This window comes from Neopelma chrysocephalum, unplaced genomic scaffold, assembly GCF_003984885.1.
Source record: "Neopelma chrysocephalum unplaced genomic scaffold, ASM398488v2 Primary Assembly neopelma1_87, whole genome shotgun sequence".
NCBI classification, from domain to species: Eukaryota; Metazoa; Chordata; class Aves; order Passeriformes; family Pipridae; genus Neopelma; species Neopelma chrysocephalum.
The window spans coordinates 1,023,955-1,310,472 of NW_020897749.1; the positions used below are offsets into that span (position 1 = coordinate 1,023,955).

The following is a 286,518-nucleotide window of genomic DNA, read 5'->3' on the forward strand; positions in this document are numbered from 1 at the left end:
CATTGGGGGTCTCGGGTTAAATGCAGGAGGCAAATGTACAGTTTACCTGTGAGAAGTCAGTAGAGCTGCCCTGTGGTGTGGTGGGGTGACCCTGGCTGGATGCCAGGTGCCCACCAAAGCTGCTCTCACTCCCCTCCTCAGGTGGACAAGGGAGAGAAAATAATAATAATGAAAGCTCATGAGCTGAAATAAGGATGGGGAGAGGTCACTCATTGATTGCCATTATGGGCCAAATAGACTTCACTTGGAGAAGTCTATTTGAATTTACTACCAATCAAAATCAGAGCAGGTTAATGAGAAGTAAAGCAAGTCTTACAAACACCTCCCTCCTTCCCAGGCTCCACCTCCTGCCCCCCAGTGCTGGGGGGAGATGGGAATGGGGGCTGTGGTCAGTTCATCACATGTTTCTGCTGCTGCTTCCTCCTCGGGGAGAGGAGTCCTTCCCCTGCTCCAGTGTGGGGTCCCTCCTACGGGAGACAGTCCTCCATGAACTTCTCCAGCAGGAGTCCTTCTCACAGGCTACAGTTGTTCACAGACTGTTCCAGCATGGGTCTGTTCCATGAGGTGCAGTTTTTCAGGAACAGACTGCTCCAATGTGGGCAATTTTAAGCCACGTTAATTTTGTTTCTGGGTTGATTTCCTTTCCCTGTCTAGCGTGAGCTGCCAAAACTCACAGGCATTGGCACCACAACTAAAAGAACTGCCACAGGTACCAGCAGCACTGCCAAAGCTTTGCCATGGCCCTACTTAGGCTGACACAGGCCTGTGTCCCAGCAGAGGCTGACACATACCAGCTGCTTCACCCCTCACCCATGGGCAATGCAAACCCTGGAAGTCTTATTTTTGCTGATGACTGCAGCTCTGGGGAATCTTTTTGCTGATATGTAGGGGTTTTAGGGGATATTATTAGGTTATTTAAATGAAACTGCCATTGACATGAAAAGCTTAACACGAAATCAGGGTGACTTCATTGTGTTGCCAGAAATACACACTGATAAAGCTCGCCTGTAAAAGCCAATGAGGATTAATGCATTGGTAGCATGGTGCAAACACTATAAATTAAAGTAACTCCTGTTAGTTAAGAGAAAGAGGAACCTTCCATCAAGGTCCCACCTTTCCCACCCAAGAGGACAGCACCTGGCCTTGTTCAGTTTGGGTTCATTTATGAATGAATACATTAATCACCAGTGACAGAGGCACAACCACTTACAGCACAAACACTTACTTTTTGCAGTGTTGGCACGTGTAAACATTCCTTAGCCAAGCTCCCCATCATCCTTGCCTCTGCTCTACATGGTCATCTTGATCCCAAAAAGCAACAACCTGTATCCAGCACTGAGGAGGAGCTGCCAGGCTGCCTGCTCTGAGTATTTTCCACAAGTCTGCAACCCACGGGATCCTCTCAGCATCTCAAAATCTGAATGGTTGCAGTGGGCATGGCAGGGCCTTCAGGTCTTGCCACCATCCCTCTGCTGCTAAAGATTCACAAACAGGATTTTCAGAAGCAGCTCAGTGACTTAAAGCATCAGCTTTTATTGGGTGTCAATGGCAAATGTGCTTCCACAACATTTAGGCCCTTTGAAAGCTCTGTTCTCCAATCATAAGGCAGTCCATAAGCAATCATCTTTAGATCACCTCCTGCCTCAATTAGCAGTAATTAACAAGAACACATATGTCCCTGCATTGCAGAACTGGCTAAAAATGCCACAGGATCAACACAATTCATCCTCTTTTTGTCCATGAAACTGTTAGGATCTCTCCAAGCCTGTAATCAGTCATCCATTTCTCCCCTTGATATGGCACCTGAGATTCAGTATCCCACTTCCTCTTGTTCCTACTTGCTCACCCCAGTAATTGTGCTAACACAAGTCCGGGATGTGGGCACATGAAGACTTGAGTGCCAGTTTCATGGCTCTTCCCTGCCATGATGTGGCATCCCTATGGATGTGGGGATGCAGCACTCAAGCAAGAAGGAAGCGGGGGATGCAGGCCCTTTCCCAGCACGATGCAGTAGCAAAGGTATCTGTGGTATGAGGTGGGTGAGTTTCCTTTTCCACTTCCTTTCTTTGCTTTCTTGTTTGCTTGTTTGTTTGCAGAGGGAATCAACAGTGGGAAGTCATTGCATGACTCAGAACTGGAGCCCCCAGTACAGGCAAACAGCACTTTGGGCTTTCATCTGGCTGTGCCTCGGACCAGCCTGGCCTGTGGGCTTTGCTGGGGAGTCAAGAGATGGGAACCAGAGGTTTCCTTTTTGAAAAGGCATCGGAGAAGACACGGTATAGCTCAGTCCTAGCTCTTCCAAGAACAAAAATCAGCTGATCATACAATCACAAAACCACAGAATTGTTTGGGTCGGAAGAGACCTTTCAGGATCATCTAGTCCAACCTCCCTGCCATAAGCAGGGACATTTTTCATTAGACCAGGTTGCTCAAAACCCCATCCGACCCAGCCTTGGACACTTCAGTGATGGGGCATCCACAGCTGTCTCCAGGCAACCTGTTCCAGTGCCTCACCACTCTCATAGTAAAGACTTTCCTCCTTTTATTTAATCTAAATCTACCTACTTAGTTTAAAATCTTTGCCCTTTGTCCTGTTACTACAGGCCCTGGTAATAAAAAGTCTCTCTCCTTTTTTTTAAGATCCCCTTTAAGCACTGAAAGGCTGCAATAAGGTCTCCCTAGAACCATCTCTTCTCCAGGATGAACAGACCCAACTCTCTCAGCCTTTCTTCCTAGGAGAAGTGTTCCAGCCTTCTGATCATTTTCGTGGCCCTCCTCTGGTCCTGCTCCAAGAAATCCATGTCTTGTGTTGGGGGATCCAGAGCTGAATGCTGTCCTCCAGGTGGGGTCTCACAGCAGCAGAGCAGAGTGGGAGAGTCACCTCCCTTGGCCTGCTGGTCACACTTCAGATGCAGCCCAGGATGTGGTTGGATTTCTAAGCTGTCAGTGCACATTGCTGGGTCACATCCAGTTTTTCATTCACCAGTACTCCCAAGTCCCTCTCCTCGAGGCTGCTCTGAACCCATTAATCCCCAGTCTGTACTGATATTGGGGACTGCCCCGACCCCAGTGTAGGACCTTGCACTTGGCCTTGTTGAATTTCATGAGGTTCACATGGGCCCACTCCTTCTGAATCAAGTGCACCCTGGTGCATGGTGTCATCTGCAGAATTTCTGGGGGTGGCTCAGAAATAATGACACTGTCTGTGTCATTATATAAAGATATTGAACAGTACTGGTCCCAGTAGGGATCCCCGTGGGACATCACTTGTTGACGATCCCCATTTGGACACCAAGCCATTGACTGTAACTGGATCCCATCCAGCCACTTCATTATCCATAGTCCATCCATCAAATCAGTCTCTCTCCAAATTGGAGGTAAGAATGTTGTGTGGGACCATGTCAAAGTCTTTACAGAAGTCCAGGTAGCTGACAGGTAGCTTGCTTCTGGTAAAGACTGAATGGCTCGTCCTGCACTGCGATTCCCAAGGACATCAGAGGTCATACCAGCATTTCAGTTTGGGCCTGGCAGGATCCCACTTGCCTGGAGGCTCCCTGCAGGCAGAGGTCCAGCCTCACTGGCTCTGGGCTCTTTCCTGCCTCTGGGAAATGTCAGAGGATCAGCCCACAGCGGGGAAGGAGTTAAGTGCTTGACCAGCTGCTGTCTGTGAGGCACTGAATTCCTTCCCCATGCAATGCAGCAGCCAGTGTCAGGACAGCTATATTTAGAGAGCTGATAAAGGTTTGGTGCCAACAGTTGTCCTGCCCCTCGATGAAGAAGCCGCAGAGAGAGCAAGAGGGGGCAGCTGATTGCTTTCTTCCCAGTGCCATTCCCTGCTGTCTTCAGTGGACTCTTTTGCCGTGCCTCCAGCAGGGACCCCCAGTGGAGTCATCCAGGCACAGAGGGTAAGTTCCCTTTCCTTGCTACCCTGCCCCGTGGGCGGCAGCCACTCCTCAGCCCCGCTGGTGGCACAGGGCTGTGATCCTCCTTCCCGAGGCTGGTGCAGGGGCCCTGTGGAGCTGCCACCGGCTGTTGTGGCACAGTGAGGTGACAGTCCGTGTGTCTGGACATGGGGAAGTGTTGGCTGTGGCGTTTTCGCGCTCCTGCCTGAACTACATCCCCCTCACTCTCCCACGCCCCGGGTGAGTGCGGCAGCCTCCACACAAAGGAGCGAAGGACAAAGTCCCAAGCCTGAAAACGCCTTCGGCCTTAAGCTTGAGGAGCGTTTCGTTTTGGGGAGGTCTCATGTTTCTTTGCCCCTGACGCTCCTTCCAGCCTGGCTCTGGCTCTGTACAGCTCCTTCCAGCCACCACGTGCGGTCAAGGGGGGGTATAGAGTTTCTGCCCCTCCACCCCTTCCTTCCTGGCCTTCCTGCACCCTTACTCACAGGCAAGGAGGGCACTGGTGCTCGCTGGGCAGCAGCCAGGGAGCTGCGTGAGGCCCTGGGAATGGCAGGCACCCCAGTGGAGGAGCCAGTGTAGCTGCCTCGTGGCCAGGGCTCCTTGCAGGGAGCCCCTTCTGCTGTACCCCCCATCCCTGCTGCCCCACAGCTGGGAATGGCCTCTGTAATGGTTGTCTCTCCTGCCCTGCTCCCCGTGCAGTGGATCCTCTGGCAGCCGCCATGGCCAGCGGCAGGGACTCGGACAGCGAGCCGGCCGTGCCGGAGGAGGAGGAGGAGGAGGAGGACGAGGGCCCAGACGTGAGGGCCGTGCAGGCCCATTACCTGCGCAGCCCCTCGCCCAGCCGGTGAGTACAGGACCAGTGCCACGGCCTCCCGGGAGCACGTGGGAGACAGGGCTCCTGTGCTAGTTAATCCCACTGAGAGAGTACGTGCACACAGGGGGGATAAATTGCATTACTATGGGGTGGTATCATCCCTCTTCCCTGTCTCACCCTCTCATATCCATCCCCATGCTGAAACTTCTGATCCAATTTCACCTCTTCCTAAATCCTTCTGTCCATTATAAGGACTTGTGGATTTTTTGATGTTGATATTAGGCTTTCCCAGCCCCAGAAAGACCAAGGGTCTTCGGATTTGGGTTTGGTTCGGAGACAACTTCAGCTGCAGGCTTCAGGCACTGAACAGGAGGCTGTCACAGCACAAGCAGAAATTGAGTTACCCCAAGCAAAACAAGCATGATTAGATGTGTTTTCTCCTAATACAAGGAAAAATACATCCCTTTGTACTCTTCCTAAAGCAAAATGCTCTGCAGGGCTTTCTGTAGCCTTTGAGATGCTTCAGCTGAAAGCAAGGGGAAGGGATTGAGTTTGAAAAGAACCTGCCCCAGTGGCCCTGAACAAGTAGGAGATTATGAAATGTTTCCTGTTAACTGTGGGACACTGCAGAAAAATCAAGACAGAGTGCTTATTGCATTTAACTGCAAGCATTTCAGAATTGATGAGGAAGATCACTGAGCTCACATAAAGAAAAATTATGTATTCAACTTGGTAAATCCTTCTCCATCTGCTCATCACTCACTCAAAATGAACAGAAGCACCTCTCCAGTTTATTTCCCTTGCCTTGCCTTCCCTGTTCCTTTTTTCTCCCTTTTTTCTCTCTGTCAATGATAAAAGCAGTGATGAAAGTGATAAGATCCTTCCCATCCAGAACAAGGCCCTGGAAGCCTCCAGGATTGGGCTGTGCTGCACCCGTGTGTTTCACGGATGCTCGGGGCACCCACAGGTAAAATGTGTTGAGGCTGTGGTGGCAGGTTATTACCACTTGTTATGGTTTTGTTGAGCTTGGAGGCAACCTTTACAGCAAAAGGAATTGAAGGCAGGGCGTAGCTGCTAATTTGTGTCAGCTCCTGTAAATGAGACTGAGGCTCCCCTTGCTCATCTTATAAACTCCTTTGAAGAACTAGGAAAGGATTACTTTCAGTCAGGGTTGACAAGTGCTGGAACTCAACTAAATGACCTAGATGAGCCTGTTAAGTGGTTTCCAATGGCTGTGCCCTCTGTTTTAGTTCTGGAGCATGAAAGCAGTTCAGCTCTCCAGACACTGCTGCACCCTGACTGCATATTAATCACCCTTCCTCACCTGCCTTAGTTAAACAAAAACAAACACTGTTGGAAGTACTGCAAGTCTGCATGGCCAGAGAGCTTCTGTGATGGCAGCAAACTTGTCCTAATGACCTGTACCATCTATTTGGAAGGAAGTGTAGATGGTGTAGATCAGGGAAAAAGCTCTGTAAAATGTCTTGTTAAGATGGTCTAAATGAGAGAAGATGTGCTTGGGTTGTACAGGTGGACCCAGATGGAAAGATAGTTGTTTTCAAGATTGTGGCCCCTTTTTTGCTTAACAAAAACTTATGTGAATCACACTGTGTGTCAAAGAACTCCCTTCAAAGGTGCTTGTGGGTGTCATAGTGCTTTCTGACCTGCAGTTGGACAACACTGAGATTGGCTCAGCTGGTTAGAGCATGGTGCAAATAACATCAAAGTTTGATCCCTGTACAGGTCATTTACTTAACAGTGGGACTCCATGAATCTTGAGGGTCCCTTCCAACTCAGAATATTCTGTGGAATCTGTGAAACACTGTGTGAGTGGAGAGACTGACCACAGATTCATGCTATGAAGTGACCAACGTGCTGAGGGAGAGTCACAGGCTTTACTCTCAGTGCTCGCATTGCAGCTTGTGGTAACTCAGAGGGTGCTTGTGGGCAATTAGCCAGCAGAGAGAATACCCAACACCTTGGTGTAATCTGGTGTTTTGAATTGTTCAATAAGTTCTAGTTAGGACAATGTTTTTATCTGTCTGTCTAAGTGAGAGCTGCTTGTGAGACTGCTCCTTGTGATCCATCCCCCTCCCAGTCTCAAACCAGACACTGATCTTCTCCACCCGAAAAACTTCTCCACCAGGCAGTTGTTTTGCACTCCCAGTCCATGAAGCTCCTCTCCATGGGACCTGTCTCAATCCTGCACTGGATACCAAGGGCATATTTAAAGTCTGTAGTGCCATGCTGGAGAGCAGGGTGGGAATGAGGGGTGGGAGAAGAGCTGGGACTTCCCTACTGCAGTGAAAGGATCCTCTGTGCTCCAGTTCCCTGCTGCTCCCCTCTGGAATGGGTGCAAAGGGCTAAAGTCCTGGGGGTAGGATCCTATGGAGGGCATTGCCTAATAGGCAGTGTGGTTGGTTGGCAGGTATTCCATGATATCAGACACTGATACAGAGAGCATCTTCATGGAGCCAATCCATCTGTCATCTGCTGTGGCTGCCAAGCAAATAATCAATGAAGGTAAGAGGAGCAAGGATAAAAGAACTGTGTAAGTAATAGAGACCTGAGTTGCACTAGTTTTGCCTTTGTCATCCAGAGATCCTAAAATGATAAAAAAGCCTTTATGAGATAACCCCACCTGAGGTAGAGGTGCAAATCACAAAGAAATAACAATTTACAGAAAGGTTTGGTGACTTCCTTTGAAGTTGTGCAATGAATTTGTGGCAGAATTATGTACCACAGTGGTGAATGTAGTTTGAGTGCTGGTTGCTCACTGCAACAAACTGAATTTAGAACAGAACAGAACAGAATAGAATAGAATAGAATAGAATAGGAGTATTTCAGTTGTAAGGGACAAACAATGATCATCTGAGTTCTGCTATCTAACCAAAAGTTAAAGCATATTATTAAGGGCATTGTTTTACTCCTCTTAAACACTGACAGGGCTGGGGCATCAACCATCTCTCCAGAAAACCTGTTCCAGTGTTTGACCTCCCTCTCAGTGAAGAAATGTGTCCCAGTGTTCGGTCTTAACCTCCCCAGTGCAGCTTTGAACCCTTCCCACCTGTCTGATCGCTGGATACCAGGAAGAAGAGCTCAGCAGCTCCCTCTCTACTTCCCCTCTTCAGGGAGGTGTAGAGAGCAGCTGCATTCTTCTGGGGCTGGGATAAGGGTGCCCTTAACTCCCAGGCCTTTGGCCAGTGGGGGTCTCTGGACTGAGAGGGCAGTGCCGTGTGCTCCTCCCATAAGCAGGTGCTGCACACATTGCAGACAGAACAGTGTGATGTTTCTGGGGGGAAAAAAGTAAGTCAGAAGTCTCAGACTTGTGTCCCAGACATAATTAATGACAGGTCATATGTTTGTGTTGTTTTTATGTGCTTTGAGTTACAATGTCAGTTTATTCCAGAACTGAAGACAAAGGAGGTCAGGGTAGATTCAGTGTGTCCCAGGATGTTGGAGTCTGCGCAGCAGCTGATGGTGGAAGACCTGTACAACCGAGTTAAGGAAAAGATTGATGACACCAGCTTGTTTAACACGCCGTGTGTGATGGACTTGCAGAGGGCACTCGTGAAGGACAGGCTGGAGACCCCCAGGGATGCTGTGGATGAAGTCTGGCCTAATGTCTTCATAGCAGAAAAGTGAGTGTTGGCTTTTGCCATTGAGTTGCGTGAGATTCCCAGTGAAGGGTCAAATGGAACCGTCGAAGGCATAACATGTATTACATGTATCTAATACCTTTCATCCCTAGAGAGCCCCAAAGTGTTTTTCAGACTGTGCTCGTAGAAATCTCTATGCACTGAAAAGTAAATATATCTGGAATAGAATCAGCAGCTTTCCTATGCTATTTTGATGCTTCAGCAGTTTAGGAGAGGACAAGGCAAATGAGCCCAAATTCCACTGTTCTGATTGGAATTTGGCCCTGAAATTGGAACTGAAGTCTTTATTATGTCGAAGAGAGTTAAAAAAGAAATGCCATAGCACATGTCAAGTGGAGATGGTTAGGACTTCTGTACCATGGTTCAGCTGTCCAGGACACCTGTGTTAGTGACCATACGGAATTAGAAGTGGATATAATGTAAAGCATCAGTTATGGAGTGGTAAAAGTGGATAAATAAGTACACAGCCTGAACCCAGGATGGCAGCATGAGTTTCAAATCAAGCTGCAGTGGAAACGGAGCATGTGGCTCTACAGGTGAATGCAGGTTTCTCATTGTCTTTTTCCAGTGAGTATTGGAAAGAAATACCTGTAGGACTCTCACAGAACATTAAGGTCTGAGTGGAGCCACATGTTGGATGAGTAACACGGACGGGGGGTTCTGTAGACCTTGTAGCAGGCAGCTCCTCTCCTACCCACCAAGGGAGCACTGGTACCTCACATCTCTTTTTCTTTCTTGAAGAAGCGTCGCAGTGAACAAAAGCCGTTTGAAGAGACTGGGCATCACACACGTCTTGAATGCAGCTCATGGTACAGGGGTTTACACAGGACCAAGCTTCTACAACGGTCTCAATATCCAATACCTGGGCATTGAGGTGGATGATTTCCCAGATATGGATATCTCCAAACACTTCCGCCCGGCTGCGGAGTTCCTTGACGAAGCACTGCTGACTTACAGGGGTAAGGGGAGAAGATTACAGTGGTTCCAAAATGCTTGGGAATTGTGGGTGGAAGCGTTACTCTGATAAACAGCCCATGCCACATTTGCAGTGGGGGAGAAGGAAGGCAGAGCCTTCATTCCCTGCATGCAGCACCAGTGACCGCTTGTTCCCCTTCCTGCCGTGCCTCATCCAAAACAGGAGGGAGCAAACTAGTAAGGGGAGGGAGCCCAACAGCCCCTGCTGCAAGGCCCATGTCTTCAGACTCAGTGGCTGCAAGTCACCTCCCTCAGCTGCTTTGAAAGAACCCTAAAACAGCAAAGAGCAGAAGTCCTGCTGCTACATATTTTTTAATATTGATGTAATACTACGTATATATAGTTATATTCCTGTACCCTGCAAGCTTCAGTTTTGCCATGATGCAAAAACCAGGCTGATTTACTAGAACAGTCCAGACAGCTGAGCTGAACCTTTGGATGTCTGTCTAATTTGCTGGACTCCAACTCCATGGCAGCTGTTATTCTGTGGACCTCCAGTGCACACTGGTCATTCTGCTGCAGCTTCAGTTAGAAGCTAGTTAGTATTTCAGTTAGAAATACCTTTATGCAGTTCAATATGGAAATGAACACCATGATCAGTGATATTACTGATATTATTTATATATTTAGTCAATTAATTTAATTATTGTAGAGAGACAACAGATTACCTCCTAGCAGAAGTGACAGTAAGACAAGTTTTGTTAGCACACAAGGAAAGTTGAGACAGTTTTAACAGCTCAGCACCACGAGGTGGGACACTGCCTATCTGTGTTCTTCCTCACAACTCCCATTACTACCCTTGGCATAGTCCAGGTGCTTACTGCTGCTGGCATTCATCGACCCTTCAACTCCCTACCCAGCAAAAATGACAGCCCAGCAGGGGAGAGAAGGTTCTCCCCTGGGCTGGTGATCTGAACTGGCTCGTTAAAGGGCCGACACGGGAAAGGGTGCACCGAGGCAGAGGAGCCTTGAAAGGAAAGAGGAAGAAGATCTCCCCCTGTTGGTGAGCTTCTAGATTGGCTTTGCTGCCTGGTAAAGTGCTTGGAAGGCAACCAAGACTTTTGGTGCTAAGAAAGGTGTAAAAGACATTTCAGGATTGTAGAAAGAGTTTCATTTAGGTAAACACTTGGGGTAACATAGCAGCAGTCAGAAAGGTGGTGTTTAAACTGGCTCCATGAAGTTTCAGTGCAAACAATTTGATTAATGTGGAGTTTATCACACATTTAGAAACAGTAATTTCAGTTATTTGTAAGTTGGCAAAGCCTCATTTACACTCTTCATATTTCCACGCTTTTCTTTAGCCGTAATTTGCTATAAAAGTAACTTTAAAATTTTTTGGTGTCAAAGTGTGGTTTTCTGCAAGAGGTAGTAAATGCCATGAAATAAAGCAGATCTTCAGTTTTGATTCTTGCTCTTACTTTTACAAGACAGTGGGTCCCAGTAGTTTGAAGCAGCTGTTTCAGTTTGTCAGAGTCAAAATCAGTTCTTTCCTGCCAGTTGCTTGGTTCTCCTCTTCTAAGATGTACTATGACTTTGGCTTCCTACATGTAACCTTTTGAGGGTACCTTGCCAAACTGATCTGGATTCTGGCAAAAAACCAATCAAATTAATATGAAATTGTATTTCAGCTCCATAATGTGCCTTATGAAAAACTAAATTATTCTCTTATCTTCCCAATACCTTCCTGGAGGCTAATGCTAATATCTCCTTTTTTACATATTGAGAAACAAGCTCGGAAGGCTTTAATGTCTGACCCTATATCAGGCAGCAAGTCAAGAATACTTGCCTGTCTTTCTAATACCTGTTATAAGCTTTTTGACTATTTGAGTAAGTGAAGTGTGTAGGCAAAACTACAAATATTATTTAGCTTGTTTTGAAATGTGCCTGCCCACAGCTTTTGAAACTAATGCGCTTTTTATTCATATTTTATTAAGGTAAAGCTATGAAATATTTAGTATTCAGTCACTAAAACGTATAATCTGTCTAATTTTTAACGCCATTCAGAGAATGCTTTTGTGCTACATATCAGAGCATGTGTACCACACATCTGTGACTGGAAATAGCTGAACACTTTCCTGTTCGACATCTGTAGGCAGAGTCCTGGTCAGCAGTGAGATGGGCATCAGTCGCTCTGCCGTGCTGGTGGCTGCCTACCTGATGATCTACCACCACATGACCATCTTGGAGGCTCTGATGACTCTGAGGAAGAAACGAGCCATTTACCCCAACGACGGCTTCCTGAAACAGCTGCGGGAGCTCAACGAGCAACTGCTGGAGGAGCGGGAGCTGGAGCACTCTGGAGATGAAGAAGTGACTCCTAGTCAAAGTCCTGTGGCCCGTGCAGGGACTTCTTCCCGTTTGTCTGGAGCTGGGGACGCAGAGAGCGTCGTGGGAGCCCGAGCCCACTCCATCACGGTAGAAGAGGAGGACACGAGCAGCATGCTGGGTAGTTTTATGAGCTCTTCATCAGTGTCAAAAACCAGCTGGGTTTCCAAACGCTCCACCCTGATCAGCGAGGAGGAAGAGGAACAGTTGTATGAGGAATGGAGGAAGAAACAAGGCCTCTCTGCAAGGGAACCAGGAGTTAACCATGAAAGAAGAGCATCTCCAAAGCATCTGGATCGGGAAGAGGAACAATCTGATGAGGATGTGGAACAGAGGATCCATGACTGGCAGCGCAGAAATGAGAAATACCAAATGGAGGGTGCAGCCAGGGAGGAGGATGGTGATTCCAGCATGGGAGGAAGACCTTACCCACCAGGTGAATTCAGTGATGTTGAAAGTGTGAGCAGTTTTGAGATCCGAACCCTGAAAAAGCAGCTGGAAGCCAGTAGCTTTAGCAGGATGAGGAGGAGTCGCACAGGCTCTGTGTCTTCTGAGAGCACTTGGGACATGTGGAATCAGAGGCTTCTGGAGATAGAGAAGGAAGCTGCTCAGAGATACCATTCCAAGAATAAAAATTGTGGGGAAATGGGAAGAAAGGAGAGGGATGTGGATGAGGAGAGCGTGCTTTCAGACAGTAGCTCCTTCTACAATTTCTGCCAAAAGAACAAAGACAAGTTGACTCCTCTAGAAAGGTGGAAGGTCAAGAGGATCCAGTTTGGCTTTCACAAGAAGGATTTAGAACCATCATCATCAGCTGCACCATCTCCAGCAGAAGATGGCAACCAGGCAGGTGAGGAGGGAGCGGAAGGGAAGAGTTTGTCTGATGTTGACCTGACTGCTTACCAGGCTTGGAAGATGAAGCGGCAGAAGAAGGTGGGCAGTGAAAGCAGCAAGGAAGAATTTGTGGAATTTGCCAAAACCGAGGATTCTGCTTCGGCTAAAAAGAGGCAGAGGCGTGTAGAGCTCCTCGAACGTTCAAAGAAAATTTTAGAGGAAAGCCAGTCCATGTGCAGCTGGGAGACAGACAGCACGATGAGTGGGAGCATCCCCCTGTCGGCTTTCTGGCCCTCGGCGCCTTCTGCAGATGGTGCCGACGATGCAGCTTCTGCCCTGAGCATGCAGACAAATCATTCATCTTTATCACGGACCAGGAGCAGCACGGGAGCAACGCAGCCTCAGGTGCCGAGTGTACCCCTTCCCAACCTCCCGGTTGGTCCAGGTGACACCATATCCATGGCAAGCATTCAGAACTGGATCGCTAACGTGGTCAGCGAAACCATCGCTCAGAAGCAAAACGAGATCATGATGCTGTCCCGTCCATCGTCCGCGATGGCCTCCCTGTCAGGAGACCTGGGCAGGCGAGGAGATGATGACAAGGTTTCTCTGCTCAGTGCTCAGAGCGGCTCATCTGTGGCTGCCTCTCAGCTGCGCCAGCAGGAGCTGCGCCGGGCCGAGTCTCAGTCTGTCCTGTCCTGCAGCACCTCCGTGAGCGCAAGGACAGAAGGGACTGCTTCAAACATGAAGACAACACAGACAAGCAAGCCACTGTACAGCCTCTTTGCTGATGATGTTGACCTCAAGAAACTCAGGAGGAAGGAGAAGGAGATGCAAATGGAAATGAGAGAAAAAATGTCGGATTATCAAGTTGAAAAGGTGATCAGAGACAATAAACGCAGCACTTTATTTAAGAAAAAGGTGACCAAAAGAGAGGAAAATGAAAGGGAAAATGGCATAGAGAGTACAACAAACAGCCATGGGCATCCCTTACAAGCAGATTTTGACAGAACTGGTACAGTCTTCGATCTGTCCAGTCAGCATGCAAACTCAGGTGCACCAGAGTCAGAAATAGAGACTGATATTACCAAGTGGCTCAATGGCCTGAAAGCAGAGAGAGAACCACCATCTTATCATGAACAAACTGAGAAAGCTAGAGAGAAATATAGCAGATCATCCAAAGTTAGACAGATGGATTCTGAGACATCCAGTTACAGATTCTCCAGGTCCCAAAGAGAAGAGGTAGACAGCTGTTCTTCCTATGAGTCAAAAGGAGAATCACTGAGAACCATGTCAAGATTTTCCTCTGCTTCTGCGAAAGAAGACAAAAAGATGTACAAGTTCACAAGGTCGAGGGTAAGTGAGACAAGTTCCAGAGAAAACAGCCCAGAGCTGCATGTTTTCAGCCGATCTCCTGAGCCACCCTTTGCCTCTGAATCCCCTGAACCGTCTGCACAGAGCCGAGTCAGATCCCATCATGTGGAGGCGTGTGAAGAGGAGGCCAGGTCAGACGTGTCAGAATTTGGAGCAAAGAGAAAGTTCACCCAGAGCTTTTCAAAGTCTGAAGAGGATGGAAAGAAGGAGGCAAAAGTGGAGCAAAGGGAAGAAAGGTTTGCATCTAGACAGTGCTCTCAGTACAGGCGAAGCACACGCAAAGAGGAGGAAGAAGAGATGGATGATGATGCCATTATTGCTGCTTGGAGAAGCCGACTAGAAGAAACTACGGCAAAGCTCCAGCGGAGAAGGGAAGAGTGACCAAGATCAGACTACAGGAGCACAAGCAGAGCCAGAGTCCCTGAATCACTCACTCATCATTATATTTTTGATAATCCTTTGTGGTTTGTAGGGCATTTCCTGCAGATAGTTCTCTTCTTAATCAAAAGCGATAAAGGGAAGAGGTCAAGTTCTGCAAGTGTTTGTGGCTTGTCAGAAAGAAGATGCTAGAATTAAATGATCAATGTAGGTAGGAACACAATGTTAGAAGCCATTAGGAGCCAGACAATGTTTCAGCAGCAAAAGCAAGTAACGGTGGCACCTCAAGTCAAAAGACCAATCACATCCCATTTTGGTTATTTCAATTTCCTAGTGTTGTTAAAAACTGGACATATTTTTTTCTCGGATCTTTTTGATCATAAGTGGAAGAAGCCAACAGCCTTTTCTAGGAACTTGAAGAATGTTTCTCTCTTAATCAGCTTTACTTTATACCACTGAGAAGATATTACCAGGTAGGCTCCATTTTCTGCACCAGCCTTATGAATGTCTACAGAAATAAGACAGTTCGGGGAAACACATGTTCTGTTTTACTTTGCTAAGTAGCAGAAGCGAAGTAAAATACTAGGAAAAAGAAGATGCCTCCTTTTTAGAAGTTCAATGCAGTAATGAATGTATTCCTGTGGTACCATTTTTTCTATTTTCTATTAGATAGAGTCATCTCTGCTCCATTATGTTTGGTTCCTGCTAATAACTTTGGGTCAACAAAGGACAAATGCAGTTATATTAACAACCATCTAAAAATCATGTTTTGATGTAGTTAAAGAGATGGGGTTAGGGCTAGGATTAGTGTTAGGTTAGGCTGGGTTTCTGAGTACTGATTTCACTTTGGTTTATGTATGCAGCTCAGCTAAGTCCGTGCTTTCGTGTTCGTAGTCAGATTGTCATGTATTAATTTTCAGCATGATTGCCTTAAAAGAGAAGCGTGGTACACAAACTGACCTCGAAATAACATTGCGTATGACTGGAATGTGGGTATAAGGCACCATGCACCAGCTGTGTGTCTGTGCAGGTGGTAGCTGGAAGCTCGGTTTAAGAGGTGGCAGGTCTGGTTGGCACGTTCAGTTAACGTGTATCCTGAGCCACAGGGTTCACTTTTCAGAGGGAGAGGAGGAAGCACAGTCTCCACGTTAACTGAGTGCACCAGGTTAGGAGCCTGAGGTCCTTCCATGCCCTGCAGAGCCTGGAGAGCTTGTGTGATCCACCAGACCTGCCACAACATCCCCTGTGTGGCTCGTGTGACAACGTGTCTTTGACGCACCAAAGCACCCAACTCTCTGTCACCAGTCAACATCCTCCACCTCTCTCTTGTAAACACATCGGCCAGTTTCTACTGACTTTGACTCTGGAATTATCTGTTCCCTCCTCTGTACAGACTGTATTTTGAAACAACAAAGCCCTCTGGCAGAGCTGAATATAAAACGACAATGGAGGGATGATGCAGTAGTGCTCTCTCACAGGAAGTTTTTCTTTTTCTTGTAATCTCCTCTCCCTCCCACTGTGATGCTTAGAGCTCACTATTACTATTATGCTAGTCCCTCTCCCTATTTTAATTGTGTAATACAGACAGCAAGCTCCACAGGGCAAGGGCCTGCTCTTTGTCCCTGTCTGTGTGACGCTACGCACATCAGCAACGCTATCTAAATAATGGTTACTGATAACAAAATGCAGCTGGCAATCTTCCTAAACTTAGAATCATTTCTCTCAACTATAACTCACTGATTAGACATTATCCCTGCTTCTCTGAAGATAAAGATGATTCTTTCTGACAGCCAGGACTGGGGTAAATGATAGCTACTTATTGTCAGGTAAATGGAGCCTCAGAATCAGGTGATTGAACAGTAACAGTTGTAGAAAAATAAGAGAAAGAACACGTTTTAGTTGTGTGGGTTGCTTTTTTGGTTTTGGTTTTTTTTTTTAGTAAACTCAGATTACATTTTGAAGTGCATAAGAGGCACGGTCTTGTTAATGTTTCAGGCATGCAGAGATGCTCTGAGGTTCATAATGCGCTTCTGCTACAATATAATATATAATACAATGCATCCCTTGTTTCTGCATACCTCTGTGAGTTGTTATTTTTTAAAGTAGTGGAATTCCAGGTCTTGATCCACACTCTGAGATTTTATATTAAATTTCTGGAATTTGTGTTAGGATAGGCATTTTCCTCTTCATCCCTGGTAGAGTTGCTCTGTGGAAAACAGCCCTGCATAGACATATTTGGAGCTTGCTTTCATTTCAGTCTAGAAAAGGTCTTAAATTTCGATGGATCAAAGTGGAAGTGTGCAGTACCTTCTGGCACTGAATTTACTTTTTTATCAAAGGCTGATTCCCTCTGAAAAATCCCTCTCCCTCTTCCTGTGCCTGGCTGTTCCCAGCAGACAAGCCTGTCCTCTGCAGTACTGTAGGGGGCATCTCGCGCTGTAAAAGAGGAGCAGTGGATGATGTGGTAATTGGTTTCATTTTGCACTGTACAGCACGGCCTTTGTTTGGGCAGCATTTTGATTTAAACACTAATCTAGGTCTGCTGCACAAATAAATTATTCAAGACCGAGGGGCAGAATATGGTTCTATAACAAGTCTGAGCCACACCGTCCTGATAGCGAGTTTTGACCCTTGTGAGAAAGGGTTAAGTGGGTTCTGCTGACTCATTGAGGTAGGTGGCTTATTAGTTCACTTGTGTAAAAGGGAGATAAAAATGGTTTGCTGGGGAGAGGCCATCTAAGATGCTGGCTGAGCAGTCATGAGGGAGAAGCCTTAGAAATAGCTGAACTTTATTTTCTTATTGCTTATATCCTTGTTAATAAAGCCAAACCCCCAAAGCAATAAGGGGGTGGGGATCATTTTGGACTCCATGCAGTATACGGCCAGTGCTTGAAAGCAAGATGGGAAAGGCTCCAGCTCACAGGTATAAATTACATGAAACACTGACATAAAGACCTTGCATGGTGAAAATATTAAAGCATTCAGTCATAAGACCAATAACCAGGAGAGACAGAAATGGAGAGGTTGAAGGCAGGCTAGAAAGTCAGGTTTTAAGATGAGAATTTAGAAGGAGATAAGGAATTGCAGAAAGGGGAGAGGTCTGCACAGATTGTTTCAGGTGACCAGAGCTGCAGAGTGAATGGTTTTTCAGCAATGACACCAGTCTGACACTAGATTAAAAGAGTAAATAAGTACCCAAATTCATCTAGGGGGGATTTTTCAGCAAAGATGCGCTGGGACTGATATTTTTCCTCAGACTCAATTTGCTGCTGCAGGAAGGAGGGCGTTTTTTGGCATTGTGTAGTGGAAGGTGAAAGTGCAAGGAGCATCCATACGGTCAGTTAAGAATATAAACACAGGAACATCAGAAAGGCTGTATGGGGTCAGACCAGAGGTCCACCTGGCTCAATATCCTGTCTCTGACAGAGAACAACAGCAAATACCTAGGGAAGAATATAAGAGCAGTGATATAAGTGATATTTCCCCAGCATGATCTTCCAGCTTCTAATAATTTGCAACTCAAGGACTTCCTGAGCCAGGTGTGATATTCTTGTATTTAATAGCCCTTAATAGATTTTCCTTGTATGGGGGTGGCTAGTAATTTTTGAGTTATAGCCATAATAGCCTTGTACCCACTAGCCTCTGTAATCTCCTGTGGCAAGAAGTCCCACAAGTTACTCTACATGGAATGCTAAGCCATCTCCTTTTTTTCTGTTCTGAACCCTCTGCCCCCTAGCCTTTAATGCCAATATAGTATCTGTTTAGTATCTACATATGCCATGAGATTTTACCCCCTCTCTGTCATTAAATCCCATCCTTAGCTGTCTGGTTCTCAGCCAGAGTTACTCATTCCTCATACAGGGGCTGCTCCATGTCTCTCATTATCCTGGCCATTCTTCTCCGAACCCTTTCTAGTTCTTCTTTGTCATGCTTGAGATGAGGGACCAAATCCTCACACAGTATCCAGGGTGCAGGTGTGGGAGGGATTAATCCTAGGGCATAATGACCTTCTTTTTTCTGTTCTCTGTTCCTTCCCTATTAACTCCTAACAGTTTGCATGTTTCTTTGGCTGTTGCTGGGCACCACAGTGATATTTTCATAGAACTATTTATTATGTACACAAAATCTTATTGTTGGATGGCAATGGTCAGCTCCAAGATCATATTTTTTTATGTTGGGTTTTCTTACATGTAATGCTTTACATTTATTAGCCCTGAATTTCATCTGCCATCTTAGTGCTCAGTCTCTCAGTCTCATTAAGTCCTTCTGAGTTTTCCCACAGCCATCCTCTTATTTCCACTACTCTCTTTCCTTAATGTCCTTTGAGCGGTGTAGAAACTCAGAGGATATGGGAAGCAAAGAAGTTAAGGAGGGGTTGATGAGAGAGAAATCCATTTGATGCTGGTCTGCTTGAAGTAAGAAGTAAGAAAGTGATGAAAGCTGGAGAGCAAGGAGATGAATGTTCAAAAAGAGATCTGAAGACAATAGGCAAATTGAGAAGGGGACCCACACTGGACGGAGACAGGAAGATGTAAGACAGAAAGGCTAAAGCAAAATAGTAATTTGTTTAGATGTGTTTAAAAGTCCAGGGAAAGGTTATGAGGCAACCTCTGTGGGAAGGATGGAGATTTAAAGAAATTACAGGTCTGTGAGAAATGCGAAGAGGACTGGGATAAATGGAAAGGGTGAGAGACATTAGTGGGACACAGATGATAAAATGACATCTGTGCTGGACTGGGACTTCAATGTGGCAGGAGCAAGTTCGGCAGGAAGCGGAAATGTGCCAGAAATACATTATTCCTCATGTAAGAGCCGCATCCTGCGTCCTAATACTGATCGGTGTGGGGCCATGGCCCATTTCCCCCATCCAGGAATTTCAGGGCAATGTGATTTATTGTGTGCAGCACCAGCTTAGACTGGATCATTTGAAAAGGAGTTTAGCACCATTTCCTTCCTTTACAGCTCCTTGAGAAATGGGTACACGTTAGCTGTGGTGGAGAGCCGGGTGAATGGTGAGACAAAAAGTTTTATTTGGGGCTGCTTGTGTTGCATTGCCTGCCCTTCCTTAAAGGGTTTAGCTGGGGTACATTCAGTGTAGACATTAGAATGTGAAAACACATTATATCCATGACCTCCCTAAATTTATAGGCAATCCAACAGAGATACTGAAAGCATGTGATTCATATAGTTGAGGGCTTGGAAACAGACACTGCCTGCTCATGTACTCCAGGAAAATCTCTTTGAGTGCTACCTACCTATTCTCTGGAACTTCGCTTGTCATCTAGCAAAATGAAAGTGGGTCAAATCTCTCTCTGTTCTAATTGTGAAGAAAACTTCCAAAATGGGAACTATGTGTAACAAATAAACAGTTCTCTGGAGAGGTGGAGTGCAGCTCTAAATGGTGTGTGAATTGCCCCAGTCATCTCAGCAAGGTGCTGACTTATTTGCCCAGGAGTAGTAATTTAAATGCCAATAATATTTGCTACATTGTTCTTCATGTAAAAAATTGAGAAAGGTGCAAAGTACACGTACTTAGGTTGTGTATTGCCAATACCAGCAGAAGCTACTTGAACGATCACCCGTGTCATTTTGGCTATCCCTAGGAACAGAAATTTTTTGGACATGAAAGCATTGAAGAATCTTATCTTTTTTTTTTGTTCATTGTTACATTTCAACATATTCAGGAGGTGATTTCATGTTGCTTCCATCTGTCTATCTATCTATCTATCTATCTATCTATCTATCTATGTATCTATCTATCTATCCCCATTACAGCCTCTCAGTGGCTTCTGAGCTTGGTGTGTTCCTGTGACTGCTGTTCCCCTGCCACAGGGTGCACACACAGACACACACACATAAACAGACATAAAGGAAAAACATTGCTTGTGACTTATAAAAGCAGGCAACAACATGAATTCAGTTCTTCCCAGGACTATCCAGGTGTGGCGACGTGAAAACTGTCTTAGAGAGCAGGAGAAGGGACATCCTGTCTGTGCTTTGAACCTTCCCCTCTGGATTGCATTTCATTTTTATTTGCATGTATCTTTAAAACAGACAAACTTGATCCTTACACAAGAGCTTCCATATCTTGATTCATACCTGCAGGCAGACTGGTTTTCTTTTAATTAAGATATGTATTCCCTGGAAGACAGAAATGAGTGTAATGGAAAACTAGCTTCATTTTTAACTAGGAAGAGAACAATGTCTCTACATAATCAATCAATCAATCAATCAATCAATCTCTTATTTTTTTCCAGTGCACCCTTCATGCCAACATGCCTGAATGCTTTATGGTCATTAAATTAAATCAAAGAACACACCACAGAATGGACAAGGCCAGATCAATAAATCTTAAAACTGATTCAAACTTACCAAGGACTCTGCACAAGTAACCATGAAAGGAAGGATGACTCCAGTCAGAAGGGCATTTGTGTGGGCATAAAACTGAACCAAGACATAGGTGATACTAATTAGAAGACAGAAACATTTAAAGGAGCTGGTCATTTTTATAGCATCACCCAACTACCAACAGCATCGACCTGCAGCCCAATGTCTTAAGGGTATTTTTGGACTTCTGAGTGGTACACGAAAATAACCATGGTGGCAAGAACTTTTTGCAGCTGGCTAGAGAGCTGTACAGCTCCAGGTCACGTCCTGCCACGAACATGCCTAATTTTAGAGATTTGTCTATTTGTGACCTCCCCATTTGATTATTGCAGAGCACCATATTAAAGAAGGATGCAGTGCCCACCAGCTGGTATGAACCATTGTGTGCCTATTCCGTCTTCATGGACCATCCCAGCAATTTGATCTTTGCAATGACTCCATACTGAACTTGGATCCAGTTGAAAGCTATCCATTAGTTTGGCAGAACATTCCTCCCTCCTTGCTGGAGAGGAGAGCTTTATGAAACTGCAATAGCCTTTATGAAACTGCCAATTAATGGGGAGCTTTGTACATTTGGCTCACAGAAATATCCCAGCAGCTGTCATAACCTATGAAGGTTCATTCCCAAAGCGCATAAAATGACCACAGGCCTAACTGCAGTCAAAACTAAATGCAAACCCCAGTTCTTCAACTTAAACTTCCCTCCCTCAATAATTTTGCAAGGCATGTGCTCCTTAGTCTGTGAATTGCATCAAAAGTATTGCCTAGAGGCAGAGGGTCAGAGGAGATTCCACATATGAAAAACAGGAGGCCCTCAAAAGGGTGCAACCTCAGTTGCTGAACAGACACCACAAATAGGATGGATAAAAGCCCACATGAGACTGGTATATGAGCAAGCAGAAGCTGACAGTTGCCCCTCAGGAATACAGTATAAAGCTTTCAGTTCTGCAGGAGACGTGATCTGAAAGTTTGCTTCCTGGGAGCAATCACACCTGAACTGTTGCATGGTGCTGCGGTTGCATAATTTAATAGTTGTCATGTTTCATCCCAAGGTGAGTGTTGGTGGTGGTAGTGTACATAAAAAATTTGTACGTCATTAGGGATAAAAGGGTCTATGCAAGAAGAGGTCAGACATTATCCTCATGACCAGCAGAAGAGGTCCATATTAAAACAAAGGAGGTGTTTGATTTTCTTTTGAACGTGGGCAGATGATTCAGACCCATGTGCCCTTCATATGCTCTGTCTCTCCCCTTCCCATCTCCTTCCTTTTGAAACAGATTTAAGTCCATCTACTTTTATATTTTCAAACAAAACCCATAAAAGGGCCATAAATATCATGACTCGCTAAAATGAAAGCTGTTTTCTTCTTCTCCCAGGAGACTCCTGCCTGAGAGAGAGACAGAAAGAGTTCACCCCTTTGAAAATTTCCTCCTCTGTCGAAGTAAAGCTCGTATCTAAAAGCAGCCTTCCAGGCTTTGTTCTTATCATCTTGACCTGGCTTTGTACTGGCTTCTCTCTGTATTGCTTGTGGAAGTGTGAAGGACGGGGCTAGGGGAAGGAGTTTTGGCTATCACTGGCAGAGCAAGGGTCATGCTTGGAAAGGGATTTCATTGTGGTTTCAGAAAATGTTATAAACTCAGCACACTGGCAAAAAGAATGAAGAAACTCATTCCCCTCCTGGATCAGACCAGTGATCCACCCCTTCTGTCTCTGATGTTGGCCAGAACCAGATGCATCTCAGAAGGTATAAAGGAAGTTTAAGTGGGTAATTATGGAATAACCTGCCCTGAGTAAAATTTTCTCCCCTTCTGGCCCAAAGCCCTCCTTCATCTCTCTCCTTGGTTAGAGTTCAACTCTATGCCCTGAAGCATGACGGCTTCTCTCCCTTCCAAACTGCTTTTCATCCTGGCCTGTCTCATGTAAGTGCCTGTGACAGTGATGGGATGTATAGGTCTTGTCCATTGAGAGTCTGTGACAGATCACAGCCTTATTGGAAAGAGAGGCAAAGAGGCCGAAGAGAAGGTGAGGGAGGAGAGCATAAACTCAGATGAAATATCCATCAGGAAGATGGAAAGAAGAGTGAATGCCTGGGAAACTAATTGCTGCCTGCTGATCTGGGCTGTGGAGATAGCTTGCAAGTGAGCATTTTTGCTTTTCAGAGATTTCAGCCTGGAGCACACTAGGAAAGTCAACTCTTTGGGTTGAAACTACTGTTCATCAATACTTCCCCTTATATTTTTTTAAAGCTGTAGAAGTATGAGAGTAGTCCTGAGAAAACTATTCTCTTATATACCGAGGGAGCTTTTTCTTCCACTGATGTTCACTACACGTTTGTGAACAGGTATTGGCGTAATTTGGGCCTACTAGACATTGAACACCGATGAAAATCAGGCTGTTTTTCTGCTGCTCAAAAAGGGTTTAGGAACCCAAAGTCAGATATTCCTGTCTAGGTCCCTGTCCAGGTCTTACAGAGATAGCTGCTCATACTCCCGAGTTGAGCACAGAGCGTATCCAAAAGTGTTTGTGGAGGTTACAGCTTTTGTGGGTTGGTTTGGTCATTGCACAGGCCATCAGCATTTGTGGGGCACAATGCCAGATGCCCCAAGGTGAGGGTTAGAATTGTCCGACACACTGAGACTTTTTAGACATTGTCAGCATTTTCTCTGGTGCCTTTACCACAGAAAGCATTAACAAAGTTCCAGGGAATGCTCAGTGTACTTTCTAGATAGATACTTCCAGTGATACGCAGGTTGAACGGCAGCTTTTATTTATCCAGGAGCTCAACAATTCCTAGGGAGAGGGAAAGAAGAGCTAGGTGTTTGGTCATATCCAGGCCTCAATAATAATTAATTTCACTCCCACAGTACCCACAGTTTCCCATATTCCTTTCCCTCAAAAGTGTGGCAAAGCGATCTGGAGTTTTCCAAGTGATGGGTGTTGAAATCTCACCCGATCTGGACACCACACTGAGGTGTTCAGAGCATCCTGCTGGTTTTGGCTGAGCACAGGAGATTGTTCATTAAGAAAAATGACTGTATCATTTATACTGAGAACAGCTGCAGTGAGCAGCTCAGTGCCAGTGTTCAAGGCTCTGTAATCTCCTGTTAGTTGCCACTTGCCATTAGATTTTTTTACTGGCCATAAAGGAGAATTGTAGGGGAAATGAGACGTGACAATGATTCGCTGTTCTTCCAGCTCCTTTATCAATTCAGTAACAGGACAAATTGCTCCAGAAGGTAATGGGTATTGTGGAATATTAACTATCTTGCTATGGGGTAAAGGAGCAGCTGTTTGCAACAGATTAGGAGTCAGAGATGCATTTGTAGGAGGTAAACTCTGGGGCAGAAAGGGTGATGTCCCTATTTCCCATTTTCCCCACGACTGACCCTTCAATACATCCATACCCAATATATTAAGGGCACTTAAAAGTAAGGTCAGGTGGATTGTCTGTCCCTCAGACAGAATTAGTTTAGCCCTGACCAGTGGGTGGTTAGTGGGTTTCCCATTAACTCCTGCAATAGAGACTAACTGCTTGCTGCCCTTTGTAAGTGTCCTTACCTCCCATTGATGTCCAGGCTCCTGTGTCAATGAGGAATGTTCTAAAGTAGGAATGGATCATTAACTGTGACCAGGATCCTCAGCAGTGGGAGTAGCACCCACCCTGGTTTCCTGCATGTCTGCAGTCTAGGTTTAGTGATGATAGTTTGGGTATATCCCTGAGCTCACAGCCCTTGCGTGCTCTGCCTCTCTAGTTATTATCCTTTCAAACCATACAGTGTCATCCCATCTCCAAACACAGGTCCCAGAGGGTTATCATGAGAAGTAAATGAGGAAAACCTGTCCAGCTGCCACAAAAGGGAAGTTGGCAGCTCAGAGACAGCTGCTTCTCTAAACACATTTTCCATCGTCTTTTACGCTCAGTACTAACTGATGGTGTTCCTCAACTTACCCTTTTGCTCTTCTACATTTACTTTAGCTGAGGTTATCCCTTGGTTTTTATCCTCTGGGATGTATAGTGGTAAATCTGCTAGCCTACACTGAAGGACCTCTTGGAAACTAATACCATTTAAGCCTGTCTTAATGGCTAACACTAAAGATTACCACACCACTTCAGCTCCCATTATTATGGGTCAGAAGTGTACAGGCTCCCAAATCACCTCCCAGGGATGCAGTTCTGCTGGAAGGGGTTGTCCAGCCCCTGGAGCAAGGTGTGCTGGTCCTTCTAATTCAGCTGAAATCACAGGTTGCAGCAGGGCACTCTGCAGACTGGCTGCCAAGGCCTGGGGACAGGCAATTTTCCTGCCATGGGCAATGCACAAAGTGCGAGTCCATGAGGGACTGGTAATATTTGGCCCCGTGGTACCCAACAGTATTCCTGGGCCTAATGCCAATGATCCAGCCTCAGGTGGGGCAAGGTGAAGCTCATTGACTCTGACTATCCAGATCCATGGTAGCCCATTCACAGGTGTTTTCCCTGGTTTAGCTCGATACCTCTCCCCCAGACCTCTGAACCTGAGGGCAGTAAACCCTGCCGTGGTTCCTGTGGAGGGAGGTGAGTTTTGTGCCCCTGTGGGAGTGCTGTGTTCAGTTTTGGTTAGTGCTGCTGAGAGCAGGGGGCAGGGAATCATCATCACTTGGCTTTGAGGGGAGGGGTGCAGGTCTGCTTGTTTCCAGATATCCCTCTCCCAGTCAGCATCGCACTTGGCACAATAGTCTTTAACTGGATCTCCTGCAGTAGCTTCCAAAAGCCTCCTCCTGCACTCCTCAGCTTCAGCAGTTGTCTGGGGCTGAAGTTGGACTCAGGTGGTCAGTTTTGCATTTCTAACTGCTTATACTTCCCAGGTATTCTTTCCATTTTCCTTTTCTTGTTTTCCCTTTTCAGTTGTACATTTTCCCCTTTCAACTCATCAGTCACATCCACTGCTGCCCTCTTGACAACTGCCTAGTAGCCAGCACGTTGCACCTTCCCCTTCTCCCTTCTTTACCTTACAAGAAAACTGCCCTCTGGCAAACTCCTACCAAATACCATCAGCATCCGTGCGGTGGCTCTTGACCGCAGGACAAATCCCACTTGGGATTTTGCCACTCCTCTTTCTCAAAGTCTTCTCCCAGTTGTTTCCACTCAGTGTCTGTTTTTTCGTGGCACAGACAAACAGACACACAGAGGCAGTGTCTTTACACTCACACCAAACCAGCTGCTTTGGCAGGCACAGCAAAGCACTTTGTGCTTGCCAGCAGAGCATGTCCAGGGGAGATCCCACTTGTGACGCCAATAAAATGTCACAGTCTGTTTGGATGTCTCAGTTTTACAGGGAACCACCAAAGGGTGAGAGCTGCAGGAGGCAGCACTTTGCAGGTGACTGTGGCTGCATAAAGGCCCTTTAGCCTTCATGGCCACCTCTCCTGCCTATCTGGTGCTCTGGCTTTGACCTGATGACACTGCTCCCAGCACATATCAGGCCTCAGCATGAGCTGAGTTAGCAAAAAACTAAGCAGGAGTTGAGTGAACAGTCACGGAAAGGCCAGGGTCTCAGACAAACAAAAATAAAAAAAATTAATAATAATAAAAAAGGTGTTACTGTTTATCAGGGAATGCAGTGATAGAAGTTGGGGTAACCATTTTAAAATGAAAGAGGGTAGATTTACTTCAGGTATTAGGAAGGAATTCTTTGCTGTGAGGGTGGTGAGGCCCTGGCACAGGTTGCCCAGAGAGGTTGTGGATTCCCCACCACTGGAAGTGTTCAAGGTCAGGCTGGATGGGGCTCTGAGCGATGTGGTCTAGTGGAAGGTGTCCCTGCCCACGGCAGGGGGTTTGAAACTAGATGATGTTTATGGTCCTTTTCAACTCAAACCGTTCTATGATTCTATGACAACTGTTTTCCTCTAATCCAATTACACAGTGCCACTGCCTCATATGTGTGGGGTGAAAAGAATATTATTTCACTGAACTGACCTTGTACATGTGTCTACAGCTTTGTCTGATGATGGTTACACACTAAAATAATACCTCATCTCTGTGGCAAATCTCTCTTCTATCCACAATTAAGTCCACTTTATAATTCCATTTTTTGGCCATGTTTACAACAATATAGCTATTGCAAGTGTGTAGAAAATGTAAATAACTTGCCTATTATTTTTCCCAGTCACCTTTCTCCTTGTCTCTCCTTCAGTTATGAATGCCTTGGAGAACAGATCATACTTGCTTAGTGCCTGAAAATTCTTTAGCTTTTAGGGGGAGCTACAGTAAATAAAAAAAAATTATGCTGAATTCTGTTTTCACTGAAACGAAAAAAGAAAGCCATGTTATAACCTGATTTGGTGTGATTATACTGTAAATAGGCCATAAACAGTCAAAGGGAAAATAACCCACAATATTCACACCATTGAGAGACTGAGGGGGTAATCGCTGTTCCTCCCTGCTGTTCAGAATATTTTCCAAGTGTCCCCGAAACTGCACTGGCAGCAGAATGTGGCCCAATTCAAGGGCTTTAATGCTCCTGCTAAGTAGAAATGATTTTTCTCCTCGAAATTTTCAGTGAAATAGTCTGTATTTTGCAAAAAAATAAATCATAGCTATTCACTGCAAAAGCACTAAGAAAAAGGCAGAGACCATCAGAAATCTTTCTGACAAGTCAGTTCCGTGTTTTAAAAGAGATTTGTCCAATTTAAGAAAAAGTACAAATGTTGAATTTCAAAAATAGGCACGTTCTATCTTAAGATGCCAAAGAATTTCAGTGTTGCTTGCTGAAGCTAATAGGGAGCATAACCTCCACTTTATACGTGGGGAAACAAGAGGAGAAATTTACCTTCAGCTCATTTTTCCCCTTTTCCCCAAGAATTGTTACACTTCCCGTGCCACACACAGAACTGGCATTTTAAACTGGCGGTGTAGCTTACCTTTAAGACCACAAACCTTCTTCACAAGCAGCATGGCTACCTCTGCCTGTCGCAGAGCTACAGAAGAGCAGGGAGATGCAGGGAAATGCTGTGCTTTTCCTGCCCTTTGTGGTGAGAATCTTTTTCATCTTATATCCATGTTCACTCCACGCTTCCAAATATTTCCCCTTCGTGACCTATTAGTTCTCAGCGTCCTTTTGGGCTCAGTGATAGCTAAGGATATAGTTGTTTACTGTTATTCCATTAATATCCAGAGGCCTTACCCAGCATCAGGACCCCACTGCAGTGTGTCCTGCTTGCAGCACAATTCTGGATGTTCTCACCCTAAAAGACTTGCAAGTTAAATGAATGAAACAGACCTAGGCTGGGAGAGAGTTTGCATCTGTCAGTGTGTTTGAGACCCAGAATCGTACGTGGGTACTGCAGCAGCAGAAGTCTGCGGAAAATTTCAAAATATAGGGCTAAATTCATCTTGCTAACAAAGTCGTTCTCCATGAGCAATCACTCAGCTCTCTGTGGCACAATTAAACACTCACTGGCCTCCAGAGAGCACAGGCACGACTCTCTAAACTGGTGATTAAGGCATTTGCCTGTGAGGGGCAGACATACCTTTCAGGCCTTTTTCCAGAGAGTGTGCAATGTGCAAGAGTTAAGTGTTCATCCGTGCAGGCTTTTCCCCTCCCGCGTCGTGGCTCCTGGCTGCTCACCTGCAAAGGTGTGCCGTGCCTTTCTGGCCCAGACAATACTCAAATAATCAATTCAAAAGGAAATAGTTGATTTGGGACTCTTTAACAGAATAATCAACGGCACAGGGAAAGAGCCTGACACTTCCTTGGACTTAGATTCAGGTTCTCTCCGTGAGTTAAAGCATTGTCTTCTGAACACAGAGCTGCTGAGTTGAAAAAGGCCACTCTCTGATTATGGTCACCTGCTGCTTATGGGCTCTGTCTTGTCCGTGGATAAGGTTGGTGTAAGAACTGAAGGTAACTTCAGGTCTGTCAGCATAGGCTGGGGAGAATTTCTTCATTCATGTTTATCCATTATAATCCAGTATAATTGCAGTCTGTCCCTAAAATATGCTGCACTGAATTTTATAGGGCTTCCATCATCTTTTACATCTGGGTCACGCTGATGGTACAGGTGGCTTCAAATATAAATACAGGCCATCACATGGATGGGATGTACATTCCTGGCAAAACCGGCAGCTTTACTTATGTTTTTCTGTGTGAGAAATGATTCAGAAACAATCAGATTGGTTCTGGCTCGGTGTGGCAGATTGCACTTGAGCACGCGGCAGCCTCCCAGCCAGCAGGGAGCTGGGCTAAATCACCCACTGGAAGTACGAGCCTGCTTTAGCATTTAGCACTTCCTTAGCATTTAACAGCAAAACCCAGCAGAACCACGGCTTTTTTTTTTTGCTTTGTCCTACTCCCTCTCCCAAGGCTCAAAAGATTGCAAATGCCTCTGGAGTATCAAAGCTTCAAATCCAGTGTAGCCTGGCTATTATTCCCTTCAGCCGTGAGCATGGCAGTTACGGGGATGGGATGAATGCTCCCCATCTGGATCATTTAAAATCTGTGTTTAGTATTAATTCTGTGGCTTTTTAGCCTGACTCTCAGTTTGGAAAGCAGGCAGGTGTCAACACAGGGCAATGCAATGCCCTGTGCTTCTGCTGGACTTGCACCTGCCCGTGGTAAGAGACCATCTTGTAAGATCAGTGTGCTTGCTGGAATGGGAGGGCTAGTGTGGCTTCGGGTGAGATTAGCTACTGGGCAGAAGAACCTGCTCTGAGGGAAAGGTCTTGCCAAGAATTATGCAGGCAGTGACAGGATTATAAAGATATTGCATGTGGCACATTACAATGGACACACTAAGAGTCTTCCTGTTCCCTTATTGTATCATACGGACTGAGTTACACACTGTGAAAACCACGTTCCTTTGCACGAAGGAGCAGAATAAAATACTGTTTGGCTTAAATCTGTTCCTGCTTGTGAATGTCAATTAAATCTGTTCTCCTTCAAATTTCTTTTGTTCTGCTGCTTTTATCTTTGTGCAAATTTGCCTTGGTGACTCCTCTGTTGTCAGCCTGGTCCTGACAGGTGAAAATCATGAACCCTTCTAACGTTACAAGCTGTAGGAACACGCACTTGGCCGAGGGTAACGTGGAGTTACAGAACCCCAACCAGAGTGTGCTGGTACACTGGCTTTTCCTGCCCTCCTCTGTGCAATTATTTTGGGGAAAGTTCTGTAGGCCAGGGAAACTGTATTCATAACATCCACTATTGAAGCCTCTCACTCGGGCTCTTTCCTTGCAGCGAGAACTGACACACTGTCAAAGTTGACAGCGCTATGCCAGTTTATTGCACCAGAAGACCTGGCCTTTCCTTTCCTCCCAGCTCCTGATCTCGGCTGCTCCCATTATGTGAACCCTGTCTCAGTCCTGCCCTTAATAAAATCTCCATGCTCCATATGCTCCCTCAGCCTCCCTTTGATTAGTGCTCCCAGAGTCTTCCTCGCTGCTGACGTCGGGGGCATGCACAGCTCTGTAATTTCCCGACAGCCCTTTTCAAACACTGGCTTTTAATCAGGAGCTGTTTTACCAGCACTTCCTTCTCTCACGGCGCGCCTTTGAAGCGAGGCCGCCAACAGTGGTGGGGTTCCTTCCCCGCTGCCCTTTTTTGTTGTTTCCATACAGGATTCTAGGACAGAATTTCATAGCTTTTTAAATGCTCTGATTTTTTTTTCTTTTTAATTTTTTTTTCTGTGCTGTGATCCTAATTTCCTTCAGGATTTCTTCTTCATCTCCTGGGAAATTTGTCTCTATTTCTGGCATCTGTCCTTCCTAACCCTTCCCACGTTTCTCCCCTTCCAAAGACAGGGGAAAAGAATCCATTTAATATTTTTCTGTAGTAACGTCTATCTCATCTGTCAATAAATTACCCTTTGCCATCTCTGGGAGACCCCTTTGTCTCCCTTCACTGACCTTATTCTGTACCTTGCCTGGTTTTTTTTAAGGGAGGATGCAATATCCCTGGGCTGTCATTCCATGAAGAACAGCTGTCATTCCTCCCATAGTGCATGCGTATGTGTTTGAGGAAGGAGGGGAAAGGGAGGGGGGAATTAGGGGAGGACGGGGATCTGCTATTGGGAAATATGGTCCTATTCACAGTGGTAAATGTTTTTTCATTCATGATATTCAGCTGCAATTCTGTCTTTTTCTTCCCGTGGTTTTAGACATTAATTTTCAGATTAACAGAAATCTTAACACTCATCTATCTGAAATGTAACTACAAGAATATTTATAAAACGTATTTTTAAAACTTATTTTGTATGCGTTTTATAAATTTCTAATTTCTTCATGGTCTCTGCTACTGTGAATGCTATCTCACTGTGAGAGCTGCAGCCTAATGCTACAGAAGTGGATTCAGAAAGCATTATCTGTTGCTAGAAAACATACGACTTCCATATATTTTCAGCATTACAGACTGAAACGCTCACTGAGAGGGTTAGAGAGCATGGTATAGTCCTGAATGTCGCTAGCTGGCTGTGCAGACCTGCAGAGGGAAGAGACAGGTCCACGAATCCAGCAGTTCCTGCCCTGTCCATACTGTTCCTTATGCTTTGTGAAGCACTGCAGACTCCCAGAGAAGTCGCCGCAGAGCATTCCCTGTGTTTCTCATGGTCCGGCGGCTTTGTGCTGGTCACACGTAGCACAAGTACATGTTCCTTTCTTCCTGCCCCTGCTCCCACACACAGTCTGACCATAAATTAGTACAGCTTAGAAAAGCAAATACTAGTTTTGATCAAATTTTACCGATGTATTTAAAGAAACAAAAGAACTAAAAGAAATCCACCAAAGATGCCCTCACCTCTGTAGCATCTGGTAATTACATTTATGAATGCATTTATTCTCACAATACGGAATGAAATAAGGAAATGCAGTTATTACCTACGGTGTGCAGCAGGGACATACCAAAGTGACCTGGTGCTACAAGGCACAGCACATGCTGGGGCCCTCATTCTCCACGTACCTGAGTCAGAAAGCTGGTGGAACATGCTGTGAGTCTTGTCTGATCCAGCCTTGGCATTTCCTTTGTTTGGAAACCAGCAACAGGCACCATGTTTGTGTCACAGCCCAGATCCAGGCATGGCTCCTGGGCCTGTGAGCCCAGAGGGGTTCCAAAGCCCTGGATTAGCCAACACTAGAGGGAGGCTGAAGAACTTAAGCAAAGTCAAAAAGAATGTCTAGATATGATGTACATACCAAACTCCTCACTTCCTTGTTCTGTGCTGGCAGGACATCAGCAGAACATCTTTTCTCTTAAAACCACTATACTACTTATTTTACAACTGCTTTGCGATTGATGTCCACTCTGGCCCTTTCTCTCTCATCTGATGGCTCTGACAGTCCCTGCTGGGTTTAGCTGCCCTAACTGAAAGGGTAACCCATCTCCACAGCTAGAGGTAATAAATTCTTTAGCCACCACAGCAAAATACATTGATATGATCTTGAATTAAATCACTCGTGTCTGCAGTTCTCAGTCCAGGACATCACCGCAAATTGGTATCAGCTGAAATCAGATTTACATGAGTGCATCAGGCTCAGGGCTGAAACAGTTTGCACTGCCCACAGCATTCACTGGGCCACCTCTTCTTTGGGACAGCTGCCTCCAGCACCTCAGTAATGCAGAACAGTGATATCCTAAACTTCTCCAGGGTGAATCACTAGGGCTTGGGAACCAGAGCCTTTATTTTCCTGGAAACAGCCTGTGCCTTCAGGGACTAAGGCTCTGTCTGCATATGGAAACAGGGTTTTCAAATGTGTCCTCCTGCTGGTAATACCAACCCTGCTCAGCAGCAGGAAGAACGCTGGGAGTCTCCTGAAGAATGGCTCCTGGCTACTGCCATCTTCGGGACTATCCCATGTTAATTATTCAAGTCTTCTGTAAAAAGACACCTGTGGCAACTGGCAGAGTAACTGCACAAACATTACCAGCCTTGAGGCTGAGAATCTGTTAAATAGCCTTAGGAATAGAATATTAACACCTTGATGATGAGTAAGTGTGGGTGGAATAATTGTCTGCTCAGAAAGAGGCACCTTTTTCTCATTCTATTCCTGTAGTTGAATCCTTATCTCCTGGATAAATAAAAACAAACCTCCCCAGTTATTATTGTTCTTGTTCACCTTTTGACTCTTGATTAGATTTACCACAGATACATCCCTTTGGCAATGAAAATGGAATCAACACATTTCTGATGCACTCCAGTGGAATTCTCACCCCCTGCTCCACCCTCAGACCGCCAAGGTCCTGGTTTTCTGAACGGCTGTTAATTACCTGTCCCTCTAGCCCATGGATGAGATACTATTTCTGAGAGATTACTTGCCCTGATCAACAGACTGTTCTATATCGCTTTGAATCTTTATCTTATTTTTAATCCTCGGCACTTGGAGCCAAACCTGATACCTTTCTGAAGACAGAAACTCATGGTGATAGAAGCTGCCTCGCTCGGGCTGATTCTCCCTTCTATATTTTTCAGTGTTTTCCCAGATGAGGCCCCAGGATTATTGCAAACCAGTCCCAGGAAGAAATGCTGCTCAATTAGGCGAAAAGAAACTCGAAGGAAAAAAGGAGTAGAGCCAGCAAATTGCTTGAGATAACAATCTCCCCCCACCCGTGTGTCTCTGTAACTAAGAGGATTAGCTGAACTTTCTGTGTCACACCAAAACTGACAATAAGCAACAGTGACTTCCCCCCGCTGGCACTTGTACCTTCACATGTTTCATTTTCTTGCCCACACTACTGCCTTGCCCCTTGCTGATTGTATGACAAACTTGGGGATGAACATGATGGCTCTTTCCTTTCCTTTAAGATTTATGACTCAAAGCCAAATAAAACCCAACTCAAGTTATTACATGCTCTGTTTCCTCCTAACAACAACTCACTTTTAACAGTGTAAGCTAACCAAGGAAACATGGAAATATGGTCTCCTTGATCTCACCTGATCTATCTGCTGTTAGAGACACAAACAGCAGCCTCGGGTCTGCCAACACGGGAGCAGGCATAAAGACATCCCTTGGGAGCAGGACCAAACGTCTGGAATATATAAAGCGTAAGATCCATCAAAATTCAAAGTAACTGAGGTTCTGTGTAGATACAGCACTGCCAGCAAGGAGCTGGATGCTTATTTCGAGTTAAGATTTATCATTGCCTGGTAGGAGGACTACCCAGGGTACTCTTGCAGTGAAGGGAAATAAACTCTGGTAAAGGATTCTGTTGCCAATTATGGAATCAGCCTCGTGTTCCTCTGACAATGGTGTACATATGATGAAAACTACATGGCTTGTGGCTGAAGGTGATCAAACATCAAATAATTCCAGCTTCTACAGTAAACCAATCCCTTTTGCTGAGCTGCGTAGAACATCACTTCAAACCAGGTGAACAACTCCTTTCCATGGGCCTGCCACAGAACTTGAAGGAAGAGAGGGAGTTTGTTCTACAAGACAAGGCAAAGGAGGAGCGTTCTCCCACCAACACGTGGTCCCTCCCCTTCTCCACCCTGAGTTTCCACAGAAGACTCCAGCAGAAGGGGGTGGAAATCAGAAGATGAATGTCTCTGACACCTGAAGGGCTGCACACAGGCACACTGACCAAGTAATCACCTGTGCCACAGCGAGGAGGGAAGGAGGAAGCAAGAGGAGGCAGGAGAAGCAGAAATGTTTTCACATTGATGTAAAGTAGATACCAACACCCAAAAAGGGAATTTTGTGATAAAACCAATTGGGATGCGGGAGTCAGGTGATCGCCACCAGGGCAAGGACTGGGGGAAAATGCTGTCACAACAAAATATGCAAGTGTTTGTGTATGCACGGGACTTGCCAGTTCTTGTAAAGCGTTTTACTGAACTAGGCATCTGTGCCACGTGCCCTCTCATTGCTACTCAACTCCCCGGACCTAAATTAAATCACTATGGCACTTCTGCCATGTTAAACGGTGCGAGCAGGTACTCTCAGGCCACATAAATTCAGTGAAGTAGTGGTTTGGGGGTCCCTGTACAGCTTTATTTGCCATCAAAGGGTATGGTGTTGTGGGGGAGAAATACTTCTAGACAGATTTAGACTTTTACTCCAAAAATCTCTTCAGACTGAGGCATTGTAAAAACTGCCCAGTGTATTGCTATGGGGTAAGACTGCCTTGTCACTCTGTAGCAACCCCTGTCTCGCCTATATGGAGCAGCAGTTTTAGTTCAAAGGGATCCAGGTCCATTCTCTTTCCCCATTTACATGAAATGGGACTAGAGTGGAGCGTGGCAGCCTATTAACAGTGCCCCACAGCACTGCAAGAGTTCTGCCTAGAGAGTGAAGGACACCGTGTCCAATTGAAATTACAGAGGAATTTGGGGTAGGCAGAATGTAATTACACAATTGAAATTTAAACTGTGAAATTAAAAGGAAATATTCAAGGATGAAGGGGCAGAGAGAATCCCTAATCTCCAGCCAGGCTAGGCTGCGTGACAGAAAAGTCCCTTGCTGAAGAGGGAATAAGTGAGGAGCTGTCCTGGAAGAAAGGGAGGTAGAGAATAAAGACAATGTTTTCAAAAGCACCCCAACTCCAGCTGTGTGTTTGTTTCATAGGCTGTGTCTATTCTACAGAAAACCTTGCGGTTGCTAAAAGGTGTCAGATGTGTCCCTCTTGGCCCCCTCTTCACTGAGGTCAGTAACAATTTGGTTCCTCATGTAAGCAGCACCAAGGCATTCCCAAGGTCCACAGCAGAAAGCACGCTGGACAAAAAGAGGAGTACAGGCCTCTTTTTTTCAAATGGGTACAAAACAGAATTTGCCCTTCTGCCTGGAGTTTGTCAGACTGTAGTGTCTGAGGTTTTACCAAGTCTTAGTTAATAATCATTGTAACAAAAAATATTTTGCATTTTTAAGGGTTGCCCTGTAGGAAGGGGAGGCAGAGAAACCCAGTGAAAGCAGATCTGTGACAGTTTTGAGTGGCAACTTGAATCAGGCAATTGCAAATCCCACTGCCCTAGAGATCTGAATCAAGTTGTAGGACCCCACTGTTGTCCCTCTGGGAGCAGAGACAGGTAAAGACAGAGACAGCCTTGTGGATCTCCAGGAGAGGAACAAGGACAAACTGAACAGGGTCCTTCAATCAAGGCACAACAGATCGAAATGGGGGCTCCTCTTCTTGGGCTGCCCAGCCACATATGCAACTGAAGACAAGTTCCTTAATTTCTCTGCCTTAGTTTATCGTTGCTAAAAAAGCACAGTAATAATTTCCTGAATCTTCTAAGCTGGTGATTTGTAAGACGTAACTGGTTAAAATTGGAAGGCTCAGAAGCTGCATTGATGACAACCATTGAAATGCATACAAAAAACTGAGATAGAGCTAAAGTAAGTGCAGCCAAAGCAGCAGAGAGTGAGAAATAGATTGAAAAACCCACCTGAAAAGATAAGTGTCCTCTTAGTAATTACCTCTCCCTTTCCTGAGGATGTGTGAAGGTTCTGAATTAAGGGGCTTTTTTTAAATATGAAAATGAAAAACATGCTTCTTTTCGTCCATGCTCCATTTCTTATCTCCAAAAAAGCAGTTAGCTGCACCTGGGAGGGGCAGAGTATTATGAGATGGTACAACTTTCCTGCTACAATTTTATTATCTGAGAGCTTCAGAGGATCAGCAACAACTCTCAGAAATAACAGATTCAGGGCCATCCTTTCTCCAGTCCAGAGACAACAGAATAGGGGCAGAACCAGAGCTAGAAAGCAATCTGGTCAAAGGCAGCCAGAACAGTGTGCAGAGGGAAAAAAGCCAGCCAATCTATGCAATGGACAGTCTCCATTTCTCTTCTGCTGTTCGTGCTCAGCACGCACAAGGTGTGTAGGAAGGAGATCTGAAGAGGGGGAAGAGCATAATACTGGAAAGAGACGGGATGGTGGGTCCCAAGCCTCGGGCACGAGGGTGGACTGTCGGAACAGGAGGAGGGCAGGGAACAATGCAGGAGAGAAAGGAAAAACAGCTTTGTGGTTAAAGTGCTGCAATGCACAGAGCACGTGGTGCAAGTCTGGGTCCTGCTATATCTACTGTGACACTGGAGGGGACTACACATGGTCCTTATATTGCTTTTCTTCACTTCTCCTCCATCAAGAAGGTACTAATACTAATTTTCCCTCGTTCATTCCCTGCCACGTCTCTAAATTGGAAGCTTATTGAGACACAGACTGTTTTTTGCTGTTGCTATCGATAGCGTGCTCAAAAAATGAGACTAACAGGGAGACTGCGGTCACTCTGTCAGGTAAACAGACAGAAACATACAGAAAATTCCATTAACAGTGAGACAATCTGTGCAGTCTCCAAGTGAAAGGCACAGAGAGGTTTGGGGGAGGTATGCATGAAAACATAAGGGGCAAAGAACAACTATCCTGAGGCAGAAGCCTCTGTTAAGTATCTGCAGGACCAAAAGGAAAGCTGAAGCAAACATGATTCTAGAGACAGGCCCTCTTGGAGGAGAGAAATCTGATGTGAACAGGACAGAGAGAAGGGGGACACCGTGTGAGAAAAGCAGCATCTGGGATTCCCATCTGAGCAGCACGGTGGAATTGGAGCAGAGCAGATAAGTTTGTTCTTAATTTCCTTATACACTAGAGCTGCGTGGGGGAAAGGATAATTTCCTTCCTAGTGTGCTTTTTGCTTAAATATTGCAATTTGTGTTTCTTTTGCCCCCTGCCTTCCCACCTTGTGTTTCTTTTGTCCCCGGCCTCCCTACCTTAAAAAAAAATTGTCTCTGAAACACTACTGAATTAATTCTAACAGGAGATAGAAAATTCAGAAGGTCATAGCAATCACAGAAAATTTGGTGTTATGGGAACAAGTCAAGCAGGCCAAGGAGGGCTGGGAATTAGGAGGTATCTGGATCAACATCAAAACAATGGACACAGATATGCTGCAGAGCTTTAAAAGATCCTCAAATACCATTTCTTCCCTTTATGCATGGTGTTGATTTTGAGCACTGTATTGCTTTTCACTGCCAGAATATCTTTTTAAAGCAAAATCCCTGCAAGAGGCCATTCTATGAGGCTGACAAGTCCAGTCAGAGAACGGAAACACGGAGTCCTGCACGGCCCTGGCTGCTTTGGGCTCTGTTTCAGCAGAGGATGTAAGCATGTTCTTAACCACCACTGTGAGCCCAGTCTCGCTGGCTGCAGCTGAACAACTCGGTTTCCTACTTACGTCTTTTTGTGAAATGAATCCAAAGTGCTCAGCTTCTCATAAGGCTAAGCTTTGTGTCATCCTTGCGTCCAATTATCTCAAATTTCAAGTATTTCTAGCAAGTTGCTCATGAGTAAGACACCAGTCAGGCACTATGTGGCACTCACAATTGAAAGAGAGGTAAAATTTATCTGATAAATTATTCATCACTAATGATTTGGCCAGCTTTCCTGGATATATAGCCACAGGGATGTATGACACCTTGGGGAAGGCATCAGATAGAGATGCATTCAAAGAGAACTAGAGGAGAGGATGCAGACACAGATCCAGAGTAATCTTTATAGAGAGAGGGAGAGCACCTATGTGGCCAAAGTGAATTAAGTTCTCTTTATAGCTGGTCAATTCCAAAACACAGAGCGGATTAGTAACTGTGAACTACCAGGCAAAAAAAAAACCCCAAACAAACAAAAAACAACAAAACACAGACAAAAACCCAAACCACCAGCAACTACTTGTTTTCAGACATCTTTTCTTCAGCAGCTGTGGGTTCCAGCGAACTGTGCAGAAGCTGAGCGAGAGCAAAGGCTAAATCAGGTGTGGTAATGGGAGCAAATTCTCCCCAGCGAGAAGCTGCTGCTACGAGGGAGGAGGTTACTGGGAAGTGGCATGCAGGACTGAGAGGAGTCTTTGGGTGAGATGGGGAGATACGGGAGAGAATATTCAGCGTAGGCAGGATTAGAGCTGTGCAGAGTCTTAATCTAGGCAGCCCTTTCTCTACACCTTTATCTGTCCTGGTGCAGCCCCTGCGTGCTGCAGTGCTGGTATAACCTGGCCATAAAACTGGATTAACTGGCCCGCGAGGATCATGGCTGAACTGAAGAGGAGCACGACAATATGCCTTTGTTTACATGCTCACTCCTGTGAGTGAAACACAGATCTGCACGAGACAAAGTGCTTAATTGCTGGTGTAGAGTATCATCAAATGAATGTGCATGAGTAAGAATCGGTGTTAGGGGAAGGCTTTTGCTCTTTCACAGCACACTCCTCATTTCTCTTAGTGTTCTCTGCAATAAGAAGAGGTTATTTTATAGTATGGCAAGAAAAAAAATCCCATTATCGGAGGAACTTATTTTTAAATAAAAATGACAAAATTACCTTGCTGATTCACCCCTTGGAGATAAAACCCTGCTGCCTCTCTCCTTCAGCCTTTCCTTTCTGGCTCTTCCCTAACACTGAAAAAAAAATCTAGTGACTGCCTCTGATACGACTCGTTATTTCTTCAGCTACAGCATGCAAGAACAGATCCCTGACAGTTCCTCTCACTCCTCAACGTTTTTAGCCCCAGAAGGAAATCTGGCTTGGACTCTGACCCGTTGGAGTTAATGACTCTTAGAAAACATTAAGACCATGTCCTTAATGAATGCCACTCTATATCACCCTCCGTTTCTTCTTTTTCTGAATGCACATTACAAAGCTCAGGGATAACATGCAGTATTAAGAATGTAAGCACATTTTATTTTTACTCGGCTAAATCTGTCGAGAATTAGAAGTTTTGCCACTCTGGCTGATTGCTTGTCCTGATTTGAAAGTTTTGAATCTAAAGCTGATTTTATTTGTTGGTCCCTCTGGTCTCTTATTTGCTCCCCTTTAACGAGGGAGACATGAAACCCGACTCCCCTTCCAGGACAGTCAAAATTTGATGCGGGAAGTGTAAGAGGATAAAATATTTGGGAAAAGCATCCCAGGAGCATTGTGCTGCCCGGAACGAGGGGATCTTACAGCGGGTTTCCTAACAGAGGGGAATCACTTTGGTGCAATCACTCTCTTCTGGAGGAAAACCAGACCCCCCACCCAGGCGCCCACCCTCCTCCACAGGGACTGCAAGTTCTGTGATTCCATTTTCCTGGAAACAATCCCTCTTTATTCACAGGGGCTTGGTTCTGCCCAGGGTCTGGGCTGTACCTGGGTGTGGGTGCAGTTTGGACAGGTATTTCCACACCACCACTCACAGACACACACAGAGACAGCACCTTTGGAGCACCTGTTCACAGACAAACTCCTGCCAGATGCCTCCCCCATGCAGATTATTTTAATTTTAACCCCCCAAAAATTTCCCTACCTGTCCACTACTGATTACTTAATTTTTACCTCAAAATGTTCATTCTCTCCCCTACAGATTACCTTAAGATTTTATCCCTAAAATATAATTTTTGTCTCCTATAGATTGCCTAGATTTTAACCACCATAAAACCCCAATGACTACATTTACCTTATTCCCAAAATGTTCATTCTGCCCCTAAAGATTACCTCCGATTTTTCCTTCAAAATACTCCTGTTGTTTTACAGATGACTTCAAGTTTTACCCCCAAAACTTTCCCTACCTTTCCATTACTGATTATCTCAGTTTACCTCAAAATGTCCATTCTCTCCCCTCAGGTTTTACCTCTAAAGTTCTCCCTTCCATTCCACTACTGATCACCTGAGTTTACCTCAAAACGTTCATTCTCTGCCCTCAGGTTTTACCCCTAAAATTCTCCCTTCCTTTCCACTACTGATTACCTCCGTTTACCTCAATATGTCCATTCTCTCCCCTCAAGTTTTACCCCTAAATTTCTCCCTTCCTTTCCCCTACGGATCACCTCAGTTTACCTCAAAACGTTCATTCTCTCAGGTTTTATCCCTAAAATTCTCCCTTTCCATTACTGATTACCTCAGTTTACCTCAAAACGTACATTCTCTCTCCTCAGGTTTTAACTCTAAAATTTTCCTTTCCTTTCCACTGCAGATTATCTCATTTTACTTCAATACATCCATTCTTTCTCCTCAAGTTTTACACCCAAAATTCTCCCTTCCTTTCCCTTACGGATCACCTCAGTTTACCTCAAAACGCTCATTCTCTCAAGTTTTATCCCTAAAATTCTCCCTTTCCATTACTGATTACCTCAGTTTACCTCAAAACGCCCGTTCTCTCCCTTCCCGTCCACTGCTGACCACCTCATTTTCACCTCAGTGTGTCCATTCTCTCCCTTACCGATTAACTCAGGTTTAACCCCCCAAAACATTAATTTTGTCCCCTACAGATCAGCTAGATTTTAACCACCACAAAACCCCCAGTGACTACGGGGAGGACCTTTATCTTTGGGGGGGGGGTCGGACCACCCCGTACCCTGAGGGGGCGCGCGGGGGAGCCCCCAATGCGCACGCGCCGGCGGCGGGGCGGGAGGAGCGGGGGGGGAACAAGCTGGTCCGCCGCGCTCTGCGCGTGCGCGGGGCCGCTCCGCGCCCTTGCCGGGGAAGCGGCCGGAGGAGGGGGGAGAGAGGGGCGCCGCGCGCGCATGCGCAGAGCGGCGCCGGCGGGCGCGGGGAGGGAGGAGGAGGAGGAGGGAGAGAGGGAGGGGGAAGGGGAGGGGGGAGGGTTTATCGCGCGGCCGATTTTTGGTTAAAATATTCAAAATGGCGGACGGAGGAGCAGCGAGTCAAGATGAGAGTTCGGCGGCGGCGGTGGCGGCGGCGGCAGGTAATCATTACTGCGTTTTACATATTCATATTCATACTCGCGCGCGCGGGGCGCTCCCCCCCCACCACCACCACCCCCCCCGCCCGCCCGGCCGGCCCCGCTTAGCATAATTTATTAGTACTCAGGATTATTATAATTAACGGCACAGGAGGGAGCGGGGGGGGGGGGAAAGCAGAAGGAGAAGCAGAAGCAGAGCAGGCTCCCCGCGCTGGGGAGACACACACGCACACACACACACGGTCCCTCCCGCACACGGAGCCCGCACGCCGGGGCACCGGCCATGGGGGCGATGGGCGGCGGCGGCGCGGCGAGGCGGAGGGGTCGGGGCGGGAGGGAGGGAGGGGAGGGAGCCGTGGGGGGGGGACACACGCGCCGGGAGGGAGGGAGGGGGGAGGCAGCCCCGCACCCAAAAGCGTTCGCGGGGTGGTTCGGCCGCCACCCGGCCCGCACGCCCACAATAAACCCGCTTTACATATTCATAGAGCCGGGGGGGGGTGGTTTGGGGGGATGCTGGAGGAGCGGTCCCGGAGGGTCCCCGTGAGCGGGGCAGGGTCCCCCCGGCGGCAGGGCGGAGGGGGCCGGGGGTGCTGCCCCTCGCTGGGGCCGGGCGAGGCAGAAACCCGCGGTTTCCTTATCGCTCGTCTCCTTGTGTCCCCCGCCCCCCCCCGCAGCCCCCCGTCCCCAGCCGGGGTTATTTCCCCAGAGCCTGGGCCTTGCAGCGTGGGGTGGGTGGGTGCGGGGAGGGGGGCAGGAGCACGGCGTGGTTCGGCTTTTTATTTAAACCTCCTTCCCCCCTGCTCCCCTCCCCTCCCCTCCCCTTTCCTTAAGGGGCAGGTTGGGTGGGGGGTGATCGGGGGGTGCGCGGGCAGAGCCCCCCCGTGCCCCTCGGGATCCCCGAGGGCTGGATCTGCACCTCCCCCAGGGCTGTGCTTGTCCCCCGCCCCCTGCAGCTGGATCTGCACCCCCCCAGCGCTGGATGTGCCCCCCCAGGGCTGGATGTGCCCCGGCGGGGATTGCCCCTTGCCCCCTTTGCCCGCGGGCTCCGGGGGAGCCCCCCAGGGCACGGCGGTGCCGGTCCCGTCCCTCTCCCCCGCGCTCTCCCTCTCTCTCCCTCTCTCTCTCTCCTTCTCATTTGAATAATGTCTAATTCGGGGAGGTTTATATTATTGAAATGGCCGCCTGGCTTTCCCCGCCTCTCATGTTTAGTAATTCAGACCTTTAATAACAGCCACTCAGAGCCCAACGCCGTGTTTATATTTTACATTCGCCCCATGTGCTTTTGTGGTTCAATATGATTCTTCTTTCTCGCTCTCTCGCTTTCTTTTTTTTTTTTTTTTTAAATTTTCTTGGCAAACCCACAGGGCCCCGAGATCAAACCCAGGCTGTGTGAGGAGAGGAGGGGGAGAGCCAGGCCCTGGCTCCTCTGGCAAGCGCCTAGGCCTCACTCTGCTGCTTGATTTATTTACTAATAACCAAAATGACCCCCCCATCTCCACTCCACCCCTGCCAGCAAAAACAAAACCCTCCTGGGGCCTGAGCAGCATCAGATCTGCTCATAGATTCTCAAACACTCATGTCTTTTAAATAAGGAGCTTATTTTTAATTTATAGCAACTCAAGACTGTAAAGCTGTTCCTTTCATATCTGCTTTTCAGAGGCTTGGGCATTTTTGGTCCCTTTGTCCTTGATTCTTTTCCTTAAAGGAGAGTTGCTTCTAATTTACGTTTCCTGGCACTGAGAAAGCTATAGAAGACACACTCAAAATCTGAACAGCTTTCCTCCTCCCTCTGAACACAAACAGAATTGAATACATTGAAGATAATCTTATTCACCTTCTTTTTACTTAATGTGGTTGCAGTTTAACAGTGCAGTGTGTCAGATGCTTTTGTCGCTGCTTGTATCTTTGACTGTTCTGGGTTGGTTTCTTTTTTTTTTCCCCTTTCATTTAGATTTGGCTTTCAAGACAGAAGATACCACTAGGCAGCACAGGGTCTAGAAAGGAAGATAAGTTTTCTGTGATTGTGTCATAAGAACACCAAGTGAAAATTGAAATTAATCCTCTTAAATGGTCTGGAGTAATTCAGTTTTAAACCAGATATTAGTCTACTTAGAAATAAAACAAATGGGCTACTTTAGAAAAAAGAGGCAGTAATTTATAAAAGGGAAATATTTATGCAGGGCTGGGTTTCAGATAAAACTGTGTAGGTTTTCATTAGTGACCATTGTTTTCACCCTGTGGAGAAAAAGGACCGAACAGCAGGGTACTTCAGAGTAGCAGTGCCAGATTAGCATGTAAACATCTCTGAAACGCGACTGGGAAGCGACTGGGAAGAGAGTTCACGTGCGAGTGCAGACGGCAGATTCCGTAGTTTGGTTCTAAATTTAATTTGTCACAAAATGCTGTGCTGCAGCTAATGAAAAGCATTTTGATTTAGAAAGTAACGACTCAGATTATTTATCCTTTTTCTTTCTTCACCCTTGGCGAAGACAGGCCTTGAATACTAGAAGGAAAAAAAAAAATCTGTAGAAGCAGTAATGAGACTGTTCAGGTGACTGACTGTTTCACAGACCAACAGCACAAGGCTGGCTGGACAAAAAGCAGTAATATGATTTCATGCCTTAAATAGCATATGTTTTTGCACTCGCTTCACGAGATGTGGTCAAGCCGATGATGTCATTGGCCAGAGGACAAGGTGCAGTTAATTTGATTTATTGACCTGGGGTGAGGTGTAGCACTGAAACCTTCTCATAGGGAAACCATTTATCTGAGGACAATTTCCTTTATAGCAGCAATTTAACCACTGCTGAGACTGTAGATATTTTATCCAGCATGATAAAAATGTACATTGTGCATTGCAACCAAAATTTCTTTGTCGCTGACGTTTTAGTAATTTTTATAGAATGGAATACTGGACAGTGGCCTTGTGCAGCCGTAAGGCTTATGATGCTGAATTCAGGTATTTACGTGCCAAAATACAGACGTGTTTCTCTCAAACATATAGCTGTGTGCCTGTGTTGTAGCTTAAAATTTTATTGGAATGTGCTGCAGATAGAAATGTGTCTTCACCAGTGAAGCCCATAGGCAACATGTTAGTGGGAAGCACCTTTTCCCAAACCTTGGCATCATCTTCACTTCTCGGAAGGTACCCAGACTAGTGAGTGGGTATTACCTCTCAGTCTTGAGTAAGGACTTTTGTGTTAGTTTATCACTGGTAGGTGTCAGATTTTAAGCTGCTTCTTGGACCATCTTCATGTGTGTTGGGTCAGAGGGTAAAAGAAGCTTTTTTTTTTCTTCCCTATGGACTACCTGGCTGTGGTGAAAGTGGAGGGTTGTGCTACTGTTGCACTGCTTTCTAGTTTTTATCAGGAGAATATATTCTATGTTGGCTGTCTTTTCAGCTTTTGAGACAGAAGTAAGACTTGTTCTCCCTGTGAAATAGTTCCCCCCGCCTGATTACATCTACTCAGTTATCAGGGTGATGCTGCGTTTTTTCTCTCTCCTTTTTTTTTCTCCCTTTTCTTTTTCAAACCTGACCAAAATTTAGCAATCTGACAGCTGGTTGGAAAACAGGCTAAGCTGTGCCAGTAGCCATGTGGAGCAGAACTGGGGAGGTGTGTGTCAGTATAGTGATTTTTAAAACTAGAGGAGCTAGACCTTACCCCTCACTTCCCAGAAAGAAGGGGGAGAATCTAAGCTTCCCAACCTGTCATTTAAAGAGGGGAAAAAAAAAAAAAGTCTCAGGTTTGCTGTCACTATCAATTTCTCAAAGGTTAGCCTGCAGCCATAATTCAAGCAGTAAGTGTTAATAGTGACTGCTGATGCTGGACGTGGATACCTTCTGAGTGCTTGTCCCAGCGAGTGGCAGCAAGGTTCCCTTCAACTTGGTCTGCCTGTTAAGCCTAAGGAAGCACCAACATAATCTGTGTTGGGAGTCTCTTACACTGTGTGAAGAAGTGCTGTTCTTACTTCAGCTTCATTATAATCATTTATTGCCCAGAAAAAGGGGGTTTGGAACACCACTGTCACTTAAATAATAGTTTTCAGGTTTCAAGCAGTAAGTTCCACAGTTAGAGGAGCTCACTTTTGCTGTTTATTTTATATTCAGATGTGTGAGGATAGGAAGGATTCTGGGGTAAATGTTTTGCCTGTGCTGTCCGGGATGTTTTGGTTGTGTTCATCTATCATCCAGTTTCTTTCTGTTAAATAGGGTTCAGGTCTCCCCCTAGGTTTGTTTTCTCTCCTGGATCTCTGGCAAATTTGCAGTAGTTTTTTGTAACATGCAGTAAGTTTTCATTTGTTTTCTTCAAATTTTGGCTCCTGTAGAGTTCAAAACAGGTTGCAGCATCTTTCTATTCCTCTTAAACTGTTGTTGCCCTCAGGACAATAATCTTGATACTGCTATTTTATACAGCTGACAATTAGGCAGCCTCTGCTACTTGCACTTACAGCTTTATTATTTTTATCTTGAGAGAATCAGTGACAATCCTGGCAAATGACTGTCTTCTATGACACACGTGTTGTTCAGTCTTGGTGACAAAGCTGTTGTCTAAAGAAGGTGTTGAACAAAATTAAGTATGACTTGAGTGTCCCAAATGTGATCTACTTGTCTGTGCTTAAGCTGGAATGTGAATGAAAGACTATCTCGTGCTGCTGGATAGACTTACAGTGCTGGCTGTTCACTGCTGCAGAGATTTGCTTCTGTGTTAACAAATTCCTCCTCCCCCCCTCCCTTTTCCAAATGTGCTTCCTTGTTACACAGGGCAAGTTAAGTGTGGGATTTGTTGGGCTGAGTGTAGGAGATAAATTTAAGGAAAGATACTGCTCTTGGTTTGTGTGTATTAAGTAATTGCTTGTATTTCACATGAAACAGTTTGACAATGCTGATCTGAGAAAAAAGATGCATTAGATGTATTTTCCTTTCTGGAGCTCTTAGCATTACATTTCCTGAGTCTTGTGAATAGGCCCTCATCCTGCTTCAGGCACACTTATTTTTCTCTATAGAAAAAGAAATATTTACTTAACTCTCAGTATTATTCCTTTCTCTAGTTTCTTATTTCACAGCTATCTAGGAGATACCCACATTCGTTAACTATATTATATCTGTGAGCTTTATAGTGCATTACAAAGTCTTTGCAAAAAGAGTTTTTTATAGACTGCTGTTGACTAATTGAATTAGTTTAGGGTTAATAACACAGCTGAGTGATGAAGTGTTGGTTTGCTGTAGAGGATTTACCAGGTTCCAATCCTGAGTTTGTCACCAGTTTCGCTTGCTCTGCTGTTCTGGGCTAAATCTGTGTAATGGGAATTACAGAGCACATTTTCACAGGGGTGTTGCTAGGGAGAGAATTAGCTAATGTTTTATAGTATTTCTGAAGGTGAGAGCGCTGTGACTCTTCTGCTTTGCCGCGTAACCGCGCGGGCTCGTGCCCAGGCTGAGCCTGGCGCGGGTGTTTGGGCGCTGTTGGGCACTCCCGGCGGTGCCGAAGGCCTCCCGTTGTACAGGCACAGATTACTGTCAGTTCTAACTACGGTGTGATGCAGATCTGCTCCAGGGGATGCGGTTCAGTGACAGTTTAAATCAGCCCCAGCCTGTCCTCATCTCCCTGTGTGTTCCTGCCCCCTTCCCTGCACCGGTGCAGATGGTTTGCCCGATTCCTTTGCCGAGCTGGTGCAGGGAATTGAATTGGCAGAAAACAACCCTCGCCAAAAAATAATGAATGGTTTTTTTGTTGGTTTAGCTCTCTGAACTGGCTTACGATGAGATTAGACAAATAGCAGCACCAATCAAGAAAGAGAACAAGAAGCACACGTGTTGACCCAAGTCTTCTCATAATTTTGTTCTCTCCTATGGCTTTCCTGCTGGCATAAATGGGGAGTCATGCTCTCAGCCATGTGATCCTACCACTTACTTGGCAGCCATCCCAGCGCTTAAATGGTTTGCAGGATGCTCTAGCTTAATTTGCTAACCTGGTGGAAAACTAGCCCCAGATTATTGTGCATCTTTGGTTTATGAATTGAGGTTGGCTCCACAAGTGCAAGAGAGAAGATAGAAAGAGCCATGTGAGTGAAAGTGGAGGAAAGGGAAAGAAGGAAAGGAAATGAGGCTTCCTCTTTCCAAAAGCAGCAGCAAGTATTCTGGTTAGCTTAATTGTGTAGCTTTGCTTTTAGATTGACATAAACCACTCTGAAACCACAGTTGATTGAGTTGATGAGCTCAACTTGATCTGAAACAGTACTGGCCAAAGGGAAGCGATGGAAATGTGTAGCTGGGGGCACTATGCTGGATCTCCTATTCTAGCAGTGGCTTGTACATACATCACTGAAGCCAGAAAATAAACTGCACCTAAGCAGAAGAGTAGCTTAGAAACCAGTAGATGCTGAAAATTTGGTGTGGTTTGTGCTGTCATAGGTATGGTTGCATTAACAGTGGCAAGGACAGAAACGCAAATAAAAATTTGTGGATAAGACCTTTAAGTGGTTCCCATTTATTTAGGGCTGCTTACAGTGAGACACCTCTCTAAAAATGGACTGTGACTTAAAAGGACATATTGACAGAAGGACTTGGGAAATTACAGACACCATTACTCCCGCTAAATTTTGGACTGATATCCCTGTAAAGCAGCCTTAAAAGAACCTTCACCAAACCCAGGCATAACTGCTTCAGCCACTTAATATGATCACTCTGAGACAGATTCATCTTTTCTGTAAATTGTAATACTGTGACAAGGAACCTTTTGCTCATCATTCCTTTTATTTTTTTTCTTCCCAGAAATCTGATTTGGCTGTATAGAGATGAAGTAGCATATATAGCATGTTTGACACTGTATGCCAGGGCATGAAGCTTTGGAAAAGGAAGATATGAACATCTGAATTACTAAAATAGTAAATACAGTTGAAGACTTAAATATAAGTGTAAAAACCCCTGTTGAATCAGGCTGGAGATGTAGCTTGCTTCTTTTTTCCCCTCATTTTCTTTGAGGGTTGGTAGGAAGTCACCATGTTTTTTGCAGCAAGCTCCTTTGCTGTTTGTTCTCTTTGTCCTTTCGATGATTCAGTTTTATTTGAAAAATACCACGTGACTTAGTAATTTGTGCCTGACCATACCAGTGTGAAGTTGTGGCTTTATACTACTTGGATACAGCTGAAGGGAAGGAATATACAGTGGATACAGGTAGAAATGACTCAGATGTTTGAATCACTCATTTCTACATTATTAGTTAATACAGTCTACTGAATGGGAAATGAGATTCAAGTTTCTTTCAGGAATTCTGTTTGCAGAGATTCCCTTCTGAGCATTCATAATTTTTTCTTACCTGATGATCTTCAGTAGTTTATCACTGTTATTTGAATTTTCAAATGTATGTTTAAATAGATACTTTTTCCAAGGCTGTAGAGAGATAGATATGCCAGTAAATGCTATCTCACTTCCCTACCATCTCCTCTGGGAGCGTTTCCCACCCCATCTTCCAATGGCATGCACATATGCTTTGGGAAAAGTACCAGAAAGCTTGGGCTGGGGACAGCTTCTAGCTCTTGGTTATAGCAGCAGAAGACATTACTGCTTCTGGCTGTCAGAGTTTCCTGTTCCCCTGCATCTGTTGGTGTATCTTCCCATTCAGGTACTGTTTAATCCATTTGAGTTCAAATTAGCTGGGTTAGGAAAGGCTGTGTGTGATCTGCACTGCCTAAAGTAGCCCAGATAATTCGGATTGAAATCTGTGAGGGATCCTCTGAGTTGCTTTGTCATCACACCTGAGAGTACAGTTCATGTGAATCAAATTTAGGGGTGGGCTGCTGCCCAAAAGAAGAGGGAACATAAGCAAGGTAAGTATTTAGCTGTCACTTTGTGGACTGTTTTCCATGACAGAGACTGTGTAAAACTGTCCCAGCTTCCTGCAGAAATGTGTTGGGATTGTGTGAAGAAACTGGAGGTAGAAGGGCAAAGGGAGCAGTAGCTTCCCACTTGTAACCTTTGTTTCTGAATGAGGGTGTCTGTTCACAGTGTTGGAGACATGTGGCCCTTTTTGGCTGTTACTGAACTTTCCAGTGATACTTTTCTGGTTTATTGAATTTATGTTGCTCTGAAGTACACAGTGTAAATTGCTACAAGTATTTCCAGTATCTCAAGTGAAGCCTGCGACTTACAAGTCATTGCCCTTAAACTTTATCATTACCTGCTGTTCCCTTTCAGCCAAAATATAGTTATGTTAGACAGGTTATGGCAACAAAGTTAGCTAAACTTGGGAGGGTAGGAGTGTCTTTTGGAACAGTGGAGAATTTACTCTTCTGTGTGTTTAGTCTGAGGTCCAGTTTGTGCAGGTGGTGCAGAGAAGGGCTGAGCAGTCTGTTGCATGTTGTTCTTTACCTCTGGCTCAGTCATGTACCGGGCTGCAAATTCTTGGTGTTTGGGAATGTAATCAAAGGAACTGTCCCTGTGCTTGCCCTGTTTTTACACTCTTCCCTAGGTGCCTGCTGTTGGAGGAGGGTCAGGTAGATGTTTGATCAGAGCCTGGATGGTGATTTTAGTTTTCTCTTTCGAACAAAAAGAAAACACTTTCCCACTTATTTCCCAGTGCATCCTACATTTTGTACCTGGCTCCTTTCCTCTTCTGAGGTGCTCAGGAGCACCATAAAAGAGTTCAGGTAAGATGATGTTCCTTGTCTGCTCTGCACATTTCCAGCTCTGGGAAACAAGTGTGAGGTTGCTCCAAGGGCTTTGCTACTAATTTCTTCCCTACCAGGGAGCTTGAGAAATGGAAGCTCCTTTTTCTCTCTTACTTTGTGCAGATAAGAGGGTGGGTGTTAATGATTCAGCCTCAGTTACTACTTCATGTAAAAGATCCACAACTGAGCAGATTTTCAACTCCTTAAGAGCAGTTGAGGGTCTTGAGTGTGAGAATTATCCTACAGACAGGGACTGCAAAAATCTGTAATTTTTGAGCTAATTTTGTTTCAAGTCTATTCCTTCTCTCATCACAGTGGGATACAATGGCATTGCACAGAATGTCTCCTCTCAGTTCTGAGAGATGAAAATGCTGTGGTTTATCATTATATGGTTTAATTTGGTTTGGACCCTGGTTGCAACATAGGTGCACCTTATTATGTGGCTCAGGTCAGTGATGCGTAAGGGACTTGTTCCAAATGTACTAAGGCATGACTAAAGGCCAGTGCCCCAAAACTTCCAGAGAATGTGCTTCTGCCATGCCTGTGTTAGGAAAAACTACTTCTTCAATATTATTCTCAACACAGTCAAAATTGAAACTGGATCCAGGCACATCTTATAACATTTTTTAATGATATCTGTAGTATTTCTGAACTAACAGCTAAATTTAACAACATGTCATTGTATTTAAGTGCTTTTACACTTAAGTTTTCTGTAATTGTGGATGATGAACTCTCAACAGTGGGAAGAATTTGCTATAGGGAAGTTTGAATAAAGGCATAAGGAGTTAGAATAGTTGTGTGACATCTTAAATCCCCGAGCCTATCTCAACTTGATTTGTTGGGGGAGAGAGGGGGGACAAGTAGTGTTTTTTGTGTTGTGGTGTCATTAGTCAGATTTGCAAGTGCTGTGGGCATCTCTGAGGATCCTAGCAGAATATTTTCAGTTGTTGCTTCTGTTATAATAGTGATACAGGAATAATACAAGGAAAAATACCATGTACAGAGGTGGGCCGGCACTTACATATTTGCATTCCCCTGTCAAGTGTTAACATAAGCAAAAGTTAGACTTAGCAGAAGGACTGTTGGAGGAAACCTAATTCAACAAGTTCATTTTAAAGTTATATAAAAAGCTTTTTAAACTCTTGAGATAATCTATAATTTTCTGTGTGCACTCAGAGAAGCAACATTAGTTGCTTAAGGAGTCAGTCTGTGAATCTTTCAAAAAGCAAAATCTGCTGCAGACAGTGGTTTTATTTTTCTTTACTTATAAAGTGGTGATTTCATATTGTGCAAGTTAAAGATAGAAGTGCTGTGTTTACTAGTGAGGAAGGGAATGTCATTGTCATTTGTCTTATTTATATGACAAACAGGTTTGCCAATTGTATAATACAGAGATTTAAATTTATACTCAGTTGCAGAGAAGATGCGAATTCTGCGTTTCTGATGTAACTTGTGTGAGGTTTTATCAACTTCCTTAGTTTTCTGAGTTTGTGGCAGTTGTTTTAAGTGTATTTGGTGTATTAGGATATATGGTTGGAGTCATCATCAAAGGCAGCATCTGTTCCTAAGGTTTTTAAAAATCTGTGAAAAACTGTTTATTTCCTTACGTTTCTGTGGCAGGGAATAGATTGATGGACTCCATGATTTCCTTAGAATGTGTTGTCAACTCTAGTAATTTCCTAAGTACGCTGCACATTGTGGAACATTAGTTTAAACTTGGGATTTTTGTGGTGTCATTCTTCAAGTAGTGGTCATCATTCTTGGTTGTGTGAAGAAGAGAATACTGAAGACAGAGGCATATGGGATACAGCTGTCTACTAATCATCAGAATTTGAAACTCCTTGTTTTATTGTTTGTGTTCTCTACTTTGTTGCTCGTTTGTTGACCCTCTTTATAAAGAGAGCAGAGCCTGGGGAGGCAGGTTATTTCAGTACTTTTGGCTTTTGGTTTTGGTGTAATCAGTGAACTTGATATCAGTAGAGAAAGTGGCCTATGAAGGCATGAAGCCAATGTGGAGATGTGGTGCTGTTGTTTAATTGGTGACTGGGGCAGTTTTGTTTTCTTAGAAGCTGAAAAAATCCCCATCGTTGTGTACTGAAACCGTTTAGACACATTGACTAATTACATGTAGTTCTTGTGGGAGTGTTCTTTGGTCCAGCAGTAATTTATAGATTGCTCTTTAAGAACCACTGAGGTAGCAAATAAGTATACTTTACTATATAGCGTGGTCTGTTTGTTAAAATTTGTTTTGAAAACAATTTCTTTGGTGCTAATCAACCATGAGGTTGAACTGTGAAACGCTATGTGGTATTACTGACCTGCAACTCTTGACTTTTTTTATTCAGCAAGTTAATATGAAGAAGTTAATTTCCAGGTGCATTTTCCTTCATGTGCCTGGGTGATTTATTTCAATAGATATTTCATCTTGCAGCATCAAATGGGGCACTTGTGCATTTTATACTTACCTGCTGGTCAACAAACATTAATTGCGATCTGATAAATTGGCAGCAGCTTTTTTGAGTTTTTGAAGCTTTTGCGTTCGTGAATGGTGAGGAGCTGAGAATAGCAGATATTCCTCATGTAAAACAGGGCTGTTTAGAGGAAAAGGGATGATGTTTTTATTTACAAGAAAGCTACTCTGGAGTTGTTGTCTGAGCCGTGCGGGTTTGAAGCATTGCATGAAAACTGCGACTGGAGTCTGAAGGCGCTGCTCGTGCAGCCCTTAAACAAAAGGAGTTGTGGGCTCCAAATGTGGAATATGCTCTTTATCAGTTAGTTCTGCTGCTGTGTGACATTTCCAGTTTGACTATGGCTGGCTGGCTGGCTGAAGTAAGAACTGGAAAATGTTGGTGGTGGAGGTTTTTTGTTCCCCCCCTCATTTCATGTGTAAACTTGTTGTATATGTTTTGTTGTATATGACTGCAGTCATATGCATGGGAGAGGAAAACACGAAGAGAAGAATTACTCTACTACTGGAGAAATTGAGGAACACTGGGAGAAAATCATAATTTTTTCAATTAGACTCTTTTTATCATGTATATCAGAGCTCTTTATATGTGCCGGGGTGTTTAGCAAGTCTCACACCAGGTGAACAAAACAAGAGGTATTGAAAAGGCAATCCACTTACAGCAATATCTTATTTCCTGTGTTGTTGGCTAGATTTTTGTTCGAATAAGAACATCTATTTTGTGGCAGCACGGGTGCTCCTTGATTCTGCAGTGAAGGCAGTATTCTGTGCTTGATACTAGCTAGTTGCCATGGCAACAATTATGATGTCATGAATTCAGCACAGTGACTTCACTGCAGTGTATTTTATCTTTATTTTCAGTTTTCTTCAGATCTTTCTAGCAAACCGAAAAGCACCTACATGTCGTAGTGTGACTTGTTTGTTATGTGATTCAGCTGTACTGATCCAGAAAGTTTGCAGATAGGCATGAAGAGAAGAATACATTTTTTTTTTTAATCACTCAGATGTGGGTTTTTTTCACTCTGAGAGAGAAATCTGTTTTTAAATCTCAAAATGAGAGTAGCAGTGTCCTGTTTTGTCTCTTCTCCCAAAGTAATTTTGTTCAATCCTGGCTTGCCTGTCTTAGTCCTTTTCTCTATAGAAGCAGGTGAAATGTTTTCTCAGTCTCTTTTCATGGGTTTCTTGACCTGCAAATTGTAGCAGGAAACTTCCTGCCCATCAGCCTTCGGAAATGGTCACCTGTTTTCTGCTCTCTGAGCACTTCCATTTATCACCAGGTTGTGCACCTCCATTTCACAGGTAGCAGAGCTGACTGTTCAGTGTACACTCTGCCCTCTGTTGCTTTCTGGTAGTCAAAGAGAAGTGTTTAGCATTTTTTCCTGTTTTTTGAAAATGATATGACTTCCAAATTTAGCCCCAGTAAAAATGCCAATAAAAACATTTGAGTTTGACTGGCCTGCATTTCTTTTGTTGACATAACTGTGTGTCTGTTTAGAACTGGCTTATTGGCTTAACTCAAAGGTTGCCTGAGACTCCTGGGCCATCAGACTTTACATTATCAGTGAATAGTGCAGAGTGTGTTAAAGTGGTATGCCAGGTATTTTTTGTAAGGCTTTTTTTTTGCCCTTGATGAGTAAAAGGTTCTTCACCTTTGGCTTAGTTTGACAAAGGTAGTTTCTGTGTATAGATAATGCCTATGTTGTAAGACTAGAAAGCCTTTCTAATAGCAGGAGAAACTGTAGGATGTGCTGATTTCTTCCCATGGCTTATTGCTGCAGTGATCATTTGCATTAAATTATCTTGAGCATAAATCCATTTAGATGAGGTTAGAATTAAGTGGCCTCTTCATATTTTTCTCCTCTGAAGAAAGATGGAGACTTGAAAAGCAGCCACTAGCAAGTGGGAGGGTGTCATGGACAGCATGTAAGGAAGATGAGAAACATAACAGGAAAAAAGAAGTTGTCTTTCTGCAGAAGAGGAATAATACCCTGTGTAGCCTGTCATTTGTGATAAACACATCATGGGAGTTGAATTGTGACATGCTGCAGCTGGAGTTAAAATGTGTGATTGAGATGTTTTTGTTAACGAGCTACTAATGGAGCAAACTACAAAGCGCTGTGGCAGGTACGGTTGTTCCCATTCCCTCAGTGCAGAGGTCCTGTGCCTGAAGATTTCCTGGTTTATGTTGGTAACAGCTGTCCTTAGTAGCTCTTTTCTTTAATCAGCATAAATGTGCTGGTGATGGGGTAGCTTGTGTTAAATTCTCTAAATGCTTTTTCAAAATTGCAAACATTGTTATCTTGTTATAATGCCTGTGCACATGGAGGGGTTTATTTACTTAAAGAATACTGGCGTGATTTAATTTGTTAAAGCTTTTGGTCTTTAGACACCTCAGAGTAGCCTTTTGTGATTTAGGTGTTGGGATTTGTTTGTTTGTTTCTGTTAATTTGTAAACATTAGGGTTTTTCTAAATATGTAGGTTTTCAAGATGAAATTGGACATGGAACTAGAGGATCTCATCTAGGCTTTCTTTCCCACAGAAGGTTGGACCAGGTGATTTCTTCAGGTTCCTTCCAGCCTGGGCTAGTCTAGGATTCTAGGATTGAGCTTTTCGAAGGAGTAGGAGCTTTCTTAAAGGCAAAATCATATCACTGTGCACGAAAAATTGCTAACTCAAAACTAAGTTTTTAGTCATGTGGAGATTGGATTACTCAGTTCCCAGCAGTATTTGCATGAATGAGTGTTGCATTTAGAAATAGTATTATGGTGGTTAATACCAGACTGAATATATATGGAATTTAAAGCTCAGGACTGCAGGTGTGTTGGCAATGGCACTTCTTCTGAAGAAGTGAAAGGAGAGTGTAGAAGTTTTTTTTGGAATGCTTAGGAAAAGTGAGCAAATCTACGATACATCAGTGTGTCAAAATGAAAGGGAACTTGGAACGAAAAAAGCGAACAAAATTTTACCGTGTGAGTCCCTTGTTCTCTTCCATGACTGTGTGGGCATATGGCCTGTGTGCAGCAGGAGGGCAGAAAGGAACCCGCTGCACTTTCCTCAAAATCAACATTTAGGAAGCTGGGATGATGATGTGGGAGGGAGCAACAACAAGAAAACACTACCACCCACCCAACTGTTTTCATTTAGACTTACTGAATGAAACCACCTAAACTTTCAGTGCTCTCTTTTATTGCACTCCAAGTGCTTCTATGAGAACCAGTTGTGTTTTTGCCCACTGGGACTTGGAAAATAAATAAGCAAATTGGAATTGCCTCAGTCAGTGCTGTTGCTTCTGCTTAAGAGTACAACATAAACCAAGTACAGACCATTAGTGCTGAGTTCTCATAACGGGCTTCTGCATGTTCTGTTCATCTGGGGACTGTAGAATTGGCTTTATAAGTTATTACCAATACTGGTAGTGCATGGAAAAATGGCAAATATTGGTGAAAGTATGGGAAACTATTCATCTTGCATTTCAGGATAAAATGACAGATGGTGGTTTGAGTTTGTGTTTGTTCAGTGTCTTGGCCTAATGTGTGTGGTTTGGTGCTATTTTGGTTGAAGCTTTGAAGAACTTTTCTCCAGGTCAGTAGTTTCAACTGGATTTCAGTGGAAAGAGTTAAAATGCTTGGATGTGTCTTTTTGCACTGCCTTCTTCACAATCCAGAGCCAAATTTGGTTCAGAACTGGAAAGAGAAGTCAGCAGAAGAAAGTGGAGGCTTGAAGGGCTGCTTGCTGCTGTAGGAAGGTTGGGAGGCTGGAAGTGCCAGGGAGGTGTTTCCCGGGCGGTACCTGGAGAAAAGCTGAGCTTCTAAACTTGGTCCTGCTCAGGGGTCCCTTCTGACCTATCAGCCTATCAATGGGTCCATCTGTCATCTTTCTGAATATCAGGTGACCCAACCAACCAGTCCTTTGCTGCTTCCAGTCTGCTGGGGAAGGCTGTGAACAGCATCACAGGTAGATGTGTCCTGTCCTCTAACAGAGACTGTCTTTAGAGAACAGGGGTTTATTGGCTTCATAAACTGCTACATCTCTTGCAAAGACCTATAAAGAAAACTCTATATATCGCCTTTCAAAGCTGTAGGGGTTTGAAATTTATTGTTTTGAAAGCAGTCACGAGAATCTTCATCAGTACAGAGGGGCTGGCCTTAGCAAGCACGTATTAAAAATGTTACAGATGAGCTTTGAATTAAGAATTTGCATCAGTTGGGACCCATGTGAAAACCTCCACGACAAATTTGTAGATGTAGGTAGATGGGTGATTCCTCCCCACACCTAGGTCCACGACAGGGAGTGCTGTGGGATGTGGGGTGACATGGTTATCTTGGCCTCAGCAGGCTGCCTGGTTCCCTTTTGCTGCAGCTCTGATTCAGATTACCCAGCAGTCCCTGTGCTTTGCTATGATCAAACGATACAGCCCTCACGGAAAAATGTGCTACTCAAAGCTCTGTGTGGCTCCTGTAGCCAACTTGATCTATACAATGGGAAATAGGAAAGCCTTCTTTATCTGATTAAACAGCCGACTTTGGCATGAAATCTCCTTTTTAAAATCAACTTGCTGGAAGTGCTATGACAATAAAAATGCCTTTTTTTTTTCTTTTTTTTCCTCTTGTTGTGAAAGCAAAAAAATTGACTGACGCTTCCTCGTTTCATGTATTACTGCCAGCGCCTTCTCTGACATTCTTTGAGTTTAATCATCAGATGTGATGCCCTGGTTGTACTTAAGCACAGAACTTTTCAGCTCACTGTTAACTGCCAGCATCTGTGTTACATGAGGGTTTGTTCATGGTGACCTCAACTATTGTTTCTTCTTCCTTTCTATATTGGTGTTAAATGAATCGATAATAAAATGAATTATGTCTCAACAGTAATCATTAAATTACAGACACTGAATCGTCAATTTGGGAAATTACTGTGCCTGCTTTAATAGTGAAACACTGCCTTCCACGCAGAAATCTAGAAATACAGTATGTTTTCTTCAAAAAATGGGGATTCTTTTTCAGCTGTTCCTTGATAAAAAACTTTCCTGTCCTTCTTTTGGCACTAAGTTATGATTTTACTGAAACAGAGGCATACCATTAGTAGTTGAAGTACTGTGTTACCATGCATATTATTTTGTCCCAAAGCACAGTAGAAGGTACTGTACTTAAGGTAAAAAAATTGAAGAAACAAGCTGACCTGATATCCCACTTGAATAAAAAGAAAAGGGGAAGGGGTGAATTTTCAAGGCTGTTATATAAGTGGTGTCAGGATAAACACATTTGACTCCTAAATTTCTCTTTAAAAACAAATGTAAATTTGGGGAATTAACTTTTAACACACAAACTGTATTTTAAAGGTAAAATACATACGTGGTTAATAAGAAAAAGTTTGTTAGAGTTGTCTGTATGCACGATAAAGCAAAAAAGGCTAGTTCATTGTGTATCTTTTTTTTTTCCCGAGACCTTTATGAATGTGTGTATCTCTAACTAATTTGAACCTACTGAGTTTTGTCTAATGAAGCTCCCTCTGCAGTCAGTGTAGCTGCATAATAAGCATGCCTTGATGAACTTTCAAAGATTAGTCTAATTTCTGTTCTGGTCTGGTTTCTAGTTTTGCTTCCTCTAGATAATTTTGGAGTTTGGGGGTTTGGGAAAGGAGGTATTGTTTACACACTTTTCTTCTGGATTTCTGGCTTAAGATTCTCTCCTTGTTCACCAAACACACTCGTGCTTCTGCTGCAGTGCAGTGGTGGAGGAAAGGTTTGGGGGAAAGGGAGAGGAAGCACAAAGGGAGGGGCATAAGCCATCAGAAATGGTTTGGAGAAAGATACATCAGGGAAAGAACAGCTCTGTAGGAGAGGAATATTCTGCGTATTCTTAATAAATGGTGCATCCTGTGGGTGAGCTCAGGGCCACATCTGTGGTGCAGCAGACAGAGGTACCTGTCTGGTTGTGACTGCCAACTATTGTTGGAGTAAATGCTTCTGAAGAGAGGAGTCACAAACTGTGAAGGAGAAACCTTAGCAAAGGGGGCTTTCTCCTTTGTCATTCAGATATCTGTTAATGCACGTAGAGCAACTGGCCTAAGGTGCAGTAAAGCAACCTCAAGATTTTAGGCAGAGGTTGGCATTTCATCTGGCTCCCCAAATTTGTGGTGTTTGCATCAGATAGCACTGATTGAGGAGGAAAAAAAAATGTTTACAATGAACACCGTCTTTCATGTAGTGTTTGCAAACACTGTAATTAATTGTAGAAACACTGAATTAAAGGATTAGGATAATAAACAAGGTTGATAATAAATAAGGTTGGTATCTAGTCAGACTGAAGAAAAGTATCATTGAGATGTTCTCTTTAAATGCCCACAACCCTTACAGCAGAGGGAACAGCATTTTTTGGGCTCTGAGGGGATCACAAGGTTCCACATGTGATTTCTAGGGATGAGTTCAGTTTTGAGAGCATGTAAAGCATTATGTGTGTGACAGTTCTCTTTCAAGCTAAAGGAATTCCCTTTACCATCATGTTTTACTAAACACACGTACATTATAATAGTTTTGTTCTTTGACCCAGAATTAAATTAAAACCCGGAGACTGTGCAACTCAACTGGTTGAGCTCTGTTGGTAGGTTTGTATTTTAATTTGGGCAGTGTCTACAACGAGGAAAAGACAGACTTCTTAGGAAGAACATGGATGTTTGATATTTCCTGTTCCAGAACCTTTGCTTGAGAAGTCGTGTTGGATTTATTTCCCTTTCAGAATTTATAAAAGCTATCCTGAACACTCAGCTGTTTAAATACTGGTCTGCTGTGCTGCTGCAGAGGCGTTTTTACTTTCATATTGCTTTCATTCAATAAGATGCGCATTTTTTTCTGTATAAATGAACTCATATTCAGTAGTGCAATTGATGAATTCTCCTCCTCTTTTTTTCCTGCTGTAACACTGGCAAGCAGTTCAGTTCATCCAGGTGTCAGTGCTTTTAGTTGTGTGATCAGAATTTTCTAATGAGGGGAGGAAACGGTAAGAACTGGTTTGAAATCACTTTTCAAGTTCCAAAAAGAAAAAAGAAAGCAAAGCCATCTTAAAATTAACAGCTGGAGTATTATTCTTTATGGCCTTTCAGAAGGGAAAGAATAGAGATGGATTTTTTTTTTTTTTTTGGCTTGTGTGAGTGCAACCTTACACAGTTTTCCTCTCATTTTTCTCTCATGTTCACCCCTCATCTTTATCCTAGAAATGTAATTCCTCTTCTGATGTCTTTCCTCTGAGGTTTGTCCTCTGTGACGCAGACTTGGTTCGGTTGACACAATCTCTGATTCTGTTCAGTTTTGCTCTTTTTTTTTTTTTTTTAACACCATGTCTCACTGTATTTTTGGTCAATTAATTTTAATGATCTTTTTAGAGAAATTTTTTTTTCCTCTTTTTTTTTTTTTTCCCCTGAAGCCCAAGTAAATTGAAAGCAAAAATAAAGCCATGCCAAGTGGTTTCAGGGTGCTTAGGACAGAGTAGTGTCTGCACAAGGGCACTCCACCCCATCTTGTGAATAAAAAGCTTGAGTGAGGTATGTATTGCTAGGCTTCAATTACTGTTTTCTCTTGGCAAGGGGGGCGGGGTTAATCACATTTAAATAATATTTCGGTGTGGGGTCCTTTTTTTTTCCTGTGGAAATGTTTCTACAAGGAGTGTCAATGTATTTTGTTTTTCCTCTTCTCTTCCCCAAAAGCACAGGACAGAAATGAGGAAGTACTTCAGCAACCAGGTGATCATAGATGAAATACTGTGTATCTGATGTGACTGGCTCCTGACCTTGCTCATTGGTTATGAGAGCTTTTTTTCCTGCTACAGGATACTTGTATCCTCTTTGGAGTAACTTTGTAGGCTTTATTGGGATCCACTTGGATAACACTGGGATACAGCACTTCTGCTAGGCAACTCGTGATTTTTATACAGTTGAGTTGTTGGGTGGTTAAGGCAGATGATGGCTTTCATGTAAATAGGTTTTTTTCCTAAAGCCAGTGTTTCTGGTGACTTTGAGCAGCAGCACTGATGTGTATTCTACCCATGAGTGAGTTAAAAGTGTTTTGAAATGGGAATTGGGACAGGAAGCTGCATAATAACCAGGTGTAATTTCTAAATACAGACGAGTTCTGTAGACACAGGTTGTTCAGATAAGAATATTTGGTGCTGTTAAAGACTCAAGGTTGGGAGTAGAAAAACATGCTATTCAGGCTGCTTTGTAGCAGTGATGCTTCCAGTGAGCAGAAGCAAATGTTTGGCATACAAAGTTTTATGACTTTTTGATTTCAAAAGATAGTCCAAGTTTACAGTAATAAAAGCCTATTTTGTATTCATAGTGTTATAACAAGGAGGGGTTTTTTTGCCTTCAGAAAGTCCCTGTAGGAATAGAGAGTCTGTAAATGCATTACAAGTTGGGTCTGTAAACTGGCAGCACAGTGCAAAGCTGCAGAGTTGAGTGCCAGAACTTACATTTGTAGTAGAAACAGATTTTTATAGACATTTGCTGCAACATGATGCATTCTGATATTTAAAACAGCCACTTGGAATTGCCCTTCCCTAGATTTTCAGGTGATGGCAGTTTTAGAGCACCTTTCAGTTGAGCAGCAATTCAAAGGTACCCTCTGCCTTTCTGGTCTCGGATGTGAGGCTGATGCTGCAAGGACATGCTCTGCTTCTTAGAGGAGACTCATCAGTATGATGGACTTTAATTCAAGGTAAAACTGGGTGGACAAATAGTGAGAAATGATACGACACTTCCTACCTTTCTTCCTGAGAACCCAGCTCTTGGTGCCTGCTCTTCTGTCTCAGGGCTACCATCATCAGTGATCCTCATGTGCAGAGAAGAAATGAGGACTCTGTGATTTCCTCTTCCATTTGGTGGAGTGTTAGCTGACTGCTTGCCCTTATACAACCAATGTTTTATCAATTATGCTGTTCAACAACAACTTGAGGGAAAATTATATCACAAGGTAAAGTCTGGTCCTCTTATGAAGTAGCCATAATTTCAATTACTTTGTTTCATTTTGGAATGGGGATCTTGTCATTGTAAGAGTTAAAACAGCTTTGGCTTCCTTCAGTGCTGTGCTATGAATGGGTGTAATCTGGCAAAAATGTGAAGTACACATTTGCTCTTCATCTAAAAGGAGAAAGTATTTCAAGCTATAGTATCTCAAATTAATTTAATGACATCGTGACAGTAACAGAGGGTCTAGGAATGCTATTATAATTCATTCACATAATTCATGCTATTACAATTCAGTCATAGTTAAGAACTCGTTTTTGCGTGTAGATCTTGGGGAACAGCATGTCCATTCATCAGGATTATGGGGAAACTTGAAGATCTATAAGGATAAAAGAATAAAAGCTGGATGGGGGGATGAATAGGGGTAGTTAAAAATTCCTTTGTCGCGCTGTACAGCAATTCTAACCATGAAAATAGGCTGGATATTATCTCTTTTAAATCAGAAATTTGTGGAAATTAGCTGAAAAGTTCAGCCTTTCAAAGGGGCATAATAAACCAAAGGTCTTAGCACTGTCTTTCTGCTTTTCAAGTGAGAGACTTCCAGGTCTCTGAGCTTTGATCTTGGAGCCAGCAGTGAGAGGCAATGCCTATTGCAGGAGCAGTTGCAACTCTTGGCGTCACCACCAAATTTTAATTTTATTGTTGGTTAGGGATTCTTTTGTCTCAGCTGCAATTCCTTGAGGGGTGTTGTTTCATAAGTATTAGCAGATCTTCCCCTTTTCCCTCAAACATAATTCTGCCCTGAGGTGTTGCTGTTTCTTCCCTACATTGAGGTTGTGTGTGTTTACTCTGCACATATTCAGCTGAAGGTATTCCAGGCACATCATGTATTGCTATTTAAGGTTTTGGATGTTGTGAGATGGGAAATAAGAAAACCAGTTCAGTGGGATAACTACCATGCTGTTAACTGAGGAGCAAAGAAATAAGATACAGAATATGTATTAAAAGAAATGGTTTGCAGTATTGTTTTGGCAACAAACTTGTGTGTTGACAGAGCAAGGGAAACTCTGAGGTACTCGGTTCCATAGCGAAGCAAAACATGAAATGAAGTAAACCCCTTAAAATAAGGGTTGATTTGCCAAGTAAAATATTACTATGCTGCTTTTAAATATGTTAATTTGAGTAAATTCAGAGAACTGAGCAGAGATTGTCACTGGTTTATGCTGCCTCTAAATGGTATCTTAGCAAGTTGCCTTGCTTACATGTTCCTCAGTTTCTCAAGTTGCAGGATTTTTATTTGCTTTAGCTTTTTTCAAGTTAAAAACCCAAGCAAAGAAATAAAACAAAATGACAAACAGAAACCAAGCAAAAAACCACCCCCAAACCAAAATCCTAAATAATATCCTGCTTTGTTGGGTGCTTAAGATTTTAACGTTTGGGATGTATTTTGTAACCATTAGATAAAATACACTGTATAAATGTGCAGTAATAGATACACAATTTTTCCCTTCTTCCCCTAATAATTCATTTAAGTGCCTGTGTAAGTAATCTCCAGTGTTGTCCCACTGATAAAAGATACTTCAGAGTGGATATGGCTCAATATACAAAAGTGTGTTCTTTTACTTTTCCTGCCCAAGAAATAGCATGTGTCTTGATTGCAATTTTTAGATTAGGATTTTTTTCCTTCCTCTGAAATCCCCCATCTGCTTTATGTTATTCAATATTCAATTTGTAGTTTTCAGAGAGCGTTATTCAAGCCACAGTAACCCTTTGCAGCAGTTGGCTTGTTTTGCACTGTCTGTTCAGGCTTTAGTCTTCTGATTGCTGTCAAATATCTGCATTGTGCTGTTTGGTTAGCTTTGGAGAGTTCTCTTGGATATTTTAGAGCTCACTAACACTTCAAAAAATCACAGATGTAGTAATCTAGCCCTGATGAAAAAAATACCTTTCCTTTGAATTCTCAAAAATAAGAATTGGTAAGAATAGAAAAATATGGCTACCAAGAAGGCTTTGGCTCCGTTACATCAGACTCCTGAAAAAGAAAAGCCATACAGATATAAAAGCTGTTGTGGCAACATGCTTTCCTGGTGGAATTAATAGTGAATGCTCTTCTAAAAGCACCTTTCATTATTAACCCACATCAGTTACTAATACATGGGGATAGCTGAGTGAGGAGTGCACTGAGGAAGGTAAGTAGTTGTCAGAAGGGACTTAAGGAATGCTCCTCCTCCATGGCATTTGTAAACTGCATGGTGTGAGCTGCTGCTGTTGTGAAGCAATAACCATGTATCTGTGATGCCTTAATCAGTTGCTGTCAAATGTTTGCTGTTGGCATCTCAGTATAGTAAAATAAGTTTGAATAAATTGGGAGGAAATGAGTCAGTCTGTGTTTAAAAACCCATTAGCATACAGTGCACAAAGCCTTGTCATGAGGGAAGTTGTTTCCTCTACTCTAGTTTCCTTTATGAGTCTCCCAGCTTCTCTAAAATAAGCATGAAGGGTATCTTTAGTTGCCGTGGAAGTTGTGTCATGCCAAGACAAAAGGTAGATTCTTCTGGTAGAGTAATTTTAGACAAGGTATCAGGGAGATATTGTTCTTCTGGTGTGAAAAATGGACAGTGGTGTTATCAAGATGTAGTAAAACAATATGCAGTTTTTAACTGCATTTGACTGAAGCCTTTGGATTACATCGAAGCCATAGATCTCAAGGCTACTGTTTCCATAAGCTGCATTTGACTGTTTTTGATAAGGATGTGGTTCTGTGGTAGCAGGTTTGGGAAGCTTACAGCAACTCCTCGGCAAACTTTGAGACCACTTAAATTCTGCTCTGCATGGACCAAATCTTATTTTTTGAGGGGACAGAAGCACTATCCATTTGTTTGTGTAAGCAGCAGTGTATCCATCTCCATCACTCAAACAATGGCTTCTCTTTTTCCAGCAGCCGCAGCTGCTGCGAGAGAAGGATGGGGAGGCCGAATAAAAGGGCGGGTTTACAGCTCACAAATCGGAGGGTGTTTGGCAGTGTTGGCTTTGGGAAAACTCATACAAGCTCATACAGCAACTGCCCAGTGTTTTTCTGCTTCCTTGGTGCCAGTAGCAAGTCTGTCTCCAGATAAGAGTATGCATGTAAGAAAAGCTGAGCTGTCTGGGCAGCCATTCCCTTCTTCAAGAGACTTTCTTGAAAAGATGGGAATAGCTGTTGAGCAGGTGTTCAGCCATGCTGGTTTTATGTTGACTTTTGAACTGACAAGCCTTGGAAGACAAAATAACTCAACTGGCTTAATATTGCTGCAGAATCTCCTGATCGTTCAGGGCTTGCTAGTTAACAAAGTGTCAAGGGCAGAATTTGTCATGGTGAAGGATCTCGTACCAACCAAGTTGAGGGGTTTGTATTTTGGAATTTGTTGAAGATGGCACTTTTTTCCCTCCTGATGGTCTCTTTTTTGAGGATGGATTTTATCTATACTATGGCTTCTCCAATCACATTGGCTTTTAAATCCTGTAGGAAAGTTACCTCTAGTGCAGTTTCCTGTTAGTTCATCTGATATCTGGCCCCCAATGAAGGGCATCCTCTTGCCTCTTTGACTCAGTTTTCTGAATGTTTTGTTTTGTAATTGAACAATTAAAATATATGTGTTCAGTTTGTTGATTGAGTGGAAATCTGTCCCTCATTCAAGGGTTGCTTTTTCTCTGTATCAAGCAGGGGAACCAATTCTCCTGATGTGCCACATAGTAACCATTTGACAGAGGGAAGCAGTGGGAGCATTTGCTCTTTGGGAAAATTTTGTGGCTTCACCTTTGTGTTTCTGGTCTGTGCGAGGTTCTCTTTAAAGAAGCAATCTGATATAAGTAAAGTATCTTGGTAATGAAGAAATGGTTTTGCCTGATTGCTTTCAGTTCTGGTTTGATTTTGTAGTTTTGCTTTCTCTACAGACGCCTATAGGAGGTGGGGCTGTGGTTTGATCAGGAAAGAATGTCAGAAAAATGAGAAGAGGATGAGAATGTGGAGGGATGATGATGATTATTATGATTATTATTGGATTTATTTTTGCTTCTTACTCGGGGTCTATTATGGCCCTGAAATATGATGTATCTTAAAGTAAAATAAAAAAAAATGAGAGCAATTACCTGGTTTTGGTAGCGTGGCAACATTTCTGGAGACATTCTCTGAAGTATTCCCAGTGGACATGCACAATTAAGGGAAGTAAGTAGTTTAAGATAGAATACATAATCTACATAGTGACTTCTAGAATAGAAAGCCTCTAAGTAGACAGGTGATTACTGTGTGCATTACAGGAGAAGGAAGACTGTATGAAAGCTATTTATACAATATACATATTCCCTGTCTGAAAGCTAAGTGAGCATATGCCTGGGAGCTGCACTAACAAAATAAACAGATGAGGTTTCTTTTTAACTTTTAAATAATACAACTGCTGCCTCCAGTCAGTGTCAGGATGAATGACTTCTCTTTTGTGATCCGTGTGCTGGATTAGTGCAGGAAATTTTTTTGGGTTGTTTTCTGAGCTATTTCTTGATGACTGGTTCAAATGTGGTGTAGGACTATACTTGTTGCCCCAAATATTAAGGGGTAGCTGCTCTCTACAAGTCTTTTCTTCAGAAGCTGTGCTTAACACTCTGTTCTCCTGTGTGACAAAATGATTCAGGACCTGTCTACTGAAGGAGTGGTTTGACTCTTACATCAGTCAGTGCTATCATGATAGGTATTGCTTGTCTAATATTTGGTATTTTCTTTCCATATGTGCAAAGTGTTCTGCTACCCAAAGCTAGTTTTGCTGTCTTTCTTTAGGCTGAGAATTGTCAGAAGTCACTTGTTGAAACTTTTAGGCTTAAGCCAGAAGAAAGGTTTTATACAAATCAAATCTCTTATTGCAGGAAATAACTAATTTTTAACTTGGCTTCTTAACTAGTGGTGTATCTCTGTTTCCAGTTCCCTGATTAACTTTCTGATCTTTTGGTTGACTGTGACCAGTTTGGCAAAAAGCAGGTGTGCTTAGAAATTTTTCTGCAAGTTCCATGAAACTGAGCCAGGGGAGGAGGGGAATCCTAGGAAGGCTCAGAGAAGAAGACAGTAAGATGGACTCACGTTACAGAGTTAACATCAATAAATCTGTCGTCAAAAACGTCCCAAACATAAGAAAAGCTGTGGTCAAACGTAATATACGAAAAATTAGAAGACGAGCCAGTGTTCACAGAATGAGATGTTTGAGGTGGTCAGAGCTCTGGCTTTTGGCAGAATAAAAGTAATTTTGACATGTTTGTGTGTGGGGGTTTCTTAAATATATGAGAGTTCTTGTAAGCAGCCGTAAGCCTCTGCAGTCATTCATCTGTTTTCTTTGCCAGCTGTAGGAGCTGAAGTGCTGTCCAGCATCACCAGGTGCTTGTGAGTGCAGTTATCTTGAGGGGTGTGTGAGATTTTTGGGTGGCAAAGGTTTAACTTCCTCTTGCAGTGAAACAAGTGTGAGGGCAGACAAGTTCCGAGAGAAGGCAACAGAATGTCTGAAATCAACTCTTTTATGCAAAATTATGTTAATAATAGTCTCAAATATTTTACATTTCTGTAATCAGTAAATCACAAAATATTCCAGTGCTGACTGATTTATATGGCTGTAACACTGGCAGTATTCAAAGTGTTTTATAAATTAATACTCAAAGAGACTCGTGGTGCACAAAACAGATTGAGTTTTTTATCTTCAATTACTTAAATTGCTCTGTAAGCTATTTACTTCCATCTTTTTTTGCTTCTGCCCAATACCTATAATCTGAAATACAGTGTCTGACTTGTGAAGTCGATCTAATAGGTGCAGGTTCTGTAATTCATTCCAGGGGAATTCCCCCAATTTATTATTAAAAAACCCCAAGCAAAACCCACATAATTACTTCAGAAAACACAGTTCGTAATCCCGGAAAACAAGCTTGTGAAAAAGAAAGATTTCTACCAATTCTATTTCATGGTGTTTCCCAGGTCACCTCACAGGTAACGTAATAGGATACAAATATGCTGCCAACGTGAGACAGAAACCTCTTTATAAAGCTCAGTGACAACTAAACTCTGTGTCAGTGGCTGCATTGGCAATCTGCTGGAGACTTATTTATCTGTCAGTTTATGCATCTTTCATATCATTTGCATAGTCTAATTGTGTGTTGACTTTTAAATAAAATTAACCTTGTGCTGGCTAGTTAAGATTCATGTCCTTAAAAACGGATGTGCTTTGTAGTCCCATTTGAAAAAGGAAGAGAAGTATTTCCAGTTACAGAATGAATTTTAAAATTTTGATTTTGGGTACCTCTTTTTGTTCAGATGAAGAAAAGATCTGTCCTCAAATAAGAATGCTCAAGTAATGAAGAGAGCATTATCCAGTAGGAAAGTTTAGATTATGAATTTAATGTTACTTTCTGCACTGTGGAAATAGTGTGCTCTGGGTAGATGCTTCTGGTTGTCAGAAGATGTAAATCAGGATGGAGACGGGTTAATAGTTGATAAGGGACAACTTAGGATCATTATGCATTAAAAATCTTTTATTGAATTAAGCTAAAACAATTAACTTAATAATTTATCGTGGTATTGACACAAATCTCTGCATTTTCCAATCTCATATTTTATTACAAATACTATTGGCAAACATTTTCAGTATATACATCAGAGATAAAAACCCACAAAGGAATATATAAATTATGTGTAAGTAGTTGACGCACGGCACCGAGGGGAGGAAGTGGTCTAGTGGACAGAGAAAAAAAAAAAACCAAACGCTTGGGAGAAGCACAGTCTGCAGTTATGAATTATTTCATATAAATATTGCCTATGGCATGGATATTTAAAGAGGGTGAAAAGCCGAATATATTACAAGAGCTCATATCAGCCGCCGCTGGTGAGCTCTGGGAGCAGGGAGAGAGGAGGGGACCCAACTTGGGAGCCGGGCTCAGAGACACCCTGGCGTTGTTTCCTTAGGTAACCAGGCCCGAGTCACTTCGTCTTTTTGAAGAGTTAAAATGTGTTGATTCTCCCTGTGAGTAAAGATAAAGGATTTTTGAGGAATGGGTGGGTTTCGGAGCGGTCTGCGCCGAGCCGGAGAGCGCGGGCAGCACCCCCCAGATGGCGCTGGCCGTGCTGCTGCTGCTGCTCTCCCGCCGCTGTCCGAGCAGGAATCGCTGTGCTGGGAATTCTGATGGGGCTGTGTGGAAAATGTATGCCTTTCAGGTGACTGCTGGAAACCAGATGTTTTTGATAAGGTTTTGATAAATGTATCGGGATCCATTGAGAATAAGATTTAACATGAAAATAAATAAAAAGCACCCAGGGGAGTAATTCTATTTTATTTATATTCCTTAGCTCAGATAGATTTATTTTTAAAATTTTTTGTTCCGTTCCTTTCTTCTAGCCTTCTTAATAAGAGCACTGGACAATTTATCCCCATGATGAAATTATATGAAATGTTTTTTGCCCTTTTTTGAATCTAAAACCTTCAGCAATGCATACAGCACAACTGAATTTTCAAAGGAAAACTCTTTGAAGTCCTTTTTTCTTTTTTCTTTCTTTGTGTCTCTGTCTCCCCCTTTCTCCATCTCTCCCCCCTCCTTCTCTCTGTCTGTCAAGTTCAAGAGCAGCTCAGATGCCATGAATTAAGTGAAGCACAAAAGGGGAAAAGGAGACCCTTTTGAAGAACAAAGGCCTCCCATTAGGCTGCCGTGTTCTTTCTCTGACCAAAATTGCTCCCTACATGGTTTTTATTGCTGTCCACATGCTTGGCACATAAGGTAAATACAGTAGGACCCTCGTTACCTCACACTCTCTCTTCCTCTTCCCCCTTCAATAAATGTTTTGTCTCTTTGATGTCCCTAGTAATTCTTATACTGATTGTTCCCACCCTCATAAAAGCCCCAGGGGTAGTCATGGTGGTGGATAGCATTAGATACTGTGTAAATGCTTCCAGAAAAGAAGACAAACTGCAGCCAAAGAATTTATTTCAGGTGGAAGAGAATGGGAAGGAAATACAGATGTTTTCTTCTCAACATGTTGTCTCCATGCCCCAGCTATGCTTGTATATCCCAGGGAAGTTCATAATTTCTTCCTGTTTGTTTCAAAAACAAACAGGGAAGGAGGGCTAAATCAGAGTTATGAGAAAATGCATGCCACAAGACTTTAAAGCTATGTAAGTCTTAAGCCTTCCTGATTATTTATTTTCCTTCAGTTTGGACAGCTCTCTGTGTCAGAGTTCTGGTGAAAAGTACCAGCTAAGGTTCAGACCTAGGCAGATTTTAAAATGTGAACTCCACATTGCACACCCTTTAAAAATACATCAGCCAGGCCCTTCTTACTGAAGAGAAGATTAAAAATAGCACTGAAATGTATGCATGTGGATAAAAAACTGAAACCAGTGTAAAACACTATCTTAAACCTAAAATTGCAACTAAACCTTTTAGTACCTGAATGACAAAATTTGCTAATAGTTTCAAAGACATCTTTTGGTGAGTTGATTTTTATGGCAGAGTCTTGAGGGGTGAAAAGAATTGATGTGGGATAGCATAATTCATGCCTAAGTTGCCTGGAAATTGTAAAGTATTCTTTAGAATTTGGAATTATGTTCTCCCAACTTCTACCCAAATAAACAGTTTTCAGAGATACCTATTTGGTTTGGTATTTGTGTTTGCTTTCATCTTCTAATTCTGCATTTTCACGGACATGAAGTATTTGTAATAGCTTGTGTAACACAATTAAATATGTGATGATTAACAGAACATGCCCTACCATTTTTATTTTTGGCACTGCTTCTTAATGCTTCCACCTCACCTCCTGGAGTATATTCTTTTATGAGCATCTACTGTTATGAACATAGTAATTGCAGAGAAAATGTCAACAAGACTACTTAAATAACAATGACTCTTATCAGAGTTTTGTAGATTACAAGGCAAGGAAAATCGCCTTGAAATCTGACTTGTCATGGCAAGTTGAATTTTTTCTTTTCTTCCCCCACCCCATGTTGATCATGTTGCATAAGAAATTTTAAAATAAATTATTGATTGTAATCAGTCACTCTGTGTGAGCAAGATTTTACATTCGCGTGTCTCTGCAGAGGAATTAAACTCACTTCCCCCATCCACTCGTAATTGGCCCACTTAGCTTCCTGCTGTGTGTGTGTGGGGGGGGAGGAGGTGATGCTGCCATTTATTGAACTTTCAGTGTGTAATTGCCATGTTTTGGTCCGTATTTTATGCAAGGAGGGATCGTCTGAAGTGGAGTCTGTAAGTTCAGGTGTTCTGGTAGGATGCCCCGTAGGTAGCAGCAGCACATCTGCTCGTGGTGGATGTGGATGCTGTGATTAATGGCCGCGGCTACAGCTGCCTGAGTATGGAAGATGAACCTTTGTTCTGCCTTCCCCCCTCCCTCTTGCCATGCCCCATTTGTCATGTAGCCTCTCCTGTTGTCGTTTAACCTATGTCCTCTTGCCCTGTCGTGGAGCTGTACCTGGAGCCGTCTCCCCCCAGCCTCACAAATCTGTGCCAAACCCTCCCTTCCCATCTGCCCGTTCACTGGGCAGGGCAGGTCCTCGCCCCGCTCCTGAGCAGCAAAGGCAGGTCTGGGCAGTGCCAAGATGGTCGTGGCAGCCCCTGGGGGTGGAACAGTGGGTGAGGAGATGCTGCTGCCACATCCACTCTTTGGCCACAGCATCCACTGAACAGTGTTATCCACCAACCATGGCACGGGGATGCTTTTGTTGGGAATTGTGTGGAGTGTAGTGCACACACCACAAGTCTGTGAAACACTGGACTCCAAGGCTTCATGTTGGGTTGAGTAAGAGGAAGACTTTCTAAGGGAGGTGGGGCTATATCATGCAATTTAGTAACATGATTTTAATGCTACTTGGAATTTCTATAAAGATGAAGAGCAACTTTATATAAATAAATTTTACCAACACAAATAAGCAGCGAGTGTCAGCTTCTGAGTATTCCTTCCAGCACTAATAAGAGAACAATTTTCCCAGGAACATCTTGTAGGTAACTTTTTATGGATTCTGTCAGATTACATCTTTCCTTACTTTTTTTTTCTAAGAATATGTAATGTACACCAAGAAGAGAACACTGAATTTTCAATCTTATGTCTGCACAAAACAGACTTAGGGCCTGAACTTTGAGTTTTATTTGGCAATTTCAGTGGCATAGTAGATATAAAGACTTAATGGCTTCCATTGAAGACTTCTTGAAATAAGTAATGAAAAATGTATTAGCAAGAGGCTTAGTTTTAATTACTCTGAACCACATTCCTTCCTTACATAGGAACTGCAAATCTTCAAGTGTTTTGGGGTGGAATCCTGCAATGGAAAACACTTATATTGCTACCCTTGAAATAAGCTGAACATTTTTAAGAAATGGTGATGTCTTCAGAATGATTTTATTTCTTTGGCATTGATGCTGCTAGAAGTTTCTCAGCTTTGTCTTAATTTTGACCTCCTAGACATTCAGGAAGGGCTTGCTTAGCAGAGCTCTGAAATGTTAGGTCAGTTATCCTGGTCATTGAATAGTCACATTCACAGCATCAGTCCAGGATAAGAGGTTCATTACATCATCTGCTCCTTCCCAAAGGGATAATATTTCTTATTAGATTCTTAGTAGAGCTTTGAAGCTGTGTAACTACTCACATCTTCATCACACAAAACGTAAAATTTCTGAAGTTCAAACAAATAAAATTTTCTGCTCTTTGGTTTGCAGACAACAGCAAGCAAGACTCCTTGCACTTTGGACTGTAGCTGGCATCTGAGTTCTCTGGAACGTGCTCTTTTTCACAAGTTTGCTTTAGGTTATAATATGGAGATAATTCTTTTTACGTTTAACTTCCTTGTTTCTTGCATTTAGCATTTTTTTCAGGCAGCAGCATAAAACAGCAACTTATGCAAAAAAGGTTGTGTTGCATCTTGGATTTTGAACACTGAGTAAAACTTTCAAAGTTTGTTACCATTCCTCTGCAAGAGGAGGTTTTGTGTACTGACACTTGGTGTTTTCTTTTCTAAGGGCAAAACAAAGTGTTAAATAAATTAGAAATTGTTGTAGCAAAATCCATTCAACCACATTCAGTAAAGGGTCTTCTTTGGTAGGTGAATTTTTCAGGCTGTAGTGGTTTAGGAAATGATGACCTGTCTGTTTTGCCATGACAGTGTGGTCTATCCTGACTGGCCATAAGAAAAGAGGAGACAGGACTTCACATACAACTGACCTTTTGGTAACCTCTTGCTCTGAAGGACATACAGGAACTGTCCATGTATAGAACAGTCAACACCTTTTTGACTAATCTGCTTTTATTAAGTGCAAAATCTAAATTTTGTACAGCTGCAGGCACATGGCTATTTAACTCAGGTGATTGACACACTATAACTTGTGATGCTGGAGACTTGGCTCTTTTATTTGCACACCACTCCCTGGATTGGAACAAAAGAATCATTGTTTTCTCCATGTGTTTCTGTTTCTCCAGTCATCAGGAATATGAATAAAGGTTCATCACCTTAACTGAGCAGAGAAGTGCTGGCTTCTGCCCCCAGCGCTGTTGTGTTGGGTTTTTTTGGGTTTTTTTTGGCATGATAGGGTTTGGGAGGTTATTTTGTTGGGTTTTTGGGCAGGTATGTTTGCTGTGTGACCTTGATCAAGCTGTTTCATTATAGCATCCCTTCCTTCTTTTCACACTTTTGTCCCATTTTTATTGTTTGAAATAGAGACAGTGGCAACCAGTTTTGGAGGTTTTGGAGATAATTGACAAAGTCAGTCTTGATTTCAACTTGTCAGTTTGATTTCTGTTGTCCAGTCACTTGACTGTCTGATCTCAACAGTACTTCGCCATGTTTTTGAAGTCTGAGTGGTCTCTAAAAATTACAGCGATGCACAATCAGCCCTCCCAGTTCAGATTACTGGTGTCAAATTCAGTGAGCTGTTCTCAAGATTTTGTACCTTGTTTTAAAGTGAAATATATTGTTGTTTTCCTTTCAAAAAATACCCCATCCCAGCCTAATACATGAAGCAAAAAATCCTCAAATAATAACAGAAGCAAAACCTCCTGCTGTACCAAAAACCTCCACCAACTCTTGTAATTCTTCACCTCTGATGTTTGTTTTCCATGTCAATTCTCACTGATACAGTCTAGGTTATTCTTATGCATTACAACCCATTTGGTTTCACCACCCTTCCAGTTTTTGGTGCTGCATGTCCAAATGTAGAGATTTTTAAAGACTTATCTTGCATTCAGAACTATTTCTAGCTGATCTTCTGTGTTCTGGAACTGGAATCAGCCAAATGTCTCTGGTTTAGATCATTGCAGCTGCAGTATCTGAGAGCCTCATGATCTTTCCTCACAATATCCTGTGAGGCAGGAAGGATTTGTATAGACAGTAAACTGAGGCACTAAGGGCAAGTCTATAAAGATATTTAGATATGATTGTGGGTATGTGTTCTCTCTTGTTGTGGAATTACCTTGTTAAACGTTGTATCGGGTTCGAGTAGGTGCTTAATTATCCCTTGTGGATTTTCTCCTGACTTCCCTTGACATGGGAAGTCTGAAACCAGGTCTCCCATGCCCAAAGTTTATTAATTTGTTAACAGGGAGCTTTATAATTTGGTGGTTTTTTTTTTTTTGATAGATCAGGATTTTAGTTCTCTAGGAATATTAACTCTTCCACTGGGGTTTCTTGTTAAAAGCGACAGTAGTACAAAGAAAGCCATGAAACCTATATTCTAATTAGATCTCTTCCTTTTTCTGCTTACCATGACACAATAATCTTTGCAGATGGAGTGGGACTGCTGCTATATTCTAAACTCCTTCCAGTTGGATCCTTCTTTCTTTGTGACTATCCCTGCTTACGCTTCATTTTTGGACAAGTAGTCTGTTGGGTTGATTTTTTTTTTTTTTTTGAGGTGTGTGTAGCATTAGAATTCAGGAAAATCCATTCTCAGGAGAAGATTTTAGATGTGGAGCACTCCTTAAAATGTAGCCCTAAGCTGTTACCCAGAGAGAGAGAGAGACATGAGCTGTCTACACTTACCTGTTCTCCGTGGTTCACGTTTAGGGAACACCCCCCCTGATTTTTTCCTGAGTTACTTACGGATTTGTATGAGCATATATTGTAATATTGTGTTGCAGTACCTGTCAGTATTCTTGGTGAGGTCTAGAGAGTTGTGTAAATGACTTTTTCACTTTAGAGCTCCTGCATGAAATTCACTGTCTAGGATTAAGCACTCTGATCCCAGGTTCTGGTTTTGGACATACAACCCACACTGGAAGAGAGTAGCCCTGCAGTATGCAATTTTACATTAAAGTCTCATGGATCACTTTCATATCCATACTTGGAGAGCTTAATTAATGGAACTAATTACTGTTCCAGATAGATCTACATGTCCCGACGTGAATTAACACAGGGTTTGAGAAAGCAGGTAGGAAATGAAGTTGTCACGTTTGTGGCTGCTTATCAGCTGTTGAGTCTAAACACTCAGCTCTCCGTGGGAGTTACAGCCGTGGCCCAAACAGTTCTTTTTCCCAGAAGGCATAATTTTCTCAGCTGAGAGAACACAGGTTTCCTAAATAGAGAATCGCTGCTGATAATCCACTTCAAAAAATAGGGAGCGAAACCCCGTCTTCTGGCTTAGGAGGCACACTGACCCACTCCTGTGATACCCACAAGCTGTAATGTCATGCCCGTGGTCGTCTTTGCCATTAGGAGAGGAACAGGAGCCCTTTCTGAGAGGCCAGTCTGCTTTTCTTTTTGCTTGTCTCGTAGCCAGGGTGCAGCTGGCTTTGTCTTCACAAGGAAAATTGCTGCTGCTGTTGGCTGCGCGGGTTCGCTCTGTCTCGGGAGGAGAGAGACTCGCAGTTCTAATCTTGCCTTGCCTCTGGTCAGGCAGCTGATTGTTTTTCTGGTTTGGTTCCTCCGGGTGGCATCTGTCTTCAGGAAAAATTTCCTTACAGCCCAGTGTGGGCTGCTGAGCTGTGGCTGCCTCAGCACCGCTGTTTCTGGCTGCTGCGCTGAATTAATTATGTGAGCTGTGATGTAGGTGCTGGAAATGTTTGTGGCTGTTCAGAACGGAGGAGCTGCTTTTAAATGAATTTCTTTGTCATCCTCTGAAGCCTTTTTTCGTTTGTTTTGACTTTACTCTTTTTTTTTTAATTTTTTTCCCCTGAAAAATAATACTTCATCTTTCACATGTATAAAAATGGGGTTGGTGCCACTAAGGGTGCCTTTCCTATTCGTTAATGTCTTTTGTGATCTTATTCTCAATATTGAAAGTGGTTCATGTGCCTACACAGTATTTCACTCCTGTCTCCTAAGCTTTATCTTACTGTAACTTTCTATATGTATATGCTTGTTTAATACTAAGCAACTGTTTCTTTGTTGTTCAATATGTTATATTTTAACTGTGTCTAATTGACTTGGTATTACTTGAAGGTTTCTCCTAAAAACCTGTTTTAAAGGACTGAAAAACAGTGTTCTTCAGAAGATTGGGTTAAAATCGCTTGATGTACAGAATTAAAAATATGTGAACAATGTGGCTGTACACAGCCAGATGTTGCAAGATCAGCATGAACCTAACAAAGCCTAGAAGGGATTCTGCTCTCAATAGGTAAAGACTTGAACAAATACATGGGACTTGCAGTGTTCCCCCAAAGGCCAAAAGAAATGAATTCTCTCAAATCAGAATGTGATTTCTCTGGAAAAGTTTACTCCACTGAGAACACCTTCTCAGCATCTCCTGGGACTTGAACCATAAAGGTCTTTGGTTCAAAGCAAGCTGGAGTTTGCACAGGGCAAGGGTAGAGAAATAATTAATCTAGTGAAGACTGAGGCACTCAGTTATCTTGTGTTTCATGGAGAAAATGTGTACATGTGGTTGTGTTCTTGCCAGATGAATTATCCTATTGTTTTCTGTTGAAATATTCTCATATTAACCAGGGAAGAGCTTTAAAGGTTCAAATTTTTTGTGTGTGTGTGATTCATCTTTAAGAAGTTATAGTGGTTTTGGCTGGCATAGTGATTTATGCCATTCATAGCTGTAAAACTGAAGTTCTTCATAGTCTAAAAATCAACTCATATAATAGCAAACAATTTTCCAAATACAAAACAAATGTGTGTTCTGCAATGTTTGGATTGCTTTGCCTAAAGTCAGCTGCTGAGATGCCTCTGCTGCTCAACAGTTTCACTAATCAGTGGCTAAATAAAGTTAATAAGACTTACAGGTAGTCAAAACCTGTTTAGGTATTAAACAAAAAAAGTAGCATCACTTTTATGCTCTGTTTTGGTTTCTAGGGAAACCACAACTAAAGACACAAGTTAAAAGCGTGCTGTAAAGAAATGGCAAAATTCCATTAAAATAACAGAAACATTTCTTAACGTTTGCTGGTGTGTAAAATATGTGGTGTGGTGTATTGTAGCCTGCCTTCAGAGAGAACTACTGTTGAAAATTGAACACAGCCCAACTGTTGTGCAGCAGATACTTAAAGCATTACTGGGACATCTTTGCCTACTCCACTCCTACAATCAATTTGTGTTAACCATACCAAAATCTGGATTTTGAGGATATGCACGTGCTGAAGTTTCCCGTACTGTTTCTTCAGATGTTTTGAGCTTGACTGATGTGTGTAAAAGTTCCAACTGCAAGTGTTGCTTTAAAATGAAAATTAAAATTAATTTTTTGCATTTAAAAAACACGCTGTTCCAAATAAAGGAAGGGAACTCTCTTGTTCTATTTCAGTGGAGGAACCTGTAAAAACGCTGCTTGTGTGAAATTTCTCCTCTTTGTGGGCAAGGTGGGGAAGTGGAGTGGAGCAGCAGTTGGAACTCGAAAATGGATATTTCTGTATAACTAATAAAATTACTCTTCAGGTCACCAGGGCTGCAGAGTCAGCTGTTGTGTCCAGTGGATTTTGATTAAATTGGAGCGCAACATTTTCTTTTCCCCTTTGTGTGAATCTGGCTCTTTGAGGCAATGCCCTCCTAAAGCATGTACTGTTTCAGTCCTTATTTCAAACATTTCCATTCTTTGTACCTGCTTTGAGCACTAGGAATTTTTTCCTTCTGCCTTGACCTTGGTGTACCATGCATTTGTGAAGCTAATAAGGTAGATTTAAGAGAGTAGCCTGTCCCTCAAGTTGAGGGTGAGAGTCTGTGAAATAAAAACACAGTGTGTTGTAGAATGGAAGAGAACAGAAAGAGATGTTTTAAGAGGAGGGTAAATATGCCTTTACATAGTTTCTAAGTGGCAGGGGAAGAGATGATGCACTCTCAAAAGGTCATATTTTCTTTCTTTGGTAATGTATTTTTGTTGTTTGTTAACCTGTTTACAAGCTCTAAATTAGATTTTTATACTAAAAGTCTCTGAGCCTTATTAAACCTCCAAGGCTGGCTGGATTTTTTGGGCAGGGGGGTGTTTAAGCCTGTTTTTCAAAGAATGTTGAGATTATTAGATTATGCTGACTGTTAATTCCGTTTCTTGTGATTTTTTTCCATGCACTGTTCAGTTGGTCACATTTATCAGAAGCATGGAAGTCTCAAGGAGAGTAGATTCTTGGGCATTCCCCATAGATGGTCAAGTAGAGGAAACTGCTACTGTTCACATCAAAGGAAAGAATTCAGTAAGAACACGAGACTCATCAGTTGTTGGAAAATTAATGCAGAGAAGAGACCTTTTTAAACACACTTATTGCAGAAATTCAGCAAATCAGAGAAACTCATCCTTACTCTATTATGTGTGTGTGTGTGTATGTGTGTATATATATATGTATATATTATGCCCTTAAGGTAGACAAGTCTTTTGTATGTTTAAGTGTACAGTTACTTTTAACCTGTTTGTGGGGGACTGTACAAATGGTTGTACTGATAGAACTGAGGCAGTAGAGTAGGGGTGGAAACGGTGCCAAAAGAAGTGCTTTGCCAAAAAGGTGGCTCCTCTTGTTCTGAGATGACACAGATTTTAAGATTTTTTGGAAATTAGGATGCGCAGAACAACTTTTTTGTAGGTGGAGTCTCTGATGTATCAAAAGGGGCAAACTCTTGCTTTAATCATAATCTGGTTAAAAAACTCCAAAATACAACAATTGCAAGGTACGAGTAATTCAGAAAAGAACGTTTCCTGGTTTAATTGCCCAGTGAATTACATTGTCACTGCTTGTGGTTTAATAACATTTTTATCTTGCATTTTTTCAAGGGCAGAAAAGTTTTGGACAACTTTTAACCAAAATATGTAAATAGTATCTATTCACCACGTGTTTTTGGAAGCTTTTGTTCTGAGAAAGGAGGTGGTACATAAATAGGTTGAGAGCTTAAGGAAAGCTCTTGAGTTGAGCAGTGCTGTGCCAGCTTTTTTTTCTATGAACTTCCCCTATTAGAATATTACATGTATCAGTTTCTAATTCAACCTGAAATAACTGTATTTATGGTATGTTGGGCTCTATTTTGTTCTTCATTACCATGGCAGGTAGCAGAAGAAAAAGGGAAGGTTTATGGGTATCTTTTTCTTCTCTGTTGCTGGTAGGAGTTGATATAACTCAGACTTCTTTTATTTTTCAGTCAGAGTAGTATTTCAACTAGTTTTTAACGTACCTATCTATGAACTGTTGATCAAAACCTAATTCTCAGAGATGAGCATTACTTCTGCTGTCTTGGGTCAGTGTTGAGAAAAAATGTCTTGATCCTGTGGGCAGCAGCTTCAGTGGGTCTCTCTTGGCATTAATTGATGCATTACATTTTGCACATTGCCTTGTGTTTGAAGGAAGCTGAAAACATAGGAGTGCAAGTGTATTTTGCAGTATAAAACTTTTGGGTGGTCACATACATAATGCAAACAAGGGAGAGATGTTATGTCTCACAATGTCTTACACACTGTAAGACAATGTTTCTGCAGGCCCGAGGAAGACTGAGTTACAGTGAGAATTATCAGGGGTTTGTGAAAAATATGAATCCACAAAGGAGATAGAGGAGGCTCTGATGGATAGAAGGTATTTAACTGGAGCTTCTGGGAGTCAGTATGAGATGTTCTTGGTATATGTTCTTGGCAATCACGTTCCCATGGTGATAGGAAAGCACTCAGTTTTCTGTGTCTTGGTCTGGGCTTGTATTGGACAGATGGAAATCAAAATACAGATCTTATACTTCTTGCATAATTAACATTTGCATCTCACTGCTGTGAGATGTAACTGAGGCCAAAAGATTAACAGGATCAGGAAAGAAAAGGGATTATTCATTTACAGTACATTATGTTAGGTTAAATGAAAGTTTTGTAAAGCCTTTGTGAAGAATTGAAAAACCATTATACAACAGGGAACAAATAAAGTGCTAACCAAAGGGGATTAGGAAGAAACTTCTCTGGTAAGTAGGCTATTCCATGGGTGTCCACTGTGAGGTTTCTTGTACCTTGTATTAATCATGGTCAGGCAACTTTTTAGGTTAAGTGATTCATCTCTTCACAACAACTCTTTATGGCCACTTAAACAGATGCTCTCTGTTGACTTGAATAGAAACGTGTAGCTGGAAAGACTGCTTAGGGAATCCAAGTTTAAATTTAGTTATACACGAGATCTCTTTCCAGAAGAGAGAGCCTCTGGAGAAGGGCCAGGGTCTGCCCCCATCAAAGTGTAACCAGAAAGCTGACAAAGGAATAGCAGGGCTGTTGTTTGCAGTAGGGGTGTGTGGTCAAAGTTGTGAGTGAGGAGGAGCATTTGGAGCGTCACATCTGTGCTAGGGAGGCCAGTGGTGGTATCAACCTCACCAAGTAGAGAATTTTTAAAGCTAAAATAGTGGGTACGTGATGTAGAACTGAAAGCACGTCTGATTTCAAGTGTGATAATAAAAAACTCCCCCTTATTAGTAAAAATTGGTATTAAAAACAAATAAGGTGAGCTCAGCAGCTATAAAAATGGCCTTAAATATGATACATGTGTTTTTGTAATTAGGCAGGACAAAAACCTAGGAAATTAATTATTAATTCTACCATTAATTTAATAGCCAAACTGATGATTCATTACACAGGTAGGATAGATTAGCTGTGAGCTGAAGTAATACTGTACGATTTCGAACTTGCACAGTGAAGTAAAATTTGAAAGAGAAGTTGTTTGAAGGGACTTCCTGATCTTGTAGTCTACCTGTTGACTCCTGCAGCCAAATTAATCTCTGAGAGCATAGATCTCAGTGAAATGTGCAAGTACAGAGGGCTGATATTTAAAAAATAATGTAAAAATGAGGGACATCAAAGAATAAACTCAGTGATGATGACTTATCTAAGTTGTACCTCTGCTGCGGGGTAATTCCATCAACAGAAGCTGCTTGACAGAGAAGTGACTGTCCATACTCTGCTATTTGGAAGGGTGCCATGGATTTTTTAGATTTAAAAAAAGAAAAAAAAAAAGGTTTATTGAAGAATAAATATAGTAAATACCTTACATGGCTTCCTTCCTCCTCATGAGACAAAGAGTAGTCCAAATGGGGGGCTGGTCTTCACTATTTTTCTGCTGCCCTGGGAGACCAGGGGTCCCAGCTCCACCTTCATCAGTTTGCTCACTGTCCTCTCCTTCTGAAATAGCAGCCTGTGTTTTCTCCTCACAATGATTATGTCCTGGTTAGCAAATAAGGATGAGAGGCAGTGGCATGGTTTGGGAAGCACTGTTTGATGTAGCCATGTGGAGTTACAGTATCTGCCTTTCTCAAGCTATTTAAATGCAAGTACATAAGAAATACCCTAGTCTGTTTTTCCTGATGGTGTTTAGCAAGCTGCTAAACCTCAAGTAGTGCCAATAAATGCCTTTATTTCAAAATTTACATCTAACACTTATCGTGATTGCATGATGAAGGATGAATATCTCTGCAGGCAGGATTTCATGAGCCAAAGGGAGTCATCGTAGCAGATTGTTGTCGAAAGATGCAGCACCTCTGCCCCTGCTCCCCAACCACCCCCTTCATCTCACCTTTCAACTTCTTGGGCTAGTTAAACACCTCTGTGGCCTGATAAAGCAGTGCCAAAAAAACCAACCCCCCCCAAAAAAGAGGAAATGGTGAGATTTCCACTCCCCTCTTGGGTGGGAGACAACTGAAGGGCTGACTGTTGACTAGTCCACAGGCACCTTTTGAAAGGTGCAAAAGGATGAGGACCTATGTTCTGACACAGATCACCACCTGCTTTTGAATGGCCTTAAGTGTTTCCAAAAAATGAAGAGAAAATGCCATTGTCAAAATAAATGGGAATGGGGAGAAGGCAGAATGCTTGAGACTGGATGAGTTGGATTTCTAAAATCTGCAAGACGAGGCAGCTTGCATTTAGTAATTTAGACTGACTGGAAAGAAATCTCTCTAATTTGTTGATGTTATGTATTTGTTGATGTCAGTAAATCTTAAGTGGCCAAGGAAGCTGCAGAGGGAGTGGAAAAATGAGCGAGTCAATAATGTCAAAAAATGGGGCAGTTTTATTTTAAAAGCTGGAGGTCAGTTGCACTCGCTTGAGTGACTAGATAATTTTATTTGCTGATAGACAATTTTTGGTCAGTAAATATAATCTAATGTCAATTCATACAGTTTTCTGTGGTAGGAGAGAAAGTCTTTTCAGATGAATTTGCTGTAAGCTTTTTCAGTTCTTGTTAAGATTAAAGCTCTGTTTTGTAATTGTATTGATAAAATGCACTCCTCTATAATGTATCTGATTTAGAATGGCTTACTTCATTGATTACCAAATTAAAGTGATACAAAATCAATAGTAACACATACTAAAAGGATTAAGGACAGGATAACTGAAAAATCTCTATATAGTTGTTAATGGAAAGTCAAAATCTACTAGCTGTGTCTTTTTCTACAGCAAGTACTCTTCCATACCTGCCAGTGATGAGGAAGAAATACAGAAACTTCATTGGTAAAGTTTTCATAGGATGCAAAGATGGGTGGAGTTGCAACTTGCAGATCAGTTACTGCAAAGGGATATAGGAGTCACCAGGTTTTTTCCAAGAAACGGACCCATATATTTTAATTTAGCTAAATACAGTGTCTGTTAAACATGTGACAAAAGAGATGTAGATTTTTTGACAAAGGAGTTTGTGCTCTGAAACACATATACTCTAGAAATCAGTTGAATTGTGATGAATTACAGTCTGGAAATGGCTTTTGGAGTGAGATAGTACCTGTGATAACAATTATAATACTTGAATTGCAAACACAGTTGAGTCTAACCTTATGGTGCTGCTAGGAAATTTGTAACATCAAAAGAGTTGCTAACAAAGCCAGAGGTGTTTCTGAGAAGAGTTATGATGGATTCAGCATATGAAAAGCCTGTCAAACTGAACTTAAAATTCAGAATCTTTGGTTACACCAAGTTTGATCTAGTGAACAGTAACTTGCTCACAGAACATAAGGGGACTTCTGTTTGAGGAAGCCTCTTTAACCAGCCCAAGGCACATAACAAAAATCCAGTTGCTGGAAACAGGTCCTAGGTGATTTCAGTCTTAAAGCATGCCTTATAAAAGAGTTATAGTTAAGAGCTAAAGGTAAGAAAAAAGTATATAGCTCTGCCTCTTAAATTGCATTAATGAGAATACAGTGTTCTTAATCTAATCTGTCACCTAGAAGTTGAGGCCCAAGTTACCCAGGAGAGTTTAATGGCCTTCTTTTATTACAAAAGTGCTGTGCTCATCTCAAACTCTGGTCAGAAGTCAAAGCCTTCACTCCTCCCTGTTACCTTCTCCCTTCCCCTCCATCCCCTATCCAAGTTGTTTATAAGCAAGAACCACGTGCAGGGTTAGTGCTGATGAGGCCAAATGACATTCAAACTGCAGAGGGGCAATTCCATTGCAGGCTTGTCCTCAGCATGCATGAAATGCCGTGAGTAGAAACCACAGCAGACATAAGAGCTGGAAAGGACAAAAGCAATCTGTATTTAAACCTTCTGCATTTTTGAGATGTACAAAACTTGCCTGTTTGTTGGTACAAAAGACACGAATGCGAGTGTGTGCGTGTGTGTGCGCACACATCCATATTTGGTATTTGACATTAAATATTTATTTGATATACCAGTATTAGCTGGTACTACTGCTACTAATTCTTTCAAAATTACATGTTCACTTCAAATTCACATCTTCTTCATTTTTCAGCTTCTCAGGTTCCACACTCTGCCACTTGTATGTCCATTCCATTTCATTCTGTAAACTGTGTAAACCTATTGGCTTGCAATACAGACGGAGAGCCTTCAGTTTTTAATTCTTTGGCTTTTATTAACATGCAGTGGACTGTTAATGTTAATATGGTGTAGTTCTTAAAGTGCAAATTATGCCAGGCATATAGGGGAATACTAATTTTTTCTTCCTTCTGATGAATTGTGATTTTTTTTTTCTTTTTTCCCCAATTGAATGGGCTTAGAGTCATCATTTTTAACATTAAATGGCGTGTTTCTCTTGCTCAGTGGTTGTACCCTGCTAAAGCTTTGTGTGTTTCCCTGGTCATTTTAATGCCACCAGCTCAGCTGTTGCTTTGAAGTGCTGCTGATTAGTCTGAAAAGAAATTTGGAAGGGAATGCAGAAAAGGGTAGAGAAGAAAACTAAATCTACTTAAGCGAGCAGCTTTCAAGTTAGTGATGGATTAAGGCCACTTCCCACAGGTGGCGTAATGGATAAAGCTCACAGGTGTACAATTATTGGATGAATAAAATTTATAGCTGATGTCCAGTATGCACATTAAACTGCTCCTGTTTGCTTCTACATAAATGTACATTCTCCTGTGAGACAACTGGCACCACAGTGGCCTCTTGGGAAGTTGGAAGTTGAATGTTCCTGGGTGAGCTTGCTGTGCCCTCCTTCAAACACAGGCATCACTTGCAAAGGGATGGTTAAGGCAGGTACAAGAATGGGCATTTTGTGAAGTCAGCACAAACAGAAGTGGCTGATACTGAGCTTATTCCTTATCACCTGCCTGCTCTTTTGGAAGCAGATAAGCATCATGTTGTTATTTGGACGTTCAGCAGATTTCTAAAGGAAAGAGAGGTTTGTGTTATTTCTTTCTGACTTTTTCTTTCAGCTCTCCCTCATAAACAGTTGTCCAGTTTTAACCAAATTGAACAAATGATGATATTCCAATGATATTACGTTCCTGTTGAATAAGTTAGAGATAAGATCTTTAGTTCATGTGCAGTAGTATAGGCATTCTTAATGCTCCAGGTACAAGATCTTTCTTGTTATGATTTTTCATGGAAATAGCTACTGTATTTTCATGCTCAAAAGTCCTCAAAAAGCAAATCAAATGCTAGGACTTAGCAAGAAAAGATCAGAGTGAAAAGCAATATAAGAAAAAATAGCATTGTGCCACAATCCATTAATGCTTCTTTCTCTTGGGTACTGCACTGTGCAGCTCTTCTCCTCAGACATTAGAAGAAAAAATATGTAGAAAAGCAGCATTAGGAATTACTTTACGGAATTCATTCACACTTTTTATAAACAACTGTGTAGACTTGAGATTATCATCCTTGAAGATAGAGCTAAGGGGGGATATGACATAAGTTAGTCAAGTGCCATGGGGAGGGAATAGAGACTTACAGTTTGTGGTCTCTTTTTGTGCAAGAAGTGGGGGAAATGGAAGTAGTGCTACAGAAGGAGATAGAGTCAAAGCAAAATAAATAAAAACGTTCTTCAGTGTGTACTTAAGCCATGGGACTCCTTGCTGCAGGCTGGTTCCTATATGTTTGCAGGGATTCAGTGGGGTGTTGATGCGGATTCATGGCAGAGAAAAATCTTCTGAGAGTTACTTTAGTGTTTAGCAACATCCTCTGTCCCAAAAATTACTCTCATTTGTCATTGGGGGCAGGGGAGGGTGGGCAGTGTCTCACGTACCTTCGGTGTTCCTGCACTTTTGCCTGAGAATTAGCTTTTGGTTCCTGCTTCCCAAGATATCCATGGGATATCAGCAGGGATACATGGGCCCTTTCCCCTAAGCCTGTAGGGCTGTTCTTATTCGAAACCACAGCATGAGTGGAGGAGAGGAGTTGCAGGCTTGGATCAGGCAAAAGTAGTGAGCTGTGCTTGCAGGATGCAGAAGGGAGTGGAATAAACCTGTGTTTGTAGGTAAGGAACAAAGGACAGGTTTTGTACGTGATGAACAATGGTTTGTCAGTCACAGGGTAACTTTGGATTTTTAGAATGAGACTTTGAAGGCTGATACAGAAAAAATACAATTAAAATCGGAAATATTACCAAGCACTTGTCGGAGAGGTGCTGTCTTGTGGAAGTCTTAAAACTTGTCCAGAAGGATTTGAGTTTCTGACTTCTCTCTGTCGGAGAAGTGTGTATGGTTGATGGCAAAGTGCAGAATAACAGGCATTTTCTAAATGCTGTAGTGTTTCTTAAACTTCAGTACCTTGCAGCAAAGAGAGAAGCCATTTCCTTCGCAGGCATCGCCTCCTGTAAATAACAGATATTCACTTTACATGCTGAGCCAGTCGTCGAACTAGGAGCATATCCAGAGGTTTATTTTCCTGTTTTAATCAAGGAAGAATGGATGTGCCTTTTAGTCGGTGTTTCCTTTACAAGATGCCGTAATTGGTGTTTCGCTGGCTGAGTGTTTAAACTCTGTAGCCAATATGAAGCAGATACAACCTCTTTCTCATGGCCAGCTGTGCAAGTTGCTATGGGAACTCGGTGGGGACTATCTGCAGATTACTGCTCCGGGGACCACACCTGGCTTATTTGCATTCAATTTAAGTTGGGGAAAATTCAAAAGAAGAAAAGGGGAGTGTGGACCGGGCCGGTAGGCAGGCAAAAAAAAAAAAAGGGCTTGTCATTTTGAGACTGTCACGTTGGAGGGAAAAGCTGCTCGTGTTCACGGTTCCTGCAGACTCATGCAGCGTTCTGAATTTTGTAGCCTTTTCTCGTGCATTTTGCCAGTGTTGTGAGGCTTGTTGGAAATGTAATGTCAAAGAGGGTTTGTTTTGGGTTTTTTTGTTGTAATGGTTTTTTTTTTTGTATTATTGCCTCTGACTTTGTTAAATCCCGGAGAATTTGCTAACTTTCTCTCTGTATTTTTAATGAGTAATCTCCCTGTGGTGGTGAGGGATTGTGAAGGCAATATGGAATACAGGTCCTTGTGTTAAAATGGCATGTTAGATCAACTCAGTGCAGTATTAAAATGTCAGTGCAATATTGAGTGTTGCTGAAGAGCTTAGCTTGAGGGGGGTTTTTTTCTGAATACTGAATTGCTCTTCTTTCAGTGGTGACTGTGACTTCCTAAGAAGGCTGGGGAATGATTTCCATTCAAGTCAGCAGCAGTGGTCAGTTGGCAGCTCTGGAGCTGTTTGTGGCTGGATTTTTAGGGATGATGGTATCCTGGCACTTAGAGCTTTACTTTTTTTTCTTGCTTGTTCATTCTCACTACAGCAACTTGCCTTTTGACCAGCATTGGACAAAAGTGATGAGAACAGCACTGTATGCTGACTTGCTCTTTATGCTGTTTCTTCCCCTGGGTTGGCAAACTGCCTTGGTACCTGTCTGCAGGAAAACAGAACATGCAAACTATTTTCAGAACAGTAGGCTTAGAAGCTTTGAGAAATCTGAGATCGCTATCTCAGTTCTTAAAAAGAAAAACATACTACAAAATATGAACATACTATATATAATCTTTTGTATAAAACATAAAAAGAAGTATAAATGCACAAAAAGTATATATGTTTCTATATTAAACATATAAAGTTTATATAAATATATACATTACAGGTGTATTTACATATTTTAAAAAATTCAGAGGGTTAATGTCTGCTTGTCTGCTTGTAAACATTTTCAGTTCTGATTTATTGTTAATGGCACCAGAGCCATGGTCTACCTGAAAGATCCCAGTTTTCAGCCTGTCGTGATGCTGTAGACCAACCTACAGGCTTTTTATATAGTGACCTCAGACATTTATAAGGTGTACTTCTTGTTTAATTCTGTAGGTTGCTCTACTGTGATATCTTAGGGTTATTAGTTGTTATTTTTAAATTCATCTGTGAACAGTTCCTTGAATTTGGGGTTTGGTACTTGAAGCTGGGTCTGTGCTAAACAACTTACTGGTGTAACTTTAGCTCTTACTGTGCTGCTACTTCTGTTTCTCACCAACAACTCCCCATTTTTTTACTTTCAAGACCGTGTAGTTCTAATGCCTTCTTCAATGCATCTGATGAAAACAAGTGATTATAGAGTTAAATCTTACGGTTTGGGAATCACATTTCCATGTTTGAGCGTGGAAATGCTGTGTGTGAGACCAGAAATCAGAGTATTCTCAAGTGTGGCATTGGAGGGGTATGTGCATATTTAAGTGTACTAATTGATACAAGTTGTCAGCCTTAGGGCTGAGAGTCAGTGTCTCAGAGAGGAAATAAATAGTCGTTGTGAGGGTTTAATTTCTTCTGTTTGTCACACAAGATGCATGATAGAGTTTATAAGATGGATGTGGAACATATCAGTGGGCCTAAACTGCAGACAATAAAAGTTTTAAGGCGACATTCCTGCTGAAAACATCTTTTCCTTGTTGTTTGTCTCTGCGTCCTTGCTGCCTTTGTGCTTCAACAGGGTGAACGTTTCTCCCCTTGGATTAAAAAGCAGATTTGGGTTAGTATTTCTCCTTGCAGTTGGAGTAGTTTTAACACAGTTGGAGTAGTTTTAATTCTCTCGTGCAGTTGTGTAAGAGGCAGCAGTGCTGGATTTTTGCTGACTCAGCGTTCATGGCCCATGGCCATGGTACTGACAGGCATTTATTCACGACCCTAAATGAAGTGTCCTGCTTTTAATTTTTGGTTTCTCTGTGAAAACGGTGAGATATGCATACAAAACTTGTGTTTTGTTGAGGAATGGGCTGTTAAGAATTAAAGTGTTCTGGGCATTGCTTTTAAAAAACTTTAGGCCTTTCGACCTGATTTTTTCAGCTGGCTTCTTTTACTCTGTAATTTTTGAGTAGATCATGAATTTCTTTTGAGAGGATTCTGTATCTGTCGACCTAACACTTCCAATCAAAATAAGTTACAGAAAGTGAGGCAGTGTGGAAAAGTTTCTCTTCTCTGATTTGTTGGAGACATAAACAAGACATTCCCGTCTTCAGTGGTGCGTCCATGGGCCTGCAAATAAAATGTGCATGTCTTCCCAGCAAATCCTCTGCAAACACAGCCACAGGTGTCAGGCATGCTGCCTACACTTCAACATTGCTTCTAGTAAACCTGTTCTTGTGGTTATTTCCTGGAAAAGCTAATCAATGCCTTTTCTGCTTTAGCACAGCATAGCTGCTAAAACGGGCAAAAGAGGGCTTGTGAACATTTCCTGGAAAAGCTCATGTAGGTAGTACTTTACATATGTAGTTATGCTGTGATTTTCACTTTCTGCTGTTCCGAAATTATTGTAAATTAAAGACCCAGGTGCCCAAGCACTTAGCTTTTGGGGGGCTTTTTTGTTTGTTTTTGTTTTCCTCTGTCTGATAGCAAATACAGTCTTATGTTAGCTCTGACCATCCAAAATGATAGATGCTTGGATAGGTGTGCTGATGGATGGAATCAGTGTCTGCAGTGTGAATAACTCTGTTTCTCTCTTCAGATCTTGCATCTGGCAATTTTTTGTTCGATTTGTAACATACAAAGCAGCTTGTCTGGAATTTGGCCTTTTCCTCTTTTGAGATCAAATAATTTAAGCTTCAGAAAGAAGCATTCTCATGACATGTCTGGTGGTTCCTACAGGTGTTAATAGTGTCTGTATCAGTGTGCTGAGGGCATTAAAGCAATATCCTCCTTCAGATTTGAGATAGTTATTAAGGAAGAGGGAGCAAAAGCAGTTTCTGCGGAGCATGGTGATAACAGCCCTGCAACTGCGACTCATGTGATGAACTGCAGAGATTTTGCATGTGCTTTTTTCTGTTAGTTTTGTTTGTCAGACACCCTAATTCTAACTAGAGCTAAATAATATTTGTGCAGTTGATCTTGATGAATCCAGTTGGCTTCAGCAGGAATCGTAGTGAACTTAAACCTGTGACTTTGATTTATGTATTTTGAGAGTGACCTGTCGTGTAGTTAATGACAAGTAGTGTGGAGACTCTGGGTTTTGAATTGAGCAGTGCTGTATGGTTAAGTCATATACTGAATTAGTCTGTTCTTTGTAGAGACCCTATTCATCAAGCTGGACTAGTAATTGCTACTTTGGCAAAGTGGAGAACAGAGGAACAGCGTGTTTGCATAAGGCATTATGTTTTGGTTTGCAAGTGAATTTAAAAATAATGTTTTTAGGCTTTGAGGGCCTGCTCCTGCTACATGAATGGACACGGGGAGGCAAAATCAATCCTTTTGGAAGCATCACTGTATGTGTATTCCAAAATGTAATATGTTGTACAACTGCTTAAACAAATATTGTTTCCAGTATTTGAGCTTGGCATAAGTACCCTTCGTATGTTGTCGGATCAATTATGTTGTGATTTGCATATTAGTTAATATTTTTTTTACTGAAATGCTTTTAGTGTGTATTTAATAGTAATATTTATACCCCCTTCTTTGCGTGGTGTTCTGGCAGTATGAACTGCATTTACCTTCTCCATTCAAATGTGTTCACAATTTCAGTAGCCACTGCATTTTGTGGAAGACAGTGACCCCACCTTAGGTCCAGGGGATACATGAGGATTGGCTGGCATTCCCTGCCAAGGGAAGTTTGGGATCACCCCACTCCTCATGGGAGCTGTTGCCTGGTGGTGCTCCAGGTTCTCCAGCTGCCCCAAGCTGCAGCATCCCATAAAAGCTTGCAAGTGTTTCAAGGTGCTTTTTTTGTTGTTATTTGGTTGGTTGGTTTTGGAGGGGGAAGGATGTGGTCTTTCCCCCTCCCCCAGTATTGCTATAACAGACCTGTGTCCTTAAATTGCCCCTTTTTTTCTTATTCTGATAAATGCTGAAGTTCTACTGATCTTGTTCTTCAGCCCTCCCTTGTGTTTTGTTCATGTAACTTCATGATCAGGCTTCATTTCAGACTTTATTTTGTGTCCTCCAGTACTTTTTTGAAAAGCAAAGTGAGGCATGCAAATCCTGTAAAAGTAATCAAATATAAGCTCTGTTTGCTAATAAGGCAATGTACCTCTGCCTAAAGTGTTCAATACCTGTCAGTGTGAAGTATTTTAGATTTGACAAACCAGTAATTTTAAAAGAAAACGAGACCCACATATGTGGGCAAAAACTCAAAATGGGTGTTTCCCATACAATATTTGCATTGGAAGAAATTTTTTGTTTTTTTTTTTGTTTTTTTTTAAATCCTGCTTGGGTTTGGATACTACTTTTCTTATGCAAGTTTACTAGAGCAGTATATATATGTGGTGGTATAGAACCATGCCTCAAGTGTGGTGCAATCAGAGCATGATTTGCTTATTTTCTATGCTAACTTCTAGTTAAATTGAAAGGAGGTGAATGCCCTGCAGACAATAAAATGTGCTTGTGTGCAACAGCTCTGTGGCAGGTGGAACATGCTAGTTAAATAATACACATTTGTTTTCAAATGTGTGACACTTTGGGTTGTTTTTTGAATTAAGTTCCTGGAGTCAGTGCTTATGATGTAGTTCTTTGGTGCATGCAAATAAATAATAATAAAAAAAACAAACAGAAAAGGTCTCAAGCCATTATGAAATAGTCATGGAAACCTTGAAAACATGATATCAGGAGATATAAAGACCTAATGTTTGCTATCTTCAAAATATCCCATAATTTCTAAGTAAATGTTATGACAATAACATTTACTTAGACAACAAGGGTTGACTGCACTGAACTTATCTCCTTTGCTGTGGAAAAGAAAACATTCAACAGAATGAAAGAAAAACTTTTATGTAAATATAATATGGATCTTTTCTTATGTGCCATGGCTTGTGGGCAGTAAGGGAAGGGCACAACTGTTCAGAGGGTGCTCCAGAATGACAGAATTAGCCTTGAGTTTCAAATAAAGCTCAGTTTCCTCGTGAAAGTTATAATTCTGTAGTTTTTGAATAAGGGTGTTTATTTTCTCTTGTTGTATCTGCCTCCCTTTTTTCTTCCATCCTCACATGGTGGTACTCTGCTGTGAGTTTGTTGTGGCCGTGGTTTTGTTACTATAAAAAAAAAAGTCTTAATTCGTGGTAGTTTCTACCATGTGTGGACAAAAATAAGTTGAGATCTAAAAAGCCAAACCCACAAACAAACCCTCTTATATTAATATGTCAGGTACTTTTGAGTATCTGCTGTCCTGTACTGATACCATAAATTAGCGTTCCTGCTTAACTCTCCACGTACTTTATTTCCTCCAAAAAACCGTACACAAAAGAATTTTTAAAGGTATTTTGTGCAGTGGGAAGTTTTAAAGGATAGTTATGTTTTGAGTTTGTGAGAAGTAAAATTAGATGTAGATTGAAATTCCAGTTCATAGCAATTGCCTAATGACTAGTAATTCTAAAACAGGCCAATTTTATTTGAGTTTTCCAGTCAACTGCTCTTTGGCTTTACCAATTCTCAGATAAAATAAATTCTGTTGGCCAAAGCCAAAGGTGGTAGCTAAAATTAGAGCTTATTTTGCAGCCCCAGCTATGAACAGGCTGCTGTCTGTCTGTAATTACTCTTAAGAGGATTGCGCCAGCTTTAGTAACAGTTAATTTTGTTGACACGTATGTGATTTTTGTAAAAAAATTTTTTTTTATTTTAGTAGCACATCGGAGTTCTGTTTGTTGAAATTTTTGTAAGGTTTCATTTGGCTTGTGGGATGGAGCTTGGGAAATGTTTTGAGTCAAAATGTGGCTGTGTGTGATGCCCCTCCAGGGCAGACTGTCCCTGTGGTGTGGCACAGGGAGAGCAGCTCACTCTGGCCTTTCCAGTGCTGGTTGGCATCATATGTCATGCTCTGGTCTCAAAGCTTTGGTGACCACCCTTCTTCAGTAGTTCTTCAGGGTAAAATCTCCTAGGCAGTGATACTCTAATGAGGGCAACACGCAAACATCACAGTTGATGCCTTATTTCCTTTCCCTGTATTTTGAATTCCGTTTGTATGTATTCCTTTGCACTCCATTCCAAGTACACTGTTCAAAAGGGAAATAATGAGTTAATGGCTTGTTGGGTAATCTCTCCATGTTGCATCAGAAAGTGTGCCCCTGAAGTTTGCAAAGGTCATGCTTGTCACTGAGCTGGCTGGGGGCTGAAATTTCTTCTGCTGTCACAGGAAGGCATGTAGTAAATGACATTTTACTAATATATGCAAACATGTCCATATAAAAATGAAGATTCTTTTCCCCCATAAATGTGTTGAATAGAATAATGTTGATAATATCTTTGCCCTTCATCCCTTTAATTCAGCTTTATTTGTATTGTTTAAGGGTTTTTTGTGGTTTTTTTAAGGAAAAAAAAGAAAAAGAGAGACTGACCATCTGAAGATAAGGGTTTAAATGTCTTTTCACCCTAGTTTGTAACAACTTTTACTATGTATAACACTTATTTACAATAGATGACATTGGGGAATAATTTTGTGAAGTTTACAGTCAGTCAATTGGGCATAATAAATGAAATAAAAGAGAAGGTGTAAAAGGAGATCTGACTGAGAGTTGCGTAGCCTGAAGGGAAGAATGAGTTTCCCTTTCCAGAAACAAAGTTATTAAGGGATCAGGTATGGTCATTATAACTGACTAAATAAAGTGACAAGCAGCAAAAGGAAAGCATTCATTTGGAAAGGGAAAGTATGGAAGATACATAAAGAGTGACAAAAAGAAGAGAATGGGGTAGAAAGAATCTCCTGAAGTGTTACCTGCAGACTCCAAAGTGTTTGGCTGAAGGACATCTGCCTTTCTCATACCTGAGTTAGTGGCTTAATTCCTCTGGTTTTAAGGGTGAGTATGAATAGAATTATGGGAGAAAAAAATCATCAATGTAAGACCTGTAGAATTGGGTGGAGAGAGACAGTTTTTGAGATATCTGCAGTTTGACGGGATGTGGAGCGGTTTTTACACTGATGATCACAAGGGGCACCACTTTCTCCTCTAAGAGGTGCCTTTGGAGGGAAAATGAAACTTTGTGTGCAAAGAGTGCTATTTTTCTGAAATGTGAGTACCAGAAGTATGACTTTGGTTGAGGGCGTTAAGTAACTTTTAACATAAACCAGAAAGAAAAAAATGAGCAATGGTGTGGCAGAGCCTAAACAGAACTTTAAACGAACATATTCCACCACTGGTGTTGGAGCAGGGTGGAATGCACCATTCCTCCCCAGACATTTTCCTTCTTATGTCTACAGGCCTCCTTCAGAAGACTCTCAGATAAGTAGCTGCAGTAGTGTGGCATAAATGAAACAGTAGGGTGTTTTTTGGCCAGAAATGAAGAACTTGGATACCTTCCACCATGCGCACTATGGGAGGAGCAGGTGGAGCAGTAGGGGTAAATTTAAAAGAAAAAAAGTGGATATCCCATCCCTGGAAGTGTTCAAGGCCAGGTTGGATGGGGTTTTGAGCAACCTGGTCTAGTGAAAGGTGTCCCTGCCCAGGGCAGAGGGGTTGGAACTAGATGATCTTTAAAGCACCTTCCAATCCAAACCATTTTATGATTCGATGAATTTACATAAAGGGGTAGATAATAAAATTGTCAAAGAACGAAGTGGTCACTGGAAGAGCAGTGTGGTTTGGGGTGTTTTTGTGGTGTTTGTTTATGATTGGTTGGCTTGGGGTGGTTTTTTTAATTAATTTGTCTGGGGGTTTTTTTGGCCAACTATTAGTTTGACAGGGCAATGTACAAGTTTTTATTTCCATTAGCAGGTTAGTGGATGTTACAGCTGAAATGCACATTTATGTGGGGGTCGGTGTTTGTGAGGCAGATTCACTGACACAGTTGGGAAGGGAAAAAGAAGCTTTCTGCCTTGTCCTTTTTAGCTGTCCCTGCAGTGTTGATATGCTGGCAGCACCAGCACACTTCCTAGAGCTGCTTCAGGCACGTCCTTACCTGGCCTTTCTTTGCTGTTTGCTGGCTCTGTTGTTTGGTCAAGTCACCCATCACTACCCACGTGCCCGAACTCAACGGTCCCTTCCTGTGGTCTTGCACTCTTGACGCTGCACCTGCGCTCCACCAGCTCAACACTCTCATTTGAAGAGGACCCAAAGAGGACACTGCTGTCCTCCCACTCTGCTGCTGCTGCCTCAGCTCAGCCACTGCCTAAACCAGCACTTGCTTTGTGAAGGGCGTGGTTTGTTCCACCGTTTGTGTCCAGGCTCTTCCAGTGAAGCAAACGGATTATCTCCCAGTGTGCTCCAAAAGCATGTGTGCAGGAGTGAAGTTTACTGAAGGTCTGTGAACCATGAAGACGTGCCTCAGAGGTCTCAGTGGGACACGTGAATGAGTAGAAAACCAAGTTGGAAACAAGGTGTTAGGAAAACCTATTCAGTGCACGCAGTTGTTTCCCTGCAGTAGGGAGCACCTTCTCCTTCTCTTCTTGCAATCTTTTTCAAGTGTAGATCACTCATGTTAAATATATAGCTGGGAACATCTTGTGTTAAGTAGAGATATGAACCTGAACAGAAGAAGAGGTCAAGCGTGGAAATAAATTCCAGTCAGTACTGGATGATTGAGAAGTCCCTTTTCTCTCACTCCCTCTTGTTTGGAGAGGCGGTACTTGAATTCACTTCAGAAATGAGGAGGAGAAAAGTACAACTAGGATTTCTTTTAAAGAAAAAAAATACCCCAAAACAAACAACAACTTCCTCTTTAAATTCACATTAACATCTGGAAGTGGGTGACTCAACCCTGTAATCATCTGCATCATCACATTACGTTTTCCTGATCAGCGTATGGAATATTAAGTGTTGTGATGTCCACATCACACTTGAATTTTTATATAAATGTTCTTGCTGTTTAGGACACTAGTATTTGACAGGTAAACAAACTATTTGAAATGGTTTAATAAAGCCTTATAGTTGGTACACTTAGTTCTGTGGACCACCTTTGGAAAAGAAGATTGATTTCTCCATGAACCAAAGGCTCTTCCCAGTTCTCCGGTCCCTCAATGTACTTTGTGGTCGCAGCAGCGAGCACGTTCTGGTTATCATTGGGTGGTTCAAAGATGCAACGCGGGTGTGACGTGCCCCTTTCACAGACCATAGCTCCACAGCAAGCTGTATTTAACCATATTGTGCATGTGTTTGAAGGGATTAGTAATAGATTTTTGTTTTTCCTTTTTTTTTTTTTCCTTGGAAGTCATCGGAAAGCAAAAGACTAAATCTATTTTGATTTCGCTCGGGATAGATTAATGGGTGTCAAATGTTACACAATACTTGACATATCCACTGCTGTTAAGTTGGCCGTGGCAAAGGGATTACCCGATAATGAATCACCAAGCTCTTTAGCCGTTTAAAGGGAATCGTGCCGCTTCCTTGCCCTGGTGGTACTCCCTTCCCTGCCCAGGACCTTCCTGTGCCGGTGCGTGTTCGGGTGTGGAAAACTCCACGCAGATGTGCAAGCACCGGTTTGACAGCTTTGTGTTCGGCTTCTACCTTGCTAATTGTTTTCGTGGGATTATTCGGATTGTGTAGAAAGCTTTTTCCAAATCCCCTTTATTACCGAAGTTATTGTTGCCAGCAGGAATAAGATTAAAGGTGCTTAAGTCTGTGGAGTTGTTTCTAATTTGTACGTGTCATTTCAGTGGCATTTGAACAGAACTCTGTCTCTTCCCCTCCCTGCTCCCCTGTGGTACTGTGCTTGAGTTAGGGCTGAGAAGCCAAGCTATTGGAAGAAAATTCATTTTGTTCCCTAATTATTATGCTGGCACTCGGGAGATAATTTTTCCCTTCATGCACTGCCAATTAATATGCAAATGAGCTGATAAATATTTATACCGTGATTTAAATTATGCAGGGAGCGCTTTCAGTGTACTCTGCAAATGAATTGTTCATGGACTTCAAAGTGCTGGCTGCTGTGCTAACGAGAGGAGATTTGCATAAGGCCCTAATCAGGCGCATACTGATTAAGCTTCATTATGGAAACTGCCAGCTGCAATCTTTGTTTCTATTTTATTACAAAAAGGGGAACTTTTCACGCTTCAGTCGCCTTGACAATGTCAGACACAGCTAGTAGGAGAGACTAAAACTCCACACAGCAACTGAAGTTTCCCCGTTCAGTTGAAGATTGCTATGGTGTAACTGAAGTTGTATTTCTCCCCCCACCTCCCCACTCCCTTTCGTGCTCGGTCAGAGCAGTAGTGTAGATTTGATAGAAATTGCCATTCTCCCGTTTCTTGGACTTATCTGAACCTGTAGAGGAGACCACAGCAATGCTGGACTGCAGCGACTACGTTCTAGGTGGGTACCAGCTCAGCTCTTTCTTACGGACACCGAGGCTGCGAGATTGACTATGCATAGAGGCTTAATCACATATGCAGAGGCTAGAGAGGGTATTTGGGAGGCTGGAGCTCACCAGTGAATCGGCAGCAAGTAGCTGCCTGGTAGATAGATAGCTAGATCTGTACCAGGGAAATACATGACTTGTTTTTTGTTGTGTTTTTTTTTTTTTTTCTCCCTCCCTCCTTTCCCTCGCTCCAGGAGAATTCGTTTCCACTGCACAGGCTTGGATGATATTAATACAGACCTTTTGCTTTTAGGATTTCAATCTGAGAAGCGTTTGGCTTCTGACAAACGCTGGACTTGACTTGCATGTCCCTGTGTTATGAATTTTAAAGCATTAAAATTAATGAGAGGGAGCCTCAGTCTCAAAGAATTTAGTAACTGTATTGAGCTATTCCACAACAGGATGCATGTTATGTCTGTGTATTTTTAATATAGCAAGGTTCTTCGTGCGTAATAGAAAATAAGGTGGAGTGCACAGTGGTTGCCATTGATACCGTGGCAAGCTGTGCTTAAGGTTACTGGGATAATATATTTCCTGCGCCGAGATTCCACCAGGGCTGCAGAACAGACATGCCATAATTTCTTCTCCATGTCTTCTAAAGTTATTTATAGTAATGGATCATCCCAATTTTACAATAGGTTTTGGTTATTTTCAAGGCTTTTTCCACAAAGCTCAATGTGTGTGTGTGTGTGTGCATATATATATATTTATTATTCTTTTCATTCCATCATATAAGTTCAGGTGAGAACTTACATGTCAAAGAAAAAGAATATATTTTTGGACGATAAATTTTAAAGCAGACATCTGAATATGTTTGTTTCTGAATATGATGTGGTTTTTTAAAAATTAATTTCTAAGCAATTCTTGGCGTGTTTTCACTCATATTAAACTTCGGTTTTTCCGTGCACGTCAGTGAATCATTTATTCCTGGTGCTGATGGAGCATTAGGCAGTTTCACTTTGATGGGTGAAAGGAAACAGTTAATGGCAATATAACCATGTTAAGATTTTCGGTGTTTTACCAGCTCTGTACAGTCTCTGATACTCCAGGTTGGTCCAGTGTCCGCTGCTTCTTTCTTCTGAATGCCTTTGGAAACGTTCCTGAGGGTGTGTGAGAGCCTGGCACGGCACTGCCTGGCGACACCTCAGCCCTGCCAGTGGAGTAGCTGTACGGAATGTATTCGCTCCTGGGAGTTTGATTTCAATCATGCACCTGCTGCTTTCGATCCTTCCTTCTGTGGAGTTTGTTTTTTAGATAATGTTGGCAGAAGTTGTAGCCCAGGGCCTTTATTTAAAACCCGAGCAAGATCTAAAGGAAGAAGAAAAGGTGAAGGCATTAAGGTTTGGGGTTTTTTTTTTAGCCCACTTCATTTGTTTATTCTTTTACCTTTAAAGCAGAAATTGTATGAGCATGCATAAACCAAATAGCCTTTTTATTTGACATATAATGAGTCCGTAGGTTCAGTATCCCGCAGATATGAGTCTGTTTTGCTGGTAGCAGTTTTGTGCTTCAGATGTATGTCCTACCATTTGCAATGGAAATAGCGCCATTGTTCTTGATGCTTTACATGCAGAAGGCCCACAGATTGAACAAGAAGTAGTCAGCTGGTGAAATAATGGATGCTATCCTTCGTTTGAACCTGAGCACTACCAGAAAGATGTTTCTTCTTCCAACTTGCTGCTTTTTTGCAATAGGAATATTTGAGGTCTTTGTTAAGGACGGATCTTTACAATAAAATATTCCTCATCTAGACAAGCTTTTAGTAGATAAGTAGTTGTATATGCCTAGTACTAGGAAACACTGGAAACCTTTTCTAAAAGGATTTATTTTGCAGCACAGTCTGACAGAAAAACATGTCTTGGTTTGCTTTATGGAAGGAGGTCTCTACAGTTATAACTTTGTGTAACTGAGCAGACTTGCTCATCATGCAGGAAGGCTCCTCGTAGGAGCCTCCTCATGCAGACAGAACAGTCACTACCTTGCTTTGAGTTCTGTGCACAGGACACCTGTGTCCCCTCCTCTGGGTTTCTACCATTAGTATCCTGCACTGCAGCTCCAATACTTCAGTTTCTCCAACAAACCAGCAACAGGAGGCCCTGTGTTGTTTTTCTTGCATGAGTTTTCTGAAGTGACTCAAGGAATGGATCTGATGTTGTTGAGAGAGAACCTGCTTAGCCTGTGCTCTTCCCTTTTGTGGTCAGTTGTATGGTGAGTTCAGCCCATTCCTCTGCTCTGGGCTTAAAAATGTACATCCTACATCCAGTAGCACCATGAGTTAGCCCAGTTTCCACTTGAAAGTGCTTTTGCTCATCTTCCTGTTGGATGGGGACTCTTGATGTTTGCATCAAAAGCAGAGACTCCCATTCAGTGTCCTCTAAACATAAACTACTTTCAGTAGCCCTCTCTGTGTAAAAGAATGAACTAATGGTGTTTATCAAATGCACGTTGCCTGTAATCATTCCAAATAAATGTGGTGTTGCCACAAGGCTAAACTCAATTTAAGGTATATGCAATGTCTAGATAGAAACGTACTTTGTGTTTATTTTACTCACAGATCTATCTGTAGAGAAGGCTGTGTCAACAGCAAGCATTTCTGTACAGTCAGTGGAACCCATGTTCTGCTTCTGGAGTGTGGATCATGCTATCCAAATATGGAAAATGACAAAATAAGGAACCTGGAAGCAAAAGGTTCTGCACCAGCAACCTTAGCACAGCTCTGTCTTTCCAGACTGAAGTCACAGCTTGAAAGTGCTAAGCAGAGGTTGTGAAAAACAGGGCAAAACTTGCAGCTTCTTGCTCAAGTGTGGGCCAGCAGTGCTTAACTGCAAAGTTTCTCCTCACTCTCTCTCTCAAAAAGCAGTTTAACACATCTGCCTTTATACTAAGAGTAATACTGATAGTTCAGATCTCTTTTACACGTGGCTGAACATCTGAAAGATGTAATGTTAGGCATAGAAACTTTCTGAGAAGAGCTGAGGCTCTGGAGAGGATGTGTTAACTTGTGAGGGAAAGTTTCCTGCTTGTTACAGGCCTCTGGGTTTTCAAGGCTCTACTGGGTTCAACTGCCATGGTTGTTTATGTGGAAAATTATATTAGTTTTAAAAGTATTGATCACAGAATGGTTTGGGTTGGAAAAAGATCATCTAGTTCCAACCCTTAAACCTGTGCCAAAGGCAGGGATACATTCCACTAGACTAGGTTACTCAAAACACCATTCAACCTGGCCTTGAACTCTTCCAGGAGTGTGGCATCCACACTGTTCCTGTGCCTAACCACCCTCTCATCCTAATAGCCAGTCCAAACCTGCCCTCTTTCAGTTTAAAGCCATTCTCCCTTGTCCTGTCACTACATGCTCTTGTAAAAAGTCCCTCTCCAGCTCTCTTGTAGACTCCCTTTAGTTACTGGGGGGCTGCTCTAAGGTCTTCCTGACCCTTCTCTTCTCCAGGCAGAACAACACCAACTCTGTCTGTCCCCGTAGCAGAGCTGCTCCATCCCTTTAACCAGCTTGGTGGCCTCCCCTGGACTCGCTCTAACAGGTCCATGTCCTTCCTGGGCACTGGTGTCTCTGGGTAGTAGCAGGTGATGGTACATGGCCATAGTGCATCTTCTCATTCCCAGCTTTCACAGGCTGCCAAACAGTGGAGTGTCTGGGCATCCTTGGAACTGCCTGGGGTGGGGGGAAAGATGCAGCAGTTAATGCTGTTACTGTATTCTTCTTCAGTCCATTGGTGTTTTGGAAATCACTGCTTTGATGAAAGTACATGGCAGAGGTAACCTTTTAAACACCTTGCAAGAGAATATCCTGGAATAAAGGGTTCATTTTAAGCTCATTGAACTTGATTTTAGCTCGTTATGGGAATGGAAGAATGGGCTTAAGGATTTGCTTACACTTTATTTTATGATCTGGTCTGTCTTGAGGTTCTGTTTGTAATTTTGGTTTGTGATAATGTGGCTCAGTGGGGTCGGTAGCAAGGAATGAGGAGGTAATAAGCTGGAAAGCTGATGCTGTATACAGGACATCTGTATAGATTCCTTTATAAGGAAACTATATTCTCTGTCTGCTGTCTGGAGAGGCCCTCTGCATTGCACTACATTCAGCTGACAGGCTTTGAAACCAAGAACAGACTTTGCAATAGATTCATCTAGAGGGAGATAGAAGATGAGTTGTTTTATATCTATATGGTTTTGCATGAATATATAGGAAATATAAAATAACTTAGTGTCAGTGACATTCCAGTAAAACAGAAATGCAGTATTAGAAAGATGGCATCCATTTAATTGTAGTGACTGAATTTCCTTTCTCTTATCAGGGTGGGGTGGGGGGAACAAACATAAGAATAATGTAGGCCATGGTGGTCAGACTTCACGGTTTTGAATCTTGGTATAGTCATTATTCCTTCCTCCCCCCCCTCCTTTTTTTTCTTCTATGACTTTCATTGTATTGAAAATTAAGTTCCTACCTATCATTGCCCTCCAGCATGCTGTCTTTTCTTCCCTTAATACCACCTTTTCACATATGGGAATAATGACATAGAAAATTTTGAAACAATATTTATCTGGAAGATGCAGTGTTGCGTTCTGCTCCTGGTTGCTCTTTTTGTGTTATAATCTGAATTAGGGTAAAGTACATAGCAAATTTCTGATGTTCTGTACTTCCCCTAGGCAAAAAGGTATTAATAGATTTGGGGTGTTTTTTGCTGTATTGGTTTATCTTTATTTCTGTTTTAATGCAGACTCAAGAATGAACAATCCGTCAGAAACCAGTAAACCATCAATGGAGAGTGGGGACGGGAACACAGGTAAGAAATGATGAGTTGGTGCACAGATATTTTCTGATGGAATTGAATGAATATGAAAAGGCAAATTTATTTACCAGCTTACTGGGATAAAAAAATACCAAACCAAAAGAAAAAAACCCAAACCCCACACCCACTGTTTTTAGAGACTTGGGAACACTTTTGTCATTAACCATACTATATTGGAGCACTACCCACACAATCTTAGATTCCCCTTCCCCCTTTTTCTGTCTGTAATGTTTATGATACTACAGAAGGTTTGGTGGCACTAGCTCTCCATAAGTAGTCTCGTTTTTTCCTGGCAGAACAGACCTTCGGCACTTCTAATTCGTCATTTATTTTTGGGTTGAAGTTTTCCCTGGCAGGTGTGGGCCACTGCCTGATCTTGTTTCCATTTTAGATTTCATTCAAGCTGTCACAACTGTTCTCAAGAACAAGTGAAAGGGAGAAAGCCTAAATTTCTCAACATTAAAAAAAAAAAGTTGCCCAGCTTTTCTGTAAGTTCCTTGTGTGTTAGAACAGAACCTTGAAATTTGGTCAAATTTAACCTTTGTGCCAAGGCCAATGTGCCTTTTGGTGCATCCTTAAGATGTGACCAAATTCTAAGCCATTGGAGAAGGTTGTTAACCCTCTATAGCTTAAACATTCTATCTTATGTTTTAATTCCTTTCTGGAGATAATTTAATGTTCACTTTGGAAGCAAGAGAAATGACAGTTCTGAATGGAAAGTAAATAGTTTAACCTGACTCAGAATCTTTTCTGAGCTCAGAACAGCATTTGGGAAGAGAAAATTTTAATGAGAGGGAACTTGTTGCTTTGAGAGAAGTCTGGTTACCTTGTATGAGGGAATATTATTTTTCCTTCTCGTGGTTCAGTAGTAAGAGTTTTATTTTAAACTCTGGAGTTGTGAGGAAATTAACACTATGTTTCATTCTATACCACTGTCTCCTAATTCTTTGTGCAAGGCTTTAGTGCAGCTGAGAGTGCAGCTGAATATTCCCAGTACTGATCCAAGAGGCTGGATGTTTTCTGCCAATGCATGGGGTCAGTCCAAAGGAATTCTGCCTGCTTATTAATGTGTGTTTTGTCACTGGCTTCTCAGGTTTTATAATTGCCATTGTATTTTTAAGTAGGAGAGGTATCAATTCTTTCTATGTGCAAAAGTGTTTTGTTTTGTATTTAGTACTGGTTTAGGATGATATAAAACCGTATTTCCAAAACACATGGACTGTAAATATTTCATGATCATAAACAGCATCAAGAGAACAATGATTTTTAAATATCCCTGTAGACTCCTTGTAGCTGGAGGTTGTGTGTGAAGTCCTGAGAAAATTCAGATTTCCTCCTTTGTATGACCACAGTTCCCAGTGTATGTTTTCTCCAGAGTTCATTCCCAACACCCCTCCCTCAGTTCAGCTTTAACCAGCAGTTTGACCTAAACTGAGCTGTTAGGAGGAGGATTTGCTTTATTCAAAGGTAGTCCTTAAAAATAAATCCATTATCACGGAAGCATTGCACCTGCTTCTGCAGAACCCTGACTCGGCTCTCCAAGGCAAGTATTTCATCATTGTGAAGGTGGGGGTCATGACATAGAATGGATGGATTGTAAAGCTGCATGTAGATCGTTTCATGTTAAAAGGGGGTACAACGTCTGTATTTTTTTATACTCTAATACTGAGGTTAGTTATTACGAAAGTTTGACTCCTGTTGGTGTTTGGAACTTTGGAACATTGCTTCTGTAGTTTAAATGTTACCAGTCTTTCCTTTCAGTTTTGTACCCTGATTTTTTAAATGATGTGAACTAAAATAATCTTGAATTTTTGAGCACCCTTTGTTCTCCAGTCATTGTTTTGTTTTTAAATACAGAGTTCATAAACCACTGGAGATAGTGATTGATGGCATTTGTGACGTTCTTTGGGAACTCAAGCATCAGTTTTATTAGTCAACTTGGCAGATGTTAAACCCTGAAAGGAATACTCACAGAATGTAATTTTAGGCTTCTTATCAGGGTGCTTAGATTATGGTTCTGGACTCAGTGCGTCCTTAGTGGGGAAAAAAAGTCAGCTTTCAGCTCAGATGCCGAGGAACTGGGAGTGCCATCGATTTTTCTTCAGTGCCTGTGCTCCCCAGACATGTTCCCCAGACAATGTGTGAAGATGATTTTTATAAACACTCAGAGTTCTTATTTTTATAACTTCCTGCAACTGCCTGTTTTCCAGCGACATTTGTAAATCACTTGAGTCTGTTGTGCAAACACTACTAGTCTATCTTTTAAACCTCAGTGGATGTTTGTTTGGGTCATTCCTGTTTCAAACTGTAGTGAGATGATGCAACTTGAAAATTTTAAGAGAGATTACTCTAGGGCATGAATTTACATTTGGCAGAGCTAGTGTTCTCAGGAAAAAACAGCAGTTGCCACTGGTAAAGATGACAACATCAGTATTTTTCTGACCTAACAACTAAGTTTCATGGAGTTAAACTAGGGTTTTGTGTTTTGAGCTCTGACTATTTAGGGAACACAGTAAAGTCCCCTAAATATGTTGGACACAATAGAGTGCCTGAAATAGATTATCACTTTAAAATCTTTGTGCTAGCTGGACTTCCCTTTTGAACATCTGAAAAAGCAACCCATATTTCAGACCACTTAAGAACAACAACAAAAAAATGAGTACAGGAGTTGTTGGATGGCTGTTTCCTTAAGAACATGAATTGATTCATCGGTCATCAGTACTGCAGAGTTACAGAAGTCTTTTACAGTCTTGCAGTTGTGGGTGGACAGTCCATGTAGTAGCTACTGGAAAAAAAGAGAAGTAAGAAGAATGTCTTGCAGTAAATGGATAGTCTTTGGATGTCCTTTTTATAGGCTGCAGCATAAAATTTTCCAAAACATCTCAACCTTTCTGTTTGTTTAATGCCCCTTGTCTTTTAAAAGCTGTGTGAATGCAGCACTATGAAAGCCAAGGTTATAATGACTATGGAAACTGTAGTATTATGACATGTGTTGACATAGCAGCAAAATAATAGTTTTTGTAAGTGTAGTATTTGGAAGGATTTTAAAGGTTCTTGTTTGCATTGCTTCAGTTCCAGAGACTGATTTTTCCAGTTTCCATAAGAAGGAAGTCTATAGGAGAGGGACCATAAAATATTCTTCAACTGCTAAAATTCTGGGCAAATATCAATGCTAAACTTCTTATTAGTAAATGTGGACAAGGAATCAACAATTCCTGAGAATTGGGGGTATCTCTCTCTCGACACACACAGAGTTGGAGAGCCAGCTGGGGACATGTAGCAGTGGTGCTGGGAGATGTCTCCCAGAGCACAATGCACATCCCCACACCAATCAGATTTCAAATCTTCCTTCTTCTTCCTTCCTTTCCCTTTCTGAGTTCTTTCTTGCACCTTACTCCACATCTCCCCAGACCTGGAGTTCCTCACTCCTCTTCCTTTCTTATGCAATTTGCAAACTCAGGCTGAAGTCTGATGATTATGTTCTTGAATTCCGAGAGTCAAGTTGTTCCCCTGACTGCAGATGCAATGTTACCTTGCCTGCTCCACTTTGTCATGCCTTTACCCTCCAAGATGGCATAAACTAATCCATGTTCAGGGTGTCCTGGTACTTAGTGTTCTGTTCCTTTCTCTGGAGAGGCACTGTGTTAGTCTCCATCCAGATCACCTCTGTGAAGTAGTTAAGCACAACTGAATTTATGCCAGAATTTAGATGTGCTTAAGTTGCATTGGACCTCGACTATAAGGGTGAAATTTCATCCTACAGTTTGACTCAGTCTCATCAACTTGCTGAGGGTGGAGCACCCAAAACAAAACAAACTACTTATGAACTACCAGAAAGGGCAGGGCAGCGACAGTGTAGTTGGAACCAAGAAGAAAGTAGGGATGGGAAATAGAGAGGTCCACTCCTTTTGAGTAGGAGATGGAAGATACATGAATACTTGGGATTGTTAAAACCCCAATGCCTGTGATTGCATCTGCTGTGCCTATTAATCATCGTGGCTTTTTGTATTGAACTCTTATCTTGAACAAAAGTGGCATTTTGGTCTTTCCATGTCCTTAGAATGTGCTGAGCTTCTGCTTCTGACAGCTCTCTTTTCCAGCTCCTTATCACATTTCTAGATTTCTTGGATTCCACGGGAATGGCATCACATCCTTATCAATACTTTAAAAACAAGGCCTCTTACATGCTGGACTCACTTCGTTTTCCTTTCTGATCTTCAGAAGCCATAGGCATCCTATAATAAATGCAAGCAACCCGGGCAGCATTCCTTCCAAAACTAAAGCTTCACCCAAAGGGGAGGGAACGCTGCACTTCCAAATACCAAAGAAAGTTTAAGAGGCAAGTACAGGAGAGGGTGAACAGGTGTAGTGTGGGGGTTTTTTTTACTCTGAGTTTGGTTTTGGGAGGCCTCAGAAGAGGGAGTCAGAGTGTTTCAAGGTTGAATTTAAAGAAAGTGTTGTTTTCTCTCAGTACCCAGCTAAGTTCTTTCTTGGGACCCATGGAGATTTTAATCTCAGTCTTGGAGCTTGCCTTGTTCAAAACTGTCACGTAGGAGGCTCATTTCAGGTTTCCATATTAAGAGTCAGCAGGAGTGCTAAGTGGAGCATTTCTTCTGCACACGTGCTCAGGGGTGTTCTTTTAATATGGTGTCGTGACTTGAGGCTCCTTTTGGAAGACAGTTAACTAGAACAGCTTCACCTATTTACTTAAGGTGAGGCTTCCAGCCAGTCCTCTCAGAAACAGATAATTTTTGTAACCTCTGCAAGTTTCCAATTGGAATAAGGAGTATCTGCCTTACAGTTGGTTTTCTTATCTTTTTTTTTTTGTACTTTGGAGTCCCTGGCTGTACATTGAAAACTAATTCAAAGCTTCTGCTTAAAAGGGGAGGTGGTAGATTGTTTCCTTTGAATTACAGTAGCTGTTTGTCAGGAATTATTTTTATATATTTATCCAATCATCTTTCCATTCCCTTTGGCTTCTGCGTGAAGAGAATTCTGCAGTTTACTGGAAAGAATGAAAATAAATGAGATTCTTCTAGCTCTTTCCAGCAGACTTTTTTAATCTACCTTTCTTTAGAGAAAGGCAACCAAGTTGCATTCATCTAGGATCAATTCAGGCCAGTGATAGTCCTTCCATTCACTTTGAATTGGAATTTTAAACTCATTAAGCAAAATAATTTTACGTAGTTTAAAGTTGGAATATTTTTAACGCATGTGTCTCCTTAAGTTTCTAAACCTTGGCCCAAAGCATAGAATTGAAAACTTGAGAGTAGACCAACTCTTCTCCCACAGCACCTCCACCAAAGATGCATCAAAGGGCCACCTTTGTATATCCTACATGGATGCCAGACTATCTCCACTGTGTCTGTATTTAATCGAACAGTGAGTCAGTCTTTGGAAATGTTATCTGTGTTAAGCTGTTTATAGGTCAAAATAGCAATGTAAAATACTGGATAGTCTATTTTACTAATCACATTTTATGCCTGCTTGCTTTTGCAGATGTTTCTAAGGAATAGCAACCCCCTGTTGTTGTTTAACAACTGTGACTCTTTTGCTTAGTTGATAACCTAGATTTTTATGGCAAAGAATGTGGATGATGGAAGGAATTTTGAAGTAGGAGTTAGCTGAACACCTGTCTACAGACACTGAACAAAATCTGATTGTCATGAAGAGTAAACATGCAAGTCTAAAGCTGGTTTTGCTTCATTTCAGTCATGCAATTTTAAAGATTGCATCATCTGTTCTAGAAATTCCACACAGCCTGATACACTTGGAGTTTCCCTTCTCATTATTAGCCATTGTGGGTAGTAACACCCAACACACAAACCCACTTTTTGATAATTGCTAATGTTGATTTTATCATCTCCCCACAGAATGATTCTTAAAAGTTTGCATTTATGGTACCTCTTGGCAGAAGAGAATTCTGTGGTACTGCCTTGTGGAAAAAATGTTGGGTATTTTTCTTTCCCTTCTCAGATCCAGATTATTTTGGGCTAGTTTGGGGGTTTTAATGTTTTTTGAACTGTTTAGGAAGAAATCTTCAAAAATGTAGGAAAGTAGTCGGGTTTTAGTTATATGAGAGGGAGTGAAAACAGAAGCAAGCCTAGGCAGTTTTCTTACCTAATGAGAGCTTTGCACAAATTTTAACAGAAACGTGGAGGTATCTTTTATCAATAGAGTAAAACTGTGACCCATAACTGCTATGTATATGTGGAACCTCTATTTTCATCAAGTATTATTTTACCTGTCTTTAATGAAAGGTGACTGGATATGAACCTTGCTGTTGGCACGTTCTGAACTTGGAAATAGTTTTCAGTTGCTGATTAGAGAGTGCATGGAGAAGGGAAACCCAGTTTAATCTCAGCAGAGTGCACTCATTTGGTTCTCAAACTATGTAGAGAATGATGGGGTGATAGTGTAGATGGAAACACAGATCACAGAATTATTTAGGCTGGAAAAGAGCTTTAAGATCATCAAGCTCAACTGTTAACCTGGCACACTGCCAAGTCCACCGCTAAACCATGTCCCTGAACACCACATCTACACATCTTTTAAACATCTCCAGGGTACACAGAGTAGGTAAGGTAATAGAGGCTGAGGAAAATAGAATGTTGATTTTGTTCAGCTGACAAATGCTCCATTACTGAAGCTGGGTCACTGCTTCCTCAGCCCCCTTTCAGCAAAAAATTCAGTTCTTGTTACTCTCAGAGTATTTTTCTACGGCATAGTATTGAGAGAACAGCAGGAAACTTAGGAGTATTAATTCTTAATTTGCTTCTCAAAAGTAACAATTAATAGTTTTTAATCTCTCTCTTCCTCCAGGCACGCAAACAAATGGCCTGGACTTTCAAAAGCAGCCTGTGCCTGTCGGAGGAGCAATCTCTACAGCCCAGGCCCAGGCCTTCCTTGGGCACCTTCATCAGGTAAGAGAAGATCCGTTTCAAAGCAGGGGAGACTCAGACAGCTGCAAATGCAGCTGCCCTTGGTTGTGCCGTGTTCTCTCTTTCTGTGAATGACAGGGAGTCATGTAATGGGACATATGGGTAGGCCATGTGCTTAAATAGCATGGATGGGACACAGTTCTTATCGTGGTACTCACTGCAGTGCATTGGGCTGCAGAATATGTCAAGATAGGGCAAGACCTATCTGGTAGAACTACAAATCATGGGGACTTGAGAATGCCTAAGTTTTGTGGTGTGTGTTTTTGAAGGGGTTTTTTTCAGTTGTTGTTGATTGGTTTTGGGGTGTTTTTTTGGTGGTTTTTTTTCTTTTAACCTTAATAGAGATACCAAATTGAAAGGCAAGGTAAAATTTAATCTTTTTGGGAAAGGATTGTATCGGCCCAACAGCTGCCAAGGTTCTGAAGCTGTCACTGTCTAGTTAAAAGTGAGAAGTGGTGTTGAATGGTAGTCAGCACTACGCTTTGCTCTTGCACATTAACTAGAAAGAAAGTTGATCATACTTACTAAGCATATATGGTTTGTGAGTTGTTTTTTTTTTCTTAAAGTTATTTCAGTGACCTGTTTGTCAGATGATATTCAGACTTCTAATACTATCCCTCTGTTCTACTGCTGCTGCTGTGTTTAGGGAATCAAAGCTGAATTTCAGATGTAGGCTGAAGCAAAGTGGGGCATCCCTAGGTGAAGAGAAGTATAAGGGGCATTTTTTGTAGGTTTTTTTTTTTATCTGTTCAGACTTGATGTATGAAAACAAATGTCCTAATTTCTTTCCCTTCCTCAGCACCAAGTTTAAACTTTAAAATACTGTACCTAATTGGATGACCTTGAATGTTTGAGGTCTGAGGTTGCACAGTTATTGTGGTATAATTGAAGTACTGAAGCTTTTATGCCCTCTTTTAAGAGCTGTGAAACTGCCGTTTTATTGTATGGAACATTCCACACGTCTTGTCACATAATTGCAATTTTCCTAGTAGATTGGTTTATGTAGGACCTAGGGAGTGCCACTGTTTGAATTTGCTGAACCAATAGGCTGTTGTAGGGTGCCTTTCTGTGGAGGGAAGGGGACTAGTTTTTATGGGTTGCCAGTGTGTGTTTAACATGGAGACGCAGAGCTGCTCTGCAGAATTTTGTGTGTTTGTTTTACTCTTCGTTTTGTTATAATAGATCAACCCAGGACAGTAATTGTGTTTAGCACAGTGCTTTATCCTGCTTTGGAAATGTATGTATTTAAACAGTTGTCAGGTTCTTTATAACTTTGTGTTTGATAAGGTGTGATTCATTTCTTGAAACTGGTTCAAAGGGAAATCTCAGGTATTCTTTTATTCACCTGCAGGTGTGGGGGGATCTATTGTCAAACTGTCCTCTGCTGGTGTGGCTGCTCTTAGTGGGGTGTTATTCAACCTTAACACACAGTGCTTTCCTCTAGACTAATGCAAAATGTTAGGCTGTAGACAGCATTCAGGAACAGTTTAATTTCTAACTTGAAAATGTTGGTTGTGTGGTGAATGGGGTGTCCAAATTGCATTCAGAGAGATTTTCAGGACTGTGTTGACTGTACCTGAGATATATTTGTGGTGTTTTATGTGTGTTTTCTGTCATTTTAAAGTATTCTTTCTGAGTATATTTTTTTGGATGGCAGGCTGGTGGTGTTTGGATTATTCTCTGCTGTTAATCCACGTTAAAAGCTGAGATTACATCAGCTGTGTCAAACTACATTTTGCTTGTGATGAGGAGAGGCTTTTCTGGGAGTGTTTGCTTAGATGTAGAACATGCTTAGTAAGTCTGGTACCTTCATTTAGAGAGGCAGGAAATATTTCCAAGGTGACTTTTAAGGGTCGCCTGTTCAAACATTCAGTTATTAATTTCATGTACTGCAGTTTTTCCCATGCTTGAAAATATGTGTACTCTTTATGTGGGGACATGGTTTTACAGAGGCAAGAGTGCTACATTTTGCTTTGCTTTATTGTATCCTCACATGTTGCCTTGTTTTCAAATGAGCAGTGGTTTTCAAATATGCCCAGAGATGGAATTCTCTACAGGCTGTAACTCTGACCTTTGAAAGTGTTGGTAATTAATTACATAGCATTCCTTCTTTATAACTAGGAGTGCTGGTAGAAACAAGGCAAGACTGATTAAAATGGTCTTGAGTAAATGAAAATACAGCATTTGTCATACAGAGAAAATCCTTATTAGAGATAAAATAACACTCTTTAAAAATCTCACTTTCTGAAGCATCTGTTTTTCTTCACTGCTAACCCACAAGACCTTCTTTGGACCTGTTAATCACAAACACTGGATTCAAGTTTTAAGTATACCTGGATCGATACAGCCTTTGTAAAGTGTCTCTGGTCCTCTGTGTTGAGATCATCTTTTCAGTGGCTGAGGACTGGAAATACTTGAACAGGTTGATTTGAGGGAGAGTGTTTATGCTCTGGGTTCTGTGCTGTGCAGGTGATTGCTCCTCTGTCATGTAGGAAAGTGGGTGAATGGAGTGTTGGGGTAAGACCCATCCTGAAATATGGGTAGGATGGTGATGACTAGAGCTTGATGGCCTCCCCTGGAGCCTGGATTTTTCGAACAGCAATAGGACTAGGTAGCCTGTCCACCCCAATATGCTCTGTTTCAAATTCATTCATGATAATATCTAGATCCCTAGGCAGGAATACCTTCTGCAAGAGGTAGACAAATAACACTTGTGGAAGAGCCTTACAGATCTTTTTCAGCCTGGAGCACAACCCCTGTTTCACTGATTCAGGTGTTAGATGGGTGTGCAGTGTTCTTGTTGGGACATGGGTGGGGAGATGGTTCTTTTTACATTGTTAGTTTTCTGTGGATTCTACATTATTTCATTTCCATTTTTGCACTGTTGTAGGTCCAGCTCGCTGGAACAAGTTTACAGGCTGCTGCTCAGTCCTTAAATGTACAGGTAAAGACAGTTACCTTCTGCTGCTTGTCCTTCTCTCATCCCAAAGAGCATCCTGGTCCCTTTAGAGATAGTTTTTAACCTATGATGTTACTCTGTGTTTTCAGTCTGACTGGTTTTGCAAGTGATAGGTATGAAGGGATAATAGTTTTACAGCTGTAAATCAGGTTCAGGATAGTCAGCATTCAGACACTGGAGTTGTTTAAGACGTGCAGCGATCATAACTTAATGCTGAATTTCAGTCAGGTGTCATGTCATGAAAACTATGAAAATCCAGGCATATTTCATGTTCTTTCATTTATTCACTTATTTTAAACATATCAAGTATTACTTTGCAATTTTTCTGGTACCTGAATATAGGACTATAACGTAACATTAACTCTGTAAGGTGGCAGGCCTAGATTGCTTGTGTAAATAACACAGAGTGATATCAAAATAAGTCAGAGTAATTGTTGTTTAATAATGTACGTGAGACAACAAAGCTTTTAAACTTTTTTATGATGCTGAACACTTCAGTGTATCAGTTAATGTTCCACTTCCTCTCAGTACTATATTAAAGGGGCAAGGGATGCAGTTTTATTGAAGACTGGTTTCAGTATTGCTTGTTATTAAAGAATGTAGGTAGTGCATTACATGAAATGCAATAGAATGTGGACCCACTTATACATAATAACAATTTGGAAAGAAGAGGAGGTATAGTGACCTTCCTTTCTAAGAGGAAGGAGGCAGAAAATTGCCTTGGTTGCCATGGTAAACTTCCATCCCTGAGAGAGATGTTGGCAAACAGGCTGTATCTCCAGTGCAGAATGTTTACAGTCCTGCACTGTAATTATCACTCAATGACTGGCAGAATTAATCAGAGCCTTTATGTTAATTAGCCCGCTCTGCAGTCCCCAAAACAGGTGGTGGAAAATATGCAAATCTATGCAGAATTTCAATGTTCTGCATAACCAGTTTTAATTATCATAAAACTCTCTCCCCCTCTTCATGCACTTGCGTTTCCTTCCTCATGTCTTCACAATTTCTTGTGTTTAAAAAAACAAACAACCAAACCAGGGAAATAAATCAAAATAAACTTGAATCTTTTAAAATAAAGCAGCATTAATAAATAAATAGAATAAATGCCAAACTTTGATTATTTAAAAGCACTTCATGTATTATGTATTTTACTGTAGGTGGATAAACCTGTGAGGATTTTTCAAGAGCAGTTCCAAATAAGCCAACAGTGTGATGACTTAGAGGTACAGGATGCAGATAATGGAAACAAAATCTCCTTTCCCTGGTTCCATTGTTCAGGATTTTAGGCAATGAATAATTTTAACAGCCCTCTCTTCCTTTATGGTGGGAGGTAGCGTCAGCTTCAGTTGCATTGCGTAAGATGAGATGGGACCTGAAAATAACGTCAAAGAGTTACACAGGACTGAGAGTTTCTTTGTTTTGTTTAAACTGCATTACCTACAGACATGTTTGAGCAATCGTAGCTGAGATGGTGGGCACACAGAGCCATTGCCTAAACACACTCTTAAAATAAACCCAAGGGCTTTTTGTATGCAGATGAAAGATTTTTATTGTGCAGTGTTGAGATAGCAGTGTGTTATACATTAACATCTGTTTTACACTATAAAGAGTTGTATTTTTTTTTTGACTAGTCTAAATCTAATGAAGAATCTGGGGACTCTCAGCAGCCAAGCCAGCCTTCCCAGCAGCCTTCAGTGCAGGCGGCCATACCCCAGACCCAGCTCATGCTGGCCGGAGGACAGATCACTGGGGTAAGGTTTACCCAGGTTTACTGCAGTCAGCCTCCTGATGGCAGTATCACAGAGCCTGTCAGTGAAGGGGGTTGTCATTAACACAGGAAGAAACTTCAGTGAAAGAGGGGACAGAAGGTATCTTCCTAGAAAAATAATCAGACTTTAATATTTGGGGTTTGTTGCAAAAGTATTTGCTTCCAAACAACAACAACAAAAAAGAATTGTTTCTCTCTGTTCTCGGTACCCATCTTGACTCTGCAATGAAAGGAAAACCTGGTGTGTGTACGAATAGGACAGTCACTGATATGATAAAGAGGAATTTTTATTTTTTTTTTTCAAGATTAAAATGGGACATGGGAGAATGGGACTAAATCTTATCAGATAGCTGGGTGTAGAGCAAAATTATGGGACCTGCTAATTCTTCCTCTTCTCAAATACATTTCTTTTTAAGTAACTGTATTAGTACTCCTTAAGCCTATTCAACCCTTCTGTTTTAACCTACCAATTTTGAGGGTTTTTTAATTGCAAGGCTTTGGGAGTAAATATGAGATAACTTGGTTTAAACTGTTTGGTGTTTCTGAATTGTCGTAAAGGCTTTCAGTCCTTTCCAAAAAGGAAGTTGTGTGAAAGGGCTCGTTAAAGAATGAGCATTTATGTAGTCAGCTTTGCAGTTTTAAGTGTCTGTGTGTTTAGGGCAGTTGCTCCAATAATGTATTTATGATTTGAAGTATTAGATTAGATCATCTCTACACTTGAATGAAATATCATCTTAATTTCAGGCTCAGCTGTTAAACCTTCTTCTATGTTAGTGTACAAATAAACATCCTATTTAGTTTTCAGTTAACTGCATTTGAAAACTTTAAAAGTGAGGCTGTTTTAATATGTTGTTAAAACTTGGCATATTTTATTATTTTTTGCACTCCCAAAAATATTGGTTTGTTTTAATTCATGATTGTCTGCTGTAGTGAAACGTTCAGAACTCCAGGCCCATGCAGATACGGGTTGTAGTAAATATGGGCATCAAGATTCATTTACATGTAAAGGAGAAACTGCTGCCACCTGTTCCTCAGAGATAATGTGTGTTTGGGAAAGGGAAGGGATGTAAAGTTGCCAACTCTATTCTATTTAAAAAAAAAAAAGCAGATGGGGAGACTTGGAGAGAAACAAATGGAGCTCATGTTCTTTACTTATATCTTAGGGCATAATGGAAATGATGGAATATGGCAGGGATTCATGCTAATGTGAAGCAGCTGGGGTGTTATCAGTTTGTTCAGTAGCCATAGCCAGCATTCCTGCTTCGCATTCATCTGGCTAATCACTTGCTGTTCTGCTGGGTGTAAATTTCTTTTCAAATCCTGGCAATACTGATTCTTTTCTTTTGCTTGCTACTTAATTACCTTTTCCCAGAAACTCCTGGTAGAGTTGTGAAGAAGACTTGGGAGTGAAGTTAGGTTCTGTAGGTTCCAGTCAGTGCAAATGTTTGCTTTCGTGCAGTTTGGTTTACATCAGGCCCGTGGTAGGTTGGTTCCTACCCTGTGTTGAGTAGCCAGCTGTCCTTACTTAAGGCCGGAGTCATCGGCCAGTTAACGGCTGAACCGTAGCAATGGTTCTGGGGTTGTCTGGTTAATATAACTAGTAACGAGCTAGCTAATGACTTTGTAGCTGAAGTGGCTCTTTGCATTATTAATGGCTGTGTTTTCTAATTGTTTATAGCTCACGTTGACGCCAGCCCAGCAACAGTTATTGCTCCAACAGGCGCAGGCACAGTTGCTGGCGGCTGCAGTGCAGCACTCAGCCAGTCAGCAGCACAGCGCTGCTGGTGCCACCATCTCGGCCTCTGCTGCAACGCCGATGACGCAGATCCCTCTATCTCAGCCAATACAGATTGCACAGGTGAGCCTTGAGGCTTGAGAGGGTGGAAAACAAAAGACCTTTGACTTCGTTTGCACCATTTTTTTTTTACTTCCCTTGTTCGGTGGGTTTCCAGAGTCCTCGAGCGTTGTTAGTTGTTCCTCGCACGTCCTCAGCTGGTGAGGTTGAAGTTGGTAGTCTTAGCTGCTCATCACTTCCACTGGGCTTCTGAGTTTGCTCCAGAATCTGAGCAGATGCTGTATTTTCTGAATTTTCCTCCTTGTAGTTAACTTGGGAAAGGAGGAAAAGAGGGTATAGAGAGATGCCCATAGAAATTGCACTTGTTGAGACCTGTGTGGATGGGAAGTGATGCCTGTGTATTACAAAGGATGCTTGTCAGACCCAAATGGTGCTTGTTAGAAGCAAAATGACAGAGATGAAGAAAGGCAGTTTGACTTGACAGATTTGTGTGCTGTTTTGGCTTGGTGCTTAACGCTCAGAGTTCAGTGACAGAGGGTGGGCACTCTTGTGTGTCTAGGGAAAAACTTGCCGGAATGTGTCTGGAGTTGAAATCTGTCCAGTTTCATGGTCTGGTACTGCTCACCAGTTAATTCTGAAGAACTGCTTTTCAAGGCAGTTCTGCTTACTAGAAGCAGGATTGTCCTGGATCTTCCAGGATTGGGATAATTCCATGTGGAGAATGCAGTGCCACTAACTCCATGCTTAGTATATGTAGTGTGGAAACTCCTTAGACTTGTGGACAAGGGTAAACAAATGTACAGCTGAGGCATCTTGAGTACTACTATTAGGTTGTTGTGTTGCTCAGGCTGAGGTCCATCTTTCCGTAGATTAAGGTTCTCAGTACGTGGTATCAGTTTGTGTATTAGTGTAGCTGTGCAAAGTGTGTTGGATATGTAATCTCCAAAGTTGCTTCTTCTTAGAGTGAGCAGATTAAGACTGTCTGATGCTTTCTGTTCAGCTGTTTTCTCCTGCATTCAACTGGGGTGAAGTGTCTAAAAAATGAACATGAGGTCTGATTAAGGGCAAGAATGGAAATGTCACAATTACTGTGAAGTCCATTGGTGAAATGTGCAATTCCTTTATTGTGCTAGTCCACTAGCTGAATAACAGCCTGGCTGTGCTATCAGGTTTTGATTAGCTGAAGTGGCAAATTTCTGTGGGGTTGGTCTAGAAGTTCTGACCTCTCTGGTGGTCCTTAGAGAGGCCAGAGTGATGCCATCCCATATTTAAGTGAGATCCCACAGATCTCTCACACTGAACCTCTTGTTGGACTGTGACAAGTTGTGTGACCAAATATTAACAAATCTTTTAGCAAAGGATCTCACTTCACTGGCATGATGTGGAGATGACTGAAGGATGTAGCATTCAAGGAGAGTTGTAGTTCTCAAGATCATCTCTTAATTTTGTTAAGTCTTTGTAGCCAATAATACAGACAGATTTCAAGAAAAGAATGGGAAATGTCCTTGTCAAGGGAGTTGGTGGTCAGCTTCTAACTTCTTGCCATGCATCTGTCACAGAGTTCCCACGTGATACTGTGCAAGTCTTTTAACCCAAGTGTAAGTAATCCACAGGTGTGTGCCTCTTGTCTTCCAGGTGTGCAGCTTAAGATAGTTTGGTCTGCTTTACTGGAGTGTGGCACACTAAAATTTCATATTAACAAAATCCGTACCTTGAACTTTCTGGCTTTACATTTGTCAAATATGCTGCCAAAGCAGTGGATGCCTTTGAATGCAATGTGTGAGATGTTGCTAATCCCTCTCTTCCACAGCAGTGGAAATGTGTGAAGCATTTACAGTTATTAATTTTGTACTGGAGAAAATCTCCAGAGAAATGTTTGAGAGGAGTCGAGAAGATCAGGCGTGTGGCGTCAAACAGAAGCTTCTGAACTGAGCGTGTGCTCTGTGGAAAATAGCATGTGATCGTGTTGTTGCCACATGGGGAACAAATTAAAGTTGGACTTGTTTTCTGGCCTTTCTAATGACCGAAACGTTTGACTTCACAATTGGTTTCTTTTAGGATAGGTTATTTTGATACCTAAATGAGCTTGGTTGAATCTTGTTGGCTGCTTCCCATGGTGAAAGCGCAGGGCATAATTTGTGCAGGGGTTGGATATAATTTGAGATACTTATGGAAAATGTCTACCATCTAGGTTCATAGGTAGGTAACGCCATGCTTCTTGATCCATCTTGGATCACGATTTGTAAGCAGTGCTCAGCTTTGTTTGTGTTGCTATTGTAAACATATAGCTGATTACACAAATAGCTGGATGTTTGTTTTAATTGATGATTTTTTGAATAATTGATTAACTGGCAGGTCTCTGCTGCAGGGGGATTACCATATTTATTTTAATTAACTAATTGCACAAGCATGACTTCTTTAATGTGCTCTGCAGTTTATGTAAGGAATCTGCTGCAGCAGCCTGGTGAGATGCTCGTGCTGCTGCTGGGCTGCTGCTAAAGTGACACTGAACAGTTGTACCAAGCTTTGGGGTTCTTTGTAAACTTTACTTGTTTTCACGATCTGTGATCAGTGTTTATATGATGTAAACCTCAAAATGACAGAGGTGCTGAGGATGTAATTAGAGATAATGACACTGAATGTAGAACTTCAGATGATTTGTTTGTTTTTTTAACAAAAATCTTCATGGCAAGTTGTAGCACTTGACAGATTATTCTGCTGAGGTAGGAGTTGGGATTGTTTTGATCTTTCTAAATTGTTAGGCAGCACCAGAAGACATGCATGTTTCCCTGAAAGTCTTTCCATCTCTTTCTGTGTGCTTATGCTTGCACAGGGATTTTAACACTGAGGGGAAAAAAGATTGGTATAGGAAAATAGTGTCAAGTGTGTTCATGTGGTTGCTATTGGGAGATTTACTGTAGTGGTATAATTAACTAAATAATAAAACTTTCCCAAGGTAGAAATAAAGTTGGATTTCAAATGAATTTGAGGAGCTGGTAGGGCTATTTAAGTGTGATTAGCCTTGGAGGTATCATTTTCATTTTGCGTTACAGAATTATATTTTTGTATTTAAACAAGACTTAGCCAACACACCAGTTACCAGGGCAGATGCACAGAATAAGATTGCTTATACCAGTTATCCCTGAGGCCTCAATTTAAAAACAGTTTTCTCATATTAAAGTGTAAGAACCTGATGATAAGAGCTGTCATGTCTTAGCTGGGTAGCCGGTGTTATGAATACAATAGTCTTAAACAAAAAGCTCTCCTCCTTTGATCTTACAGATACACTGCCACTGTTTCTTTGTATTCTTTCTTCTACATAACTCCATCTCCTGTAGTAGTTCTTCAAATCATCAGAGATCTACTTGGTCATCTGGGGCGATTTCATTTGTTTGCTTTTGGTGGGAGAGGTCCTCCACCTGTCTGTTTTTCTGTTGATGCTTCTTCCTTCTACAATTTCTTCCCAACTCCTCCTTTTGTGTTTGTACTTTTTCTCCTGTCTACCTCTGTTTTCACCCTGCAGCCTCTCTTTATTTCCTTTTCTTCCACCCAGTGTTCACACCCTTAGTCAGCTTGCCCTACTCTTTTCATTTCTGCTTTTAACTCTGCATCCAGTCCTCGCATCCGAGTCGGTGTGAGCCCCTCTGTGCTGGAGGGTCGGCACAACCTGCAGAGGTAACCAGTCAAGCATTGAAAATCCATGAATAAATGAGTGGAGGCCCATGTCGTGTTGGGTTCAAGAAGTAGCAGTTTTTGTTAGCAGTGCTGACCAGTGTGATGTTATGACACGAAGTCAGAAGAAAAATGGAGTTCCAGGGAAAAATTGGAGCAGTTATTTCTCTCCTTTTTAAGAGGGAAATTGGCCTCAATTTCATAGGAATAGTTGTATTACTACTGAAATTTTCTGAAAGCAAACAATACCGTTGACTTTGAAAACACTTTGTTGCACTCGTGGGCACTTCTTAAAATTTTACCGTTCTCTTATCAAATGGAAGTTTCCTTTTCTTAAGAGCATTGCTTGGCCAATCCATCTGGTGTCTGTCTGCCATATTATTACACTGCACGCTCTTGACTTAACACAACTAAGTTGCCCAAGTGATTGATGGCCAGTGTCTGTGTAATGCAGGTTAAGTAGTCGTTTTCCTATAATGCATGTCTATGGTCTCATAAATCAATGGACTCCCTTTTTTTTTTCCTCCCTAGTCTTCCTTTCCACCCACTGACACTCCCTACCCCTCATCCCCAAAAGGAGATTGCTGCGACTTTGAAGTTATAGTTTAACAGATTTTAAATAATGCGACACTTTAGTCTTCTTGTTTGGTTGGTTTGGCTTGTTCAGTGGGAGGTTGGTTTGGTTTGTTCAGTGGGAGGTTGCAAGTATGCAAAATACTTGCTTGGTGAGTATTTTGAAACAGCTTCTTCTCAGAAAGATGGAAAAATTCTACGTGTATAGATAGTTTTCATGGATTACCTATTATGTTGGCCGACTTCACAATGTGCTTCAGTTCTCAATTTCAGTTACTCTTGTTTATGTCCTGTTTGGAGAAAATGAAAAGAAAAAGGCTATTGGGGGGAGCAGTATTTTTAAACAGTTCTCTATGTTTTCATTCTCCAGCTAAATGTCAAGTTGAAGCATTTTTCTTGAAAATCCAGTTTCTCAGAGATTAGCATTTTATGTTGAGACCAGTCATTTAATTACAGAAAATTAACAGTTCTGAATGGTTTAAATACATAAAAGTAGGGTTCTACAATAAAGCAGTGATTTGGATTATTCCTTTTAACCTTTAATTATAGTCATATCTATTAGGCTTATTGCAATTTGTTTCAGAACTAATCAAATATATTTATTTATTTATTGAGTTAGCTACTTTCTGAAATTTGACCTGAACAATCAGCCTGCAAACAAGGAAGCTGTAATATTTTGCTTTCTTGTTGTTGATTCAAGTGGTAATTGCAGACTGTTGTTATAAACAAAAATAGCTCCCAGCTAATATGCTTGATTTGTAGCAGAGTTCCATCCTCAAAAAAATAAATTTGAGAAGTCTGGGTGCTGATAAGACTAAAGTATTTGAAAACTCCAGCCTTTGGTGGGTATGGGAGGGAGGTTGATTTGTTTGTTTATTTGGTTTTGTTTTGCTTTGTTTTTAAAGCAGAACAGTGCTAGATATACTTTGCTGTGTTATTTACTAAATAACTTTTGTTTGGTTTTATGAACGACAGTGCAATTCAAATTGTCATTCTAAAGGATATTCAGTAGCAGGACTGCTGCTGTGTTTGACATCAACTTTTATCTCTAAATGTTGGAGTATAACTGGCTGATAGAAAATCAAGGTTCATTGGGAGTCATGGCTGACCTAAATGTCTAACACACAGCTCTTTCTTTTCTTTTTTTTTTTTATTTTTTTTCCCCTCTTTTGTTTTTTTTTTCTTTTTTTTGTTTTCTTCTTTTTTCTTTTTTTGTTTTCTTCTCTCTCTTTTTTTTTTCTCTTCTCCTGTTTCCTTAAGGATTTGCAGCACTTGCAGCAGCTTCAGCAGCAGAATCTCAACCTGCAACAGTTTGTGTTGGTGCATCCAACAACCAACTTGCAGCCAGCACAGTTCATCATCTCACAAACACCGCAGGGGCAGCAGGGTAAGTGCTTCGTGCCAGAAAAGCAAATCATGCAGAGCTTTTTTAGAGGATAAGGTTGAAACTGAGGTGGTTCATACACCTTCGCTAACTTTTGATAATCCCTAGGAGAAAAACAGCATTGCAATTAGGAAATTCTAGCAGGTTGTCCCTTTGTTGGTGTTAGACCTCAGCCTTGTCAAAATTTGTGTAGCTCACTTCTCAGGGGGGATCAATCCAGGGAGAGTGTCATGGGAACATTTGTTAACAACAAGACTTCTTGGAAAACAACGCAGCATCTGAATTTTTGGGTTAGATTCTCAAGAAGCAAGACTACTGGGAAGAGAAGTTGGAGAAGACAACTCTCCAGAACTCAAAGGCAGAATCCTATGAGGTGGAGGCCTGGAGGGTGCCTTGGCTGTCTGGATTAGGTCAATGCTCAAAGGGCTACAAAATCCTAAGGCTGTGCTGTGGTTTATACCAATAAGAGATACCAAAAAAGTGATGCACAGTGCAGCTCCTCACCACCCACCGCCCGATGTCCAGCCAGTTCCCAGCCAGCTTTCCCCCCTTTAGTTTATATACTGAGCACGAGACCACAGGGTGTGGAATATCCCTTGGGCAGTTTGGGTCAGCAGTCCTGGTTCTGTCTTCTCCCAGATTCTTGTGGCTCACAGCCTCTTTGGTGGTGGGGTGGTGTGAGAGGCTGAAAAGTCCTTGAGTCTGTGATGCTCAACAGCAACTAAAACGTCAGCGTGTCATCAACATCGTTCTCATCCTAAATCCAAACCACAGCACTATACCAGTGATAGAAAATTAACTCCATCCCAGTCAAAACCAGGACAGGCAGGAAAAAGATTACTGAATCAAAAGTTCTTGTGGGAGAGTAGAAAAGTACTTAAGCCTAAAGCGGGAACAGTGAATTTAGTCATAAACCAAAATAATAATTACGCCTTGGGAAAAGAGCTAGAATGCTTGATTTGTGTAACAGCTCTCAGAGTAATAATAGTTTGACAATGCACTGGATATGACTTACATGCCAAAGACAAACCAGGGCAGTGGGAGGTGGCAGTGTGCCAGACCATTTAAGATGTTGTACAGTAGCTTTGCTGTAAGAACTAATGTGTTCTCAAGTTGCAATGCATCACGGTACTGATTGCAGCCCGTTTGTTGATGCCCATGGAAAACTGTGTTTAGCCATGGCCTCTTATGCTGATATACTCCAGTAGTCTTTTTTTCCCCTCCTCTCTGTTCTACATGAACTCTACTCAGTTGTTCAGGTCTGGTAATCCAAAGATTCTTGCTCAGAAGGCAAATCCTGTTATGCTTGAAGAGTCCTCCAGAGCCTGGCTGTCCTGTAAAGCAGCTCTTTGCACCTCATTTTCTTCTGTTCCTTTCAATTTTTTTCATGCATCATTCCTTCTTACATACTCTGACTTGGATAGAACCTGGCTTTCCATTATGCTGAAGCACTCTTGCTGTCTGAATGCTCTCACATTTGAATAAAGGGTTAGTCAAAATTAACTTCCTTTTAATAGGACTTGGTTTAGGAGAGATTTTATACCAGTACTGGTAGAAAATGGCTAAAAGGTTGTTCATGGAAGCATTTAGTGATATCCTGTTTTCTTAAAATGAAGCAGAACTTATAGACTTAACATATTGTTCTAGAAGAAATCAAACCACCAAAATGTAGTTCAAGGATTCTTTAAAATAGCTTTTTTTAAAAAAAATAAATTCTTTTAATGAAACAGCAGGCACAAAAGCATTGTATTGAAAAACTCATTGCTATTAAGGTCTGCCTACATTTTTCAGCAAAATTCTGCTGGTTTTTTAAAATACCTCTGAAGATGCCTCATAAAAAGGGAAAACTAAGAGAAGCAAATTGTATCCATCTCCCAAGATGAGTTGTTTGCATTATAGAAAGGAAAGGAGGCTTTCCTGTTTGTTTAAAATCTCCTGAAGTAGAATTAACTACTAGAGGAGGTTTTCATAGTACCTTTATTCAGGGGCCATCTGTAAAATTAATTCTTCGCTGCAATATAAGACCTGCATATTGCAAGTCATATCCAGTGACTCAGTGTGTGTAGAAACGTTGTGTTTTACTGGTAATGTGCAGCCTGGACAACTGAATAGCTCAAAAACGTGGGAAGATTTATGTGCTGAGTTCTGGCCATAGGTCATTAGTGCATGACAACCTTCCAAACTGAAATGCTTGAATGGATCTCATTTTCTTCATGAGCACTCAATGATAAAGCAACATGTGTGCCATAATACCCCTTATATCACTTCTTGATATGGCTTTTTTGCAGTATTTCACAGTTATTATTCGAAGATAGCAAACTGTACATTACTATTTATGAGAAAGATTGAGAAAGTGTGTGGTTTTACTTTGTTGTTTGCTGCTGCAGCTGACTTTTCCAGGTTGTTCTTGTCCTATTGCTCCATTAGTCAACTTCATAAAAAAATAAATATTCTGAGGAAACTAGCATAGAGTTTTCTTTAAAACCAAAGGTGTTCAGATTTCTTTTGATGCATTGGTAATGCATGGAGCTTTATATATATATGTATGCATTTAATAACATGAAAATTCAGGTTTATGTACAGATTATGTATTCTGGAAGAAATTTGCTTTACAGACTATGTTACTTGTTTTGTGTATGCCATGTAGTCATATAAATGTTTTTAAAATGAGAAGAGTTTTGAGGAAAATAAGTAAAGAACAGTATCTCTAAACAAGATTTTAGAAGACATAGACATTTGGTAAAGAAAAACTTTTTACTTCAAGAGGTGATGGGGTACAGAGAAATAAAAATCATCAGCAATCGTATGTAGGGTTGAACTTCATGACCCTAGATTGAACTTTTGAAAAATTTTAGAAAAATTTAGAAAATTTTAGAAATTTTAGAAAAATTTTAGAAAATTCAACACCTCAAATATTAATCAGTTCTCCTGTCTTTCTTTAACACACAGATTATAGCGCCCAGCAACAGATACAAAATTTTCCCCATAAATCCACTGCCATATGTCTGACAGTCACCTTCCTTTTCCAGATGATTTCTGGCTATTTAGTGGCTTATATGAAACGAATTTACAAGTTCTCGTTTTTCATGGCTGGTAATTGGTAACATCATAACTGAAGGAATGGTTTCAAGCCTCAGCAGTTATGCAGAAGATTAAATGGAAATAGAAATTTGGAACAATTTCTCATTCAGAGCAACCGTTGCCCAAATTATTGGTGAAGTCACAGGCAGTGACTGTAATGTCTTTATACCTCTTGTATCTGTTCTTGTATCTAATAGATCTGTCTCTAGAACAATCAATTCAACATCCCTTACTACAATTACAGCTGCTTCTTAGAAATATTACCCTCATCAGGTGACTGTTCACCTTTCTACTCGGGAGATGTTGCCAATAAAAATCATATCAGTAAAAATCTGAATGGAGAGGGGAATTGGTGCTGCATTTAATATAAATTAATCTTGGAAACAGAAGTTGTTAAGATCTAAGAAAATACTGTATCATTGTCAAGGAGATTTAGAAATAGTACTTATAAAGAAAATATCCAGAAAGGCAAATGTGGAAGACAAGCTACTAATTACCTTTAAACACTGAAACTGCATTTACCTGTTCTAAAGTTATTGCTGTTTATTATTAAAAACATTGTTTATGATTTCATTTTTTTGTTGTGAAGTTACCTGGGATAATGATAGCAGGCCAAATTCAGTCCTGTTCTCTTTTTTTCCTACGTGTCCTACACACTTTGAGGCTTCACTTATGTGAAAGCTGTTGTAATGGCTTTGTCTTGCAAGCTGACTTCCAGGATATGTCTGTGAGAAGAACAGCAGCTTTGGCAGAGATAAAGCAGTCAAGTTCTTAGATGAAAAAATTCACTCTTGAGGGAGATCATTTAGGAATGAATTATGTATTATGCTTCTGGGCCAACTTTTTAAAAAGTATTCTGAAAAAGTCTGCACTTGAATGTTTGTTTTATCTTTTGTTTAATTTTAGATAGTAAGAACTGAACCCCAGATCAGTCCTTGGGGACTGTTGGCTGGCAGGAAGAATTTTTTGGCTTGGACCATTATTCATGCTACTCATAGACATTACAGGAAAAATCCTGAATGATGGTAGATGCATTTACTTTAACTATTAAAAAAAATTAAATACTTCTAAACTGTCATACTTTTGCATAGATCTTTACCTCATTCTTTCAGAGTGTCACACAGGTAATTTGTATGCCATACTAAATGTAGTAATACCACTGGGCTCTTAAAACCCAGGGCAGAGGGTTAGGAATAAGACCTCTGTAAAGTATGCAAGTACGCTATTAGCTTTTACAGATTCAAACAAATCATATGGGCTGGAAGGGACCTCCAGAGGTCATGAAGTATTGCTCAAAGCAGGTCCAATTACAGCAGAGTGCTCAGCACCTCAGACAGTTGAATTGAACGTGTCCAAGGGTGGAGTTTCTGCAGCCTTTTCAAGTACCTGTCCCAACAGTTGACTGCTCTCATGGTAAAAAAGAACCCCCAATAACATTTCCTGCATCAACCTTCATGAGGTTCCATTTGTCCAGCCAGTCTAGACCCTGCCTTCTGGCCTGTTGACCCCTTTCCCCATATTTGGTATTGTCCACAAACTTGCTGAGGATACATTTTGTCCCATCAGCCTTACTGGTAATAAAGATGTTACCGAATCACAGCACCAGTTATGTTGGAAAAGTCCTCTGGGATCATCGAGTCCCACCTCTGACCGAACACCACCTTGTCAACTAGATTATGGCACCGAATGCCATATCCAGTTTCGTCCTCACCTCCAGGGACAGTGACTCCACCATCTCCCTGGGCAGCCTGTTCCAGTGTCTAATCACTCTTCCTGTGAAGAAATTCTTCCTGATGTCCAACCTAAATCTTCCCTGATGCAGCTTAAGACTGTGCCCTCTTGTCCTTTTGCTTCTTACCTGGGAGAAGAGCCTGACCCCCACCTGGCTACACCCTCCTGTCAGGGAATTGTAGAGAGTGATAAGGTTTCCCCTGAGCCTTCTCTTCTCCAGGCTGAACAACCCCAGCTCCCTCAGCCTCTCCTCACAGGACTTGCGCTCAAGTCCCTTCCCCAGCCTCATTGCTCTTCTCTGGACCTGCTCCAGCACCTCAGTATCCTTCCTGAATTGAAGGGCCCAGAGCTGGATGAGCACTTGAGGTGTGGTCTCACTAGTGCTGAGTCCAGGCAAAGAATCACTTCCCTGGTCCTGCTGCCACACTATTCCTGATCCAGGCCAGGATCCATTGGCCTTCTTGGCCACCTGGGCACACTGCTGGCTCATGTTCAGCTTCCTATCAGTCCCAACTCCCAGCTCCCTTCCTGCCTGGCTGCTCTCCAGCCACCCTGTCCCCAGCCGGGAGCTGCAGGGGGTTGTTGTGGCCAAAGTGCAGGACCCAAAACTTGGCCTTGTTCAGCCCTGTGCTGTTGGATTCAGCCCATATCTCCAGTCTGTCCAGGTCCCTCTGCAGAGCCCTCCTGCCTTCCAGCAGATCAACATCCCCCCACCCCAACTTGGTGTCATCTGCAAATTTGCTAATGGTGGACTCAGTCCCCTCATCCAGACCATCAATAAACACATTAACAGAACTGGGCCCAACACTGATCCTTGGGGGACACCACTGGTGACCGGATCCCAACTGGATGCAGCACCGTTCCCCACCACTCTCTGGGCCCGGCCATCAGCCAGTTCCTAACCCAGCACAGGGTGCCCCTGTCCAAGCCATGGGCTGCCAGCTTTTCCAGGAGTATGCTGTGGGAGACAGTGTCAAAGACTTTGCTGAAGTCCAGGTCCAGGACTAACTCCACAGCCACTTACTGATAACCTGGGTTTTCCTGTTCCTTTCATCATTCATCCCTGCTACTGAGGGAAGTGACCAGAACACCACCTGTGCTCCTGTCCCCTCAGCCAATTGATATCCCTTGCATAAGCCCCAGGGAGGCAGCAGACTTCCCTGTGGGATGGTTCCAATTGGCACACAGGGCCCTCAGTTCCCCTCAGAAGGGAGTCACCTACTACAACCACCCTTCTTTTCTTAATACCTGAGTTTTTGATCTGTCTGATAGATGGAGCACAACTGGGAGACCCTCCAGATAGATTTTTTTTTTTTCTTCTCTAGTGTCATCTGCCTGACCCTCTAGATCCAGGGCCTTGTACCTATTCTGTAAGGGCTCCTGGGAGGGCGATGGGGGTTGAGAAGGGATTCTTTTACCTCCCTGAGCAGAGGCCCTTTTCCATTCCCCCCCATCTACTATATCTCCTCTTTCTACCTGAAAGCAAGAGGAGCAGGGCTTCTCTGAGTCCTTCTGAGCTTCTCTCAGGGTTGGAAGGGTGTAACTCCATCCGTTTCCGTTTCACTCTTCCTAATACTCCTTAGCCTTTCCACTTCTTCCTTAAGCTCTGCCACTAGACAGAGCAGATCATTCCAGTATGAGTCCCTGAGGAAACAGCGTTGTTTGAAACACCAGTATCTCAGCAGGTGCCTAAAAGGTGCAGGCTTGGACTTACACTGGATGTAAAAGGCTGTGCCCTGTAAGTTAAGTCACCAAAGTTATCTCGGACCACAGTGGAGACCAGTGGTTTCTTCTTAGAGAAGAAATGAAGGCGAAGCTTAGACCAGTTCAAGTCATGTCTGAAAGGAGCAAAACTGCAGCTGCCCACCCATGCAAGCCAACAAGTGCCCAAAGTGTGGGCGTGGCAACTGCCTGAAAAGTCTGTAATCAGGAGAAGAGACACATACTTTGCCAAAACAGTTCAGCTGCTTTCCCCATCCCCTGATTGTTGCTTCAGTCAGGTTGAACTAACTTGTTTTGTCTCCAGTTTCTGCCTGAGACACCTTGTATCAGTATGTCTTAAGTAGGGTGAAATGATGTTAAAACAGAGTAGATTGAACATGTTCAGATTATTTGATACTGTCATTCCATGGTAATTACTTCAGAACGTGTGAGCGAGAATAAAATCAGGAAGAGCGTGGTTATTCTGTGCTCTTTTATTGCCAGAAAAACATCCTCTGGGATTTCTTCAAAGACAAAAAGTCACAAAAAGACAGCCCTAATTACTCTGATTGCAGTGGTAGGACAAGTCAGTAACTTGTAATCGATGGTGTTATCGGTGGACTAGAGCTCAGGTGTGGTCCCTGTCAGCTGCCTGGGTTTTGTCTCGTTGTTGGTCAGACACTCTGCAGTGTGGGTGTGATGGGTTTGCCTCTTTCTGTTTCAAGCTGTCAGTTAAAATTCACTGTCACTGAATGAAGGTCAAAACCTCTTCACTCAGAGGTGACTGTTCACTAATTGGTATTTAGATTTGGGCAGCTAAAACAATCTTTTAGGTGAACAAATATTTGCATTGTAAAAAGCACCGTGTAACTGTAGTAGGTGGCTGTCTTGGAAGTTCCTTAAGCAGCTCTGTTCCCTTGCTGTGGCATTTCAAAAACACAGCTGGAACATGTTGATTATGTGGTGCAAAGCAAATTTACATAGTTGTCTGTGCTGTGCTATTATGTTGCATAAGCAGCTGGCTGTATTCACTAGGTCTTGAGCATTTTGATAGCAACACATTCTATTTAAATTACATTTTCAACTCTTTGTTAAACAAAAAACAAGTATCACTGTCAGAAGACAATGCTTCTGTAGTTGTGTCCCCCTTACTGAGGATTCATTTTTCTCCTTCCTATCCATGGTAGTCCCTCTTTTCATGTCTTCTATGCCTTAACCTTGCATAAAACATCAAGTTTCTCACTATTTATCAAGTTCTAAATTCCTGCGTCCCCTACCTATTTTCTGCTAAGAGATAGATCAGGCAGATGATGATGTTGAATATAAGTGGCACTTAGTTGGTGTTCTGTCCTCTAAGTGGCACAGCATCAGTCTGTTCTCCCCTGGTTTGGGGAACTTGGTGTATCAAAGATGCCTATGAAGTGTAAGTTTAATTAGTCAGGTTCATAAATTATGATAATGGAAATTGATAGTCATAGCCAGGAGTTACCTAAAAAATAACAGTTAATATTTTTCACAATAAAATTGAGGGACTTGACTAACTGTAGATATATTTTTGTCAAGATTATATCCCTTAAAGATATATATGTTTTTGTATTAAAAATGAAAAAAAAATACGAATTTTAGTTAAAATATATAGATGCAAGCAGGTATCTTAATTTCCTCATAAATTTAATAAACTATGCAAATAGTGGACTGCTAGAGAATTTATTTTTAGATTGACAGCATATTGTGTATATTGATTCTGCCAGTTGCAACTGTTCTTTAATGTTGTCACTTTTCAGTAGTAGCAGGCTTTTCATATATTCAGTGTAGAGTTTATATTCTGTTTGTTCAAATCGAGCCATGTTCAGTGTTTTACTTGGACTTAAATTCCAATTACTTTTCCCAAAGATGCCTACTTTATTGGACCCAGGAGAGAGTTATCTAGGCTTGTTGTGTCTTCTGGTGTGGTCTGCTTAAGTTTGCCAGAGGAAGTTTCCTTCTTGTTAGGCAGCTGGCATAGGGTCATACAGAGAGGAAGGAGGTTGATCAAGAAGCCAAATTTGTGTCTTTGATTAGTATTCAGTTGTTGAATTTGATCTGATTAGTGCTCAGTATTTTTACATGGCCCTGTAATTCTTTGTCAGCTGTTGGTTATCAGAAGAGGTGTATCCAAAATCTGCATGCTGAAAGGGGCAACAAATGATTCCTGCACATGGAACTGGGATAACCTAGAGCATTACAAACTCTTCCTGCAGAGGAGACCAGTCCAGACTTCTCTCTCTTACCCTTCTAGCACCACATATAGTTCAGGAAAATGCAAGGGGATTTTGGCTGCCAAGTCCAAAGTCTGAAGATACCCATGCAGGGATGAAACGAAAGCTTGCATCTTGAATTTTTTTCCAACTTTTCATCATTCAGCAAGAGCCTTGTTTCACCTCATTTCATGTTTTAATCTTTTCAAATGATGAACCAAACCCCCACTTTTCTCTCACCAGGTCTCCTGCAAGCGCAGAATCTCTTAACGCAACTACCTCAGCAAAGCCAAGCCAACCTCCTGCAGTCTCAGCCAAGCATCACCCTTGCCTCGCAGGTCAGGCTTGTTTCTACAGTTCATGAGTTGCTTTGAGGGGATTTAAACTATGGCAAGTGAATGGACCCTTTGTATTAGTTACCTGAATAGATGTTGTAGCTATAACAGTAAATTTGTTTTTCTAAATAGTTCAGTCTTATAGTTCCCACCCCAACGTGCCTGTGTGTTCAGGCTTTAATGTTCTAAATTTTTATTTTTAGCTGGAAATTTTCAGGATTGATAGCTTGAGTTAATGGCACTAGAGCATTGTTTGATTTCCTGTAAGATTTTCTTGGATAATCTACAAATTTATGAAATTCAGAGCAGCAAGGTGTGGGCTACCTAAAAAGCTCAAAAAGAGGATTACTGATAAGTACTTTTCTGAAGATTGCAGTGATGATCTACCTTTATTATAATGTAGTTATTGTGATATCATTGCTAAGTCATTGCCAGTCTTACCAGTTACCATCTGTGAAAGTGAAGAGATTGTTAGAAATAAAATATTAAAATATTCTGTTAGATGTCTATTAAAATATCAGAGCTCTATGGTTAAGCTTTCAGACTGTAAGAAAAGCAATTTAAGGTTGCACATGCCTGTAAATTTAGTTGTGCTTTGCTCTGGGTTTTACTGTGCAGTTTAGTTTCATGACTGCATGCTGTTTCTCAAATACCATGTTATATCATGTGGTATCTTCCTGCCAACTTGGTTACATATAAGAATTTTCGAGTCTGCAATAACGTGTCTGAGTCTTAGAAAACTACATTTTCTATTATACCACCTGTAGTAGTTTTCATGTACCATGTGGAAAATGGAATTTGTCTCACCTCTGTAGTTCATACCTCAGGTAGCAGCATGATTCCTCACTAAAAATTAGTTGGATTTTAAAAAAATGTTAAAATACTAATAAAAAAATAAATTATGTAACGTGGGTGAAATCAGTAAAGACATATTGCAGTAATTACTCACTATGATTAGTGTAAATTAAAAAAATATTAAAAACCTTTAAGTGGGACACGTACCTGCAATCCTAGAAAGATCATATATGATTACATTATTTCTCAAGTAATGGTATTATAGATCTTGACCTCCCTCTACCATCTGCTGTGCACTGCAAAACACTGCAGTAACCCAGGAGAAAAACAACATAACAGGCTACATAAAGACTCAGCTCTGTGTAGGCCATTTCTTCAAGAAGAGCCTTTTCTGTACCTTTGCATACACTTTGCATGATACTGTAGTGCTGCACAGACCTGAGGCTGTTCTTATTTGGCCTGAAGGAGTCTGTAGTTGCATAGCTGGGCATAGGACATAAAAAAGCATGAAATCACCTTTACTGAGGAGCCTCAGCTAAACTGAATAGACTTCAACCAGAGCAAATGATTTGTCTCTGCATCTCAGTTCATCATGGCATGTAAGAAGGTAGAGTTATGCATTCAAAACACGTTTCCAGTGTTCCTGTTGCACATAAAGCCTGAACTGTGCAATACCAGATATTTTGTTCACCTGTTACTATTTTCCACGGTGCTCATTTCTGTTCAGATACTTACTGTTGTTGCATAGCAAAATGCTCTGGTATGCCCATGTTCAGGAATAGGGAACCTCTCATGGACTTCCTGGAAAATTAACCTTTTATATAGAGAAAGAATGTGACCTAAAGGGAATTATTTTCTGCACACTGTCTTTGCTTAATGTCTCATATCACCAGTATGTTTATTCTTACTGTTGCAACTATCAATAGAAGGGCTACAGGTAGATCTGGTTTTTTCATACTGGAAGAGTCGAGTCAGTCACAAGAGATGGAATTAGAAGAAACTTGGCACGTTTGCTGCACCTGTGTGTGCTCAGTCTTCCAGGATTAAATAGGAGACTTGAATCTTTTGGGCTGATGACAATCTGCCGCCTCACACGAGCAGTAAATTCAATTTTAAAATGATTAAAAAGGGATGAATGCCAAGCTGTCTATAAATGTTAGAAGTATATCAAGTGAGAGTGTTCAGCCTTTCTTTGAACAGCTTCTGCAGCAAATTAAAGTTGTAGGTTATCATTGAACATCTTTTCTTTAATTGGTTATGACAGAGCCTTTAAAAGGCTGTCATAGAGTTTTCTGGATTGTGATTGCTCGTTCTGGAGAGGAACGTAAATAAACTGGAGGAACTTTCAGATTGCAGGAAATGTCCAATTCATCGATCTTTCTCACCAGAGAAAGACCTTTTTATTTTTTTGAATTCAATTTTGGTTGATTATTTTTTTCAAGTCTGATTTTCATCTCCTCCTTGCTATCCTAATAGCCAGCAACCCCAACACGCACAATAGCAGCGACCCCCATTCAGCCACTTCCACAGAGCCAGTCAACACCAAAGCGAATCGACACTCCCAGCTTGGAGGAGCCCAGTGACCTTGAGGAGCTTGAGCAGTTTGCCAAGACTTTCAAACAAAGACGGATCAAACTTGGATTCACTCAGGTGAGACTGCGTACCTTAGTGCCTGCCAGTGTGGAACCTGAGGTCTCATCTTTCAAGTCTGGAGGGAGACTGCAATTCCATCTTTTCCTAGGAGAACTTGCTTAAATAGGGTTATGCTCTGGCCTTTATGTAGGGGATTTCTAAGAAATAACAGAAAAAGCCATACATCCGTCTTACTTCCCTGTTGGTTTTAAAGCATAGCCATTTTCCCAGCAGGAGAAAACGTGCATTTACCAGCTCCAGATGTCATTGCATGTGCACTATTCATTCTATAGGATGTGACATGAATGGGACAAAGCACTTTAAAGCTGCCTTCAGAAGTACAAAGTTCCAAAAATCATACAGCACAATTAACTGCTCTGTGTGTTTAAAAAGTGTATCACATCTGTGCAGTTGCTTTGGATATCAAAGGGTTTTTATCTCTCAAGTGTATTTTCCTATTAAACATCAATGATTTCTATATTTAATGCTTTTGCTAAGGTTCCTAAACAAAACCTGAAAGGACTGTCACCTTTGAAGTTTTCTCCTTACAGAGGTGAACTGGAGTTGTGGTTTGTTTTCGTTTGTTTAAAAGCTCAGAAATACCCATAGAGCAGAAGAAAAGTAATCTTGAACCTAGTGAAAATGGTTGAATGGAGAGCACAATTAAAAGTACAAAGTGCATTTATATGTTCCGTTATTCTGTTGAAGGGAAAAGCTGCTTGAATCCAGGAGTCCTTTCTTATTAATATCAAAATGAGTTTTTTCCCCCCTGCAAAATTAAAATATCTGTCCAGGTAAACAGTTAATTTTGGCAGGGTTCTGTGGTTAAGCATAAGCATGTTTTTGCTTAGAAGAAAGAGTATGCAAAAATCAAAGTATTTAAAAGTCTGAGCTCAGAGCAGTCAGTCCAACATACATGATTTGTTCTCCCCCAAGAATATATCTGCTATAGCTGAAAGTATGTGCTGAAATCAGATTTATTTTTCTGGCAAAGTCTTAAATGTTTGAAAAATCAAAGTTCATAACGAAAGTTCCTGGCAGCATCTTAATTATAACTCAAGAACAGAATGTTCTTAGTCAAATGAAGTGCATTTTGCTGACATGTGTGCCTCCTTCCCTCCGTTCTTTCCACTAGAGGGAGGCACAGAAATACGAGTGATGGACACACACAAAAGCCCGAATAGAGCAGAACAGAATAGAGTAAAATACAATAGCTTTCCCATAGCCTGACTGAGGAGGTTCATGTAGATCTCTCGTTATTATGTTTAATCTGCCCTCCTGTGAGATGATTATAAAGGCTCAACTGGACTTTTTAAGTTGTATCTTAACCCTTCGTTATTGACCTTGTTGTGAGTTTTCATGGTGAGGAAAAACGAACACAACTGCTCAGGCTTCCATTTCAGTATTTGCTTTTGAGATTAAAAAAGGGGAATCTTGAGAATGTGCTAAAATTGCATTTGGTCATTCCTATCCTACTCTGAGTTGGTATGTGTGTAATTAGGCTGTTCTAATAACTTCTACCTAATTGCATAATTGGATGATAATTAGAGACCCTGATTACTTTGGTTTCCTATAGTTGGATAAATAGACTGCCTTTCAGAGGATAAAAGAAATTTATTTCCAGTGGCAGTGCAAGCTTTTTCAGACTCATGCCACCCCTGCATCTCAAAAATAATTGTAAGATTTAGTTTGCATTGCAAACTAATCACTTACTACATTCTGCTGTGAACAATATAACACGTTTTGAATTTCATCAGTTCTGTCTCTTCTCCCACCCTGAAAAGTGGGTGATGGATTTAAATCCTTCTGTTTGTTTCCCTTAAAAATATCTCCATGTTTGACATACAGAGACACAATGAACATACTGCATCTTAGCATGATTGCAGGCCTGTGACTAATTGCTTGGTCTAATTCAAGCTACGTGAGTGTACTTTTTAGACAACGTTATTTTTATTCTGTAAAAGATATTACCTCTGCTAGTCTATCTGAGCTTCTTAACAGACCAGTACACACAACAATGATGTATCTTATAATCAGTTGCAGTTCATTACCAGAGCTTCATTCAACCTACAGAGTAGATCAGATGTGTGTACAGTGCCTTTATACTCTGTTCGATCCATCCTTTCAGTGGTCCTTCCTAATATATAAAATTCTCATCCCTATATGTAAATTCCTTTGCCTACAGCTGAAATGCTGCCACCTTTTGGCATTGACAAAGAAATGGCTAACTATTCATTTTAAATCAGATGGCAAATGTTAGTAAGAACAACATAAATACCAGAATTAAATTTAGTTGGGGGACTGGAGCAAATTTCATAACTCTTTCCTGCCAAGACATAAATCAACTTATCTCTAAAATGGTTTACATAGCCAGGTTTTCTTCTTCATAAACCCAGCAGAGCATCCACGTTACTCTTCTTGGAATGATTTATGAGTTTTAAAATGCACAGAATCCTGGCATATAAGTAGAGGTATAAATGTGAATTCCCACGTGTTTCCTCTGATTGAAGGGCACACAAACCAATTGTTCTGGTCCTCTTCTAGGAAGGAAATTGTTTTCTTTGCACAACCTGCACAATTTGCGAAGCTTATCGAAGGTTGTTTTCTTCCTCACTTGTGTGTGGCCACTCTGCATGCTATTAGTGTACTCACACCAAACTGTGGGTGTGGATCTGACCTGAAAGAAAGGCAAGCTTTATGCACAACCCAACTAACCTATTTGCAATTAAACTCCACTAACGAAATGCTCAAGCTTTTCAGTCTCTTCTTCTAGACTTCTCGTACTTTTTTTTGTGTGCTAAAAAAATAAAAATCTAAGTAAAACTACTTTAGATCAAACAGTGTACTTGAAGTATAAATATGCTTTTTTCAAAGGGCAGGACCTTCCAGCTTTAACAGAAAGCAAGAAAATGCTATGGTGTTTTTAATGGCCACAATCAAGAGCAGATTGATTTTTTCTTTTAAACAAAACTTTCAAAGTATATACTACATAGATAGATAGATATTAGGATAAGTAGAATGTCTTATAGCTAGCTAAAACTGGGTTTTGAAAAGCAGTAACAGATATGAAGAGGTGAGCATCTGTCTGTAAAGCTCCTGGATAGCTTTTTGGCAGATGGGTAATGATAGTCAAGACTACAGTTAATCATTATTTGAAATGGTTCAACTTCTTATCTGCTTTGAAATATGCATCTGTTGGGGAGAAGTTTGGCTTGAACCTCAGAAGATACTAAAAGTTCAGATAAGAATATTTCTGCATCTGTTTAACTGTGATATGTGTTTGCAGACATCTTTTCAAAAGTGTTTTCTAGCAATTTGACAACATGAATTCACTGCATATCTGCTTATTTGAACTTTTTTTCTTCTGCGTGAAATATGCAGAAACTTAAATCTGCTCCTAAAGAGAACTTGGCCATTTTTTTTATTTTAAAGAACTAAGAAAAAAATCACAAGTTAATATTCAGTGGAATGTGCTGCTCAGTGATAATGCTAAGAAGACAAAGCATCAGGGATTTCCTGGAAAGAGTTACATGGTTAAAGTGACTGAAGTTTGACATTTCTCTATGATTATTGCTTTAGCATGAATCTTGGTAGCACTGAGAAAGCTTCTGTGAAACTGAAATCCCACACAGCAGTGGAGTCACTAAGAGAACACAAGAATGTGACAGGATTCCTTGCTTTGGAAGTACCTATGTCAGTGAATCCCTTTTTTCTCTTTCTTTGTCCAGGGTGATGTTGGGCTCGCTATGGGCAAACTCTATGGAAATGACTTCAGCCAAACTACCATCTCTCGCTTTGAAGCCTTGAACCTCAGCTTTAAGAACATGTGCAAGTTAAAGCCACTTCTGGAAAAGTGGCTCAATGATGCAGGTGAATGAGTCTGTGTATTTCTTCACCAGCCTACCAAAGTCAGTAGGATTCGGAAAAACTGCTTCGTTGGTGCCCTTATGGTTTTATGAAGCTGCCAGTCTTTGTAACTGTCCATGGGACAAACAAGGGTGTAGAAATAAGGGTCCATGCTTCCCTTTCCATGTGCCTGTATGCATCCAAAATAGTTCCAGTATGAACTTCCAGAAATGTGTTCTGCAGACAGATGAGTAATTGCATGGGATGAGGTACAATATGTGTCATGGTTTTCCTCCTTCATGTATGTTAATGCATATAACTTCTAATCCTCTTCCAGCTTTCTTTTTCAGATGTGTATTAGAGAGAGGTTTGCATGATTTGTTGTTTCAGTAGGCAGAGCTTATTGCATCCATCTCCTTCCACACCCCTATGTGCCTTCTTTTAATCTCTCTCCAAGGGTCCATATAAATACTCTCTTTCTCTCAACAGGAAGAGTTTTTTGGTGGGTTAGGTTTTGCTTTTTCCTTCCTGTAATTTTTTTTTCTGGTATATAAGTTATTCATTATGCCAGTGTTGGTAGTGTTCTTTTTTTTTTAATCTCCCACCAGCAAAAGGAGCATGTACAGTGGTGCTAGGTGTCAGGATAGAAAGTGTTCAGGAGTTCTGTCAGCCAGATTTTTCTTCCAAGTATGCAACTGTACATGGTATAAAACTGATGGGTATGTTAAACAGATGGCAGGGATGGTGTGTGCCTTTCTATTTTTACCGAAATGGAGAGAGCTTTATGCTGGTGCCTACAGTATTCTCTGAAATTTTGAAAGTAATTGCATGCAGTGTTGAAAATTTGTCCTGCCTTGAGAAAAGGAAGTGTCATTCTGTCGTGCTGTCAGGGGTTATCTTTAGGTATCTAGATCTGTGATAGAAAACATAAAAATCTCCACACTGAGTGCTCTAGCCCACAGGCCAGTGATCCCCACACCTTCCAGCAACCCTGGGTGAGTCCAGTGCTGCAGGGAGTGTTGTCGTTTGCTTTTCCTGCCAGCCTGAAGAAATACTTGGATCTGTAAAGTTAAGGACTCTAAACGGTGTTGGGGTCCTTCGCAGCTTGGAAATGGGGAACCATTGTCTCTGGTTCTGACTCAGCTTCATGAAAACCTTTGGAAAAAAAGATTCAGATGACTTCAAAGGCTATTCATTTTACTTTTAGGTAAAAGCAGGGAGGAAAAGTGTACTGATGGTTCCTTCCATTACACTACATGGGAGTGTTGTAGGATTTATTGTCACAGAACTCAGCTTGTTCTGACAGGTTTCAGTCTGAGGAAGGGTTTCAGCACATTTATGGTGCCATTACAGGGGAAAAAAAATCTAGAAAATACTTGTCCATTTGAGTCTACCAAAATGTTGTTAGGCATTGTGAACTTTGACATCTGCTTGCCACCCACAAACCCCAGGACAGTGAGGGAACTCCAGGCATAAATTCCCTGTTTAAATTCCCTGCAGGAACTTGTCGGTTGGTTGTATTGCACTTCCTGCTACAGGGTAGGGTTAAGTGTTCTCTCTTTGTTGCTCTGTGAAGCCAGGAAGACAGGATTAGGGGTTAACAGCTAGAGCCCTGGTGAAGCTAAGGAGGGGGAGCTGCTTGCTGTGTAGACTGTTTGGTAGCACTGTATGTCTGCTAAGATGTCCAGAGAGAAGAGTTTGAACACTGTGAAGCTGACTGCAAACTTCTCTTTCTCTAGTGGGTAAAAGAAAGTTCAGGCTGCTCAGATTTTTTCATAATTGCCTGTAACTTTCAGCTCTGGCTCATGGATATCAGTTACTGCTTTTTTTCTTTAAACTGGGACTTGCAGTGAGTCAGTGTAGAGTGGAGTGAGATATGGGAGACAAACTTTGTATGGGTGTTATAAAAGGGTAGCATACAGGAGCAGAGAGCACCCTCTGGGCTTACTTGTAGCTTTTTAGTTTCAAGTGTATGTTGTAATTTGTAGATATAATGATTAATACATGTGATCTTCATAAATCTCTCTGTATTTGGAGTAGATACAGAGTGGGTCTTAACATACCTTGCACAGATGAAGAGCACTTGCATTAGACTGCACTGCATTCAGAGAAAACCTCCTGATCTGTGTTACTTTCTTCTTTTTCAGAAAACCTCTCATCTGATTCAACTCTCTCCAGCCCAAGTGCCCTGAATTCTCCAGGGCAAGGGATCGAAGGCTTGAACCGTAGGAGGAAGAAACGCACCAGCATAGAGACCAACATACGTGTGGCCTTAGAGAAGAGTTTCCTGGAGGTCAGTGATCCTGTTGCTGTGCTCAGCCTTTGAAGAAAGGAAGAAACTTTGGTTAGCAATTAGAGCTGTTAGAGTGACCCCATTACTGTGCTATTTAGGACGGTGCTAACACTAAACAAGGTGAATACAAAAGCTGTGCCAAGAAGCCCATGTCAGTGTCTGCTTCACACAAACACACACAAACCCCTTCAAAAAAACTCATCGGTTCTTGCAGTTTGCTGACTTTGTGATTTTGTATTCCAGTATGCTGAGCAGTAAATCTAAACATTCCCCTTTCTGAGGATGGATAAATGGGGCAACAGTCTATACATATATAATGTGAGGTTTTTAGCTGGAGGGCAGAAGCACCTATTATGGTTTGTCTCTGCTGATCTACCACTGATCAGGTTCTGGACCTGAATCACCCCATCCAGATTTCTGCCTACTGAAGAAGAGGCTACAATGTAAAATGTAAAATGTCTCAAGGTAATTTCACAGCTTTTCAAGCACTGTTTCCTTTCCTCAGAACCAAAAGCCTACCTCGGATGAGATCGCCATGATAGCTGACCAGCTAAACATGGAGAAGGAGGTGATCCGCGTTTGGTTCTGTAACCGGCGCCAGAAGGAGAAAAGGATCAACCCACCCAGCAGTGGTGGAACCAGCAGCTCGCCCATCAAAGCAATTTTCCCTTGCCCAACCTCACTGGTAAGAATTAAGAACTGTGTTGGCGAAGTTCAGTCAAAGAGGTAGCTCTGCTCTGCTCACTGTGGAAGTTACGCATGCTGCACCTTCTTTGTACAGCAGACTTGTTCTCACATATTTAGATTTTACTGGCATTTTAAATATTCCACTTGGAAACTGTCTAAGATAATACTTAGAAATCAGGCACTAGTCAGGCTTCAGTGTGGGTGTTTTATTTAGTCAGCTCATAAACAAATATTCTGACTGGCAAATTTGCACTTGGGTTTATTGCTTTGAACTTATTTCAGGTAGTGCCTCCAGTTTATATCTGGACCTTCCCTCTAACCCAAATTTTTTTTTTCAAAATAATAGTAATAAAAAAAAACGTTTAACAGCTCTACCCCTCCCTTCTTGTTTTGGCTGCTCTGATAAGTGAATGAGCAGCAGCAAAACGTACCATGAACTGGAACAGATTGCCCAGAGGGGTTGTGGAGTCTCCCTTGCTGGAGATATTCCAGAACTGTCTGAATGCAATTCTGTGCCATGTGCTCTAGAATGACACGGCTTGAGCAGGGAGGTTGGACCAGATGACCCACTGTGGTCCCTTCCAGCGTGAGCCATTCTGTGATACTGCATCGTTTGGAGACTTACATGATGCAAATCCGTTGATACCATTGTTGTCACTTTTAGTCAAAAATTATTTATATAAAAAAAGGCATGGAACAAAGAAACAGTTTAGCTAATACTCATGTTATTAATTTCCCACACTTGTATTTGCCTCAGGTAAACACAAACTTCATGAAAATAAGAGTAACAAAACACATGCATCAAGGTTCCTTCAGCATCTTTGCTACCAATACCCATGGAGGTCTGTTTTCATAAATAGAAACAGTAGCTATTAGATTTCATAGTAGCTATGCTAATAGGAATGTGGTGGAATTTATGTAGTCTGTAGCTGTCCTTTTGTAGTATTTATTCCACCCTCATCACCGTAGTAGCTAATATCTTCCAGTACTTCATTAAACCATTAATTTTGGTGATGTGTTATTCTTTCCCCTCATTCTTGTCTCAGGGTGTGTGCATGCAACCTTTTGTTTCAGGGGAAGGGATGTGTTAAATGTACTTAGTCTCTTTTTCTATTACTCTTTATTTTTTCCCCAATTGCAAAGCAAGGTTGCATGCCTTGCTGCCAAAGCAGGGAGATTTATGGTAGTGTGTTCTAGGAACTGTGCAGGTTCACTCAGACTGCAACTTAAAGAAGCTTTCCTACAGAAATTTCCCTGTTATTATAATCTGCCATTGTATGTGAGAATTTGAGGTGTGAACCATGGTCTCCCTTTTACCAGTGATGTTTCACGAAGCATTTTCACTCATTGTAAACTTCTCCTAAGACTGTGCTACGGCTCAAATGGATGTTCCAGCCCTGCTGCCCCCAGCCTTCACTGACTGTGTGCTTTGTTGATTCCTTGTGTCAGCTCTGGAGATTGTGTCCATAGGATGCTTGGGCTTAGTGTACTAGTTTGACTGCAAATTAGCCATGTGAGGAACAATGATGAATTTTCCATATGGCTGGATAACCAGTGTGAGTTGCAGCCTGGCTGCACGAGGGCAGGGGCCCTGAAGCAGGATTGGAGGGGAAGGCTCCTTTTGGTGGCAGCCTGGTTTTGCATTGGCTGAAGTCAGTCACTGTGACCACGGGGTGAGCTGTATTAATTCTAGGTCATTCCCTGCCCTGAAATATGGATTGTGACCTTGGCCTTAACTGCTGGCTGGACAGATGACAGATGCGACGTCTGGGCCGCGTTAGTGGGAGGTGTGCTGTGTATCCAGCTCCTCTTTATCTCATGCACTATTCCAGATAGGCAGAAAGCTTTTAGATCTGTCCCAGTTGCCCCAGTCTTGTTTAAAATGCATGAAGCATTTGACTCCCTATAAGAGGATATGCAGCATGAGAGATATTTCTCTGATAATAAACTTAAGGTAAGAGAGGGGAAAGGAGGAATGTTTTAAGCCTATATCCTTGGCTACATTCTCTTGGGCAATTCTAAAGGATTCATTTCTCTCATTGATGTATAACAGCCTTCAAATATTACTGTTGGACACCATTTCTTGTCCATAAAAAGCCCTTTCTCTCCTTATATTTCATTTTTCCTCATAAGCTGGTTTCTCCAGCCTTAAATCTTTCGTGTTTATTTGTAATATCTTCAGTTTATTGTAGCTTTCTTGTAATAAGCCATCCACAAGTGAAAACTGCATTTGTGTGTTTTAAAATCCAGAGATCTTTCCTCTGACACAAGGGAACTTATCAAAGTAAAGCTTATAGTTTGGTTGAGTAAAATTGAAATGTTATTCTGATTCTCCATGTAAACACATTACCCTAAATACCTTTGGTAATGCTGGCATTTACATAATTTTATCATAGAAAGAGATGTGGAACTGAAAAGATGTTTAAACAAGAAAAAAAAATGCAGAAAAATGTATTTTGTAACTCTTTCTATAAGAATGACTCTATTTAAACAAAGTGCTCTCCTCGAAGGAAGGCAGAGAGAGAGAGAGAGAAAGAGAGAACTAACTTGCAGTCTTGAGAAAAAATGGATATATCTCCTTTCAAATACTGAGTTATTAAGAATAAAGATATTGCTTGTAATTAGAGAAGGTATTATGGTTGTTCCACTGAATGATAAAGTAATGGAAATACAAATAAGTTAGTTAATATGCAGTGTTTTCCTTGATAACTTCCTCAGCTGAGGATGGGAAGAAAGAAATCCAGCTCTAGTAGCTAACTCTGTCTGTCTTTGAGCAGCTGAGCAGTTTTATTCGTTTTTGACCTCCAGGTGGCAACCACGCCAAGCCTTGTGACTAGCAGTGCAGCTACAACCCTGACTGTCAACCCCGTGCTCCCTCTGGCCAGTCCTGCTGTAACTAGTCTGTCAGTCACAGGTAAGGGCTGATTTCTCCTGGCACTACATCAACCTCTACCATTTTTCCCTTTTTATTCTTAAAAAAAATCATTCTGTGTTGGTCACTGGTATCCCAGGATGTTCTTGTCATTGTTCCTTGTTATTCTGCTAGGAAACTTTTATCTTTGTGACTGTTGAGTTGACTTTTCTGGGGGTAAAATCACAGGTGATGCTGAAATGAAACACTCTGTATTCCATTGCTGGCTTCTAGAGCTCCTCAGCCTTTTGCTGGGAAGTGTCACTTCATTGCAGTCCAAGCTTTTCATTTGAACCCCTGGTGCTTCTTGGTACTGCAGAAATGTGTGTTTGTGCCTCTCTCAGTTGGGTGTGCAGCTCTGTTCAGGTGGGCAGGGGGTTCTGTTTAGCCATATCTGTGTTTTGTACTGGTCTAACCAGAATCAATCTTCCAGGCACAACAGAAACCACCTCTAACAACACGGCAACAGTGATTTCAACAGCACCTCCAGCTTCTTCAGCAGTGACATCACCCTCCCTGAGTCCTTCCCCTTCTGCCTCAGCCTCCGCTTCAGAGGCATCCAGTGCCAGTGAGACCAGCACAACACAGACAACCTCCACTCCCTTGTCCTCCCCTCTTGGGACCAGCCAGGTGATGGTAACGGCATCAGGGTTGCAAACAGCAGCAGCAGCTGCATTACAAGGAGCTGCACAGTTGCCTGCAAATGCAAGTCTTGCTGCCATGGCTGCTGCAGCAGGACTAAACCCAGGCTTGATGGCATCCTCACAGTTTGCAGCTGGGTAAGGATGAATTTTGCATGCCCCTTCTTGGTGAGGTGAACAGAAGAGGGAAGGAGGATTCTTGGGATAAATTGCTGTTATGTGTCACTGTTTTCATGGTGATTCTGGTGCCATTTATCTCAAATTCTGAAGGTTTACTCATAGGTGGTAATTTGCCATTCCCATCAATGTACACAAATGTTGTGTTCACTTTAAAGGTGAAAAAGCTGCGTCGCAACAACGTTATTTGATAAGTCGTTCATCCACTGCAGAGCTTAAGAGCTGCAACTTACCACTGAATCATAGAATCTGTCCAACTAATTGTAAAATGGAGAGAGTGCCTAGACCCACTTCACCCCTCATTTCTCCATCATGAGCAAGAAATTGTTAAAAGATGCACGATTGTTGGAGTTGTAGGTTTAAAAATGTTGCTCAGGCAGATGACTCTTGGTCTCTTTAATTCCTCTTGGTTTACAGATTTCTTATCTCAATTTGGGAGAGGATGATAGCTCTCTAACAAGAGGCACTTTCCACAAAATACTCTACAAAAATATTTTACAGCAACAACCAATACAAGTCATGTATTTCCAGTGCCTGTACTTGTCACTAACCCCTCATGGAGGGAAAACTAAAATCAACTGAAAATAGTCTGTAGTCTCTGGTCTTTCCTTCATCCCCTTTTATTTGATTTTAAATATGATGTTGTATTTATGAACAGTGACAACCTTTTATAAAAAGTAACACTCTTTCCCTTTTCCCCTTCTTCTGTGATCTTGCTTCCTGCAGAGGTGCCTTACTCAGTCTCAATCCAGGGACATTAGGTGGTGCTCTCAGCCCAGCCCTGATGAGCAACAGTACACTGGCAACTATTCAAGGTCAGTAGTGTTCCTATTAATGCATCTCTGTCATACAGCTTCAGTTTACAGGCTTTGTTTTTCTCTGCCAAAGAGTGACTTCTCAGCACTGGACATAAATTTTATAGGAGTAGAGGTTTTACAAAATTTAAATGTGTATCACAGAGATAAGAGCAGGTGCAACTACAGAAAGGAATCAGATGTGTACGATCTTAGGGTGATTTACAGGAGGCACTTAAGATATTGAATGTGTTGTAGAATTTATTTTGTTCTCCTCCCCTCATTGGCCTGTATCTCTAGCGGGTTAGAGATTTGCTTTTTATAGCTCTTGAGCAGACTTGCACCATTCTGAGGTCTGTTAGGAGGGCAGTTCTCAGCAAGTCTTGATCCTGAATTCTTGTCCTCTTATGTATTTAAAAAGAATCTACAACAAAGATCCTGCCTCCTAAAGTCCTTATGGAGAACTTTAAATACATAAATCCTCGTTTAGAAGAGTAAAAATTTATTTTAGGAGTGCCAGATGTGGCCAGAAGTTACCACTGACTTCAGAAAGAGTTGTTCTCAGTTCATAGTCTATCATAGTACAAGAGGTCTAGCTAAGCTGTGTGTTCAAATATCCCCTAAACTAGCTGAACAAATCTTGTTTCCAGGTACAAGAAAGAACCATTTCATAAAGCGTCAGAGACAAATTTAGGAGATCATAATCTAAGGCAGACTGAACACTAGACAGGTGAGAGTAAGTTGCAACAGTGGTTGGTTATATGTCAACATTCAAAATGTTACACTCAAGGTTACATGACCTTCTCCCTCTTGTGATAGCTGTCATTTCACAGGAACACTCATCTCAACCCTTTCCAGCGCAAGCTGGTGAATGTACAGGCTCTCTTTGACAGGAAACATAGATCACTGTTGTGCTTAAAGGTCTGAAGAAAGGCACAATGGGGTTAGCCTAGGAGCAAACAACAGAGACATTTTAGTATCTGCAAGGTCTTGTCTGATTGATATTTAAAAAATAAACAACCTATGATGAGACAGCCTCGTTAGAGGTGCAGAGAGCAAACCTATCAGAGAAAGGAAAATGCAGAGCCCCCTTGCTTTTAGGCACATTTTGCATTGTTGTTTACTGCTAATGTTATCTCCTCCCTGCTCGATTTTCCCTTTTTTTAGCTCTTGCATCTGGTGGCTCTCTTCCAATAACATCACTGGATGCAACTGGAAACTTGGTGTTTGCCAATGCTGGAGGTACCCCTAACATCGTAACTGCCCCTCTGTTCCTGAACCCTCAGAACCTTTCTCTGCTCACCAGCAACCCAGTTAGCTTGGTCTCTGCAGCTGCAGCCTCCGCAGGGGCCTCTGGACCAGTCGCCAGCCTTCACGCCACCTCCACCTCAGCCGAGTCCATCCAGAACTCTCTCCTCACGGTGGCCTCTGGGAGCGGGGCCACGTCCACCACCACTACTGCCTCCAAGGCACAGTGAGCCGGGCTGAGCTGTGCTGCCAGCAGCCTGTTTCACTGTGCGGTGGGATTGGCTGCCAGCAGGGTTTATAAACTGAAAATGCGATGGGCATCCTCTCACCGTGTTGCTGGGGACAAGAGAGAGAAAGAGAGAGAGAGAGAGAGAGAGAGAGAGAGAAGGAAAAAACAAAAAAAAAGAAAAATTTAAAAAAAAAAAAGCAAAAGCGAAACAGGAAGGATTTAAAGCTGGGACAGACATTTGCCTAATTTTATAATAAACACTGTCTTTTCAGGATCGCTTCATGGATCGGAGAACTTTCTAACCAAAAATGTAAAAAAACAAAAAAACAAAAAAACCCACAAAAAAACAAAAAACCACAAAAACACAAAAAAAGTGAAAGGACTACTTATCATTTCCAGCAGTCACAATGACAAGTTAAGGTGGGTTATCAGTTCAAACATAGGAAGGGGATTTCTTGGTTTTTTTTGGTCTGAATATCTTTCTTTTTTAATTATCATTTTATAGGTCTGTTGTACAGGCCATTATGTCATACAAGGTGTTTATAATCGTATCAATCATGTTGGGGGTTCCTTTCTTAACTGGTACAATTTAGGCAGGCCTGTATTACTGGTGTATCTCTATTATTATTATTATGATTATTATTATTATTATTTTTATATATATAGTTTGGACGCGTTTGTCTTTGCTCCTGGATTATTTTCAGCGAGCTCCCACACCACGGGGGGGAGGGCGGGGGGTGGAGAGGAAGAATGGAGCACAAATAGACTTTCTGTCCTAATCTTCTGGGAACGTTCTGAACAGTTTCCTCATCCTTGAATTTGTCTAATGCCTACTCGTAGGGGTCAGAAGGATTTACGTTCATCGTAGGAGGCTCAGTGTAGCAGCAGAGATCAATTGTGTGCAAACTTCCAGGCTGGTCTCTGCTTTTTAAGCAGAGGTAGGAATTAGTTCCAAACTGCAGTTCTCTCAATTATTAAGACAAAATGGCCAAATTCTGCTCTGAGCTTTGTGTGCTTGGCTCCTTTCACTTCAGAGAGCGGGATGTGACCTCCCGAGAGCAGGTTGTGTGACGTAGCAATGGCTCTTCTGTTCCAGTGATTTCCTTTGGCTGCGCAAGAGCACACACAGATGTTTAAAAAATGTCAGATTACCCAAGCTAATTGGCAGTATGTAAAGCAGCATTTACGATCCTAAATTCCCACCAGGTGAGTTGGCACGGGATTTCAAAAGGTCGGATTCTCCCTGTTCATAGCAATATTCCTTTTCCGATGCTTCCAACGTCGTATTTAGGAAAAATTGTCCCGTAAAGGAGCGCTTCTGGCTGCCAAACACAGAAGCCAAGAATATGGGAGCAGAAGTTGCCATTGTTGATGCCAGCACAGCTCTGGGGCTTTGCACACACCTGGGTGATCTCGTGTGGTCTCTGAGCTGCAGCGCTGCTCTCTGGGTAAAACTGGGAATAAGCGTCTCTGAGCGGCACGTCCGGGATTGCCTGTCCCTGTAACTGCCTTTGCAAGGTCGGTTCTGATCCGTGTGGCAAAGGGATATTTTTGTGGATGAGGAAGAGGTAATGAACTGTACAGAAGCTAGATCCGTATATTCTTAAATATACAATCCAGTATCTGAACCAAAAAAAAAAAGAAGATTTTTAAAAAGAGAAGACTGGATCACTGCAATGCAGTTCACTTGGAACTTTCCATTCCTGATGGATTTAAAGGTTTCTGCCATGTGTATAAAACTAAATTACTTTTAGCTAGTGAGGATATTAGAAGAGTCCCTTTCCCACCCACCTCCCTTTCTTTTGTCACCAGAGTGTCCTAAAATAATGAGCTGATGCAGCTATATTCATTATGTTGATGATTCAGGGGGATCCTGGAGCTTCTCATCCAAGATCCGGAAGGCAGCAACTTTAAATTCTACGTATGCTTTGGTTTGTGACCTGAGCATGTGGGATTTGTGTTTGCACTCAAGTGGCAGAACCCCTTATCTCTCCCCCCACCGCCATGGTTTTGCTCTGTTCATCTCTAACTCTCCACCTTCCTGTTTTACTGATATTTAAACCAATTACCCCTAAAACTTCAAAACTAGTGAACTGCAAGCAGGGAAACTAACAAATGTCCGTCCACCGTTTCTTATGTGTTTTTGATTTTTTTATGTTTTATTTTTTTAAAACTAAGCTTGAACCAAAGTCAATTTCTAGCAAGCTGCTGTACTAATGGACTAGTTTGTATAAGTGCAGTTCAGATGCAGAGAGGCGATAGATGCTACTGACAATTTCTTTTTCATTTGTCTTTTGTTTTTATTAATTTTATATAAAAGTTGCTGCTTGTTTTTAATCTTTTTTTTTTTTGTTGGTAATTTGTGTTATCCTTGGGGCAGACTCAACTTGATTTTAATTTGTTTTCTTTTATTTGATATGTAAATAGAATGGCGATGTCAGAGGATTGTTAATCCAACAGGTCCCACCTTTATCCCCCCAGTATGGATGAATCTAAGTGGTTTTTATGTGTCTCTGTGTCTTCAGGCTGTGTGGGAGACTTTTAGGGCTATGAATAATACTGCAAAAATGGAAATGGCCCACAGTAATATCTTCAGAGCAGTAACAGATATAGCTGGGTGAGCTTCAGGGAGGCAGGGGAAAAGTAGAAGAGGAGATGCTGGTACCCACTATGTTGCCTGGAGGCCATAGCATGGACTATAGTTTCTACCAAAGGAATGCCAAGTCCTTGGGACTTGTCTTCAGTGAAGTAAGAGGATGGGGAAAACTGCAGCTATAGCGTTGGTTCCTGGCTCTGAAAGTTCCTGCTTACTTCCAATGCCTGTGCAAAAGTACAATTTATCAGGAAGCTTTTTTTGTTAAAGGGAGGATACTACTGGTCTTTTCTCCAGTGTATCCTCTACTCCCTAAGGGTTTGGGGGGGGGCACGGTCCTTGCATATATCTAGGAAACACAAAGAAAGGTGGGCCTTAAATCAGTGGAAAATCCTCTCTCCAAAGTTCAAAGAGACTGTGCCATTAGCTGTCTGAATGAGTTTTCATGTCCCATTCTTGCTGGTTTGTGGTTGGGAGAGGGTCTTGTTGAGTACATATCTGGAACACTAATGCAGCTTGGATGGTTTATTTATTATAAAAATCTGCTTTTTTTCCTGACTACCTTTGCATTGGTCACATGGCTTTGGTGTGAGCACCTTATACCCCCTTACCCTCCTCCTCTCTACCCCATCACCCTCTCTGGGGCCCAGATTCCAGGGAATTTCTTAGCAAGTCTTTTTCTGAGAGAAACTGGAAACTCAGTAACCACATATCCAAGAAAGAGCTTGGTTTTGCTTGCGAAAGCTGACATACTACCCAAACAGCACATATCCCATGGCATCCATTGCCAGTGTGCTCTGATTCATTGTCCTAAAACATCCCTGTGACTGACTGACTGTTGTTCCTGGAGTCTGCTTTTGGTCCCTCTCAGTATTTTTCCTTATGGATGCTGGCTACCTCTGGCGTTTTGGTGAAATATGGAAATCAGATTGGCAGGGAATGTACATCTGCCTAGTTAGAGCATATGTGCTCCTTCAGAGCATGAAAATATGAGATCACGTACTACAACTTAGCTGAAGTTTCCTTTTAAATCATAATCATGATGGCAGCAGACATTGATGCATCTGAAAAGAAACAATAACAGTTGTATACAGGCCCAGTAAACATGATCAGAAGGAATTTGATGGTGGTGTTGGAAAAGGATAATAGCATCTCTTTTTCAGAGCTCCATGTCCCTGTATTTAAAGGTGAGAGGGTTGCTTTTCATAGTTACAATCATGTCACAGTACACATGCAGGAAAAGAGAAGGTGAAAAACACTCTCATTACAGATGGGAACAGTTAGCTCAGAAAGCAAAACATTTAAAGAGGCACAAATACAGAAGGTCAAGAATAATTTAGAAAATGGCTTCAGGAGGAGGTGTAGCCCGGTGATGACATTTTTTTCTGATGTTAAGAAAAACATGTTTTGCTTTAGCACACTTTGGCTTTAGCACACTTGATCTCAGAACACAGTAGTCACCATAGAATGATTTATGAACAACCCATAGAAAGTACACAGATGTGGCTGCTTACAATAGTTATATCTGTGCGTTTAAACCTCCTTAAGAGGATTTATTTTGTTTCTGAGTTACTGTACAGTATGTGTTAGTCTAAGTACATTTTTATCATGTTACTCTGAGGTGGTGTGTAGGTACATATACACTTCTGTTGGAACTATGACCTAATGTTTAAATGCCACTGTGTTGACACATTTCTGCAGTTGAGTTAGTAAAGGATGCAGGAGTGTTAATTCCCTAACTCTGTCCACATTCCTGTAAAGCAACATTCTTTAAAACAGAAATTCCCTCTTTTTTGTTACAAATGGAGCAGCACAACCGTTACAGCTGGAATCATATCACAGATATTAAACCTAAAACGACATCTGATTTACCTTAAATATTAATATTTTCTTAGATAAAGATTTGCTATACAAAATGATCTTAGAGAAGCAAGTGGCTTCTCATGATCATTAGAGTGCTTTAGGACAGACAAAGTAGTGCATCTGCTCTGAGCTTTCAATGATACTTGTTTTCCAACTGGAAGCTTAAAATTCAGATCTATTTATTGCCATGTTAACTTGATGAAGAATCACTGTTCCCGATTCATGTTCTGCTCGAAGTGGTTAAAGCATGTTTATCCACAGGGCCTGGGTATCCCTGTTGGATGTACACCTGACTGTTGCCTAGGGTGGAGTGTTACCAAAGGAGTAAGCTGGCCTGCTGCCCCCACTGTGTTCTCACACAGCCAACTCAAATTCCTTTGTATTTTTGCAGCCAGTACGTCTTACCTGTCCCTCCCAAAGTACTATAGCAATACAGAATTCAAGATACCTGCCTTGCACAAGTTCTACCCTTTTCAGTCGTTGAACCTCCTGTTGCTGCTTGTGAGTTTTTCCTCTTCTTTCCAGCAGGGAAGTCCCCTAAAATACTTTAAAGATATTTGACAGAGGAGGATTTGTGGAAAAGTTGTTGGCTCACTGTTTGCCATTTCTTAAAATGTTCATATCTTTATCTCTGTGGTCTGAACAGTACCTGGTTCCGTCTGTGTCAGCACAAGCAGTTTCAGTGCTTTTGGAACAATGAAAAGCAATTCCTCTGCTTGCAATGTCTTCACACATGAACACACGAAGTAACACATGGGAAAAAACTTGGTATTTTTTCAGCTTATCTATTTTTATTTGATCTGTCTACCACTTCTCCCAGGATACTCGTTTTACCCCCGTAGGATGCTGTTAGGAGGGCGTTAGGAAGACTGCACTGTAATTAGAAATAGTTTAACTGCGGGAGAAAAGACATCTTTTAGTCAAGTAGACAAATAAGGTCAGCATGCAGAACGTATCAGGTACTTCTTTTCTGACCAAATTCCTAAACCCAGAGCAACTACTGAGCTCTGTCTCGGGGCTGCTTTTAACTCCGTCAGTGATACCCTGCTAAGAACCGTCCATAACTGGAATAATCTGGGCCCCCTTCCTCCCTCCTTCCCTCCTCCCCTCTCCCTCCTTGTTCCTTCCCCATCTTCCCTCAGCAAAAGGTAGCACCATACAGCTCTGAGAACAATACTTGTGGGTAGCAGCTGGCTTCTGGCACCTTCATAAAATACCTCAGCATAGCTTAGCATTGTCGCAGAACTGGTTTTAAACTGAAAAAATCAGAAGAGAAAAGCAAACTTTATAAATAGTGGAGATAATTCTAGCTGTAGAGTTTAGTTGAACTGATGTTTATTATGATTGATAAACATGATTATGCTGTATGTATTTGAGATCCTGTTTATAGGTTACAACTTTATAGGGTCGGGTGGGGGTGGGTGGATGTTGGGGGCAGAGAAGGGGGGTTTGACTGTGTTAGAAGGAAAATGTTTGCTCATAAATTTTTTTCCTTGTATCTGTCTTGCCAAAGGAAACATTTTGTCGCTCCTGGGTTTGGGATTGTTGTTTGGTTGGTTTATCTGTGGTCTAATCTGCAGCACAGCACGTGGTGGCATGCAGGTTACTGATGGGGTTGCTGTTCAGGGTCCTTTCGAGTGTGCGCACACTTCCCTCCCTCTTGGCCTTTCCTTGCCCTTCACTGGGATCTAAAGATGAGGCAACACGTACCTGGGAGGCTCGGGGGAAAGGAGATGGCTGTACTGGGTTAGAATCAACCTCGGTGGTGTAAATCCGTTCCAGTTGAGTTGCTCCAGAGCTGAACTGGGTCCATTGTGTTTAACTTCGGGAAGGGACAAGAATGGTTGTCGCATCTTAATCTTATCTGGGAGAGCAAAAGTGAAACAGGTTCCTTTTATCCCCCTTGTCTTGTTACTGAATGTAGGGCTTGTAGTGCTTGATAATAGGTGGAAAACTTTTTAAACACTTCCTTTTCTAATAGCAATGCTAATCCTGTCTAGACCAAAAACTATGAAAGAAAAAACCAAACTGAGAGGTGAAAGCTAACCTACTCCTAACACCTGGCTGGTCTGCCTGAAAGGGTTGAAATACTGTGAGACGGTTGTGGGAGAGGAGCTTTGAGGTGTTGTTGGCGAGGGAGTGGGTCATTCTCCTGGCCTATGTCTTGGTGTTGCAGTGGGAGTAGCAGAAGAGCGAGTGGTTGTTGCCTTGGGAAGGGCGTTGCAGCCCACTCCGACCGGACTCCAAGGCTCCCTTCCCGTTTCCCTTCCAGGCTGATGGAGCAGGGGAAGAGGGGAGGGGTGTGTGTGGGTGTGTGTGCGAGTGCGTGTGTGCGCCTGGCTGTGTGCGGTGATCCAGAGAGGTGGGTTTCTAAAGGAGCTCAACTCCACTGGGGCGGGAGAATTCCCAGTGGCCTCGTAGGGAACCAAAGGCACTGATAAGTTGTCAGCTCTGCTGTTCTCAGAGCGGGTAAGAGGAGAAGCTGGGTGGGGGTTTTTTGAGCTTTGGGTCAGTGTCCCTTTCTCTAAGGACCTCATCTCTTTCGGGTACTCCCACCTTTTCTGCGCAGAGTTGCTTTGGCTCTGTGAAGACAAACAGTATGTGGGGTTTGCCCAGTGCTGCAGGTCTTAGGCTGATGTTGGGATACAGTCAGGGAAAACTGTTTCTTTCCTTCAAATGTGGAAGCAGTGTAGTCCAAGGTCAGAGTCTGTTCAACAGCTTTTGCATATGGTCTTTCTCTTAAGGGGGGGACCTTGAAGACTCCTTTCTTTGCTCCCCAAAGCAGCCTTGTACATGTTCATGTATTGTGCTATTGGGCTGAGCTGTTTTATCAGTGAACTTGGTGAGCTCTTGTGAAGAAAGGGAGGGAGGAAGGGGGAGAGGCGGGTTGTCCAGCTACTCTTCCTCCGGATGCCAATCGGGTTGCAGAACTTCACTGAAAGCTTTACTAATAGAATTGTTGTTCTGACATTATGTAAAAGTGGTATTAATATTGTGTGACTTTTCAAAGAGCTAGTTAGATTTATAGATAGGTAATAGGGATATTGAAGAAATGACTTCTCAAAGAAAAGAGCACTTGGAACAAAAGAAGTGGAAAACAAGGTGTGCTTTATGGAAAACAAATCTGAGGAAGGAAATGAAACAGCTTGTGGGAGGCGAGGGAAGATGATACCCTTTGGCGTTCCTTAGTGCTGCTGAGGCTCAGCCCCAGAACTGGAACAATACCCCCTCTGCCTTATTTCATCTCTCTACCAAACAGGACATTGTCAAGTAGCTCAGACCAAAATGCTGATCTGTCTTAAATCTGTGTCGGTCTGCTGGTGAATATTCTCCGGCAGAGCTTTACATAATACCGTAAGATACTTAATTTATCATGTTAGTTTCCCCTTTCCTCCCAAAATTGTCTTATCTGTTGTAGGCCCCACTTCAGGATTCACACTGCCTTTGCTGAATTTTGTAGCAGCAGCTACTGAAGCCCCATTCCCTGAATGTCGTAACTCTGTGTGCGTTCAAAGCCGGCACGTTGCGGTGCTTTAAAAACCTGAAATTATTGAACAGTAGGAGTCCTGAGACCTCGGGAATGGCACGCCAAGGGGCAAATCGTGGAGATCGCACAACCCCCTTGGGAAACAATTTAGGAACGAGAGCACCCGTGACAGTGTCCTGAGAACAAGGCAGTTGAGACAAAACCTTTAGTTCTTCCCCCATTCACTCTCCGTGTGTCGGCCTCTGTGACCCCGGTGCTCCCTGCACCTGAGCGAGTCCGAGGGGGAAACGCAAAGCGAAAGACTTGGAGATCAGGGCCGCTCCCCGCGAGTTCCCGGGGAGCCGGACTGCGCCTCCCTGCAAGCCGGGGAAGGGAAGGGACCGCTGCAGGGCCGCCCACGGGTGGCTTGGCAAGGGCTGGAGCAGCACTGGGCCCCTGGGGCGCCTCGTGTGCCAGCGGTCCGTGGGAAGGACCTGGGCAGTAGCTTCTGCGTCCCCGCCAGTGCTGTTGTTCCATTTCCTTCCTCTGTGGTAGTGTCTAAGGCTAGGTGTGAGTAGGTGTGGGGTGTTTATCCGCCACAGGTACAGGAGCTGTCGTATACCTCATTTCTAACTCGTAACTGAGTAACTTGCTTTAACTTTCTCCAAACCCCACAGAGTTGCCAAGTCTGCCCTCCCTCCTTTGATTAACACTGAACTCTGGCCTATAGCACCCCGTGACCTGCAACCTGGGGAGGTGACCCCCTAACGCCTCTGAATGTCGCTGCTTAAAAGCTACTGCAAAGTGAGGGCAAATTGCAATCTTATCTTATTTCCTTTGGTTACAAGGGGTCCTCTTGATTAGTCTGTGAATATCCACCCCCTCCCCTCCACTCTCCGTGGAAAAGGGCCGCCCGCGCTGCCTTTTCCCACCCCGGGGCCACACTGAATTCCAGGGCCCGGAGGCACTCTCAGCCCAGTGCTGCGTACATGCTACTCACTTTTTAACATGACCAAAAAAAAAAAAAAAAAACAAAGGAAAAAAAATAGAAATCTCCAAATATTTAATTTTCTTCTTTATTATTTGACAATCCTGTATCCCTTCCCCCACTCCTCAACCTGGCCAGAAGCTGCATCCTTAACCCGGTCCATCTTTATTTGAATGTAGTTCCCCTACCCCCATGGGAAAGAGAAGCTTTGTCAGGTCACGGTGGCTGCTATAAGTCGGGAGGGGGCGGTTTCTTTGTTTTGTTTTGTTCTTTTAAAATTTCCAGCCAAAACCAAAGATTTCCTAATGATTGTATAAACTCAAAACAAACAAACAAACCAAAGACAAAGGGCGTCTTCAGCACCAAGCCCATCTGTGAGGCCGGTCTGGCCAGGGCAAGGGTCTCTGCCAGCCCGGGGCTCCGAAACACCCCAGGAAGAAATTCCCTGCTCCAGGGTGAAATCTGGGGCGCAGGCGCTGGGAGGGGGCAGCCCGGGGGGGGCTTCGCAGGTGGGTTGAGGAGCTGAAGACTTGGGTGCAGGATTGGCTGCTCTGCTGGGTGCTTTAACCCTCTGGGGGCTGGGTGATGTTGATTAATACACGCTGAGGTGCACTTCTGAGCTTCCCCCCCCTTCACTGCTTGGAAGAGGCTGTCCTGTTGTGAGAAATCCCTGAAAGAAGAAGAAGCAGCTTTTCATTTCTCCTCTAGTTCCTTTTTTCTAGATTTCTTTTTATTTTTGCAGCACCACTGTGCAACTATGCATTGTATTTCTCAACCTTTTATGCTAGGTAGATGCCTGTGACTTTTTAACTTTTGGGGGGGGGATTGCAAATGGAGGAACTTTTTACATGGATCTTTTTAATCTCAGTTGATTGGGGGGTGTTTGGTTCTAGGGTCATACAAGCTCTATCCCAAAGCAAAATCCAAATGTTAATATTATTAGCCTGATGCAGATACCAAAGATAATTTCTTTCCTGCAGAACCTTAGACTTGTGTATTAAGTACGATTACCCAGCACTTGCATTAGTCTAACCTCAGTAATTCCAAAGCTTAGATGTATATTTTGGTATATTTCTGGGATATTAAAAAATTGTCGTTTAAATTCTTGTTTGTTTCAGTGTAATGCTCTTAAAGTCATAGCATGGAGATAACTGAACTTGTCCTATTCTTAGTAGTTTGAAATAATAGTATTTTTGTATGTTTTGGGTGTGTCTATGTATGTATTAACATAACAGTTTTCACTGCCTAGGTGTTCATAAATAATAAAAAGAAAAAAACCAACTGCAAAGGGTTTTTAAACTGTACATAATATTCCATGAGGAATTTCCACCAGACCGCCAATTTGGATTGCATTTTCACTGATGGCCGCTCCCAACTGGGATTCTTTCTTTGTTTTTAAAGAGACAGCATGTTCTTTTTTTTTCCCCCATTTACCTGAGGTTCTTTCTCAGTATAAAGGGGTTTTCACTGTTTTTAAGAGATGGGCCAAAGAGGAAGTTGCTTAAATTTTATCAAAAAAAAATATTTAACATGTTAGTTTGAAAAATACCCCTTTGTATGAAGAATTGAGAGTAGAAAACCAAGCCCTTTCTTCTAAATCCGGTTATAGTTTCCAAAGAGGTGAGGATTTGTGAATGTCTGGAGCATCTGGGCAGTCCCTTTTTGCTTTTTTTCCCCCTAAATAAGGCAAGTTTTCGGTCCTAATGGTTTCACTGCTCTGTGCAGCTGCCTGCTTACACTGGCTGGGAGGTTTTTTTTTTCTCTTGCCCTTCCTCATACACTGCGTTTATATACACTTGAGGTCAGCAGAACACTTGAAATCAAGGGCCATATGGGAGTACCCTACCCAAACCCAACCCAAGCTTTTCTTGAGACTGAAATGTGAGAGTCCCACACATTTCAAAACCTTGCTGATCACACTAAGGGTGAGGAGGAAGGCGAAATGCTGTCTCTTTAAAGATGTCCTTTATAATTATTATTATTATTATTATTATATTATTATTATTATTTTCCCAGTGGTTGCCTACAGATAGCTGTAGGCATTGAGAGATTGTGTAGATTACAGTAAATCAGAATGAAAAGGTAGATTTTGTGTAGATGCATTTGTCTGCTGTAATTTTTTATATATATTAAACTTACTGTAATTGTACAGTTAATTTCTGTTGTAAACATCATTAAACCATTTTCCAAGTGTTTTAACATGTATGCACTTGTTTGTAGTTTTTGAATGTGTTGGGGGAGGTTGATTCCTCTTCCCCCCATGGATCAAAGTGGGCCAGAAGATTGGTCCTTCGTGCCCTTTGTCTCAAACTGGAGGAGACAGAACAGGTTTTTTGCACTCTGCTTGAAGCTTTTCTTCTACTTCTCTATTTATCAGCTCCTCTCCTAAAAGCAGAAACATCTCCAGTTGCTTCCTGAAGGCAAAGAGGAGACTCAGCTCACACCTACGGCGAGTGTCCCTGAAACAAGTGTTGGATGCTTTTGAGTCAAGATACCCATTTATATATATATAAAGAGCATAAAGATGATTTTTTTTTCCTAGAGAATTTCATTCCTATTGTTTAGTCATTGGTATTTTATGGCTGCCAAAACCTGTGATTTCTACATCTTGCAGATATGGTTGTGATTATTTAAAAAGAAAAAGCTGTTTTCAGTACTGTTTGTTCTTGCACTGGTGTTTTGTAGTAGTAACTTTACTGTAATTTTCAGGTCAGCTGGCTGAGGTATCACCCACTTCTCTCAGATTTTTCTTGTCATTGCAGAAGAACAGTAAGGGATCTAGGAATTTTTCCCCCCCCAAGAAATATTCATTACCATCTCTCAGTTTACTTTTTTTTTGCTCTAATTTATTGGAAATATTCTTTAAAAGCTACAAGCACCTACTGCAGGTACAGTTTTACTGCTGAAGATGTAAAACAACCTTCTCACTTGCACAGCAGCAACTTCAACAAGTTTTTCTGCTGCTAACCCACCCAGTCCCTGAGAAGAAGACGTGACTTCATCCGGGCAGAACTTTTGTTCCCACAGTCTTGCTTTAGCTCTGCTTCTTCTGTGAAGGCTGACAAAATGAGCTGGTCAGCTCCTGACCCGAGGTAAAACAGGCTTTATTTTGCTGGGCTGGTTTTGTCCTTGGCTGAGTTCTTGCAGGTGTCATTGTGCAGCCTTTGAAGTCACAGGCAAAACTGAGGCTGCAGCAGCAGGAAGTGAGTGCCCCTTGAGTGCTTTTTTCCAAAACCCCATCTCACTGCTCAGGACGTGTTTAGAAGCTCCTGTTGGAATATTGTCCTCTTCAGCCTCCCTGGGAGATGATGCTGCTGGGTGCAGGTCAGTTCAGCCAGGCTGAACGTGGCAGGTCACGAGTTCAGGCCGTTCTCACAGCTGTTCCTTGCACCCACAGGGCTGCCACTGCCTTTATTAATTCATCAAAAGCACATTACATTATTGACCTAGAACCTCTTTGGAATCACAGCTGCATCTTTTAGAGGTAACCTGATGATAGACTGGTTTGGAACCTGGATTTACGTTGGCTTTTATACAGTTTCTGTTACCCAGAAGTGATAATGGGAGTCCATTCTCCTTGTTTTCGTTGTAACAGGGTTATCATCTTCTGCCTTTTGAGAAGTCTCTCGTGCAGATTACCTGGCTCATATTTAGCTCCAAGTGCTGGCTGAGTGGCAGTGCCATTGCTTGATCTTTTCTGGGAGCTTGGTGCTCATTTTCTTCATGTTGAAATGTTGCCAGTCAGCCTCTGTCCTGCACTACACTAACATCATGTGACTTTTTACAATTAAAGAAAAACAAGTAATCTGGAGCAATTTTTTAAAAACTGAAGCAGTTTTTTAAAGGCAAATTTAAAGCAAAGAGTGTCAGTCTTAAGATAAATAGCACAGGAAATAACTACAGCCCTATCTTTACAAGTTGTTTAAATGCAATGAAACAATAGTTACATGTCATGGTACCCCTGCAAGGCAAGGAAGAGCTGTGAAAACAGCTGTGTTTGTTAGAAGGTGTGGTCCGGTCCCACAACACAAACCTTACCAAAAAAAAAAAAAAGACAATCAGCCTAATAACCACTATTACTGGAAACAACTTTACAGATATGTACATTTTAATAGCAAAAGCTTGCAGTTGCATGATTCAGGAGGAAAGGGAGAAGGGACTGGACAACTCCAGACACGCTCCCTCTGTGCACCAACCAAAGCAGGTCATTGCACGGAGAAAACACGCAGTGCTTGTGTTGGATGAAAAAGGCTTCTCCTCCTCTCCCCCCAGAGCCTGTGGGCATCTCTCCTTCTTGCCCATCCCCTCTGTGACTCCCACTTAGCGGGGGGGCAAAGCCTGCATTTGAAGAGCATCATAAGTGTCCTTGGTGGCTGCACTGAGTCCCTGAAAAAGAGAAAAACAGGTGAGGGACGAGTTCTCCCTAAAATTTGCCTCAGTGCTGACTGGCCAGCCACAGGGCAGCAGGGGCTCTGTAGCATAATTCTAATTTTTTTTTTCCCCTACAGAGAAAATGAGTGATTCCACAAATTTTGTACAGTGCCAATTGCTACCTATCACTTAACCTGAAGGCAAGGTACATTCTGAATGACTGTTATGAACATATGACTACAGCAGCTCATCCTAACTAGTTATGAAGATGTTTAGAGTGCATTTTATTTGCATATTATTAAGACCTAACTGATGCTAGAGTGAACTAGGGTAACAAAATGAAGACATCAAATCATGAACTTTGTTCTCTGGACTTCTCTTTGATTTGGAAAGGAAGTCAGATGTAACTCTAGGTGAGTAAGTTGGCAGCAGAGCTTCAGATGGCTGTGAACCCCGGGAAGCATCCCCTCACGTCCCCTCCTGCCACTCCAGGAGTCCCTTTCCTGTCAGCCTGCTCTGGTAAGTCAGCTGTGACCTGTGTGTTACAGATCCCTGTGGCAGCAATGGGAACAGCTGCTCCAAGAGCAAGACAGTAGAAGATGTAGCAGAGTTGCAGGTCAGCCCAGGAGCCTTCCAGAGCAGAGAGAACTGGGGCTTCCAACAGAGAGGATCTAGTGAGACACCTGGTGCCTGCTTGTAAAACTTCCAGCTACCCTTCACTTCCCTGCTATGAATATTTAGTGGTGTACTGAGAACACTGGGTGTACTGAGCCTGCTTATCAGGCTCCTGTGATATTCAGTAGAGCTGGGCATGAAGAAAGGTGTCTTTAGCTACAGAATCACCACGTTACAGGAAAGCTCCCTGGCATGTGCTGCACCTGAAGAACTTTTTTATATGTATTGTATTTTTGTCATTTTGAGATGTCAGTGGCAATGTACAGGCTTCTACAGAAAGTAAAATGCATTTTGGAACAGTTATGCATGGTGACCCAGCTCAGGCCTCACTGAGGGACTCCTTGCCCTTTGTCAGGTTTGTGCAACACTGAACCCCCCCCCGTGCACCAAGGCACTGGAGGTGCTGAGCAGCCTGTGCTCTGTGCTATAGTGAGGGGCCCTGAACCACTGATGCCTTGAGTTACAGCAGCTGCTTGGCAACCTGAAGGTTTCCATTTAAGCAATAAACAGTTTGGAGACAGAACTCTGTGCATCGTCTGCCACAGTCAAAAGGTGCTTCTCCAAGGTGTAGGACCATGGAAAGGGTTCCTACCAGGGCAGCAGGTGTGTTTGGAATGTGCAGCCACTTCATCAAAGTGCCATCAGTGTGGTCTTTGCCCTGAATCTCAATAACTGCCCTCAGAATGATGCTTTGAAAGCTCTGTTCCATCACATCCCGTTGACAGTGCAGTTGGATATGTAACTACAGGCTACAATTAACCCATGAAGACAGATGAGGGGAGCAGCTGCTGGACGTGTTGCCTACCTGGTAGAGACCTTCATTGCCTTTGCCTCGCCGCCTCTGCTGCTTTGGGAAAGAAAAACAAGCATAGATTAATGGGTGTTTTTTCTTATCATGCAAAAATAAAGAACCCCCTGACTTCCCCCATCCTGTACTGAGGGTTGGCAGCTGTGCTTGGCCTGGACCTGCTCTTCACAAAAAGAACACCTGCTAAGTCTGGACCAGCACAGACATGCTGCAAGGGCTCTAAAGGAAAAAATAGGATTGGAAGTAAAAGGAAATTATTTTGGTTTGCTGACATATTTTCCTGTCATACTGTTACAATGCTGCTGTTCCTTTGATTTACCAGATGTATAGAGGTTTGGAGGCATTCCTATAGACACTGACTATTTAGTATTAGACTATCAAAAACATGTGGCAAGGAGTAGTGCCTGCTACAGTTACAATTGCAGCAACCTCTTAAATGATCATATATCTAGAATGGGACACGGGTTTTGGTGTTCTCATCCCTCCAGGAACAGAAACATTCATAAAAACACAGTGCAATTTTATAGACCCATAGCTCATGAACAGAGCTTGACTATGGCAAAGGGGCATCAGAACATAAAAGGGGAGGGGATTAAATGTCAGTGTTACTTCAGCATCTCTCAGCACTAAACTTTGCTTTGAAATGCCCCTTTTTTCATGTTGCAGGAGGAAATGAAAGGTTATATATATATATATGACATTTTGACATAATATAGAACCTCTGTAGGTCAGAGCAATTTTTCATGTTGCCATAAACAAGTGTCCCCAGATGGTTTGTTTTCAACACAAGCTCCCTTCCCCCAGCAGTTTGTGCACAGAGCAAAACCTGTCCATTTGCTGTAGCTGGAGATACCACTGGTGTGTACCTTCCTAAATGTTTGAGAGGGGAGGTGGGGGAAGGAGACTGTGTCCCCCATTCCATGTCAGCAGAGTTTTCTGTCCAAAAGTTGGAATGTTTTCTGCTGACGTTGTTCAGCGCGCCCAGGGACGCTGCTGGTGTTTGTAATGCCAGTGGGACAAAGCTGCCTGATCCCCACCTGGGTTTATGGCTTCTCTAAGACCAGAGCTACGTGTCTGTCCTGCTGCTGCACTGAACTGGTCACTACAGGAAAACAGCTCCCAGCTGTGCCTGTAAGTGCTGTGCAACAAGGACACTGCCTATGCAGCCAGGACTGCTGCTCTGTAAGGGGGCAGCAATGAAGGATTTTTCATCCTGGGAAAAATTTCACCGGGAAGGAAAGTAAAACTCACCTCTCCCTTCATTCCGATTTCGCTGTAGGCCTCACCCATCTTGTCCTTCTGCAGTGCCTGCAAGCAGAGAGGGGGAAAGAGTCAGCTTGTTTCTAGAAAAGCCAAGCCAGCCCCTGGGTGACCCCACTCCAAGCCTCTACTTCTGGGGCTGCCTTGCCTTCGAAAATTCAGTCTGTTCCAGAGAAAAAGGGACAGCAGTGCGACTTGTCTGATGTGCATGTAAATAGATGCTATATGTGATGAAATCTGTGTAGCATATCAATATCTCCAAACACTTGAATATATCTCTACTCTCAGCCAAGTCATTTGTCTAGATGAGTGCCAGACACTACAACCAAAGCTCCCCAAAGTAAAGCTTTAAGCAGCATTTGTTCAGGAGACAAACCCGACCACGAGGCTCAGGCCCAGAGAAAAGGGAATTCTTAACACTGCAGGGTGAAGATTAAGAAAAAGGAGCTCTTCCTTTCTTCCTCCATCCAGGGAAGCAGTTCCCAAACACTTGCAAACCAGCTGTGGTCAGAGTGTCTGACTCAATAATGATGGAGGCCAGCCTTGGAAACAAGCTCATTTCTCAGCAAGAACACCCAGAAAGACCTAAGACATGGTCGTTAACATTAAGGTATCAACCCTTTGGAGCACAGACCACCACGTCTAGCTAAAGTCAAATCAATTAAAGAGGTTCCTAAGCAGCCACTCCTAGATGCACTGGCATTTGGCCTTTGCCAGAGAGCAGTCACAGAGGCTGGAGAACAAGCACATAAAATACTGCAGCACTGACGACATGGGATAAAGGTCGGTTAGTCACTAATGGCTAACATGAAGGGATCAGCAGGTATCTTGATCCAAATTCTTTTCCACATCTCCCCAGACAGTCAGTGTTTTTCTCTTATCACGGAGAAGAGAGCAGAAATTTTCGAGAAAAAAAAAAAGGCTTGGGGGGATTTGTTGTGTAAGAGTGTAAGAGGAGAAGTCTTTGAAAGCAGCTGTTAAATTTGAACCAAAGGTGAAATTGGGTAGAAGGGGAAAAGGTCTCCCATGAAACAGAAACTCCTCTTTCCAGCCACCCCTCCAGTGCTCTCTACTCACACTGTAGACAGTTTCCTGGGGATTCTTTCTTCTCTGCTGTAAAACAAAAGAAGAATGTTGCCCACAGGTTGCACCACCAGCATCCCCCTCCGCTTTGTACGTGCCTGTGCATTTGCTCTGTGGCACAGCTACGGCTCTGTGGACTTGCCCTGCCCATCACAGCCCACTTTGCCTCCCCCCACAAGGCTCTGTTCGGACAACTTGTTCTCTGGAAAACTGACTTCCTTTTAATAATTGGTAAAACTTAGTTCTTCTCTGCTCAGTCCCTGCCGCTGTCACCTGCGGGCAAGCCCTTACGCGCCGATGCAGGAGGTTTTTCCCTCCGTTTTCCTTTGAAAGTGATGGGCTCTGCAGCAGAAAGGATTGTTTGGGCCGCTGCTCCACTTTGTGGGCGCCTGTTTGGCAGCAGCACATGCAGCGAGCTCTGGTGGAACACCCACTGCTGCCTCGCCTGCTCCGCATCCGCCCCGGGCTGGGTGTCACTTCCTATCCCGGGTGGCTGCAAAAGCTCTCAGCAAAGTGACGGGGGGGGCAGAGACCAAAGGGCAGGGGGAGGTTTACTCCTCTCCCCCCGCGCTGCCAGCTCCCCAGTTACGACGCGGATCGTGTCGTTCCCTCTCCAGGAAGGCACTTGTGCTCAGCAAAGCACAAAGGAGCGCCTGCCTGCGCGTCTGAGCCGCGGTTACACACGAGATGGAAGGGACCAGATTAGAGGGAAGAAGGGGCACGTGTGGGAGGAGGTTACCTGGTGTCTCCCGCCCAGCTCAGGGTCTGCACCTCGCTTCCCCCCCAGAACGTCGTAGTCATCTCGGTGCCCACGAGTCAGCTTCTGAAACAAGAAAGCAAGAAGCTCGTTATCATGGAAGTGATAACAAGGTAATAGATCTCAACACAGGAAAGAAAGGGAACCCAGCTTGGTTCACAAGTATTGTAACTGAGCTAGAAATTAATTTTACTCCTTATTGCAACTGTCAACAAAAATATCTACAACCAAGCCATGGAAATGACAAACAGTGGTCTGTGCAGCACAAAACTGCAAGCTGTTGCATCAAGAACCTTTCTTAAGTAGAAATGAGTTGAAAATAAGAGAGTGTGAGGAGGAGGGACTGACTTTCATGCTTTCTCTGCCACTGGAGAGTGAAGATCCATGAGCTTTGTTTTTCTTGCAGAGCAGTTCATCTAAATCTGCATCAAGAAGCTGCGGGAATTTTATGGCCAACACAATTCTCAGCTGGGAACAGTTACCTTAGAACAGGGCAAAGGAGGGATTTCAGGTCAGCATAACACAGCTGACAGAGTGCTGCTGAAAAGGTGACAGGCTACACTTAAACTGAAAAAAAATTGCATTAGCGTTCATACATTACACAGTTAAACAGAACTCACAGCAGGATGTGGCTATGGCCAAAAGCCTGAGAAAAAAAAAATTAAAATCAGAAGACAACTAGACATGGCAAAACTAGTTAGAGTTTAATGCTGCCATGAGTGAGCAATTTAGTTAGGAAAGACAGGCAGGATCTTATCTCAGTCCTCTTCCAAGTCAGGAACCTACAGCCCAAATACCCATCTACCATCTGGCCAGATTGGTGACAGCAGAAGCTGCCCCTGTGAGGTTTTATCTTTCCTCATGTATAACCTACTCATTAGCTGGATCATCCAAAGTTTTTCTAACCCACAGGCAATTCACTATTTTATAAGTGCCCCAAAAGGTCTGTCTGGGCAGCAGATTTAGAAACAAAGTCCAGCAGTTACTTACATTGTACGTGTCATCCTGGCCTGGTCTCAGCTGCGGTTCAGAGGCCTGGCTAAGCTGGAAGAGAGACCAAACCATGAGCAAAGAGACAGTGGCTCCCTTCAGTCCTTTCATTCCCTCTCTCCTATGAGTTACTCTCATCAGAAACAGGGCAACCCTGTGGCACTGGTGGGGCTACAGGCAGTACAAGCCACTGCTGCACTGGCACTTTTATCTCCACATGAGATTGCTCTCAGCAGTCATTTTACCTGCACATAACACCAGTTCACAGGTCAAGACATCCGGGTTTGTTCCCTGCACTCTCCTCCTCAGATTTTGTATCTCCATTCTGTTCCTGCCACAGTCCTGTGCTATCCAAAGTAGCTCCACCAGGCTATAAAATCACGCCTCAGCTTGTGTTAAGGAAAACTGGTATCTGGGGTTGCTGCTGAGCATAAGAACTCCCAGCACCCAAGTCCTCCAGCAAAAGTGCTGCCTGTAAAGTTCCTGGTGTCCTGCTGGAAATCACTGCTCCCCTCAAGAGCAGCACCTGTGGTGCCACCATGGTCAGGTGGCATGAGTGGTGACTAAGTAGTGGGTAAAGGATTTCCCTTCTGTAGCTACTCTGGTTCAGCTGCTCACAATATTTATTGGCAGCCAATTGCTGAGCCAAACTTTCACATAAAAAGGGGCAGTTTTAGGTCAGTGAGAGCAGCTATCTGTGTTCTAGTCTTCTTAAAAAAACCCATCAAACTACATTCTGCATTGCTTTAGCTTTCTTGAGTTATTATCACGTGTTAAATTTTTATTAAAAGTAATTCTCTAGCTGTGTTTATATTTAGGCATAGAATCACATTTGTGGCAATTACAAACTCCTCTCCCGTGGTTGTTTGGGTTATATCATCTGCATCATCATGCTCATATATCAAAAAGATGTCTGAATTATTGAGACATTTTAATACATCCTTCACAAACTTGTCATCTATCCTGAACTTTCTGTATATCCCTTTCCAGTGACAAAGCAGCAGAAAATATCCACATCACGCTTGATCAGGCATTTCCAAGGTACAATATCCAGAATCTCTGATGGCATCTATAACTGTAGCATCAGAACACTCTCATATGCTCTTCTTCTCCATTCATAAACTTTTGGAAAGAGCTTCCCCAGGTTGCTCAGGTGAACACCAGAAACAGAGGAAAGTTAAAAAACCAAAACAAACAAAAAACCCCAAATCAAAACAAAAAATCAAAACCAAAAAAAAAGGAGAGAGAAAATAAAACAATAAAAATGTGTCATTCTAAGAGACATGCTTCCTCTCCACTCCCACTTTCCAGATCAGCCCGACTAGTTTGCAGCAGCAAAGCCATCTGTGTTTGCTTAGACTGACCTTGGCTTTCACAAACAGCGCTGTCATGACGACTGCGTAGAGGAAGAGGAATCCATCCAGTAAGTAGCAGAGTCTGGGATCTGTCAGTCCAAGAACTGATGTAGCATCTGTACAAAAACATCAGATACATCAATAAACAAGGCCATTGGTACCACTGGGTGCTTGAAGGCAAAAATGTGGCAGTGCCGCGTAGCTCTTCTTGAAAAAGTAGCCAATATGAGGGCAACACTGTCCCTTTGCAAAGGAGATGGAATTCGGAATATAAGAATCCTGGGATTAGTCAGGTAGAAAAGGACCATGGGAAGTCCAACAGGGTGAGTTAGTCCAAGGATTGCTAACACTGCAGTTACTGTAAGAAAGCCTCACACAGAGCATCTGTTTTCTGGTTTCTTTTATATTTCTGAAAAGAATCTCCTGCAGGGATTCATTACTGGTTGGGGATTCCTTTATCAACTAACGCTCGAGTGTGTGTGAGAAAATACATCTGTTTGGAAAAAAGTTTTAGGGAAGAGCTTCTTAGGAAAAAAGATTTGTGTTAAATGTAAAGAGAGATTGACACTGTTGTATTCAGTGGGAGACCCAGGCTGAAATCACTACTCTGCTTTATTTAGATCTCCTACTACCCTAATTGAGATCTTGATGTTCATCTGTGTTGCATATATTTATGTGCCAAAGCAGTAACACTGTTGGGTTTTAGCAGCTCAAACTGATGAAACTGCCCCCGTGTCAGTTTGTAAACATGTAGCAAGTTCACAAAGTATAGTTAAAAAAAAATCAAAGCCTAACTAACTATAGATCCAATATGCAGCTCTGGGTCTATCCCCAAAAAGGAAAAGCTGTTATTAAAAAAAAAAATTATTTAGTAATTAATCTGAGTTGTGCTTTTTGCAAAAAATTCAAGGGAGTTAAAAAGAGAAAGACAAAAATGATCAATAGCCTGTGAAGCCCTTTGATGAAGATCAATTGAAAAGAACAGGTATGATTCATCTTCTTCCTAAGGTGAACAAAGTGTGGCAATTCTTATTAACCACAGGTGATGGAGAGTAGTTGAACTACCCAGCGCTGAGTTACTCCAGAGCTCCATTCCACAGGCTGGGATTTCTCCCTACCCCTTCGGGTCACCCTGATGACTCCTTTAGAGAACATTTGCAGATGACATTCAGGTGTTACACACTCACCACCACAAGGAAAGTGTCCTTTGCAGAGATATAGTTAATGGTGGTGGCCTGTTGCACTGCTCAAGTGTGCACTCTGAATAAAGCTTGGCTGAAAAGCCATGCCTGGATACTTGGCAGTGTAATTATAAATTCTCAAGCAGGTGATGATACAATCAGTGTTCCCACTGACAGCCTAACACAGCCAGGAAAAAAAACCAACAAATTAAAAAATTCCAAAGAGTAGATTTGTTTTCTTGTATGAACTAGGAGTTCACATTCATTTTTTTAAACAAATAGGATTAAATTCCTAGATGGTTTCTCTTCTCCCCACCTCTTTTTCTATTATTTAAAAAATATAGTTCGTACCACTTTATGAATAATAACCCTCACCATATTTCTTCAGGATTATAGAATTTCACATACATGGGATAAATAAAGACAGAGAAATTAAGTTATTTGCCCAACATTGTATATTAAACCAACAAACAAGCTGAGATGAACTTCCCAGAGTTTTTCTTCACAGGGCAATATTTTACACCAGAGTTGGTTCAACACAAAATCAGCCTGAATCACATTTGACTTGGTAGGTAAAACGCAGCACTAGGGAATAGAGCTCTGCAGCACCCAGAGGCAATTTGTTTCTAGCAGTAATTCAACTGCTTTTCCGTAGTGCAACAGTCTGCCCAGCGTGCCCTGGCCTTGAGCTGGATGTGTCCAGAACACTTCCAGGGATGGTTCCTCCTCCCTTGGGAACCTGTTCCAATGCTTAACCACCCTTTCAGTGAAAAAATTTTTCCTAATATCCCATCTGAACCTTCCCTGGCACAACTTGAAGCTACTTCCCCGCATCGTGTCTGTTAGTTTGTGTCGTTTCTTTCCTTAATATGTTTAATCTCTGCATTCTTTAAAAAAAAAAAAAGAAGAAAGAAAAGTACAGAGCACTTTCTAAATAATAAACTTTGCAACAGGCTTCTGGAGTAGAAAGCGAGAGAGAAAAAGACAGAAGATACAGAGCCTGTTGAAACAAAGGTCTAAGAGAGATAGGAAGCACAGTGAACACAGAGCAGTTAAAGCAGTGAACATCCATTCACATAAACAGGACCAGTTTGGGTTTTTAAATAGCTAGAGGAGAGGCTACTGCTTATCCAGTATTTGCACAACATGCACAAACAGGTCCCTTAGGCACCACCAAAATGTATGTTCTGTCTCTCATCTGCCCTGAGCTGTGGCTTGAGGGGCTGAGGCCAAGGCTGCAGCACTGCAAGGGATTGGAGCTGGGCAGAGCCAAAGCTGCCAGGCTGGAGGGAGCAGTCACACTCAGATGCCTCACACAGAGCAAAGCAAAAATCATAAACGTTTCACTGATAATTCCCACTTTTTAAACCTCACAGATTACCCAGTGCCTACTGGAAGTTGCACAGCATTTTCCCAATAGTATCGTATCAGTGTTTCACCAGTCCAAATTTCAGCAGTCCAGTGAAATGCAGAAGGGTTATAAAGTGAGATATCTAAATACAGGCACGAAACAGGGCTAATGTCAGGTCACAGGCTGGCAAAGAATGGGAACCTTGCATGGGAAATGATGACAAACTTACTGCTTAAAAGCACCTCAGCCAAACAGCATCTCTGTCTCCAGATATCTGAAAGCAGCTGAGGCACAAGTGGATGCCCAGGTGCACAAATACACAAGGGCTCAAAGATGAGGTCTCTTGGACAAGGGGGAAGGAATAACAATTAGAAAGTTTGCATTTACTCTTGCTCACCACGTGCTCCTCTGCAAGGAGCTGCACAGTTATAGTGCCCCTTGCATGGCAGGGAGGACATTTACTGGGAGACCACGTGGATGTTAAGGACAAACAGAAATAAACTTATGCAACTTACAGCCTTTGGTAATTACTTTTTTTTTTTTAGGAGTCTGTGCAGGAGAAGCTCTGGAAAGCTTTGTACAAGGAGCTGACACAGCCTGCGTAGGGATATGCAGAGCTGTGGTATGTGAGATGGCAGGAAAGGAGATGGAGTCCATAAGTGGAGCTGCATTTCATGACCAGGTTGCCAGCCCTTCTCAATCCCAGTTGCCTGCCAGTACATTTGGAATTCCTTCACAAGCTGTGCTTCTGCTGCTGAGAAGTTTCTTCCCAGCACCTCCTCCTTCCAAAGCCCGGACTTCTGCTCCCCTCCTCTTCTCTGCTCCCAACCAGCAATGCAACCCTGCTCTCCCCTGTGCCCTGGCCCAGGCACTCTCTCCTGCCGCTTTAGGTCCCTGCACGCCCATATCTGGACCCCAGGCTGGCATCATCCCGCTCCGCACTCACACCTCTAAAGCAGCTCCGCCAGCACCTCTGCGGCCTTTTACTTTTTAAAATACGGGGGGGGGGGGAGAGAAAAGAAAAGGTCATTCAGACCAACTGCTGCTGACAAGCAGGTGAGAAAAAACCCTCTAGCAAGACCCCAGCAGCAGCCCTACGAGCCGAAGGAGAGGAAGCCCGGGGGCCGGCGAGGGAGGCCGTGCTGCGGGCGCCCGCCCCGAGAGCCCCGCGTGGCAACTCGCCCGGCGCTGTGGTTTCGGGGAGCGGCTTCAGCCCCCCGGCTCAGGCCCAGCAACAGCCTTCCTGCACGTGGCCCTGGGTTTGTCTCCAGCCACCTGCCCACCTGCTGCCTGCCTGCACCGCCGGCAGCCCCCTGCTCCAGACCGGGACAGAGCTGGGGAGTCCCAACACCCCCATCCAGGCACATCCACCCCGCTCCTCAACGTGCACACCAAAGCTGCCCCTCGCTGCTGGCTCAGTGCATGGGGTTCACCCTGAAGTGAATCACTGAAACATGGCCTGGACCCTTGAAACATGCCAGCACATTCCTTTTTAATAGGATTTTCCTCCTCTGGCGTTTTTAGTGCGCATCTGGATTGAGTTAGACCATGATTCCTGGTAATAGTTTAAAAAATACAGACTGTAAAAGCTGAGCTACTTGTAAATCCAGATTAAATCTCTCCACCATAAAATTTTCTCTCTCCCATGGCCCTCATTAAGTGATTCATTTAAGAGTTTTACTTTTAGGGGTTACCAAAATTCAGTAACATGGCTATAAATGAAGCGTTTTATCTTCCCGAAAGCTGAGTTTCTCAGTAAAGCCCGTGAAAACCAATCCCAGCACAAGAGATTTATTGATGGACCTGTGGTTACACACAAAGGTGTTTAAAGGCAGATCCTGCAGTGCCTTCTCCCAACAACCAAGAGCTCCCACAGCTACATGCCAGGGCAGAGCAGGCAGCATTTCTCTGATGCCACCATCACACAGCCCAGCCCAAATGTCTGAAAGTTAGCCAGCTAAAATTATGGAAGATAATCCTGTTCATAAGGAATGTAGCTATCCTGGGTTTTATTTATATATTTCTATGGTTTTTACTTGTAGATACAAATAACAAACAAACCTGGGACTCTCCAAAACTGAAGAAGCAGAGGCCAAATCCTCCTTCACTCACAGAAGGAAGAGGCTCTTCCACCGTTGTTTGGGCACACTGATGGAAAAATCTGAGCAAAAACTACTGAGGGAAGAAAAAGCCTGGATTACACCAGGCATGGTGTATTAACAGCTCTGATGTTCATGATACTCAGTCACGAGGAACAAATGAATGGAAAGGTGTCCCTTGCATCAAACCCAGTGTGTGGAGTCAGGAGGCTCCTCACTTTATGCAGGGACAAAGGAGAGTCCTGCTGATCATTAAATTATATTAAGATTACAGGGTCAAATAAGACTTTCAGCTTAAAACTTCTCCACTTCCACGTCTGCAAAACCAAGACACCCAAGGAAACACAGCAGGAAGATACAATAACTCCACCACAGCAAAATGGCATTGAATTTGCTGCCTGAAAAAAGGTCCAACCACTTGCTTTTTCAAAAAAAAGCTAAAAACTATGTACATTACTGGGTGGGGTTTGGTTTTTTTCCCTCGCCACCAGTTCCTTTAGTGCTGAGGAAAACTCTTGTATTCATCATCAATACTCCATCACATATTTATGAAACACAACATGGTCCAAAAGCAGAGCTTGTGCCCATGAAGTTCAGCATTAGGGTTTGTTGTCCTCAGATTTAAATCCAAGGAGAAAGCTGCTGATATGATCAGGATTCAGGTTACAATACCAGATGTTAGGCAGCCTGAATGATTACATTTTTTATGTTTTAGGTCATTAGCTTCCACTTTTTTATACCAATGAATGTTAGCACTATGGAAAGTCAAGTTAAGATGCTTTAGGATTCTTGTGAGCCCTTCATACTCCTATTAGGATCCCTTTCGGGAAGGTACTACCACAAAATTCAAATAATCCAAGTTTCCCTCTGGTTTTTTGGGAAGAAACAGATTTAAAAGAAGGAAAATAATATAATGCCACAAAGGGCCAAACATTGGTGCCCCTTCCTGTGGCAGGGTGGTTAGAACTAGATGATCTTTACGATCCCTTCCAACCCAAACTATTCTATGATTCTATGGTTTTCTAGCACATCATGGAATAAAAACTCTAATAAATAAAGTCCAGGGTACTGTAACAGGAACAAGACAGGTATATCTCCAACAGCTGTTTGATTTGTGGGAAGAGGAATCAATGTGTGCAGAAAACAACAATAAATGATCTACCTTTTGAACCTGAAGATGAAGAAGATTAACTTTGAGTATATAATTAAATAAGGCAATTTTTTTACCCTCCAAATCCTTCCAGAGCCTCCTCAGAAACAGAAAGGAGGGGAGTGCCTTGCTCATCTCTGGAAGGGGACTCCTTGCTTCATCAAAACAGTCAGTCATTCTCAGAAAAAGCAACTGCTTTCACTTCTCAGTTTAGCAAGAACTTGGTGCAGAGGGCTTTCCTGAAGCAAATGTGCTGTTGCCTCCCAGAGACAGTAAACCGTGTGCAGGGCGACTGCAGGACCTGGATGTCACCAAGCTTGGGTGACAGATGCCACCTGTGCAGCTCTGTCAGCTTTTGTAGGGGCGTTAGATCAGATACATTTGCTTTTACAAACCCATCTTCATCAGGGAAAGCAAAAGTTTAATCTAGTTAATACAAAAGGTGTTCCCTGCTGTAAATTTGCTGTTGTCTAATCCGGTCTGGTGTTAAGTGTACAAAAAGACAAGAGTTATTATTCAAATGGTTGTTTCTAGGTCACTTAGCCCTGCCCTTCCCCTGCCAGTTCTGTCTCACGGCAGTAACTCACCCCAGACTGATTTACTACCAGGTGGCCTTTTCATGTTTAGCTTCTACAACCCAATGCATGTGATGGAGGACTACTTAAAACAATTCAGCCCACATATCTCACTGGGAATCCCAGAGACGCTACATGCTGCAAGGCTGAAGAGACACTAAGTCAGACTCGAGATGCTGTTGATCACAATCAGATGTGTTTCTCTGTTCAGTGAGCACTTCACAGACAGTGGCAGGCGTTTGTCTAAGGACTTTCAATTAGCACTTTTAAGTCAGACTTTTACAGAAAGCAGTGGAAAGTAGGGTTACACTAAACAGCTTGCAGCTACCTCACTGCCAATGGCCCCAGTAATCAAATACACTGATAAAGTGAAGAACAATTCCCCACCAGGAGATTTATAAGGTAACCCCACACCCTTTCATCCGAGTTTCAGACTTTCAAAAGTCATTAAGCTTATGCTGGCTATCATTATTGGGGGGAAATGGCTTTCTAATTGGCTTTCTAATAATGGCTTTCTAATGGGTAGTAAAGTAATAGAAATATCCATGCACAAAATATTCCGTCAGCAAGCACAGACATATCAGTGTGTTTTCTTCTCGTCTCAGTGTCAGTGAAGGGAGGGACTGCTTTGATTTCACAGCTCCTGTCAAACTAAGTGTAGAGATGCACAAGCCCAACAAGAGCCTCAACAGGGCTGTTTTGTCTCAGGCTGAGCTGAATTGCCACTCCCTTGATTCACTGCAGGCAGAGAAGAAAGGTAAAATATCCATCACGACAATGCAAGCTAAGGGTGGAGGTGCTGGAGTGCTGGAGGGAGAATTGCAGCTACAAGGCTATTTACAGGGAAAAGTCAGCCCATGAGCAATTCCTTCCCTTGCAGCCAACATGTACCAAAGCTGGGACAATTAGAGGAGCCATCCCTGATGGATGGTTAAAGCCATGACTGTACACTCATGACAGCTAACCCTCCTGGAATGGAACCAGCTTTCCTTTCCTTTCTCCAGGATCAATTCCCACCTAAACTTGCTGATAGCACCGGATCTAACTGGTGCCAAAGGAGCTAGAGTCAGGAAGGGACCAAACCCCAATGCTGAAAGCCATCCTCTTTTTTAGGTTAAGCCTTATAGGAACATTTTTCGAAACCAATGTCATCCGAGGCTTTCAACGTGTTCCTCATATAATGTTTTTCAGCAGATAAATATCAAGACTGAATCTCAAGGAAGGCAGACACACGAAAAGCTATGGAAAAGCTGCAAGATTTACCTCAGCTCATCCAGCAGGACAAGTAGGAGCTGCCTGTTCTAAGACCTGCAAAGCCTCAAGGTGTTTCCGTTGCAGTCTCTGCACAGACACCCACTTGCAAGAGGGCTTCTGAGGGTGAAGAAATTATTAGTGAAGCTTGGTGTCAAGCAGAGAAATAGTTAAATCATCTACAGAGGCAGTGGGGGCCTCAGGTTATGAAGCAGGAAGAAGGTTATACCGGCCCCAACGGCTGAGGCTCTGAACATTGTAGTAGCTAAACACATCAGGGAGGCAGAGGTTTAGGAGCAGAACCCTGCTGCTGACCCACTTAGTGGAGAGCTGTGCATGTCATGTCGTGCCTCTGGTAGAAGAGGCACAGACAAAAAAAAACAACCCATGCAACAGCAGTTACGTACTGAGGGAAGAGAAAGGTTGATTAAGGATCTGGTTTGGTATTGATTCCCTGCATATTCTGTTTGCAGCGTTGCTCAGCAAAGCTTCGGCACAATGGTAAGAATTTTGGGGAATATTCCACTCTGAACATGGAGCATTTCACAGGCCTCAATAAAAAAAAGAGTCGATGGACGGACCTGTCACAAAATGGGAATATCACAACAAACTCTCCCTGGGTCCTCGACGGAGTCCTTCAGCAAATGGTCTCAGAACAAACTCTAACTCATGATTTCCACTTGGCAAAAGAAAGAATTGCTTCTTCCACCCTGGAAACGTTCTTCCTCTGGTTTGGGAGCGTTCGCATTTTCACAGCATGTAGCAACTACACATTTTACAACAAAGTAAAACACCGCTAAAGATAAAGGGCTTCAGTCCTGGACTTGCAAGGGGGGAACAGGGGCATGGCTTTATTTATACCCATTAACACCTCCTTACTGAGGCCTGTGCTCCTCTGTCAAGTGATAAAACTGTGGCTGGGACACCTCCATCACTGCATTTTATTACAAGCCACCGGAGGGTTTACGCTCAGTTTTAGAAAACCTTCTTGGATGGCATTACAGGATAAGGGGGGGGACGACAAAAAAGCTGTATTCTGAAACATACCTTCTCATACATAGGTAGGAAACGGCAAATATGAAGAGTGCATATATAAATTTTGACTAAATTAAAGGTTGTTAAAAAGCAACACATTCCTGTGTGGGGTGGGGGAAATAGGAGGAAGGAATTTCCTTATCATGACTTTATGCAATACCTTTATTTCACCTGTTAACTGTCAAAAGTATTGAAGTGCTCTCAAAACCTCAGACTCTAGAAGCTAGTACCTTCTTAATTGCTTCTCCGTGGAGTCAAACTTGAGGGGAAAAAAAACCCAAAAAACCCAAACAAGAATAAAGACCCCAATCTCTCAACAGGAAGAAAATTTCCTGTATATTTGCAATATGAGTTCAAACCATCCTATGTCAGTGTTTGCAACTGAGATGAAACAATTATGATTTACCCATATTTACACTGCATGCAACTAATATTAAAATTTAGCAAGTGAATTCCAGTAATCAATATATACACAGTACACGTAGTATACAATACTACTGGAAACTTGGAAACTCATGGGCTATCACAAATAATTTAAACTAATTTCATCCACCGCACTAATTTTATCCTGTTGTTTTTTCTTCTGCATTTTTCATTAAAATATTTTCCAGAAACTGTGCACACAGAAGTCCCACTTTGTTGCTTATGACTGGATTTAGTTTAGTTTTGGTTCCCTGGAGGAATGTCATAGCTATTTCAGAGGATTCAGATTCCTTGTATTTATTCTTCGCATCTTAATGTAGACAAGTAGCTCCCAGCCACTTACCAGATATAGTTTAGAGAACAATTCTGTTCATATCTTCAAGTTTTAGAGCACCTACCTGAAGCAGCCACTTAAGATGGTGTATTATGTTGTCTCTGATTTTTCTCACTCAGACTAACTTTGTAAATGTAGCATCATGCACCATCACTGCACTCATCTAATTGCTTGTCAATCTCATAAAACATGTTCCTTTTAAGGAATTTCATGCTGCTTCTAAAATGGATGAAAATTCTGAAATTATGTTTACTTTAAACACCCCCTCTCTCCCCACAAAAAGCCGTATCGGGAAGCCTCTGAGATGTGCAGGGAGATAAAAAGGCTGTGTGGAAACTGTGTTTGTTTTCTTTCTGTGTGCGGCTGAGATGGAGTTAGAATGCAAAGGAAATTTATATGAGTTCCATTTTTCATAGCACTGGGAGCTTAGGTAAGCTTTATTCAAAGCACAGTGTTGGAAAGTGCAGTCACAGAACTGTTGGATTGTGTGAAAAATTGCCGAGTGATCAAATGCCCACAGAAAATAAATTTTCTCCTAAATGTGAAAAGGATCCTTAGCATTTCATTTACCTTTGCTGTGTACTCTCTATGAAAAATCTTTCTTCTATCTGTTACAATTTCTTCTTGCCACAGAACCATTTATTGTGTTTTGTGCTCCCTAAAAACACGTAACACAAAGCTGGGCTGCCCATGGGCTTGTATAGAGCAAAACACTCTCCTCCCTTAACACAAATGCTTTTCTGAGATTAGCTTTGATTAATCCATAATTCATTCACACCTGGACTTTGTGTGTATTCCTAATATGATAAAGGGGAGGAGGGAAGATACTAGGGACAAATATTACTCTAGGGTTCCTCATTTGTGCCTCCAGGAGTTTCATGCATATGCAAGCCTGGAATTAATCCCATTAAGCAAAATGTTATCCCATAAAATTAGCCATTAGATGTGCATTAATTATTTCAATCTACCTCCTTGAAAGCTGTTGGAAGAAGTTGCCCTGTTTTTACAGACAAAAAAAGTAGAGCTATTCAAACTGACAGCACTCAAGAGGGTTATATTGAGGTTTATCACATCCAAATGGAGGAATAAACACAAGTGAGTGTAAATAAATGTCCTGCCTCTCTTCCCACTAAAGACCAGATTTAGTAGTGGGGTGAATTCATTCTCCACACCATTGATTTCAAGAGAAATGAGCACAGTTCATTTGGTTCAGTAAGAACAGGTTTAACCCCAGACACACACCCACCTTCAAGGACTCACAAGAAACAGGGAGTGATAGTCAATAATTAAAAGATAGATGCAAATATGTTTTTCTAACACAATATTCATTATACAAGAAATCTTCACTTACTTTGACAAACTGAAGTTTGGTGAGTATGATGCTACAGTATTTTTTTCTGGAAAATATAACTTTTCATTACTCTTTAGATTCATTGTATTAGAACCCTGCTTTTAGAGCAACTTGTCAGTTTGTTCTTCTGCAATTCATTTTCACGTGCCTACACACCACGGGTCAGCAAAAAAAAATAGTTGCCTCCGAACCCTTCAATTTAAACAGCATTATTTTTCTAGAAATACATCCCAAAGTTGCATTTCTATTGTATCAACAAAAATTAGCAATGGTTTACTTCAAGTCCATTGCAAGAGCTACATTAGAATGATTTACTACAGGGCAAAAAAGTCGGGAAGGACCGGATGGTTCCGCTCATTGCACAGGACCAAATATATCTACTTAACTCTCCAAACATTTTCACTGAAGAAGGGCACAGGACATGGACAAGATACAAAGGTCTAAGGGAAAAGACCATGTGCATTAAGCAAGAGAATTTTGGCTTTGTAACCTGCTCTATCAGATACTGCTGAGAATGTAAAACTGATTCACAAAACACGAGAGATGAAAATTCACTGTGTGTTTGTCCTGTCAGTCAATGTTCTGCTTGGAGATGACAAAAAAATTCATTGCCTAATAGATTCCATGCAGTCACCTGAAATTTGTAGAATGCTGTCACATAGTGGGGTTTTATCTAATTAAATACATACATAGAGATATAGGTAGAGCTATAGAGCAAACATTTTTTAAATTAAAAAGATAAATTTAATTTCATATGCTGGAAAAAAAGAAAAAGAATAAAATTTAAACAGAGAAATAATAAGCAAAACTGCATAGACCATAGATAATTTTATTTTGCCAAATTATTGCCTAAGCCCTCACAAGCCAAATTTCCCTGCTGAAAGCCCTGTCCTCCTCCACTTACGTATCTCGGCCTCGTGAGTTTATGATCAGAATAGTTAAAGTCCCAAAAGAGAAAAAGTCTGACCAGCAGGGACAGAGAAAGTGTCTGTTCAGTTATTTTATTACCATGCTAACAATTGGTGATCCAAACCCTATGGTTTTAAGACATAGTTTACCAACATGGAAGTAGTATTTCTTTTCCCTACTACATTTCCAGCAGTATTATAATGCTTAACAAATCTATGCAAAACTATTATGTACTCTTCAGAAGGAGCAATTGGATGACAGCTTTATGATGCTATTTATAACCTGGGTAAAACTAAATAAAGTATCACACTGAACATACTGCTTCACTTAAAATTCTCAGCTGACTACGACATAGAAATACCCTCTAGACAGGCTGCTCAGAGATTAGTGTTTCTGCAGCTTTTAAGAGATTAAATTATGCAGCTGATTATGCTATCTGCACAATAACCCCATATAGAATTTATGCACAACCAATTTGTAATTCAAGGCACAACTCTATCATTAAGATTTTTAAAAAATCATGTTTTGAAGTCAGTTGTACTTTCATTTTTCTATGAAGTGTCAGTAAATTATATTTTAAAACCAAAATAAACTCTGCCATTTGAATCTATCTTAGCAGATTACTGCAATATTAGTGAAGGGAGTACATTTCTCTCTTTGCTTACAGACTCGCTTCTAATCAGGAACATATTCTCCTTTTGCAAGCTCAGAAAGATCAAGTCCTACTGCCATATGGACAGCTTAAATTTTATCATCCAGGAAGCCACGTATCAGCATTGAAATCAATGACCAAAGCTCTAAATAAAGTTATTAACACATGGGTCAACTTGTGAACTCCTGACTTGCAGAAACCCTGACTGATTCTACTAATTTCCACAGAAATGTTTTGTGCTTGTTGCGGTTTGATGGTGTCTGATGGCATCAGCATTTTCATGGAAATAATTTATAGTCATTTTGTTCAATAATTACTCACTTTAAAACTGATAAAGCAAAATTAATATAATTGTTTTCAGTCAGGAATGGTATTTTATTTTTATTATTGGACAGAAGTCTAAAAGTGAAAGAAATCGGTTCCACATGCGGCTTGCAATGTTACAGAGAATTTGGCATTACTCTCACAGCTGTTTTTCTCAAGTTCCTCAACTGGCAAATGCAGCCATTAATTAAGTCAAAAGAGCAGAACCCTAGCAGTTCCTGCAAAACCACGCCTGCCTTTATTTTAAAATATACTTTATAACGTTATTAGGATGCACAGGAATCAAAATCTGTAGCACTGAGGTGATAACAATGTGTTGAAATCAGAATGATCCCACTCATACAACTGATGCACAAACTTCCTGAGTTCTTGTCAAAAGGCCAGACCATCTTAATGGTGCAAAATGATAGAATAAAAAGGTGATGTCATCAAATTATTTTCTATAGTTACCTACGGACTGTTCAGTGCTTGTCCTATTTTAAAAATTATTCCGTGCTGTAAAAAGTTAGACATAATAGGACTTTTAAGCACAAAAAAGTGATTGAACTTGCAGTTTAATGACATTCTCAGTGCTGGTCAGGATAGTCCAGAGAGGAACAGAAAACATGGAGCCATGACATCAGGCAAGGACACTTTTATGCTTGCTGCTCCCTTGGGAATTGCACACTAGATACTCTCCAGGCTGGTTTCAATAATAGCTTTATAGCCATAGTTAAGTAGAGAATTACTACTTTATTATCCTTTGCAGACAGAAAAACCACATTCCTTTCACCTACACGACTGGTTCACTTCTATGTTACAGCTTTCCATCCTGACCACTAATTGTCCTTTTGTCAGGTTTTGCTAACGACGTGCTTCTCTCTGTAAACATTGTACAACACTATAGATATTACATGATTTATGCTTGTCTTTTATATTCTAGATATGCTGTGCTTTGATCAGGAGGGGCCAGATCTGTGTTTCAGTGTGGACCATACAAATCAGAGCTCGATGCCATACCCTCTGAAAATTAAATGTATTTCCCTGCTCCGACACCCGGCTGCTGCATCCCGGTGCAGCCTCAGAAAATCCCCTCTCATTTCCCGCAGGGAGCAGCTTTCCCTGCATGCTGCATGAAACCAGTCTCAGGCCAGCCAGGCCATTTTGGGAGCTCCTCGGGAGCTGCTTGCCTGGCAGATCACCTGTGATTTTTCTGGTTTATTTTCTCCTGCCAAAGGACGGGACACAGGGTCAGCAGAGGAGGGACCTGCTCCCTGCACTTGCTACCCTCCAGCACCTGTGACCCATTGCCACAACACAGGCTGGCTCCTTCTGCCAGAAATCTCCATCCTCCTCGTCTTTTGGATCAGGTTGATATCACTAAGACCAAGTTTATTTTTTTCTATTCCTTTTCTTCAACCTTTTTCTCCTTGTTCAAAGCAACTGATTTCCAGGAGACCTTGCGGCATTTCCAAGACCTGGTTATGAAATGGCTTGAACACACTTTTTACACGGCTCTGAGGGAATAGTGGGGGGGCAGTGCTTGCTTGTCTGACAGCAACCACACCATCCATGCCCACCGAGTGCTTCCATTCCTGAGCTGCAGCAACAAAACAAGGCTCCTGGTCCCTCCCTCACACACACCCCAGCCCCTTTGTAGCCTCAAAGCGAGACATTTCGCTTCCCCTCAACAGATACAAATCTGCTCCCCCTACACACCCGCCCCAGCAAACACACATCTGAGACTCTCCTCTGCTCAGAGAGGCAATACCAGGTGCGCCTGAGAAAGCACTTGCTCAAAGTAGCTGAAAGCTGCTCTGACTGAGATAGAAGTTTTTACCTCAAAATGAAGTAAGTGTAGGAGACAGCTTTACCATTTCAGGGCTCTTCAACCTCTCTCTCTTTTTCTTTTTTTTTTTTTTTTTTTTTTTTAACAGGAGGGAATAAAAAAAACCCGCAAAAAACAAAGAAATGCTGGACTGAAACAGGGCAACATCTTAAATCTGGGTCAGAGGCATCCTTTTTCCCAAACTTGGGACCCTAAGGAGACTGAGCAAGAAAGCAGTGCCCTGAGAGACACAGTGAACAATCAGACAGGCGACCCCACGGGCGCAAGATCAGTGTCCCACCTCTGCCCCGTGTCAGACCCTGGAGAAAGACTGCACAGGTTTTCAACCAGCCAACCAGGCACAGCGCCAACCCCACTACACAGCGTGAGCAGGGACTGCTGTTCCTTTGATGTTTCTGGCTCCAAAGAAAGCCCTGTTGACACCCTCAAGGCAATACGTGTATGACACATTCTTACACACCAGCACTGCTTTTTAAGCCAGATGTTGGTGGCAAGGGGGTTGTTTGTTTGCTTTCAAGATGTGGCTGTCTTTGCAGGAGTTGTTGCATTCATCCATGGAACGGGATATTCCTGGAGAGCTCAGCAGAGAGAACCAAATGCCTCGGCATAGAATGTTGTGGACCTCTACTGCTGGAGCTGAAACATTTGGCACTCAGCACATCCTGGGAGCTTGGAGATAAAAAAAGCAACACTAAATGATCTTGTGTTGTAGAGCCAGACTCAGAACTACACTGCCAGGGCAGTGTGAGTGCAAATGCTGCCAGACAGGCTAAGGCAGAAAGACAAGGTGACAGGGTTGTTTTTTCTTCTATTTTTTTCTATTTTTTCTTCTATTTTTTTATAAAAGTCAAAATACAGATCTTTTTCCAGAAGGCAGCTTTGACTACAGAATCAAAATTGCCAGAGGGAAAAAACAAACTCACATTCGTGCAGAGTACCCACTAATACACAAATTCTTTCTCCTTCTCTTTTATAAGAGCCGCCACAAATAGCAGCATGAATTTTCTGAATATTTTTTGCCAACTCCCACTCCTTCATAATGAGCAACTGGAAAGTTTCAATCTGAATAATTGACTTCATAGATTTAGGGAAAAATAAGTCAAGTTACAATGTCAAAGGGCAAAAAAGCCCTGTGTGTGTTCTCTGGAATATACTGTACTGGCTCCCATGAGCAAGCAACAAAACACAGCTTCTCTCATTCAGAAGGCAGAATAAACATCCAGAAGTTTAAATTCAAGTAATATGAAGTTGGGCCATATCTTTCTCATAAGAAATACAACTTCTAGGTAAACACACAATACAGCACTGCTCACAGAGCTGCAGTATTTTAGAACTTCTGGTATTAGCTGCAGTCAGAAACGCAAAGGCATCAAAATATTTGTGTTTGAAGGTTTTCTGCTTGTTCAGGAAGATTACGCCACTTCATTCCAAACTGGTTGTGGAGTTGGAAAAATCAAAATAAAAATCTGTACCGAACTTTTGATAAACATCTTCAATTCAGCAACGCTGGGTTTGCCTTTTCCCCGTTATTTTGCATAGATGTCGCCTCAGAGCATTCTGCTCCTGAAGTGACTATTGATAAGCAAGTGACAAATACACTGAAAGCAATACAGGGATATAATAGGGTTCGGCTTGGATGCCACTTTCCAGAGCTGCAGGACCTGGCTAAATCAGTGTGACTACTCAGTTGAAATGAGCACCTCAAACTTTTTTAGTTCGCCTGTTGCCATTTTCTCTCACTTGGATGCAACGTGCTCTCTGTCTTTCTCTTCCACACAAATATGTGTGCAATATTACATACTGGGGTGTATGTGCATATATATACATATATATCAATATGTGTGAGGGGGGTGTGGTGTATCCATGTATATATGTATATAGAGACATATCCACATTCCCTCTCCCAAGCCATTTCTTCTCACTGCCTTGGTGGGTGACAGAGCAGAGCAGGGAGGATGCTCAGCCAAGCAAATCACCCATGAAACACCAGAGAATTCCACTCAGGGGGGAAAAAACACAAAAGGAGGAGAGGTTCAGTCATGGAGGCAGCCACCTGCCCTGCTTTGCCTGGGTGCAGGAGAGCCTCCCTGTCTCCCCTCTCACGAGCAGGAGGGTGCCGGGCACCGCAGCGCCTTTGAAAGGGCTCTCAGCACTGGGGGCTTCCACCCCCACGAGTTTCCTTCTGCAGGGTCCCTTCCCATCTGGGCTGGGCTGGAAACGTGTGCCTGTCCCAAGCATGAAGCCACTTTCATCATCCAAACAGCCTGACTTCGGCCCTGTGTCACCCTTGCCTCCTTTCCCATCCGTGCCTGGGAGGATGGGAGTGGAAGGAGCTTGGTGAAGGGCAATAAAATGCTGGATAACAGCAGGAGAAAGAGTCAGAAGGCAGCTACTGAAGAGTAAGCAGCTTTAAATGGATTCATAAAAACAGACAATAACATATTTTCCACTTGAGTGGAGAGGAACTGCAGATTCATTTATAATTTGACTCCTGTATTTAAAGGAAGAGACGTAAGCGATACAGACAAAACAGTGGAAAATTAAAATATGTCATCTCTTCAGCATTTTCTGTTCTGATCTTGGTAAACATCCCTGTCACCGAGCAAGCCCTGCTTCCAGCTCTGGAAGCATCCCTAAACATGTCAGTGTAGTCAGGGAACAGGTAATGACCAAGGCACACAGTGAGGGTGCAGCTTACAAAGGGAGACAGGGCTTCCTGGCCAAAATGGGTCATTTTCTGGGTGAGAGTGTGATGTTTTCTTACACACAGTCTAGGCTTTGCCAGCACTCATGAAGTGCCAACTCAGCTACATCAGGGACAATGTTAACGTTTAAAACGACATGCACTTGTTAGTATTCACATCCACGTGCCAGCTCTGTCTAATTCACTGTATCTATTTCAACAATCTGTTATCCGGGACATCTGTTTTCATGGGCGATCAAAAATGCTGCAGACTACATTAATTCCCACCCCAGGATCATGAGAGAGAGAGCAGCATCCCCTGTTTTCTTTCTGCTCAGAATCTTTGCCATCCACTCTTTCTTATTTTCCTGTAATTGAGCAGTTGAAAAAAGGGTACATGTATTTTTCTGAAGAAAAACCCCTAGAGATATGGGCGATCACATGAGCCCCAGATACCAAAAGGTAGTTACAGGGCATCAGAAAACAAGGTGATAAAATACATAAACTACATTTAGTATGGACTGTTAATGTTTGTAATAAAAAGGACTAACTTGTTAACAAGAATAGAGAAAAAGGACTTCTAAATAATGTTATTTTTTTAAAAATTACACGTTATTTCTCCACTTTCTTCTGATCATAAAATCTTCAGTTGGGAGCACATTGCACATGGCATTTATACCATGTTACCACAAGCACATTTTTCTTTGCAAAAATAAGAACAGGTTAAATTTCATACTTGATGTGTTCCTTTCTGCTAAAGGAGAAACAACTGCCCAGGGCCCAGATTGCATCCTCCTCAAAGCAGCAAACTAAAGCTTTAATTTAAGCTGGTGAGTTAATTGTCTGCTTGAACCTCCTTCTCAATCTTGAGATGAACCTGATAACTCAGTCAAAAAAGGTGAAAAGCTGAATTATTTTGTCCCGCTGAAGTTCGAAGACATTGGTATGTGTGCTCTAAGTCACTCTAGTGATGGAAATTCATATCTTCGGGTGCTCCAGACTATTAGCTGAGTTTGCAGGCTAAAAAGTTCAAGTCACATTTATCAGTGTGCTATAAATAAAAACCATGTTTTCATTGCTAACACTCCTGTTGTTTTTATTTTAAAGAAACAAGACCTTACAGTGCCGAAAAGTGTCAAAAATACAGTTTTAATACTTCATGCTGCTGACTTGCATCCATCAGGTTGTTAAAGGAAAGGGAAAGCTCTGTCTTTACTTAAAAGCTCATAGAGCACAACAGCTCAGAGCATCTGTTTGGAGGAGATTACAATTTAGAGGCATTTTCTTTCTGAAAAACTGAAACTTTAATATTTTTTGTGTTATAATCTTTGGTTTAGTTTTCTGAAATATCAGAACGAGAAGTAAACCCATGTACACTTTCATGTAATATTTCACTTTTAATTCTCATGAAGTCTCTTTTTAAAATATCAAGCAATATGCCTTTTCTGAATCAAAGAACCTTCTGGTTGCTACGAGAAAACTCTTGGGGGAAAAAAAAAGAAAACAGATAAAAGATTTCCAGTTAACTCCAGAAAAGAATTTTTAAGTCTCTCTATTTTGGGATCTATGTTCTGGTACGATTCAGTAGCATCTCTTTGCTATGTTGGTACTAAAAGATCAGCATTGATTGATTTAATTTGCTACAGTTATACGTGAAACTTTGTCGCATCCTGAATTTTAAATTTAGCCTACCCAGTTTCAGATGGAGAAAATCCAACAGCTGAATGGCAAAACCCCCAATTTTTTAAAAATTTCTCTGGATTAGTCCACCAGGATCTTCTCTGGGATATATCCCCCCTTCTTCTCTATTTCCCAGACCCCATATTCTCAGCCTGTACTCAAAAGGGCAGGTGGCAGAGGCCTATCAGACTGCAGACTTCAACCCAGCTGGTTCACTGCAAAGTCAGAGCTGAGTTTTCTGTGGCTCAGGGCTGCCTGGCAAGGCCCCAGCTCAGCTGCCTGGGGCTGTTTACGACAGAAGGCAGGGACCCCATGGGGCTCACGCGAGTTCACAGAAGTCACTGTCTTTCTGACTCTACGTGGGGTTTTCTGGGGCTTGTTTTCAGTGCAGCCACGTAAGTTCCAGTGCCCCAGAGTCACAACCTGGCAGTGCTTCAACGCTCAGAGGAGTTCACAGAACAGCCCTTGTACCAAGACCTTCTTCCACCTAAGTCCTGCCCGTCCCACCACAGAAAATCTCTGCAGCGCATCAGCAAGTTTCAGATCAAATACCACAGGGTGCAACGAGGACAAGAACAGCACGGGTGACCATTAATAAGCATTCGGCAGCTCCTAAGGCTACATACACAGCCAGGGGCTCATGTGCCTGCTGCAGAAGGGCAGACAAAAATTGTGGAGGCAAGCAAGCCTATGGCTGTGGACAAGGTCCAAACAAACTTGGTGGTGGAATTAGCAGAGCCACTGAACTGTCAACCTTACATGCTTAAAAAAATTTAAAAAGTCAGGGTTATACAAATACTTAAATTGAACTCAAAAGTAAACAAAAACAAAAGTCCAGGATACTTGAGGAAAATATAACATATTGACATTAATCCCTGCCTCTCTATCTGCATAACTAAACTGAGTCCTGAAAAACACATTTGCCTGGTTCTGTTTGTTACAGAACTGTCCATCTCAGGCACCCTGACACAAAGCCAAGCTGCCATCTTTCACCTATCACCTTCCTTCCAAGAGCCACGTTTTCCTGACAACTTATTATGCTTTTAGCACTGAAAAGAAATACAGAAAAAAATCACACATACTGGTTTAGACTAAAGTTCTTACCCTGCTCCCTCTGAATTTCGCAGTGCACTCAAGGAACAGGATCCAATGTTCGTGTGTTAAAGACACTTAAGTATTTCATATTTGATGCTATCAATGAGTTTCTTTTGATATGCATTAAAACACATTGAAGGTAAATGAATGCTTGATAAATGCAGTAAAAATCACTAGTGGAAACACTGAGTGGGGCTCAGAAATCCAGGTTAAACTGGCAATAGACTTAAGGGGGGGAAAAACACTAGAGCACACTTTCCTGTTTTTGTTTTAAAAAGCAAACAGCCATCTCCTCTTGTTTACTGAGGCAGGAGGCAGCACATTCAAGCAGCGAGCATGAGATTCCTGATATGTCTGAATTACACCAATCTAATCTTGTTACTGAGTAAAATGTAGCTAGGGGTACAAAGCACTGCAACACTTGCATTCAATTCAAATAAGGTTTAAAAATTATGTCACTTCACAAAGCAGTCAGTAGATTTAAACACCATTAGAGCTGGTACCAGCTGTCCATCACCACCCTTTACCTTCACCTGCTGCATGGCCTTGGTCCTCCAGGCTCTCAGAGGCTTTAACCTTTCTCTTCTGCCTTTACAAAAGCACTTGTTGCAGAAAGGGCAGCAACGTTCTACTGGGGGCCAGGTAAGCCAAGGCCCACAGGTCTTTGCACAACAGGGTATCCATTTCCCTAATCCTCCTAGGAGCTACTGCCCACACCTGTTCCACTTGAATGATTTCTTTTTGTACTTGGGTCATCAAAACAAAATACAAAACTTGTTCTTACCAATGTTTACCCAGTGACGTAAATTTTATTCTGGTTTATGGCACATACAGCTTTCAATATATCCTGGAATTGCTTTTCACAAGGCTTGTCTCACTTCTAGTTTTGGTACCACAAAAAGTCAACACAGTAATCCTTCTCCTTCGCTATGTGCCCAGCTAGTGTGGGTAGAAATTCATTATACATTCCCACAGAATGTCTATCCTGTCTGTACTGTAACCAATCCACAAAATTCTGTCTGATGTTGCAGTCTGCTTGTGCTGAAGACACATTCCTAGCTTGTGTCATCAGTAAATTTTACTCACACACTCCTACTTTTGCTGCCACTGCTATTAGCTATGATATTAAATAGTAATATCCATTTTGGTTCCTGCAGATCCTCACCAGTCATCTCTTCAGACCCAAATTTTCATCTGCACATCCTCCTGACGCTTTCTTGTGAGCCACTGGGCTCTTCACAAGACCTGTACTCCAATAGGCACAATACTTCCCTCCTCTCTGTTCCACGCAGCACCATGGAAAACAATCCAGATGAATCCACCACCCATTCCTATGTGGAGACAATTAATAATGTTTTACAGTTTAGTTATCCTCATAATCTTTGGTAAAGCTGTTTTGCATTTTATCTTTCCATATTCCTCTCTTGTGTCTTTCCCACAGAATTTACCCTGAAACCCAGCCCACTGAGGTACAGGGTGAACAGATTTATAATTGATCCTGTTTTTTCTGTTCCTGAAGTGTTAGCAGCACATTCACCATTCTTTTGCCACAAACAGAACTGACCCTACAATGGTTTAGTCCCAATTTTAGCAGTCAGTGAAGGATAGTAAGGATTATTGACATACAAACAATTCATAAGTAACTGAAATATCTGAGTGCACAAAGTTTTAAAAGGTAGGAAAACAAACTCTGGTATGGACAGTTCAGAGGGGCAAAATATATGTTTATCCAAACCTATGTACTTCCCTGCAAGGGAGGTACTGCTATCCCAGCTTCGTGCTGTGGAGATTCAACCACCACAATCCTCATGAGATGAATCCAGACCTCTCTCTGGGATTCTGTGCTCTTCCTCATCTATGTAACCAAAACTTTAGGAAGGTCATTTCTACCTTTGCCTCAGAGGTCGCAATCAAAGCAGTGTTTGAATCGCATTTTGCCTCTGAACCACAGCTTGGCTTCCCAGGATCATTTCTGACATGAAGAGGATGACACAAAGGTAAGTCCCTGGGCCATCATATCTACAATTCTCTCCTTAACCCCGTGCTTTGCTGCTTACCTTCTGCTGCTTTCCCTTTTATTCCCACCTTGGCTGTCTCTGCAAGTAGTTTAACCTTTACAGAATATTTGCCTCATTCTCTCCTCCCCTTCTTTTAATCTTGCCCTCCACATACATCTCACAGAGAAGCTTTCCAGTTTTAAATCATCCAGCAATAAATTACAGTCCAATTCCAAACAGGACATCAGTAACCACATAATCCCACATAACAGCATAAGGCCTGATCCTGCACAGCCATTGAGGTCTCACTGCTCTTATTCACCCCGGTGGGAGGTCCAGGTCCGTGTCCCTCACAGCATCCGGCCAAAAGGTTCACCATTTACCTTGTAAATGGTATATATATTAAAGAGAATATAAAATACATGTAAAATAAAGATAATATAATATAATATACAATTATGTATTTTTTTAAATGCTTCTTTTATCTATATAGGGTTAACTAAACCAGGAGGAAATAAGAAAACATGCTGTAATAGGTTACATTGGTGTAAAGCTTGGGTCATTAAAATTGCTTAGGATATTTGAGTCATTCAAAGTTATTTAGTAGCAAAGAACAGTTGACAGTATTGCGAGAATTTAGGTAGTTTAAGTTATAAAAAAGTACTTGAACATAGTATGAAAGTTAAGCCAAAAGTTTAATGCACCCGATGTTATCATTAAAAAAAATCTTCTTTATTTATTCAAAATAACTCAAGTATGGATGTTTTCTTTCCAGTGGTTAGGATAAAAATAAATACATACCTAATTATTCTTCTCTCCCTTAGCTATTCAGGGAGTAGCTGTCTCGTAGAAGTACAGGTGAGCTTTTTACCACAAACAGCATGGTACTTAATGAAAAATTTAAAAATACTGTTTGTTCCCACTCAGCTGTAGGAAGTCAGTGTCAGACTCAAATCAAGATTCCCACTTCCAAGAGATAAGGCACTGAGCAGTATCAGCCTAACACTACGGGGACAAGGTGAAGAAAAATAATTTTCTAATCCAGCGACACTTAGCACACTGAGACATAACACAACAGAAATAAAAATAAAAATTAAATGTATTTGGATTTGTGCAGTTAAAATGTGAACTAGATTACGCTAGCTGTGAGTCCACATCATCTCTTCTTATATATTTGCACTTTTTAACAAAAAACTGGCATAAGAACTGTTAACAATTTTTGTTGAATATATTCCAATTAAATCATCAAAGACTCTTAACAAAAAAAGCCCCAAAAATCCATAACAACACTAAAAAGCAGTTTCATGTGAGAGAAGGATACAAGAGGAAAATAGAAAACCGTGTCCAAAATTAGGGTAGTTGGGAAATAGGAGGAGATGAGAACTGCTGTATAACTTCATTTAAACAAACTCTTAATTCCACAAAACGCGTTATCCCTGTGAGCTGCAGACCCAGTAATTCGTGTCCCCATTTGTTTTTCCTTTCAGCTGAGTCTGCAGCTCCCAGAATAAAGCTGTCACTTGAGCCAGCAGGTGTTTCCACTCCCTCCTCCAACCTACAACAGTTATGACAAGAGATTAAGAAAAACAGCCACCCCTGGCAGCCCGGGCTGGTGTGTAATGAACAGTTTAACCCTGGATAAATCTAATGACAAGTGTGGGTGGCTTTGATTGAAATGACAAGGCAGTTTGTCACCCGTTGCTCTGTCACAGAGATCAGCAGTGCTAACATTTTCTGCTGAGTTGAGGGGAAAGCAGCCTGAAACTTCTGCGTTTTGGAGACAGCACACAAAAAACCATTGAAAACAAAAGGAGTCAGACTCGGTGTCAAAGCTCCTCTCTGGCCCTAAACAAGTCAGCTGTGGAGGAGACGTAGTTTGTACGATGCTTTTGCAAGAAGATGCCGCTGTCTCTGGAGACAGACAGAAGATTTTAAACAAAAACCCCAAACCAGACCCACAAACATATTGAGCTCTCTGGCTTTAAATTACCCAGAGGCTTTCAACAGAGGTGCTCAGCTGTCCGGTTGACCTTCACATGAAACTCCCAATAGCAACCTGCTTTACTATAAGGGTTGTGTTTTGCTCACTGATGAGTGTTCAGTGCCCATAAAATGATAACAGCAAGGCTTGATTGCTATTGTAAATCATTCAATAGTCTTGAAGTCCTGGCCATTGATCATCACAGTTTTAGATGATCCTGTTTATGGTGTTACACATGTACCTGCTCAAATATAGCAGTTGTCCTCCAAAGACTGCACGTACCTCAGTCCTGTAGAGACGCGTGTTTCTGTTTAATCCTATTTTCAATTAGTGCATTAATTCCTGCACTGTATAAGGTGCAATAGAACCAAAATCCAAGTAAACAAGTAATAACTAAGGCTGGTAAGGGGCACAGGCCCAGAAAGAGGCAATGGCCACTTGAAGTTCACGTGGCAGATCAATGACAGCCCTGGACCCAAAACCACCACAAGTGGGAAAGGTGTGTGACAGCATCATATGACAACCAGCAATGTGAGAGGCACCGTGGTTTTCCTGTATAAGAGGAAAATTAATATCACAACCTCAGACCCCGAGACATCATTGAACTTATTCATTGTACGAATTTGAAGAGTGTGGCCATACCATATTTTCATTTTCTACACCCACACACAGCTTTCCTGAAAGCCCCTCTAGTTCTTGCCATTAACTTGTCGTGGCAAGTCTAAAGGGGAAGAATTCAAAACATTTTCAGCCTCTGTACCTGGAGAAAATTTATGGTGGCTCCTCTGCCACCCACTGTCCCCATTCCTTTTCAACAGCTTGGAAAACCCCTGCTGTTTTAAATTTACATACCTTTCCAGTTACTGATGCCATTATTTCGAGGCAGTCAAATGTTCATCATCCTGCTGGTTTGCTAAGACCAGTAGCAGCCCAGCTGAGGGTTTGCTACCCAGCAGTAGTCCTAAGACATCTGGGTTGATGCATCCACATTATCCAGCCTCATAGGAATCCCCTGGGAACTTGACACCTCATGACTGCTTTTCATATGTATTTTGCTTGACATTGAAAGAAAATGCACTTCTCTATTAAAGTGTTGCCACAAATAAGAAACAAATCAAGAAGGTGGACTGATACACTTTCTCTACTGAAGCCTTTAATTCAATACGGCAGTTGCAGTATTGCCTTTTCAAGAGAAAAACAAGACTCAAAGCAAGAAGATTTCCCTTCTGGCCAAAACACCCTTCCGTCAGTTTGCTACAGAACACCACAGTCATGGCAGGTTTTTTAGTGGTTATATTCATCTTGACCCCCTTCTAATGTGAGCTGTTGATTTCCAGCTCTTTCAAGGTAAAGGCAACTTTGCCATTTCCATCCAACAGATGGTTGCTTAAGGGGAATACTCCTGCCTTACTCCTGTGGTTTCCAGCACATCTTTAGCATTCCCAGTAACAAGGGTGGTATCACAGAAGGGTATTATCATTTTAACAACCAGTCTCAAACCCTGTGTCTAACATCACTTGGGAACTTCCCTTTCTGATGCCCTTTCTCTCTTAACCTAAATGCTACATGATATATCTCATTCACTCCTTATCTTCTTTACATGTATCCTTTTGGACTCTGCTGTCTGGTAACATTTCAGCATTCCCAGGATCCTGTGATGAGTCCCCAGATGGATTTTAACCATATCCTGTGCCATAATGCTCTATCCGGGCCTTCCTCTGCTGAACGTGGCATTTATTTGCTGTCAATCAGGTTTTGTTTTGGCTGATGATTTTTAAATTTCTTTTAATTTCGTGATTGCAAAGGTGTGTAGAGTATCTTACAACTCATCTACCACATGCTTCAGTGCCACATTTATCTTCCAGTCTTTCATTCTTGCTGCAACAGTTTGTGTGGAGATACTTTCCTTATCTTACTCTGAGTTTCTATTTATACAGGAGTTTTTATTCACAAATAGCAACATGAAATGGCTTCCCCTTGCTTTAACTGAAAGCTCATAAATGTGGGTCCTGAAATATACTTTTGCATAGTTTCCCGCCCTCTCTAGTCCAGTCTTCTGTTCTATTAGTACCTCATGAATTCAGACACGAAAATATATTTTAGCTAATGAGTAAAGCAATTGGGAGTTCTATTGCTGACTTTGTCAGAGACCTTCTGAAAGGCAATTAACCATTCTGTGCTTTGATTTACCCCATTAGAATAAAAATTACAAGAACATACTACTTCAGGAGAGTAGTGTAAAGATCTACTAGTGGTTATGAAGTACTTTCAATTTCTAAGAAATCATTAGATTAATGAAAGCAATGAGATTAGTAGCAAGTGCTGATTCATTAAAAAAATCTAAAAAGTCTTCACTGGGGGAGGATAAGTACTCATGAGATAAAAATTGATGAACTGTGCTAGGAACACTGTTTATTCTGAGGTGTAGATGATGTCAAGCCACATTCCCAAATCACATTACAGCCCAGCCAACACCAAAGGCTATCACATAATTCAGGGACAAGGTAAAGACACGAATCACAGCCCTGTCTGCATTGCAAGACCAAAGTGTGTTGGTCTCACTATAGTGTCAACTATCAAAGAGCTAATTTTACAGCATAGCTTGACTAATGTGCACCACAACTTCCTTCTGTCTGCTTTCACAAAACAGTCCATCTAGAGTGGTGCTTCTAGATTTTCCATTCACACTGCAACACTGGTACCTGCTGAGGTGCTAATAATGGCCAGAGATCCAGAGTAGCCAACCAGGCTAATTTCAGCACTCACACACCTAGTTTTTGATATATGATGCTGGGTATGAAGGCAACACCTCACACACTGAACACCACAGCACTGGGGCCTCTGTCCTTCCAGGATTCTGTACCACCAGCAGTGGTTCACTTGGAGAAGAGGGACCATGGCTGTGACAATGACCTACACCTTGGGATAAGCAACGTGAACAGGCCTCTCTGACCAAAAAAGACACACCAAAGGTATATTTCCTCACAGCAGAGCATCACCCCTACTCTCCCCTTACCAAATGGCACAAAGACTTAGACCTGCCTCCTCCCTGCAGTCCAGTATGTCTCACTCTTACACAGCCACTTACATTATGGTGCTGGCTGAATGGTTCCCTGGCTTGACTTCTTTCTCCTCTAAGAGACCAACCCAGCAAGACCTTTCTGGAGTTGACAGAACTGCCATGGCTGTGATCAACTGTCGGGATATCTTCTGTCATGAATTCAGACATTTTATTGAAGTAGTATGTAAATAAAACTTTATGTTTGGGGTTTTTTTAATTTTGAATTCAACAGGCAAGCTGTCTGAATTCAATGGTAACTGCAGAGCCATTTATTGCTATGCCAGAGACTTCAGACTTGTTATGATTCAGAAAACTGGGGCTTGATGTAAATCTGGGCCTGCGTGTCACAGAACTGCATTATGTTCATACTTGAGAGCTGGCTAAAAATGTTGTCAACAAAAATTCAGAAATTAAACATATTCGTGCCTATTATTGTTGTTTGATGAATCCAAGCAAGAGTGCTGCTGAAAAGCCCTTTCTTTAAACTAAGTTGCTCTTCCCACATCACTGATGGTTCAGAGAGCCTGTGTATGAAAGGTATACACAGGGGGGAAAAAACACCACTTGTGTCTCACAATTCCATTAAAAGGATCTGTACTATTCCTTTCTCCACTCAGCTTAAAATTCTCTTGAAGCATCAGCAGTTTTAACCAAAGCTTTCTTACAGCAGGGAAATTACACTTCTCTCAGATAATATCAGAGGTGTTACTCTTAACAGGTTCTTGTTATTCAACAAATTCAATATTTTAAAGGCAGGAAACGTGCTAGTCCTTAAATTCCAATAATGTAATTCTAAAAGGTGACAGGCACACACAGACAATGCCTTTTTTTTTATATTGGAAACATATGTGTGAGTAGAACACTCAGGGACATACACCTAGTATGGTCAGAAAAAGACAAACAGAATAAAACCTAAAAACATGTTTATAAATTCACATTTCTGGATTTCCCAATTTCTATTTGTATTTTCAAACCATTTACTATTACAGAAATGATAATAAATCTCAGATGTGCCACTGGTGGGGAAGTAAATAACTAGAAAGATATACCCACACTGTTTGTTTATAAAAGACAAAATCCAGGTAGGACTCAGCAAGGGAAGAAGTAGGACAGAAACAGAGGAGGTCCCATCAGCAATAGCCCTTAATGCCTTTGAAATAGTAATGTCAAGCTCAAAAAAAGGAAATATTCCATTATTCCTGGCACCTGCTGAGAAAACATTATTCTCTCCACCTTGGGTTAGATGTATCTAATACTAGAACTTCACTTAGTCACAGAAAACCGCTGTTTATCTGGTAAAAGGTGAAAGATGATCAATAGAGTTTGCAATCTATTTAATACGTATGTGGACTGTGGCAAACAAACATTAAAGACCATCTTCAACCCTTATGAAATCTACACTTAAAAACACCTTCAGTAATGGAGGTGAAACACATTTTCATGCTGATATACCAGGCAGCACATGTGAACTTCATGGGTTTGCGCAGATCTGCTTGTTGCACAGATCCGCTCATAATACACGTGCACAAACACCTCCAGGCATTTTTATCCTGCTCTCCACACATCCATTTGGGCAATGCCAGGAGCAGCTGTGTTTGTATCCAGCCATTAACTGATACAGCACAAATATGTCTGTGACGGGGTTGATCAAACATTGCTATTCTTGCTGTGCACCGCCCAGAGGTGTAAGTTAGAACCGAGGACTGAGGAAGCTCTCCCTGGCAAACTTCTGCTCCTACAACCAAGCACCTGAAAAAGTCCATTCCATAAACTCGAACGGCTCCCAAGTAAGAATTTGGTTTCTGTCCCCTTTGCCTGAACAATAACCCATGCCAAAACTACTCAGATGGTGTGAATCCTTCTTTTGATCCTCCTGAAGTAATTCAGAAAACAGTTCACAGCTTTTTTTTTAATAACAAGTGTTCTTATTTTCATCTTCTCTCCCCCAGTGCATTTAAGACAGCAATCATCACCTCTCGAGTCCCTTGCATGAATACTCAAGTGGGTGCTCTTTTACACCCTACATACAGATGTTGGAGAGGCAATGTTTCGAATAATTATATGTAAACTCCACTCAAAGTGCCACTTGACTTAAGGGCTCTATTGCCAAATACTTCACGATTTCCCTTCTCAGTTTAAGACCCCCAAGACTGAAAGGCTTGGGGAGAAAAAAAAATAAATCTGAAGTAGCTTTCAAACAAGATCATGCCCCTCTGATTCACACGCATGACACAGAAAATAGGGAAGGGTCACGCACGGAGCGTTTTCCAAGCCCCATTACAGGGAGCATAAGCCAAAACAGAGGGAACAAGAGCTCTCTCTGCACAACTGTAGCTCCCCTTAAGCAAATTCACTTCTCAGCAGGCAGAGACCAGGGAGTTCAGGACCAAGGTGCTCTACTCGGTGCCCGAGGCAACAGAGGCCACTGACACCGTGCAGATCAGCTGCAGCCCATCCCCAGGGGCGGCCCTTGCCTTGGTGCCTGGTTAAGAGTTGTTGCTCAGGAGCTGCCCGTGAGAAAAGCAGTGACAGACAGACCGACAGTGAGAGCTGAATTTCAACACCTGCTGAAATACCAGCAGCCACTTCCATTGAAAGTATCACATTTTAATTAGTCTCAGTGAGATATTTAGACATTGCAATCATTGGGTCTTAGTGTATCTGTTCCTGGAGGAGTAAAAGGTAGCTGGAATCACTGTTAAAATATTTCTGAGATCCCAGGACGGCTGTGTCTGAACAATAACACTTGGAGGCCAATCAGGTAAAGCACCATCAGGTTCAGAGCCGTGCTGGCACGAACAGTGACAGTGTTTGGAGTGCAGTGAATGTTCTTCACCTCTTGAGCACGTTTTCTAAAGAGCTCAAGATGCTTTTTATGCATGAAATAACACACAGTCTGTACAGAACGCTGGGGTTGACTCTCCCAATTTCAGGAAGACGAACTGATGAAAGAAACAAAAAAAGATCAGTTATGGACATGCTGTTAAAGTGGATCTTGAATGATAAAGGCTTTTTAAAGAGCGGGAAGGAAAGAGGTTGGCCATTTCCCCAAGGCAAGTAAAGGCTGTCCTGTGAGCACCAAGAGTCACTGTATGTGTGAATGTAGCAGCCAATTAGATACAGGTACTATTTTAATTTCCTATGTATAAATTTCCTATTTAATTTCCTATCTATAAAATATATTGCATTGGAGGATCTAAAGGATACTTGAGAGATTGCAGTTTTCAAAACACCACCATGAAAGAGGCAAATAAACCTGTGTGTTGATTGATACTGAAATAGGATATAGTCCATGTGTTAACACTGAGTGTTATTTGTGTATCAACAACCTGATAAGTAATGTACAGTTGACCAAAAAAGCCAAGAGAGTGGCCCACCTTGATTAAGCTTGGACACTGATTTATTGGAAAGCCCAGGTACATTCCTGTGGATTTCCAAAGATTGCACAGCAAATCAGCCACAAGTAAAAGCACAAACCCTGCAACCCCATTTCTCCATTTTCTTCCTTTATCTAAAAACCAGCACTGTTTCACCAAGGGGAGAAAGACTTTGCAGAGCACTGAGGATGATTGGAATTGTCAGAATTATCTACAAATCCTTCAGAAAAGACCCCAAAGTTCAAACTGCCCAATTTAAAAATGTTACATTCGACTCATATTGATTTTTCTTAGTATCTTAATAGCAATCTTCCTAATCAGATAGATTAAAAAACACAAGAAGATACTTTAAAAATAATCAGAACTGCAACAAAACAAGATAATAGGGAGTTAGAGAAAGACGAAAACCTCAAAACAAAACTTCTGTAGGAATTACACATTATTTAACTGCAGATCTCATTAAAACTACTTCATAAAGTCGTTTATACAAGCAATTTGACAAATAAAAGCTAGATAATACAACTGCTTATAGACAGCCATTTCCTTGGGTATAAATGGTCAAGCAGTTCGTCTGAAGTAAAACTCCTGCTGACACCAGTGGGCAGCTGCCTAAGCAAGATAGCTAAATTAGTTTTCAATTGGCTGTGTTTAAACAAACGGCACTTGCTAAAACACTGATGTGACCTAATTAGAAGGGGAAGGTTCCACAGAAACTAATTACCATCCCCACATTACAGTTACAGCACATTTAGAGGTGATGCTACCTGCCAAATCTTTCTAAGCACCCGAAGCCCTCCTTTCTGGCTCCAGATAATCCTTCTGTTCAGGAAAGGTCAGCACATGTGCTGGGCTTTCTCAGATTGCCTTTGCTGATCGCATTTCATGTTGCTGACTCCCTCAGATCCCTGCATATCTTTAAGATTTAGTAGCCCAGGACCTTCTTCTAAATCTTCCGGACCTGTATAATTACGTGGGGTTTCAGAAGTGGCAGAAATCATCCATATATAAGCCTATTTTACCAGTACTCACATGAATGTTATTTTTATATATAACAGCACCACCTCTATGCCCCATTTTGCAGAGAGCCTCAGACACAGGAACCTGCTTAGGGATTCTGGTCATGCTGAAATACAGTTGCTGCTAAAGGGAGCACAACAGCTTTTGCAAGGGTGGATGGGGAAACTCTTAGATACACATAATCCATTAATCGACTGCAAAGGATTAGAATGACTCTAAAATACTACAACTGAAGTTGAGATTTATTTATTTTTTTTTTTTTTGCATAGGTTTGTCAGGTTCATCAGGAACATTTCCCAGTATAAATTCTGATGACCCATTTGCTAGGGAATCTTTCTAGACTCTGTTGGAATTTCTCACCAAAATCAGCAAGTGTCTCTTCCACGGCTTAGCACATGTAAGTCCCATTCAAGCTCCTGCTCCAAATCAGACAGAATAAGGAGCTAAATCGGGGTTTCCCTCGTCCCAAAATGCAGAACACTAATTGCTCACAGACTGTTTGGTGTCTCACAAAAATACTTTGAGTATTTTTTGGTGTATTTCCCAGAGGAAAACAAGGGGGGGGGGGAAGAATTAAAATATTTCCAAAGCTTTGCAGAACGTTGCTTGTCTTTAAGCTCTGTTTTAAACCTGATACTCGTTCTGCTAAAGCCATCACGTCTAACAAATAGACATTTGGCCCGAGACATAGAAAGAGGAGTGAGAGAGAAAAGGGGCAAACCTGTTAGCTACTTCTTTGCAGCTGAAAAAGATAAAATCAGATAAAAACACCCTGGAAAAGATGTTACAATAAGGTAGGGCTGAAGGCTCATATCTGTAACTTCTTTAAGAGAGTTATAAAAAGAAGAAGAAAAAAAAATGTCTCAAGCCTGAAAATTAGCACTGCTGCCTTTCTGTCAGAAGAGATGTAGCTAACAGGAGCAACAATTGCATTATAGTGCTGTTGGGGTTTGAGTCAAGTAATAAAATAACACCTGAGTTATTAGAAAAAAAAGAGATTATTTTAGCTGCATGAATAGACAGGAGATGGAAAATTGTGGTTCTGCCTAGTTCACGTTAATACTAGTGACATCTGAAATTTAAAAGACAATTCAAAGCAAGGTAAATTGAAGCTGCTTCTTCTAGAGAGAAGTAATTTTGCGAGAGAATTTTGTTTTTTCAGCATTTTAGTCAAGGAGAAACACTTGGAGATGTGATCAAAATGAATCACATTTTGGAAATGGAAAAAAGTCAAGTAATGACTCATGAAAAAAGTCAAGTAATGACCCTGCTTTGCATAGCTTTGAATATTTCATTGTATTTTAGGCAAACCATTTTGGAAAGAAAAAGCAAAACTCTTGAAGATCTGTAGTTCTTTCCAAACTTTGGGAGTGAATCATAATTTTAAAGATACAAACAGCCTTCATCAGACCTTTAGATCACATCAGGACAGCATTGTTAGTTATCTGGGAAGTAGTCACCTTGAAAACAAAAATTACTCTAAGATCTCTTGCAAAACTTCTGTATAAAGAAAATGGACAACGTTGTGCTATATTCAGTAAAATAATTCCTAATTTGCTAGGGGCAAAGAAATATATACTCTCAGCAGACTGCATTGAGCTTGCTGCAGAAAGTAGAGGTCATCTGCCAAAATTGGGGACGGAAAAGCAAACACCCCATGCGGGGGTTTGGGCTTTCAAACGAGGGCATTTTACAGCTCGTCAGCGGAGCACGGCCACCCATGTGTGCCCTGACCCAGATGGAGCAGGAATCAGCATTCCCTGCACAATTCTGCTCATACAGGGCACGGGTGTGTGTGTAGGCAAAGCTCCCGTCGCCTCCCTACTCCAAGAAGAGTGAGAACGGGTCCTACTGAAAACATAATTAAAACTCATTTCACCGAAAGAGATTTGGAGATATTTTTTTCTTTCCTGTTTAGATGCTTATTCTGAGAGGCTAAATCCCAGAAAGCCTTTCTGGCATATGTTAGTTGCTCGGTTTTTTTAAAGTGACTATAATGGTGTTTGAACTTCTGTTTGAAATCCAGATGGATTAACCTCGTTTATCTTCTCTGGTCCACTAGTACAGTTATGCTCATAATGCATGAATGCTCAGTTTTACATTTAAAAAGATCAATAGTTTCAAGAGGTTAAACATTAGGCAACTAGTGATGGGATACAGTAATTCCTTTTCCTTCTCTGAAAGTTGTTGAAAATGATGGGGTCTTCCCACTCTACTTTCACTAATTCTCTTTAAGCTTCCCACCTGCAAATATTTCACTCTTCTACTTCATTCATCAGCGAAACCGCCCAGAAAAACTTAAGCAGAGAATTTACATGTCCAGAAAGAGATTCAAAGAACCAGAAGCCTGTGCCTGATGAAGAGTATGTTACAGGTAAATGAGGGGAAAAAATGGCAGGTAACAAACAAGAATGAGGTCAAATCCATCCCTAATATAAACCTCCAAAGTCAGTTAATGATCACATGGGTTACTCTGGTTGTGTTGCATTTGTAACTCTTCAAATTCCCATAGACTAGTAAGTGCTGAACCAATATTAATAGCAAGTATTTTTGCATTTCCTGAGGAATATGAACATAAAAAGTCATAATAAAAAAATCAAACAGCAAAAAGGCACACTGACATTGCTTCACACAGCACTGCCCCCATAAACTTCTTCTGAAAATTCCCTTAACAGATTTTAGTCTGTAATGGTTAAGGCTTTAGGAACAATTTCACCTGTGGACACTGAGTCAGGTATCATAGCTCTAGATAATAGGCCTTAAAACAAAAAATGAACTCGGAAAATTAACAGCAAGTTTTTAGAAAGAAATCTGTAGAATTTAAATAACATTCTTTTAAAACTTATCAAAAGGCACTAAGTTGCTACAAGACATTTTTGTGAACAGAGCAACTATTCTCAGATTAATTCACAGAATGGTTTATTTGCTTCTTGGAAGCTGCCTTTAATTTAGGTAGACTTTTATACAAGTTACCAGTGATATAGTATTTCTCTCCCTCTGTATTCCACCTTCCTTCCTCTAGAGTATGATTATTAACCCAACTTGCAACCTGTTATTCTGTTTCTGCAACCTCCAGAAATGCACCTGCACGCTCGCACGAAGTGCTGCCGAAATTACCTTCCTTCCATAAAAGCCCAAAGTGGTGATACTGTGCAAATTTACATCATGGAGAGAGAAACAGAGACAGAAAGAGAGGGAGAGGACTTCACATCCTTCTGGTAAAACTTCTTTCCTGAAGTTGCTTTCACACGGCTGGATGGTAAACAACGTACATTGCAACAACACACAGCGGATAAACACGGAAATTACTCCTCCCAAAGACCTGATGTTGGGTTCTCTGACTGAAGCTTGCTGATGTGTGACCAAACAAATGAGCCAATGTTATAGTAATAACATACTGTAATGTATAATATGATAGGAGTCTCAATTTTAGTCTGCAAAGGTTTAAAATTCTGCTGCATTAATAGGGAGCTGCAAGGTCCCAAGCGGGGAATCCAGTTCATGTATAATTTTTAAACGAGTCATTCTAACCATTCAGCTATTTCCGAATGGCAAAACAAACATTTGATGACTAGGAACTAACGTTAGGAAGTTGATCTCTTTGGCTGAAATGGCGTTTGCTGACCGTATATAAGAAGTGACACTGTCAAGCTATACCAAACTCTTGCTTCAAATTGATCTGAGTAAATTACTGGATGTTAAATTTTAGCTTGAGCTGAATTTCTACACAATCTGATTCAATATAAATGCTTTGCAAGCAAAGTGCCTGGTCAGTTTGGGCCCTGCTCTTGTATCCACGTGCCCGTGCAAAGAACCGCGCTCCGCCCGCGGGATCCGTGCGCGTGCGAGGGATTGTTTGCACCCATCTCGTGGTCACCAGCTGGAAGTGTTTCTGTTCTGTCCTTCCCAAGCCTCAGTTGGCTTTGTGAGGAGATACACACCTCTGGAAGTCGGAATGGATTTACAATGCACGCCGGTGCCCTGAATATTTGGGAAGTGTTTTTGTAAATATTTGGCTCTGCTTGTTCCAGGTTTCTCTGTCATGCAGACGAGAGCAACATTCTAAGGGAAATGAATGCAAAACACCCGTGGCTCTTGGCTGGAACACATTGATTATAAAATTTGGATGAAAAAACAGGAAAAGGTTTGGGTTTTTTTCCGCATAGGTCTCTATTCAATGGCCAGTGTACGCTTACTTGAAATAAAGCACCACCCAAATTAGTATTCCTTCATTAACTTCCTGGATATAGCATCTTATCGCATTAGAAAAGTGCTTCAGACCATTACTCTGATTTAAGTAGCAAAATTTGTTAATTCACTTTTATTGTACAAGTTTTGGGGGTCTTAGAAAAGCCTCTTTAAGTGTTCTCGGGTTCAAAATGCTTGATGTGCCTTTCTTTTTGATGAGGAAACTATTTGCAGTGCTTGCCAACCACGAGCATTGCAGCATTTTGAGTCAGGTTGGCCTATCACCCCCCAAAATAGCAATTGCCTTAAAAAAAACAAATATAAATTTCAAGTGACAGGTTATATAGCAGGTTTTCTCTCTTTCTGTTTCTGGAGCCATGCAGGCTTGCATTTTAAAGGTTTTTTTTACAAGGTAGAAAAGTTTGCTAGGAAACTAGAAAAGTTTACTTTTGGTGAAAGTTGAGACTTTCACCTAAGACAACAGCTCGAATTTTAAGTAAATCCTATATGGTGAGATTTCCTAAAAAATAAAAAAAAACCACAAAACCCCACAAGTGTTGATAACTAGCCACCCTCTAGACTTACTCAGTGTGTCCTACTACAGTTTACCCTGTCATTTGTGGAAAAGTTTCCAACCCTTTTCATCACATTCAGCCTTCATCACATTCTAATTTGGAATATATTTCGCCTCTGTATTATCTGAGCTTTCAAAGAGTTGTGTTATCACTATGGCTTCTCCTTCGCTTAAAAATACAAAACAAACTAAAAGGAACATTCTGCTACTCAGAAAGAGCTGGGATATAGATGAAATTTGCACTACAGATACATCTCGTGAAAGAAATAGGCCAGATAGTGTGAGAATTCCATCAGGCTCCACAAACTGCTCACCAGAAACACAATGTTTAACATACTCTCATATACCGAAAGTACATAAAGATGGGAAAGCTCCAAACTTGCTGTTCTTCTTCTTGTAAGACTTAACAGGCTTGTAACAAAGAACTGAGAACAAAATACACGAAGGGCTTCCAAAGTTTGGTGGTTTGTTTATTCCTAGAAAATCCGTAGGGAATGAAATATTTCCAATTTACATGGTTCAAGAATCGAGATGGCTTCTCCCACTGAAACAGAGCTTGCCCAGACACCGTGCTGGTGATCTCTGAGGCTCAGGAGAGCTGGTTTTACTTCTATTTTTAATAACTCAACTGCCAAAGGACTGAACAACCGCATATTGATAAGTCTAACTTTCACCAAGATGGATATATCCATTGTGGATAAACACAGGCATTTCCACTGCCTCCCGAGATCTGTGCGTTTGAGTGAGTAGATCGAAGAACTGCAAACTAAGCTTTTCATTTGCCTGCACATTTTATCTCTAATATGAAGTTATAAACCAGTTGCATAGGACAAAGAAGAAATAAATGCATTCATTGCTTTCCTGGAAAAAAAACCCCTCTGGTTTGGACTGTCATACTTTAAAAGCTAAAAATACTATGTATTCCTTAAAGGACCAGAGATGAATTTAATCAAGAAAACAATATTCAAAGTGAGTCTCAAAGTATTACCTTATACAGGAGCGTAAATTAGAAAAATCTGCAAAATTTCAGCTTCTCACAAAATCTGGAATAGCCTATATTTATTAACACTGAAGAGGAACAGCAGTGAAACTTTAATTTAGCTGTTGGCTAAAGTCGTATCAGTAGAACAGAGAAAATCAACAATGCGCTTATAAGTACACATGCACGTGGAAAAAGCAGACACCTTTAATAGGATACATATTTTAAGTAGTATTTTTAACAAGTTGTATCTTCTATTCATGCCACCTTAAAAATGTGCTCGATTTTGTTGCCAGAATAGCTGATGCATCTTACAGTTCCACGCACAATATACACATTCAAATATATGGTGAATTGGAGAAGGGGAGGGGGATTCGGTGGTTGCCTGCAATTGTGCAAACAAGTATTTATTCTTTCTTTTTTAAAGGGAGACTGGTTAGAGTTTGGAGATACATAAAAATAAATTATTTGTTTCCTAGCTATGTATTTTTCCTTACTGCAGGTTTACCCATCGTGCTAGTCACAGTTCAAGTTCTGTGTGAACAACAGAAAATGGCTGTCGAAAATGTTTCTCACGTGAATGTTCATTTATAAATTAATTTCTCATCCCCTTTAAGCTGCTAGTGAAGGTCTTTTTTAACCCCACTTTGGTTTTTTATCCACATAGCCTTACTTAAGCAGGACACACACACAGAGAAGAAATATAAATATATTTTGCAGACGGCCTTTTCTATTTTGTATATCCTTCCCATCTAGCACACATAAAAACCCAAAAGGAATGCAATCATTAACTTGTTACTTCACTCATTAGGAATTTGGCTCAGAAGGGTTCAGATGGAAAGCACTTAATCTGTAACAAGCATTAGAGAATTGAACATGGCACTGCAAGAGCTCAGAAACGTCCCTTTACAAAGAAAGGCTACATTTGCCTGCATTTTGTTCCATTCACCAATGTGCCAGTTCATAGTTTTTCCCCATGAATTATTAATGAATCATTGTGAACAGGCAGGAGAAAAAGGAAATAAAACATGTAAAATTAAGCCTTTAAATATTTTTCTCCCCCTAGGTGTAACAAGAATTCAGCTAGGAGAACTCCAGGCAGCGCCTAAGGACGTGGGGATGGTAGCGGAAATAGTCCGAATTTACTTGTTTGGATCTCCCAGACAAGCTTGTAAACAACTTCTGGTTTGGAAATCTTGTAGTTTGTAGACCAGCGAAATCATCTGACGAAAGGGAAGGAAAAAATTAACGCTAAGACCCGTTACCTTCCTGTGAACTGACTGAAAAAACGCTGCTGGCATCATGGCACCCAATGGGCAGAACACATAGTCATGCAGAGCAGAAAAATACTGAGAAAATAAGCTGTGCAAGTAATATCTGGTAAAGACTGACATTTTTAGTTCCCATGGAGTCAGCAAAAAAAAGGACACTGCCCAGTTCTGGTTAGCAGAGAATTCTGAGAAAAGCGGGTTTGTAAAGAAGTGATGAACAGGGAAGGGCTGTTCTTGAACTCTTCCACATATATTCATTTACACATGTGTTGTGTACACACCAAAGTGTTGTCTCAGCCTTAAAAAAAGCAGGGGAGCAATTCTATAATATTCCCCACAGGACTGTTTTATTGCTATTGAAGGCTGTCATACTTCAGACTAAAAGCTCTGTAAACAGTATGAAGACTTTTGCCACTTTAATTGTGATATTTGGGTAGAAGTCTTTTAATATTCTTCTTATATCTCAATGAACAACATGACTGACACAGTCATCTGCTCAGAAATTCAAATTGTTAATTTTTATGCAGTTTTTAACAGAGAGGTTATAGGGGGACCTCAACTGAACTTCCAGATGTACACTTCTGTACCTTTGAAGGGGGAAATAAGGAAAATTAAATGTGTATTTGATATAGCTTCCTTCTGTTACTGCTCAAAGGTCAAATTTGAGCATTCTGAAATTCGTGGTCTGGTGTCAATAATTGAAAATCTGCATCAGAATTCATAGTCCATCTCCAGAATTACTTATTTTAAAACATTGCTTTTTCTCATGCATGACGTTTACTCCAGTACTCAAAAGTTCAAAAAGAAAGGTTTTGCAAGTTCATCAGTGCTAATCTTGGTGGCATCTTTCAACCAACCATTTGAAGAATAAGCACAAATACATTACAGTGAAGTGGAATGAACTCACTGTAAGGAGATACCCAGCTTACTGAGTCTGTCCACTACCAGCTTGTTTTATGAAAAAAAAAAAGTTAATTTCTCTAGAAGTCACTCTAGAAGTGAACTCTAAGGAAGCTTGAAAACACTCCAGGCAGCAGAAAATATTTATTTCTGTTCATATCTCAGAGCAGAAACCCCCTTTTATTTCAGCCTCATCTTTGAACTAAATTCATGGCAATCTTACATTTTTGTTACTGTCTGTTTTGCAACAATAATGTAGCAACAATTCCACACGTTTTGACCTGTATTTCTTCTATTTCTTCTTAGGCTAAATACGGCTATTCTTCAAGCTATTCCAGGTATCCAGTCAAAAATGGTTTCCTTCAAATCCATAGGCAAACATCTCCAACCCAGTGACAACAGTATCCAGTTTGAAACTTGATCCCATGTATTCTTTGTGAGTGTGAATAAGAGCTTTGCACCAGACACCCCTATGGGTTTTACCCACCTGCAAACTGCATTACGTATTTTTCAGTCAACGTTTTCTGCTGAAAATGTACGAAGAGGGGCCTGAACTACTGGTACTGTGTGACAGATTAAAAGGAGGAGATGCAAAAAGAGATGTTTTTGCAGGTGCATTTTGACCTGAAGTAATTTCCATACCTTCATAGCCCTTACGTGTATCTGTGGATACAGAGCAATGTACAGAATATAAGTACCAGAAGTATACTGTAAGTACAGGATCATACTTGGGTGTCAGGGAGGGACAGAGGCCCCAGAGGTTGAACAGGGGGTGATCAGAAGGCAGGGTCTGCAAAGAGCATAAAACCCCACTTAAAACTCTCCTGAAACAGAACCTCCACAAAATAACCAGAACTGGTCCGACGGCATTAGCAAGCAGCTGCAAAACCCTCCTGTCATCTCCAGAAAACTCTGAAATAAAGTCTGTGGCAGTCACCAAAGCTCTCCAGTTCAAGAATGCTGTGTTTGTTAGACGCAGTTGGGGTGTCTGTCATGGGTGAAACTCTTCCGGTGGATTTTGCTTTAATGCAAGCTCAAACGTGGCCTGACTTCTCCACATTCAGACCTCGGCTGAGGCCTTCTCCCGATGTAAATTTTGTTGCTCCTTTGATCTACTCTGCTACTTACTAAGAAATAAATTTCTCCTTCCCAAACTTGACACGATTTCCGAAGATTTATGCACGCTGAAGCTGCTTCACTTTGTGCCCGAGGGGGTGTCAGTGTATACAGCACACGAGTAAACACACGGAGGTAAAAGTGGCTTAAATTTTGTGCTGTGCCTGGTGGAGGCAAGCATGAAGGCAGGGGCGTGGAAGGAAGGTTCCTACCCTTTCTCTCACCACCTGTGCCCCCGTTTCCCGCCTGCCGGGTGTGCCGTGGGCTGCAAACCAGCCACCAGCACGGCTCTCATCTTGCCGCACTCAAATTAAAAGCCTCTCCTGTGCAGATTAATGCAAACAACTAGTTTTTCATCAGTGTCTCAAATTTCCCCCTTTAAATTGCAAGGAAAGCTGCCCAGCTGAGGGCCTTGTTTAATCAGGAGTTGCTGCTCAGCTGTGGCAGTTGCTCCAGCAGGAGAAGGGCATCTCATCCCAGCCCTCCGTAGCGTCTCTCTACCCCAGAGCAGATCCACACAACCGGCCCTGCTGCCTTGGTCACAGCAGGCCACGATTCCAGCCACGAGGAGGAGGACAGACGTGGCTGAGGTGCTCGTGCAGATCCCCTCCTGCTACCAAAATGGTGGGGGACCCACCGCAGGAACGTCGTGCCCTTTCCTCAAAAGAGCTTTGAGATAGCCCCTCATGAAACCGAAGCCCGCCTTACCTGTGGCTGGGAGCTGTGCCTGGAGGGCGGCAAGGATGGCGATCCTCCTCCACTTCATCTTGCTCGCCGGGACAGTGCTGTGGGAGCAGGAGGCCGCAGGCACGGAGGAGAAGCGGCTCCTCCACGGGCTCTGCTCGTGTGCCGCCGCCGCCACAGGAAGCAGCTCACCCCCTATGAGGGCTTTCGGAGTCCACCTGCCGGCTTCCTCTGCCTTCACAGCCTCTCAGGGCTGGGGTTTGTATTCTCGGTGTTGATGTTTGGGGTTTCCTTTTGTATTTTTATTCACCCTTTTGCTCTTCGCGAGATGGTTTTCAGTGGGGTGGTTTTTTTCCCACTTTGTCTGGTGCTTCCTGAGTCATCCCCAGTCGGCAGCTGCTGGTCTCTGTACCTGGTATCCAGTTTGGCCTGACTTCAAAAGGGATCTATGTAACTATTCCCACCGTGCAGCACACGGCATAAATAGCAGTTTAAAACTGGAAGCTACAAGTCGCTCTCGAACAATAGCTGGTTAAACTGGTACGGATGTAAAGCTCATTTCTAAATTTAATGGAAATACAGCTTTGCCACGAGCAACTGGAAGCGGCTGCGCTCTGAGGGCCGTAGGGTGGACAGCACCAGGGAGAGCTGGGCTTTGCCTGTCCTTGCAGACAGCACTCACAGGACATAAAATACCAGCTCCGCTGGCCCTGCCTGGCTCTCTGCAGTGGTACCTATCTCTGAAATGCAGATACCTTTTAGTGTGAACACGTGGCACCTTTGTATTTTGAAGGGGTGTCAGTGCCTGCAGAGCTCGAGGGCCATTTTGCCCCCGAGTCCCCACAGCCCATAGGGAGCAGAGCCTGTGTCATCCCTGTGGGAGAGCACAGTGTGCATCTCTCCCTCACTCTATTTGGAACAGAAAGCCTGGCAGCCTGTAGCTATGCCTGACACTCCTACCTGCTGAGCGGGCCACGGGATACAACCTGCCTGCTGCTTGGAGCTGTCCTCCAGTGACAGATCCCGAGGAGCATCGGCACACCCCAGGAGCGGGATGAGTGGTCTGAAGGTGACTGCAGTCTGGGAGATAACAAGGTTTTTCAGCCCCATGTTGCAGTCCTTGGAGTGACAAAACCAAGCAGGTCTGCCCAGCAGCCACGTGGGAGAAGCCTGGCTTCCCACAGCTCCGTTTTGTCCATCCAGCACGATGGCTGCAGTGATTCCCACGTTGCCCTAAGCCCCTGCCACCCCCTTGGCTCTCCTATGCCTGCCTACATGGGGCAGGTGGCTGGGATCCATTTAGAGCAATAGAGCAGGGAAAAAGCCCAGCATAACAAAATGAAACTAAGAAAAGTGAAATCTGGAGTTTTTTTCTAAAACTTCCTGAGGAGGAGGTATCAGACAAGTCATTTCTCAGCAAAGCATGTAGGGCATTTACATGAAAATCACACAACTTGACACAGTTGTTCTTTGTAAGAAATCTCACATTATATTGCTCTTTTCAAATGTGGACAAATAAAAATTTCCATTTTTATTAACAACAACAACTAAAAGCTCATTTTAAACAACCATGAATTAGAAAAGCTTGAAAATGTTAATTAGATGAACCTTAAGGCCTAAAGCTCAGCCTCACTCCCATTAAAACACACCTAGCTCAACAGAACACCAAGTGTTTAGTGTTTATAACAGCAGTACTACTAATACACTTCAGGATCAGGGCTTAGGCTGAGAGGAAGCACCAGTGTGTAATTGAATATTTTTTCCCCCATTTCTAATTCTTAGAAAAGAAAGAGGAATGTGCATCTCCAGCAGGTACAGGAACAGGGCTGGTGATAACAATTTCCCAAGAGTATGGCAGCGTGAGAGTTATTGTGTACACATGAAGTAAGTATTTATAATCTTTTGAAAGCAAAGTAAATTGAAGTTCTTGGAGGAAATTCGTCACCTTGCTGTCTGTAGTAACAAAGGCTTTGATAAAACCATCCTTTCCTTTTATGTAGTAAATACCGTGCTAGTCAACACAGAAGTTACTAGACACTAGTATTACTCCAGCACCCAAAACCTAGTGCAGCATGTCATCCTGTGATACCTAGACAGTACTGCTGAGCCTCTGCTCTCTCCCCAGCCTTGGGGAGGGTTTTCTTTGTGGTTCTTCTACCCCGAAAGCTACAAGGAAAGGCTGGAGACGGGCTTTGAGTCACCACCCAGCAGAAAGCAAAGCACAGCCCATGAGAGCTGCCATGCACTAAACCTGAAAAAGGTGTCATTAGTCCCAGAAATGGCTGTGCTCAGGTACATGATCTATATTCCAACACAAGCTGGATAAAGCCCTTTCTGTCCACTCCTCTGTGCAACAGAAGATTGGCTGAAACAAGGAATTAGTGAGCAGGAAAAGACCCCTGCTCTCACTGCAGGCTGCCTAAATCTCACAGTCGTCTTATCCAAAAGCCAAAATAATATCATCCTAGTTATTGATATTTTTGGGTAACGGTATTTTCAGAGGAGCAGATGGCACTGCTCATCACTATTCTGCTGACCCCTGTCTCCTCCTGTTATTGATCATAGCTTCTCCCTCCGGCAGAAAGCCAGCAAATTATCACTTTGAATAAAGAGTTGAGGCCAAAGGTAAGGAAAAGAAATGAAGAGCTGTATAAGAAAGGGAGATTAATGGCAACAGCAGACACACTGGGAGAACAGCAGTTGGGCCAGTGTGGTTTGATGTCTAGATAGGGAAAGGTCAGAGGAATGGAGTATATGGACTTCAGTTGGAAGTGTGGGTAGTCAGAAAAAGGCTTTGCATGACAGTTCTCCTAGAAATTCTCACCTCCCCAACCCTCAGCTCTTGAAATAAGACAAGCTTATCATTATAATTTAAATACAATGAAAGTATACAAAAGAGCACTCATTCTTGTATTATGAGTTATTCACACCACAAGCATGGCATGGGAGATGCAAATCATATGCAGTCAAGCAGTACAGGAAAAGAAAAAAGGGAAGTGGTCTCCTGGAGAAAGCTTTTCTGTGTTCACACAGCTTGCAATTACACAGTGAGGAATTGTTTGCTCAGAGTGTCGCCTTCTTTTCAGCCTGTCTATTCTTTGCATCTCTAGGAACTACATAGCACATAAAACCTTCGGCATCTCCTGCCACATTGTGCATTGGACAATCTCACACAAGCATTTTTACCAACAGTTTAAACCATACTGACATTTCAGTTTACTCACTTCACTCAGACCGTAAGAACTTCGTTAACCCTGGACTAGAAATGAATGCCAACCTTAGTTCAGCTGAACCAGAAGCTATTTTTTTCAATACAGACAAGGCCACAGTGGAAACATAAAACCCTCCCTGCTGCGTTAAAAAAAAAAAAAGCTCTCAGCTAAACTTGACTTTTTATCTAAACATACAGGTGGAGGAAAGTGCATTTCCAAGAATTACCTGCACTGGGAAGACTGCAAATATTTGATCTGTGGTTCCTGAAACAGAATGGGTGAGGGAACTGAAGTGGTCCCCAAGTACAACTCAGTGTGTTTAATGCTGGTTAAGGTGCAGCTCATTATCTGCAAGGATAACATCTTTCATAAAATAGTTAAGGTACAACAGCTTCTGTGCATCCATAGGCCATTCTTTCTCTGGACACAAGAAATCCTGGAGCAGCTCTAATTCAAGGGGCTGATTCATCCCTAGAAACATTCCCTTTTCACGCTTACTGGTTATGCTTTGACACTGCTATAAAAAAAAAAAGCAGCAGTGTTTGCAGTTTTAACAGGAAATAAATGAAAACTAAAAAACAAACCCACACCACAGTCAAGCTGAGGATTAAAAAAGTAACTACACACTGCCCTCTGGCTCATGTGTTGCTACCACAGAGATATGCTGTAATCATCGCTGCAGACTGCCGGGATTGAGCACAGCTCAGTTATCAGAAGCTCTCCTAAGCCTGTTTGATACAGGTAGTACTTGCAGGCAAAATTAATTCCTACATCACCTGATGGAGGAGCTGACCAACTTCAGAGACAGGAGCATCCAGACAGACTGCAGAGTCCTGCCCCTGATCCAGCAGGGAGTGACACTTGGCAGCACCGTAACCAACCCAACAAGTATTAAGAACATTTCTGGAGATGTTCACGTGAAGATAATGGGTGTTAAATAAGCAACAATTTTCGCTGGTGGGCAAGCTGTAGCCTCCAGTCAGACATGCCATTCATGCAGGAGACTAATACACTGAAATGGTCTGCTGTTTGTAGTGTGTAAGCCCACAATTTTTATTGACAAAACGCTGCAGACTGACAGTCCTGCACTGCTTCACTGCATTTCAATGCACTGTAGTGCCTTACACTCTAGCTTCGATTTGCCATAATTGGGTTCAACTGTGCTAATCCCCTTGGAATGCAGCAATTAATACTTATTTAGTGATAATTGCTGCATTCCGAGAGGATTAGTCCCTGCCCTGCACTTTTGCCAGCATTGCAAATGGAGAGCTGGAAAGAAGACAGGTCTAACTACAGGTCTTGCTTTGGCAGCTCCCAACAGGGAGGCAAGAGAAGCTGGTCTTGCTATGACTGCTCCCCTCTGTGTATGAAAATACTACTTTTCTGAGGAAAATCCACTTGACTGTCACCACTCCTTGCAGCTGCACTGAACAAATAGAAACCCTGACACATGCAACAAGAGGGAAAAAAAAATCCCCAAACATAAAAAGGAACACCTGTGCAGTACCATAAAGACAAACACAGCCATGAGCACGTTTCCTATGGGATGTTATCAACAGGCCCTGGTGTGGTGCAAGAACAAGTTTCTATTCATTATTTTGAGGATTTTTGTGACTAACCATTTCCTGTTCCTGCTATGGTCTTAAAATTTTCAGTGCAACAAGGGTTTTGGAAACCTCTAAAGGAGTTGTTAGTAGAAAGTTAAAATACACGCTCTTTGCATGCTCAGTTTTGAGACTCCTGAATCTGTATTGTCCAATTCTTTCCTCTCCAATGAAGCCTTTATGATCTGTTCTGGTTTATTATTTTTTTTAATGCACTCAAGAGAGCGCTGTTTGTGTCATATCTTAAGAAGGAAGAACAAGGCTTCTTTTCCTTCAGGCTAGTCAAACTGAGCTCTCTTGCATCATCAGCATTTTCACCTGTTAATTGCAGGTGAATTTCCCCAATTACATTAAAATATATGTAGAAAAATCCTGGGACTTTACCACTAAACACACTCTGGAAACACTTTTTTTAATTATAGAGCAGCTCCAGTATTTTCTTGTGTGGCTGTACAGAATGTAATTTATCAGTAAGGTTATGCCTTTTATGAATATAAAAGTATTGTGAAGGCAGATTTTAAAGCATGTGACAAGTATCTTCATTTCCTTTATTTTCTTCCCCTCTTCACCCCTAACATATACTTCTTCTGCATTTTTCAAATGCTCATCTGGGGGAAAACTTAATTAAATTATCTGAAATTCATTTAAGCTTTTAAAACAAATGAAAAATCCAATTCATGCTTGATTAGGCAACTGCTTTTGGCTAAATGACGACAGGAAAGAAGTACACATTGTTCTTATATACTTATATACTGCAACTATTTCTCTGTTTCTTATCTCTAAAGAATTGCTACCTTTCAATCTAGAAACAGTTACTTTTTAGCACTGGGTGATGTTAAATAAGTTCCATTGGCATAAAAACATTCCCCAGATGATTTACAAGTATTATTACATGAATCTTGCTAACTGTCATCTATTCACATTTTTATAGATGGGGGGTGGGGTGGGACACTGAGGGTGCAATGTTTACAATCTGAGTCAGTGGCAGCAGCAAAAATAACGTGAAGCAATTCTAGACCTCAATGGGTACACACACAATGACAAATCACTGAGGTTGAGGGAGAGACTTTCCTCTCTCAACAAGACCCACGTCAGCTGTTGGACCCACCACCACGAACACGGCACCTGTTTTGTTTAAACTGGAGAAGTTCTAAGCAAAAGAAATCCTAACAGCTGCAGGAATCAGAAGCAAATAGTAGCGGGGAATTGTTAAGGCTTTTCTATAGGATATTTAGAGCCAGAGGGAAAAAATAACTCAGAGCAATCATTACAACTATGAGGTTCTTTGATTAAAACCTACCATCCACTAAATAATACAAAATTTCACCCCTTCAGATACTAAGAATACCTGGTTGCACTCAACCAGAAGGCTCCAGCCCTACGATCAGCACAACTAATGAAACTCCAATTTTTAAAACTCATCACTTTTGTAACTTTAACAGACATGAACTGGGTTTTGTTTCCTCTCTTGAGCTCCCAGTTGTGACACAGATAGGGACTTGGTGGCTTCAAGGTCAACTTCTGATTTCAGGTCTGAATCCAACTAAGTAAAAACAAATCTGACAAAAGCAAGTACCCAGACAATGTTACCTGAGCTTTATTTCCATAGAAAACCAGGCTATGAAGAACATTAACCACTATACCCAGAACAAAGAGTCTCACAGTCTAATCTTCTTACATAGTAATTCAACTCAGAAACCCAGAGGAAGCCTCTAGACATAAAAGTTCTTAAGTCAAAAAGCCCTGGGAGCAACTCCAGGAGTCTTGCTTGAGAAGCTCATCGACTGAGCTTCCCAGCAGGCAAAATACAACTACTGGGGAGCACCAAGGACCAACTGCTCTACCCGAGCAGAGGAGCTGGAAGGGATGGCAGGGCAGGGACCTTAACACCAAGATACACAACCCCACACTACGTGGACAATAAAAGCAGGTTGTGTGACAGCAGCCAGGGTCAACCACAGTCGAGGCAAGTTTGAGGCCAAAGTAGAATTAGGCAGGCAGCAAGAGCCTGAGCTCTGGCACAGGCCCCAGGCAAAGAGGGGAAGCTCCAGGCCTTTCCCAGCTCTACCTCACCACCCAAACACCTGCACAGGCAGCCCAAATCACTGGAGAGGGACCAGGGGCACTCAAAAAATCCAAGATTAATTAACTGCTGGAAATTGCAAACCAGAGTCAAGTGGTTTAATCCAGCTAACAATAAGCCTAAGCCAAAGCACTGCCACGCTGATGAACACTCTGTCTTTGGATTCTTATACCGGCAGAAATAAACGCTGCAGAGTCTGGAGGTGGCAGCTCCCAGCTGATGTTCCGAGGCATTCTATACCTGTCTCCATTTCCTTTACTAGAGTTTCTTAATTTAAAACCCTTTAAATCATTTTCATGGATATTACTTCTGGCTCTCCACAGCACAAAATGATTACAAAACACAAAAAAATGATGAATGCTTCCTTTTTTTTCCCAGCTAGCAGGCTGCTGTGTTTATGGAGGGAAGCATTCATAATGTAAAGCACTGTAGAAAAAGAATTTGTTCGTATTATACCCCCGCCGTTTGCTTTTCCAGCATCTTTGAGTTATGATGAATTCAATAACCACTTTTAAGTATTAAACATTTAACACTCAAGCAGAATGTGAGTCTATGGCACCCTCTTGTGTTCAACAATAATATATCAGCTTACTGGATTTTTAATCTAGATTCAATGGTTTTACTCAGGAAAAGCCTTTTGAAAACAAATTAATCTAATACTCTGAGCTACCTCTACTTTATTACGAAGATCACTAAATAGCTAAGAAATTAATTCCAGAGAGAACTGACTAAAAGATTAAACAAATGCCTGATATATTTAAGTTCTAGTTTGTAATGATGTAGTGTGTTGCAAGAACCTCCTGGGCACAACTTTTGCATTAAAATGTAAGAGAGAAATTGAAAATCAAGAATTGAACACCAAGAAGAAACAGAAAGATGGAAGAACGTGCAGTAGGAAGTAGAAGGAAGAACATGACTGTATCATTAGAGAGACAGGCTGTGATTATCCTTATTAGATTCCCAGCTAACAAACATCCTGTGAATTAGTGAGGTGCCTAAATTATCCTGTGACTCAGATTCCTATCTGGGAATGCAGGTACTTATCTCCCTGCATATGGTGGCTTATTTCATTGCTATCAAGAATATGCCCAGATACTTCCACCGTGCCATGGCAGAGGACGCAGTCAGAGGTTGAAACACTGATTCATTGCTTACAGTTGTATCAATTTCTTATCCTTGGCCTCTTCTAAGCCACAGTATTGCTTCTGGATATGAGGAAAGAAGGAAACATGCTCACAAGCAAGTTCCTGAATGAGCCAAATAGAACAAAGGTGCATACAGGGAGAAGAGGCAAGGAAAAAACAGGACAGGACAATCTGGTGACTTTCTTGAGTTGATCATATTAACATTTACACATCTATCACTAGGGGAGATTGATACCCTAATCTCCTTTACATTCCACTTCTACATATAAAAAACCACAAAAAATGTTCAATGAGATGCACAGACATAATTTCAGATAGTGCTTCTCAGATCAAAATCTCAAATCCAGGTCTGTACATCTAGCTTAATCATTCTGTTGTTCACCACTTCCAAAAAAAAACCCCATCTGGTTGGGGTCCTTTCAAATTTCAAACGTGAAGAGATTTGGATGATCTAAAATTGTTCCAATAAAATGCAGTAGTATTACAAAACTGGTTTAAGATTGTTACTGAAAAAAGCCCTTCCACTCACAATCAAAAAAGACTTGGGAATTGGTACTGGTGGGACAAGACAACCAGACACAGAGCAAGCCTTATGGAAGTGGTACTTCTGAAGGTGGTGTACTGGTTTTGGCTGGAATGGAGGGTTTTGGTTTTTTTTTTCATAACAGCTTGTTTGGGGCTGTGTTCTGAATTTGTGCTTTAAACGGCCCTGATAACACACAAACGTTTGTTATTATTTATGTCCTGCCCTACCAGCGAGGAGTCTGGGGGTGCAGGAACAGCTGGGAAGGGACACGCCTGGAACAGCTGACCCCAACTGACCAGAGGAACAGCCCGGGCCACAGGATGTCACACTCAGCAATAAAAGCTGCTGGAGAAAGAAAGAAGCAGCAACGTTGAGAATTATGGCATTTGCCTTTCCAATTAATTAAGATGTGATGGAGCTCTGCTTTCCCAGGGATGGCTGAAAACCTGCCTGCTAATGACACAGATTTCATGTCAAAATGCAGAAGCTCTGGCTGAAAAGGATAATCAAATAAGGCTTCCTTGTATTCACCTTCACAAACTCCACTGTTATTATGTTCCATTTCACAGTATTAGATGCAGGAAAGAAAGTGAAACACAAAGATGCTTATTTCATCCACAGAGGGGAAAGCCACATGTAAATAGGGATGTTTTCCTCCTTTATCCTTGCAAGCATGAAAGACTCCAGAGGAACAATAAAACACGAATGCTGAAGAGAGAGTGCCTGTGTGAAAGAGAGCAGGAGGGAGAGAAGAATCCTCAAACGTGCAATAAATAACACTTGACACTGCTTGTCAAAAAATATTTTAATTTTAACAAAAGCTCAGCATCATCAGTCTCACACATGAGAAGTTACAGGGTGACATGTAATGCATTCAGGTGTTCTCACAGTAAAGATTAAGTCCATGACAAAGATTCATATGAGTTTCCACAACTGTCATGCCTTATATAAAAATACTTTTCAATTCCATATTAAATATCAGTGTTACCTGTTCAACATAAATTGTTTCCATATTGTAAGTTTTTTTTATCCTAAATTAGTTTTAAAATAGAAGAACAGTAAAAAGTACCTTCCCTCCCCTTCTGGAGAAGGAAAACTTAATAAGTTACATAACAAATATTTTCACAAATCATTCCAGTATTTGAGAAAAGGAGTGATATAACAACAACATTAAGATGTAGGGATTTTATATGAGAAATCCCACTGTTCTAGATAAGAATCAGCCTTTAAGGAGTCTAAATTCTCACATTCTAGGTCAACTAGGTAATATTTGCTCATTGTAAAACTAACTTAGTTGTTCATAAATAGTTTTTAGTGTCTGTGAACTTACACAGCAGATGAGAGAGAATGTAAAAAGGTGTTGATTTGGGTTTTATTTTGTGGTTGTGTGCAAGTTATTTTAACACAGAATTAACTATGCACACCTTTCATTAATTTTCATTCTCTACAAATCATGAATCACGTGTCTCATACTGTATTGCTTATTTTTCACTTCTGGGTTACTAACCCAGAAGTGATGTGTAAGGCTTCCAAACCCAAAAATCTGCTCAGTTCTATTGTTCAGGGAAATAAAAACTGACACCTTGCCAAAGCTGAAGATTTCAGAATCCTAATCAGAAAATATTTATCCTTTACAACAGTCTCACTGAATTTACAAGCCACTACTCTTCTTACACTCAAGTTAGATACTTGAGGTATTACCAACCTGCTTCTATTAAAGGGTCAGGGCATGTAACCACTGAAGAGGTACCAAGAACTTACCCTGAGGTACATGTACAGTTTGCATAAATACAACTGTATCCTACAGCACATTCAGCATAGGCAACAAAATAAAAAAATGGCTCAAACGAGTGAGTGTATCAGCGTGCAAAGGAAATTCTTAACAGGATTTGGGAACTCAGCACATCATTTACCCTTGTAACACAAGCAGTGCTTTCCATTCCACTGAGCCGAGTCAGCTGAGCCATCCTGTGGTACTTTGCTATAAAATTCTAAACTAAACTGGTTATTAAAAATAAAACTGAATTGGAGAGTGCTCACAAACAGATATTATTCAACTAAGGCATTGAAAGCTTTAGAACTGGACCAGTCCTTTGGATTCCAGTAAACACAACACTTCTGAATGCAGACTGTCAGCCACCTTTCCAAAATCACATCCAATGAATAAAATTTAGTTATGGCTCAGGCACAAAGGATTTTGAGCATGACACGATTCAAGTTAGTGAGAAGTTAAATCTGCCTTATAAGGGTAATACATGCTCATTAACAATGTGAAGTGTTTGATTTACTGTGTTATTAATTCAGCTCTACAATACATAAGAAAAATAAATCTTTCATGAAGCAGCCGAAGTAAATTCATTTCCATATCAGCATCACACGGATCTTCTCCCACCTACAAGGAATAAGAATAAGAGTGAAATGATTGCATAATTGCTGACTGAGCTAAAATACATCTGAAAGTTTTCAAGACTAACTTTTATGTAGACAAAAGAATGTTAATTTCTCTCTACTTTAATATCATAATGATACATTCAACAGCAATTTCGTTCTGAAATATATTAGCAATATTGCTGCGATCCCATTAATGCAGCTTCATAAATGCTGAATAGTCTCACTGCTTTTAATTATTACACCAAAACATCATTTGTCTAGCAATTAATTCAGAGGACAGTGACTGTGCCCACTCTACAGGAGTCCCTCCTCCCAAGAAACTACTTAAGCTGAGGTGCAGTTAATCATGTACAGTTCTACAGATACTATATTTGACATTGTTACACAGTTGGATCCCCTATTCAAACATACCTTATGACTTCAGACACTGCATCCAGTAGATCACTTAGAGAAAAGACATAAATGCATATAAAAACCAGAGACAGGTAGAATATAGTCCATACTATCAGGAGAAGTTTTTACAGGTTTCAAATATAGCGAGGGGTTAGGCATGAAAAACTCCAGTACTTACTAAGGTTTGACACTGTAATATTCTTCTGGTGTCACAATTTTCAATCCACCGAAGTAGTCGAGGACCCAGATATTGGTGATGTTGAATTTGGCAAAGAACCAATCATGATCCTTAGGCCAACTTTCCATTTCAGGGTGGCGAGTGAATAATGCTTTTTTTGCCAAGACTGCTTCTGAATCATTCACCTAAACAAAAAAATAACAAAGTATTACAGTAAGGTAGTCACATAAAGACAGATTTTAGTTTAAAAAAAACACTGCTGACTGCAATGTGCTCTTTTCAGTTCTGCCATGCCCTGTCACAGGGGACTTGTTACTGTGGCAGGGTCCACTCACTTTCAGTGTGGTGTATGTGAGACAGACAAAAATTCCAAGACAGCTGATTTTAACACTAAATCAAAAGGGTGCTTTTAAAGTTAGCATGAGCAAGAAAGTACTTCATCAACATAAGTCTTTCAACAAAACACAAAACAGAGGAGTATGGATTTTTGCTGAATTATTACAAAGTGATGTCTTAGGTGTAATTTTATCTGCTCTGCACCTGCTCATTCAAACTGATACAAATAGATGTGAACTGTGTTCAGTTCTTTGCAAACACACACATACACACACACAAATAGGATGGTATAGAACCTACAGAGAAGGGAAGCTGAAAAGTGTGACAGCACTTAACATACAGTGTACAATGTGCAAACATTTAAAGAGTTAAACTAACAAGATGGAGCTCCGAGTACGGTATGAGAAGAATTAACTAAAACAACCCAACTCCATTATCAATGAGAAACTCAGGAAAGCAACTGAAAGATTACTGAGTGCAATGTGCAAACATTAGAGATGTGAAAACACCAAAATTTAGACTATCATCTAAGAGTAATGATGACTGTTTCTCATCCTCAATCATTATCTTCAATGATGGGATTAAGATCTTCAATGAATAACAGATGCAGTTCTAAATTCCTTCCATGAGACACCAAAGTACTGGTACACCAAAGAATACTGCCCTGGCAGCAATGCTGTCAGATACACACTGCACTTTCTTTGTCTCTAATACTGTAACTTTATTGTTGTAACTTTATTGCTCTAATATTGTAACATTAAAATTGTAACTTTATTGCTCAGGCCAATATTTACTTCAACAAAGTTTCAGAAGCACGTTTGTCACAATGCATGGACCAAAGAATTTAGCTGAGCAGGAGAGATGTGAATGAAGTATGAAGGCTTTTCCAAGTGAGTTGCCTTAGACTTCTTAGTTTCAGAACACATCTAGGGGAAGGAGGGAGACTTCCTACATTGCAGTATTGTCCCCTCAAATTCCTTGTTAAAGACATGCCAACAAAGCTCCTGCAAATATCAAAGGGTAACTTCATTTTCCTCAAACTATGAACCAGCCTTGGGGTATCACAGCACATAACATCTCTTCACGTGCTTTTGCACAGAATTTCTAACCTTTCTCTTCTCCTCCCACTAAACAACACTACTTGATGCACACAACCTTGTCCAGTGTCAGCTTTCGGCTGCTTACCTTCACAATGCTCCCAACGAAGATTATGTGGGCACAGAGGGGATTCTGGGGATCATATCTGTGCCTCCTGCAGTAAGGAGTCTGTGCCAAAGACACAGTTAAGGAGGCATTTGAATTGACCTGAAATGCAAGAAATAAGATAAGAGGTTTACATACTTTTTGCAAGAAAAATGTCATCCCCGCCACATTTTCAGCTCTTGGTACTTTATTCAGCTCTTGGTACTTTGTTAGCTCAGTATTACTGCCAAAAAGAATAAAGCTGTCATCCTCTTTTCCTGATTGTATCTGAAAGCCTACTTAGATGAGCTCTGAATCTGAAAGAATGCCCAGTTTTGAAGTGTTCTGAAGCTTTTCAGCATAAAATGCAAATGTCACAAAACAGCACTCCTCAAAACTCTGAACTCAATATACAGTCCAGCTATTTAACCTTCAAATGATGACATATTCTTATAACTACATACAGTACAGAAAAAAAAAAAGGACATACAGTGAACTTCATTAATTCTGGTGGAAGGACAAAGAGTAACTGAGAAGGTAATCAACTGAATTTCACAGCTGTTAATAATATTAGTTAAACCAAAACCAAACAACTCCTCCCTTCAACACAAGCTGCTCTAAGCCAATAAGCTCTTTTGAAATTTAAAGTGAATTTTAGACACACTCTTAAAACCTAAGAGAAACACCTAACTTGAAAAATTAAAAAATCTGTATCTGATTGTTTTTCTAAAACTAATTTGGTGAGCGTGGCTTGAAAAGTACTGGTGCAAAACAGGACTCCCTAATGCAGAGTGTCACTATCTCCCAGCAAGGAAAGTTCACCTGCTTTGAGAAATTTCACTAGAAGAGCTCACGGCCAAAAGAAACCCCCAAAAGTCACTCAAACACTACGCAGAGTGCCAGCGAACTCATGAAACAGGAGCCACCACCTGACAGATAGGAAGTTGCTTAACTACAGAAAAAGCTGACTCATGGTTATTCAGCACCTTCTCCCTTGCACGTGACTATCACACATCAAGTGTTTCTGCCCTGTAACAGCAAAATAAGGATCTGCTGAGGAGCCTTCTGAAGGGAAATGTCCAATACCAGTTCACACCACAGTTTTTATGTTATTCTGAAAACAAAAGGCTATAGCTGGGGTGGAGGGGGAGATACTATACAAGATAAATTTCTACAGCGCTCAGATACATAATTAAAGCATTTTAATGTTACAAAGTAAAACCTGGCAGGGTATAAACAAAAAGGGTTTATGATAAAACAAAGTCAATAGGAAATTTCAGATTATTTTGTGTTTTGTGTTTCTTTTACTAACACTGCAACAGCTACTGGAACAAAAAAGTTTTCTTGTAAAGGAGGCACACGATTGCTATGTCCCTAAGTTTTTAGTCAACTCCCTTGGCCACAGGCAGGCAAGAGATCTGGGACAAGGCCAATTGCACACACTCAGAGCCACAGCATGCCAAGGCTGCCTTTCCTTGTGTGCTTCCCTTTACGGTAAGCTCCAGAGATTTAATTACTATTCCTTAAGCAGCCTGTGTAGGAGCCCTCTTTGTTTAAGTCCCACACTCCCAATTTCCAATCCTTTTGATTTTTTTTTTTTTTTGGTGATGTTCTGTGGCGCCTCATTTCTCTGCTCGGTGGTTCTGGAAGTTCCAGCAGCCACTTCCTCTCTTTGGTGCTGCTTCTGCCATTTCTCAAGGCCATGATGAGCAGGAACTTCTCAGGAGGCCTTTTGAGTGTCAACACGGACAGCACTGCTCATGCTCAGCTGTTCAAGGGATAATAATTGCTCAAGGGATAATAATAAATGAGGTGACATCCACGGAACAACCACAAACTAAACCACAAGAAGTTTCACCTGAACACAAGGAACAACTTTACGTTGAGGGTGTCAGAGCACTAGAACAGCTGCCCAGGAGGGCGTGGAGTCTCCCTCTCTGGAAACATTCCAAACCAGCCTGGATGCGTTCCTGTGTCACCTGCTCCAGGTGACCCTGCCTCGGCATCAGGATGATCTCCAGAGGTCCCTTCCAACCCTAAGCTTCTGGGATTCTGTGAACTCAAGTGCTGCCGCGCTGCCTTCGCAAGGCTGATGTGAAATTAAAAAACAAAAGAAACTCCAACCACCGCTTGCCAGCGTAGGCAACCAAACAAAACCCGACACTGCCTCAGTACCGCGGGCGCTCCTCTGAGTGTCCCGTGGGCGGTCACTGCTCACGCTGTTCACACCCCTTGCCCCGCTCACCTCCAGATCCTGCACGGAGATCTCCATGTCCGTCAGGTACAGGTAGGGGACGCCGCTGCCGCCGAAGGGCCCGGGGGGTCCGTCGCTGATGGAGAAGATGTTGGCGAAGGGGCGGCCGCGCAGCCCCTCCTGCGCCGACAGCGTGGCCAGCGCGCCCCAGTCGCAGCTGTGCAGGACGAAGCGCGCCATGCGCGCCGCCTCCTCGGGTGGCGGGATGGCCCCCACGGCCGCCAGCAGCAGCCCCGAGGCCGCGCAGAGGAGCAGCAGCGCCGCCATCCTCCCCCTCTCAGCCGCGTACTCGGACATCGCTCCCCGCAGCGTCCCCGCCACCGACTGACGGGCCGAGCCGGCCGCGTCCCGCACAACCCCGGCCGCGCGGCGGGGGGCGGGGCCTCTCCGCTCCTCGCCAATGGGAACGGCGCTGCCCGCCCACCTCCACCAATGAGAGGCAGTTCTGGGATTGAGGGGTTGGCCTGCCCGCCATCGGCCAATGGGTTTGCGAGGCCAGCGCTCTTCGGCCAATGAGAAGCGCAGGGGGCGGGCTCATGAGCGCAGATATTGTAAACAGCTCTGAGGGCGCTGACGGCGTCCGGCAGTTCGTCCGTCCGTCCGTGAAGGGAGGGAGGCGTGGCGGAGTCACCAGCAGCCCGGCAGTCAGGGAGAGGCTGTTCAGAATCCTAAGGTCACAGGATGAATAGGTAGGAAAAGACCTCTGACATCACCGAGTCCGACCTGTGACCGAACACCACCGTGTCAGCCAGACCATGGCACTGAGCGCCGCGGCCAGTCCGTCCGCAAACACCTCGAGGGAGCGTGACTCCACCGCTTCCCTGGGCAGCCTCTTCCAATGTCTGATCACCTTTTCCATGAGGAAATTACTCCCAATGTCCAACCTAAACCGCCCCTGGCACAGCTTAAGGCTGTGTCCTCTCGCCTTATTGCTGGGAGACGAGCCAGACCCCTACCTGGCAACAACCTCCTTTCAGGGAGTTGGAGAGAGTGATAAGGCCATCCCCGAGCCTCCTTTTCTTCAGGCTGATTCTCCCCAGGTCCCTCAGCTACTTCTTATAGGACTTGTGCTCCAGACCCTTCCCCAGCTCCACTGCCCTTCTCTGGACACGCTCCAGCACCTCAGTGTCTTTCCTGGAGTGAGGGACCCAGAACTGGACACAGCACTCGAGGTGCGGCCTCACCCGTGCCGAGTACAGGGGGAGCTGATCCAGCTGGCCACAGTATTCCTGGTACAGGCCAGGATGCCACTGGCCTTCTTGGCACCCTGGGCACACGCTGGCTCGTGTCCAGCTGCTGTGGACCAGCACCCCCGGGTCTGTTCCACCGGGCCGCTTTACAGCCGCTCTGTCCCCAGCCTGCAGCGCTCCACGGGGTTGTTGTGACCGAAGTGTTGGTCCTGTCGAATCTCGCAGCGCTGGCCTGGGCCAGCAGAATTCCCTGGCAATCACGTGTCGACGGGGTGGCAGGAGCGGCTTCCCCGGTCCATCAGGACAGGGATCCCGTCGGGCTGCGGGGGGCGCTGGCGGGACGCGGCTCCGGCGGCTCCCGGGAGCGGCTCCCGGCCTTTCTCGGCGGCTCCCGGCGGTTCTCGGCGGCTGGACCAGAGCCAGCCCCGCACAGAAGCGCTGCCCACCCACCCTGCGGCACCCACCGGCCCGGAGCCGGTCCGTCCTACAGGGTCCAGGTGACCTGGGATAGCCCATGGCACGGTGCCCCGCAGCAGCCGTCCCCTGGCATCGCCCCTGCCTTGTCTGCCTGTGGAACTCCGTCAGATCCTGGAAGTGTTCAAAAAAACCCACGTGGATATGGCACTTGAGGACGTGGTTTAACGGTGCACGCGGCAGTGCTGGGTTAGTGGTTGGGCTTGATCTTAAAGGTCTTTTCCAACCTGAACAATTCTGTGGTCAAAGGGTGGTTGAGGCACCATCAGCCCCGCTGTCCCTGCCCACTGCCAAATCAGTCTCAAGGGCTGGTTCTGTGTCACCGCAGGTGTTTGTGGCCCATCTTTCCCTGAGAGAAACTTTGTCATTTAATTACAGCAAGCGGGGACTATCTGGAGCTGGTTTAGACAGCAAAGACTATAGGATGATTTGCCATTAGGCAGAGCTCAGGTCTTATCTCTTGCACATTGCAGGCTCGGTATGTCAGAGCCCTCTCTTCTGCGAGACTTGGTTTTCCTAATTGAACACCATTGCACTGAAGGCCACTTAATTGCATTACTTACCCAAATAAACACTGAGCTGTACCTTATTGTAGCCACCACTTTGTACTCAGTGTCCTTACAAAAGTATAAAGAGATGTTTTTAACTGGGGTAATACTGAGACTTGATTCAACTTGCCCTGAAAGACGGTGAATTTTCATTTTTCCACTTCAATCCTACCAAGTATGTCCTGCAATGTACCACTGAGAAACCCAAATTAACTTACTGTGCAACTACAATCTGCCCTTACAGCACCCACAGCTTGTAGAAGGCCAGATGGATCATTCTGTTGGGCTGAATTCAGGAAGAAAAACACACCACACATCCCTCTCCTACCATTTATCTGCTGCCCTATACAGGCAGAACAAAATAATTTTTCCTCCAGTATTCCCCTTGCCTGCAGAGCACAGACAGAGATTCCTGCCTCTCCTCCGGGTCCTGGACACACAGAGCCTTCTGCTGCTGCCTTCTCCTGGAAAAAAAAAAAAAAGAAAAAGAAAAAAGGGTGCTCTGAACCCCTGATGTGCAGACATTCAGCTCAGCTAGGTGGTTGAGCTTGGGAGTGACAATCACTCCAGCAAATAAAGCCATACAGGTGGCCTTGTGTGTAGAATAGGACAAGGGATGTTTCAGGGCAGAGTACTGAGGAGAAAACCAGAGGGAGAAAAGGAGTGAGTTATGAGAGAAGAGACTGTGCTAAAGGTTGTCTTTGTGTATGCAGGATTGTGCAACTTGTTCAGGTGAGGGGCAGGAGTGGAACATATTGGAGGGAAAAAGACAGGAGCCGCTCTGCAAGAGTGAGAAGAGCGTGGAAAAAAGGGTCAAAAATGGTCTAGAAGAAATATCTTAGGAAAGAAAAGGGGATGAGGAAAACAAGATGTAACAAACTCATTTTGTTAGAGTTTTTTTATGGCTAAACCAGAGACATTATAAATTGCTCTTTTCTGTCCCTACCAACATGAGTGTGCACACACAGAAACTGCATGTTTCTCTCCATTTTCAGTCCTGCCCTTGGAGAGTCTGGGAGCTCTACTTGATCTATTTGATGCAGTCAAAGGGATGAGTGGGGGTGGTGGTAGGGTATAAGTGTGTGAATGGTGTTACTGGGGAACAGCAGGGCATGACAGGGAACAGGCAGGAGGTGGTTGGTGGAGTCAGCACAGGAAAAAAGGAATACCATAGAGAGCATGTGGAAGTAACAATCAGTAAGTGCCACAGGGGCAGGAAAAAAAAGGATAAAAAGGAAAGAAGATAGGATGTGGCAAGCAGGGCTAGCAATTCTTTATTATTGTTATTATTTTGCTAAAAAAAAAAAAATTCATGTTCTGGATTTAGATATATGTATTTGCTGAATGTGGCCATCCCTCCTGTTATAGGGAGGGTGCATGTTACTGGAGCCACACAGCCCCTGTGGCAGGACAGTCAAAGTGAACCTCATAGAGAGAGTGGGAGATCATTCCTCAGTCCCTCTGCCACTGCTGGGAACACACGGCGGTATCTCAGGTGCCAAGAGAAAAAAACCATCCAAACAAGGTCTGCCAAGTTTTTTCCTTGCCTCTCCCTGCCCTTTTACAGCCTTGTGGGACATCTGCAGCCTTCCCTGTCCCCAGCTGCCAAGGGTTGCTGCTGCCTGATCCCAGTGGATTTGGGCTGATGAATCTGGTGGGAATTCAGTGCTCGGCAGGATTTGTGGAAGCAAATAGCATTGGCTTTGCTCTGCAGAGAATGGGATTTATTAATCTGAGTGGTCTCTGCAGCGGACAGTGCACAGTGATATATAGACTGTCTTGAACATTGCAGTGAAAAAAGGGGGCTTGTTTTGGTGCCCTATTTCTTGGATGGGCTGTGTGGAGTGAACCTGTAGGGTGAGAGATAAGGTCTTTCAGTCTTTCAGCTTGCTCTGAAAAGAATGAGTTATCTGAAGTCAATCTCCAGGCTCTCTCACTTGCTCAGCTGGATCTCAGAGAAAGGAGTGGTGCAATATGTCTAGGGGCTCTCAGCACCCTTGCATAACAAGGTCAAGAAAGTATTGCCAGCCAGTACTTCTCATTTTCAACTCGTGCTTTATTGCATTAAAACCCCAGTAAATAGACAGTTAATATCTCACCAAAGATGGAGCCAGTTTACTCCTTCCTGCAGGAGTTGGCCAGCTCATGGATTCACTGTGTTTTACATGTGATGGGCTTCAGGCTGTGTCTCTGGAGAAGATGTATTTTATATAGAGAGTGGGCTAGTGTACCATCATGCTTTGTCTGCCCTCTTCACAGCTGGATTTCCCCGAGCCAGCTCTCTCTTTAGACGGCCTGGCTGTGGGATGGGCTGGGCAAGGTTTTTCCTCAGACGCGCAGTCTGGCTGTGCACTGGTCCAGGCTTCCTGTCTCGATCATGCAGTCTGTCCATGAACAGAAACCTGTCTGTGTCCAGATAACACTTGTAGGCTGTGCAGCGTCGCTGTGTGTAGAGCTTGGCCAGCTCCCTGCATCCAAATGACAGCCAGAGTGATTAAAGTGATTAAAGCCACTTGCCGCTGTGTGTGATAGAAGCAACTGACCTGTGAGTCAGCTCTGGCAAAAGCTGAAGCACTCAGTGCTTTGAAGTGCCAGCGCTCGGTGCCACATGAGACCCACCATGCAAATTGTTTCTAAAAATGTTGGTTAGATACCCTCGAGGAGATATCAGTCCCGCCAAACAGTGTAGCACTGCTGCTGTTAGGAAATGGCACACAACACAGACCTTTGCTGAACATAAAAAGGTGTTATGTGCTTTGTTCTTATCCTCAGAGTTCCTGAATTACCTTGGTTGGGAATTTAGCTTTTTTGACTGACCTTTTCATCAGTGTTGTTTTTAGAAGATAGTTACAATGAACATAGCGCTGACCTGGTATTCAGCTGAAAGTCCTTTTACCTTTTTTAGCAGCCACCACACAGGCAAGGCAAGGCAAGCTTCCCTTCTCCATAACCAGTTGGGGACCAAAGTTGTCCCATTTTCAGTCAGAAAATTGTGCTGTTCAGTCAGCACTTGAGCTGAGGAAGCTGTTGACGAGGGCCACTGCTTGTGACACTGCTTTCTAGGATGTTGAGAGATGGGCAGTGGGACTGGCCCGAGAACAGTGTAATCAAAAACATGACACAGACACCTGGGATTGTATCAGCACTCATGTTCTGAGTGGTTTTGTCTGTTCATATTAAGCTTTGTTGTGTATTAAAACTAGTAGCTGAGAGATGAATTGTTCAGTTTGGAAGCAAGCTGTCAATGGATGATGCTGGTAGTATTTGTCCCATCACTATATTAACACAATGCCCCAGCTCACTTTGTTTTCTGAACTTAAGCAGATCAGCAGTGAAAGAAGAGCTTTCCAAAGAAAGAGATGACACCAGCTGCCTGTACACCACCCACCAGCCCCAAGTGGCCTGGTATGAATGAGAGTGAGCCACCTCAGTGTGACCTCATTACTACGAGCATCACAGGTGAAATGCTCCCTGTACCATACAGCATTTTCCTAACATTACTGTGCTTAGGGACAGGCATTTGCTCAGAGCCTGGGAATTAAGAAGCCTGGTCCATGTGAACCATGATTTTAGCACTCAGGTGCCAGCTGGCAGTCAGGGACACGTGAAATGATTCAATATTTCAGTTAGTCTCCGTCACCTACTTTTCTATGTATGAAAAACACACAATCTCGCACTCCCTGTCCAGCACAGCTCAGCAAGAGTCACTTATAACCTTTCATTTAATCCAAGCATCTTTGGTAACGGGGCTGTCCCTCTCACCCCAGTTCTCAGGGGTGCACGGTGTCCGTGTGTCCGTGTGGGTGCTGGCACGTGAGCACGGTGTGTGCCCGTGTGCTCCCAGACGTGCCTCGCTGCAGCTGCACGGCCCGACCAGAGAAATGCCGATGGTACAGAGCGTTCCAGCTGACTTCATTTCCTGCTGATAACTCCCCGAAGAGGAGGGTGAGGCTCGGCATCCGCAGCGTTAGTTTAAAATGCTGAGGGGCGAGGGCAGAGGCTTCAGAGCACAGTGAGCAGAATGGTGGGTTCAACAAAGGGAGTTTCCCCTAGAAAAACGCTGCTCACGTTCGCTTCCTGTCAGGTTGCCATTGTCAGAGGGGCTGGTGTGCAAAGCCAACCCAAAACAGGATGTTGGCTTTTAGAGTTGATTGATCTTTGAAATTCAAATGCTTTTTTTTTTCTGTGGTTACCTTATTCCCCTTTTTTTTCCAGTTGAGAATTGAGTTGCTTGAGTGGGAACAGGAAGGGTTGAGACCCGTTTTCAGGCAGTCAAAAGCCCAACATAGTAACAGCTGCTGGGTAATAGTATGAATTCTGGGAAATCATGTGGATAGCAGCAGCCAAAGCCAGACAGAGAGGTGGACAGAATGATTTCAGATACTGGCATTGACAGGTGAGCTCTACCAAACCCTCGACAAATGCCTTGACAAAGTACAGAATTTCAATCTGTCTTTCAGGAACCCACAGCTCCCTCCACCCTTTGCTCATCCACCACCCTGACAAACATACCTTCCCAGATTTGGCAGCTACGCAGACACACCCGAATGAGGTTGCTGTGTGGGCACAAATGCCAGAGTCAAAGCTTCAGATGCCCTCAGAAACTTTTTTTACTAGCTAGTCTCCGAATAAAGAACTGCCACATCCCTACATCTCCACTCTGTCGCTCACTCCAGCACCCTGTGGAGGTTCCACTGTCCATCCCCCATAGCCAAAATGCAGGAGGCCAGCAAATATTAGAAGTGGTGTTTCTGAGCATGGCAGAACTACTTATGCTACCTGTTTTGCAGGAATGCCAGGATGAAGGAGTTCCTTGCACCTCTCCCCCACGTGGTGCCCGTAGCAGGAGTACCAATTCATTTGGTCTGAAGCAAACTTGCTGGTTTGGCCTCACATGTCTTGGAAATAATGAGCTGGGAAACTGCAAAATCCAGGCAGCCACAGTTGCAACATTTTCTCAGTCCAATGAAATTTCCCCCTACAGCCCCTTGTAATGGCACTTGTGGTGATGACGATGGGTTTTTTCCTCCAGAGCAGAACAAATGTAGCAACTTTTTTTTTTGCATATAAGAACAAGTTAGTATCCTAGACACTGCTGTATCCCAGAAAGTCTCTAAGCAGAGAGAAACATGGGGATGTAGAGAGTCAGACTCACAGATACCTCACATTCATGCTTGCATATGTGCATCATGTAAAACACTCAGTTTCTCAGTATAACCTCCCTTAATAACGTTTGTTACAAAGTCCTGGCAGTTGAAACATGTGGGTTGTTTGCTCAGAGTTTCTAGTGTTTTCAGTCCAGAAAAAAGAAAGAGGAGAACCGAGCCATACTTCATGTCTTCCTGTCTGGAGAAAAACATGCACCTTATTTCTGTGCATTCTCTCCTTGCTCCTGAAGGAAGAAAGACTTAGCATTAAAAAACTGAATACTGTGTACCGTGCTCAGAGCAGTGGCATTTGGGAATCCTGCTGGCAGAGAAGATTTGCTCTGTGACAAGATCCTTGGGAGCAGAAATAGAGTGAAGAATTGTGGTGGGGCAGCTGCAACTACCTTTGCTTTATTGGTATGGGTAAAGTGATACTGCTTCTGTCTGGCGGTTTCCTTTTCTGTAGAACCAAGCAAACAGTTTCCTCTGCAGAGTACAACCCCTGAAAGCAAAAAGAAAATACTGAAACAGAAGGTGAGCAGCATGAAGCAGCCATTGGAGGTGTGATTTTGACAGTCGGTTGCATGACAGAAATCTTGAAAACAACACTTGTGACCCATGTCCAGTGAAATCCCTGAGCTTGAAATCCTCCTTCTGTCCTGTGAGCAGGCGAAGCACGGGCAGGAGAAGAATCCTGCCCTCCCTGCTTCTCAGTTCAGTTCCTATTCCCTCTCCTGACCTATCATTGTCAGGACTTGAAGAAATGAATAGGATTTCTGATTAAGCAGTTTCATTTTTATGTTTCTTTTAGATCTTTAATCTCTCTTCTTATATCTACAGTTGCAGTATCTTTTGGTTACTTACAGCAGAGAGGTTTCAACTAATCTAGTGTTTCAACAACTGAAGATTAATTAGTCCTCTTGCCCAATCTTCAGATTGCAGCAACTCAGCCTATCGCTCTTTTGGCTGGGGACAGAGTAACTGTTATATATTAAATTTGGGAGATAATGAGATCACGATTTAAAGCTGCTAATTGCACAGGAGTCCCACAGCTTGCAGTACAGCAACAGTTAACTACACTGAAAGGACAAGTGTTGGTAACAGTAAACTGGGATATCATGGTGCTCACATTTAAATCCATTCTGGAGTGTTTTCAGCCATAGCCAGCAGGGACTTGTGAAACACTGCAAAGCAAAAGTATGCATCCCTTTTAGAAAAATAAGCTTTAACCCTCTTCTGCCCCCAAGGTATCCTGCCAAAATGACGATATGACATTGTGTCACTCTGCAGCTGCACACAAGACAAGGAAGCCAGCAGAAGACAAAGGGAGTGTTTCCAAATTCCTCTGCACCACCCTGCTCTGAGAGGTGGGGACTGAAATTCTTGAGAAGGAAGCATATGCAAACAGTTGCTAAAAGAGATGTCCGGTTTGCAACACTGTGATCAGAATGGAAAGGGAAACTGTAGCGAAACATTCCAGAGGCTTCGTTTTCCCCCCATCTGAATTTTTCTATCACCATGGAAGCTTCTCACTTCCAGTGCACAAGTACGTCCCTCCCTGTGGAGGGAGGGAAGAACAACCTGCACCTTCTGATCTGGTGTTGTGAGGCACAAACTCAGGGTGGAAAGAGCTAGTCCTGCTCTACAGCTGGACAGTGACAACCTTGCATAGGGACCCTCTGCTTGTGCCCACATTTGAGCAACACCCTGTTGTCTCTCTGGGGAATCACCCAGCAGATATTGTCCTTCCTGGGGGTCCTAGCCATGCACCAGGACATCAAAGCCTTAAATTCTGTTCAACCCCAATAATCACCCTCTCTCTCTCCTCCTGTTCTGCCTCTTTAACCACTCTAAAGACAGTTCACTGCTGACTGAAATTACTGAAAAGTGTGAAGGAAGAGAGAAGGGAAGCTGCAGTTAGAGGGAAAGAGATCGTCCTCACAAACAACGAGCAGGAGACCCTGCAGACTTGGAAAGGGAAGATCCAGGATAGGGGATCCTTGGATAGGGGAGATCCAGGCAGAGACACTGGGGCAGCAACCAGAAGGAGTGGAGAGAAATAAAGACAAATAAAGAAGTGGAGAGAAATAAAGACACCCACAGGGGTGGGTGGGTGGGAGGAGAATAAAGATAAGGTGATAGAAAATACGGAGGGGAGAAAGAAAGGAAGGGAGGAAATGCACATGTGGTGTCTCCAAGTTTGGGCGCAGCCGCAGAGTTTGTTGCTTGTTGTCTCCTGAGCCCAGCACTCCGGGAAGGACAGTATCTGTTTAGATTTGTGTCTAAATTTAAACCCTGATTGCCTTGCCTCCCCCTCCTCTCCCCTCCCTCCCTTCCTCTCACCCACCCGCCCTTCTTCCTTGTTCGTAGTGCAGGGCCACTCGCTGGGCTCTGTCCGTTTTCAAGCTGAGCAGGGGCTTGGATATTACACTCCCTCCACGGCGGCACGATTTTGCTCTGGCTCGGCTGAAGTTTTCCCACAGATAAGAGGGAAAGGGGTGGGGAAGAAAGATTGCCCCGAGGACACCTCTTTCTTGCAGGACATGGAGGTAAAGAAAACTTTTATTTCCACTAGCTTGTGACTCGCTCCTCGATCTGCTTTAGCTCCACCTTGCAAAGCAATTTCTCACTAAAGGCAGCTTCAAAATCTCTCTTCGCTGGAGTTCAGATAAAGGTCTCTCCCCCTCCACTCCCCCAGCCCCTGCCATGCACCTCAGACTATTTTGTGGGTTTTAGTCCACATTTGGAAAGTAGGGGGATGTTATGGGGAGAAATTACATCTGTGAAAGGGGAACGAGGAAGGACTGCCGTTTACTGTTTTAATCTCTGAGATGGGAAAGAGAGTTAGATTTTAAAAGGTATCATTTTGAAAGGGGGTTTTAAGAAGTCGTTAAAAATGGGGACATAAGGAGAAGGAACAAACCGTGCAGGCTTGGGAGGCTACTTGGGGTTGATTCCTACCCAACCCGTGCAGCAGCAGCAGTGATTTGGACCCTGAGCTGTGTGAACCCCTCGTTCCACGTGGATTGGGAGGTGTCACTTTCGTTATCAATAGAGCGTTTTGGTTCATGAAAGAGGACCCAAGCACTGTTGTTTCAGCAAGGTAGATGAGTAGCACACTCCCGGAGGGTTTCCTGTCCTTTTTTCTCCGTGCCGCATGTCCCGTGCTTCAGGAGAGTTGGATCTCATGTCTCGGGTGGGGGGGGGAGGGCACACAGCTGGTGGACAGCAGTCTGGCTTCCTTGGTGTTTATGTCCAAGCCTTCTCCTGTGTAACACCCTCTTGGGCAAGGCAGTTCACCTCCCCTTGGTTCTTTTCCCATTCATTCAAAATGGGAATGATGGTGCTTGTTTCGGTCATGTCAGACTGGATTTGCAAGCTTTCTGAACAGTTTTTTTAAGTGGCAAAGGAATAAAAATATTTATTTTTAGGAGGGGCACAGGAAATAGAAAGGTGATTACAACATTGGCAAAACCTCAAATGACGAAAGAGAGGACATTTGGTATTTCTCTTAGCTAAAGAGAGATCTTACTAAACACTTTATATTAGATAAGCATTTTTCTGCATGGATGCAGTCCCAACAGCAGGGGACACACAACAGAGCCAGGGAACAGTGTGCTTGAAGCACCACTTCAGTTTGCCTTTGAAGATTTCCAACGCATAGCTCAGTTGGGCAGTTCTGATAACACCCAGGTGCTCACATTGCCATCCTTGTTATCTGTGCTGACCGTCCCCACAGGCAAGGGTTAAAGATCTGGTGTGTTCAGGCATGTTCATTACAAAAAAAAAGTCCTCAACCAAACTATCTGAATAGATTTTGGGGTGGAGAAAAGACCAAGCAGTGATCAAACCAACTCAGCACAGACTACATGTGGCATGACAGATATATAGCTTTGTAAGGGTTTTCAGGTTTGACAGAGCCCAATTCAGTAACTGCTAATACTTGTTTTATTCTTTTTCACTGTATAGTATCCTGGGATGTCTCAGAGGGGATGGGGAGATGAGCTCTTAATTTTTATGTCCTCTGTGCACAGTAAGCCACATATGGAGCAAAGACTGACTCAGGGCTGAAGATATTTTGTCGCATTGAGGACACTCTCCCTTACCCCCTCTCCTCTTCTCCTCTCCACACACAGGGGACTGCACCCCTCGAGTATTTTCTGTTGTGTGCCACAGCGGTGTTTTGGAGTAGAAAGTGACAGACTTGCCATTTCCTTTGGGAGATGTGTGACACATATGGAAGGTCTGATGGTCAGGGAGCTTCTCTGAAGTATCCAACCTAAAAGTTCCCTGCTCTTAATTTTGTCTCTTTACCTCTATTCCATACATTCCATACTTTTTGCCCAGGTTACCTTTTTTTTGATCATCTGTTGATTGCTGTTTCCATTCTTATTTTTAAAACATCTCCATTCCCAAGCTATTTTATAAGTAGTGCATTTGGTCCTGCCCCAAGCCTCCGAAAAGGTGTTTAATGTCCCAAAGGTAAGAAGATATTAGACCAAAATAGAGCCAAGAGCAAGAACTTGAGTTCCCATCAGTTGATTTTCTCCACTCCGTTTCTTCCTGAGGGCTTTTCACAGGCATCATAAACAGGACCCAGAGACTCAGCACAGTCTTTTGCTTTAAAACCAGATTTAATGATCCTGTGCAACAGGAACGAGAAGTCCTGTCATTTCCCCCTTTGCTTCATCATTGGCAGGCAGGGCTGCTCTGAGCTTTCCTGCTGGCATAACTGGTAAGCTCTTTGCTCTAATGGGACACATGAGGATTACCAGCATTAGGGGAAAAAGGGCAGAGGGCTGACCTAGACAGCTGATTTCCATCAGGTCTCTGGCAGGAAGACCCTAGTTTTGAAAAACCCACAGAAGTGAGATAGCTGGGATTGCTTTCTCAGAGTGGTTAGTGTGGGTTTGCTGCTCCTTAGGGACTAGTACCTTAGCCATTCTGCTGTCAGGAATGTACCACATCTAAAGCAGTAACTGAAACTGTTTAAGACCCTGAAGAGGGAGAAAAAGGCAGCAAAATGCTGGTTTGCAGTTGATGTAATTTTGGGAGTCTGCTGATCTTCAGTTTGGGATTTTTTTTTAAGACACAGCTTCTCGATGCAAGATAGATTTCAGAATCATTTTTCTTTCCAGTGTTAGGACTGATGAAAGCAACTTGAAATCACGAAGCTTATACCACAGACTGTTAACATGAGGAGTTCATATCAAAAATGTGTAAAGCTGCACTGATGAAATCTAAGCCATTTGTAAAACACTAAACATTCTTTGCACTCATGGTACAAAAAGGATCAGAAATTTTTGTGTTGCTGTGTCAGTTTACTTCTTCAGATTTGGTCCAAGCTGTCTAATTCCCAGAGCTGCACCAAACCTTGCTGCAGATGTGAGCTAAGGCATCCGCTGAAAGTGCTTGTGGCTTTCTGCAGCCCAACAGCAGCCATGGCATTCCTCTTCCCAGCCTCTCTGTAGGAGCTTGGGAGCATGGAGACACTTGAACTTTACTCGCACAGCAAAGGGAAGCAATCCAAGACTGAGTTTTGCTTTAGTGGCTCCCTGTGGTGTGATGGGTTCCTAAGCTGCAAAGGTGCAGCAACCAGGTTTATTTTGGGAAGTCTCCCCTCTTCGTTGTGCCTACCAACAGATGTAGTTTAATTCTGTGACATCTCCATTCTCATGTCTCTTTTCTGTAAGTACTCCTGCTAGATCTTCCTTTTTCTTGTTGTTACACTGGCTCGGGAGAGGGACAGCTTTTCCAGGGCTGAGGGCAGATCTCTGCTCACTTCACCACTTCCCTTCTGGGCAACCTACTGGGCATGGCTCCAGCCCCAGGCCCTGTGCTCTCCCTGCACCAGTGTTTTCATCTTGGACATCTTGAGTAACTGCTTGGAGTCACTGTTTTTTTCAGTAAAGCCCCACCTCCTGTGTCAGGTGAGGATATCACAGAGGGGTCCTGCCCCACTCCTCTAGTGAGCAGCAGAGCAGTGTGGAGAAAATTCCTGAGTCTGCCATTCTCCACCTCACTGAGAGACTGCAGAAACTTCCTGGGGTTCAAACACATCCCTTCCCTCAACAGGCAAGGTCAGAAGTAGTGTTTTTCTTCGTGCTGTGGTCTGCCAGACATCACAACATTTCCAGGTCCAGTATCCCAGTTGCTGCGCCATTCCCACAGCCACAAGGAATGACACCCTCACCCAAAGGAGAGGGCAGCTTGCTTTCAGAACAGGCACTTACCCTGTCCTTAGGAAAACTGCACGAAGGATATGTGACCTGTCACCCAAGAGGACTGAAGTGGAGGGGATGTGCAGATGATGGGGCTGAAATCTGTGGCCATCATGGTCCTCAGAGCAGCAGGGCAGTAGGTGAGCTGGGCTGAGAGAGGTCTCTGCCCACCCTTGCAGCTGTGGAGCAGAGATTAATAGGCATTATGCCATGGCTAGGCCTGCCAGGAAACAATTTTCCTTTCTCAGGAAACTCTGATGCTTGACTTTCACTCTGAAAGTTAAAACAATAATTTTCCCCTCTTTTTGGTTTTGCTTACAGAACAGTTTAACCTCAAATACACTTGTTTTCAGTGTTTCCTCCCAAACTCATCAAAGTGACACATTTGTGCAGGGTGTCTGTGTAGATAAAGGGAAGAATATTTAAATACACCAGGAGAGGTACCATATGACTCTATTTTATTCCTCAGGTCTGGGCAGCTTTAGGACCTGCTTGACAGTAAATAGCATGTTTGCAGCAGAGGGCCCTGGAAAGGATCAGTTTGCCAGACTTCCATATCACAGCAACTGGAGGCCTCCCACTTAAAGGACAGAAAACAGCAAACCCAAACCTCATGGGCTGTGCTGTGACCCTTTCTTGTACCTAGCAGAGACCCCAGAGTAAATGGAATTCAGGCTTTGCCCATGTCACCAGAGAGAGATGATTCTTCTGAACCCCTCCTCACTCCCCAGTGTAACCTTTGGTTGTCTGAGTGTCCCAAGTCATGGGATAGCATTTTGGAAACACCTTCTATCCTGTACTCCTCAGTCTAATCGAGCAGCATATTATGCATACCTTCTCATACATTCCCAGCATCGCCTTATCTGAAGAACAGGGGAAAACATCAGCATTGCTTTATCAATACCTGCTGCTAGAAAACCTTTTTGTCATGGAAATAGCCAAGCCCATACAAACTAGGGTTGATTTTCCATTCTGTTTTCACCTGGTTGGTTAACAGTAGTTAACAAATCTCACTTGCCAGATTGACAGCTAATATAGATGCATGGCTTTTTCTTTCGTTCTTCATCATCAAATTTTAAAAGAGCTCAAAGCTCATACAACTTACAAAGTTGTGAGCTGGTTTTTGTTGCATACAAGAGTCCTCAGGCAAATAAACCTGTTTACCCTTTGTAACGAGATGCACACAATATTGTGGTCAGTGTGGATTACTGGTGGCCAGTCTGCAAAGGATATTGATTCAACACTGCCAGCTTCAACAAAGTTCATCTCAGGCTTCTCAAATGCACAGAGAATTGAAGTGTGTGGTTTGGAAAGCCTAGGTATCTAAAGGGCGCAGACCAGCGACTTGTTGTGCACAGAAAGGCACGAAAATGCAAAGAAGGAGATCTGGCTCAGAAGAATGGACTTAAACAAGTCAGTGTGGCTTTGCAGGGAGACAGAGGACAGTAGTCTAAAACTTTTAACACAGAGGAAACAGAAGGAGTTAGTGCACTGGAAAAGCAGCATGCCTGGGAATAATGGGATCCAATTAAAGGGAAGATTTATATCTCACCAAATAGCAGGAAAGATTTGTAACAGTGAGGTCTGGCAGGGTTTGGAATAGTGTGCTGGAAACCAAATGTAGTGGAAATCTCTTTCCCATGAATGATTCAAAAATAGACTGGGCTGAGCATAAGAAAGATAATGGCAGGAGTGATCTGTTGTATTCAGGCAGTAGCATTGACAGGGCCACCAGAGGGGCCAGGACCATACTGTTTCTGCAGTTCTTCCACGTGTGGGGCTGCTGGCAGAAGCTAGTGGCTATTCAGCATCAGGCCCCAAAAGTGTTTATGATTCCTCCCTGCTGCAGTATATTGTTCAAGCCCAGCAAACTACTGCCTGTGGGAAGCTTAGGTCAAAATAAATTGGCACCACATCTGCAAGAGTCTGGGAATGGTTATTTTATTGCCCGTGTAAAACACAAACCCAATTTTATTTTTATTCTTTCTTCCTGTTTCTTTATCCTTTAAAACTGTGTACTGCAACAGCAATCATGGCTTATTCAAGTCAGTCATCTGGAAATACCTCTCTGCTGAGTGCCATGTCCCCCTGATGTAAGTTCAGGTGAAACATGTCCTGTTTTAATATACACACACTTGAGCTTGTGTGCCAGGCTTCCCAGGAATTTCACCCCTTGGGCCCTACAGCCAGTGCATGTTTAGCTTGTGAAATGTGCCCAGTTTAATTTGATTTCCTGCTTGGTCTTTACAAAGTGCACAGAGTTGTCAACACGGTCCTTCCACGAACACCCAGTGTTTTCGTTCCCAGTTTGGAGCTGTTCATTCCCAGTTAGAGGCAGAGGGGCTCTCCATGCAAACAAACATGGGCATGCACATGGTCCTCAAGGAGGAAGCCGGAAACCTCTTTTTGTAGCCCACGGGAGAGAAAAGCTATCGAGTAATGAAACTGTCATGCTTTATTTCTTCTGACTCTGCTCTGCAGCAGAAAAATCGTTGGCTCATTCCAGCAATTCCAACGGTTGTAAGTGGAATATAATTTTTCTTCTCAACACCTTTCATTTTAAGATCTGTGAATTCAGCGACATGCTGGCCAGAGCTTCCCAGTGCTGACTTACTCCCTGAGCAAGTGGTGTGCAGGCACTGAGCCCACACTTCCTGGACACCTGGTTCCGGTGGCCCAGCTTATATCTGGAGAAACTGTGCCTGAGGTTGAAGGAACTTAGTCCCTCTTCTTGCTACAGAGAGAACGTGCAAACGGGTTTCAATCAGCCAGCAGGAAAAAGAAACAGAGCACTGAAGTAGGTAGAGTGTTCTGAAGCTCTTGCAAACGTTGGGTTTCTCTGTTACAGCATTTTGGGAGATTTTTATGATCAGGTTTACTCAGAAACAGAGATCACTATCTTCTTCAGATCACTCAAAAAAATCTACGTTGAAGGCCAAGCTGCAGCTCAGGAGTTCCTTGTGTGCATTTTCCTTGAGGTATATAGAGTCATTTAACTATGGAAAACACTAAATTTCTGGTGCATCATTATGGCTGATCCAGACTGGGCTGAAAATTCACTTAGGCATTTTCAAATACAACAGCAAATTAAAGCTGCCTGGGTGCATTTGCCTAGAGTAGGACCTGATTTTCAGAGGTCTCACAAACTGGAAACTCCAGGTGAAGTCAAAGGGTGCTAAGACCTGGATCCTCAGTGCTGCTGGGGCTCCCCAGCACAAGATGCCTCTGTGGGTATAACTTAACATTCACACCTCAAGGTGGCTGCCAGATGAGTGCTTACTATCACTTTCCTCCACTCCATATCTGCATACCTTTTGAGACTAAATTCCTGGCTCAGATAAATACGAACCTCCTTCTCTGATCTGCCTGTATCCAGTGAAGACCTAATTTAATAGCAATGTGTTACAAAGATAGCACAGTCCTAACTGATGAGTCCTGGAAGCTGCAGCAGTTGGAAGCTCTGTGTAGGCTCATTTACCCTTGTGATTTTCTGTTCCCAGCGGGATAAATTAGGAGGAGTTGAATCCCTTAGCTGCTACAACTAGACTGTCTGTAGTGTTGAGTTTAAACTGGGAGGTACCACAGTCTACTTACAGCATTTATCAGAAGTGTTTTGAACTGTCCCTGCTTCTTGTATTCTCTGTGTCCCTTTTTTGGCAGTTCAGTGACTTCAGTTTCTAATTTAACCTTCTGAATAGCTTCAGATTAGATAATTTATGCATATTGTGTATGCACCTGCTTAAAGTTCATCCTCTTCAACCGCTCCTTTAGGCCGAGAGCAGCCTCTTCCTCATCCCACCTGAAGCATCTTGAGTCCGAGCTTCCTCCTGTTGAAACTCACCTTTTTTTCAGACCTCTGCTAAAAGCAGGGCTTTTTTGCTGACCCCATGTGAGGCAAGCAATGGAGAAGCTAAGCTGGGTAGCAATTGAAAGGTGAGACCTTCCCTACTACAGGGGCTGTTCCACTTGCTCATTCCGCTTCCTTCTGGACAGTTGCCCAAGGGTCTCCATGTCCGTAGGTGAGAGCAGGGTGTAGCCTCACACTGTGCCTACAGCTGCAGGGCTGTGTGCATCACTTAAAGCAAAACTGTGGCTGAGATGGCACAAAATAATGATTTTCTGCAAGGCACATTTTAACCAACAAAAAGCTTCTCATCTCAGAGGTTCGGTGTCAGAAGGTAACCACTGCTCATGCATTTTATTCCCCACTGAAATAGTGCACATGCAAGTCCAGCCTTCCTGGCCATATCTCACTCTATGTCTTAGTCTAGAATTCTTTGCTCTCATGAGATTGGATACACTTGCCCTGCAGACTGCACTGTATCTCCTCTCCCTGTGGGCAGCCTGGGAGGTTTTTCCAGTTGTTCCTCCATTAGCTCACCCCTTATCCTTCAGGAGCAGCAAGAACTGCCCAGAACAAGGCCTGGAAGTACACACAGAGAGGCACCAATTAATTTGGGGAAACTTGACAAGCTGTGTACAGTTCCCAGATCATTAAGAAAAACAGATGTCTGAGAGGGAAACATCGGGAAGCTGAGAAGGATCCCGGGGAAAACCCTGGCCAGGAATAGAGCTCCATAGAAGCAGCTGGTGTGAGCAGCTCATTAGGAAAGCAGCTACGTGTTATGGTGGCCACCTCTGCTCTTCATCAGAAGAACTGCCATGTCACCCATCAACCCATGGAGGAATTTGGTAGTAATGAGAGTGGGTATCTTGAGGGCAGATCCCAGATCCTGGCTGTACAAGCTGCTAAGGACACGTGGGAAGCAATAATCTCCAGGCCAGCCAGACCGGCATCCTGCTCACAGCTGTTGTCGGCTGTAGATCAGGACATCAGCATCACAGATCATTCCACACAGGGAGTGTCTGTGGATTCCTAAAACAACACAACTTCATCAGTTTACTTTCTCAGTGGATAATTTCTGAGAAATAACGCCTTTTCCCCACATGCCTTTCATATGTATTATCTGCAATTTAGATGTCTGCAGTAGCTCATGTCTGCTTGTATCAACCAAGATTTCAGGCAGCACTTATTGCTAGAGGGCTCCCATCAGATGGGGAGAAGGAGTTAATGACAGGACTATATATGCTGCCTGACATACCAGGAAAGCCAGACATCTTCCTCAACTAAGCTGAAAGCTGTGTAGGTGTTCATCTAATTTAATTTTGGAGAAATGAAAAGTAGTGCTGCTTGAAAGAGAGTGAGGATTTCAATTATTTAGGAAAGTGGTGCATTAGCTCTCAGATGACACTGGAGTCCTGATGCCAAGGTAATCACAGAATTGTTTAGGTTGTAAAAAACCTCTAAGATCATCAAGTCCAACTGCTAACCCAGCTTTGCCAAGGCCACCACTAAACCATGTCCCTAAGTGCCACATCTACATGTGGACTTTTGAACACTTCCAGGGATGGTGCCTCTACCATTCCCCTGGGAACCTGTTCCAGTGCTTGACAACCCTTTCAGTGAAGAATTTTTTCCTAATATCCAATCTAAACCTCTCCTGGGGCAACTTGAGGTCATTTCCTCTTGTCCTGTCAGTTGTTACATGCCCACTGACCTCCTTCATTGTGACCTTCTTTAAGAGACAAGCTGTGGGCTATATTTGACAGGGCATTTCAGAGTAAGGGACCTTGTTTTCAGCGTCCCAATCCAAATTTTCATAACCTCAAATAATAGGAATGCTTAGTGTATCTGCTGCAGGATTCTGGCTCACTGGCAGCACTCACGTTTAAGAGGCACAAAGTATTTCCCCAAAAACACTTAGAGTTATTGTGAACTTTAGGAGCTCTGGAGCTTTAGAAAATATTTCAGATGTGTTACTAGTGTTCATTTGGAGCAAGGAAAGAGCTCTGCAACATCAACATTGTTCTTGTAAGGCCAAATGCTCTCATTATAATGAGAAAAAAAAGTTGTTGTTTTTTTTTTTAAACTGTTTGTTCCAGATAAATACATCTCTTATTTTTAAAACAGACATATTAACTCAAAGGAAATATCAGGACATTGAGTTTCCAGTGCTTCATAAAGGGAGGAGGCATATAAATCTAGCCTTCTAGAGTGGTCTAACTTAGTAATTGCAGAGATCTTTGTTAAACTAGTCATTTTTGTTACTCAGTGCTTGAGGTTACCGATGGCTGAGCTCTAGTTTGCAGTGGACAGGGTAACTCTGAGCAGCAGTTGAATAGTTTGAAATACATTTCCACCTGCAGTAGCCACACAGTGAACTATCAGCTTTTGAATCTTTCTGCATTTTTTATTCCTCGTATTTATTTTTATCATCTTAAATACCTCATCCTCCTCTAAAAAATCGTGTCTTACCCTCCCTGCAGCAAAGTCCTGAATGGAGACATTAGTGTGCCCCAAAGGCTCAGGAGGGACAACCCCGTGTGGTATGTCTGGGCTAAAAACCCAGGATGGGTGAGTTTCTGAAGTTGTGCTGTTCCAGGTGACAGGAAAACCCCCCTTGCAAGGAGCCTCTGCAGAGAAGAGGCTCTGCCGTGCTACTTGTGTGGGCACAGCCCCTCTGCCTGCCTTTGTTTTTCCACTTGCATGGCTGGGTATGACCGAATCCAGCCAGATATCAACTTTATCCACAATCCTTTTCCTGCTGCCTGAAATTATTTCCATGGTGGCTGCCTGGCCTGCCTGCAAGCAGCTGTGCTGGGCTTGTAATGAGGCAATTACAGACGCATGGCCCTTTTACAGGAAAGGCGGGGGCTGTTCCTCCTTGGACTCATTGGACTCCTGAATGAGGCTTATGTGTTTTCCCTGCTGTTTTGGACACCCCAGTCGCCTTGTCTGTAGGGAATTTGCCTGGCTGGCAATGTAGATTTTTGCCTCTCCACCTAGCTCTCCTATTTTTTCCTCTTCACTGTCTGCAGGCACATGTTGTCATGCATCTTAAAAACCCAGTAATCCCGATGATCATGATCTCCATTTGCTGTATGTCACACAGCTTCTCCCCACTGTAGCCTCAGGCCTCACTGGTACTTAACAGCCTTTCAGCTTCCTACCACTCATTCCAGCCTCCTGCCTTCTTACTGCAACAGGATTCACCTTGCCCTTTCTTGAGTACCTTTTTAGTCTTTCCTCTTGGATGTTCCGGCACTAAATCTCATTTCAGTTGTTCTGTTGTTGCTACTGCTTTCAAAACCTTTGAGCTTCTCCTTCCTCTTTTGCTGTTGACTTAGTGGCCTAGGGAAGCCCTAGTATGACTTCTCTTGCTGAGCCCATGCCAGTCACTGCACACTGGTGATTGCTGGGGTAGAGCTGTGCAGCTGCAGGCAGGAGGGGTGAGCTGGGCAAAGAGGGGCTGAGATGGGAAATCTGTTGTCTCACTCGCAGAGTTTCTTCGAGACACCCTTATAATCCTGCTGGATATTATCAAATCCTTAAAAATCTTTAGAAATCAGACAGAAATCCCTTCAGAAGGGCAGTTTGCTAGGACAGAATCTGTCCTTCATGGGTTCTGGACCCCATTAGGACTTGCTTAGGAAGTTTTGTGACAAGAGGTCATCTCAGTTATTGTGCCCAAAGGATCCTGTACAAACTCCATAAGGCCACTTCCCACAGACACAGAGATGAAATGCAGACACCTGATCTGGGTGCTGCTCATGCAGAGCTGTGATGGGGCTGATGATGCCTTTGGTGTGAGCACAGCACCCAGTGCCTACATCCAGTTGGATGCCACCATGAGCAGTTGTGCAGCACTGTGACTGTGGGGCTCAGATCCCTCACTACAGGTTTCCTTGGGCTGCTCTGCATCACAGTGTAGCTGTTGTTAGGAATGTGTTGTTGAGACACAGTCTGCCGTGAAGGTCCAAGTGTCAGGATTTAGCTTGTGAAGCCCTGGACTAAAATTCTCTCCTGGATTTTGAGTAGCTGAGGGCAATTTTTGTGTCCTACTAATGAAGAATGGAAAGACTGCAATCCACATCTTCAGCCTGGAAAAAAACCTTGCAACCACTGTAGGTTCCTCCTACTTCACCAGGCACCTGCCTGCTCACATTAAAGTTTAACCGGTGCCTGGGCTGCTGCTTCTGCACAAGCCTGGATTTGCCCTGCCTGACCTGTCCATATGTCCCTGTTACATTCCCCCTGTCTCACATCCTCATCTCTCCCCACCACTCCTCTCCCCATGAGAACACTCTGAGTGTGGTGAACACAAGCAAACAGGACTGGGCATCTCACAAAAAGCGATTCTCTCAGAAAATGAAACGGTGCTACCCATGTCTTGCTGGAGGTTTATACAATCACCTCAGTCATGGATTGCCAAACCACTATGCATACACACCAAATGATTGATTTACACTTTAAATGAACTCCTTCCCTGAGCAGCATGTTGTGGCTGGACAGTCAGAAGCCCTGCCCAGGGCACAGCAGAGCCAAGAGCTGCCCGTGTCTCTGTCGGGTACAAGCTGAGGTTACACACACGCTGCCCCTGCACGGGCACCGTGCCCGGCTGGGACCAGGTGCTGCAGTTCACTGCCTCTTTTGGTAATGATGGTCCTTGATCAAACCTCTCTTGGCAGCCCTTGCCAGGTGCAATAGGACACTCGCTCAGTGGCCTGGGCTCCGTTCTGTACTCACAGTGTGCGGGCTTCAAACTCTTTGGTCTGCCTGGTTTTTAATCCAGGGCTTAGGGCAAGGCTAGGTCAAGCACTTGCCAGCCTACCTGTTGTAGCTATGCCAACACTTAGCAAAGAATTCAAGGTTTCCTGAATTCTTCCAAGGCAGAGGGGACCTCACGCACCTGCCTGGTGGTCTGAGTGCTCTCCTGACAGATAAAACCCTGGCTTCCCTCAGGACCTGTGGGGCTTGCAGCAGTGGCTGATATGCATTAGAAAGCACAAGCCCATACATTGCCCTCTCAGCAGATGCTCCTAACAGTGAAGGTCTGGGGTAATGTTGCTGAAATGACTCAGCCCATGCAGTGTTGGGAACATGTGGCACCAGGCAATTGCCAAATACTGTCGTTACTAAAAGGTTGACTCAAGATCTCACCTGTGCCTTTCACAGTGATATTATTTTTGCTGCTTTTGCTAATCTCACCAGGTAGAGCTTGGCAAGCAGACACCAGGCACTCCTTAGAGCTTCATACCATGGCACAAAGGAAAGAACAACTTGCTACAAATCCAGCCTCAAAAATTTTCAACACCAGCCAAAGATAAATGAGAGGTGGCTGGCATATCCTTGCTATACAAGGGCCTTTCAATCCCTAACATGTTAGGACATGTTGCTAATAAACTCCACAGGGGCAAGCAGGAGGCCGCTTTCTCCACTTTGGGCCCAGGAGGCTGTGAGGACAGCAGCAGCAGCCCCACATCATCAAGCTAAAATGAGACTTCATGTAGTTACTCTGCTGAGAAGAGATGCCTTTTGGAAGGTGTGGAGAAAGCTGGCACGGGTACCGACCACCCATCGTGAAAAACGACACCATGTAACAGCACCATCACACACACCCACTTTACAAGCAGGAAAGCATCAGCAGCAAAGGGAGGGACTTCTCATAGGGGAGCTTAAAATAATGATTATCTCATTTTATTTTCATTGCAGTCACTCTCTGAAACAGCAGGTAGATAGTTTATTCACCACTTCTGATTTCCTGATGTCTGCAGGTGTTTCCTATAGTTCTGTTGTGAAGGACACAGCTCCTCACCGTCGTGTCTGGCACTGGCTGCTCTGCTCTGCCCATCTCCTCCTGCCTGGCACTGCCTGGCTCTGCTGACAGAGGCACCACGCCACCTAACTCCAGCCACCACTCAGTGGCCACACTGGCCCAACACAATTTGGGTGTTTTCTCACTCACAGTAACCATTTGCCTCCATGTTCAGGTGCCATGGACAGTCCTGAGGTTACTTGGAGGGAAGTACCAAAGAAGGACTCTGAGCAGGGATCTGAGCCAAACAGCAATGCTTTCTTGAGAAACACTGATTCCAACCACTGTGCTAACTGTCTAGGCTGTATTCCACATAGGCATGAGTACCTCAGACCACTGAAAGATGGAAAACCATCAGGAGTCCCCCCTCTACTTTTAGCAGGCAAGGTGGGGAGTACACGAACCATAGTTCAATACAGTGCTCCTTCCTTTGAAAAACATTTGTCCCTTTGCTAGTTCTGGATACTTATCTCCCACCTCCACCCAATTCCCAAATCTTGCTTTGGTGAACCTTTAAATTTTGGCAGATCCGAGTCTCTGTAGTTTTGAAGTTACTGCACTGCATTTGGGAGCTGCTTCCAGTCTTCTGGATGGAAGCTACTGAGCTAGAATATCCTCACATTACCCTTTGGGCAGTGCTTGACCCTGAGTGCCAAGATGGCAGCAGTTCACAAGGGAACTCTCAGGATGAGAAAATCAAGACCAGATCCATTGCAAATCTTGAGAAAAATGTTGCCCTAAGGCAAACTCTTTCCAAACACAGGGAAATGTTACATATTTTTACATATTTTATGTAAAGTGGGCTTTTTCTGCCCTTTCTCCTCAAAACAAATAAACATACAACCCTCCTTTGTAGTCTGCATTCCTCATACTATTCTGACCTGTGTTATAGTCAGAGCTCCTTCCTCTTTATCACCCTCGTTAAGGCTGTGCAATAGCCTTGCAGTTGAGGTCAGGCACACACTCACCCTGTGTTCATTCATCTCTGGAGGGATAGGTGTTGACATGGGTGCCACTCTGGGGAGGGATGTCGTACTTCTGAGAGTTGTTCCCGTAGCAAACTTATTTGCAGACTCCCAGAGATGGACTGGAGTGATTTACACTCGGGCAAGAAGCTTGGCGTCCACTGGGAGTGTTTCAAAGAGGAAGAGTTTTAGAAGAGACTTGACATCTGTATTCCTGGGATGTGAATTTCAGGAGTTCTAGTCAAACCTCTGTAAAGGCTGCTGTGGTTTTCATTAAGACTAGAACTGAAGAAAGCTGCCCCAGATCACTGGGCTCTAACAACACTGACTCCCTTCAAGGTAGCACGTGTAACCAGGAGTCTTTACCTCCTCCTGCCTGTCTCCAAAACTTCCATGTCCAGTGGTTTTTTACTTTTTTTGACATTTCTCAATTAATGAGCATTCCCATGTCTGAAGGAAACCAGAATCTACAGCTGTGTAGAGATATGCGCAAAGAGATGTGAGCCAGAGGAGTCTCAAGGCCTTCTTTGGGGCTCAGGAGCTCAAACTGATCACAAACCTAAACTGAGGTCCCATTGTCTTCGCAGAGTATTCAGAAATCTGGAGCCCAAACTCCAGCACTCACAATTCCCACGGGCTGCAAACTGCCTTTCCCTGAAGTTGTAAGTTTGAAGATTGAATCAGTGGCATGTGACATCAACCAGATGTGGAGGCCTTCTCCGCACTGGCTGAGGTTTGACAATGTAAAAAAAGCTTTATCTTGGAAGTGCAATGTTTCTGCACAGTTGTGCGCCCTCTCATGTGAGACATTAACTCCTTTTGTTGCAAGTCAAACTAGAAACCTGTTTGCACTACCTTTAAAATGCCAGTCTTGACAAACAACAGCCAGGGATTTTGCAGAGCGTGCTGGGGTCATCACTGTACACCTCCACAAACCCTTACACTCTTTCATAACCAGATTGTATGTCCCGATAACAGCCCCAGAATCCTCTTTGGATCTTTCAAGTGGAAATCTCACTCTCTTTTCTCAGCCTTTCTATTATGTTTCACTCTTGCATCCTGGCAGAGAGGGACCCATGGCTGTTTGAGGCCAGTTGTTCCTCTTTGCCCAGCCATGGCATAGCAGCTTGGAGGAACAGGATGAGAACTCTGTGCATGCTGACACTCGTAAAGCTCACAGACTTCTCATCTTGGATGTGAAATGGAGGTGTTTATCTTCTGGTAGAGGTTGATCAAAGAAAACACAACAGAAAGACGGAAGTAGAAAAATATTATTTCTTTTCTAGCATTTAGGATACACTTGAAAGATCTCCAAGGTATCCTGGTCCTCTCCTGGAAAGTAACTGTGGTACAGCTCTGACAAATGAAGTTCTCAGAGGTAGCCTGGCCCCACCAGAGGAAGGTGCAGAGGTGGCTCACACAGTAGCTTTTGCTCTAGTGGAGCACAGCACAGTAACTATCACTCCTGTTCTACAGCACATGGTAGGAATTGCAGGTAGGAGACTTGGCCTTGCTTCCCAGGGTGCTACAGGCTACGCTGGCACAGTGATGGACAGGACTGGCTATGAGACATCACAGAGCCACAGCTGCAGCCACTTCTAACTGGGGCTTCTGCCAATAATTAAAATTTACTACAATGAGACAAGGAGCAGCTTCCTTGCCGGATAAGATGCCGAGCGAATAAATAAATCACATAAATCCCTCCTGAAACAGAGAGCTGGAAGGTGTCCAGTGAGAATGATGTGTGAAGAAGAGTAAAGAGAGGGATGGGAAGAAGGATGCTTCTCTGGGATGAAGAGGGGTCAGTGTAGCAAGAGGAGTTTTGTTTATTCAGGACTTGCATCTTGGGATGTGTTGCTTCTTGAGCCAGAGGCCCAGCGTGGTGCTGAGCTCCAGTTGGAATAAGCATCGTGAGATTTCCTTCTAGGGATGTAAAAATGGCCCAAGGCCATTGTGAGCCCACCCACTTCCTGGGCAATATGTCCTCAGCCTGCACTGATGCTTTTGTGGATCACAGGGAGAACAGGCAGGCTCAGATTGTGGGTAGCAGCATCTCCTGATTTTTGCTGTCCGGCTCCTCACGTGGTGATTTGGGTATTTTTCCACCCTCTTGCCTTTCAGTTTGCTCTTTTGGGGGAGTCTGTGTTTTAAACCTACCCTGCTAATTTGCCTCTCCCTTCTCAGCCCAAACAATGTTCCCCTTTCAGTATGATCCTGATGCCACTGATGTACTCACATGGATACAGATAAACAAATTCTGTTGGCAGGAGGGTGCAAACTAGGATTCATCTAAATGTCTGATACAAAGAGATGGCTTTGAATGAAATTACGAACTACATATTAGAGAGATTTTTCCATTGGTAACTTAGGTCCAATATTAATTTAAAACTATTCTTGAGCTTTTTTTGTTCACATAAAGAGGAGTTCCTTATGAGCTGCCCCACCTAATCTTATCTGCGCTTAAAAAATGTGAGAGCCAAAATAACTGAGATGCATTCATGGTGCGTTCTCCAGAGTATAAGTTCATGTCCTCTGCAGATAGACAGGAAGTGTACCTTAGATCATGCACTGTGTGAATATTCAGTGTCCTTTTGCCTCCAGATTTCCTCTGCAGTTGAACAAAAGATGGTTCTGGGAGAAGGGATTAGCTCTTGCCAATGGAAATGGTCACTCCAAATAGGAGGGGGAGCTGGTGCTGCCATCACTTCTCCACTGCTTGGTCTGTGAGTGTGCAGGACATCCCCAGTTCATCAAACCCCACCTCTGCAGGGGGGTCTTTTCAGGAGAGAGGCAGCACCTCACCACAGGAGTAGGAGACATTTAGCCCTGGGGAGTCCTATTCCCTATTAATGCTACAGCTTAATACACCGTTCCCAAAATACTGCTTTCTGTCTGAGAAACAGGTATTTGAGAGTTTGAGAATGGCTCTTTTCAGCCAAGCCCATTGCAAATGAGTTCAGGTAGGCAGAACAGCAGGCACCTCTATCTGATTAAGCCTGTATTGCTCCCTGAAAGCTGAGAGAGCTACCCCAGTGTACTTGGTATAAGCTTTCCCATGTAGACAAGGCCTGTGACTGTCTGGCTCCTTAAATCCTGCAGCTACCTTGCTGAAAAATGAGAAGGGTAGGTGTCCTGCCGTGGCAGGCTTTGTGCAGAAAGCATGCCCTCCTCCTTCAGAGAGCTGAGCCAGGCAGGGAAGAGGAGGTCTGCAACAGGCTCCTTCCCCTCCTGAAATCCAGTGCCTTGGTCAGAGGTGATGCTTTAATTTCAAAGGAAACCACAGCACTGCTTCCCAGTGCTTCTTGCAGGCCTCCAGTCAGACTGTGATGATGGTTTATTTTGATTTTCCTCCCCTCAGATGCATCCCCATCCCTTCCTTGGCTGAGCAGGTCCTGCAGGCATAGAGCTTTTCCCCTGCCATGCAGGAAGGAGAACCTGCTCACCAGCCACACATGTGGCTGCTGCAGTTTGAAGTGGGGTTTCTGAAGAGATCACTGATACAGTATTTGTGGGGGTTTTGTGGGTGCTGAATGGAAACTTCTGCTGGTTCACTGGGCTGCTGGTAACGTGCTCCCTGCGGTGGCTCGCAGGTGCTCCAGGGGTTCACAGCCTGCACTCGCTGCATCTGAGCTGGGTGGCAACAGCTTGCAGGGCAAAACACCAGTGCCGCAGACCAACACAGCCTTTACCATGCAAGCATGCAAAAAATAGGATTTTACTTCCTTACTAGCCCTCTGAACAGAAGGACACATAAGGATGTAATTTCCTTATGCGAAAGGATAAGGCTCTGGCTGGCGTGGTTAAAGAGGGGCAGGCTGCCCCTTGCCACCCCACCATCCCCTCCCGCTACAGCACTGCAGAGCTGTGCTGTGAACTCCATTGCTGGAATGATCTGGGTTAAAAATAACCTTGTAAAGAGTTAAGGGATGTATTTTTAGCCCAGATCGTTTCAGTGATCCAGTTTACAGCCCCACCAACTCACACTGGTGCAAGGGAGGAGGGGAAGGGGGAAAGGAAAGGTCAGGGGAGAATGAGCAGCTGGAAACACACACTTTCTTTCTGCTGAAACCAAGACCTTATGAAACTGCACCCCAAAAGCACTGGCCACCTCTTGTTTTCTTCCATCAATCTGACAACTGCCTTCTCGTGGTGCAGTGTTGAGAGCTGGGTGCTGAATATCACTATTTCTGGACCCTGCTTCTGTAATCAAGACATTAGCCCTGAGCCTCGAGTGCCTTTTTGTATCTGCCTCTGAGACATTATATTTGTCATTCCTTTTGCACTATTTGCTTTTGCTGAGTTGGATTGTGTGTGCAGCAGTGAAAAGCCCCTGTGAGAGTCACAGTGGAGCTTTACAGACCTTGTGGGAGCACAGGGTGCAGGAAGGCGGCTGGCATGATGGACAGGCTGCAGGGAATCATTCCTGCAAAGCTCTTTGGAAACAAAGGAGGGATGTGGAGGTCAGGGATTGGCCTCAAAACCATGTCTAGATGCAGCTGCACGGGAATGGGGGTGGCGATTGCATAGGACCCATAACCATCACTGGTTTCATAGCCACTGAATACTCCAGCCTGGCAAGGTGCTGTGGAGCTCTTGCATCTCAGAGAAAAGGTGCTCCATTTGGCCAAACTATCCCACCCACAAAAGCAGCCAAATCAGAGGATTCATACGAGAGGGAAGGAGAGTAGGGAAACACAGAGCTCTGCTGTTATTCAGCTGGTATTTAAGTGCTGCTTAAGGCAAAACACTCCACTGTATGACAGCTAGAAGAAGGTTGCTCTTTTCATCAGTCAAACCAGGTATACAAATCCTTCAGTATCTGCTTCTGACTCCTTCTGGTACCCTTTCAGACTCACATTTCCAGTATCATGGGCAGTGACAAAACTGGTGGGATACCAATCCCATGGGATGGCGTCATGACAGCCTTCAATTGCAGTGGGGTGGATCATGACCAAAACTGCTAGCTGAGGGCTGTTGGACCCCGTTGTGCACCAGTCTTAGCAGAGCTTTCAAATTCACACCAGAAGCCACCTCCAGCTTTTCCAGTTTTCCACAGGAGTGGAAATTCTCTGTGATTTTGATTTCATGAGAAACTCATTGCCTGTAGTGACACTCAAATCCATCACCTTTAAGAAAAGCTCTTTGTGAGTACCCAAACAGTATGCACAGGTCTCTTGTGTGGGCCTCTAACATGCACCTTTCTCTCACCTGGTGCCCACAGTGGGGCCATGGGCTGTAGCAGGAGAATTGGCAAATGTCACCGAGCCAGGTAATGACACTGCTATAGTGAGGGGTCCCCTCTGTGAGATGTTACTATTCCCACATCAGGCAGCCTTACCAGTCATCTTTTGGCACATCAAATCACCGGTGAAGCTGGGATTGTGTGAGCCAGCGCTGACTGTGCCGCAGCTTCAAGGAATCTCTGCTCAGAGATCGTCTCAGTTGCCTTGAAAAGATACGGCAGGGATGGCGTGGGACATTTCTAGCGGTGTTTCCACCAGGCAGCCTGTGAGAGGAGCAGGGATCTGTGCTAAATACAGTGGCCCCCTTCAGGCAAGCTGCAGAATCAGGGATTGGCGGGCAGCTTTGCTCTCACCACAGAGGCAAAGACTCCGAGGCACAAGGAAGGAGAGATTTGGTGGGAGGCTTGAATTGGCACATTTATACCTAAACCACAAAGGCAGAGCTTTCTTCTCTAGTGCTGCTAAAAAGGACTAGACTCAGTTTTAAAAGCAAATGAAGAAACACTGTGTTGAAAACTATTTTCACATTTACTCAATTCTATAAACTTATTTGGAAGAGGAAAGTGAAAGAAACCCTTTACAGAGAACTTGGTAGTTGCACTTCCTCTATTGCAGACAGTGCCATGCTTACACTGATGGTATAATTCAATTCCTCTTTATGGCTCTGTCTGACATTTTTCAGAACATACAGTAAAAGACCTCAGAGCAGCAGTTACCAAATTACTGATGGGCGAAGCCTTTAAGATTAGCTCACTGCTTTTAGCCCATGCAGACTGATTGTTGTTCTGTTCTGAAAAGGAAAAGAATCAGCAGTTGGCTGCAAAAAGTGTTTTTGAAAAAAAAAAAAAAAAAGAGCGTCATTCAGAAAAGCATTGGGTTATACCACCAAAATGTGAAATGTGACCAGGAATGGGAGAGCAAGGGGGAGGAGGGAGCCAGCACTGAGCTCCTGGGTGAGAGAAGCAGATGCTTGTCTTGGTTGTGGAAGAGGCTGAGGGCTGGTACAGGCTCTGGGGTGAGAGTGGTAAAGTGAGGCTTCCCGCCTTGCCCACAGTGGTGGGAAGGAGGAGAGGAAGACTGACAGTCCAGCTCCTGGAAGTCAGGGGAATGGTGTTCTCTTTGCAGTGCAAGGAGTGGAACTTTTTGCACCCAAGTGCCCCGGTTCAGCACTTTCCCCTGACTAGAAGATACAGAGCCTGGCACACCATCTGGAGGGGGGGGGAAATGCTGAAAAAGCTGGATACAGGACACCAGTGTAATCGCCAGAAAGGATCTGAGAAAGGACTTTTCCTGTTGCAAAGCGTGATCAGAGAGTCTGCAGCTGGCAATTTCGGGAGGACACAGCCCGTGGGCTACTGGTGCTAATCTTAGAATGGCATGTTCGCTGCTTCCTGCGCCCTGCCCGGCCAGAGCCGCCTCGCAAGCAGTGCCTGCCACCAGCAAAACAAGAAACACGTGGAACCCTTCTAGCCTCACAGCTCTGATCAAAGAAAGAGAGCTGTGTTTTCGGACTGTAAATTCAAAAAAAAAAAAAAAGAAAGAAAAATCACAATCACCCCAAAAACAAGAGGTCAAACGGGCCAAGGCCAAGAGGAAGTACAGTAAGACAAAGGGCTATGAGAGAAGCTTTTGGAGAAAAAGGGCCTGTGAGGGAGGCGACCCTTCCACCACAAACACTGAACATCTGCAGCTCCTCAGTTTCAGCAGAGTCCTCACTTCAGGTGTCTGTTCTGCCATTCCCACGTATCCTGGGAGCTGGTATGCTGAGAGCCAAGCTTCCCAGTCCATCTTGCCTTTTCCATGTTCATTTTTTGCTCCCTCCCCTTTCCAGCCTGCCCTCCCTTCAGAGCAGGGAAGAAGACTGCAGCTGGGAACTGCTCTCCCTCCCTGCTTAGCCAGCCATCATTTTTCATGTGCAGCAGGTTGCTGATCTGCCTCCCTCACTGCTTTTTTCATTCCCCTTATCTGCCACTTTCCCTGCCTGTAGTTACTCTAATGGAAGTTGAAAAGATGAGGGGAAGGTGCATGAAGGTCACTGAGAGGAGGCAGCTTGATATGGCTTTCCTAAATGCAGGAAAGCTAGTCCAAAGCTTAACAGTGAAGATATAGTCAGGATCCTGGAAACAGGGAATGGCAGACACCTACAGGGGCTTGTGGGCCTGGGGAAAAGAAGATAGCATTTATTGGGAGCATTTATTTACAGCTCTCTGAGAAAGGGAAAGGCCCTTTTCCACGATGCAAACAGGCCTCAGCCACACTGGTCTGTACCAGGCATTTCAGATTAGAGACTGCTCCAAGCTGCGGATTATGAGATGATCCTTGACATAAGCACCTCGATTTGCTTTTAGTCTAGAAACTAGGAGTCTAAAGAAACCCCTTCCATAACATGATATCAAGTTTCCGTAGCCATTTCTTCAGTCCCTGTGGCACGGTTACCCAGAGGGAATGGTCCACACATAGGCCAGGTTAGGTTTCGAGGGCCTTTCACCTCCCGCAGTGCTGAAGGAGCGACCGTGTTCATGAAGCAGCTGGTCCCTCCCAGGCAGAGCGGCGTCAAGGGAAGAGCTCTGCTGGAGTCTTTGGAGAACCAGAAATATATTCCTCTAGCAATGGCCTTTCTGGCTGAGCATTGAGGCAGTGGGGTGAGAGGTGTGGTGCTGGTCATGCGCCGCACTGATGGTGGTGGTACAGGGAGCGGAGGTATGAGGTTTCCTACAGATGGTTCATAAGCCTGGTTTCTTGTTCTGAGGTCTCCACCTCTAACAAAACAAGGATTGTTGGTTACTTATTCTCAGTTCCTCTGGTTTGGTTTTCCCTGGCATCAGATACCAGAGATGAAGAACAAAGGTTTCCTTTCATCAACTTTGATTTCAAGGCTTTCTACTCACGTTGCTCAATACACGCATAGCAAAGAAAACAAGGTAAATGTGGGATGACACCGGGGCAGTGTGTTGTGGGAAGAGCTGCATCATCCACACTCCAACACAAGCCTCCTGCTTCTCAGCCTGTTGTCGACCCAGGGGAGGGGAAGCTTGTCTCAGCCGTGGCATTTCCTCCCTCCCCCCCACCCGCCTGATTATTTCACTGCCAAAAAAGCAGAACAGCACAGGGACACATCCCCAAGCAGATGTTGGCTTGCTGCAAGGACTGGGAATGGCTTCTCATAGCAGAAGTGCTGGAAAAGGAAGGATGGTGACCAGGGCAGTGACAAAGGTATGGGAGAGCTGAGGAGGTGCATGGGAATGTACTTTATTGCCCTGCTCCATCTGCTCACTGCAAGGATAAGATGGGGAACAGGCACTTGGCTTGAAATGCCTGGTTTTCTTCCATTGGAAAGTACTGAGTGTAGGTTCTTCAGCAAGAGCTGAAAGGCTCTGCATGAATATCTGATTTTCTGGAATATTTGAAAATGCTGCTAGATCCTGTCATCCCAAACCTCTTGCTCACAGGCGGGATGATTGATGCCAGATGTGAGGAACTCTGCTTCAAGTCTGTGCTTACTCTTGAACTTTATAACACATACACAGGCTTGCCTTTCCCAGACTTTGCTCATAACGTGTTGTTCCTGGTTTGTCAGAACAGGCCAGCAGAGACCAACTCAGAGGTGGACAAGTCGGCATCACCCTCAGTGGCTCAGCTAGCAGGGAAATTCAAGGAGCAAGCAGCCAATATCACTGGAAAAGAGGTAAGGAACTCTGCAGCCACCAGTAGGAAATCACGTGGGAAATCAGGCCCTCACCTCTGCCTGTTGGAGGATCAGTGACCTGAGCATGAACCCACCTTGATTCTGGATCTTCGCACAGGATTCCTCTCCTCATGCAACGCAAGCTGTGGCAGTATCTTCCATGCTTTGCCGATTTGTGGATGAGTGTTTTGGTAGAGCTGCACCTCAGGACACCCAGGCACTGTAACTGAGATGCTGTAAAGCTTGGTAGGGTGCACATATTTAGCCAACAAGAGCAGACAGCAATGCATGCACTATTTGGGCTTGCTTTTGTGGGCAGACAGCAGCAGTGAATAACAAATTAGCTGTTATTGAGCCACAGGAAAATAAAGCAAACAACAGATTATGCAGTGTAGGAAGCCAGTGGCAGGTCATCAGCACCTCATTTGCAAAAGGAGAAGGTTTCCTCCAGTTATTCCTTCTGTACTGGTCTGAGAGAAAGCTGCCTCTTTACTCACCTTGATTGCCTCTTCCCAATGGCATTTCAGACTCTGTGCCTATCTCTGTCGTGCTGAAACTTTGATTTACTGAAAGCCCACTATGCCAAGCATTACCTCACAAGCTGTCTTTCACCAGCTAAGCAAAACACTAGAACACCTTTCTTAGGAAGAAAAGAGAGACATGGTGTTTATGAAAGGAGGTTGACATTTTAGGAGAGCCCCCTGTATCATTATGACTCTTTTTTAGAAGCATAAATGTTTACTGGTGTCTCTCTTCTCTTTCAAAACTGAACTGCTCCCTTCTGCTGCTCAGCTGATTTCAGAATGTCCCAGGCTGGGCCTAAGGGGACCCTCTCTGTCACTCCTCCTGCCTTTGGCTGGATGTAGTGGTGACCTGTGTCCTGCAGGGCTGGCATACCATCATACATCAGAGGTTAGCACTCCCACAGCCAGGCCCCAGGACGGGAGTAGCCAATCTCTTCCCAAGCACTATTTTTTCCCCCTCTAGTCACCAGTGCACCACTGCATCCATCCCGTTACAGTAATTTCCTCTTTTTTTAAGGTATGGGATTCAATTGCAATAAGTCCCTCACCCTACAGAAGGCAGAAAGTTCCCAGACCTCTCTTGTGTTATCTGCAGACCTCTGCTGCTGCCAAGCCAAGGCAGTGTGGAGGGGGCCTCACTATGGGGGGAAACTCATTTTCTCCAGAGACAGAGGAGGACAAAGTTTCCTGTCTTTTCTCTCCAAGCCATCTGTCACTTCCCCACTGGCTCTCTCAAGCTGGATTCAGATTAATGGCTCAGTGGATGGTCTTTAACCCTTGCCTGACCCATGCCAGCAGAGAGGATCCCATCAACCAGGGAACCTCTGACACATCCACTGTGGCACAGCGCAGCATTTCATGGTTGCAGAATGATGGGGTTTCAGTAAGACATATTATTGCTTCCTAGCATAAAGCTTCCTTCCTATAAGGATAAGGGCAGGGCTGCCCTTGGCTGTTTAGAGATGCAGCATTGCCATGGCTGGATGCAGCACCAACCAGAAGTTAAGTGACACCAAGTCTACAGGTCCTCCATGACAGCCAGCTCTACAGAGGGCAAAGACACCCTGATCCAATTTTTCACATTGCCAGCCTGTGAGAAGGCAACAGAATTATCCAAATACTTTATTGTGGATACTATCCAAGATCCACAATATTATCCAATTATTTTGCCTGTTAACACATAAAAAAGTGTGTTAACAGCTTGGCAGGAGACTACAAACCTGGCATAAAAATAGAGACAGCTTGGCTTCAAGACCAGAGCAATAGTGATGTGCTATGCATCTCTTCCTTCCTAGGGAGCTCTCTTGTACGTCTCAGAGCCTGAAGACATTCAGAAGGAACCAGTGTCTCTGCCACTAAGTTGCCTTGTTCTTTCTCCCCTGGAGAATCTGTTTCTTAGTCAAATTAAAGGTTACACCTGAGGACTTATCTCTGTGAACCGCTTTTCTTCATTCAAGAGAAACAAATGGAATTGAAATTCCAAAAAAGTCAGAATTCCCCTTTTTGATCTTAAAACATATTAGATGCAAAACAGGAAATCATGAACCAGGTAGGCAGCTGAGAATTAAAAGGAAATCCTAGTATATGACAGGAAAGAGAACAGTTACAACCTATTCCAGTGTGAGGGGGTCTCCAGCAGGATGCTTTGAAGACGAAGTTTCTGGGAAGGTTTCTCCACCCTCCAAGGCTTGGAAGAGTGCCCTTTGCACAAAGCCTGAAGTGTTGTGGCTCATACCATGGAAAAAGATACAGACTACTTTTCCAACACTAGGATTGGGCTCAAGATGCTGCAGGATTGGGCTCTAGGTCCTACAAACACAGCTGGCATGCTGGCCACATGCCCATGTGCCAGTACCTGGTGCTGCCTTTGGATGACTCCTTTAGGCAAGCTGAGCCCTGCCACCCAAGCAGGTCACTGACACAGCATGCCCTTTGGTGCTTGAGTTTCACTCCCTTTTTAAGAAACCTGATTTCCCTGCTGCTGAGTTGGTTGTTTTCTTCTCTTAGGTGCCACCACATAAGCCAACTCGGAGGAAACCACCATGCTCCCTTCCATTGTATTCCCACAAAACTGAGACAAGTGACAATGATGAGCAAGTGAGTATCAATTTAACAGGGGGCAAGACCTTTCCTCTCTGCAACCTGCTCTCTCCTGAGACATGGGTTTGGAGGTAGCAGAGAGGTCAGGCTGTGCAGCAAAAGACATCAATCATGCAGAATCCAACCTCCCCCTGCTCACACACGTACTGACTCAGTCAGCTCCATGCTGTTTCCTGTAGCATGGATGCACATCCCATTTCCACTGCTTTCATTTTTACCCTTAGCACACTGATGGATCCATCCAGTTACCACTGGAATTTGTGAGATTTGAACAGTTCCTAGCAGAGGGAGCATCCATGGCGTGTGTTACCTTCAGATGAACTCTAGAGGTTTGGGTATAATGGTGCAATAGTTCTGCTTGTGAGATTTTTCCATCTTCAGAAAAAGGGAATAAATAATCCAGAGTGAAGAGGGGGTTTGTCAGCAATACCCACAGAATATTGTCTTTAGGTGTCCTCCACACAGCACCCTGGAATGAGCAGGTCCCACTGAGCTGGCTGCTCCTCACTACATTTTGTGCTCAGGCCCTTTCTGGTCACTTCTGTCCTTTGCATTTTAAGGTATGAGGTCTACCCACCAAATTTCACATTGTCACCTGCCCTTAGCAAGGGAGTAGTTCTTTGTCCTCATATGTCAGCCACATGCCAAAGGAGCAGCAAGCTTTAAAATCTTAGATTCCTTCCTTTTCCTTTGGATCTGAAAAAAGCAATGTCCCCCTTCTCAAAGCAATGCTTTCCCTTTCTCAAACTGTTTTCAGCCTTCCAGAGCTCTGCCTTTCCTGCCTATACTAATTGGATATCCTTTAACTCTGTTAGCCAAGTGGTGGCAGAAAGTCTTTCCCCTCACAGAAAGCTCACAATGTTTGCCAACATTAAGGCTTTGAGAGGTAGAATTTTAATCTGTCTGGTCCTGAAATAATACCAGGGGAAACTATGCCATAGGCTACATACCTTAGTGAAGGCAGTGTAGAAGCAGAGCCATTACACATCACCTAGCTCAGATGCTTCAAACAGCAGACAATCTCCTCCTCTCCCAGAAAAAGGGTACATGTACCTAGTCCTAGGATGGCTAGCACTTTCTGCTTATCTCTTCCAAGTTTTCTGCCTTTATTAGATTTCCTCTTTTCCACCTATTTTACTGTGAAGTGTTTGTGTTTCATTTTGTTTTGCAGAAGCAGTCTCCAAATGCTTGTCCCCTTCCCAAGGTCAAGGTGAAAAGCTCCCCCATGATTGAAAAGCTGCAGGTAGGTCCTAGAATAACCCACATGGCTTCCTCAGCAAATTAAATCTGACTGGCATTTGTCACAGCTACTTCCCTTGCAGAACAGTCACAGGGGAAGGGGATCCAGGAGCCAAGAGTGACATCTGGGAGAACAGAGCAGTGGCCTCACACATAAGGACCCAGTCCCACCATACATAAAAAAGGAAGGCAGAGCAGATCTGGTAATGGTAACAAGCATCAGAAACAGTCCAGTGATCCCCAGATGTGCCCATAAGCACGTCAGTGCATGGGTCAGGATCATTTGGATCTGTGGAGCACATGGCTGGGCGTGGGCGTGGCAGCAACCCTGCTCAAGTAGGGAGCTGGGGCTGGAGCCTCAGTTTAAATGCAGCTCTCCAGAGAAAGTGAGGGAAACCCTGACTGAGACTTCTTCCAGCTCTTTCTTTGCAGCAGTCTAACTCAGACTGAGTCACCTGCACCCTGTCAGGGAGCTGGTCTTCAGCACAGGCAGTTACAACCCTGGCAGTGGGGAGTGTGCTCCGGGCTCTGCCTCTCCCCTGCACGTGCCTGGAAGCTCTGCACTTCCCTCATCTGGATTCCCCCAGTTACTCAAAAACACACCCAGTGCTTCCAGCCCTTTTTGTATGTCTCTGTGGTGCCCGATCCACGCTGCTGAGGGCAGCTCAGCACCCCATGGCCTGAAGGCAGGGTGCCCTGGCCCTGCCAGCTGTCCTTCCTGGCAGCATGTGCAACTCCAGAGCTCCTGGCCACGCTGACACAACATACACCTATTCATATCACTGTCCCTCCTGAGGCACCCAAGGACATTTGCCTTTGAGAGCTGCTGAGTGAGAGCCCAGCAGGAAGTGTTTTGCCACAGTGAATCACAAGCTCGCCTCTTTCAATGGTCTTCTCACAACTGTGCAGTTCATTCAGAAGATCAGGCTGGAAAATTGGGCACACACAGGGATGGTTTAAGTCTTTTGGTTTAAAAGTGGTTGCCGGCTGCTTGTTCAGATTTGCTCCCAGCTCAGCCACTGTAGACTGTGCTGGCTTGGCTGGGTCGCTGGAAAATCCCAGAAGGCCTGAGGATGACAAAAGAACACGTCCTGAGTTCCAGCTGCTGGGGAAGGACAAATGTCCAGTCATAACTTCTCTGCCCAGACTTGTTTGTTGACAGTGTCACCAGGAGAGACCCACAACCAGAAGGTCTGTGGGCTGTGACAGCTGAGAGCTGTGGCAGAGCGAGGGTTCCCCTGCGTGGCTGTTGTGTGTAGCACACGCTGCTGTCATTCACGCTCTTGACGGGGACTTTTCTTTGCAGGCCAATCTGGCTTTTTCTCCAGCTGCTCTGCTGCCGGGAGTGTCTCCCAAAAGCCCTGGTCTGAAAGCCCTGGTTTCTCCATTCAGCACACCCCCCTCAACGCCCACCAGCCCAGGGACTCAGACCCAGCCCAGCGAGGCGAGTGAGACGCCAGTCAGCTTTGATCAGCCTCCCGAAGGCACCCAGCTGCAGTTCTACAACAAGGTAGGATATGTGCTGGGATTTCTTGCTTGCTTATCCCCTGGGGATGAAGAGGAAGAGAAGGCTGAGACACCCAAAGTCAGCAGCATCTGTGTAATGAATGCAGAGTCCTTGGGTTTAGGGTTCTAACTTGGATGAGGAGTCACAGTTCAAATTGGATGGTCTCTGGCACCATCTTTGCAGAAGGGAGGCTTATATTAGGGTGCTGCTTGTCCTATAGAGTAGTCTTTCAGCAGCAGGGAACCCTCTTCTCCCCACCTCTCATTAGCAGAGCAGGAAAAGTGAAGCCACCAGGGTATCAATTAAATTTCCCATGTTTTCCTCTGTTGTGCTTTCCTTCCTTTCCCCTACCACACTCTTGACTGCTTCAATGTCTGCTTTTCCTGCCCCCCAGGTGCGGACGCGAGGATCAATCAAGCGCAGGCCACCCTCCAGGAGGTTCCGAAGATCTCTGTCTGAGTACGGAGACGGGGAAGACTTAGGGCTCAACATCTCCTCTCCAGAAAATGGTGCCAGGGAAGATGAGGTCTTTGGGCCCAATGACAAGACAGAAGAGGCAGAAACAGGGAGCAAAGAGCAAAAGAAACAGGCAGGGTCTGATGAGAAGCCCCCGTCAAGGAGAGGATCCAGCAGGTCAGAGGATGAATTAAAAGGGAGCAAAGAGCAAAAGAAAGAGTCAGGGTCTGATGAGAAACCTTCATTAAGGAGAGGATCCAGCAGGTCAGAAGATGAAGAAAAAGGGGATAAACAGGCAGAGGAAATGAATCCTTGCAAGAGTAACAAAGGGAATGCAAAGGAGGAGGAAGTGTGTCATGATGCCCCAGGGAAGGAGAGCTCTGCCCAGCCTACCTGTGGAAACAAGGATGTGTGTGAGGGTCCCAAGGGAGAAGAGCAGCAAGGCACTGCCAGTGAACAGGAAAAGGGGGACAAGGAGAAGGAAGAAGCTGAAGCTGAAGCAAAGGAAAGCAGTGAGAGCACAGACACACAGAGAACATCAGACACTGAAGAAACACCACTGGCACCTGAATCACTGCAGGATGCAGTGGGATTAGAGACTGCCAGTGAGGCTTCACCATCAGCCACGCAGGAGCAGGGCACAGCGTAACCCTGACACACAGGTAAGGCGGGTCAGCGTGGTGATGCCTCCTAAGACACCAGAGGGTTTTGCTATTCGTGAAAATGGCAACTGTGACAGAACACAACAACAATTTTGCTGCTCCCCACATGTCAAAAGTCTCAAATCTCAGGCCTGCAGATGCTGTGAGGCAGGGCATTCAAAACAACCAGCCTTTCTGGGTGATGTTACAGGGAGAAAGGATGGAAAAGAAGCAAAGCTGATTCTGGATTCAGTATAATGGAGAGGCTCTGCTCCATTGCTGTTTTGAATGCAATTTGAAAGTACTTACAGTAAAAAGCACATTTCCCCAGCAGTAACCTTGTATATACTGTATCAATTATGCCTCCTTACATACACATATTTATATGTGAGCACACGTTGTATATATACATGAATACACATATATATTCTCTCTCTCTGCGTGTTTAGCTTGTTAGCTTTGCCAGCAAAAAGTTTGCACACACACCAGTGCATGATCAGCCCTGGGAGCATGGAAACATGGCCCTTTGCCACTTGAAATAAAAGAGGATTTCCACTGGCTGAAGCAAGGCTTAATTCCATGTACCTTCTTATGTATTCTGTAACCACTGATAACATAGCCACAGATGCCTGAGGAAACATCTCATTCCACCTCACCACCTGTCTCCTCTTCAAATGTTTCCTTGGTTTGGCAAGGAGCAACTGAAGGAAGGAAGCTGGTGCTCAGGCTGCCTTTGCCTCCTGGCACAGAAACTACCAAAGTACCCCCAGGACTTCCCAGAGCTGTATTTACTTAGACCATGATTATTTTTCATTATTTCCTTACTTTTTCCCTCTCAAAAGGACATACCCAATCAGGGTAGAGGAGACTTAACATGTGAATAGGAGCCATCTAACCCAATCAAGGTGGAAGCTACTGGAAAACCTTCAGTGGCAGGAGCGGAGCAGAATACAGATATCCCCTGAGGTCCAGACTCCTCACAGAGCTGAGTGGCTCCTTGCTGGCTCTCTGCTCTGCACCATCATATTTTGGGACAGCTGGAACAAGAGACTGGTTTGCGATCTCTTCAGAGTTCAAAACTCAGGTGTGTTGGCTGATGTTCCTCAGCAACATTTGGGGACTGAGAGACCTGATACTTGCTGTCCTGGAGCCAACAACCATCACCGCTCCTGGTTCTTCTGCTCCTTCATCCTGCTCCAAAATGTCTTTTTCTTCTCCCCTGCATTGGTCTTAGATGAAGTTCATCAGTTACAAACACACATGTAATGGTGCCTTTTTCGTAGCTTCTTTTGAAATACTTTGGGTTTTTAAATTTCAGTTAATAATGTTTTAACAGTAGGAAACAGTATGTTTTCTCCATATGTGCTCTATGGCAGACAATGTGAACCCTGAACACAGGGAAAACTCTTAGGACATTGATCACATAACGTAAAATCCCTTTGAAGTGGGACTTGAACTGGCTGGTCTGTGAAACAGCCAGCAGGGGCAGGCTGGTAGGTTCTGTGTGCTTCAACTTAGGGGTGTTTTTAGTGCTGGTGGAAAAGTGACAACGAGCAGATTGGATGCAAAGAAAAGATGTGCTGAGTAGGTCAACAGGGCAAGTTTTTTATCTGGCTCCGGGCTCCAGTCCAGATTTAGAAGGCCTGCCTGTCCATCAGTCTTTCTCACTTCCAGACCCTATCTGGTCTTTTTCGAAACTTTCAGTGTGTGGCCACTGAGAGCCACTCAGGATAGAAAGCATCCTGGCTTACAGGAAACAGCCAATTAATTTTGGGCAGGTCAAAGAAGTCTTAGCTGGCTGAGTTTCCAGTCATATGGCCTGACTGACTGTATTGGTGAAGGTCAGTCCCTCCTCAATACTTAGGCACTGTACTGGATTTGCATTCACCCTTGGGGTACTAGTTAAAGTCATGGGCTAGCAGTTGCCAAAGGAGAAAAGACTTACATCTAAAGGCTATTAGTTGCCCGTAAGAAATAAGTTATTTGGGGAAAGATAGATAACAGACCCTCACTTGACCAGTTTCCTGACAGCAGTGCTTGAAGCTGAATAAAAAACTGCCTTGGCTCAAGACCATGGGGCTCATGTCCACAGCACATCATGGAGCTGTGGACAACTCTGAGTCCACTGGAGACAGTGAGCCAGACTTGCCAAAAGCTGAGCCGAGGTGTCAGCCAGCTGTTGGGTGGTGTGAATGGTCAGGGGCCAGTGCTTGAACCCCACCTGAGTACTCAGCAACACAGAAACAGCTGCAGAGACCGAGGGAAGAACCAGCCATCCCAAAGCTCCTCCTAGCAAATGTTAAGCTGAGCAGGGTCAGAGGCTTGGGTTGTCCCTGTCTCTCTGGACACGCACAAGTTTTTCACACAGCACAGCTCCCTTCTGTCCTCAGGCAGGCTCTGCAACACAGCAGAGTTACAAACCTGGGGGGTTTTTGGGATACCCCCTTTGTGTTCACCAGCCCTAAAATTGTGAGGAAAGGAGAGGCTCTGTGCCCTGCCTTTCTTTTTCCCAGGTGAGAGCTCCGAGGTGACATTTGCTGAGAGCCAGCGGCTCTGACCCTCCTGTGTGACGTGGGCTTGTTGGCAAACACAACCTCCACATCCTTTTGAGCCGTGCCGTGGAGCATTGTTGCCTTTGAATCCATTGTAATCTGTTTGTTAGAGCTTGTATTCCAGGGCAGGCTGCAATCATTCACTGTACCCCGTTTCTTCTCCCAGCAGAGTGTCCCATCTGTATGTGAGTGAGTGACTGTGCCTTACTGTATATACAGACATATGTGTCTGTTTAAAGAATGTGTATGTGTGTCCCGAGCACGGGAATGGAAATCCGAGGGAGAAACAGAAGAAATAAATAGTGGAATAAAAGCAAAGCAAAACAAAAAAATCTGTGTGTTTTGTTTCCTCCTGGAAAGATGAAGAAGTCTGAGGAAGGATGGAGAGAGCTTGTAGCAGCAGGCAAAATAGGGGTGAGATTTCCACTGCCATTAGAACAGTTTAACGTTTTAATATGTTGTGGTTTTTATTTTTGGGAGACAGCAATAACCAACATACTCAATCCCAAAGGAATGTGTTCCTTGGGGCAAGCAGTGACACTGGAGACTGCCACACTTCCTGCCCTAACCCTGCAGGTATCCGGTACCTGGGAACAGAAGAAAGCAAAGCCACCTAGCCTGCTCCCATTTCTCCAACAGCATCCTTGGGAAGCATAAACAAACAAGGCAACACACAGTGATTTTTCCGTCGAGATTTCCCAGCTTTTGGCAGTCAACAGTTTAGAGATTTTCTGGGCCAGAAGTTGCATCACCATCTTTGTCCCGGATGGCTGCAAACACACCTGGTCAGACGGGAAAATGCCCTCAGCAAGATTTAATTTATGCAATCCCTCTGGTATGGATGGTGCCTGAAAGATTAAAAAAAAAGTTAAAGCATAAACGCTGCGGGCCAGAAGACCTTTATATTGTGGGGGTGAGGACGGAAGACTGAGCAAGAAAGAAGTGGAGAAGGGAATGCAGCACAAGGGCAAGGAGACAGTGTTTGTCTGTGATCTTGGTTCTGTGGTTGTTTTGGGTTGGGCCGGGTTCAAAGTACTGTGAGCCACAGGAAAGTATTGGAAAGGCCAAGCCTGAGAGCAATTACTGAGGGGAGGAACGGGGTTTCTTGAAAGATCTGGGGTGCAGAGGCACGGAAATATGAGGGGGAAGCATTGGCAGGATAGAGCGCATGGGGGACAACGCGGGATCCAAACGAGCAGCGTGCCGAGGGCTCAGAGACCAAAGGCAATGCTTGCGGCTCCCGTGGGCCCCTCTCTCGCCCACGGGTCACCCTGGGAGTCCCCGGGGATCCCTGCGTGTCCCTGGGTGTCCCTGTGGGACCGCCCGCCCCGCCAGGGGGCGCAGCGCACAGCGCGGGCCGGGATAAACCAACGCCGCTGAGGGTGCGTGTCCTATTCCCCCCCCCTTTCCCATCCCCTGGGAATGAGCTCGCCCGGCTTCGAGCGCCACCGGCCGTGGAGTAGGAATGGGAATGGGAAGGCGGGGAGGGGGGGGGTCGCTCCTGCGCGCCTGGGACGAGCGCGGGAGCGGGGTCTGCGCAAGGGAAGAGAGACGGGCGGCGCGGGGGCCGCCGCACCCCCCGCGGGACTCGGAGTCAGCGCTGCCAAGCGGGGTCGAAGGGTCGAGGGAAGGGCGATGCCACGGGTTACCCTGGAGAGGGAGGGAAGGGGGAAAGGGGATCAGTTATGGAGAGGAGCGATGTGTTCCGGAGCGGCGGGCAAAGCCACTGCGGGTGCGGTGGTGGCGGGGAAGGACAGACCCACAAAGGCGCTGACGAGGGCTGCCGGGGCGGGAAGGAGGCGGGAAGGCAGTGAACTGCTGAGGCGGGAAAGCACTGTCAGAGCGGCTCGTTGGTCTAGGGGTATGATTCTCGCTTCGGGTGCGAGAGGTCCCGGGTTCAAATCCCGGACGAGCCCGCTGGGAAGGGGGCGCTCCGCGCTTCCTGTTTTGCCGCCGCGGTGCCCTCCTGGAGCGCTTTTGCGCCTCGGGCCCGCCCGCAGCGCGGGGAAGGCGCGGGAGCGGGGCCGGGAGCGGCGGAACGGCGAGGAGCGACCCCCGGGGCCTGCGGGGTGGGAAAGGTGAGGGGGAAGGCGGGGAAGATTCGGCGTAGCGGCGCCCGGTGCGAGGCGAAGAGGAGCGGCCTCTCCCCGGTGAGTTGTTAACGCTTTTCTTTACGCTAAAAAGGAGCGGGTGTGTCTCGTTGTCCCTTCGCCGCTGCCCGAGGAGCGCGGGAGAGAACGCGGGGTCGCATCGCTGAGCGGAGAAAGGAGGAAAAAAAAGAAGAAAAAAAAAAGCGGGCTCGTCCGGGATTTGAACCCGGGACCTCTCGCACCCTAAGCGAGAATCATACCCCTAGACCAACGAGCCGCCGTGATTGGAGCATCCTCTCCATTTCACAGGAACACTCCGGTGCTGCCGCCAGCTCCTCATCGGGGCAGATCCCGGGCGCGCCGCCCGTCCCGCTTTTCCCGGTGCTCCGGGTTCCTGCCGGGCACTGCGGCAGCCCCTTTGCCCGTGGGTGCGAGAGCTGCCCGTACGTGGCGAGCGTTGGACCGCGGCAGCCGGACCACAAACCCCAGATGAAAAAAGGGAAATTCGTGGTTCTTTTCCATAATTCCAGACTGTGCGACGGCCAGGCAGTGGCGACGGTACTTCCCGACCTTACAGGTGAAGATTTTACGCAGACCTGTTTAAACAGAGTCTTCTTACAGCACCGGTGCTGGTCGGTGCTACCTTGGCTCATCTCCCTTCGGTAACTAATTTTGCTTATATTCCAAGAAGCTGGGGGGAAGGTAGGTGGCAGAGATGGGGAAAAGAATTGCTTTAATTTCATGGGCTTTTTTTATCAAGGTTATCAAGAATACTCATGGCTCAAATTGTTCCTTAGCTTCAGTTCAGCACTGGAATAGCTCATCATTCGCATCCCTTTCCATCCTAAGTTTTCCTCAGAACACTTACCCTTGCATAGTGGGTGATCCAAGACATTTTTCTTAATCAAATTGTGGAAGAGAAGACTGAGAGTGGATCTCATCAATGAATGAAAATTTCTCAAAGATGGGTGTCAAGAGGGTGGTGCCAGACTGATTTCAGTGATGCCAACAGGACAAGGAGTAATGACCATAAACTAAAACACAAAAAGTTCAACCTCAACATGAGGGAGAACTTCTTTCCATGGAGGGTGGCAGAACGCTGGAACAGGTTGGCCAGGGAGGTCATGGAGTCTCCCTCTGTGGAGACATTCCAAACCCACCTGGATATGTTTCTGTGTAACCCGCTCCAGGTCACCCCGCCTGGGCAGAGGGGTTGGACTGGGTGATCTCCACAGGTCCCTTCCAACCCTGAGAATTCTGTGACTCTGTGAAAAATAGTTACCAAACTCTCCAAGGACCACGTGCAATTACTGTGCTGCTGCCAGCTCTGAGTTTTGAAAGAACCACTGCATTTCTGTTTAACCAGAGTAAACATGAATGTGGCGTTATCTGCTAGACACAGCTCCTCCCAATTTGCAGAAGAAAAAGCAGTGTTGTAATAGACACTCAGTACTTTCTTGTACAAATAGAGCCTGCTTTTTTTCTTTCTCTCTCATGTTCTTCTCTTACTCATTCAAAATGAGCCTGTTGGTTGGGATATTTTTTGCAGGAATGCACATCTTTGTACGCTAAGCAGTGTCTACTTTACAATTCTTCTAGGAGATACAAGCTAAATAGAAAACAACCAAAACCATTAAAATATAAAATCAGTTTGAATATATTTGCTTCTCTTCCTAGAAGATATTACTTTTTTTTTTCACACCATAATCCTGCTTACTCTCTCTGTCAAGCTACTAAGGACGTCTCCAAAACAGTAGGATAACAAAGATCTGAATTTCTAACACGAACAGCAGCCATGAAAAAAATTATTTAACCTCTTTCCCAGTGACACACACTGGTTTCAGTCTTCCTTCCGTGATAAGCAGAAGAAAAAAAAAAGAGACCAAAAAAAAAAAAAGACACAAAAATGTTTTTCCTCAACGCTGATGTACTGTGTGTGAGAAAGCTCAAAAACCAGTTGGGCAACTTGACAGCAGCCTGCCAGGTGGCTGCCGTGATCTGAGCAGTCCTGCTCTGTCACTGCTGCTTCCCTGACCTGAGAGGGAATGGATTCAGCATGAAGAGAAGAAACAACTCCCCTGGTCTCCATATGCGGGCAGAAAAAAGATGAGTTTGTTGCCAGCTGAGCTGAATTTCTAAGAAATTCAAATAAATACTGGTATTATCACTAGACGGGGTAGAGTTGCATAGCTAGAAGGGAAAACGACAGCAGCAACTACACCTACATTTGGGTGTATTTTAGCTTCTCAGGGATCTGGGTGCTGAGGTGAGTTAGGGAATTGTGTGGTACATTTAACAGGTTACTCTGAGAAGTGTTCCCAGTTCTTTATGTCATAACCTTAATAGTAGCATCTCGTAGCATAAAAATGCAATATATGTTCCTCAGGACAAATTAAGTTGTTCCTGGACCCCGTTTCCTCTCTGGAGATAGCAGAAGAGAATAATTTGATCATATCTATTTGGATAAAGAATGTTCTGCTGTAAGCAGACCAGATACTATCCCAGATGTTTTCTGGATGGAACAGCTGTGTTACTACACCAAAAACGGGGCTGTACCTGTGACAGTGTGATCTCAGCTCTGTCGGGGAAGGGAGGGTGTAGGAGTCCTCTGGTAAGGGACACGTGTGGCCAAATCAGGCTTATTAGTACATAAAAAGGGAATGTGTAAGCTCTGTGGAGGACAGTAAATTAGAGAATAAGAAAAAGGCAACATTTAAAAAAAAAACACTTTTGGTTTATCATCTTGCAAAAATGCCTAGACAGGTGAGGCTGCATATAGGTTTCTGCTCCATTTGAAAAGCAGGGATGTTGGTGAGTTGGATAAAGGGAAGTCAGAGGGACTAAGTGAGGTACCAACCAAAGAAGGTGGTAATTCCCCGTGATACAAAGAGTTGCCTGTGTTGTTGATATTTGTTCCCAATCACTGCCCTGGATTTCTGGTAGCCTGGGTTTCTAGAGAACGTGTACAACAGTTAGCTGAGAAACATGCTCCAAAGCTTCCCCTTAGGGTGTAAATAATGAATGCATAAGCTGTTACATTTTAAATCCCATCAGCACTGTAACCTGGCATCTTGCATCACAGCTGGAAAAAAATAATCTGCCTGTGTTTTTGCAGGAGCTTGCTTTGTTATGGCCCTCCTCAACATGGCACACGGGAGCGGGGCTTTCCTGTGGCTTCTTCCCTGTGCAGATGTGATGAGGTGGCCAGAGAGCAGCAGAGAAACTGGTGGCACAGGTCCTGGGAGAGGACCAGCGTCCTTGGAGCACTGGGCAGGAGCAGAGCACACCACAGGCTTCTGAAGTCTCATGGATGCAGTGAGCAATAGCCTTGTGATATGACTCAGCTTGTGCAACTTGTTTAAAATACACGGCTTAGGAAAAGACGAAACACTTAAAAAGAGGTTCCCAAAAGTGAGGGGGAAGAAGGAGGGATGAAAGTGTGGTCTCAGGGGGCGTGTAGCAGCAGGGAGTCCAGTCAGCAAGCTGAGGGAAATTCCAAGCAGGTATTTTAAGGTGAAAGGCAAAGGTGGTTATGTGATTGGCGTAGCAGGAGAACTTCTGAAGGAGCCTGCACTTACAGGCAGCACACGCCAAAACAGGCTCTCTGAGCTGACAGGGAAAAACAAGCAGGATCTCGGTGGAGGCAGGGGAACCACCGCTGTCCGTGCTCAGAGCTTGCAGCAGCGCTCTCCTGTTTCCCTTGGGATGAGCACTTGCTGACTGTCACCGTAACATGCACCTGGGGGAACTCAAGGCTCGCCCATGCCCGGAGAGGCCGGGGCACTAAAGGAGTGCTGCGGGAGCACACTCTGTGGAAGTGTCTCTTTGGAAAACTGGGCTGAGCGATGCACAGCAGGAGCCTCGCACAGCTGAGAGTGTCTGGGACACCACGCTGTGGTGTGATCAAAGCGCTGTGGTCCCTGCGGGCCACAGCCACCCCACAGCTCCCGTGGGGGTTTTGACCAAGGGATGCACAACTCCATTGGCGTGACTGGCAGTTATTTCCAGACGGATTTAATGCCAGCTTGGATGGTCGGTACAGTGCCTGCAGAGGCACTGGGATAAGCTTGGGGCAAGCAGGTTATCTCTTGGGCAGCACCAGAGCCTGAGGCTATGGTGCTATGACAAGCGGCTGAGGGAGCTGGGGGTGTTTATCCTGGAGGAGGATCAGGGGAGACCTTATCACTCTCTACAATTCCCTTAAAGGAGGTTGTAGCCAGGTGGGGGTCGGGCTCAGCTCCCAGGGAACAAGTGACATGGCCTCAGGCTGTGCCAGGGGAGGTTTGGGTTGGACATTAGGAAGAATTTCTTCACAGGAAGGGTGATCAGATTGGAAAAGGCTGCCCAGGGTGGTGGTGGAGTCACCGTCCCTGGAGGTGTTTAAGGAAAAGACTGGACGTGGCACTGAGTGCCATGGTCTGGTTGAGACGGTGGTGTTCGGTCACAGGTTGGACTCGGTGATCTCAGAGTTCCTTTCCAACCTGACTGACGCAGTGATCCAGCGATCCCCGGGATTCACCCACCAGCCGCGGGATCGGTGCCTCAGCCCCCGGGCACGGCGCCCCTCAACTCCGCCCGCCGGCCGCGGGGGGGCGCTAACGCCGCGCCCAGCTGGGGGGGCGGGACAACACGTTCCCCGCGCGCATAGGTCACCAGAGCTTGACTGATGCCTCTCTTGCCCAATCGCCGCGGGGAAGCGGGGCGGGGCGGGGGTGTGTGTGTGACTGACAGCGGCGGCGGCCTATGGGCGGGCGGGGCAGGGGGCGGGGGGCGGGTCCGCGGGCGGCCGGGGGCGGACAATGGGGGCGCCGCGGGGAGGAGGCGGCGGTGGCGGCTGGAAGATGGCGGCGGGCGGAGGCTCCGCGGGCCGGCCCGGCGCGGCGTGGGTGCTCATCGCCGCCGCCCTCGCCGCCGGTGAGTCAGGGACGGGGGGCCGCCGGGGCGTCCCGGAGTGTCGCTACCGGGGCGGAGGGCGGCTCCGCGGGCAGGGCACGGCGCTGCCTGCCCGGCTCGGAGCCGGGTTCGCGGCAGGCGAGGCCGCCCGCCCTCACCGCGGGAAGGGTCGGGGTGTGAGGATGAGCCCCGGGCACGGCGGGGGTGCGCGGCGGCCCCATGTCAGCGCTGGTTTCGCCGAATCCCGGGATCGCTGAGGCTGGAAAAGAGCTCCGGGATCACCGGGTCCGACCTGCGAGCTCACCCCGCCATGGGGTGTGAGCTCCGGGTGCGCGGGTCGCCTTTGTTGGGGAGAGGCACAGCGGGAATGGGGACGCCGGCGTGGTGGTGAATGACTCGGAAAAGGAGGTTTGGTTCGGTCACGGGTGAAGTATTTGGGTGGAGGGGGAATTGTGTCAGGCAGATGATGCGGCTGTGACTCGTGCAGGAGGAGGGAGAGTCGGTGCAGAACCACAGGATCACAGACTGGGTCGGGCTGGAAGGGACCGCGGCGGGTCACCTGGTCCAGCCTCCCTGCTCCAGCAGGGTCATCCCGGAGCACATGGCACAGGATTTCGTCCAGACGGTTCTGGAGTATCTCCAGGGAGGCCGTACAAGGCCATGGAGCAGTGGAGATGGCAGGGATAATGCTTAACTCTTCCATGGCTCATGTTCTCCGAGGGCAAGGAGTTCCACGCCGGCTCAGTGTGTGTGGATGCTGGGCATGGATATTGATGGAATATCCAATATGTACATATTCAGGATGTCCAGTGATGGGTATTTTTGGTTGGCAATACTTGCTTAGAGGGTAAAACTTTGGCAAGTATTTCTGTAGGAATTGGTAAAGAAGCCTGATGCCTCCTCAGTTCACATGCTTGGAAAACTGTAAAACTGTAAGCCCATCTGGAAGGAGGTTTAATAAGAAACTGTGCTGAGCGGTAAGAAGCTTAAAACTTATTTCATAGAATCATGGAATGGTTTGGGTTGGAAGGGACCTTAAAGATTGTCCAGTTCCAACTCCCCTGCCATGGGCAGGGACACCTCCCACTATCCCAGGTTGCTCAGATCTCCATCCAACCTGGCCTTGAACACTGCCAGGGATGGGGCATCCACAGCCTCCCAGGCAACCTGTTCCAGTGCCTCACCACCCTCACCACAGCAAAGGGCTTCCTCCTAATATCTAATTCCGATTATTATTCCAATTCCTAAATCTATTTTCAAACAGCATTGTGCGGATTTGTTTAAGGTTATTGCATTTTCCAATAAACATAAGTAGAGATTGCTAAGGCTTGCTATATGCCTTCAGAGACAGCCTTGATATTTAGATTTAAATAGGTAGGTATGATATATGCATAGCTTACAGTAAGACTAAGTTCTTTGGAAATAAATATGGAGACAGGAGAAGAAAGAAGCATATTTCCCCTGACCACAACAAAAGGTACAGTAATGCTGCAGTAACAGCTACAGTAGCTGGGAATAGTAGATCATTGTACAAAGTCTGAGGTATGTAACCAAATACAGTGCCTTAAAACCAAGCAAAGCTACAAGATACTCTTTTGAAAGAGGCTCCCTAGGGTGGAGTCTTGCTAAAAAGTGAGGCTGCAATTTAAAGGAATAAACCAGTGGGTGTTAAAGTCACTGTATTGTCTGTGTTGAACTGTGTTTCTGTTCCCATTCCTACAACTGTTGATTTTGTTTTTAACTCCAGATCAGAAGCTATGCCCATGTTGGCTTCTTCTGTCCATGCTTATACTGCACATCCTTAATCCTCCTGTCTGCTTTGAAAAGCAAGGTTTACATCTTTGCAGACAACAGGGTTTTAAGCTTATTTTCCTGTGTGTTCCTGCATGGTTGTGTTAGGAGTTCATCTTGTTTTCTTATGGTCAGTCATCTGAAAACTCAATTATTCCATTCCCTTTTAAGAATGAAGGATCATTGTCAAAGGTGCTGTCTGTGATTCTGTGGACATTTGTAGCATAAGTAGTTAATCTAGGTATAATCTCTTCTGTGCATGGGTGAGCCTTGAACAATCAGTCAAGACTATCAAGACAGTGGATTATTTTGCAATCCTGCATTTATAAGCCATGTGAGTATCACTTTAAGTGGTATCCTGTCTGTGTCTGACATGAGGGTGCTGCCTGATTGCTTCTGAAAGTCTCAAAGAGTATCTAGACATTACTGGAAAGAAGAATAATGATACTTTTACTATTCTTTTTGATACTAACAAAGCCTGGGGTTTTTTTGATTTATTTTCTCCTGGTATCCCTTTAATACACACTCATATAAATGCACATGGGCACATACACAGGGGTCAGTAACAAGCAGAGAGGTGTTGACATGTTAAATTTTAGCTCAAGTGCCTGCTACTGCTTTGAGGTCCCCTGCCCATCTCAGTTGCTGCTTGAAATGTTTTCTGAAAATAACAGTGTAAGTCAGGGGTTGCAATGCTCGCTTCGTGTTTGTGCCAGGTTTAGTCAGAATTACTGTATTCACCCCATCAGAAGCTGTTAGTTCTTCTAAGCTGAGCCCACTGATCCTGCAGGTAGGAAAACTTCCTTGCCTGTAGAGCTCAGCAGGGAAGAGGTGGATAAACTCTTCTCTCTGCTGGTCGGGTTGAGCCTGATGCTCAGCTCGCCTCGTGTGCTGCAGCAAGAAGTTCTTGAATGTGTTGAAAGGTCTTTGCCTCAATATTGTGGTGGTAAAATGTCTTGTTTCTTCTTGCCCCCAGCCACCCAACATCCTCAGCCTCTCTGCACAGCACCTGGTAACTCTTTTACTTGTTATCTGAATTGCAATCGATCGTGTTGAGCAACACAATCCGTTTGTGGACTTACCTTGTGCTGACTGATAATAGATGGTGAATGTCCCATGTCCCATACAGAGCACCTGCAGCCAGGATGGATGACCAAAAAAACCCATGAAATCTAGTTTTACAAGGCAGATGTCATGTGCTGTTTGTCTTGAAAGATTTTAATCTGAGTAGTTTCTAAAGAATTATTGTTTTGATACAGAAGTGCCCTATAGGTCATCTATCTATGGACCCCTAGTGGGAGTTCTCCAGGTGTGATGTGATGTGGTTTATTCGTGTGTGGCTCTTTCTACAATCTACATGTAATTAACTGGTAAATTAACAAAATAAACAGCCTTGTATGCAAAAAAGTTTTTGGTTTTTTTTAGCTGTTGTATGCTAACTCAGGATATCCTAGGAATACATCAGATAGCTGGAAGGTCTGGGTATGAAAACGTTTACATCCTTATGGCATGTGTCCTTTTTTTGTGTGTGTGGTTTGTTTATCTTGGTTACTTTGCTGACCTGGGCTAGTGGAACCCCTCAAGCAGTGATTAACACAATAGAGAAAATGGGCATATCTTGTGTACCGAGAAGCTGTGGCAGGAGACGACAGGCTGTTCTGAATTGGTTCTTCTGCAAGCAGAAGAGGCTTGTGGAACTAACTGCAGTGATTTACTGTTATCTCTTTTCAGCAGTCATTTAGAAGAGCAAGTGTTTACTCAGACTAGGGCTTAGCAGTAAGCTGCACCCACAGCACAAAGGATATGCAAATGCATCTTAAGGCAGGGTTGAAATCAGTATTTTTTGCTATCTGAGCAGGTGGAAAGATGACCCTTCAGTCAGGTGATTTCACTGATTTATTTATTTTTTTCTCCCCCATCTCTTTTATCTTTAAAGTGGCAGGGTCATTCTGTTACTTGTCCTGAATGACATTTTTTTTTCTAATTTGTTTATTTCAAGTAAATGTATTGATACCTTTTTGGCTGGGATAGAGTTAATTTTCTTCATAGTAGCTTGTATGGTGCTACGTTTCTGATTTGTGATTAGAAGAGCCTTGATAACAGTGTTTTAAGTTGGTTACTTGTTTTACATTGGCTTACACAGCCCCAGGGCCTTTCCTGTTTGTCACCCTTCCCCTACAGTGAGTGGGCTGGGGGTGCATGAGGGTTTGGGAGGGGGCACAGCCAGGCATGACCACGGGACATCATGCTCAGCAATAAAAGCTGGGGAAAGAAGGAGGAAGGGGAGCTATTTGGAGTTACGGCATTTGCCTTCCCAAGTCTCTGTTACACCTGATGGAGTCCAGCTTTCCTGGAGATGGCTGAACACATGGGAAGCAGTGGGTGATGGCTTGTGCATTCCCTGTTAAGGTGTCCTTATCTCCCACGGGTTCTTTCACTATTGCGCTTCAATTCTCTCCCCTGTCACCCTGTGGGGAGGGAGCAAGTGGCTGTGTGGGGCTGAGCTTCCTGACGGGGTTATCCCACAATCCTTCCCTTTTGCTGCTGTGCCTTTCACTTCTTCTATTTTTTATTTAGCTGTTGAGTTGGCACTTTCCAGTTGGTGCTGCTGCTCGGTCTTGGCTTAAAGTGTGTAAGGAACAGGAAGGCTGGTGGTTCTCGTGAACTCTCTTTCTCCCAACCCTGCCGAAAAAGATGCTTTGTAGAACACTGGCATGCTTTATGTGCATGATGTTACGGGACATTAAGGGAACTTGGCCTGAAACATTGGTTTCACCCTACCTTCAGTGTTTAAAATCAGATTGAGATTCTGATCCTTAAGGGAAGGTTAAACTCTGGGCAGCGTGGCTGTTGTGGCATTTTCACTTTGTGAGATGGAGGTAAATCAGGGCAGGTAGGTGAAATGGCCCATGTTGGTGTTTTTAGTTGGCTGGAAGCCACCTGTTATTCAGTAACTTGTTTTTGTGAAGATGGTGAACAAGGTTTCCTCTTGGTAATAAAGGCACTGCTCTAATCCAAGGGATGGCTCTAGAAATGAGCCACCTCTAAACTAGGGAAGTGATGTAGAGGATGCTACAAGGGAGGCCATAAATCCTTCTCAAAAGAGAAGCATTCCTGAGAAGAATGAGCTGAAGCAGCTCCTACTCGGTGCTTCCTAACCCTGCTCAGTTGTTGTGCAAACATGGTGTACAGTGGCCTGGGCTGGGTGTTGGTCTGGTCTAAAAGAACACAATGGAAAAAGGGCTGTTTTGAACACGGGTTAGTTCCTGATCAGGTCCACCTCACTATGTGTGCATGTGAGCTATTTAAATTGGCACCACCACTGACAAATTCTTGTGAAACAATGCTTTGAAATACATAGCATGGGCTTTTCCTTTTGGTTTTGTGGTTGTGCTGCTGCAGGTTAGAGCTAGTTATGAGTTTCCTCAGCAAAGAAGTTGGCAAGTGAGTGCAAGACTGCTGGGAGCGAGGTGCCAGAGTTGGCTGCAGGCGTTCATGGATCAGTAAGGAATCTGGCCCTCCGAGGGCTTTGGATTTGCTTGAGCTGCTGAAGTATTGGCTGTGTGAATGCCCTATTAGCTGAGGAGGGTGATCACCTGGATGACTTAATTTGATCCATCTCTAGCTCCTGCTCTGCTAAGTGATGGGATTTTGTTTAACAGGTTTTAATCGAGTCACTCTGTACACAGGAGAAAACCCGTGTTCACCTTCCAGGCTGGAAATACCAATACTTGGCAAGAGTTGGACATGATGCTGGTTCAGGAATGATGAGTGGTAATGAAATGCTGCTAATACCTTAGACATTTCAAAGTGTGTCTTCTGCAAATGTTTCTTGATGTGTAAAGATATGTTGTCACTGAATTGGTTACAGCTTTGTGGATTGATTATTGTAAGAGGGGAAAAAAAGGGCAAATTCTTGATGTCTGTTTGTTATGTAGCCTTTTGCACTGTATCTCCTTGTGAAATTTGCATATCTGCATCCTAAATTCTGCTGCCTAGTTTGTTTTGGAAATTGGTGGCTTCCACGCTGCTAATGATAGATTTTGTCAAAAAGATGCTGCATGCCATCAGCAGTTGGCAACATGATTGGTATTTTTAACACAGTTTCACTTGAAATAGTATTAATAACAAAAAAAATATATAAGTTAAAAGCCTAGAGGGAAGCTTTTGTTCCAGCCATTGACAGGTCCATTTCTACTGTCCACTCCCTGGGGTTCGGGCTTTGTTTTTGTTTGGTTGTGCTTTTTTGTGTCTACACTACTGATCCTTACCACTCTCATTTCTTTAGTAGTTGTTGTGACAGTTTTAGTGGATTGCTCTAGTAATTTTAGGAAATGTCTGTGATGGTGGGATGCTTTTTTCACTCTCTCTGCCATGTGTTGAGTACGTCTACCCAGCTTCTTGCAGTTCTTTAGTCAAGCAAGCTTCATGATACCCTATTTGTGGGAAAAACCTAGTGTGTTTCAAGGAGACTCTTTTAAGATGTACTCCTTATCTTCTTGTCTGTGTAGCCCTTCTGTAACCTTCATTCCCGTTTTCTGGGATCTTTCCTTGTGCCCAGGAAGTAATGTGCTGTGTTTGTTAGTATTGCGAGATTAGAGGCAGAGCAGCTGCCATCACCTGTTCCGGTTACCCTTTGCACTTTGAACGGCTTTGCTTGACTTGCCCCGTTGTGTTTTCCAGTCTTTTGGTTTGGTTTTGTCAACAAGAACTGCTTACTTGAATGTGAACACTTGTAAACTTACTTGGTCATGGATGGAAAAGCACTTAAGGGCTGTTGAACAGAAAAATGAGATGTGTGCTTTGGAAAGTACCTGAGATGTTGATGGGTATCCCATAGGCAGGGAAGTATTGCTTTGTGATCCCCAGGGAAAAGTTCCCAGAACAAGGCTAGACGTTACTTGCCTCAAGCTAAACAAGCATCTGCCCAAACCTGACATATAACTGATCCCGCAGTTGGAACATGAAGCTGTGCACATATAATGCTTACCTGTTCATAGATCTCAGCACCTTTACAAGCATCTCAGTTTTATGAGATGAGAGAGTGATGCAGCAGTGAAATTATTTCCTCAGGATCAAACAAATCTGTGGCCTGGCTGGCAAGGGAGCTCAGGCATTCTTTGCTGTTCCTCACGCTTGTTCTTAGTTTCTGGTTAAAGCATGGCTTTGAAAGTAAAGCTCAGCAGAGGTTCTTCTGCTGCCCCTTGGCAGAACAGTGAGCAGCTCTGTATTATTTGGAGGAGACCACTGGAAAAACTAACTCTGCAGTGTGGGAACAGAAAGTGGTACCCAGGTTTGGTGACTCTGAAGACTTGTCTTTAGGTTTAGGTCAAAGTAGGTGCACAGAGGTGTGCAGGGCTGAGATACATGGATGTTACTGGCTGCTTTGGCAGCTTTGCCACAGCCTGATTAAGGCTTCTCAATGAAGCTGTTTTCCTTTCACTTGCAGTGACAAAATGCTATTTTTTCCCTCATGATTGAGTCAGGCAGAGCTCAGCTGAATGCGCAAAGCGGCCAAGAGAAAGTGATGTTGTGTTAGCAGATGCTCTTCTGAGCTTGTCTGAGCTTGGGGGTTGAACATTCCCGGCAGCAAGGCACCAGGAGGTGGTAGGTGTTCATGGTATAGGTGTCAGCAGCTTTTCTCTCTGTTTCCTGGAGCTGCAGGGTGCTGCAGGACTGGCTGTGTTGCTGCAGACAGGAAGCTCTTTCCTTCAGCAGCCTGAGTTACTTGACGAGATCGGCAACCTGGGGAGCTGTTGTGGCAGCAGCAAAAGGCTGTTCCGGTGAATTGGCGTTTGAGAGCGAAACTAAACTCTTCCTTTGAGGCAGTGGAATTCAGTTTTAGTTGCTTTGAAACTTAGATGTTAAGGTTGGTTGGTATGACTTTGTCTAGTCATCATTTCTGTAGCTGATGCTGGTTTGTGTCCTGTGTAAATGTGTGGAATGTAGACATCAAGGTCTTGGTGGGCAGGGGGGCTGCAGGGACAGCCTCCATGAGGAGAGGCTGGGGCTGCCTTGTGCCTGACACATCCAATTCTCTGTCTGAAAACGTTTTAAAAAATCTTTTATGTTTCCCAGAGACCATGTTCCTGGTGGTTAATGTTCAGTTTAACAGCTTAAAAGCTTTATTGATTAGGTCTAGCTGAGAAACAGGAGGAACGTGTGTCAATCAGTATCTTCAAAGTTGCTTAAGAAAAATTTATGAGAAGCCAGTGGTTTACTAAAAAGGAAGAGGAACTATATGAAGACAAACCCAAGAAGCGTCAGCCATGGAAGCTCTGCAAACCCACGCCAGGGCACAGCTGAGCCCTGCAGCCAAGCTGGTGGCACTTCTGCAATAATGTTTGAGAAAGGACAAAGTACCTCAAAGCACCACATGGGCAGTGAGGAGCAAGGGGAGAAAAAGTGTCAGGAGCATCATTACAAACCTCAAGGTGAGAGAAAGAGGAGGGGAGAAGGTGCTTCAGGTGCTGGGTCCTGTAGGCCCTGGAAGATCTGTGAGACCACAGTGGATTAAGTATTCCACTGCAGCACGTGGAGAGGACTGAGGTGGAGCAGATATCCACACTGTGGCCCATGGATGACCCCAGGGTTTTCCTGAAGGACTTCAAGCTCATGGGAAGAATCCGTAATGGAGCAGGGAAAGGTGTGAGGAGCAAGGAACTGTTATGAACTGACCACAACCCTCCAACTACCTCTGCCTGCCTGGGAGTGGAAAGGATGTAGAGGAGTTGGAAATGAAGGAATTAAGTTGAACTGGGGGGGGAGAGTAAGGGAAACATATTTTAGTTTTTGTCTTCGTTTTACACCATCCAACTCTATTTTAATTGGCAATAAATTAAATTAATTTTCCCAAAGTCAGGTCTGTTTGGCCTGTGACAGTAATTGGTAGGTGATCTCCCTGTCCTTATCTCTACCCATGAGCATTTTCATCTTATTTTCTCCCCTTATCCTTTTTAAGAAGGGATAGTGAGAAAGTGGCTGAATGTGCATTTGACAGCTAGCCAAGGTCAGCCCACCACAATGACATGCAAGATCATGTATGTAGAGATATATATGTATATATTCATTTTTATATCTATACACTTAATAAGATTTCAGAGCAGATAACACCATGATGGATTTCTGGTGTGGAGGTGGTCAAACGTATGAGGCTCCTCAATACTTGTGTGTTGTCCTTACAAAGTACACCATGGTTTGCTCCTGGGTGGAATTGCAGGCACAGATTTCTCTTCTATGTTAAGGCTAAATGATGATAATGAATTCTTTGTATGGAAATTCTGTCCAACATCTGGATGCTTTAACAGATCTTGTGGAGTTTCAGAGGAACAATTTTGGCATGTCTACTCCTGTCTTTTGAGACATGAAAGCTAGAATTTCTACACCAGGTGTTTTATCCACAGTGAAGAAATGATGGCCTGTGGGGACATAAGTGCCTATAATTGCAGTAGGGGACTATAACTTCGTGCTGGATTTCTGAGATGTTTTGTGGGGTCCTGCAGCTGTTTTTCCACGCTGACTGTACAGGGAAACTGTGCTTTGCGGGAGAAAGAACTAAATGTCATGCCAGCGTAGTTGAGAGTTCTGTCAACAGTAGATCTTTCACAACACACTTGACATTAAGTAAAAGTATTTCTTAAGGAAAGCACTGTTTCACAAGTGTATATTGTTTTTGTGACTTATGACCCTTAGTCATTAGAAAACCCCACATCCTCCTTTCTGATGAAACTTCTGGGCTGATAGTGAACATATCGGTACACCGAATTTTCTGTCATTTTGTCAAGACTTTTAAATGTGAACTGCTCAGACCCTGTTGAATTAATGCATTCCTTTCCATTTTTCTGATCTGTGACTGTCATCAGCTTGTTACCTGTAACGGCCTGTCTGAATATTTTCAGCTTTCTTTCATCAGACATTTTGATTATTTCCTGATCTTTCATCCATAAGAGACTTCTTTTATATTGTATACATGACTGTATTACCAGGTGTCTTTAAGATAAATGAAACAAGTTGCTTGTGTTAATTAATAAACTGATGACTGGCCATTTCAAGAGGAGGGGAGTGTAGCACTTTTCTCTGCGTAGGACAGGAACTGTAGCAGCCATAAGCATCCAGTATTTAGGGATCTGATAAAAGTTTCTGCGTGGGCTGTGTTTGTGCTGGTGGAAATAAGATGCCTGTGCTTACAGCGTTGGCTGTTTGCATTCGTGGTTTGTTACGACTCCTAGCGATCAAGTTGAGTTGAATCCAGGGGAGTTGAGTTTATTTTGGAGTGTTCATAGCCCTAATTAATGGAATGTTTTCATTGGGTCCAAGACCTCAGTGGAGACTGTGGTCTACGAAGAAATTTTAATTAGGTGTGTGTTAATTTGAGCAGAACTTCGGTGTGTGGAAGGATTTCTTCATGACATGCTACCAAACCAAATGTTCAGTAAGCTTGACTGCTCTTAATCTCCCCGAAAGCTAGATGGTTAACCACAATTTGGTTAACTAACTAGATGCAAACTGTCGTGGTTGTGAATGCTTGTCTGCTATCAATTCTGAATGCCTTCATCTTCCCATACGTGGTAACCTGTGAAGGCTTCTTCCGCAGGGGTGATTTCAGAGCGGTGTATCGGTGACACTCTGAAGAGTACCAGCGATGGCACAGTGCCTGAGGGTTCTGAGCTGGGACAGGGCTGCATTCCCTGAAATGATGTAGCTTTGTCACCAGTTCTGTGTCACCTGGCAGACGTGCCGGTGGTATTACGAAGAAATCAAAGCTTGGCATCTTTAGATCTTCTTAAGCTCTTGGAGAGAGCTGCACCTTCAGAGTTAGGATGGTCTTGTTCCTTCACAGCAAGTAAGCTAAAACAGTATTAAGTCAGGAAAGCTGATTATTATGTGGTGATGCTGTGTAAGGAATATGTTGAGTACATCAGTAGTCACTTCATGGAAGGAAGCAGTGATCCTGCGCATGTCATGTCTTCCTCTTCTTAGGAGAAGAGGAACTGTCATCCTTGGAGCAGTTTGGTTACCAGGAGCTGCAGTATTTACTGGTCTTGCTGACCATCTCTCCAGAGCAAAAAGGACATCACAGTAGTGAAGGCCAAGGTACAAACAGGAGTTTTTAGACTGGTGTCAGCTGAACAGGTGGATAGAAACTCTGAGAGACTTGACCTGCGAAGAGTTCAGAGATGCCGAGCAGGTTTTGAGGTGGAGAGACACATGACAGGTCCATGGTGATAAAAGCAGTTGTGCAGGGCTCTGGAGGTAAAAGGGAGCTCTGTTTTAGTCCCATTTAGTCGTGAGCTGACAACTTAACATTGACAAAGATGTCAGACTGAGACTGTTCTTTGAACATAAGGAGGCAGATCCTAAGCAGAGATGCAGATCTGAGTAGTCAGTGCAGTGATGGGAGCTTGAACTTGTTTTGCAGATGAGATCCCTGAGACAAGATACCGAGGACAGAGAGACCTGAGAATAGAGAGCGTTGGTGAAGAACGAAGATCCATGATGGGAAAAATAAGAAAAGATTAGTAAGTAAGATTAGTAAGTGCAGTAAGAATCTGAGTGTCTTGTCCTATTTCAAAAGTAGGAGGATTGTCTGAAAAGGAGGATGCAGCTGGAGAGTTTTCATTGAAAACTCTGGTGAGAGTTCGTGTAGTCGGGGTAAAACTGCTCCAACAACACTAGAGATGAAGTAGAAAGAGGTGAAGAGGCACAGGTGGAGTTTTTTTTCCAGTTATTTTGTTGGTTGGTGAGAAAAATAAAGGCATCTTCCTGCGGAAGAGTTAAAGCAGATGAAGGCTAGATGAGATGGTCAGAGGGAAATACTGGGGCTGTGGGCAGTTGGACAGGAGTGGGATTAGTTGGCAGTTGATGGGATCAAGGAGGATGTATGGGAGAAGGGCAAATGTTTATCTTTGCCCTATGTACCTTGTAGACCTGCCCTTCTTAAAACACTCTTCTCTCTCAGTCTCCTGTGATGATTTTTTCCTCTTGAGAGGAACTAAGGCTGAGTAAGCTTGAGGAATAGAGCAGTGGGTAAGTGTGAGTGAAATATGACTCAAAATTCAACTTTCTCTAGCTGAAGTATTTAAATACATGGAAGAGGTGGAAGAAGGATGGCAAATCCTGGCAGATGTGGAAAGAAGAGGAAAAGAGCTACAGCTGGATGTGATCCATGTGGATTTTATTGTGGCAGAGGAGGCCAAAGAGTTCAAGGTAGTGGGAACAGCCACCATATCAGTGAGTGTGGGAGTAGGGGGCTAAGGGTGAACAACTGACAAATGTTGTAGTTCTCTACCACTTCCATACAGTCATGTTAGGATTTAAGGAGCTCATGTCTCATGCTGTAAGACAACAGAGGCAGGAAAAATGTTTCTGAAGCAGTGAAAGAGGCAGAGGGAAGAAAATGAGCAAAGAAAAACATGAAGTTGAGACAACAGTAGGACATATGAAAATGAAACTTGCTGGAAATATCTGTAAAGAATTATGTAGTTCCTGTCTTCCCAGACTGTAAGGAGAAGTATTTTTTTTTCCTTTTGCTTCACTACAGTTCCAGTGAGTTAGAACAGTGACTTCTTTAGATTAAGCAGATCTGTACTACCCACTGCCTGTGTGTGGCAAGCAGTTCTCTGTACCATGTACAATGTCTGTGCAGACTCTTTTCTTCCTGCACAAATGCTGAGGGCATCTTGCTTGTTTTATGCTTGAAAGGGAGGCTTGTTCTGTGGCTTGGACTCAAAACAATGGGTTTGATTTGATTTTATTTTTCTTTTCTACTCCATTAGCTGCAAAAAATACATAAAGCACAGTAGCTCTAAGTTCATTTAATTTGATTGCTAGAAGTCTTCATATGTTCCAAATAAATATTTGGTAATTGTTTTACAAAAGAATATTTTTTTGCCCACATTCAGAGTATGTACAAGAGAAAGGAAGTTCTGATACAACCTCTTGATGAAAAATTCACTGCCCCTGTTCCCCACCCCCTTTAGGGTGCTTTTTCTCTCTCACTTGTTTGAAAGGAGAGCAATGACAGGGGAGTTCAAGGGATCAGAGATAACCTGACAGGACTGAGGAGTCAGTGAATTTTGGAAGTAAACTGTGTGGCCTCTGAATGGCAAAATGAATGAATGGTGGTTTCTTCTCGTTCTGGTTGTTGTAATTCATCTGGTATGCTTAATTCTCCCACACCCCTGCTTACGTGCTCATTCCGTGTCCCCTGGGCGTGTGCTCTGCCTTCCCCTGGCCTGCCACGCTGGCTGGCTGAGGTGGGAGTTCCTCAGAAGCCATGCCCATAGTGCTTGTTGGGTGTTCCCAGATGGTCAGAGGGCTTCCATCTCTCACTGTTTGGCCATTTCATTGGCTGAGCTGCATCTCCCTGTGCTGCAGGGCCAGCTGGTGTTTCTGGCTGGACAGCTGGAGTGGCCCAGTGGATCTGGCAGTCTCGGGCTGAGGAAGGAGGATCGGAAGTGACACACCTCATGAGAGCTTTGTTTTACTGTGCCTTGCTTAATTTTAAGCTCCTATAAAATAACCTGGTTTTAAAGGAAGTCTCCACTTTAGGATGGTCATACCACTTGAAAGAAGCTTGCTGTCTCAACTTTTGAAGGCTGCTGAGCTGGTTGCTCTCGCTGACAAGAAGCACAAACCCCGTGATTTAAGGACTAGTGTAGGTGGTTTTTTCGCTCTTATTTTATTTAAATTTTCTTTGACTGGCATATTTCTATTTGCTTTGCCTGCTTCAAGAGCTAGTTTATTCAAAGCTGAGAAATAAATCAGCTAAGATAATGAAGAAGCAGGAAGGTTTGCTCTCCTCTTCTAATAAGGGGGGTAAACCCCCTGAATTTAAGATATTGTAGCCCAGAAACATAGAATCATATGAACAGAAATAGATTGCTAGGGTGAAGATCATGGTTTAATAAAAATCAAAACTTACATTTAAGGTACTGGGGACACAGGTCACATGTGCACCCACCCACAGGGACTTCACAGGATTTTTGCTTTCGCTTGGACATGACATGAAAGCTGAAGGACATTCTTTTGGGATGTCACAAGATCATGCTTTGTTTTTTAGCATAAACTCGAATGAATGTACAGGTCTTTGCTTAAATCTGGATAGGGATAGTGTCTTTGGAGTTTAGAAAGTGCCAGATAAAGAATATCTTCAACAGGTTTTCCGAATCGTGATGGATTTTACTGCCTCGGTAGGAAAACTGCCAGTACAAGAGCAATATTGATCTTAATTTCTTTAAATCTGGGGAGTAGTTGTGGTCTGCTTGCTTGGTAGAAAAAAAGTTAGACTGCTCTCATGCTTCTGAACTGTAACTGAGTGATACTTTCTGAGGTCTTGCACATGAAGGCCTTGAAGCATGGCAGAGAGCAGGAGTAGACGGCATAGCTGGGAGCGAGAGAAGTTTTATTACTCCTCAACTTTCTGGCGGTGAGCTTTTGTTCTACCTGCAGCTAGGAAAAACTGGAGATGGGAAACAAGATGTGAGCCAGAGAGGAAACTGAGTAATAGCTGGGTCCAAGTTGTTAGTTCCTCTGATGGGGCTTATTTATTACAATGTCTGGTGGAACCTCATATGAAAGAGTTTCAAGCTCACCCCTTGCACCATAGAATTGACTTCCACAAACTGTTGCAGAGGAAACATCTGTGGATGGAAAAACATCCTGTGACAGATAATACAAGGAAAGAGAAGTGAACTGGCCCACTCTATCCTTGTTTGTATTGCAGGTATAAAATGCAGTGTCTGTGCACATGCTTGATGTGTGAGTTATTGATGCCTCTTCTCTTTTCCCCTTTATAGGCAAGGTGATATGACCTTCCTGGTTCTCAAAACAGCACTGATGTCGCTTGTCCTCCTTCTTTCTTCCCTTTGCCTTTCCCATGCAGTCAAAGTATCAGCAGTAGAGGTCAACACACCGGAGGAGATGTTTGTGGAGAACGGGACAGACGCGAAGCTTCCGTGCACGTTCACGTCCGTGGAAGTGATCAGCAGCGCAGCATCTGTGTCTTGGAGCTTTCAACCAGAGGGAGCCGCAACTCGTATCTCAGTAAGGAGGGGCTGTAGGGGGACAAACCTGGGAGGGGAAGCTGCCCTAAGTGGGCAGTGGTTCTTCTAGTTGGTTCTAAGGAGCAAGCAGATTATGGATTCACGCCTCTGTCCACGTGTCTTGTCTCCATCACTGTGATTTTAGGGGGATCTCTGCAAAGACTGGAGCGTGCAGTGAGTGTAAAATACACTGGCTGCTTTGTTAGTCTGAGGAGAGGGGTGTTGGTGTGGTAGATGCTTAGATGAGCATCTAAGAATCTTCTAAGTTCTCTATCCTCTTGCACTTAAAATGAGTGGTTGCAGGATTTGAATTATCACTGGAATTGCAGTGTTACATTGTGTTGTGCTTGTTGCTTATTTTGCTTGTGTATTGTATAGCCTCTGTTAGAGAGGGCTTGAAGTAAGACCAGTATCCCTGGTTTCAGAACAGAATTGAATGGCTCAAATCAGTGAGCGGTTACATCCTCATATTATAGTTATATGACAAGTAAAAAGCCAGGCTAGCAAGGAACTTAGGCAAATAATAGTTGACATCACTCATTTCCTGTATGTTGAGCCCAAGTGGGCTCAGATCCTTTGGGTGTGAACCTTAAAAGAAATGGCTTTGGTAGGTTGTTAGCTGTCTTCTTCCTCTGTTGTGTAAGCTGGGCACATCTAAGCCCTCTGACACTTCTGCTTCCTTCTGGTTCCTTGTCCTGAGTGAGAATTCAGAGGAAGCTGAACAAGGGACTCTGGGGCAGCAGGGAAGATGTGGGGACAGCAGGGTGCTCAGCCTGTCTGCTTCCCCTCTGCTGCAGACATGGGATCATTTAAACTCTAGGACCCCTGCTCAAAGCAGAGATGATCCAAAACACTGTATGAGCATCTTGCTCAATATATAGAGCTCTGAAGAACAAGCTTCTCGATTTTCAGTGAAATAAATATTTAGTTTTGAAAAGGGTGCTCTTCTCCCTGGGAAGCCAAAGCCGTAGTTTGTCAAAAGTTTAAGAGAGTAGGGCACATTTCCTGCTAATGTTGAACAGGGTGGGTGAAATCAAGCCATCTGTTTGTACATTTTCCACTC

The 286,518-nt window shown here is 43.3% G+C and overlaps 7 protein-coding genes, 2 long non-coding RNA genes and 2 other non-coding genes across 23 annotated transcripts in view; 5 read left to right on the plus strand and 6 right to left on the minus strand.

The window, feature by feature from the left end:
• Positions 1 to 61, minus strand: part of GPA33 (glycoprotein A33) — a 13,388-nt gene extending 13,327 nt beyond the window's left edge. Inside the window, exon 1 of the mRNA XM_027692667.1 lies at positions 47 to 61. The gene's annotated coding sequence lies outside the window, so the exon portion shown is untranslated. The remainder of the gene's footprint in view (positions 1 to 46) is intronic.
• A 4,549-nt stretch (positions 62 to 4,610) lies between these two features.
• Positions 4,611 to 36,451, plus strand: DUSP27 (dual specificity phosphatase 27, atypical). 2 transcript variants are annotated; one of them, XM_027692600.1, is made up of 7 exons: positions 4,611 to 4,746; positions 7,145 to 7,239; positions 8,126 to 8,357; positions 9,117 to 9,334; positions 11,443 to 14,734; positions 20,519 to 21,710; positions 36,439 to 36,451. In XM_027692600.1, the coding sequence occupies exons 1-5, from the start codon at positions 4,622 to 4,624 to the stop codon at positions 14,262 to 14,264; spliced, it is 3,492 nt and encodes a 1,163-aa protein (XP_027548401.1). In that variant the 5' UTR covers positions 4,611 to 4,621; the 3' UTR covers positions 14,265 to 14,734; positions 20,519 to 21,710; positions 36,439 to 36,451. The 2 variants fall into 2 exon arrangements, with proteins under 2 accessions (XP_027548401.1, XP_027548399.1); XM_027692598.1 differs by lacking the exon at positions 36,439 to 36,451 and having other exon boundaries at positions 20,519 to 25,846.
• Positions 30,758 to 40,968, minus strand: LOC113971991. 2 transcript variants are annotated; one of them, XR_003535725.1, is made up of 4 exons: positions 40,701 to 40,968; positions 38,915 to 38,985; positions 33,546 to 33,640; positions 30,758 to 32,682 (listed from the first exon to the last, which is right to left on the minus strand). It is a non-coding gene; the product is annotated as an uncharacterized LOC113971991 (long non-coding RNA). The 2 variants fall into 2 exon arrangements; XR_003535726.1 differs by having other exon boundaries at positions 30,759 to 32,488.
• A 165-nt stretch (positions 40,969 to 41,133) lies between these two features.
• POU2F1 (POU class 2 homeobox 1) lies at positions 41,134 to 170,378 on the plus strand. Of its 9 annotated transcripts, XR_003535724.1 has the most exons (18): positions 41,134 to 41,276; positions 101,410 to 101,475; positions 108,304 to 108,404; positions 111,313 to 111,366; positions 113,013 to 113,132; positions 114,828 to 115,007; positions 120,450 to 120,576; positions 129,567 to 129,661; positions 131,930 to 132,103; positions 135,814 to 135,955; positions 138,079 to 138,224; positions 138,730 to 138,909; positions 141,720 to 141,825; positions 142,256 to 142,601; positions 143,367 to 143,457; positions 144,086 to 144,170; positions 168,198 to 168,334; positions 169,695 to 170,378. XR_003535724.1 is itself a non-coding variant. In XM_027692607.1 (17 exons), the coding sequence occupies exons 1-16, from the start codon at positions 41,213 to 41,215 to the stop codon at positions 144,158 to 144,160; spliced, it is 2,067 nt and encodes a 688-aa protein (XP_027548408.1). In that variant the 5' UTR covers positions 41,134 to 41,212; the 3' UTR covers positions 144,161 to 144,170; positions 168,198 to 168,379. The 9 variants fall into 9 exon arrangements, 8 of the variants coding, with proteins under 8 accessions (XP_027548408.1, XP_027548407.1, XP_027548405.1 ...); XM_027692607.1 differs by lacking the exon at positions 169,695 to 170,378 and having other exon boundaries at positions 168,198 to 168,379; XM_027692606.1 differs by lacking the exons at positions 168,198 to 168,334; positions 169,695 to 170,378 and adding an exon at positions 144,602 to 144,716.
• Positions 48,065 to 53,150, minus strand: LOC113971992. The gene is made up of 3 exons (XR_003535727.1): positions 53,068 to 53,150; positions 49,642 to 49,748; positions 48,065 to 48,663 (listed from the first exon to the last, which is right to left on the minus strand). It is a non-coding gene; the product is annotated as an uncharacterized LOC113971992 (long non-coding RNA).
• On the minus strand, positions 156,651 to 206,343 carry CD247 (CD247 molecule). Of its 2 annotated transcripts, none has more exons than XM_027692611.1 (8): positions 206,211 to 206,343; positions 165,130 to 165,236; positions 163,766 to 163,819; positions 162,758 to 162,841; positions 162,013 to 162,048; positions 160,927 to 160,983; positions 159,673 to 159,711; positions 156,651 to 158,207 (listed from the first exon to the last, which is right to left on the minus strand). In XM_027692611.1, the coding sequence occupies exons 1-8, from the start codon at positions 206,266 to 206,268 to the stop codon at positions 158,142 to 158,144; spliced, it is 501 nt and encodes a 166-aa protein (XP_027548412.1). In that variant the 5' UTR covers positions 206,269 to 206,343; the 3' UTR covers positions 156,651 to 158,141. The 2 variants fall into 2 exon arrangements, with proteins under 2 accessions (XP_027548412.1, XP_027548411.1); XM_027692610.1 differs by having other exon boundaries at positions 159,673 to 159,714.
• A 9,201-nt stretch (positions 206,344 to 215,544) lies between these two features.
• On the minus strand, positions 215,545 to 221,816 carry CREG1 (cellular repressor of E1A stimulated genes 1). Of its 2 annotated transcripts, XM_027692634.1 has the most exons (5): positions 221,482 to 221,812; positions 219,240 to 219,359; positions 217,719 to 217,903; positions 217,559 to 217,591; positions 215,545 to 217,148 (listed from the first exon to the last, which is right to left on the minus strand). In XM_027692634.1, exons 1-5 carry the CDS (start codon positions 221,785 to 221,787, stop codon positions 217,112 to 217,114), a joined length of 681 nt encoding a protein of 226 aa, XP_027548435.1. In that variant the 5' UTR covers positions 221,788 to 221,812; the 3' UTR covers positions 215,545 to 217,111. The 2 variants fall into 2 exon arrangements, with proteins under 2 accessions (XP_027548435.1, XP_027548436.1); XM_027692635.1 differs by lacking the exons at positions 215,545 to 217,148; positions 217,559 to 217,591 and having other exon boundaries at positions 217,718 to 217,903; positions 221,482 to 221,816.
• A 9,395-nt stretch (positions 221,817 to 231,211) lies between these two features.
• On the plus strand, positions 231,212 to 263,962 carry RCSD1 (RCSD domain containing 1). The gene is made up of 7 exons (XM_027692639.1): positions 231,212 to 231,398; positions 254,512 to 254,619; positions 257,151 to 257,240; positions 258,415 to 258,486; positions 259,789 to 259,992; positions 260,384 to 261,107; positions 261,929 to 263,962. Exons 1-6 carry the CDS (start codon positions 231,393 to 231,395, stop codon positions 261,092 to 261,094), a joined length of 1,191 nt encoding a protein of 396 aa, XP_027548440.1. The 5' UTR covers positions 231,212 to 231,392; the 3' UTR covers positions 261,095 to 261,107; positions 261,929 to 263,962.
• Positions 263,963 to 265,482: 1,520 nt separating this feature from the next.
• On the plus strand, positions 265,483 to 265,554 carry TRNAP-CGG. Its single transcript has one exon. It is a non-coding gene; the product is annotated as a tRNA-Pro (tRNA).
• A 379-nt stretch (positions 265,555 to 265,933) lies between these two features.
• Positions 265,934 to 266,005, minus strand: TRNAP-AGG. The gene has a single exon. It is a non-coding gene; the product is annotated as a tRNA-Pro (tRNA).
• A 19,123-nt stretch (positions 266,006 to 285,128) lies between these two features.
• Positions 285,129 to 286,518, plus strand: part of MPZL1 (myelin protein zero like 1) — a 19,344-nt gene continuing 17,954 nt past the window's right edge. The window contains 2 exon segments of the mRNA XM_027692665.1: positions 285,129 to 285,203; positions 285,205 to 285,456. Coding sequence (XP_027548466.1) covers positions 285,144 to 285,203; positions 285,205 to 285,456 — 312 coding nt within the window. The 5' untranslated portion in view covers positions 285,129 to 285,143.

Coding starts and splice junctions, on each gene's coding strand:
- POU2F1 (XM_027692601.1), top strand. CDS start 41,213: ATGGCGGACGGAGGAGCAGCGAGTCAAGATGAGAGTTCGGCGGCGGCG. Junction 41,277..101,409: donor GGCGGTGGCGGCGGCGGCAG/GTAATCATTACT, acceptor GTTTTAATGCAG/ACTCAAGAATGAACAATCCG. Junction 138,910..141,719: donor TCCCTTGCCCAACCTCACTG/GTAAGAATTAAG, acceptor TTTGACCTCCAG/GTGGCAACCACGCCAAGCCT.
- RCSD1 (XM_027692639.1), top strand. Junction 254,620..257,150: donor CCAATATCACTGGAAAAGAG/GTAAGGAACTCT, acceptor TTCTTCTCTTAG/GTGCCACCACATAAGCCAAC. Junction 257,241..258,414: donor CAAGTGACAATGATGAGCAA/GTGAGTATCAAT, acceptor TTTGTTTTGCAG/AAGCAGTCTCCAAATGCTTG.
- CD247 (XM_027692610.1), bottom strand. CDS start 206,268: ATGAAGTGGAGGAGGATCGCCATCCTTGCCGCCCTCCAGGCACAGCTC. Junction 165,237..206,210: donor GGCACAGCTCCCAGCCACAG/GTAAGGCGGGCT, acceptor GTTTTTGTACAG/ATGCTACATCAGTTCTTGGA. Junction 162,049..162,757: donor AGCTGGGCGGGAGACACCAG/GTAACCTCCTCC, acceptor TTTGTTTTACAG/CAGAGAAGAAAGAATCCCCA.
- DUSP27 (XM_027692600.1), top strand. CDS start 4,622: ATGGCCAGCGGCAGGGACTCGGACAGCGAGCCGGCCGTGCCGGAGGAG. Junction 8,358..9,116: donor AATGTCTTCATAGCAGAAAA/GTGAGTGTTGGC, acceptor TCTTTCTTGAAG/AAGCGTCGCAGTGAACAAAA. Junction 9,335..11,442: donor AGCACTGCTGACTTACAGGG/GTAAGGGGAGAA, acceptor CGACATCTGTAG/GCAGAGTCCTGGTCAGCAGT.
- CREG1 (XM_027692634.1), bottom strand. CDS start 221,787: ATGTCCGAGTACGCGGCTGAGAGGGGGAGGATGGCGGCGCTGCTGCTC. Junction 217,904..219,239: donor TCGTTGGGAGCATTGTGAAG/GTAAGCAGCCGA, acceptor TTTTTTGTTTAG/GTGAATGATTCAGAAGCAGT. Junction 217,592..217,718: donor TATTACAGTGTCAAACCTTA/GTAAGTACTGGA, acceptor CTTTTCTCTAAG/TGATCTACTGGATGCAGTGT.